At 34.5% G+C, this 288,358-nt stretch overlaps 1 protein-coding gene across 4 annotated transcripts; it reads left to right on the top strand.

The window, feature by feature from the left end:
- The first annotated feature begins 76,188 nt into the window (after positions 1 to 76,188).
- On the top strand, positions 76,189 to 228,798 carry PABPC4L (poly(A) binding protein cytoplasmic 4 like). Of its 4 annotated transcripts, XR_008547622.2 has the most exons (5): positions 76,189 to 78,117; positions 111,480 to 111,642; positions 187,395 to 187,543; positions 227,645 to 227,782; positions 228,573 to 228,798. XR_008547622.2 is itself a non-coding variant. In XM_526690.6 (2 exons), exon 2 carries the CDS (start codon positions 76,975 to 76,977, stop codon positions 78,259 to 78,261), a length of 1,287 nt encoding a protein of 428 aa, XP_526690.3. In that variant the 5' UTR covers positions 76,297 to 76,453; positions 76,923 to 76,974; the 3' UTR covers positions 78,262 to 107,172. The 4 variants fall into 4 exon arrangements, 2 of the variants coding, with proteins under 2 accessions (XP_526690.3, XP_054539365.1); XR_008547621.2 differs by lacking the exons at positions 187,395 to 187,543; positions 227,645 to 227,782; positions 228,573 to 228,798 and adding an exon at positions 121,260 to 123,174; XM_526690.6 differs by lacking the exons at positions 111,480 to 111,642; positions 187,395 to 187,543; positions 227,645 to 227,782; positions 228,573 to 228,798 and having other exon boundaries at positions 76,297 to 76,453; positions 76,923 to 107,172.
- The last annotated feature ends 59,560 nt before the right edge of the window (positions 228,799 to 288,358 follow it).

Raw genomic sequence — 288,358 nt, 5'->3', positions numbered from 1 at the left:
CCCTAAAACTTAAAGTATAATTAAAAAAAAAGAAAAAAAATACTGTATTAAATTATAACTGTATAAAATTAACTATAATAATATTATACTAATGTAATAATTTTGTGGCCACCTCCTGTTATTGCGGTGAGCTCCTGTTGTATCCACTTAAAACACCATGTGATACTAATCATCTCCCTGTGAGCAGCTTGTCTCGCCAGTAAATTGCATACTGCAGTAAAAAGTGATCTCTCATCGTTCTCATGTATTTTCCATGGTGTTTAGTGCAATACAGTAAACCTTAAATAACACCATGAGATCCACATGCAGTGCCACTAGTGATGCTAGAAGTGCCTCCAAGAAGCAAAGTCATGACTTTATAAGAAAATGGTAAATTGCTTCATATGTACCATAGAATAATGTCTGCAGTTCCAGCAGTTGCCCACCATTTCAAGATAAACAAATTCAGCATTAGGACCATTGTGAAAAAGAATAGAGAATTTGTAAAGCCATTGCTGCAATTACTCCAGCAGGCACAAAACTTTGCACTTCTTGTGAAACATGTGCCTTTTTATCTTGTATTAAAAATGCAGCTTTTATGTGGATGCACATTGCTATAAGAAAGGCATACCTGTAGACTCACAAAATTTGAGAAAAAGTGAAGTCATTATATGACAAAGCAAAAGGAAAGTGAAGGATCTAAAGCTGGAAAATTTAATGCCAGCAAAGGATGGCTTGATAATTTTAGAAAGAGATTTAACTCTAAACAGTGTCCAGATAACAAGAGAAGCAGCTTCTGCTGACCAAGAGGCAGCAGAAAAGTTCCCAGACACTACTAAAGGAATCCTTGAGGGGAAAAGATATTTGCCTCAACAGATTTTTAATGCAGATTAAAGTAGCCTATCCTGGAAAAAAAAAATGCCACAAAGGATGTTTATTAGTAAGGAAGAGAAGCGATCACCAGGATTTAAGGCAGAAAGGGATAGGCTAACTCTACTGTTTTATGCAAATGTTGTTGAGGTTTTGATCAACTCAGCCGTTATCTATAAAGCTACTAATTTCCAAGAATTAAGAGGAAAAGATAAACACCAGCTGCTGATCTTTTGTCTATCTGACAAGAGGTCTTGGACAATGAAAACGCTTTCACTGGATTGGTTCGATTAATTATTTGTCCCTGAAGTCAGAAAATACCTTACCAGTAAGGGACTGCATTTTAAAGTTCTTTTAACAGTCGATATTGCCCCTGGCTACCCAGAACCCCATGAGTTCAACAGTAAGGGCATCACAGTGGTCTACTTACTCCCAAACACAGAGTCTATGATTCAACCTCTAGTCCAAGAAGTCATAAGAACCTTTAAAGCTCATTACATATATTACTCTATGACAAGGCTTATCAAGGCTGTGGAAGAGAACCCCAATAGGGAGAACACTGTGAAAGTCTGGAAGGATTACACCATTGAAGATTCCATCATTGTTATAGAAAAAGCCATAAAAGTCTTCAAGCCTGAAACAATAAATTTCTGCTGGATAAAACTGTCCAGATGTTTTGCATGACTTCACATGATTTACAACAGAACGAATTAAGGAAATTATGAAAGGGATTATAGCTATGGCAAAAAAGTAGAAGTTGAAGTGTTTCAAGATAGACTCCTTAGAAAAATACAAAAGCTAATAGACATCACACCAGAGGAATTAGAAGAAAACAACTTGATGAAAGTGAGTGCTTCCAAATCAGTGTCAGAAGATGAGGAAGAAGATGTAGAAGCAGTGTCATAAAACATACTGGCATTAGAGAATCTGACAGAGGGTTTGATTTTTCAGGATTTATTTTTACTTATTTTATGGCATGGACCCTTCTATTAGATGGATACTAAAATTAAAGCAAATGGTAGAAGAAGGATTGGTACTATATAGAAACGTTTGTAAATAAATGAAAAAAGAAAAAAATCAGACTGAAATTACAATGCATTTCCATAAAGTGACAGTGGCTGTGCTTGCCTCTCCTGACTCCTCTTTTTCACCTCTCCCACCCCTGAGACAACAAAGCCAAACAATCCTCTTCCCCCTCTGCCTTCCCAGCCCATTCAGTGTGAAGACAATGAGGATGAAGACCTTTATGATGTTCTACTTTTACTTAATGAATAGCAAATATTTTCTCTTCTTTATGATTTTCTTAATAATATTTTATTTTCTCTAACTTATTTTGTTATAAGAATACAGTATGTAATACATATAACATTAAAAGTATATGTTAATTGCCTGTTTATGTTACTGGTAAAGCTTCTGGTTTACAATAGGCAGTTAGCAGTTACATTTTTGAGAAGTCTACAATTTTACGCAGAATTTTGACTGTAGGAGAGTGAACTAGGACTCCCACCCCTAACCCCTGTGTTACTCAAAGGTCAATTGTACTTAAACATTGTTGAGGTATTAAATATGGACAAAGGTTCAAGCAGTGTTTATGGATTAAACTACTCGGAAAACTACATGTGAAGCCCAAAATCCAGGTCAGCATATTCTTATTGTTTATCCTTCAAAATTAAATCGAGGTTAAATGTATATTATAAGCAATTATCACCATATATTATTATACAAGTTCTAGCAAAAAATTAAATTTTTTAAAGGGAAAATTACATTTAAAAAATTAATGGTGTCTTCCATGTCGTTAGATTTTCTTTGGAATTTGTTTTAGTAGAATAATGAGGTTTTGTTTATTTTTTAGAACTTAAATTTAATGAAGTTTTGGATTTAGTTATAATAAAAATTACACAATTTTTATATATGCAACTACCATAATACCTATGTAACACCTTAGAGCATACAAATGTGTATTATTATAGTTTTATAGGTGTTTATAATTATTTTCAGATTCGTAACTTTGTGATCTGTCGCTTTGTGTGAACATCACAAAAGTTTTGTCAAATAAGCAAGGGAAAATTTGTTTCTGTGTTCTAAATGAAAAAACTGGAACATACCAAGTTAAATAAAGAGAAGGCAAATTTGAGAGAAGAACTAACGTATGTGCCAAAGTAAGAAGTCAGAACCGAACCATTAGAAAATTTTAGGATGCCCCCAAATTTTCAGAACTAATTTCTCCTAGTGACTCAAGATACTATTTGGGCTATATCTTTCCTGTACTTTTTTTTCTGTCATAGTGTATTATATATAGTTTTGAAAACTGCCAAAAAAGAATGAAGATATAAATTAGAAACCAGGTATCTCAATAAATTCAAAACTTGGACTATATTAATACACTTATGAAAATTTCTAGATTTAAATGTATTTCTTTGTAAAGGCATTTTAAAACATTGAAATTATATGTGAGAAATGACAGGTATTCTTTGGATTTGAATGTTATTGACATAAACAGTGTACTAATGTTAAATAAATAATTTAACAGACAATATTGTCAGAGCTGCTACTGTATAATTTTAGCATAACCAATTATCGCATTGATCTTCTTACTCTTCCATTCTTCGGCACTTCTGAAAAGACAGCCACCCAGGTGCTATCTTAAACTTCTTTCCACAGGTATGAATTTGGCATATTTTAACAGTGTTGGAAGGTACAGATATATACGTTCCTTCTTAGGACTCATGACTCTTACCCATGCTAATTTCTTGTTTTTAAAAAACTGATAAAAGTCATAAGTGTGTCACTTAGCGTATGTATTATTTCTATTCCCAATGTTTGTTCAAGTCATATGGTGGAGCTGGGCCTCTCAACTTTATTACATCATGCATACATGGAAAATGATGCCAGCACCATGTGCAGGGGGAAATGGAGAAGGCCTTTGGTGGCTGGAACAAACAGGCCTGGGGCATAGGCGACAGCTCTAGGGACTGACTGAAGAGAAAAATATTTCAGCATACTTCTAATGTATCAAAGTCACCAGTTCTGAGTTGTGTTTTGTATTTAAGTGTGTGAGGTTTAAAATTTTTTGAGTAGATGCTCACATCCAGGCACAGACACCTACTAACTCTATTATATTGGGTAAGTGACTTCATTTCTTTGACACTCAGTTTTTACATCTGTAAAATGGAGCTGATGAGGATGACTACTTCAGACAGTGTCTATGATTAAATCAAAGTGTTGATTCCTTAGCAAATTCCTTGACAAGTACTCAACATTCAATAAGTTTCATTTTTTACCCACCCCTCATTCCCATTCTACCAAGTTCAGATCTACTTGGAACAGAGTTGGAGAGGGCCGTTATAGGTGTATGGAGCACTCTTAGTCAGAAATGAATTAAGTCATGGAAATAGCGTAAAAACATATGTGAGAAGCAAGCATGTGTCATCAAGGTCCAAATGAAATCTGTTCATTGAATGGAAAGAAGTTATTCATCTGCTTTTTGTCCAGGCTCCTCTGTCAGCTCTCACAGTACTTTGGCAACTGAAAATCAAATCTCTTTCCTCTGGCAATAAAACTTCCCCATTCATCTATCTTTGATAGTTTGACAATGGTGCCCTTGTGCTTCTCATACATATCAATAAAGGAAAGTGTCATTTTGTACCATGTATTTAGTTTTGTCATCTCTGTACTCAGTTTATAACCAACGTTAGCCTTTTAATGTTGAAGAGGATTTGCTACGTGAACTCTATATTTGCAAAGAGAAAGGCAATGCACAGGAAACAGAGAAGACAATATTGGAAATAAATGGAATGATGCAAATTAACTCATTCACTTCCAAACAAGATATTATGTTCCAGACAGAATAAATAATTTGGCAGGGAATGTATAATTATTGAGTGGCAGAACAAGGTCTGAAGCCAGAAATTTCATCTGATCTGTCAGTGTCTTTTCTAAACCATAATTGCCTTCCTATTAGTGAGTATGTTTTCTCCCAAGGGCAGTTGAGGAAAAAGTGTTGCCTTTACAAAGTCTGTCATGAAAGGGCCATGCCCTTGGATATAAAGAGCAGTCACTGGATTATAGGGAGTATCTTCTGCAACATATAGGCATACCTCAAAGATATCGCAGGTTCAGTTCCCAACCACCGCAATAAAGTGAATATCACAATAAAGCAAGTCACACAAATTTCTTGGTTTCCAAGTGCATTTGAGAGTTATGTTTACACTATAATGTTCTCTGTTAAGTGTACAATAGCATTATGTATAAAAAATACATAATTTAAAAATAATGTATTACTAAAAAATGCTAACAATAATCTGAGCCTTCAGCAAGTTATAATCTTCTTGCTAGTGGAGGGTCTTGCCTTAGTGTTGATGACTGCTGACTGCTCTGGGTGATGATTGTAGTAGGCTGGGGTTGGCTGTGGCAATTTTTTTAAAAAAGACAACAGTAAGGTTTTCCATATCAAGCATGCAAGGCTCTTTGATAGCATTCCGTACACAATAGAACTTATTTCAAAATTGGAGTTAATCCTTCAAACCCTGTCACTTCTATTGCATCTAAGTTTATGCAAGATTCTAAATTCTTTGTTGTCATTTCAGCAATGTGGACAGCATCTTCACCAGAAGTAGATTCCATCTCATGAAACCTCTTTCTTTGCTCTTCTCTAAGAAGCAACTCCTCATCCATTTAAATTTCATCATGAGATTGTAGCAATTCAGTTACATCTTCAGGCTCCACTTCAAGTTCTAATTCTCTTGCTATTTCCACTACATCTGTAGTTACTTCTTGGACTAAAATATGGAAGCCCTCAAAGTCATCCATGAAGGTTGGAATCATCTTCTTCCAAACTTTGTTGATATTTGATGACCTTCCATGGATAACAAATGTTCTTAATGGTATCTAGAATAGCTAATCCCTTCCAGAAGGTTTTCAATTTACTTTGTCCAAATCCATCAAAGGGATCACTATCTGTGGTAGCTATTGCCTTGCAAAAGGTATTTCTCAAATAATAAAACTTGAAAGTTGAAATTACTCCTTGATCTATGGGCTGCAGAATGGATGTGCTATCAGGTGTGAAAACAACATTCAACATTTGTACATCTTCATTAGAACTCTTGGATGACTGGGGGTATTGTCAGTGAGCAGTAATATTTTAAAAGGAATCTATTTTTTGAGCAGTAGGTCTCACTAGTGAACTTAAAATATTTAGTAAACCATGCTGTAACCAGATGTGCTGTCATCTGGACTTTGTTTTTCCATTTCTAGAACAAACAAATACTGACTTTAACCTGAAGTCACCTGCTGCATTAGCTCCAAGCAAGAGATTAAGCCTGTCCTTTGAAGCTAAGCATTGACTTCTCCTCTCTAGCTATGAAAGCCCTTGATTGCATTATCCTCCAATAAAAGGCTGTTTTATCTTCATTTAAAATCTGTTGTTTACTATAGTCACCTTCAGCATTTATCTCAGCTAGATTTTTCTGCATTACTTGCTCAAGCTTTTTCATCAGCACATGCTGCTTTACTTTGCACTTTACATTATGGAGACTGGTTATTTCCTTAAACCTCATGAACCAACTTCTGCTAGCTTTTAACTTTTCTTCAGCTTCATTACCTCTCCAAGCTTCCCTAGAATTGAAAATAGTTAGGGCCTTGCTCTAAATCGGGATTTGGCTTAAATGAATTTTGTGACTGGTTTGATCTTCTATCCAGGCTATTCAAATTTAGTTCATATCAGAAATAAGGCTGTTGTCACTTTCTTATCATTTGTGTCTTCTCTTGAGTAACACTTCTAATTTCCTATGATAATTTTTCCTTTGCATTTACAACTAAGCTGTTTAAGTCATGAACCCTAGCTTTTAGCCCATTTCTATCTGGACATGCCTTACTCACTAAGCTTAATTATTTCTAGCTTTTGATTTAAAGTGGCTCTTCCTTTCACTTGATGACCTAAATGCCATTATAGGGTTATTAATTGGCCTAATATAAATATTTCAGTATATTTCAATATTGTTATGTCTCAGAGAACAGGGAAGCCCAAGAGGAGGGGAAAGACTGAGGAACGGCTGGTTAGTGGAGCAGTGAGAACATATGTCAATTAAGAACATTTATCAATTAAGTTTGTCACTTTATATGGTCACAGTTCATGGAGCCCCAAAACAATTACAATAGAAATATCAAAGATCACTGATTTCAGATGACCATAACAGATACAATAATAATAAAAACACTTTAATATTTTAAGAATTACCAAAATGTGACACAGAGATGGGAAGTGAACACCTGCTATTGAAAAAATGGTACCTGGCTGGGTGCGGTGGCTCACGCCTGTAATCCCAGCACTTTAGGAGGCTGAGGCGGGCGGATCACAAGGTCCAGAGTTCAAGACCAGCCTGGCCAATATGGTGAACCCTCGTCTCTACTAAAAATACAAGAATTAGCCGGGCGTGGTGGCGCATGCCTGTAATCCTAGCTACTCAGGAGGCTGAGGCAGAAGAAACCCTTGAACCCAGGAGGTGGAGGTTGCAGTGAGCCAAGATCATGCCATTGCACTCCAGCCTCGGCAACAAGAGCGATACTCTGTCTCAAAAAAAAAAAAAAAAAAAAGGTACCCATAGATTTGCTCGACACAGGGTTGCCGCAAAGGTTCAATTAGTTAAAAATGCAACATTTGGCCAGGTGTGGCGGCTCATGCCTGTAATCCTAGCACTTTGGGAGGCCGAGGCAGGCTGATCACCTGAGGTCAGGAGTTTGAGACCAGCCTGACCAATACGGTGAAACCCCGTCTCTACTAAAGATACAAAAAAATTAGCCAAGCATGGTGGCGGGCACCTGTAGTCCCAGCTACTTAGGAGTCTGAGGCAGGTGGATCACCTGAGGTCAGGAGTTCGAGACCAGACTGACCAATATGGTGAAACCCCGTCTCTACTAAAACTGCAAAAATTAGCCCGGCATGGTGGCATGCGCCTGTAGTCCCAGCTACTCAGGAGGTTGAGGCAGGTGAATCCCTTGAACCCGGGAGGGGGAGCTTGCAGTGAGCCTAGATCGCACCACTGCACTCCAGCCTGGGCTACAGAGCAAGACTCCCTCTCAAAAAAAAAAAAAAAAAAAAAAGAAAGCAGCATTTGTGAAGTTCAATAAAATGATATGCCCGTATTCTTTAAAAATCACAAAATAGAGCAGATGAAAATGGACATTCTTTACACATTTGAAGTATCATGGATAATTTAAATAAGTTGTACATTTTAATGGAATAGCAATATGAATAGAATATATGATATCTGTTTATTTGGGTAATATAGCAATTCAAGTAGAAAAAAATCAGTGATGTAAGAAATATCTCTATAGCTATCATTTACTTGTACCATTAATTAATCATTTACTATATGTTACTCACTGTATTAAGCTGTTTATACAAATTTCATCCAATAATCACAAGAATCCAATGAAGAAATCTTATAATTAATATCATCTTAATGATGAGTAAACTGAGCCAAGTTAGAGAAGTTAAATGACATGCACAATTCATACAAATATAAGAAGTAAATTCAAAATTTGGACACAAGCCTGTCTAACTACAAGTACATTCCTATCACAATGCATATCATATCACTAATATTAGAATATTTAAAAGAAGCCTCAGCTAAGGGTCAACTTGTCTACCTTTGACTCTTTTCAAGAAACGTATTTTGTGTCTTTCTACAATCTTGCATATATGTTTAGATATCTTTTCTTTTGTTCTTTAAATGGCTGCTACCACTCTTAATTCTCAATGAATTAACTTTTACAGATTTGTCAGAGGACTGTTATTGTCTAGCCAACTCAGTCTAGGCAGGGTCATCATGGCCATCTCTAGCCCCTTTATTGCTGTCTCATATGGGTCATCTTTGTCCTCTCAATGTCTAAAATAATCTGTATAAGCATGCCACTCTTAAAGGTAAATGCAGAGAGTCAAAAATTTTATGTCAATAATCCAGACTGACAAGTTTTACAATGCAAATTTACCAGACATGTATGAGAATAACAATGCCTTTCAACACTAGGTGAAACAGTATTTGGAAGTAGTTTATATTATTATTTAAGTTGTGATTGGCTTTCAATGAAAAAAGGCAAGTAAAAAAATCAGCTGAATCTCATTATACATCGAATACTGGAGAATATACGAGAATATGTTAACAATGTTTACTTCTTGTGAAAAGAATTACCATTGGCAGTACCTTCTTCGTTTCTTTTGTATTTTCTAATTTTCTGAAATATTATATTATTATGAATTATATATTATTATATTTATAACCAGTGAAAACAGTTTCATATAACTGTCAAATTTCATTAAAGTTATCCTCTTCTTCCTCTTCCTCCTCTTTCATTTCTTCTCCTTCTTCTTCTATATTTTTTCCTAAAGTAGCTTTATTTTTCTCCTGGCTAGTGGGTAGTTGGAAGGACACGTAACAAAACACATGATAGAGTCATATAACCATAAAAATATGAAAAAAAATCATAGCCCTAAAATCAAAGTGATAATTTTTCCTTGCTACCATATTAGTACAATGTCAATTATGCTTTTTCTAATGTTTCTAGTAATGATAACATGGCACATATATTACCAAATGTAAACTATTTTTTATTTTTTCCTACAAGAATCACCTCAGGAGAACTATGGCATATTTTAGCCTTATTTAATATGTTTCTGAGTTCCTGTGCAGATTTTTTTTGAAATGTATTCTAGAAGAAATACATGAAGTAGTTTCACCAGATTACATAATAATATTGTAAAATATCAAAGGCAAAGAGCTGCTTGTGAGGTGGCATAAAACCAATAAAATTCAATGCACACTAAGATTGTAAGTGACCAAGTGGCAACAGTTTTACAGTCCTAAGAATGGGTGACAAATTGATTTTCTTTGCCAGGACACTTCTATTCATGAGGAAAAAGAAAAAAAAAAGACTTCACAAAGTCCAACCAAACAGTAGTAATGACTAAAATGTAATATACAGAGAACACTCTACTAAGGCAGAAGACAATAAAATTCAGAAGAAATCTATAAAACAAAGTCAACTGTGAGATTTCAGATATATACAGTGAATTGGTTTTGTATAGTCAGGTCATTTTGTATTAATATATTGAAAAGGTAGTACATATTTTGCCTGAATTACAACATTTGACAAATTATATAGGGTAAATTTACCAGGTAATTGTGAGTAACAAATTTTAGTGTCTCTATGAAATAAAATGATTTTTGAAGGAAGGTTTCAGGTACATTTTGTTATCTTTGTTTTCTTTTAATAATGCAGTCATCTTTGGCTTCCAGAGTAAAATGAACAAAAAAAGAAAAAGAAAAAAAAAAAACACTTACTCTATAGGATCACTATATCTTTGCAGGTTAAGTCAAATCTGAAAAAAATAATAATTTCCAAAGTTTTTCCTCTTTAGGTAACTCTAAACTCAAGGAGAGACTTTTTAAATCATAGGATTTTCATATCTCTAATAGGCACTTCTAATTTGAAATTTCCCAAACCAACATGTTCCCCCACAATCTCTTCCTCATTGGTAAATGATGCAAACATCCATTGAGCTGTTACAAACAAAAAGCTGTAAGTTAATCCTGCCACCTCTATCTCTCTTACCTCCTATACTTCCTATACTGGATTCATCACCAAGTTTCCTAAGTCCATATCACAAACCCCACCTTCCTCATGCAAGGTAATAATAAAGTCATACCTGGAGAACTTTGGTAATAGCCTCTTAAGGTGTCTCACTTCATATGTTCTTGCCTTACTCCTATTTTTCGTATGATAAAATTTAAGCCCTAGGATAGTCCTACTTGAAAATTTGTCACAGTGTTTTCTTTGTACAGAGAATAAAATGAAAACACACTGCAGTGGCCTACATGGTCTTGTCTTATCTGGCACCTTACCAGGTCTGCAAATCGTGTTTAACCCAATTCCTTTCCTGTCTTCATGGCCAACCACATGCTGTCCTCCTTTAAGCCTTCAGCATCTTCAGAACTAGCCAATGTGGCCTCAGGGCCTCTGCATCATGATGTCACCTCAGTTTCAAATTTTCTCTTCCCTCCAATGCCCTTCACCCCCTCATCACTATCTAACATCCTCTTCAATTGACCTTCTCATTGTACACATTAGGTTTTGCTGAAAAATAGCAGTGGTGGATTATAGCATGTCAATTTCTCAAAAAAAAATTAAACATAGAATATGATCCAGTAATCCACTTCTGAGTACCCAAAAAAATTGGAAGCAGAAATATGAACAGATATTTGTACACTGATGTTGATAGCAGCTTTATTATAACCAGAAGGTAGAAGCAACCCAAATGCCCATCAACATATGAATGGACAAAGAATAGCATACACATAAAATAGAATATTATTCAGCCTCAAAAAGGTATGATTTTCTGATATGTGCTACAACATGGATGAGTCTTGAAAACATTGATAATTAAATAAGCCAGACACGAAAGAACAAATACTACACATTTCCACTTATATAAGGTAAATAGAGAAAGTAGAATAGTGGTGATCAGGAGCTGTGTGGAGGAAGAAATAGGGAGTTATTGTTTAAGGAGTAGATAATTTCGGTTTACAATGTTAAAATGTTTTGGAGAATGATAGGGATGATGGTTCCACAACAATGTGAATATACTTATGCTACTGAATTGTACACTTAAAAATTGTTAAATTTATGTTGTATTTTACCACAATTTTAAAAAATCTCCTAAAAATTACAGTGGCACTTCTTTTTTAATTTTCTCTCTCAACAACAGCATTTCCCATATTAAAATTATCATTAAAATTTAACGGTAAAATAATTTGAATTTATCATTGTATATCTGTATTTTTTCATATGATTAGCAAATCTTCGCTATATGAGCCTGTATGTTTCATGAAGGAAGTAACCTTGGTTTCTATATTTTCTTTTCCTTCTTAATTCTTTTTTTGTTTGTTACCCAGCCCAAACTCCTGGCCTCAAGCAATCCTCCCACCTCAACCTCCCTAGTAGCTGGGGCTACAGGTGTGCACCACTGTGCCAAGTTAATTTAAAAAAAATAGAGATGGGGTCTCACTGTGTTCCCCAGGCTGGTCTCAAACTCCTGGCCTCAGGCAATCCTCCTGCCTGAACCTCTCAAAGTGCTGGAAATGCAAGCATGAGCCACTGCACCCAGCTTGGTTTCTGTATTTTCTATGTTACGTAGTTTGGTTTTAATTATCTCACTGCCGACTTTGTGCCAAGTTGAGGGACCAGCACCAGTAGCACTGAATCAATCTCTGCTAAATGAATGGCTAAAGGCTACATCTCTAATACAACAACATATGATAAACATTTGATTTTGGCATATTTTTAGATTTACAACAGTTTTCCATATAGTCTTTACTATTTTCCCTGATGTTGACATCTTATATTACCACGATACATTTTCAAACTAAGAAAAGCAATATTGATATATTGCAATTCAATAAGCTTGAGATATCATTTCAATTCCACTACCTTTTCTACTTATCCCCAAGATCTATTCCAGAACAATGATATTTTTGATGTAGCAATGCGGAGTGATAGTTTTCTGAGTTACCCTAATAGTTTCCAGAATAAGACTGTAATACTTATAGGGAAAATAAATATATATACTTCTTGTCTACACTATTTTATATACATATATAAACTTAAAATGTAAATATATCATTTCATAGCACTCCATTATGACTTTTTTTTGATTAATTACCCAGTATTATATTTTTTTCTTTATTTCCTAACTTGGTGTGTCTTCATTTGTTTACAGAAAGAAAAGAAATTTACGTAAGTAGTTTCCAAAAGAAAAAAAAATGTGTCTCCTCTGGAAATATAGTTTTGTATTCAATTATTGCTTTTTTTCTCTCTTTTTTCTTCTTTTTTTAAAATTTTTTTTTGTGCTCACACATTTTAAATATCCTTTAAACTCTAATCACAGAATGTAGAAAGCAACTATTACAGTGTATTTCAAAGCACTTTTATCCCTATTTTTAAATTATTTATCATTTAAGTATTTGTTTCTATTAATATATATCCATGCATTACATATACTGATGCTCTCAGATTGGCAGACACTTAAAAGAATAAACAGTTGTGGACAGAATCATGCAGAAGCATCTGTGAGCAAATGTCACACAAAACAACATTTTCCAACAGCTGAGCGTCAGTTTGGAGACATCAAAGGAATCACATGAACTCCATATATTTTAGAGACAAATGTTAACTCCAAGTTTCTTTTAAGAAACACAAACAATTCTATCATAATCATCTTCCTTAAGCAAACAAACAAAAAAACCAAAACCAATTGAGCATTTTATATGTAGTTAATAAAGTATTTTGATATAAAAATAGATAAAAAAGATTTCAATGTTCTTGCCTAAGAACACTGGATAAAAATCAAGAACAACACTATATAACTTATGTTAGAATTCATGTTTACTTATATATTTATTGACACACAAACATTTTAATTACGTGAAGGAATGTCTTACGTGTATAGTGTTCAAAGCTGACTAATGTTAATTCTATACATACTTATGTTTTTATTTCATTAAGACATACTAACTTACATGTTTAAATATTTCTTAAACGTTATACTTGCAACAAAATCAACATCCTTCTAGCTGTATAAAATATTATTTTCAAAATGATTTCTAAAAATGTTTCCTCCTAAATGTGTCTAATGTTACGATGCATTTATATTATGTCTTTGATAGTACTAATCCTTTGGCAATGGTTCCAAAATTTTAGCTTGTCATCATTTTGCAACTAAGTAAAAATAATCTGTATTTTACTTCTACCAGCAAACTAATTTATCATTGTAAATCTAATTTTTCATTAACTAGAGCTCACAATATGCACTGAGTTATTCAACAACACATACATTATTTATTCTAAGAATGTGGGAATAAAACAAGTTAATATGAAAAACATATTAAAGAGAGAAATGGGACTGCTTTATCCTGGAATCATTACAGATACTACTCGATATCCTTCGGTGTTTATAGATAAGCAATTAAAAGAAATGATACTTATATTAACAATGCAAGTCAGTGACACCTGAAATTATCCAATAAAAATAAAGTTTGAATCAGCGTATTTTATTTCCTGAGTGAAAAATATATTTTGCACCCACTCTTAAAAATAGTTTAAATTTTAAAAAAGGTATTTGCTAATTCCAGTTTAAAGAAAATATCCCTGCATTCAAGCATACTCATTAACTTCATTACTTATTAGCTGTTAGCCTATTGCTTTGCTCTCAGAAGTAATGGAATATTTTATCATTTTATTCTGTTGATTACATCTTTTTATGTGAGTGATTCTAATTTTAGTTCAATGCATGCCTTCAAGATTTCATGTGTGTATTTATGAACAGAGTGTCATGTAATACCAGAAATAATAATAGGTGTAAGACTCTTACTCTTTTGTGGAAAGTGTTATATTGGAGTAGAATATACTCCAGTGTACTCTACTGAAGTAATAACTTCCAGTAATGATTGCATTTTATTCTATTTGGAGCAAATGAGCAGAAAATGTATACTACTTGGTATTTAGAAATAAAATATATACAGAATGGAGACTTCTATTTAATTTTGTGTTTTAAAGATTTTATTGTCAACTAATTTAGCTCTTAGATTCTGGAAATATCTTGCAATTTTTCTTTGAGCTTTTCTAGCTTTCCTATGATATAACAAATGCAGTTAAATTAGTGTCATTTTCCACATTTTGTAACTCTCTCTACAAAGAATTATTAATCCCAATCCCATTACTCTTTTCTTTTGTTATTAAATGGTTAGTTATAGCTGTACTTTAAAAATATCTAGGTACTGGGTCTTGAAATTCTGGATTGAGACATTGCTTTGCTTAATATTTTGATCATGCCTAACTATACAAGGGCAATAGTAAAGTTACCTTAATAATAGCCAGAAGAAATGCCTCCAATCCAATTGGTCACAGAGCAGCTATCACCAAAACCAATTTCTTTATAATTAAATGGTGCTCCCAGGCACTATGAAAACTTGGAAGTTGCCCACGGATTTGGAGGAAGTAGGGGGATTTTTTTTTTCATAGACAGCAACCCACATTGAAGCAATTTCTGAAACACACTGATAAGCTTTGCTTTTGAATTTACATTAAAGAGCTCAATAGTTGCTACCTGTGAGAACAGCTCACGCTGCTAAACTGACTTATGTCCTGTAGAGATTAAGGACAGAGGCCTCTAGAAGATTAGCATGTCACTTGGTTTAAGTGACACCCAATCCATTTTATTGACATGGATTCCATCCTGCAAAACAAGCACTTTTTGACTAAAACATAATGAAAATTTGGAGTGCCTCTATAGACCACCATACAATACGTTTTTACACGTTAGTGCTAGCTAATGTAGCCAGTGTCTGTAAATGAAACCAACAGTCCTCATTATGTATGGTGTGTAGACACATGCCTCAGAATACTAATTTAGTAGAGCATACCAAAGAGCTTTACATTACTTTTTAATTTTACCCAAGTCTTGCTATGGTCTAAAGGTATTAAGCCGTATTCATTGAATTCAGCAGGCTATTACTTTGCATTGTTAGGATTCCTATTGCATCTCAGCATTCAGTTGTGAAGCCAAACAGGCTTTGATTTGATTTCTAATTGTTTGTTTTCAGCAACTTGAACCTGTGTTTTTTGCTTCTGTGTACAGCAGAAAGAACATCAGTGGGCAGGTGAAGAGTTCTCTCATTTTACTTTCAAGGCCATTCTAACACAGATTATGTTCTGGATTCTACCCCTGTTAGGATAGAGCTGCATAACACAGATGTGAAATATGACTGAATTTAAACTGTGCAGCTACATTTGAAAGTTGACATTTTATAATGTTTCTGCCAGCCACTTGGACTCCATTATTATGGGAAAATAAGCCTGTGCTAACACCTTGGAAAATAATGCTACCATGCTTTCTCTTTTGTTTTTGATCTGCAACATAAAAACACTGCATGATCATGGCATTATGTAAAGATTTCACTAAAGAAAGCACATTACACAGCACATGAACAATTATTTTCAAAATTTTCCACAATTTAAAGAGATTTGTAAATTCATTTATAGACGTAGAAAGGAAAAATAAAACATTCAGTACCAGACTTTGTTAATCACTTCAAATCACTTTAACATAAGTTAAAACTGAATAACAATAAAATATTATTAAAAATAAGTTTTAATAATTGAGGTTTGATAGAAAAGCCCTTTCATAAAATACACATTATTTTTACAGTATAATAATTGTCCACTTTGTTATTTTTCATAATAAAACATATGTTTTGTTTCCTGTTTCACTTTATTTTTTGCATCAACATATAGAAATTTATTCTTGAACCTACTGATGGCCTGAATACTAGCAAGCATCTACTTGTTGCTACTTTTGTTTTAGTCTTATCTCTGAGAACTAAAGTTGATTAGCAGAAAAACTAAATCTGGACAGGTGAGAACAAACTGGTTGAAACAAGTACTTCATATTTAATTGTCCTTTCAGTTTAATCCTTCAAATATAAACACCAAAGATGAGATGGCTATATCTCTCAGTCTTCTTGCGATCTTTCCAGATTTAGGTTTACCTTAAACTATTGTTTGATGCAATTCACTGTTTCTATAGGATTTATCCCATGAGATACATGATTATTTGTAGATGTTCTAGTTCACCAGCATGGTTTTGCTCAGAGGAAATATAAGACCACAGAGGAATTTCAGTTTCACCATAAAATATGTCTGTTATTAGACAGATACCCCAAAATATCTCTGATACTGATTTTCCTGTCTATAAAAACAGAAGATTTCATTATATGACATTTTCAGATAACAAAACTCCATCATCACCCCTTAAGTCTTGTCACAAACCAGATGGAGTATTGTTGAGTACATCAATGAGGGTTAATGTCTTGGCCGCCTCATGATAAGCACCATTTAAAGTTATCTATGCAGTTTATTCCAACAATCTCATCAACCATAAGGTAGATATTCAATTAGTATAAGGGATGATATGGTTTGGCTCTGTCCCCACCCAAATTTCATCTTGAATCATAGCTCTCATAATCTCCACATGTCATGGGAGGGAGCCTGGGGGAGGTAATTGAATCATGGGGGCAGGTTTTTCCCATGCTGTTGTCATGATAGTGAATAAAACTCATGACATCTCATGGTTTTATAAAGGGAAGTACCCCTGCACAGGTTCTCTTGCCTGCCACCATGTAAGAAGTGCCTTTGTTTGCTACCTTCTGCCATGATTGTGAGGCCTCCCCAGCCATGCGGAATAATGAGTCTATTAAACCTCTTTATTTTTAATAAATTACCCAGTCTTGGGTATTTCTTCATAGCAGTATAGAAATGGACTAATACAGTAAACTGGTATTGGTAGAGTGAGGTACTGCTATGAAGATACCCAAAAATATGGAAGCAACTTTGAAACTGGGTAACAAGTAGGTGATGGAACAGTTTGGAGGGCTCAGAAGAAAACAGGAAGTTGTGGGAAAATTTGGAGCTTCCTGGAGACTGGTTGAATTGTTTTGACCAAAAAGTCCAGGCTGAGGTGGTCTCAGATAGAGATAAGGAACTTACTAGGAACTGGAGCAAAGGCGATTCTTGCTATGTTTTAGCATAAAGACTGGTGGCTGTTTGCCCATGCCCTAGAGAGCTGTGGAACTTTGAACTTGACAGAGATGATTTAGAGTACTGGTGGGAGAAAGTTCTAAGCAGCAAAGTGTTCAAGACATAACTTAAAAGCATTAAGTTTTATTCATTCACAAAGATATGCTTTGGAATTGGAACTTACATTTAAAAGGGAAACAGAGCTTAAAAGTTCAGAAAATTTGTAGCCTGATGATGTGGTAGAAAAGAAAACAAAACATCTTCTGTGGAGAAATTCAAGCTGGCTGCAAAAATTTGCATAAGTAACCAGGAATCAAATGTTAATCACCAAGACAATGGGGATAATGTCTCCAGGGCATGTCAGAGGATTTCATGGCAGCACCTCCCATCACAAGCTGGGAGGCCTAGGAGGAAAAAGTGCTTTTATGGGCCAGGCCCCAAAGACTTGTTGCTTTGTGCAGTCTCAGGACTTGGTGCCCTGTGTCCCAATCATGGCTAAAAGGAGCCAATGTACAGATGAGGCCATTGCCTTAGAGGTGCAAGCCCCAAGCCTTGGTAGCTTACATGTGGTTTTGGGCTGATGGGTGCACAGAAGTCAAGAACTGAGGTTTAGGAACCTCTGACTAGATTTCACAGGATGTATGGAAACACCTAGATATCCAGACAGAGTTGTGCTGCAGATTTTCCCTCATGGAGAACCTCTGCTAGGGCAGTGCAGAAAGAAAATGGGTTGGAGCACCGACCGAGTCCCCACTGGGGCACTACCTAGTGAAGCTGTGAGAAGTGGGCCACCATTCTTCAGACCCCAGAACGGTAGACCTACCAGCAGCTTGCACCGTACACCTAGAAAAGCTATACACACTCAACACCAGCCCGTGAAAGCAATCGTGAGGAGGGATGTACCCTTCAAAGCCACAGAGTAGGAGGTGCCAAACGCCATGGGAGCCCACCTCTTACATCAGTCTAACCTGGATGTGAGATATGGAGTCAAAGGAGATCATTTTGGAGCTTTAAGATTTGACTGCCCTGCTGGATTTTGGACTTGCATGGGACCTGTAGCCTCTTTGTTTTGGCTAATTTCTCCCATTTTGAATGTCTGTATTTACCAATGCCTGTACCCTTTTTGTATCTAGGAAGTAACTAACTTGTTTTTGATTTTACAGGCTCATAGGTGGAAGGAACTTATCTCAAATGAAGTTTTGTACCATGGACTTTTGTGTTAATGGAGAAATGAGTTAAGACTTTGGGTAATTTTTGAACAGCATGATTGGTTTTGAAATGTGAGGACCTGAGATTTGGAAGGGGTCAGGGGCGGAATGATATGGTTTGGCTGTGTCCCTAACCAAATCTCATCTTGAATTGTAGCTCCCATAATCTCTGTATGTCATGGGAGGGACCCAGTAGGAGGTCATTGAATCATAAGGGCAGGTCTTTCCTGTGCTGTTCTCATGGTAGGGATTAAGTCCTAGAAGATCTGATGATTTTGTAAAGAGCAGTTCCCCTACACAGATTCTCTTGTGTGCCGCCGTGTAAGACATGCCTTTGCTCCTCCTTTGCCTTCAGCCATGGTTGTGAGACCTCCCCAGTCATGTGGAACTGTGAGTTCATTAAACCTCCTTTTCTTTATAAATTAGCCAGTCTCAGGTTTTTCTTTGTAGCCATATGAAAGTGGACTAATACAAGGGAAGACCACACAGTGCAACAACTTCAGGCATTTTTAGGTATATCTTTTGGGAGATGTTTTTCTTTCTTTGACAAGAAAATGATATAATGTAACAGAAATAGCACATGCAGAGACATCGGGAAAATTGCTTAAACTCTCTAAGCCTAGTTTCTCACCTGCACTAGATTTGATTTAAAAATAGCTGTATCACAGGATGTTGTAAGTATTGAATTATATCGGGCATTCAAGATTTTGTGCAGAGTCTAACTTGACTTGTTTATTCCCTCAGCTATTTCCTTACTCTTCCCATCCAAATATTTTATTTTGAATTAGTGGGAATTTGGCAGAAATAGTCTAGGAGCCAAAAGCTGGAATTCTGTCCTTGAGAAGTTGAGAATTGGATGTTCTGAGGGAACTTGAAACTTTCAGAGAAGTGATCCAGAACTGCAATATTTATCTTCCTGTGGTAAGCAATTAAATTAATGGATAATGCTTGTTGTGTTTGGAAAAAAGCATTTTGTTCTGGGGATATCCTCCTATGCCATAAGCTCTTGATAGACCTTTTTCTCCCTGACACACACACACACACATACACACACACACACACACACACACACACAAGGAAATTCTTCAAGTATTCACATGATTTTGCCAAATAATGAGACAGTAAAATAGAGAGAGTAGGACAGGGAGATAGGATAATGGTAAACATTTGTCATTGTTTCATTAAATGATTTAACACTCTGCCACTGTTAAACACTAAAATTTTAGATGCAGATACAAATGCATATCCAAGATACATACTTGAAGAAAAAACCTTGCAAATTGTTTTTATATGCACTGAAAATTTATGTAACAATACAATAAATTGTTAAGCACTGGATAATCATAATGTGGTGGAAAGAAAGTGGCTGAGGAGGAAAATATTCACTTCTGATTCTATATCCCTTTAGATAAATGTTAAAATTCAAATAATGCAAGTATCACTTTTATAATTACAACAAAGAGGATATTCTATCTACAAGAACCAGAATTTCTCTTAACTTCTTAATATTTGTTTAGGAAAAGGGTTGCTTTGTGATGGTAAAGTAGACGGTGAACTTGAGCTCTAATAACTCCTCCACCAAGAACTGTTTGTCAGCAATGGGGGAGTTGCTGTATGGGGCAAGAGGAGTAAATTTTGCTTTTAACATGAAGCATAAATAGAAGGAAAAAGAAAGAGTAGCAGAATCTGTGAGGACCTAGTTAGATAGAAATTAGAGCTTGGGAATTTAGAGCAACAATGAAACCTGACAAACTAAAATATGTATACACACACACACACACACACACACACACACACATAGAGAGAGAGAGAAGTATATTCGAGTTGCTATAATACAAACCGTTCATTATATCTGTAAGTTTTTATTTAAATCTGAGCTACTCTGGCCTGAAAATTGTCTATCATTTATCTATTTATCTAGCTAGCTACCTATGTATTGATTGATACTAGTGACAAAAATGAGGTTTTTTTCCTCTGCAATGATATGCCACAAAATAAAAATGACGTATGTGATTGTGGAGACTTGAGGCCAGAGTGTATTTCAAGAACATGATTTTTTGTTAATCCAAAGAAATCCAGGAAAGTCATTAACTTCTTCAAAAGAGGCAATTTTAGGCAAATCTATCCATGTTTCACAGGATAAAGAGTATGTATCTCTGTATTAGTTACATTTTAAAAAATCATTAAAATTAAAATTTCATTTAAAATAGAGGAAACTTTGCATGTGATTACTATGAAAATTTGAAAAATAAATTGAACAGTAATAAAATACATATATATTATTAGCAGGATATTATCTACTCTGGGATCAGAAAGTGTACAAAGAAGTTATTTCTTCAGCCATTTCTCTTGAGTAAAGGGAAAAAAGTAAAAGGGAACATGGTAAAAAGAATGAAGTAAGAGTACAAACTACCATTTATGGATTTCTGGGAGCTTTTTAGTGCCAAGGTTTTGATGAATAACTTCATTTCTGTTTGAGGATCAAACTGTTTTGCTTGAGAGGCAGAATTTGTTTTGGGATGTGAGAAGAAATTGTGAGCTATATAAGTTTGAATATAAAATAATGAAAAAGAGGAAAAGAATGTTTTATGTGTTCATAAATATATCCCTTTAGATATATGTTAGATATATGTTACCTCACAAGGTACTTTCTTTAGGAATTAAATGAGTAAACCTAGCTTGATAAAATCTAAGATTTCTTCAGTGCTTACAGACCTATGAGAGGTTGTTTCTACCCAATTTAAATACACAAATCAATGATTATAACCTAATTATCAGGGAGTTCACTTTATCTTGGTAGAGAAGAAAAGGGATGCTTAAAAAAACAAAGGGTTATCCTAGAATATTGATTTTTGAAAGTGAAAATGAGTAATTTTGAGTACTCATTTTTAGTGATTTTGGATAAATGAAATAATTTTCAGTGTTTCATAGGCACCGGATTTTAACAAAATGTTTTTCTTCCTTATTCTAAACTTCCATACATAGTCTATTTTAAAACTTCTTGAGAGCTCCGCTTTGAAGACATGCCTTCTTCATTCTACAAAATAAAAATATTATATGCTTGCATCCAAAATTGTACTATAAAATATTGTCCAGGGTCTAAAAGTGTGCCAAAAAAGGATTACTGTTTTATACTTATAAGTATTGAAGGCATGAGAGATATGAAGAGAGTTATACATGAATGAATATCTTCAAGATGTATATCTGAAATGGGAATTATGATCTATAGAGTCTGTATGTCTTCTACTCCACAAAACCAATTTTAATATTTTTTCAAAGTGCCTTTAGCATCCTACCCTTTAAGTAATAGTGTATAAAATTTCTGATGCAGTTTCATCAGTGATATCAGCAAGATGGTGAAACAGAAAATGTCCTGGCATCACTTCCCCAACAAAAATACAATTAGAAACTATTTAAAGACAAAAATATCATTCTGAATAAACCAGAACTCAGGGGAGAAGCCAAGAAAGCTTTTAAGTTCATAGAACTGACAGAAGCCATGAATAGTAAAATAAATGGTCATTTTAAAGTGTGCTACTCTCTCCCCAAAACTGGCATAACACCTCTCACAGAGAATTTCTCTAGACCAGTCAGGCGTGATGGCTCATGCCTGTAATCCCCTCACTTTGGGAGGACAAGGTGGGTGGATCACTTGAGGTCAGGTGTTCCAGACCAGCCTGGCCAACATGTTGAAACCCCATCTCTACTAAAAATGCAAAAAAAGATTGGCTGGGCATGGTGGCTGGTGCCTATAATTCAAGCTATTGAAAAGACTGAGGACCACTTGAACCCAGGAAGCAGAGGTTGCAGTGAGCCAAGATCATGTGACTGCACTCCAGCCTGGGTGACAGAGTGAGACTCCATCTGAAAAATAAAAATTAAAAATGTAATAATAATTTCTCTAGACCTGTGGTCTCTGAGGTGAGAGGAGGGAATTAAAAGTGGAAGTACAATCTTCAGATTGCTCTGTAAATCTTTACAGGAAATCTACTCCAGTCCTGTCCTGTGGAAACTAATGGGAGTGCCAGGAGGCCTAACCATCTGAGGTGAATTGAAAAGAAAAAGCAGTGTGCTGATTGCAGTGACTGGTGCATGGATCTCGATGGCTACTCTGTACTGTAGGCAGTGATGACACCCTGTTGAGGAGATTGGTAGGAGCCATAGCAACACAGGAGGCACAATTTTAGGGATGGTTTACATTCCTAGCTGGAGTTTCCACAAAGCCCAGTTGCTTGCATAGAGCCTTACCCTTGCCTATAAACAACTACATGGTTTAGTGTCCCCGTAAAATTTCCCTAGAATGGGAAATAATGTCAGGGCAGCAATACAGTTTGGGGCAGTATTTAAGATCTAGTGCTCAGCTTAACATAAGTCATCCTGAGACTGAGAAAAAAATGACAGGCAATAATTTAGTTTCAGTACAGTATTTTAGTTCTGATATTCACTATAAGTCCTTCCCAGGAATTGAAACAACATTCAAGTGTTTAAATTTAATACTAAGACATAACCCCTAACATCACCAAAGAACATCTGCAAAAACTGGAAGAGGTAGGTGTCTCCTCAAATGTGCAGGCATCAACATAAGCACATCAGAATGGTGAAAACTCAGGTAGATATGAAATTACCAAAAGGCATCAAGGAGGCTCCATGGATGGATCCAGAATAATTAAAGATCTGTGAGATGTCTGACAGAGCATTCAGAAAAATCTCTTCCTCTCTTTATATAAATAATGGCTGGGAATTCAGCCATTCCAAATCTGGAGAACCCCTAAAGAAGTTTAGAAAATCACAAAGAAATATGGATAGAAACTAAATAAAAATTAAAAAACAATCAATTAACAAAATGAGAAACTTGAAAAAAATAGAAATAATATTAAAAGTCCAAGGAATAAAAATTAAAATAACTGAACCAAAAAACTCATTAGAGAGCTGTCACAACAGACTTGATCAAAAAGAGAAAAGAATTAGTGAACTTAAAGATGGAATATATAAAATTACCCAATCAGAGAAGCAAAAAGAAATAAATATTTAAAAAGAGTGAAGAAGGTCTATAAGAATTATGGGAAACCATCAAGTAAACTAATCTCCGCATAATTGGAATTTTTGGGGAAGATGAGAGAGAAATAGGCTTATAAACACATTAAAGAAAATAATTGCTGAAAAGTTTTTAAATCAGGAGAAATATGACAGTATCCAGATTCAGGAATCTCAGAAGTCACTAATCAAATTCAACAAAAAGTAGGATTTCCCAAAGCACATTATAATCAATTTAGCAAAACTCAAATACATAGAAAAAAATACTCAAACTAGCAAGAGAAAATAAACATTTTACTTTCAACAGATACTCAATATGGTGTTGAGCAAATTTCTCAGCAGAAATGCTGTAGGCCAGGAGAGACTGAAATGCTATATTCAAAGTGCTGAAGGGAGAAAACAAAACTACAAAACAAACAAACAAACAAATAAACAAACACCCTCTGCCAACCAACAAAACTGTATCTGGCAAAGCTATCTTTCAACCGTGAAAGGGAAATAAAGACTTTCCTAGATAAGCAAAAACTGAGGTAATTCATCAACACCAGAGCTGCCTCAGAAAATGTGGTACATATTCACTATGGAATACTACAAAGCCATAAAAAATAATAAAATTGTGTCCTTTGCAGCAACATGGAAGCAGCTTGAGGCTATAATCTTAAGCAAATTAATGTGGGAACAGCAAACTAAATACTACATGTTCTCATTTATAAGTGGAAGCTAAAGATTTAGTACACATGGACATAAATATGGGAACACTAGATGCTGTAGACTTCTAGATGGGGGAAGGAGAGAGGAAGGCATGGGTTGAAAAACTACCTATTGGGTACTATGCTCACCACCTGGGTAATAAGATCTGTATCCCAAACATTAGCATCATGCAGTATTCTCATATAACAAACCTGTACAAGTACCCTTTGGTATATAAAATGAAAGGTAAAATTTTTAAAAATAAATAAATAATAATTTTTAAAAAAGAAATGCTAAAGGGAGTTCTTCCGTCTGAAAGAAGTGTACACTAATGTGTAACAATAAAACATCTGAAGGCATAAAATTCACTGACAAAAGTAAAGAAACAAAGTTAAAATACTATGGATACTGTATTCATGATAAGTCAACCAGTCTTTCTACTTATATATTAAGTGAGAAGACTAAAAGGAAAAACTTTTAAATACAATAATAACTAAAACAATAGGTTAAGAGATGGGCAATATAACAACTTGTAAATTGAAACATTGCTAAATCCAAATGGAGAGGGGAATTGTGTTATAGAGTTTTATTTTCTTTGAGATCAAAGTTATGTCACTATAAGTTTAAAATAACTTGTTACAACTATAGGATGCTTTTGTAAGCCTTATGGTAACCACAAAGCAAAAATCTATAATAATTACACTAAAAATAAATAGCACAGAAACCAAACATAATATTAGAGAAAATCACTTAACCATACAAGAAGACAGAAAAGGAAGAAAGGATCTTCAAAACAATTTTTTAAAAAAGTAACAAAAGGGTAGCAGTAAACCTTTACCTATAGATAATAACCTTAAATGGAAATGGATTAAATTATCCCATTAGAAAACAGAGGGACTGAATAGATCTGTAAGAACCAAACTCAACTATATGCTACCTGCAAGAAACACACTTCACCTGCAAGGAAACACTCAGCCTGAAAATGAAAAGGTTAAAAAAAAAGTAGCTCCATACAAGGAAACCAAAAAAGAGCAAGAGTAGCTATAACCATATCAGACAAAAGAGACTTTAAGTAAAGAAAGATAAAAGTAAAATAAAAAAAGACAAGGAAAGCCATTACATAATGATAAAGGGGTCAGTATAGCAAGAACTTATAACAATTATGAATATATTGCACTCAACCCCAAATCACCCAAAAAATGTAAAACAAATGGTGATAGACATAAAGAGAGAATTTGACTGCAATACAATAATACTAAGGGAGGGACTTCAATACCCCACTTTCATTAATGGGTAAATCATCTAGACAGCAAATCAACAAAGAAAAGTCAAACTGTATCATGGGCCAAATGACCTAACAGACATTTGCAGAACATTTCACCCAACAGCTGCAGAATACACATTTTCTTATCAGCACATGGAACATTTAGACCATCTATGAGGTAACAAAACAAGTCTTCAAAAATGTTTAAAAATCAAAATCTTATCAATTATCTTTTCTGACAATAATTGAATAAAACTATAAACCAATTGCTGAAGGAATATTGGAAACTGTATAAATTTATTGAAATTAAACAACCTGCTTCTGAGCAACAAATGGGCCATTAAATAAATTTAGGAAAGAAATTTTAAAAATTATTTGAGACAAATGAAAATGGAAACACAGTATATCAAAACAAGCAAAAACAGTTCTTGGAAGGTTTTAGCAATAAACATCTACATCAAAAAAGTAGAAAGACTTCCAATAACCTAACAATTCACCTTTTAGAAGTAGAAAAGCAAGAATAAATCAAACACAAAATTAATAGGAGGGAAGAAATAATAAAGATCACAGAAGAAATATATAAAATTGAGACTAAAAGAACAACATGGAAGATCAACCAAACAAAAACTTGATTATTTGAAAGGATAAACAAAATTGACATACATTTAGATAGTTACCATTAATTAGAAAACAAAAGAAAATGCCCGAATAAAATCAGAGACAAGAAAAGGGAAACATTACAACTGGTATCACAAAAATACAAATAATTATTAGCTAATATTATGAACAATTACGCGCCAACAAATTGGAAAACCTGAAGAAACTGACAAATTCCTGGACAAGTACAACTTACCAGGATTGAACCACGAAGAAACAGAAAACCTGAAGAGACCAATAAAAACTGAGATTGAAGTAATAATAAAAAAATCCTATAATTAAAAATTATAATTTAATATAATTTAATATAATTTAATCCTATAATTAAAAAAATAATAAAAAATAATTATAATTTTTTATTATTTTATTTTAAATATATTATTTTAAATATATTAAAATAATATATTTTATTATTATATAAATATAAATATAATATTTACAATTAATAAAAAATAATTTAAAAATCCAGAGAAAAGCCCAGGACCTTAGAGCTTCACTGCTAGATTCTACCTAACTATTGAATAAAAATGAAAAGTAATTCTACTGTACTGTTCCAAATAATTAAGTAGGAAGGAATACTTTCAAACTTATTTTTTAAGGCCAGAATTACCCTGACACTAAACCCAGAAAAGAAGATAACAAAGAGAAAACTACAGGACAATGTCCCTATTGAACACAGATGCAAAAATTCTCACCAAAATACTAGCAAACTGAATTCAACAACACAATAAAAATATCATTGACCATTAGTTTGTATATCAATATATGCAAACTGTGAATGATACATTATGTTAACAGAATGAAGAAGAAAAAAATCGTAATCATTTCAAATGATGTTGAAAAATCATTCAATAAAATTTAACATCTCTTCATAATTAAAAACTTTCAACTGGGTATAGAAGGAACAGACCTCAAAACAATAAAGTCCATATGTAACAAATCCACAGTTAATACCATACTGAACAGGAAAAAAACCGAAAGACTTTGCTTAAGATCTGGAAAAAGACGAGGATGCTCACTTTCACCATTATTCAACATGGTACTGGAAGTCAACCTAAAGCAATTAGACAAGAGAAAGAAACAAAAGGCATCTGAATTGGAAAGAAGGAAGTCAAATTGTCCCTGTTTGCATATGACATGATCTTATATACAGAAAAAACTAAACAGTCTAACATATAACTGTTGACAACACATAAACCAATCCCATAACATTTCATAGTATAGAATCAACATACAAACATTAGTTAATAGTGAACTTTCTAAAAAGATATCAAAGGCACCAACAATAAACACTGTGGAAAGGAGAGTCTAGTGAGGATGCAGAGAAAGGGGGATGCTAGTGTACTGTTGGTAGGAATGTTAAGTTAGTGCAGCTACCATGGAAAATAGTATGGAGGTTCCACAAAAAACTAAAAATAGATCTTTCCAGCAATCCCTACTGCTATATATATATATATATATATATATATATATATATATTGCTATAGTAAAGGGATGTCTGCACTCCCATGTTTACTGTAGCTATATTCACAGTAGCCAAGATATGAAATTAAACTAAGTATCCAACAATGATGAATAAATAAAGAAAATGTGGTATACATACATAATGGCATAGTATTCAGCCATAAAAAAAGAATATAATCATGTCATTCGCAACAACATACTTGGAACTTCAGGTCATTATGTTACCTTTAGTGAGCCAGGCAGAGAAAGACAAATGGTACATATTGTCGTTCATATGTGGAAGCTACAAAAGTTCATCTCCTGGAAGTAGAAGGTAGAATGATCATAACCAGAGGCTGCAAAGTGTTGGGAAGAGAGGGATAAGGTTGGTTAATGGGCAAAAAGATACAGTTAAATAGAAGGAGTAAACTCTAGTGTTTGAGAGCACAGTAGGGTGACTATAGTTAACAATAATTTATTGAATATTTCAAAAGATTTAGATGGTTCTCAATATAAAGAAATGATAAGTGTTTGAGGTGATGGATATTCTAATTACTTTGATTTGATCATAACAGATTGTATGCATGTATCAAAATATCATATGCACTTTATAAATATATACAATTATTATGTATCAATTTAAAACTGGAAAAAAAAGAGCTTCTGTTGTTCAACATCCTTTTTAACCAATGTGATAGGCATGCAATGCTATTTCATTGTATTTCATTTTTATGATAAAATTGGTCATTTTCCTACTGTTATGGGCCACTTATATTTTGATTTTTGATGAAATGCTCTGTCAGTTTTCCTTGTCCACTTTTCCATTGTAATATTTACCTTTTTGTTATTTATCTTAGGTGTTCTTCATATTTTCTAAATTTGAATTCATGACTGCTAAATGTGTTTCAAATATCTTTTCAGATTCATAGGGTTTGGTGTTCACTTTGTTTTTATGAGTCTTTTGATGAATGTAAGTACTTAAATTTAATGCATTTCAATGTATCATTTTTTATCCATTAAGCCATGTGAAATTCGTTTTGCTTAAGGTATGAATGTTATTTTAATTTGAAAAATCTATATAATAAAGTAATCCATAAATACTTAAATAGTCTATCCAGTTCCACTGATTTGAACAAACACTTCTGTTATATCCATATTCCATAAATGTATAGGTCTGTAGCTTTCTATTCTGTTCTCCTTTTTTATTTGCATTTTTTGTACTATTTCCACACTGTCCTAAATATTTATAGCTTTAGAAGAAGTCGTTATATTTAAAACTAGAATTCCTTTTTCCTTGTCTGTTTTCAGGAATTTTTCTGTTTTTCTTGTCCCTTTACTTTTCCAAATAATTTAGAATAAAGTTGTCAAGTAGAAAAAATATATTGTTATGATTATAAATAGAATCACATTAAATCTACATCTCAATTTAGAGACATTTGTCATCTTTGTAATATCTTTTCCTATGAATATGATATAATGTTTTATATCCTGTTTCATTTCTTTCAATATATAATATGGTATAATTTCATTTAAAAAGCTTTTGTAGAACCTTAGATTTATTCATAATTTATTTTTGATACTGTTCTTAAATTTCAGACATCATTTGATTTTTGTATATTGACCTTGTGTATGTCAAACTTGCCTAACTTTATTAATTTTAATTACTTGCTTTTGTAAACTTTTTGTAAACTTGAGTTTTATTTCAGTCTAGAATCATAACATCTGGCATCATTGATATTTTTGTTTTCATTTCTAATGAATTTTATTTCTTTGTATTTTCTTATGTTTATGGCTAAACAACCAATTTTGTGTTGAATGTAAAGGCTGACAAGAAATATCCTTTTATCATTTGTGATATTAAAATGCATTATTTTAAAATAATAAAACATTTTTACATATACATTTGTACATTTTGGCTTTCCTTTTTAAAATTAATTATGTTTATTTTGAAATAACTGTAGACCCATGCAGTTTTAAGAACTAATATAGAGACATTCAATGTATCCTATTCAGTTTTTTCCTATGGTAACACCTTTTAACACCAGTACAGTACCATAACCAGTATATTGACATTAGTAAAATGAACTGATCTTATTCAGCTTTCTCCAGTTTTACAAGTACTGATTTATTTGCACAGTTTCTATGAAGTTCTATGAAATTTTAAAACATGTGCAGGCTTGTGTAGCCACCACCGCAGTCAAGGTGCAGAACAGTTCCAGCACCACAATGATTCCTCTGTCACTTTTTTATAATAAATTCTCATACCATTTCTTTCCTCATCTCTCAGCCCTGTAAATAACTAATATGTTCTTCATTTCTATAATTTGTCATTCCAATAATGTTTTATAAATTGGATTCTACTGTATGCAAAATTCTGATACTGATCTTTTCACACAGCATAATTCTCTAGAGATTCTTCTAAGTTTTTGCATCATTCATCAATTTTTTTTATTGTCGAAGGGCATTTCATGGTAAAAATGTACTACAGCATATGTGGTGTATACCCAGTGTTTGACTATTATGAATAAAGCTTTGATGAACGTTTTTGTGTGAACATAAATTTCTATTTTTATTGGTTTTTGTGTGAACATAAATTTTCATTTTTTTCTGGGTTAAATACTCAAGAGTGAACGTGTTGGATTGCATGAAAATTGATTGTTTCGTTTTGTAATAGCAACTGCAAAACTAATTTTTAGAGTGTCTATACCATTTTATATTCTCACCAACAATATATGAGTGATTCAATTTGTGTCCAGGTAACTTGTAATAGTTGTTATTGAAATGTTAGCTCTAAGGAAAGTAAGCCAATATAAATAACTGACCTGAAATTGCCATGCTGTGAAAAGTCCAAGTCCATGAAGAAGTCTTGGAAGAGAAACATCATGTTGAAAAATATAGAGGCCAAGGGGCACGGGAGTGTCAGATTGTCAGTGAAGAAGCCAACTTTGAAGTAGGTCCTCCAGCCCCAGGTACCATGCTAATTTCATGTGTACCAGAGTTGAATATATAGCTAAGTCCTCCTTGAATTCTTGAGTCATGCAATTATGAACAAATTTAAATGATGATTTTAAGTCACTAAGTTGTAGTGTTCCTTTGATATAGAAGTTAGAACAGCAAAACACGTAACAAATTTGGTAAATATTAGTTATGATCATTTTTAAGAGCCAATCTTTGATATAATACCCTTTATATTACTAAATTACAATGGATAAGAAAATGTTTAAAAATCAAATATAAAAGTGGACACATGGTAGATACACATAATTAAGAAACAGAGGACCAATAAGCTCATGCTTATTGCTTTTGTCCTAAAATATGGACAAATTTTTCTTTGTGAGGATATGAAAAAATATGGTATATCTATATAGGTGTGTATAGTATATATGCATATTCATAGATACAAACAGTGAAATTAATATGCAATATACTTTAAGATTTTATAGTGAATGACAGATCTTTCTCTTGTTTATATTTTTAATTTTTAAAAAATATCTTAAAATAAGCAAAGCATATATTCAGAAAAATACATAACATTTTGGGGGGTTCTTGATAGAGTCCACATTTATGTTTATTTAATATTTATGTAGTAAGTTTTCACATTTAAACTCAATTTTACTTATTAAAATTTCTAAGTGCTAATTTTAAGCTGATAGCAATAAATGTTTTCAGATGAGAGATTGGTAAATGTTGGGGATTTTTGGTAATGTGAAGGAGCTGAATAATGTGTAAATGGAAAAATATTAAGGGGAACATCACACTCCGGGACTGTTGTGGGGAGGGGGGAGGGATAGCATTAGGAGATATACCTAATGCTAAATGACGAGTTAATGGGTGCAGCACACCAACATGACACATGTATACATATGTAACAAACCTGCACATTGTGCACATGTACCCTAAAACTTAAAGTATGATAATAATAAAATAAAATAAAATTTTTAAAAAAAGTTTTTAAAACTTGTAAAATTTTCTCTCATTATGAGGGGATAAAAAAATGTGTTTTCTGGAGGAACAAGTTATAAACCTTTTTCCAGGTAATTACATTAGCAATTAATTACCTGGAAATTATAGTTTTCCATTTCCTTACTCTGATAAGTCTGAAAAAATTCATGTATCTCCCACCTTTGCTGATAGAGAACTGTGTATATTATTTTCCTTAGATTACTTAATATAATACTTCATAGTCACTTTTTGTAGATAGGAACAAATGGAATACAGTATAGTGAACATTTACAAAAATATTATTGGTACATTTACATATTTTATCTAAAGTTAATATGTTTTTCCATTTAAAAAGGCTTTTGGATATTCATCATGTATCATTACCTCAATTTATGCCTCTGTGACCAATATAGCTAGTAATAACTTAAAAGAATTAAAACAGGAGAAAGAAAATTTGTCACCTCTTTAAATTTTAAGTCTTCCTTCCTTTATTATAAATATTTGTTATTAATTATTTTCTTTTCATTTCCACTTTCTTCCTTTCTTTTATTCTTGTGGTATTGTGTATATATCTTAAATGCAAAACTGTTTACAATACATAAAAATGGTAAAAATTTTACTTCTCTCCATTTGCCTTTATTGTAATTATTAATTATTGCATATTTTATTCTATTTTAAAACAAATTACACACAAAACAACCCCTTCACCAGAAAAGAAAGAAAATAAATTTAGTTCTATCTGGTGCCATTGTTTGAACAATACTGTTTTTTTCCTTTACTCAGCCATTCTTTTTTTCTTTCATGTTGGAAATATTTATAAAGTTCCTATCATGGATGAGGCACTAAACTAAACATTTGTTGTATGGTGCTGAAGAGTAGAAAAATAAATTCATGCTCCAATGGGAGCTTACATTTCCACAGAGTACTAACTTTAAGTAAATGTTTTCATAATTATGTCATTAGAATTTTGATAAGCAATAAATGTGTTTGTTATGTGTGTTTTATGCTTACGATTTATTTATTCAACAAATATTTATTGGTCACTGCTCTGTTCCACCGTGCCCACTGTTGAAGAGAATGGAGTTTTTAGAGGGATTATTTTGAATACGGGGATGCTGCCTCTCTTTCCTCTCACGTGAGGTTAATTTGCTAAAATTAAATTGCTGTTGCTGCCTGTGTGAAATTTGTCCCTGATCTTCAAAGGTCATATGATAACCAAAATGAGGACTACAGCAAACAAAGTTGTGGAATAATCCTATTTACCCACTGAAAACACCCTAAACTTGTTCTCCATAGCACTCACTATTCTCAAACTCACTCCATTCTTCCAACCTTGAATATCTTTTTCTTTCTTACCTCAGCATGATTATACAAATTACATCTACTCTAAAAGTTTCAGAAGAATTATAGTTTCAGAAGAACCTCAATAAATATTTCTTGGCTACAGAAGCCTATAGTATTTTTCTTATGAACATGGGTAGAATTCTAGCCTATATGGTTGTTTGGCTGTTATTAATTTCCTTCCTTATATTAGTAGTTTTAATTTTCAGTTAGTATGTCTTGCCTGCCCTAGACATCATAATCAGAGTACAAGGTTCATCATAAAATCAACTCGCCATTGTTCTTCACCTTCAACTCCAAATGAGTCTCTTAAACATAATGTGTTAATGAATGCAGTGAACCAACTTTGAGTGAAGCACACTGTTTTATTATGGTAAATCATCTTTGAGGTAGACATTTAATTCAAGTAAAATGAACTGTGCTTTTACTATATATAAACATGATGCAAAGCACCCTAGGCCGCAGACTTCACCTGGAACTGTCAGCCCAGCCCCGAGGCTTCAGCCCATCCCTGGCTTGAAGGTGGGGCTTCACCCAGGACGGCCCCTTCCCACCCAGGAACCGGCCTGCCTCCTGCTGCTATCCATCATGTGGTCCATTGGGTCAAGGCCCTTCATGCCGAGGGCCACCTGCAGGCTGGCACTACGCTGCCGCCCTCAGTCCCCCTCAGCCTCCCTTCTGTGCTTGTTGGTGCCCAAAGTCCATAGGGGGCTGAGGCATGGGGGGCGGGAGGCTGGCGTGTCAGCACCACCCCCAAGCACACGGACACCCAGCCAGGTTGCCGCAACACCCAAGCTTGGCTTCAACTTTGCTCCAAAATTGGACTGGGCGCCAAGAGCAGAGAGAGGCCAAGCAGTGGAAACGGGCACTTCCGAGCCTGCAGGGGCAGGTGGACTTCCCGGGCCCCTAAGAGCACAGAATGCTGGGTCCGCAGCTGCAGCTGAGTGGCAACTGACTGCCAACTCAGAAGGGGGCGGGACTCTCGCCTGTTCCTGGCTCCCACTTGCTTCACAGAGCATGCAGCCCCAGCTGCGCCTCCCATGCTGGAGCTGGCATCCTGCAGTGGATGCACCAGAAGGGCCGCCGCTGCCTTCACTACCTTCTGCATGCTTTGGGCATGAAAAAGGTCTTTAAGGTGAGTGTCAACAATTGGCAAACTATGCCCAAATCTGGTCTGCTGCCTACTTTTTGTAAATAAAGTTTTATTGGAACTTGGTCATGGACATTTATTTATGTATTGTCTATGTCTTCTTTTGCACTAAAATGGCAGTTGAGTAGCTGTGATTGAGACCATGTGACTTAATAAGGCTTACATATTTAACATCTGAACCTATACAGAAAAATTTGCTAATGCTTAACTTTAGTTACTGATTTAAGACTTTTCTTCTTTTCTAATAAAGATTTAATGCTATTATTTTACTCCAATTACTGCTAAACTGCATCCCTCAGATTTTGGCATGGGCATTTATATTTTTATTCAGTTCAATTTTTTTGTTTTTTTAATATTTCTTTTTAAGTCATTTTATTTGAAGTTTTTAAAATTTTAAAATATGTGTGGGTTTTTCAAGATCTGTCTATTACCATTTTCCAGTTTAATTTCATCGTTGTCGGAAAACATAATTTGTCTGACAAACCTTTTAAAATTTGTTGAGATTTGTCTTGTGTCTCAAAATATGATTTATCTTGGCAAATATTCCATCTTTTGCACTTGAAGGAATTCAGGTCTGCTGTTGTTTTGTATAGTGTTCTACAAATATTTAAAAATGTCAATAACCTCAAGTTTGTTGATAGTGTTATCCAAGTCTACTATATTTTTGCTGATTTTATGACAGCATAGTCTGTCAATTTTTGAGAAAGAAGTATTTGTTAACTGTGAATTTGTCTAAATCTTCTGCAGTTCCATTAAGTTTTTATGTATTTTTAAGTAATGTTATTAAAGGTGTAGGTGTTTACAATTGTTATGTCCTTTTGATTAGTTGAAACCTTTATTGTTATGAAATGACTTTTATACCTGGTCATATTATTTTTACTCTGAAACATACTTTGATATTAAAATGTAAGTTATTTTATACTTGTACTTTAACATCTCTATATCATTATATTTAAGGTATATGCATTGCTTTTATTTTTAAATCTAATCTAATAATATATTTTATTTGAAGTTTTAGACCATTTGTATTAAATATAACATTGAAATATTGGATTTAGCTTTGTTTTCTGTTTGTATCCTCGGTATTTTGCTCTCTTTTCTGCCTTTTTTTTGATTATTTGGATATTTTTCATAAACGATTTTAACTATCTACCGACTTTTACAATATCTCTTTGTATAATTTTTTAATGAATGTACTAGGGATTGAAATACACATAAGTAATCTTCCACATAGTTAATGTTTTACTACTTTACATAAAATATAGAAGAGTTACAATGATATTATTCATTTTACTACCTCCTCTTTATGTTATAGTTGTCATAAGCATTGTATCTACATACATTTTAAACCTCCCCCTATTTGATGGTATAATTTATGCTTTAAATTGTTCTACATATTTTAATAAACACTTCTGGAAAGAAATCATCCACCACATCTGTTCAATATTTATCATTTCCTTCATTATTGATGTTTCTTTCTGGTAACATTTCCATTTTGGTTGAAGAACCTTCATCAGCACTTCATTAAAGCATGTCTCCCAAAAATTTTTCATCCTTAAAAAATACCTTTGTTCTACTTTTCTAAGTAAAGGATCTTTCTTCTGTATATAGAATTCTGGGTTGACATTCTTATATGTCAGCCATTTGAACATATTATTTCACTGTCTTCTGGCCTTTGTGGTTTCCGATGAGAAATTGCAGATTTTCATGTCATTGTTGTCTTATATTTAATGTCTTGTTTCTCTCAGGGTATTTTCAAAGTTTATTTGATTTTTCAGCAAATTAGTTACACTCTGTATGAGCATAGTCTTTCTGAATTTTTCTTCTTTGGCATTCACCAAGAAGTAAATCTGTAAATTGTGTCTTTCACCAGGTTTTGGAAATATTAGGCCAGGTTTTGCTCAGGTTTTGTTGTTTGTTTTTCTGCCTTATTCTTTTTCTCCTCTTCATCTAGGTTTTCAAAGTCGCAAATACTATATATTTTATGCTGTCCCATTGGCTCCTGAAGCTTCATTTATGCTTCTTTTTCATGCATTTTCTTTCTAATCTTCAGATTTGATAATTCCTATTAATCTTTCTTTGAGTTCACTGACATTTCACTGTGATCATCATTCTGATATGGTCCTCATTCAATAATTCTTTACAAATATTAGATTTCTTTTTAGTTCTAAAGTTACCATTTGTGTTTCATAGTTTCTAACCCTCTGCTGAGAACTTCTGTTCTTCCATTTATTTTAAGATTATTACTTTTATCTCAAGGAATATGGTTATTATAGCTGCTTTAAGACTTCATTGATAATTTCAACATCTTATTTATTTTGGGGTTGGGGTTTGTACTAGTTATAGCTTTTCCTCTTGCTAATAACTTTGAAATAAATAACATTTTTCTTGTTCTTTAGACCTTGAGTAAATTTTAAAACTATGTTGTGAGATTATTGGTCCTGCTAAATTCTCTGGAGAACTGCTGTGGGGTTTCCTGGTTTTGTTTAGCAGGAAATCAACATTGTTCAACTCAGACTGCATACACTGTTTTGATGTTTTGCTATTTGTGTTTCCAATAACTTTACAGTTTTTAAAGTTTTTCCTGTGCTGCTTTCTGTGTGTCCCATACTTGTTCCACTCAGGATTAATCTGAGATATTGCCAGTAGTCTATGTCATAGTTGAGTTCTCCAAGCCTTTGCTATGCTGCTTTGGCCTTGTGTGTCGTTTTACTTAATCTTCAAATCTGTTCCATGGAGTAGGTATTAATAGTCTCACTTTAGAGGTAATAAAAATGAGGCTTAGAAATATTAAATTACTTGCCCAAAATTTCTCATCAAGTAAGTGATTGATACAAGATGGAACTCAAATCTGACTCTGTGAATACTCATCGCTTCTACACTATTACCCCAAAATTTCTTTCTCTCTTTGTGCTTCGTTAAAAAAATTGATTAAGATTTGCATACTAATACATACTTCCCTTATTTTCAAGATTTTCTAGTTTATAATTCTATTCTCTACTTCAGTATTCTAAGTCTTTTGAGAGACTGTGTCAAGCCCTAGAAAGTATATATAATGTTTATGTGTAGTCAACTCTGAAATTAAATTGCATAGGTTCAAATCTGTTTTATATCACTTCTTGCATGTGATCCTGGACAAATGACTTACCTAAATCTCAGTCTTCATGTGTGTGAAGAAACAGGCTTCTAGTAGAGTGTCTGATGTAGAATGGAAAGGAATAGGTAAAAGCTAATCACCACTAGTACAGAGTTTGGTATGTGTAGGAATGTAATTTATGATTTGTGAGTGACTAAATGAATAAACTATAAAATGCCAGAGTGATTTGTTCAAACATATACTGGCCTATAAGGTATATTCTATTTAACACTTTAATTCCATGCAGTGATTTGCAATAAAATACATTTATTCCCCCCAGAATTACAATAAAATAAATTAGGACTTTTTTTCTTTTCATCTGAATTCATAAATTAAACAAGAAATTCCGTCCTAATACTGTATGTTTACACAGTATGTTTTATTATCTCAAATTATGTTATTTACTTTTATTCTTTATTTTTATTCATTCAGATTGTAGTTAATTAAATTCAGCCTTTAGTGCATTCAAATTATTTACACATATCAAATATTCAAATGTTACAAAAGGTAAAATGCTTTAGCTTTGAAAACACTCCTAAAATAGTTTCTAAAATACTTCAAAACACATCAAGGAAAAGCAAAAATCTTCTCAGGTCATGTATATTGACATACAAAATATTAATGTAGTGTATAATTCTTAGATGTTTCTGAAAAAGCCAATAAAACTTTATTTACTTACATTATGCCTATGTATGTGTGGTTCCATGGAATACTAACTTTTTTTGTTGTTTGTTTGTTTGTTTGTTTTTGAGATGGAGTCTCACTCTGGCACCCAAACTGGAGTGCAGTGGGGCGATCTTGGCTCACTGCAACCTCTGCATCCCAGGTTCAAGCAATTCTCATGTCTCAGCCTCTCCAGTAGCTGGGACTACATGTAATACTAACTTTAATCTAGAAATGGATCTTTATAAAAGCTTATGTGAGAATTTACTTGTTCCATATTTTCTGGGCTTTTTAAGACATAATTTCCTGTCCTTTTATTGGTTTCCTTTTTGCATTCAGCAGATCAAATGATAACTACTTTCCAATAAATACCAAGTTTCACTTGTGTCTTAATTCTATCATACCAATATTACCTCATTCAACCCAGTCAGACTTATTTAAACAGATATGGGCTCTAAAAATGACAAGCTTCTTGTTAATCTCCTCTACATATTTACCTTTACTAAATATGCACTTTCAATAACCCTTGATTAAAATTAAAAAGTGATCATTTTACATTTTAAAATACTGTGTTTTCACAGTATTGATTCTACCCAACCATGAGCATGGGATGTGTTTCCATTTCTTTGTGTCATCTATGATTACATTCAGAAGTGTTTTGTAGTTTTCTTGTAGAAGTCTATCACCTTTTTGGTTAAGTATATTTCTAAGTATTTTATTTATTTTGCAGCTGTTGTAAAAGAAGTTGAGTTCTTGATTTGATTCTTAGCTTGGTGGCTGTTGGTGTATAGCAGGCCTACTGATTTGTGTACACTAATTTTGTATCCTGAAACTTTGCTGAATCCATTTACCAGTTCAGGGAGCTTTTTGGATGAGGATTTAGGGTTTTCTAGGTATTACAATCATGTCATAATCAAAGAGGGGCAGTTTTTCTTCCTCATTAGCAATTTGGATGCCCTTTATTTCTTTCTCTTGTCCGATTGCTCTGGGGAAGAACAGCAGTTGTGAAAGTAAGTATCCTTGTCTTGTTCCAGTGCTTGGAGCGGGGAATGCTTTCAAATTTTTCCCCTTCAGTATAATGTTGGCTGTGGGTTTGTCATAGGTGGCTTTTATTACCTGGAGGTATGTCTCTTCTATACCAATTTTGCTGAGGGCTAATCATAAATAGATGCTGGTTGACCATACTGCCAAAAGCAATCTACAAATTCAGTGCAATTCCCATAAAAATACCACCATCATTCTTCACAGAACTAGGAAAAAAAATTCCTAAAATTCATATGGAATAAAACAAGAGCCCACATACCCAAAGCAAGACTAAAAAAAGAACAAATCTGGAACCATTACATTACTGGAGTTCTAACTATACAATAAAGCCATAGGCACCAAAACAGCATGGTACTGATATGTAAATAGACATATAGACCAATTGAACAGAATAGAGAATCTCAAAACAAAGCCAAATACTAACAGTCAACTGATCTTCAACAAAGGAAACAAAAACATAAAGTGGGTAAGCGACATCCTATTCAACAAATGGTGCTGGGATGATTGGTAAGCCATGTATAGAAGAATGAAATTGGATCCTTATCTCTCACACTATACAGAAATCAACTCAAGATAGATCAGAAACTTAAATCTAAGACAGGAAATCATAAAAATTATAGAAGATAACATTGGAAAAACCCTTCTAGACATTGGCTTAGGGAAAGACTTCATGACTGTGAACCAAAAGCAAATGCAACAAAAGCATAGATAAATAGATGGGACTTAATTAAACTGAAAAGCTTCTGCACAGCAAAAGAAATAATCAGCAGAATAAACAGGCAACCCACAGAGTGGGAGAAAATCTTTGTAATCTATATATCTGACAAAAGACTGATATCCAGAATCTACAAACAACTCAAACAAATCAGCAAGAAAAACAAACAATCCCATCAAAAAGTGGGCTAAGGACATGAATAGACAATTCTCAAAAGAAGATATACAAATGGCCAACAAATGTTAAAAAAATGCTTAACATCACTAATGATCAGGGAAATGCAAATCAAAACCATAATGCGATACTACCTCACTCCTGCAAGAATGGCCATAAATAAAAAAATCAAAAAATAATAGATGCTGGTGTGGATGTGGTAAAAAGGGAACACTTTACACTGTTGGTGGGAATGTAAACTAGTATAACCACTATGGAAAACAGTGTGGAGATTACTTAAGTAATTGAAAGTAGATCTACCATTTGATCCAGCAATCCCACTCCTGGGTATCTACCCAGTGGAAAAGAAGCTACTATATGAAAAAGATAACTACACACCCATGTTTATACCAGCAGAATTCACAATTGCAAAAATATGGTACCAGCCTACATGCCCATCAAGCAATGAGTGGATAAAGACAATGTCATATATATGTGACATATATATAATATATGCACACACACACACCACGGAATACTATTCAGCCATAAAAAGAAAGAAAATAATGGCATTTACAGCAACCTGGACGGAATTGGAGACCATTATTCTAAGTGAAGTAACTCAGAAATGGAAAATCAAACATCGCATGTTTTCACTCATAGTGGGAACTAAGCTACGAGGATGCAAAGGCTTAAAAATGATACAGTGGACTTTCGGGACTCAAGGGAAAGGGTTGGCTACGCGTTGGGTACAGTGTACACTGCTCGGGTGATGGGTGCAGAATCTCAGAAATCGCCACAAAACAACTTATTTATGTAAACAAACTACCTGTTCCCAAAAAAACTATTGAAATTAAAAAAAAAAACAATGTTTTACAAATTTTATTTGTTAAGCACATACCTCAAAGAAGAAATGAGTGTAAAAAGTCTTGGGCATATTATCTTCATTTACTTCTTATAAGTCACCTTAATTTGAAGGAAACCTACAGAAATTCATTTTTTGAATATCATCATTTTGTCCAGTGATTTGAACCTGTCCTGGCAGCCTTTTTACTGTTTCCCACAGTTAATTTTAATATGTTTAGGTTACTGCCATGTGACCTGTGAAATGATACCAGTCAAAAGGTTTGTGTTAGTTCAGAGAGCCTGAGAGTAAAGTTCTCTACAAAGCAACCATTAATACACAACCTTAGAGTTCTTCATTTAGAAAATGTGAAGAACAAATGTTTCTTTTTGTATTCCTCAAGGAATAGCACACTACTCATACACCACTGTTAAATCCTCACTATGTGCTAAGTATTGTGCTAAATGCTTAAAGTTTCATATTATTAAATTGTTTTGCTTACTTAAAAGAATTATATGGCTGGGCGTGGTGGCTCCTGCCAGTAATCCCAGCACTTTGGGAGACCAAGGAGGGCAGATCACAAGGTCAGGAGATAGAAACAATCCTGGCTAACACGGTGAAACGCCATCTCTACTAAAAATACAAAAAGTTAGCCGGGCATGGTGGTGCGTGCCTGTAGTCCCAGCTACTTGGGAGGCTGAGGCAGGAGAATCGCTTGAACCCAGGAGACAGAGGTTGCAGTGAGCCGAGATCGTGTCACTGCACTCCAAACTGGGTGACAGAGCAAGACTCCGTCTCAAAAAAAAGAAAAAAAAAAGAAAAAAAAAAGAATTATACAATGCATGTATTAAGAAAAAAATGAGATAATTTCCCTGTTACCATCTTCAACACATAGTCTCAAATCTGAGAGGACACCATCATTTTATTTTTGTAGTTTTTTATTTTATTTTCAAACTTACAAAGAAGATTCAAAAATAGCACAAGGAAATTCCAGGTATCCTTCACTCAGATTCATCAATTCTAACTCTTCGCAACATCGATATTTTATTATTCTCTATGTATATATTTATACAAAGATAATATTCTTTTTTAACTATTTGATATTAATTTCAGGATATTGTATCCTTTTACATCTTAATATACTACTTTACATGTATTTCTTATCAGCAACATATTCTGATATAGAGGTACAATACAATTATCAAAATCTAGAAATTTAACATCAATGCAGTATTATCAAATTCACAGTGCACATTCTCAAAGTATCTACCTACAAATTTCTTATTACTTACAATAGGGAGTGATTTCACAGTTGAAAACCTTAATTTTTACCACCCTAAATAAGTGATTAAAGTTACAATCAATAATATTGCAACAAATTGTGCACAAATTTAACATTACTTCCTAAAATGATGACATAGTATTTCTGGGGAAATTCTGCTAAAAATAGTACCTGAATCTAAATATGAGGACACATCAAATAAACCAAAATTAGGAGTCATTCTGCTTAATATCTTGCTGTATTCCTCAAACATAAAGGGGTTAAGAAGACAAAAGGTAGTGACAAATTGTTCCACATAAAATACTTCCTTTTAATATTTTAAGTAGTAATTCTTATAAGTACAAATATGATATTTAGTTTTCTCTTCATTTATCAGTATATTATTGATGTCTTCATCCCTTATTTTGTTTTGACAAACTTTGCTTCTTTTATTTACTATCTTTATTAGTGTATAAATAATACTTTACATACTTGTCTTGATTTATGTAAATGTTAAAGATTACATTGATTCTCAAATATGAAAGAGGGAGATATTTAAAATTTTACTTCTTTCTGTTTGTACTATATTATTATTACTATTATTTTACTTTTTAAATACAGGTTACAACATTTACATTCTGTGCTTTACCTATAATTAAGTTCATCAGGATTTTTCTATATGTTACATTTGAAAATTAAAAATGGATAAGTAGCATTTACTTTATTAGAATTATAAAAATATTATTAATTGTAAAGGCTAATTAGATTAATTGGATCAACTACCATCTGCCTTTTTTCTGGGAATTTCTCCAAACTTTTGTATTTTCTTATTTTTTTGTGCTTCATGATTTTTTACATTTACTTACTTAGTTCTTTTTACGTATTTTCTATGACTTCAACGTGACCTTTTACAAATGGAAGTTACTTATAAGTCTGCCAGTTTAAACCAGAATCCCTCTCTATATATTATGCTATTTAATTTTTAGAATTTTTTCAAAATCTCAGTAATTCATCTGCAAAGAAGCAAAAACTTAGGCTATGATATTGTTTCTATTTTGCCTTTATAACTCTAATACTTTTATTAATCTACCCTGCCTGATAATGTAATACAAAAAGGAAAATCAGAATGTAATTTAAAATTTATTCATTTGATATATCTTTTATAAAAAATAATGATTCAAGTAAAATCCCTATAAGGTATCTAAAATGCTAAGGAGTATGTTGCTGACATTGGGTCTAATGTTCTTCATTAAGTCTACAAATTTGGTCAACTTCTTATTTTTCAGCTGTTGCAGACACTAACTCTATCTCTGTTTCCCCCTCAACTTGTTCTCATCAATTCCTAAAGTATTTAAGATTTTCTACTAGGAGAACCAGCAAGTGAGAAAGTTAGAAAAAGAAATGAGAGAGCAATGTAGGGAGGGAGTGAGGGAAGGCAGGGTAAACAGATAGATAATTAGGAAAATAGTAAATAGGCACAGATCTGTATGTCCAGTGGTTCACCACCACTCCATTAAGCTGTTCAGCTTTAATACAGATTTAATGTGATGGATGATGGCACCCATCCAAAACTCGAAAAGACTTAATGATGATTTAAATTTTTTTATATATTATAGACATTCTTTAAAAAATTAATGATAGTGACAATACTTCCTTGGCAATATTGTTCTAAATTTTTTTTATCTCTAATAGAGATTCATTGGGATAATGATTAAACCAGAAGAAGAATTAACGTCATGCAGAGATAGATATTTTTATACCTTTTGATGGTAACAGTTCATTTGTCGGAGAATCATCACATCTTGTTAAATAGAAACATGAAGTAAATACTGGATGGACGTTTTATTATGCTTGTAGGAATATCCATGAATACTGAATAATAGGGAGATGTCCTAGACCAGGTATTTATCATCACCTCTATCTGCTCGGTAATGCTGGAGCGTTGACTTTCTGTTAGGTTTTGCCAGTAAATGGCTCTCAAAAAAGAAAGCTGAGAAGGAGAGAAGGGACTTTCTCCTTTCCACTTAATGTTCCTCTTAGTGTTGCCTTGGCATTAGCAATTAGAGTCTAACTTATTTTGGTACTCCTAGAAGCACCCTATCCTGTCTTTTCAGAGATACCAACAGTTGGATAGCATCCTATCCTCAGAAGTCTGAGCCTCAAGCCCATAGGGATTGTTCAAATAGTTTTTTCTCCATTTGTATAAAGTTATTCAAAGAGCAATAATTAATTATTTTTAATGTTTCATATTACATATATTTTTCAAACAGTAATAACCCAGCACCTACATTCCCTTAGCAATACCATGTCTATATTCTTTGAGTAATTTGACTCCAAATTAGTTATTTAACTCAATATAACAATTTAAAGCCAGTTCAAGAGTTCAAGACCAGCCTGGCCAATATGGTGAAACCCCCTCTCTACTAAAAATAAAAAAAAAAATTAGCCGGGGATGGTGGCGGGTATCTGTAATCCCAGCTATGGGGGAGGCTGAGGCAGGAGAATTGCTTGAACCTGGGAGGTGGAGGTTGCAGTGAGCCGAGATCGCACCATTGCACTCCAGCCTGGGCAACAAGAGTGAAACTCCATCTCAAAAAAAAATGAAAAAGATTTAAAGCCAATTCTTCAAAGGTAGAACATTGTGTGGAGACAAACAGTTAAGTTATGAAAACCAAGGTCAAACCTCTGAATTGAATTGCATCTTAAATCTGTAGCAAGAATGGTTTGAACATTGATCGCTCTCATTCCGGGTCATCTTGAAAATTCACATATTATTGAAATATTTCTATGGAAGGTAAATGAACAAATAAGTTCAGAGAATTATGTTTCTGAAATTCTGAATTGAAACTTCCTGGAACAAAGGAAAACTTACTATAAAACAACATTTCTGGCCTATTTTATCTAATATAATTCCCTATAAACTATACTACAACCAGAATATTTATTTATATATAATTTTGAGTAGATTGCTCTGTAAGGTAGTCATTTTACAAAGATGTAAGCATTGTTTGGTGATATTTTAGTTAATCTATTTGTGATATATTGTATGCTGTTTTTCTTTCTGTGAAAACATTGTTAAAAAAAATCTTAAGTGAAAAAAAATCACTAGAACCACTTTAAAAATTGAAAATATATACTATTACTTGAATCAATAAACTGGCTCTATTTACAGAATAAAATAAATATTTTCTATGCTTCCTAAAACTTCTACTCAAACTACTTAGTAAATCATATATAAGGACCTATAACATAATCGATTCTAGAAAAAATGTGTAAACAAGTACTTAAAGCAGTTTTACAAAGTAAAGTTGATTGAATTTTGAAGCACTAGGTTGGTTGTGTAAAGCATAAAAATCTCCTCTAAAAGCAATCTAAACTCCTTAAAATTGGAAACATATTTAATCAACTATACTTTATACCATTCCACAAAAAATATGATGTGGTTTACAAAAAATGTACACAATAGAAAAATATGAAGTTTCTGATGAGTCAGAATAAATAAATCCAGTAAACCAAGAGGTAAAGTTAGCACCTAAGGATTCATGGCTTAAGGTCCCATATGGTTTGCTAGAGATAAGGTGCTTATTTTATTGAATTTTCTGATTCTTGAACCTTGTTTTCCTTTTAGTGTTATCTGAGCATATCACCTCCTTATTCCAATTAATCTGAAAATTATGTTTTATGTTGTCTGAAACAGATACCCTACTTTTACAGAAATTGCTTGCTAGTTGTAAAACACCATTGGCTCCTATGTACTACACAGTTTATTAGAATATAAAAAACTAAACCAGTAATTATTTGGTGTTTTAGAAGAGTTTCCACACTTTAAGTTAGCATGGAGTGATGTTAGACTATGTAAATAGTTGATATTAAAATTGTAAGGATATTTTATTTTCTGGCTTGCCTTTTTTCTCTTTGATCACAAATCAACCTAAGAAAAATGTGGGTAAAATTTTGAAAATAAATATATTTGAATATTATCCAAAATATATTGAATAATACCTTCTTCCCATCCCCTCCCTCAGTCCAACAAATCAAAATGTCAGCTTCATAACACATTTTTAAAGTTTTAAGAATAAATAATAAAAAGGTCACTCTCCCAATGTTATATTGCTCCCTCACTTAATAAAATACTAAATTCTGAAATTTGATTTTTATTTTATATTCAGCATGGAGGAAAAGAAAAGGAGGGCGAATATTTAGATACATTATATAGAGGCAGAATTATGTGAGTATTCAAGAATCAATACCTCTCTCCTTTAAAGTTTTTACAAACTAAAACTGAATACTAGGGCAGAATATTGAAAAATATACAGGTTAATGACATTAATACACAATGTAAGAGCTCAATAACACTAAAAGTACAAGGGCTTTCCGTTATAGCTAAACTGGAGAATGCAGTTTGGATTCTACTCAAAAGAAGAACTTCCTTCAATGTATATGTTCTCCTACCAAATCGTCAAACCCAAATGAATGAAATCATGGAATTATCTTCTTGGAAAATGTTGGGCCTGAATAGCAGACACTTGCCTAGACAACTATATGAAGGATTTCAGCAGCTAACAAAAGTAACACAGCAGAAAGCACAGAAAAGGAAAGAAGAAGCCTGGTGGGTTCCTGTCAGAGTCCTAGGAGGCTCCAAAGACTTGATGCATACAATTTCTGGTGGTACTGTAGAGCAAGAAACAGAGTCAGGGCTGTTTCTGCTGTTCAGACAAATTGTAAATTAGTGTCCATAGGTATGCACACTATTCATGTAGTGATATGCGCACTACATAGCATGGGTATGACTCAGTGGATATCAGTGTCTTGACAATTCCACAATCAGATAAATAATTTCTCTTTGCATAAGAGGAAATAAAGGAGAGTGTGGAAAAGGAATAGAGAATACCAAGCCTGACATGGCACCACCCTGAAGAATGGCGTCTACTCCCCCTACTCCAAACGATAAAGGTGATAATTGTTCCCCACCCCTACCCCCACTTACAACAGCATGATGCTCTAATCAATTAAGTGTTGTTATGGAGAAAATGCTACTTTAAATTCTTTTCAATATTAATATGTTATCTTAACCAAAAAAAAAAAAAGAGAAAATCCAAATAAGCTCAACTAAAAAGGAAACAGGAGATATTACAACTGACACCACAGAAATACAAAAGATTATTCAAGGCTACTATGAAAACCTTTACACACATAAACTAGAAAACCTAGAGGAGATGGATAAATTCCTAGAAAGATGCCAGCCTCCTAGCTTAAATCAGGAAGAATTAGATACCCTGAACAGACGAATAACAAACAGCAAGATTGAAATGCTAATAAAAAAAATTACCAACAACAACAAGAAGCCCAGGAATCGATAAATTCACACCTGAATTCTGCCAGACATTCAAAGAAGAACTGGTACCAATTCTATTGACACTGTTCCACAAGATAGAGAAACAGGGAATCCTCCCTTAATCATTCTATGAAGACAGTATCACCCTAATACCAAAACCAGGAAAGAACATAACCAAAAAAGAAAGCTACAGACCAATATCCCTGATGAACATGGATGCAAAAATCCTTAATAAAATACTAGCTAATGAAATCCAACAACATAACAACAAGATAATCTACCATGATCAACTGGGTTTCAGACCAGGGATGCAGGGATGGTTTAACATAAGCAAGTCAGTAAATGTGATACACCAGGTAAACAGAATTTAAAACCAAAATCACATGATCATCTCAATAGATGCAAAAAAGGATTTGACATAATCTCTTTGTGATTAAAACTCTCAGCAAAATTGGCATACAAGGGACATACCTCAATGTAACAAAAGCCATCTATAACAAACCTACAGCCAACATTATACTCAACAAGGAAAAGTTGAAAGCATTCTCTCTGAGAACCAGAACAAGACAAGGGTGCCCACTTGCACCACTTCTATTCAACATAGTACTAGAAGTCCTAGCCAGGGCAATCAGACAAGAGAAAGAAACAAGGGCCTTCCAAATTGGTAAAGAGGAAGTCCAACTGTTGCTGTTTGCAGATGATATGGTTGTATACCTAGAAAACCCTAAAGACTCCTCCAAAAAGCTCCTAGAACTGATTAAAGAAATCAGCAAAGTTTCTAGATACAAAATTAATGTACACAAATCAGTAGCTTGTCTATACGCCAACAGTGACCAAGCTGAGAATCAAATCAAGAACTCAACTCTTTTTACAATAGCTGAAAAAAAATTACTTAGGAATATACCTAACCAAGGAGGTGAAAGACCACTACAAGGAAAACTACAAAATACTGCTGAAAGTAACCATAGATGACACAAACAAGTGGAAACACATTCCATGCTCAAGGATGGGTAGAATCAATGTTGTGAAAATGACCATACTGCCAAAAGCAATCTACAAATTTAATGCAATTCCCATCAAAATGCCACGATCATTCTTCACAGAACTACAAAAAACAATTCTAAAACTTATGTGGAACCAAAATAGAGTCCACATCGCCAAAGCAAGACTAAGCAAAAAGAACAGGCCAGGTGCAGTGGCTCACATCTGTAATCCCAGCACTTTGGGAGGCCGAGGTGGGCAGGTCACAAAGTCAGGAGATTGAGACCATCCTGGCTAACATGGTGAAACCCCGTCTCTACTAAACAACAACAACAACAGCAACAAAAAAATTAGCCAGGCATGGTGGCGGGTGCCTGTAGTCCCAACTACTCGGGAGGCTGAGGCAGGAGAATGGTGTGAACCAGGGAGGCGGAACAAATCTGGAGGCATCACATTACCTGATTTCAAACTATACTATAAGGCTACAGTCACCAAAACAGCATGGTACTGGTATACAAAAAGGCACATAGACCAATGGAACAGAATTGAGAACCCAGAAATAAACCCAAATTCTTACAGCCAACTGATCTTCAACAAAGCTAACAAAAACATAAAGTGAGGAAAGGACACCCTATTCAATAAATGTTGCTGGGGTAACTGGCTAGCCACATGTAGAAGAATGAAACTGGATCCTCATCTCTCACCTTATAAAAAATTCAAGTCAAGATGGCTCAAGGACTTAAATCTAAGACCTGAAACTATAAAAATTCTAGAAGATAACATTGGAAAAACCTTTTAGACATTGACTTAGGCATGGATTTCATGACCAAGAACCCAAAAGCAAATGCAATAAAAACAAAGATAAATAGCTAGGCAATTTGAAAGAAAACACTTAAAAAAAACCTTAATCTTTACTTATTTAAAATAAAACCTGACATTTTAAAAAATGTCATTCAATTTAAAAATTGTATTCAAATACTAAATAGAAACTCTAAAGTATTATATTTTAATAAACATGCTTATTTTAGCAAGCATATTCCAAACCAGAATGTTAACTTTTTAAACTGATGTTGACAAAAGCATCCTATCTTGAACTTCATTTTGTAATTAGCTGTGTAGTTAGAAAACGTATAGGCAGACTGCTATCACACCACAATAAAAGCATAAGCATCATAGGACCTGGATTCTTTGTTCTGTAAAACTCTAGCTAAGCAATGTAAAGAAAGGCATAAAAAAATTGGGCTTAAGTTTTATTATTATTTTCACATAGTTTTGTTTTAATTTAAAAAAAAAAACAAGATGCAGATATTCTTTGACTTAGTTCCAGTTCTGACACTTGGATTGGCATGTGATCATTATTACACAGTGTTTCATGGCTTAATTTTTTCAAGTATATAAAAAAGTATAAAATAAAAATAAAACTGTCCTCTTTCTAGACTTATATATAGACTTATTTATACCAACACTTTATTCCTAGTATTACAACAGAGGTATGGATCTGAAATGCATTTTCTTTTTACTTACTAATAAAATGTGTATTTTTCCTTATCTATCATATGAATGGATCATGTTTCATGCAAACATCCTTTTATTTGCAGATATCTTAGTTATTTCTAATTGTTTAATAGTATAAATTAAGCAGGAATGAATATTCTTATCAAATAGTTTTCACAAGATTTTCAAAAATTGTTTTTCATGAAAATGTATAATCTAGCTATTGATATACAGAATTGCTCAGTTGGCCATATTCTTCCCATAACTAGACAAGGTGAGATTTTCAAAGCTGTGCAAGTCTTATTAGAAGAAGTGACATCTCATTGTAGTTTGTTCTCTACTTTTTACTGTTGAAAAGTTTAATCATACCTAAAAGTAATCAAATAATAAAATGAAATTTTATAGATCTAACACCTGAATTCGAGTTATTTTGCCATATTATTTTTATTTTTAAAGCATTTGAAAGTTAGTGCAAATTTATAGAACTTCATCTACAAATATTTCAATATAACGTTATAATAATCAGGATTTGATCTCAGTTCAATTACAAGAGAAAATGAACAATTACACCATTTTTAAAATAATTTCAACTTATTTTAAATTCGTAGGGTACATGTGCTTGTTTGTTAAATGCATATATTGTGTAATGCTGAGCTTTGGAGTACAATTGACACCATTACTCTGGTAGTGAGCACAGTACCCAACAGTTAATTTTTCATCACTTGCCTCCCTCCTTTCCTCCTTTTCTAGCACTCTCCAGTGTCTAGTGTGGTCATCTTAATGTCCATTTTTACCAATATTTAGCCCTAACTTATAAATTAGAACATGCAGTATTTGGTTTCTGTTCCTGCATTAATTTGCTTACAATAATGTCCTCCAGATGCATCCATGTTACTGCAAAGGACATGCTTTGGTTCTTTTTTATTGCTGCATAGTAATCCATGGTGTATATGGACCACATTTTCTTCATTCAATCCACTCTTGATGGGCACCTAGGTTGATTCCTTGTCTTTGCTATTGCAAATACTGCAGCAATGAACATATGCACACATGTGTCTTTGTGGTAGAATGATCTATATTCTTCTGGGTATATACCCAGTAATGGGATTGCTGGTTCAAGTGGTAGTTCTGCTTTTAGCTCTTTGAGGAATCACCATACTGCTTTCCACAGTGGCTGAACTAATTACATTCCCATCAACAGTGTATAAGTGTTCCCGTTTCTCTGCAGCCTCACCAGCATCTGTTGTTTTCTGACTTTTTAATAATAGCCATTCTAACTGGTATAAGATAGTATCTCATTGTAGTATTGATTTGCATTTCTCTCATGATTAGTGATATTAAGCATTTTTTCTATGTTTATTGGTCACTTCTATGTCTTCTTTTGAGAAGTGTTTGTTCATGTCTTTTGCCTACTTGTCTTTACAGAATTGCTCAGGGTTACTTGTTTTTTGCTTGTTGAATTGTTTAAGCTACTTATACATTCTGGATATTAGACCTTTGTTGTATGCATGGTTTGTGAATATTTCCTCCCATTTTGTAGGTTGTCTGTTTACCCTGTTGATAATTTCTTTTGCTATGCAGAAGCTCTTATTTGAATTAGGTCTCACTTGTCAAATTTGGTTTTGTTGCAATTGCTTTTGAGGGCTTGGTCATAAATTTTTTTCCAAGGTTGATGTCCAGAATGGTATTTCCTAGGTTTTCTTCTAGGATTCTTGTAGTTTGTGGTCTTACATTTAACTTTTTAGTTCATCTCATGTTAATTTTTATATATGATAAAAGAGGGGTTCAGTTTCATTCTTCTGCATATGGCTAGCCAGCTATCCCAGCACCATTTATTGAATAGGGAGTCTTTCCCCATTGCTTATTTTTGTAGACTTTGTCAAAGGTCAGAGGTCTGTAAGTGTGTGGTTTTATTTTGAGGTCCCTGTTCTATTCCATTGGTCTATGTGTTTATTTTTTACTGGTACCATGCTCTTTTGGTTACTGTAACCTTATAGTATAGTTTGAAGTCAAATAATGTGATTCCTTTGGTTTTGTTCTTTTTGCTTAGGATTGCTTTTGCTATTTGGGATCTTTTTTGGTTCCATATGAATTTTAGAATAGCTTTTTCTAATTCCGTGAGAAATGATGATTGTTTGGTAGGAATATTGTTGAATTTCTAGGTTGCTTTAGGCAGTGTGGCAATTTTAATGAGACTGATTTTTCCAATCCATGAGCATGAAATATTTTTCCATTTGTTTGTGTCAAATCTGATTTCTTTCAGCAGTGACTGTATTTCTTCTTGTAGAGATCTTTACCTCTTTGGTTATATGTATTCCTAGATTTTTTTTTTAATGGCTGTTGTAAATGGCATTGTGTTCTTGAGTTGCCACTCATTTTGAACATTGATAGTCTATAGAAATTATGCTGATTTTTGTACATTGATTTTTATATCCTTAAACTTTACTGAAGTCATTTTTAATATCAAATCTATATTGAAAATATCTATTTTTTCCAAAATAATATTTTATAGCTGTATAATTTTAATGAGGGTCCAATGAAAGTTCATGTAACATATTCACCTGTGTGCCTTCTTTGTCTTTTTTGATGGAAAAAAAATCCTTTTAGCTTTTACATTTTTAAAATAACATTAACTCTTTGAAAAGTCCTAGCCAGTTTTTCTATAAAATGCCTCACACAGTGAATTTTAGTAAGTGTTCCCTTGTGATGTCATTCCGTGTTCCTTTAAAACTTTATTCTTGTAAAGTAAAAGTTATGCCTCAAGGCTTTACTGGATTCAAGTTAAACATTTTTTGCATAAATATTTCATGTGCAATGATCCCTCTTCATTTTGCAACACAATAGGAGAGGGACATAATATTGAGTGTCCTTTTATTAGTGCTGTTAGGATTATTCATACTAACCTCCAAACCTCTCTAATTTACAGATACAGTGTTTCACTTTGAATTTATTAAGAGAAGTGTGAGGTCTTACTTTGGAACTGAACATATATTGTTTCCCAACAGCATAAGCTACTCCTTTTAATATTTGTTTGTATTCCTTGCCTGAATCTGTCATTGAAATGCGAATATTCCTTCTGCTTTTATTAGCAGGTATTTTCTGTAATGGAGTGTTTCTCCAACAATGAAGATAATTTACAGTTGGTCCTAAAAGGCAGAGAAATTTTTGATTTTTTAAAATTACCAAGTTTAAGGGGGAAAATATTGTAATAATTATCTCTACTGGATGTTTTGTTTCTTTTTTTTGTTGTTGTTGTTCATATTTGTTAGTTGATTGTATTACTGCTCACCAAAACTGATATCTCTCCTTGCTGGAGGATTATATATGTTCTCCCTGTGGAACTCATACAGAGCTATATTATTAGTTTTGGCCAATGAAATATGAGCTAGTGCCATATTTTTACTCAGCTGAAGGAATCATTATAGAATGATCTAGGTCGAGGCCACTCTGTCAGATTCACCCAAGAATGAAGACAACGTAAGACAACTGATTTACAGTGGATATTTTGGGTTATCTGGCCTATTGTTAGTAATACAATATGGACTCATAGATTTTAATAGTTTAGCTTCACTTAATTTCATTCAGTATATATTTATTGATCATATTTAATAAATTAGGAACAAATATGTTTAAAAATACATTTTACTACAGGTAGGAAAAAGGAAAAGAAACCAGAAACAGAAACTTGGGCAGGAGGAATGGAAAACAATGTGTGAAATGCTGCTGGGAGACTGAGGAAAAGTAAAATTGAAAACTGACCATAGAATTTGTGTGATGGAAGTATGAAAGCCTTTAAAAGGCAAAAGGCCAACTGCTACTACCAACTACTACTTTGTTGTAGTGAAGTATTCAGTGATTTAGGAGAGTGGAAGTGAAGACAGTTTTTACAAACCATCCTTTTTTGAGCATTTTTTTTATGAAGTTGAGAATATTTACAATGGCTAGAGTAAGCCCTGTGAAAGGATAGTTTTTTGTTGTTGTTGTTTGTTTGTTTGTTTTTTAATTTAGAAACTTAGACAATGTTGCTGGCAGTATTAGTGAGCACATTCACCAAGTATATACAATTTTCTTTAAGTTTTGACTTGGTTTTCTTACCCTGATAGATGAAAAAAGAACATGTTTCAAGTTTATTTATAAAGTACAATTACTGTGATTTTTCCATCCCCCTGGTCTCCTGACTATGTCCCAATTGTTGTACAGCTTCAATGAAATCCCCATAAATCATCTGGTCCGTCAAGGTCATTTCCACTTCGCTCTATCATTGTTTTCCTCACTTCTCCTTCTCCTCTTTCTTCTTAAATTTATTTTCTTACCATTTCTCTCCCTTGTAAAGACAGATATGCACCTTTCATTTTATGTTATTTTTTCTATAAGAAAATAAAAATAGTGGAATTCTGAATAGATTCTTACTCTGTTTGTTAGAGAAATCCAAGTCCTAACTCACTGGTGTGAAGTGTAGCCAGATAATTAGGCTGACATTGATAAAATTACCTCACTGTTTGCTTTCAGTAAAGACTCCTAGTGCCTCTACTATATGTACCAAGCAGTCAACATGTTGTTAGTCACTGTACTTAACTGTTGTGTGGCTAGAGTTTCAGTGAGAGTATGGGGTATGAGGCACATTTCAAGTAAAAAGGATTAAATGTAACATATTGATATGTGTGTGTATGTGTGTGTGCTTGTGTAATGTTATATATATAGTATATATACTTGTGAGCTATGTAACCATTGGCAAGTCACTTTACTTGTCAGCCTCACATTCTTAATTTGTAAAATTATGATAGATTCAGCCCTTCCTATCTCACACACTAAGTTTGGTATATACATATGGATGTGTGTGTGTGTGTGTGTGTGTGTGTTCCTATATAGCATTACACAGACACACACATCTATGTATCTATAGATCTATAGACATAGATCTATAGATATAGATATATAGATATATATGCCAAACATAGTGTGTGAGATAGGAAGGGCTGACACTAATCTAATTTTACAAATTAGGAATGTGAGGCTTACAAAAGTAAAGTGACTTCCCAATGGTTACATAGCTCACAAGTGTTGAGCTGAGTTTCAGACTAAGAACTTTTAAGAACTTTTAGGGTTTCAAGTCCTTTAACTTCTGAAATGAACCTCCAAAATACCATGTCTTCTTTTTTTTCTCCTGCCATAAAAAGCTACCTATTGGCAACAAAGCATATTCAAAATCTTGAATATACTTATTTGTTTCTGATAAGAGCTGAATAGTTAAATTAGTTAATGTACGAGAGTCAGCAATTGAGAGAAAATAAATTAATACACCAATCCCTGCTATTTTGTGGACATTTTGAAGCCTGCTTTTTTGACCTAACAGTTTATCATTCAGGGAAAACAAAACACATTTTTAATTAAATTGCTTGGGAAGTCACAAATTTTTGTTGCCACAATTTCATCACCCCTCATATAAGTTATTTTTAACTTTTTATGTTTCTGTCAATGTTTGGAATCTTCAATCTTTTTATAAAATAAATATCAGAGGGCTATGAAGAGACAATTTCAACAGAGTGGATTGGGGAAATGTGCTGGAGGATAATAGATTTCCATGGCAATAGAAAGAATAATATTTGGAATTTGTTGTTTGTTTCTCAGCCAGAGTTAGCTACTGTAACTTAAATCCATTCATGTTTCTTTGCTACAGATAAGCTTTCATTTTCTTATTCTATGTAAGATAAACTGCTCAAAATTCTTTTCAATTAATACTGTACTACATTGTAGCTTATGGGACTAATTTAGTATTGCAGAACAAAAATTTTTATAGGCAAATCTAAGTGTCCTCCTTAAGAAACCTGTTTTTACCAATACTTTGCAACACATTAACTGATCAAACTACATTATTTATTTATTTTTATTCACTAATACTCTTTATCAGCTTTGCTGAATATAAAAAAAGGTACAACTTGAATAACTTAGCTGTTCATTTAATCAATAATTTTACTTAGACATCTACTTTGCCAAGGTTACTCAATTAAGCACTGATTATTACAATAGACAAATACAAATGGAAGCATATTAAACCATCTGTGAATGGGTGATAAGTACTACTAATTAAGAAATATTAATTAATATTTTATTATAACTTATTTATTTAGATATTTATGCCTGTTTCCCTCCTTTCACTAGGCTATATGTACCTGTGGGTAAGAATTGTGTCTAGCATCATTATTTTCCAGTATTTAATACAATTCTTGACAAGTACCAAACATTGTTAGAAGCACTCCTGAGTTGATTACTTTACATATGTGTTAAAAATCACTTTAAATAGCATATCCTCAAATAACAGGGGATTTGACATTCAGGTACAGTTGTATATTTCCTATTTTTTACCCTGTTCAATGTAAAAATATACACACAAACATAGCTATATAACACATAAATATCCATGAATGCAAAAAGTGCATATACATTTTGGAAGACTTTTGCTCTTCTAAATCCAGAATCTATACTTGAGAGAAGAAATATACTAATTGTCCTTGCAAAAATCAAGAATATTTACTCAAGTAATCTGAAGATATTTAAATGCAGGTTCTGAGAATTATAGATGTTGATATTCCTTCCTGGTATATCTGAAAATGAAGAAAAAGTAGAAATAAAATTTTGCTACCATATTTTAATTTTAACGATAGTTATTAATGCTATTGTTTTTATAGATACTTTAAGGAAAATTATGAATATGCATCTATAGCTAATCTTTACTAAAAAGACATAAACAGATAAGTAGGTATAATTAACAACAAAAAACAATATGTGCTGATTACATACTGAACATTCTTAAAAATATCTTTCTACTGCAACTATTCAAAACATCATGTAGAAATGAATCATCCCTGTACACAGTTTAAACTTCCACAAATTTTGGTCGATTCTAATTATTTCATATCATGCCTCTACGACATTGTAAAATATGTCATGAATAATAAAGTAGGAATCAATCTCAAAGATTATCTATTTGGCCTCCCACAAAGGTTTTCCCTTTGTCATACTTCTGCTATATGTTTATACGGCTCAAATATTTAAACGTACTACAAAAAATCAGCTAATTTTCATTTTTAAACTCTTCTAATTTTTAGTGGTTTCTCAAATTATGCTATAATGTTCCTCATATAACAGTTACTAGTTCTGTCCTTTAACACCAAGATATTAAGTCGAAACTTATTTCTCAAGACAATTGTAAAATTACCCATTAATCTCCTGTTTTTCAAGCTAAAATCTCTTGTTCCTCTAAATTTGTTTCTTATGATAAGCCCCATTTTTATCTTGTTCTACTCTCAATTAATAAGTCATAATGATTAATTAATATTTCTAAGAAGAAAAATCTCATCACTATTTAATGCTAAAAAAGGGCAAATATCAATTGCAATAATTAGACTATGATTTCCAAAATTGTGCTTTTTTGTAGAATTTTTGAGCTTCATAACAGCTAAATGAATTGTTATTGCAAAAAGCACTTAAATAAGATACAAAACATAGTTCAGAAATAGAGAAAGGATAGGTAATTTTATGATTGTTAGCAAAATAAAAATGTGATAGGAACCATTAGAGAATTTCTCTTTGAGCTGAGTTACTAGAAGGGTTTTACGTCTTCACAAATGAGACTGTGGCATACAGGATGAGTGAGGTAAGTCAATGATCAGGTAATGCATATTATTGTTTGTTAGTTTGTTTGTTTAAGTGAGTAGAAATAAAGAACAATTTAAAACAAATACTCTAATGGTCATAAAAGGATTAAAGTATCAATAAAACAAAAAGTACCTACTAATAATCAATAAAGGAAGATAAAATAAAGTGCAGTTTTCAAGAGGAAAAGTAAGAGGTTGAAATGCTTTTAAAGACAAAATACATCAGTGAAAGATGAGATGGAGGGTTGTTGATGACATTTTAAAATGCACACGACATAAAAAAATCAATACTCTCGTTTAATTAAAAAAAAGTTGTCACTGCTTAGAATGTCTGCCAACTGAAATTGTGTCTGTCTGTAAATCTTCTAACTACCCATTTCTACTGTGCTGTAAGAGGACCTGAATGTCTGGCCTGGCAGTGTTTATTGTTTGCATTATTTTTTGCATTATTGTTTGCATGTTTATAGTTTGCATTGTTTATTGGGGTGGACAAGGGGGATGAAGATAATGTAGATAAAATTGAAACTCAGGAAGTAGAGAGCAATGAATGTTGAGCTGAAGTGAGTTAGATGGGCAAAGGGCAGAGAGGATGGCCCTTAGAGAAGGAAACCTGGTGTCCTTAAGACCAGGGCAAAAATTCAGTGGCTCTCCAGTGTAAGAAAGAAGACCCCAGTCAAATAATGGGTGTCAGAATATTAAAGAGGGTTTAAAAACCAGAGAGAGGGTAGAAGGCAAATAGGTAAGTAAACTAGGTAGGTTCTGTGTCAGAGCCTGTTAGCTAATACTGGTTAAAGTGTAAAAGAACCAGGGGCACAATGGACATTATCACTGCCCTACCTCTCCAGAAATAGCCATTAAGAATGGCCAATCAGGCCAGGTGCAATGGTTTACACCTTCGATCCCAACATTTTGGGAGGCCAAGAGGGAAGGGTCGGTTAAAGCCAGGAATTCCAAACCAACATGCACAACATAGAGAGACCTCATCTCTACAAAAATAAAAAGAAACAAATAGGTGTGGTGGCATGTGCTTGTAATCCCAGCTACTCAGGAGGCTGAGGTGGGAGAATCATTTGAGCCTAGGTGAGGCAGCAGTGAGCCATGATTGTGCCACTGCACTGGCTCTAGCCTGGGTGATAGAGTGGGACCCTGGAGTCCACTCTTTAGCCTCCCACAAAGGAATTCCCTTAAGATCAATTCCCTTGTGAGAAAAAATAAAATAAAATAAAATAAAATAAAACAAAAACGAATGGCTGATCAGCAGTGTCTGAAGTGAAAGGTTAACTGCTATGACATTTCTCACCAATGATGCTGAGCAGAGAACTGAACCTGGAGTAAGACTGTTGAGGTTATCCATATAACTTAAGGCAGGTTATTCAAACTCTCTGAACCTCACTACCTGCATCTGGAAATGGAGCTAGTAATAGTATTTACCATATACTATTTTATAAAACATTAAATGAGATAATTTATGTAATGTGCTTATAAGACAGTATGGTTCCTAGTAAGTATTCAGTAATTGTTGGCTTTCATAATTATACCAGGTAATTCTACATTAATATACGTGTCATAATTTCCTTTTCACAAATGCAAAAAAAAAAAAATCCCAGGGAAGTTCATAAACATGATTAGCCTTATATCACTAGAGAAACAACCTTTTTCCTCAAGTTCTTCTAAAATATTTCATGTCCATTTATTATATTTCTGGAACATGCCCATTTGTTCTAAATTTTTCTTCCCTCACACTCTTTCTCCTTCTGGATCATCTCCTCTGAAATTTTCCTGAGTAGAGGGCTTTTTGTGGGTCATCTAAAGTTAGCCCATATCTCTTCTGGGAACAGAACAGCTGGAGAGGATTTCAGCTGTATCCATATGTGCATTCCAAAGGGTCAGGGAGATCTCTAAGGACTTTATTAGCTCAAAATGCCTGTCTATCAAAGTGGCATGTCTTCCCAGCATTTCCCTACACCTCATCCATGGCCTCTAATGTCTCCTTGACACACTGTCTATTGGGAACTCATATTATTTAGTCTTGCAAATTTTTAATTAGCTATCTGAGGAGAGGGAGAGATGTGTTGTCAAGATATAAGAGGAAGATAAATTAGAGAAATGCTGAGAATAAAGGTATAAAGAATAAATACAGGACATTGTAAATGACAACTGGATTGAGTCAACAAGTGGGAATACAAATCAGAATTGTGGCAGAAACTATGAAAATTACTTGAAACTTTGTTTATATTGGCTTTGTTGTAAAAATGTCTGCTTAAGCAGCTTAGATATTGTTAAAAAATAGAAAGACATGTTCACTGAGCCATCAAAGGTATTCTTAAAGTGAATGCAGTATAAACAAAAGCATGAGTATGAAAGCATGATTTTGGAAATTAGAGAGACATAGACTAAAATACTCACCTTTTTTAAATATTCTGATTACTTGGACAAGTTAAAGTTTCTGAGTCTAATGTCCAAATCAAAAACAGTTAGACTAAAATCTCCTCTTTAAGATTGTTGCCAGAAATGAGTAGGCATCACTATGTAAAACTGATATAACAATATAATAGTGTTTTAATAGTGCTGTATGAGTACTTACTCTGTGTTTAATACTTTATATTACAGTGTTTGGGACATAGATGATGTTCATTAGGTTGTTGCTCTTATTAGTTAAATACTACAACTTTAGCAGCATAATTTTAGGAAGCAAATTATAACTTCAGATTATATACCAGTTTGAATTCTTGCATATGCAACCCAATTATTTTATTTCCCATTGCTACTGCCTTAATTCAGGCCTTTATCTATCATTATCCAAATGACTGTGTGGTTGGCCCAGGTTCTATATCTCTTTAGGATTTTGTTCTTCCCATCCTCACCCCGGTAGGGTGGAGTCTTTAACAATGAAGAAACATTGTGTTAGTCTAAAAAATATTATAATATTAAGAGTAAATCAACATTAGCATGAAAAAATTTGTTTTGTTTTACATGCGTTCCTCCTGGAGGAATATCAGGATCCAGGCACAACGGGTTTTTCTGGCCCTGACAAACAGTTGTACAGGATAAACCAGGGATTCTGAAGAAATAGAGATAGATAAGGCATAAGAGAGAGAGATCAGTGAGAAAGTCAACTTCTGGCTTTCCTTCTGAGACCGACTCCGTGTTTCCTGAAAGGCGATTATCATTGGTTATAGACAAGACTGCATTTTTTCTGGTAATATACTGGATTTGCACATAGTTGCAGACTTTGTATGACATAAAGGCAGGCTGGTATTTGTCCAGTCTCTCTTTTGGGATTGTTAAACTCTGATGCAGTAAGTGATTGCCCTGAATCTTATTACAATTGTTAGAAACTATTACAATAATGATGCATAGGATGAGGTGTAGATTTAGCCTTAGAAAGTATGATCCCTGACGCTTTAGGAAAGAGGAATCTAAAAAAGCAGATACCTTAGCACTAGGACAGTTGTAGTTACATAGATTTTAAAAAAGGATTTTCTAACTAGATTTTAACTAGAAAGCCAGCCAAGACTGTACCTTTTAGTTTAAGTTTATTAGGATGAGCCATAAAGCAAATTTTCTGCATGACATATTAGGAGAGGGAGCCCAGGATGAGTAATGCTAAGACTACAGACATTAAAGACATTCCAATGTCTCATTACTGGGAAAAGAAACAAGTGACATGTAGGCAATGATAGAGCTAACGGAAGGATTCCAGTCAATCCTGGATTGTACCCCATTCGCCAAGGGATCATTTGCTATCAGTGCTAGGAAGGAGATAGGATAAGCTGGCCAGACATTCTTTTATGTCATCAGATTGCAAAAGTCCAGAATTTTTATAAGGCTTATTAGCAGATATGTGGCTTTAGAGACTGAAATGAAGTGTTCCAGATACCATAAAACAAGAATGTTATGGAGACTTTCAAGTCTTTCTCTGAGATTGTTGTAGACACCTAAACATCATATTTGACTGCTCTAATGTAAGTTTTTGATGAAGTAGAAAACGCCAAGAATGTTCTCTAAATCCAATTTGTTTTTAATTTTGTTGTCAGACTAAAGATAATTTTACTAAGAGCAATAGCAACAAAGGAAGCTAAAGAAACCTAGTGAAACTTGTGACATGGGGAACTTACAAAATAAAGAGGGATAATAGGCTGTACACCAGGCAGCTTCCTGTGTTACTGATAAAACCTTAAGTCCATTACTACTTCCATAATTGAAGATAGAGGAGTACTGCCAAGTGTAGTATGAGGATGTGGAGATATACCAGTAATGCAGAAGAAAGAGAAAATAATACCAGTAAAATAAACGTGATCTTCTTTCAAAGTCATGAGATTTCTGCTCTAAACATGAGAGATTATCTTTAATTCATTCATTTATTTGTTCAATGTCAAGAACTGTGAAGACTTTGATATTTTTACCCTACTTACAAACTACCAAGTTAGCATGGATACTGCCAGGAGACATGAGACTTCTGAGTCAGAGACAAAGGACTTCATCAATCACAACAACGGGAGCCAGAATATAAACATTTTCTTGTGTCAGTTCCTCAAGCACAATTTTCAAAAGGCCATGTGAAGAGAGCCAGATGACACCTATCTATTCAGTATGTTGCATTAAGAGAGGGAAACCTAAGTTTAGGGAACACAGATCTTTTATAAGGAATAGTAAAAATATTTGCTCTTTCTTTAGATGGAGACACCATCAATCTTTCCAGACTGTTTACCATGAAACCATCTTAGAAAAGACAATCTGAAAAAAAAAAGTCAGTGATTCTGCTCATAAATCATACAGAAACACAAAAGAACCATGGAGAATTGTTCCCTATTAATACCCACCTCTTATTTCTACATTATCTTGTATTTTGGCAAATTTTCCTAGGAGTATACCACTCTGTTGGCCATTCTAAGCAACAGAAGCAGGGAGAAAATTGAGGCTGCTCAATTTGTCCCATATTTATTGTTGGTAGAAAGGCTACTATCAACAGGACTTCAAGTAACAGGATGAAGTAAACCTATGGTATCACTTTCAACCTTGTATACCAGGGTTCTAGACCCAACCAACTCAACAACTCCTTAAAAGCATCAGGGTCTACCTGAGATGAAGAATGAATTTCTTTTTATTTTTATTTTTTCCCATATTGACCTTTCCACCTGGCCTGAGGCACTAATCCAAGTGCAATAGAATATATTTGAAATTGCACAGAAACTATCTTGGTTTTCAAGCACAAAGTGTAGAGTAATTATTTCTTCCATAACAACTTTGGACAGTGAAGTGAAGCCTGAATATCTTTCAGGGCCGAAATAGTGTTACTGGTTACTTCAGACAAAATCAGGAGCAAATTTCATATTACTATTTCAAATTGTATGACTTCCATTATAGGGATAATTGTATACAGGTTTCACATGAATAAGTCACTTACCTCTGGAAAAATCACCAAAGGGTTGCCTCATTTCAGGGAACTCTCCACAGTTATTTGAAAGCTACGTGTTATACTGATGTAATTTTGTTAAATACTTGAAGATATTTTATGGTCATTCATAAAGGGCAAGTTACCATGTCTTCAGAGGGTAGTCAAGTTAATGCCTGGCTTGTAAGCAGAAGTGCAATCTCACAGATCTACATAGTATCCATAGAGAAAAGTATAATTACAAATTTTGTGCCCCACATGGGGCTTATATCATGAGGGTCACAGGTTGATAGTGCCTATGATGTGTCCTCCCAGCTAGCTGGCACATTTTAGAATTCCCAATTCAGTTCAAATAGAATGTTTCTTGAGGGATTGCCTGACACGTCACTACAACTTACAGTATTTTGTCTGTGCCAACAGCAAGGTGGCATTCATCTACTATATGAAATAACTGAATAATATCTGTGGAAAGTGGAGTGCGAGAAACATCCCAAGGTGCTGACAGTTATTTTGCATGGGATATGCAGGAACTGAGAAGATCCTCTGCTGTTTTCCAGTTGACTTCACAGTGAATTTTAGGAAAGCAGCATTCAAATCGTGGTCATATTTCCATGTGGTAGAGGATGAAAGACTCTGCTGTCACTTAAATTGAAAGCACTTTCCACAGTTTGGGAGATGCACACCAAGGAGTTTTTTTTCATCATGAGCAGCTCTTCAGGGTGATTCTGAAAGACAATTATCATTGATCTTCCTTTCTTCACCATAATTTCTGAATTCTGAGATAATTCCCGGGTACTGAGTTTGTTCTTCTCTTTCCTTTGCTATGGAATTGCTGTGTATCGATTCTGGAGCTAAAAATTCACCTTTCCCCAATCATACTCTACTTGAACCCATAACTTTAATCCATAAGGGCCAGGGACATAAGAGACAAAACTACATCCATATGTCTGCTATTTTGGTCGGCGTGGGCAACAATACAGGGACTGAGGGAGTAATATATTGAACAAATGGCCATTATTGTTATGACACAGGAATATGCCAATCTAAGAAGAGTATCCAGGTGGTTGAATTACAATAGAATTTAAATCCTTTGAGTCTGTATTGGCCAGTCTATTCCTTGGAGAGCACACCAGCCAGTCCAGCATGGTGATGACATTAGGGAAAAGAAAAGGTGTCATGATCAAGAATGAACAGGGTAGAATGCCAACTGTTCATAATAGATCTATGTAACCCACTCTTTTTGTCCTGATGATTACCCAGGAAGTAGCCAAATGAGATAGCCACTTTCTGGGGATAACCACTGAACTCTCTTGCTAAAAGCTGGGGACTGAGAGTTTTTGAGGGATATAGACTCAGAATCCTTTCGAATTGATTTTTTTATTTTTTTATTTTATTTTATTATTATTATACTTTAAGTTTTAGGGTACATGTGCACAATGTGCAGCTTAGTTACATATGTATACATGTGCCATGCTGGTGTGCTGCACCCATTAACTTGTCATTTAGCATTAAGTATATCTCCTAATGCTATCCCTCCACCCTCCCCCCACCCCACAACAGTCCCCAGAGTGTGATGTTCCCCTTCCTGTGTCCATGTTGTCTCATTGTTCAATTCCCACCTATGAGTGACAACATGTGGTGTTTGGTTTTTTGTCCTTGTGATAGTTTACTGAGAATGATGACTTCCAATTTCATCCACGTCCCTACAAAGGACATGAACTCATCATTTTTTATGACTGCATAGTATTCCATGGTGTATATGTGCCACATTTTGTTAATCCAGTCTATCATTGTTGGACATCTGGGTTGGTTCCAAGTCTTTGCTATTGTGAATAGTGCCACAATAAACATACATGTGCATGTGTCTTTAAAGCAGCATGATTTATAGTTCTTTGGGTATATATCCAGTAATGGGATAGCTGGGTCGAATGGTATTTCTAGTTCTAGATCCCTGTGGAATCACCACACTGACTTCCACAATGGTTGAACTAGTTTACAGTCCCACCAACAGTGTAAAAGTGTTCCTATTTCTCCATATCCTCTCCAGCACCTGTTGTTTCCTGACTTTTTAATGATTGCCATTCTAACTGGTGTGAGATGGTATCTCATTGTGGTTTTGATTTGCATTTCTCTGATGGCCAGTGATGGTGAGCATTTTTTCATGTGTTTTTTGGCTGCATAAATGTCTTCTTTTGAGAAGTGTCTGTTCATATCCTTCGCCCACTTTTTGATGGGGTTGTTTGTTTTTTTTCTCGTAAATTTGTTTGAGTTCATTGTAGATTCTGGATATTAGCCCTTTGTCAGATAAGTAGGTTGCGAAAATTTTCTCCCATTTTGTAGGTTGCCTGTTCACTCTGATGGTAGTTTCTTTTGCTGTGCAGAAGCTCTTTAGTTTAATGAGATCCCATTTGTCAATTTTGGCTTTTGTTGCCATTGCTTTTGGTGTTTTAGACATGAAGTCCTTCCCCACACCTATGTCCTGAATGGTAATGCCTAGGTTTTCTTCTAGGGTTTTTACGGTTTTAGGTCTAACGTTTAAGTCTGTAATCCATCTTGAATTAATTTTTGTATAAGGTGTAAGGAAGGGATCCAGTTTCAGCTTTCTACATATGGCTAGTCAGTTTTCCCAGCACCATTTATTAAATAGGGAATCCTTTCCCCATTGCTTGTTTTTCTCATGTTTGTCAAAGATCAGATAGTTGTAGATACACAGCATTATTTCTGAGGGCTCTGTTCTGTTCCATTGATCTATATCTCTGTTTTGGTACCAGTACCTTGCTGTTTTGGTTACTGTAACCTTGTAGTATAGTTTGAAGTCGGGTAGTGTGATGCCTCCAGCTTTGTTCTTTTGGCTTAGGATTGACTTGGCGATGCGGGCTCTTTTTTGGTTCCATATGAACTTTAAAGTAGTTTTTTCCAATTCTGTGAAGAAAGTCATTGGTGGCTTCATGGGGATGGCATTGAATCTATAAATTACCTTGGGCAGTATGGCCATTTTCACGATATTCATTCTTCCTACCCATGAGCATGGAATGTTCTTTCATTTCTTTGTATCCTCTTTTTTTTCATTGAGCAGTGGTTTGTAGTTCTCCTTGAAGAGGCCCTTCACGTCCCTTGTAAGTTGGATTCCTAGGTATTTTATTCTCTTTGAAGCAATTGTAAATGGGAGTTCACTCATGATTTGGCTCTCTGTTTGTCTGTTATTGGTGTATTGTGATTTTTGTACATTGATTTTGTATCCTGAGACTTTGCTGAAGTTGCTTATCAGCTTAAGGGGATTTGGGGCTGAGACAGTGGGATTTTCTAGATATACAGTCATGTCATCTGCAAACAGGGACAATTTGACTTCCTCTTTTCCTAATTGAATACCCTTTATTTCCTTCTCCTGCCTAATTGCCCTGGCCAGAACTTCCAACACTATGTTGAAAAGGAGTGGTGAGAGAGGGCATCCCTGTCTTGTGCCAGTTTTCAAAGGGAATGCTTCCAGTTTTTGCCCATTCAGTAGGATATTGGCTGTGGGTTTGTCATAGATATCTCTTATTATTTTGAGATACGTCCCATCAATACCTAATTTATTGAGAGTTTTTAGCATGAAGGGTTGTTGAATTTTCTCAAAGGCCTTTTCTGCATCTATTGAGATAATCATGTGGTTTTTGTCTTTGGCTCTGTTTATATGCTGGATTACATTTATTGATTTGCGTATATTGAACCAACCTTGCATCCCAGGGATGAAGCCCACTTGATCATGGTGGATAAGCTTTTTGATGTGCTGCTGGATTCCATTTGCCAGTGTTTTATTGAGGATTTTTGCATCAATGTTCATCAAGGATATTGGTCTAAAATTCTCTTTTTTGGTTGTGTCTCTGCCCAGCTTTGGTATCAGGATGATGCTGGCCTCATAAAATGAGTTAGGGAGGATTCCCTCTTTTTCTATTGATTGGAATAGTTTCAGAAGGAATGGTACCAGTTCCTCCTTGTACCGCTGGTAGAATTCGGCTGTGAATCCATCTGGTCCTGGACTGTTTTTGGTTGGTAAGCTATTGATTATTGCCACAATTTCAGAGCCTGTTATTGGTCTATTCAGAGATTCAACTTCTTCCTGCTTTAGTCTTGGGAGGGTGTATGTGTCGAGGAATTTATCCATTTCTTCTAGGTTTTCTAGTTTATTTGCATAGAGGTGTTTGTAGTATTCTCTGATGGTAGTTTGTATTTCTGTAGGATCAGTGGTGATATCCCCTTTATCATTTTTTATTGCGTCTATTTGATTCTTCTCTCTTTTTTTCTTTATTAGTCTTGCTAGCGGTCTATCAATTTTGTTGATCCTTTCAAAAAACCAGCTCCTGGATTCATTAATTTTTTGAAGGGTTTTTTATGTCTCTATTTCCTTCAGTTCTGCTCTGATTTTAGTTATTTCTTGCCTTCTGCTAGCTTTTGAATGTGTTTGCTCTTTCTTTTCTAGTTCTTTTAATTGTGATGTTAGGGTGTCAATTTTAGATCTTTCCTGCTTTCTCTTGTGGGCATTTAGTGCTATAAATTTCCCTCTACACACTGCTTTGACTGTGTCCCAGAGATTCTGGTATGTTGTGTCTTTGTTCTTTTTGGTTTCAAAGAACATCTTTATTTCTGCCTTCATTTCGTTATGTACCCAGTAGTCATTCAGGAGCAGGTTGTTCAGTTTCCATGTAGTTGAGCGGTTTTGAGTGAGTTTCTTAATCCTGAGTTCTAGTTTGATTGCACTGTGGTCTGAGAGACAGTTTGTTATAATTTCTGTTCTTTTACATTTGCCGAGGAGAGCTTTACTCCCAACTATGTGGTCAATTTTGGATTAAGTGTGATGTGGTGCTGAGAAGAATGTATATTGTTGATTTGGGGTGGAGAGTTCTGTAGATGTCTACTAGGTCTGCTTGGTGCAGAGCTGAGTTCAATTCCTGGGTATCCTTTTTAATTTTCTGTCTCATTGATGTGTCTAATTTTGACAGTGGGGTGTTAAAGTCTCCCATTATTATTGTGTGGGAGTCTAAGTCTCTTGGTAGGTCACTCAGGACTTGCTTTATGAATCTGGGTGCTCCTGTATTGAGTGCATATATATGTAGGATAGTTAGCTCTTCTTGGTGAATTGATCCCTTTACCATTATATAATGGCCTTCTTTGTGTCTTTTGATCTTTGTTGGTTTAAAGTCTGTTTTATCAGAGACTAGGATTGCAACCCCTGCCTTTTTGTGTTTTCCATTTGCTTGGTAGATCTTCCTCCATCCTTTTATTTCGAGCCTATGTGTGTCTCTGCATGTGAGATGGGTTTCCTGAATACAGCACACTGATGGTTCTTGACTCTTTATCCAATTTGCCATTCTGTGTCTTTTAATTGGAGCATTTAGTCCATTTACATTTAAAGTTAATATTGTTATGTGTGAATTTGATCCTGTCATTATGATGTTAGCTGGTGATTTTGCTCGTTAGTTTATGCAGTTTCTTCCTAGTCTCGATGGTCTTTACATTTTGGCATGATTTTGCAGCGGCTGGTACCGGTTGTTCCTTTCCATGTTTAGTGCTTCCTTCAGGAGCTCTTTTAGGGCAGGCCTGGTGGTGACAAAATCTCTCAGCATTTGCTTGTCTGTAAAGTATTTTATTTCTCCTTCACTTATGAAGCTTAGTTTGGCTGGATATGAAATTCTGGGTTGAAAATTCTTTTCTTTAAGAATGTTGAATATTGGCCCCCACTCTCTTCTGGCTTGTAGGGTTTCTGCTGAGAGATCTGCTGTTAGTCTGTTGGGCTTCCCTTTGTGGGTAACCCGACCTTTCTCTCTGGCTGCCCTTAACATTTTTTCCTTCATTTCAACTTTGGTGAATCTGACAATTATGTGTCTTGGAGTTGCTCTTCTCAAGGAGTATCTTTGTGGCGTTCTCTGTATTTCCTGAATCTGAATGTTGGCCTGCCTTGCTAGGTTGGGGAAGTTCTCCTGGATAATATGCTGCAGAGTGTTTTCCAACTTGGTTCCATTCTCCCCGTCACTTTCAGGTACACCAATCAGACGTAGATTTGGTCTGTTCACATAGTCCCATATTTCTTGGAGGCTTTCTTCATTTCTTTTTATTCTTTTTTCTCTAAACTTCCCTTCTTGCTTCATTTCATTCATTTCATCTTCCATCCTGATACCCTTTCTTCCAGTTGATCGCATCAGCTCCTGAGGCTTCTGCATTCTTCACGTAGTTCTCGAGCCTTGCCTTTCAGCTCCATCAGCTCCTTTAAGCACTTCTCTGTATTGTTTATTCTAGTTATACATTTGTCTAAATTTTTTTCAAAGTTTTTAACTTCTCTGCCTTTGGTTTGAATTTCCTCCTGTAGCTTGGAGTAGTTTGATCGTCTGAAGCCTTCTTCTCTCAACTCGTCAAAGTCATTCTCTGTCCAGCTTTGTTCCATTGCTGGTGAGGAACTGCGTTCCTTTGGAGGAGGAGAGGCGCTCTGCTTTTTAGAGTTTCCAGTTTTTCTGCTCTGTTTTTTCCCCATCTTTGTGGTTTTATCTACTTTTGGTCTTTGATGATGGTGATGTACAGATGGGTTTTTGGTGTGGATGTCCTTTCTGTTTGTTAGTTTTCCTTCTAACAGACAGGACCCTCAGCGGCAGGTCTGTTGGAGTTTGCTAGAGGTCCACTCCAGACCCTGTTTTCCTGGATATCAGCAGCGGTGGCTGCAGAATAGCGGATTTTCGTGAACTGCGAATGCTGCTGTCTGATTGTTCCTCTGGAAGTTTTGTCTCAGAGGAGTACCCGGCCTTATGAGGTGTCAGTCTGTCCCTACTGGGGGGTGCCTCCCAGTTAGGCTGCTCGGGGGTCAGGGGTCAGGGACCCACTTGAGGAGGCAGTCTGCCCATTCTCAGATCTCCAGCTGCGTGCTGGGAGAACCACTGCTCTCTTCAAAGCTGTCAGACAGGGACATTTAAGTCTGCAGAGGTTACTGCTGTCTTTTTGTTTGTCTGTGCCCTGCCCCCAGAGGTGGAGCCTACAGAGGCGGGCTGGCCTCCTTGAGCTGTGTTGGGCTCCACCCAGTTTGAGCTTCCCGGCTGCTTTGTTTACCTAAGCAAGCCTGGGCAATGGCGGCCGCCCCTCCCCCAGCCTCGCTGTTGCCTTGCAGTTTGATCTCAGACTGTTCTGTGCTAGCAATCAGTGAGACTCCGTGGGCATAGGACCCCCCGAGCCATGTGCGGGATATAATCTCCTGGTGCACCGTTTTTTAATCCCGTCGGAAAAGAGCAGTATTCGGGTGGGAGTAACCCGATTTTCCAGGTGCCATCTGTCACCCCTTTCTTTGACTAGGAAAGGGAACTCCCTGACCCCTTGTGCTTCCCAAGTGAGGCAATGCCTCGCCCTGCTTCAGCTCACGCACTGTGCGCCGCACCCACTGTCCTGCGCCCACTGTCTGGCACTCCCTAGTGAGATGAACCCAGTACCTCAGATGGAAATGCAGAAATCACTCGTCTTCTGTGTTGCTCGCGCTGGGAGCTGTAGACCAGAGCTGTTCCTATTTGGCCATCTTCGCTGCCCGATCTACATCTCGAACTGATTTTTTTAAGAAGGACATTCCAATTTTCAGCACAACCTGATTTCTACAGATAGTTTGGCATAAGGAAAGTCTATTGAAGTCTATCTTGATTATCAAGGTGTTGTAGAGTGGGTTTCATGATAGAAGATATTCCGTTGTCAGACTGTCAATATTTCTGGTTCTAAAAACTAAAAATGTAAGACTTTTGTTCCAAAGGCCACAATAGTGTAGCCGCAGTGGGCTGATAGAATTTAAACCGTAACACTGCAACCTAAAAATGGATCAATGGTGGTGGGACAGCACTGATAGCCTCAAGAAGTGTTATCCCAGTAGAGCTTTCCAGGAGTCGTCAGAACTCAATGCCATGTAGCCTTCCTTGCCTCAAAAGCAAGTCAGAAAATGTATGATATATTGATGGACACAGCAATGGTAGCAGTCTGAGTGGTGCAAGGTCAATCTCCAGCTCAATTACTATCTTATGAGTGAATGACCCTTAATATGGCATCTACATGAAGGACCAAGATGTTTCTATAAGGGATAGCAATTTATTTCCACAGTTCAGTGCCCTAGAATCTGCCAATTTGTAGAAATGTATAAGCATCTAACATATAAATTCCTATTATAAATTTTGTTGTGAAATTGGTTATAAATCAGTTGTAAAATAAGTAAAAATGGTACATTAAATTGGTCCAATGAAGCAGCCCACAAGGTCCATTTAGCTTCTTTCCCTACTGTGAACATTGTCTAAACCCCATCAGCTGGATTTGGGCACTCTCACCTGCCAGGGAACCAGGCAGTATTATAAGTTGGGTATCAGTATCTAATAAAACCACTGAAATTTGACGCTATTTCCTGAAATATAATACCTCAGTATGCTTACATAGATCTGAATAATGTTATTTATCTTTCTCTTAAATAGGTCTGAATGATGTTATTCTCTTATTTCTCTTAGGAGCCTTGGCCCTATCTCTAATTATCTTTCTCATTGAAATGACTGAGTTTGTGGTGGGGGACAGAGGAGGATCAGGGGATGTACATAAACGAAGCAACCTTTTATCATAAAGTAAGTCTTCACATCAGTTTCTACTGGTGTGATGACAGCTTGGGATTCAAGTAAATGAATTTCCATTGTTTTTATTCTGCTCAAAACTGTATATCAGGTGATATGTGATGATTGACACCATCTATTTCAGCCTTGGGGGACATTTACCTTTCATCAAGATCTACTAGCAATCAAGCATTACTATTGCCATATAGAGAAAGGTAACTCTGAAATGTAAATCATATTCCTCATTCTCAAGAAATTAACACTATATTTGGGTAAGAAAAACAGAACAAAAAACACAAGCAACAACAACAATAACAAATAACAACTGGAAAGAGATTATTGTCAAAAAAAATGAACCAAATAATCTGAAAGATACAATATTATACTTTGTAGTAAATTGAACATGGTAGTTTCATAATACAACAAAAACAAGTTTTCTTTATTTAATTACTATGTATTAAGGCAATAAAGACCATTTTGAAATCAAATAACAAAAATTTTATTAATAGTTGTCTACATCAGAACAATGATTCAAGACTTCAGAAACTAATTTTACCTAATTTAGTATGAGAGATTTTTATTTTAAAATGCATTTCCATACCCAAAATAGCTACTTATTAATATCTTCATGATAAATACCAAAATAAACAATAACTTCCATTGCTGTGAATATCAGTGAGTAGAAATACTGACGGTTTTCCTGCCATTTAAGCAAAACAGCAGTCTCATCCTCTCCTAATTCTGTGAGCCACCCACACAACAAACTTGTACATTGGAGGGCAATTGAACTAAATAACATAAGGTAGGCAAAATTACAATTTTTTTTCAAGATTAGGCAATCTACTGTCTATTTTCAAGAGACTCAATTTTTTAGCTCTCACATATGAGTTAGAACATGCAATATTTATCTCTCTGTCCCCGGCCTTTTTCAATTAACATAATGACTTCCAGTTCCAACCATGTTGCTGCAAATGACAGGATTTCAATCTTTTTTATGGTTGCATAATATTCCATTGTGTATATATACATATATATATGCATATATATATACACACACACACACACACACACATTTTATTTATTCATTCATCCACTGGTGGACACTTCAGTTGATTCCATAAATCTTGTCTGTTGTGAATAGTACTGTAATAAACAAGAGAATGCAGATAATCTCTTCAAATATATTGCATTCCTTTCTATTTTTAAAAGAATTAACTGCATGTACATATAAAACAAGCGAGGGATTAGCTTGACAAGAGAAAATATATGTAGTTACAATGATATTGATCTTGCAGTCTTTGGTGTCATTTGCTATTTTTTTACTAAAATGTTATGAAAGAGAGATTAGTAAAATTATTCCAGTAATAAAATGCAACATGGACTGATATACAGACAGCCCGAATCAAAGAAGGTGAATGAATAAGACTCATGCAGTAATATACAAGGAAATGAAGTAAAGGCAGTAGCAAAGGGAAGGGAAAGAAAGGGCAAATGTAAAGGACACCCCAAGTGAAGAAATTATTCACTGAACACAACTGACAAAAAGAGGAGATTTAGTGAATTAAAGACAAGGAAGAATCATAGTTACTTAAAAAATGCTGTATTTGTTAAAATATAAAAAGAAAAACACCATAACTAGAACAAATAGGAAGATGTATAATAATTAGTCATTTAACCAACTGAGGTTTGTACCAGTTGCCTGTAAGTTGATTAGAGAATGTAGGACTAAATTCTAAATTTGGAAATTCTTCTCATTTTTCACAAAATGTTGAGTGAAGATCACACTAAGGTAAAATGAAAAACCCACAAGTTCTTGAAATATTTTGGTATCTTGTTATAGCTGAAGTACCGTTGTATTCAAACAACACAAAGAACTGATGAGATCTAAACTATATTTTTTAGAAATTAAAAATCTTAAGACTAAATTCTTAGGGACTACACACTTAGGAGCTTTCTTAAAAAACAAAAACAAAAACAAAAAACTCCTGATAATATTGAACATAGTAATCACTGTTTTATTTATGTTAAACAACACCAAATAGCATCTAAATTCTTAAAGTATGTACTGGAGTACTGCCCAAATCCATTAATGGTATCTACAACTATGTTGGTGATCTCTTTTCCTTTTTAAAATTGCAGATTTCAAGACAGGCTGAAAGAAAAGATTACTATATTTATTTATTTGAACAAATGATGCTACAGGAACAACACATATTGAAATAAATTTTACAAACAGCCAGGCACAGTGACTTATGCCTCCAATCCTAGCATTCTGAGAGGCTAAGGCAGGAGGATCACTTGAGCCCAGGAACTGGAGATAGTCCTGGTCAACAGGCAAGACCCTGTCTCTACAATAAAACATAAATAAATAAATAAATAAATAGCCTGGCATGGTGGCATGTGTCTGTTGTTCCAACTCTTAGAGAGGCTGAGGTGGAGGGACTGCTTGAGCCCAGGAAGTCCAAGGTGCAGAGAGCCCTGTTTGCATCACTGCACTCCAGCTTGGCTAACAGAGTGAGACCCTGCCTAAAAAAATTACAAACTAAAACAAAACAAAACAGAAAAACAAAAACAAGAGAAAAACAAACAAGTTCATGTGTAATTTAGCATATATATTTTATACTCTCATGTACATATAAAATATTTTATATGTACATGAGTATGTATATTTTACATATATTCTCATGTATATATAAAATATATAATGAGTAGTTCTCAAAGAGGTGACTCACCTCTTTGGTGAATTTCAGATTATATAGCACCTTTTTCTTCTAAGTAAATTCTTAGAGAAGTGGTAAAACAAACAAAAAAGGACTTTAAGTTGTTATGGGCAGCAACTTGGGGGAAGGTGAATCAATGGTAGATAAATGCTAGTTATCTTGTTAAAATTTGTTAATATAGATTCCTCTCATACCTTCTCCAGGCTGATAGGGTCCAAAGTTGTCTTCAGTGGCTAACATTTGCGAGTGGGTTTGGGGAGGGCAAGGTAACATTTTTCATTATAACTCTATCATGCTTTTAGGCAAGTAGATGGAGGGCAGTGAGCTTTCCTGCATCTGCTTCTTCTTAATTATCTTCAGCTCAGTAATCTCTCATATTTTGGAGTGGCATCTTCTCATCTCCCACATAGGAAATTTTAGATAGATTACAATCAATTTGGATTTTATAGTGAAAATCATGCTCCAGTTTTATTTAATGCATTTCTAAGAATGAATTTTGCTAGAGTATTATTATCTTCTGCAAGTTAAACACATATTTTTAGTTTTCCAGTTCTTACATTAGAAAAGATCCCTCTAAATGAGGATTCATTTAGTCTTGCTACTCAGTGTGGTTCAGAGACCCGCAGAATTTGCATCACTTGTTCGAAAAGTTGAATCTCAGGTCCACCTCAAGCTACTGAATCAGAATCTGCTTTTTCAACAAGAGCACTAGTTTTTTCCTATGTCCAGTAAAGTGAAAAAGTACTAAATTTGCCTTACATTAACTGATCCACCCAATTCAGATTTGCAGGTAATGTTCCGCCCTGAAGAGGGGTTGTTTTACCCCAATGGGTACTTTACCTGCCTGTTGCCATTGAGACAGTAGAAAGACGGGAGGTTCTGTTAAGCAGAGCAGAAACTTTATTTGTTGTTCAAAGAGTAGAGAAGGTGAGCTTCCCATTCACCTTTTCCCCAGGTGTGTGCAGAAGGGGGATTTTCAAGGTCTCTTAGAGCATGAAGGTGGAGACTAAGTATGCGAATTCCTGGAAAGAGGTGGGACTTTCCAGAGAAAACTAGAATGTGTGCAGTCTTGTTCTTTCTTTTGCACTGGGCACTTACTATATGTGCCTAGCAAAGGGCATCTCTCCCCACTGGGCAGAGATTTTAATATGATAAGGAAGTGAGGATTCAGGTCTGTCTGAGTAGCACTGCCAAGCTGAGTTTTTATCTCGTGGCTTGTTTGTGGCTACTGGCATCCAGCCCGGCTTTTGTTTCTGTAAACAAGTACAACTGAGACCACAGGTTAATTTCATAGGTTCTGGCACTCTTGGAGAATCAAGGTCATGCTACCGTGACAGTAACTTATTGACTCTCTAAGATGCATTATGATTCAAATTTTAAGGATTCATTAGATACTAAAGAATTTTATTTAATGCTAAAGAAAATGAAATCATTGTTACTGGAAACCACTTATGTATCTGATATTGTGTTATCCATTTCCAAATCTATTAACTCATTTCACACGTAAAATACTCTCTAAGATAAGTGCCACCGCCTCCATTTAACTAGATGTGAAAACTAACCTGAGGCTAAGATTTGTTCAATAAATACTGCACATCCCTTGTCTGCAAGTCCCTGAGAATAAAGTGCACATGGCTTCTATTGTTACGAAATATGCAGTATTTTGTAATTAGACAAAAGCCAGGCAAGTACAGGGTAGTGTTAGAGTTTCTAAGAGGGAAACCTAAATTGTCAGAGGGGTTTAGAAAAAACATCTATTTGGAAAGAGCATTTTAACTCATTTCCGAAGAACACATTTTTATAAAGTTGGCTCTGAAAAACGCTAGTGTGTCTTGGAGTTTTGTAAGGGGAACTAAGCAGCAGTTGAGGCTGGAACATTTCAGGAATCCTGCAGAACTTTATAGAACAAGGTGCGGATGTTGGACCTTATCCAAAAGTCAAAGGAAGCCACTGGAGGGTTTGAAGCCAGGAAGTGACAGGCCCTGATCCACATTTGGAAAGGCTCCTTCACTCAGACCCATGCAAAGCCCTGCGGGCGGGTGGGTTTATTGGGGCCACTCCCCTCGGCTGCCTTTCTCCACCCCAGTCACCGCCTCCTGCTTCTCAGCTTAGCCATCTGAGGAGGGTGGGAAACGTGTAATAGGGGCGGGGGGAAGAAAAACGTTCTTAAAAAAAATATTAAAAAGAAAACATCCCACTTGGCAGCGAGTGCGCGGGAAGTTCAGCGCGCGAGTTCCGGGCTTCCCGCCCGCCCGCAGACGACCGCCGGTGAGCCCCCAGCCCCCGCCTGGCCGCCCGCTTCGCCGCGTCCGTCAGTCCGTCGGTCTGTCAGCCTCCCCTTCCCCCACGCCTCCTTTCTCCGGGCGCCGCGCGGGTCGGGAGGTCGGAGGGGCCCCCTAGGTCTTCAGGACGCCCTTGGCCCGCGTCGCTCCCGGCAGCGCCTCGGCGGCGGCGCCTGCAGAACCCGGTACCTGGCAGGTTCGGGTCTCTGCCGGGCAGAACCTCGCAGCCCATACTCCACGGCTGGGGCCTCTGACGCCTCCGCTTGTGGAGTTCTTCCCTGAGCGGCTGTAACTTTAAACCACTCTGAGCGAGGCCTATTTTTATTCAGAAACCAGCGACCAGGGCGTCTGTGGAGAATGCTCAGATGGAGGGCCAGCCCGCCACTTGAAGTTTTCTCACAAATCTGAGGGGAAGGAACGTCTTGTCCTAATAATCTCTCTTTGCGATTTCACAGTTCTGTTGCCGCGTCCTAGGAGGGCCAGATTGGTGGCTGTGGGGACTTTTGGATGAGGGTGTTGCCTGAGCTGGGGGAGACGTGTCTGAACTCCATTGCTTGGCCTTTGTGTGGTGATCCCGAGGCCTCCACACTTGAACCGGGCCAAAGCTGTGACCTAGTATCCCCCCACAGGGATTGCTCAAAGAACTCCAGGGGACAAACTCACAGTGGCAAGGACAAGGAGATGAATGTAGCAGCCAAGTACCGCATGGCCTCCCTGTATGTGGGTGACTTACATGCAGATGTCACCGAGGACCTGCTGTTCAGGAAGTTCAGCACTGTGGGGCCTGTGCTGTCCATCCGCATTTGCAGGGACCAGGTCACCCGCCGCTCTCTGGGCTATGCCTACGTGAACTTCTTGCAGCTGGCTGATGCCCAGAAGGCGCTGGACACAATGAACTTTGACATCATAAAAGGCAAATCCATCCGTCTCATGTGGTCTCAGCGCGATGCCTACTTGAGGAGATCTGGAATTGGGAACGTATTCATCAAGAATCTGGACAAATCTATCGATAACAAAACCCTTTATGAACATTTTTCAGCTTTTGGAAAGATCCTTTCCTCCAAGGTGATGAGTGATGATCAAGGCTCCAAGGGCTATGCATTTGTGCACTTTCAGAACCAGAGTGCTGCAGACAGGGCCATTGAGGAGATGAATGGAAAACTACTCAAGGGCTGCAAGGTGTTTGTTGGCAGATTCAAAAACCGAAAAGATCGTGAAGCTGAACTCAGAAGCAAAGCCAGTGAATTCACCAACATTTACATCAAAAACTTTGGAGGTGACATGGATGATGAGAGATTGAAGGACGTTTTCAGCAAATATGGCAAAACTCTGAGTGTTAAGGTGATGACAGATTCCAGTGGGAAATCCAAAGGCTTTGGCTTTGTGAGTTTTGATAGCCATGAGGCTGCCAAGAAAGCTGTTGAAGAAATGAATGGAAGGGACATAAATGGGCAGCTGATTTTTGTAGGCCGGGCTCAAAAGAAAGTAGAGCGACAGGCTGAGTTAAAGCAAATGTTTGAGCAGCTGAAAAGGGAACGAATTCGTGGGTGCCAGGGGGTAAAGCTCTATATTAAGAACCTTGATGACACCATCGATGATGAAAAACTACGAAACGAATTTTCTTCATTTGGATCAATTAGCAGAGTTAAGGTAATGCAGGAAGAGGGGCAGAGCAAAGGGTTTGGCTTGATCTGCTTCTCCTCTCCTGAGGATGCTACTAAAGCAATGACTGAGATGAATGGCCGCATCTTGGGCTCCAAACCTCTTAGCATTGCCTTGGCCCAGAGACACTAGGAAAGAAAAACGTACCTTTCCAGCTAGTATCTGCAGCAGGTGGGGGAATGATAGTGATCTCTGCCTGAATTGACCTCAGTAAATTTCATATTCCACATGGTGGGTGCTTAGTTTAGTAAACTTTATGATAAAACGTTTTTTATACAAAGCCATTTTTTTTCTTTTGTGGAAAAATAAATGGAGCTTAGTTCATTTTACAGAGGCACATTTTCTAATTTTAATATTGCACATTTTTCTTATTTTGATATGTTCATAGCAATAAGTATAAATAGATATATTTTTATTACATTTGAACCAAATGAAATGAGGTAATTATTTGAATTTATTGCATATTTATTATTTTAGTAATATTGCTAGCTTTAATTTCTTCTATGAAAATATGCTCAAAATAGTTCTTACACCTAAAGATTCCAAAGTATTTTTAACAACAGAAATTTTCTAATTTTTCATCCAAGTTTTGAGAAATCAAACTTTTAGAAATTTATAGTACGAATTTAAAGATCTAATTTCATTTTGAATTAATGCTTAAAGTACTCTGATATAGTTGAATTTCTTTTAAATTTATATCCTGACATGCTTGTTTTTCGGATGGTTTAAATTAAGATGATGGAAGTTTTTAATGTTGCCTAAAAACTGGCTTTCTGTGTTTTGTTCTTTCCATTAGTTGACTATAATTCAGGTACTTACTAGTTAATCTAAATTGTAACTTGCACTGTAAAACCTTAACTTCTACATTCCTTAAGTTATAAATCTGTTATCAACTCAGGTGATCCAAAGTTGGCCTGGTCTTAAATCTCTTCATACTTATATGGCTTAATATATTATCTTAAATTTTTACCAGATGCTAATATTATGAAAATCATACATACAGATTATAGAAATTCTGTTTAAAAACTTTTAAAATCTCTTTTATATTGTTTTGTGTAGTGATTTTCTCTTAGGGTTCAGAAAAGTAAGTTCCTCTATTTTTATGTACTCACATCTCCTTTTATTAGAATGTGGCAGCTATGGAACCCATTAAGGTTCACTTTTAGCCTTCATTTATCAGAAACACTGATTGATTTTCTGATTAATTGAAGTTACATCACTTATTCTGTTTTCTAGCATAATTTTTAGTTTAGAACCATTCCCCTATTTTCCTTTCTCTCCTGCCTTTCATCTATATTCCTCAGCTTTTTAAAATACTTTCTAAAGGATTTTTTTATGTTGGCTTTTAATATGTGCTGCTTCAAATCCATTTGGAAATCGAGGCAAGAGTTATTTAATTACATTTAAATAATTGCTTTACAAATTCTGATTCATACCAAAGGTATCTAGCAAGCAAGTGCTTTTGTTTTTACTGTTTTCATATTTTTACTTGGCTTAGTTTTTTCTCGTAACTATTATTCACATTCTCTATTTCATATATTACTAATATAAAAGAAATAGTAAAATATTTTTTGGCAATACCTCAGCTTATGAATGAGAAAAATTTGTTGCCTTTTATTTTTATAGAAATTATATGTATATTCTTTGCACATTTTCTAAAATGAAAATCTTTTAGTCCATAAAAAATTATGGACAATGAAAAAATTAAAAGAATTTGCATATAATTGTATTATGCAAACCAATTCCCTATTATAATTTGTTACATATTTTTCTATTTTTTTCTCTCTCTACATATATACACCTAGGTAATTTAAGAAAAATAGGATAATATTACAAATGTTGTCTGAAATTGCTTTCTTAATTAAACAATATGCTATGGTCAACTTTTATGCTCACAATAATTATTTGTCTTATAATCTGAGTGACTTTTATGTTTTGTTCAATGACTGTACCAAAATATAACTAATTTCTTATTGATAAACTTCTTGTTGCTAGATAATTTCTTCCTTTTTTTTCTTCCTCTGTCATAAATAACTTGGAGATTAACATCCTTGCAAACTTATATATGCAAATATATCTATTTTCTTAAGAAAATGTTTAGAAGTAGAATTAATGGTTAAAAAAGAATCAATTTTAAAAAGTAATTTTGATAAATATTGCTTAAATGCTGTCCAGAATACTTGTGGCACTTACATTTCCATTGTCATTGTAGGAGAATGCCTATTTCCATATGCTCCAAGAAACAAGGGTTTTTTTTAAGCTGTTGGTCAATTCAACATGATATGTAAAACAAACCATTTCATCATTGCTTTATTTCACTTTTGTAAATTACAAAAGTTGAACAGCATTTGTGTACTCACTGACCATTTGTATTTTCATACTTATAAGTTAATGTCTCATGATCATAATTTATTTTCCTGTTGGGGTGTTTTTTATTTACATGAATTTTTAGATTTCTTTGCATATTATGACTACATTTTAGACTTTTCCCCCTGATATTTCACTGTCTTTATAGTTTTGAAGGTTATTCCAAAATTGAATGTTAAGCTGGAAAGTTTTAGTATTTTACTGAAATGGCTTTGATGTCATGCTTCAAAATATTTTGAACACTTTAAATACATATATTCACACAAATATATATACACCCACACAATTTATCTTTATTGTGTTTATGACTTTCAGAATTTCATATTCTCAATGCTTCTAACTAAAATTTTGGTTCATAAAAAGTATCTTATATAAAACCTATAGTAAATATTTTTAAAATGTGCTTTTCCATTTTTAATAACATATATTTTGGTAAATACTTGATTCAGAGAGCCAATGAATTAGAGTTGGCATATGAGTTTCACATAGATTCTTATACTAGGTAAGTATTTACCAAAACATGTATCAGAAGCAGAAAGTTGTTAAAAAGATTTACCAGACAACAAGACTGGAAAGTGTATTAAGTGTGCCTGGCCTTGACATCTTATTCTGGATAATCTAGTCTACATCTTAATTTAGGAAAGCTAATCTGTAAAACTGTTCAAATATTTGAACAATATTTGATAATGCTTACATATATTTTCAAGATAATATCAGGAAACAGAGTTCTTTCATGTATGTAAGTAGTTAATAGGACATAACATCAGATGTCTAGATGAATTATAGCTATGGCTTAATTACACAATAATCTGCCTTCTTAGTAGAAATTGCTTATTTCCAGCATTTGCTGTAAAAAAATAAAAAAGTCAGTTTACAAAAATATACAATCCTATGGATTTAATTTATTTAAATTTTGTTCATTCTAATTTTTTTTGGTGCGTGATAATAGCAAGTTATCTTAGTTGAAAATAGAGATTCATTCATTAAAGAATATTAAATCTTTTGTGCCCAAGTGCCTTAATAAATAAGTAGAATCTTAACTTTTCTGATAAGCATTCCAGTAAAAGCGAATGTACATAGATATGCCTTGAGCCACTGTTTCTACTTTCACCCTTCTCTCCACACATATTGCCACGTCTGCTGTGTAGTTGCCTGCTTACATGTACAGCCATTTCAATAAATGTATTCTTTTAACATTTTATCTTTTAAATTTCAAATAGGAATTTATAGTTGGTAAAAATAAAAATTTTAAAGTGATTTAATATTGTCATTTTCATGTTCTCAATATTGTTATAGATCCACTGAGAAAATGTCAAATAAAATCTAATATTTCAAAGGTGAAAGCATGTTTGAAAATGATTTTTATTTATTATAAAGTATTTCTGATTTTCCAAAGACCAGTTATCTTAAGAATGAACTGAAAATTACTTGTGTTTTTAGTGAAATACTTGTATTTCAGGTTTTCAAGGACAATTTCTTTATGAACTAGTATTTCTTTTTTAAGTTACTCATAATTATGAACTCACAGTTGAAAACAAAACACTAACAAGTTTTAATGAGGAATAATTAACTATTTTAAAGACATTTCTGAATTTATTGTTAAATTCAACTAACCTGTCAAGTGCTTAGAATTGACTTACTCATAGTACATTTGGAAATATGCCCCATAATGTAATATTAAAAATATATATAATAAAACAATAGAGTAAAAATATAATTTTAAAAAATCTACACTTTCAAAAGTAGAACAAATTAAATACCCTCACGATACTTTTGACATATATGTATCTCCCAAGTGCATGTGTACTCAAATCTGAGTTACACGTACATTTGGATCTGAATTTGTTAAAGTCAGATTATTTTGCAGGTTTGCCCAGAGGAAATATGTATAATTAAGTGTTGGTTTTGTCTCATGGTCTTGTCATATTTTAGAGTTCACAGAATGCCCTGAACTAAATTGTAGTTGCCCTGAATGAAACAATTGAATCCAAATGAGAAGGAAATTTATCTTCTTAGTGGCATTCTTAACTGTAGTAGAGAAAACACCTTAACTTCTGAGAGAGATTCATAATTTGAACAATGATATTCCATCAGATTTTGTTAACCCATTTATATTTACATCACCTTAGATATTTTAAAAATCCTTATTTTAAAGTTTTGCCAAACACTAATAGCACATTTGAGTTGCGAAGGCAATATCACTGAAGTGGCAGATATAATTATTGTTTTTTTTTGCATTCAGTGAATATCAGTTATAATTCATTTTTTGTTTTTACAATCAGTATCTCCAGTGGAATTTTCTTATTTCAGGAAGCCATGTCTAATGGTATTATAGGGCATCAGAATTTTGATTTACATTTAATTTCAACTTTGTACATGTGCTAGTGGCAGCCAATATTAATTCCTTGAAGTTAAAGTAAACCTTTATAATAGTAGTTCCAGCAAATCTTTGTTAATCAAAGACATGCCTCAATTTGAATGCAAGGCAAATCTTAGAATTATAACTAGATTGTTTTGACACATTATTATTTTACTGAATTACCATAGGAAGCATTAGAAGCCTAGTATTATTCACCACTCTAGTCACTAACATTTTATATATAGTTTGTATACAAATGACATTTATATTGTATAGATTGCAATTGGCAAAAGGCCATCAGTTATATGGTAATCCAAGTTTTAATATTTATTTTGATTTTAACTAAAAAGATATTGGTAAATGCCTATTTGATCATATCATTCTTCTCCTTAAAAACCTTTCATGGCCTTCCATTACTCTTAAAATCAGGTATAAATCTTTACTGTGTCCTAGGATTCCTTGCATTCTGGTCCTTGTGTATTCTTTAAATCTTTTCTTGTGCTACTATTTCCCTTTGTCAATATACTGGATATTAATTGGTCTTGTTTCAACTCTTTTAAAACTGTCAGGATAGTTCCTGCCTCACTAAAAGCTTTAACCTTTTAACAGATAGAAGGCTGTGTACTGTACAGGTGGAACAAATCTTCCAACTGGTTTATGAAAAAATATATGGTGAAAGCATTTAATTACCTCCTAGAAAAAAGATATTATAGGTATAGGTAGCCAGGAATAGGTTTTTGTTTCAGAATTCTCAGTGTAAGTTTTATTGGTTCTGTTTATGTGATGTTCTTTTTCTTAACCAATCACTGTAACCAAGGTAATGAGATTTGCTGATTAGCTGGGGTTAGGTAACATATTCAAACGTTAAGCAAAAATATCCTTGACCGAGAAAGGTAGAGGTTGTTTTTCAAGGAAAAATCAAGATACAAGTGCCAGAAAAAGTGTGAATTGCTGTAGAATGAAACTTCCCACCCCAGCATCTGCAATATATGAGCTATTATAGATAAACTATTCTCAGTGCCTAGAATACTCTCCCTTAATTTTAATCTGACTGATTCTTGCTTATCTATTTTCAAGCACAGTCTTTTGAACTCTCAGTACTCCCATTTCCCTCTCTACTTTACTAGCATAGCACTTATTAGAGGAGCAAAATAAAACTCCTCCACCCCCAAGGCAGGCAACATAACTCTTCTTTTTTTATTAGTAGCTGGCTCATTAATTAATCCTTATTTATCAGTTGACAAACTTATTACACATAATTACCTACTCTTTTCTCTTTCTTAATACATGTGACTGGACTACTAAGCCAATATATTGCCTGAAAAGTTCTGTCTCTTTCAGGTATCTTTCACTATACAGGTGACTATAAAAGCATGAAATTCCAAATTAAGTTCAGGAAGTGATAGAAGAACATTCTTAAGTTTCAAGATCTAAGCCACAGTTTTTATCCATGTTTTTTAATTCTCTAAAATTTATTTTATTGAATATTTATATGGATATAACTAACTCCTTTTTTTCTATCAGTCTAATGTTCTAATGTTTCTTTTATACCTCTCTCTAGGGACCCTTGTGGAGAGACAAGGTGTTTGGGCAAGATCTAGATATTCTTATGCTTCTGGACTTGCTAATATCAGAAGCCATCCAAACCAGACTAGATTAAATATTGATGCCCAACATGGACTTGGGCTCATATACACAGTATAGAATTTGGGAGCCAAATTGAAATATGTAAATAATCTTCTTTTCAAAATGGAAATACTTTTCTTTCTTTCAAGAGACAGGAAAGTCTCCCTATAGGATGTTAACCTACAAAAACTGATACCTTTTTTCAAAATTAGATCACATATGGTGTTACAGGGAGAAAAAGAGTAAGTCTGTTGGAAAAGCTGGGGAGGATCACCTTCAAATATTTATATTTTTAAAAAATATATTATTTTAAGTAATAGCTCATTCTTCACATTTCTGCTTTTTTGTATTTTAGGATATAGGATGGGTATATTTATTTGTGGGATATCTAATCTTATTCTAGAAGGACCATTTGAAAGAAGCTCTGTTGCATAATAAAAAAAAAGTAAAGTAAGTTTCAACTCTTTAAAACGATGAAGTAGGGGACAGGGAGGAATATTCAGTAGAAAATCACTGCTTCTTACTGAATCTTTTATCGGGTATTGGCTTACAAAGTGCATACACTACGGCAGCACAAAACTAGAACACTATAGGCAAAAACAAAGTTGGGCAAATCAACATATTGATGAGGGACATTCATTTAGGTAATTTTTATTATTTAGAACTTATGTTAAAGAGGTAATATCCACAATAGAAAATTGCAGAAATTTTAAGCATATAACTTAATGAATGATTAAAGTATGTATTTTTTGTAACTACCACTCAAGTCAAGAAATAGAACATTACCTGTACCCCTCCAACTCTCTCCCAAGCACTTGTCTATCTCACTTATTCAAATATAAACTCTATCTTGACTTCAGATTCTAAAGATTAATCTTGATTACCTTAAACTTTATTCAAATTGATTCATACAGCATGAATCCTCTTGTGTCACATACTTTTACTCAGCGTATTTTAGTGAGATTCATTTCATACTACTGAGTTTAGTAGTAGTGTACTTATTGTCATCATCATATTCTTCTGTTGTGTGACTGTATGACAAATTATTTATTCTTTCACCATGAATAAACATTTGGGTTGCTTTTGTGTTAGAACAATAACAAGTAATGCCACTATAAAAATTATCATAGATGTCTTTCTTTTTGATTGAGATATAATTCAGATAGTATAAATTTATTTTCAAGTATAAATTTACTGGTTTTTAATGTACTCACAAGATTGTGCAGAATCACCGCTATTTAATTTTGGGACATTTCCATCACCTCACAACAAAACTTCAGGCCAAGGAGCAGTCGCTTCCCAGTCTCGTCTCTCCATAGCCTCTGGCAACAATAATATAGTCTGTGTCTCTAGGGATTTGTATATTCTGGACCTTTCATATGTACATATATATAGTATAAGTAGTATTATATAATATATGATCTTCTGTTTCTGCCTTCTTTCACTTAATGTTTTAAAGTTTCATCCATGTTGGAGCATGTATCAGCACTTAATTTCTCTTTATGACTGTATAATATTCATTTGTGTGAATACACCACATTTTGTTTATTCATACATCACTTGATGGACATTTGGAATGTTTCTACTCTGGCTGTAATGAATAATACTGCTATGAACATTCAAGTACAGGATTTTATATGAATAAATGTGTTCAGTTCTCTCGGTTATATTAATAGACAAAGACAGTTTCTCATTGTCATTATCAATTTTATTCATCTTCTCAAAAAACCAAGTTTTGGCTTCATTCACTTTTTCTATTGTTTTTCTAGTCTTAATTTTGTTTGTTTCTGATGTAATCTTTACCATTCCCTTTTTATTTATTTATTTATTTATTTTTGCTTGCTTTGGGTTAGTGTCCTTTTTTATGTGTATTTTCTTAAGATGAGAAGTTAGGATATTGATTTGAAAATTTTCCTCTTTTTTAATATAGATATTCACAGCTATACATGCCCTTCAGCACGGCTTTAGGGTCAACCAATATGTTAGTGTGTTGTGTTTTTGTTTTCATTGATCTTAAACTGCTTTGGTATGTGTTTTGTTTTCATTGAAACCAAAGTATTTTCTAATTTCCCTTTTGATTTCTTCTTTGACTCATTGGTGATTTAGGAGTTTGTTTTTAACTTCTATATATTTGTATATTTCCCAAATTATTTCCTGATATTAATTTATAATATCATTCCATTGTGGTTGGTGAGCATACTTTGTATTATTTCAATCCTTTTTTAAATTTATTGAGACTTACTTTATAGCTAACATGTGGCATATTCTGAGGAATGCTTCATGTGTACTTGAGAAGAACTGTGCATTCTGCTGTTATTGGCTGGAGTACTCTATAGATATGTGTTAGGTGTAGTTGGTATATACTGTTGTTCCAGTCATGTATTTCCTTTTTAATTTTCTGTCTGGTTGAAACACATAGAAGAAGCAAGCAAAATATCAGTTAAGATATAGAGTAGGACAAATGGATCCAATTGGTATATATTGAATCAAGAGAAAACAACTGCAGAACACGTTAGTTTTATGTATAAGTGGAGTATTTTCAACTATATACCCAATAATAAGCCATAAACATAGCCACAATACATTTCAAGAGATGAATATCATACTGAATATTTCTACTGACAATTATGCAATTCAACTAGGGATCAAGAAGAATATATAAATAGAAAATCCTTACAGATTCAGAAATCAAGAGATACACTGAAAGCACAGTGGACATTTAAAATATTTTGAATTGAGGCTGAGTGCAGAGCCTCACACCTGTAATCCCAGCACATTGGGAGGCCGAGGTGGGCAGATTACCTGAGGTCAGGAGTTAGAGACCAGCCTGGCCAACGTGGAGAAGCCCCATCTCTACTAAAAATATAAAAATCAGCTAGGCGTGGTGAGGTGCACCTGTAATTGCAGCTACTGGGGAGGCTGAGGCAAGATAATGGCTTGAACCTGGAAGGCAGAGGTTGCAGTGAGCCGAGATTTCACCACACCTCTCCAGCCTGGGTGACAGAGCAAGACTCTGTCTCCAGATATTCATATGTATATATATATGAATTGAGTATTGTACAATGATTATATAAACTATCCAAAGTTATGAGAAGTATTACAGTCATGCTTTATGATTTATTTGTAGTCTTAAAATGTATATATTAGAAAAGAAAATGTTGAAGAAATGAGCTAAGTGTTCATCTCCAGAAATTGGGGAAAGGACAGGAATTAGAATAAAGTAGAAGAAAATTAAGAATAAAAATTAAAGAATTAGAAAAAAGAAAGCCCCAAACCACACAAGAACTGAAGGGTACCTATACAAGTCTGTTAAAAACATGAGAGATTCTAATTCAATCTGTAAGTTGCTTCAGAGTTACCACATTATTCTAACAACAACTAAAAAACTTAACAGACTGAAAAATCAACAACTCTTAGATATGTCAGAGAAGTATGTGTCAGGACAAACCACTATATCCAAAATTAGAGAGGCAGATAGACAGATAAAGAGAATCACAGTTTAGCAGAACAGAGGCTCACAAGCAGAAACCTGTATGGTAACCAGTACTCAAGTAGGAAAATATAAACTGTAACTGTATTGCTGATGGCTTAATGCAGATTAGCCTGAGAGATCAAAACTGCAGGCAGACAAAGTCCTTGGGGGTTCCCACACTTTTGTGAGTTTTACTTTCAGGAGCTTTCCCAGGAGCAGTCCCAGTTTCTCACAGTGAAAAACAGAGTAAAATTATTTTATGGTTCTTACCAGGTAAGGGGAAGACAGTATTTTGTTATACTTAATAAGGCCTACCCTCAAGAGAAACTATTTTCCCAGAGCCTAACCTAGGGGGTTTTGTTAGACCTTGACCAAATCAGGGGAAAGTAAATACACAATTCCAGTCAACTCTAGTTATTCCATACGAAGGAAGGGTTTGAAAAATGAAAACAAAACCAACAAAAAGAAAAATGAAAGCATTTATGAAGTTCATAGTGCAAGAGCACAGACTCACTAAAAGACAGAAATCTAATCATAAGACTACAGGATGCTTCCCTTCCACCCACATCTTACCACTTACATTACTAAAGGCCTAGGTACCACAGTTCTTTTTACCATGTGTGTGTAAAAAGAATACACACACACACACATTATATATGTGAATGTATATACACATGGTAAAAGAAACTGTATATATATACACACATATACACCATTTATACCATGTATATATGTATGTACATGTATGTATACCATGTATATATGTATGTATACATATATACCATATATACCATGTATATGTGTGTATGTGTGTGTACACACATCTGCCTTTCAACAAAAAAGATATATACCTGCTTGTCAACAAAGCTTTGAAATATACTAAATGGCAAAATGCAATTTGAAGAGATACAGCAAGCATCACAACCAGACTCAACTATGACAACAATGTTGGTATTATCAAATCATGAATTTAAAAAACTTTAGTGAATATGTTAAGGGCTCTAATGGAAAAAGTAGACAATATGCAAGAATAGATGGACAATGTATGCAGAGAAATGAGAATTCTAAGAAATCATCAAAAAGAAATTCAAGAGTTCGAAAACACTGTAACAGAAATGAAGAATGCCTTTGATGGGCTCATTATTAGTAGATTGGATAAGGCTGAGGAGAAAATCCCTAAGCTTGAGAATCTGTTAACAAAACTTAAAAATGAAAAACACAGTGAAGAAAAAACCAAAATAAAATTATCCAAGAACTATGGGACTACAGAAGGTGTAACATACGAATAATGAAAATATTAAATGAAGAAGAAAGAGAGAATGAAACAAAAGAAATACCTGAAACAATAATGACTAAGAATTTTTCAAAATTAACATCAGACAACAGATTCTGGAAGCTCCGAGAGCACTGAGCAGGATAATTAAAAGCAATACAAAACTATGCCTGGAAGTATTGTATTCAAACTGCAGAAAAATAAAGACAAATATAAAGTTTTGAAAAAAGTCAGAAGAAAATGACACCTTATCTATAGATGAGTAACTGAGTTCTTAGTAACCAAGCAAGCAAGAAGTAGAGTGAAGATTTAAAGTGTTGAGAGAAAACAAAACAAAACCAACAAACAACAACTTCTCCATCCTAGAATTTGTATTCTGCAAGATTATTCTTCAAAAGTGAAGGAGAAATGAAAACTTCCTCAAACCAAAAAAAATTGAGAGAATTTGTTGCCAGTACACCTTCCTTTCAAGAGATGTTAGAAGTTCTGCGGAGAGAAGGGAAATGTTATAAGTCAATAATTAACATCTACATAAAGAATGGGAGAGCATGGTGAAGAAATAATTGAAGGTAAAATAAAAATATGATTTATCTTCCCTTTAATTGATCTACCAAATAAAAGTTCATCCAAAGTAATTATAAAAACAATGCATCTGATTATGTATGATCATGAACTGGGCATTATGGATATTACCCACTTCATGGGCATACACTTGCCCTTGTATTACACCAGAAGTGGTAGTGTTGTTGTTGTTTTTTTAATTAGTGGACATGGATTAGTTGGAAAGTATATGGTAATCTCTAGAGCAACCACACACACACACAAACACCCCCGCACACACACACATGAAAAATTAAAGAAGTATAATGGATATGCTAAGAAAGAGAGAAAATAGAACTATGTAAAATGCTTGGTTAAAATTATAAAAGTTAGAAAAATTCTGGAAGACATAAAAAAGGAGGGAAATCATAAGCACTAAATAAAAAATAAAAACATCATCTATATTAATGCAACTAAATAAAAATTACTTTAAACATCAGTGGTCTACAGACACCAATTAAATGACAGAAATCAGATTATATCAAAAAACAATATATCTTGTATACAAGAAACTCACTTTGAATATAAAGTCACAGGTAAATTAAAAGTAAAGGAATGGAGCAAGTAAAGAGATGAAATCTGCTAGCACTAATAAAAAGAAAGAGGGAGTATCTACATTAACATCAGACAAAGCAGACTTCAAAGTAATTTATCAGGGAAAAAAGAAGGGCATTACATAATAATAAAGGAGTCAATTCTCCAAAAATACATATTGATTCTTACTGTGTATGTGCCTGAAAACAGAGTGTCATTTACATTAGGTATATCTCCTAATGCTATCCCTCCTCCCTCCCCCCACCCCACGACAGGCCCTGGTGTCTGATGTTCCCCACCCTGTGTCCAAGTGTTCTCATTGCTCAATTCCCACCTATGAGTGAGAACATGTGGTGTTTGGCTTTCTGTCCTTGCAATACTTTGCTTAGAATGATGGTTTCCAGCTTCATCCATGTCCCTACAAAGGACATGAACTCATCCTTTTTTATGGCTGAATAATATTCCATGGTGTATATGTGCCAAATTTTCTTAATCCAGTCTATCATTGATGGACATTTAGGTTGGTTCCAAGTCTTTGCTATTGTGAATAGTGCCACAATAACCATACGTGTGTCTATGTTTTTATAGCAGCAGGATTTATAATCCTTTGGTTATATGTCCTGTAATGGGATGGCTGGGTCAAATGGTATTTCTAGTTCTAGATCCTTGAGGAATTGCCACACTGTCTTCCGCAATGGTTGAAGTAGTTTACAGTCCCACCGACAGTGTAAAAGCATTCCTATTTCTCCACATCCTCTCCAGCACCTGTTGTTTCCTGACTGTTTAATGATTGCCATTCTAACTGGTGTAAGATGGTATCTCATTGTGGTTTTGATTTGCATTTCTCTGATGGCCAGTGATGATAAACATTTTTTCATGAGTCTGTTGGCTGCATAAATGTCTTCTTTTGAGGAGTTTCTGTTCATATACTTTGCCCACTTTTTGATGGGGTTGTTTGATTTTTTCATGTAAATTTGTTTAAGTTCTTTGTAGATTCTGGATATTAGCCCTTTGTCAGATGGGTAGATTGCAAAAAATTTTTTCCCATTCTGTAGGTTGCCTGTTCATGCTGATGGCAGTTTCTTTTGCTGTGCAGAAGCTCTTTAGTTTAATTAGATCTCATTTGTCAATTTTGGCTTTCGTTGCCATTGCTTTTGGTGTTTTAGTCATGAAGTCCTTGCCCATGCCTATGTCCTGAATGGTATTTCATAGATTTTCTTCTAGGGTTTTTATGGTTTTAGGTCTAACATTTAAGTCTTTAATCCATTTTGAATTAATTTTTGTATAAGATGTAAGGAAGGGATCCAGTTTCAGCTTTCTACATATGGCTAGCCAGTTTTCCCAGCACCATTTATTAAATAGGGAATCTTTTCCCCATTTCTTGTTTTTGTCAGGTTTGTCAAAGATCAGATGGTTGTGGATGTGTGTGGTATTATTTCCAGGGACTCTATTCTGTTCCATTGGTCTATATCTCTGTTTTGGTACCAGTACCATGCTGTTTTGGTTACTGTAGCCTTGTAGTATAGTTTGAAGGCAGGTAGCAGCATGATGCCTCCAGCTTTGTTCTTTTGGCTTAGGATTGTCTTGGCAATATGGGCTCTTTTTTGGTTCCATATGAACTTTAAAGTAGCTTTTTCCATTTCTGTGAAGAAAGTCATTGGTAGCTTGATGGGGATGGCATTGAATCTGTAAATTACCTTGGACAGTATGGCCATTTTCACAATATTGATTCTTTTTATCCATGAGCATGGAATGTTCTTCCATTTGTTTGTGTCCTCTTTTATTTCTTTGAGCAGTGGTTTGTATTTCTCCTTGAAGAGGTCCTTCACCTCCCTTGTAAGTTGGATTCGTAGGTATTTTATTGTCTTTGTAGCAATTGTGAATGGGAGTTCACTCATGATTTGGCCCTCTGTTTGTCTGTTATTGGTGTATAGGAATGCTTGTGATTTTTGCACATTGGTTTTGTATTCTGAGACTTTGCTGAAGTTGCTTATCAGCTTAAGGAGATTTTGGGTTGAGATGATGGGGTTTTCTAAAGATACAATCATGTCATCTGCAAACAGGGACAATCTGAGTTCCTCTTTTCCTAACTGAAACCCTTTATTTATTTCTCTTGCCTGATTGCCCTGGCCAGAACTTCCAACACTATGTTGAATAGGAGTGGTGAGAGAGGGCATCTCTGTCTTGTGCCTGTTTTCAAAGGGAATGCTTCCAGTTTTTGCCCCTTCAGTATGATATTGGCTGTGGGTTTATCATAAATAGCTCTTATTATTTTGAGATATGTCCTGTCAATACCTAGTTTATTGAGAGTTTTTAGCATGAAGGCTGTTGAATTTTGTCGAAGGCCTTTTCTGCATCTATTGAGATAATTATGTGGTTTTTGTCTTTTGTTCTGTTTATATGATGGATTACGTTTATTGATTTCCCTATGTTGAACCAGCCTTGCATGCCAGGGATGAAGGCAAGTTGATTGTGGTAGATAAGCTTTTTGATGTGCTGCTGGATCCGGTTTGCCAGTATTTTATTGAGGATTTTTGCATCGATGTTCATCAGGGATATTGGTCTAAAATTCTCTTTTTTTTGTTGTGGAGAGTGACATGACTATTTAGATACCACACCAAAGACACAATTCATGCAAAGTAATAGATAAGCTGGAATATATTGAAAAATTCTGCTTGACAAAATATATTGTCAAGAGAATGAGAAGACAAGTTACACAATGAGAAAGACACCTGATAAAGGATTATTATCCAGAATATAGAAAGAACTATTAAAACTCAACAATAAGCAAGTGAATTACCTGATTTAAAAAATAGGCAGAAGACATCTCAATAAAGGAGATATACAGATGGTGAATAAGCATATGAACAGCTGTAAGTAGAGACTCACGAATAAAAATAACAGTGCAGTATCATTACAAACTTATTAGAATAGCCAAAATCCAAAACACTGAGAACATCAAATTCCGAAAGGGATGTATAACAATAGGAACTCTCATTCCTTACTTGTGAGGATGCAAAATGGTACAGCCATTTTGTAAGAGAGTTTTGTAGTTTATTCCATAACTAAACATATTTCTACCATATTATTCAGAAATCACAATCCTTGGTATCTACACAAAGGAGTGAAAAGTTATGTCCACACCAAGGTGCCCTTCAGTAGGTGAATGGAGAAATACACTGTGGTACTGTGGTGATACATGCACACAGTGAAATATTCAGCACTAAAACAAAATGAGCTGTCAAGCCATGAAAAGATATGGAGGAATCTTAAATGAATATTATGAAGTGAAAGAAGCCAATCTGAAATGGCTATGTACAGTATAATTCCAACTATATGACATTCTGGAAAAGGTAAAAGTGTGGAGATAATAAAATCAGTGGTTGCCAGTGGTGGTGGGGAGGAAGCCCAGTCTGTTGCTTGTCTTTCTGTGATCTCTAAAATCATATTTTACATTTAGATATACAATCCACTTGGAATTTTTTTTGTTATGATGAAATGTCAGAGTGGTGTGTCTTACTTTTTCTATTTAGACATTCAGCAGATTCAGTACTGTTTATTGAAAAGTTTAGCCTTTTCCTGCAGTATCCCAAAATGATACAGTGCCATAAATCAGATCCCCCTATTTGTTCTATGTTTGGGTCAGTCTCTGGTTTCTGTTCCATTAGTCTGGTTAACGAGTCTATCCTCTGCCAGTGTCATACGCTCTTTATTACTTGATAAGATGTCTTCATTTCAGAGAGTGGGAATCTTCCATCTTTTTCTTCTTACTTAAGATTGTCTTGATTATTCTTGGCCCTATGAATATCCATAGATATGATGAAATCAACTTGTTAAGTTCTACAATCGCACACAATCAACTTGTTAAGTTCTACACACACACACACACACACGCACACACACAATCTTGTAGGGATTTTATTGCAATCATGGCTTTTTTTGATACATTTAAGGAGAATTAAAATCCTTAAAATATAGCCTTCTAATCAATGAAAATAAATATCAATTTATTGGTCTTCTTCTTTTTCAACAATATTTTATAGATTTTGTGTAGAATTCTTGCATATCTTTATTAGTTTTATTCTTAGATGCATGATATTTCTAAGTTTCTATAAAACACTTAATACTAATTCCTGTTTTTAACAAATATATGGAAACACATTTACTTCTAACTTTTATTTTAAGTTTTGGTGTACATTTGCAGGTAACTTCCAGGTGTGCATGTATAGGTACATATATAGGTAAATGTTGTGTCTCAGAGGTTTGGTGTTCAGATTATTTTGTCACCCAGGTAATAAGCATGGTACCTTATTGGTAGTTTTTTTTTTTTACCCTCTTCCTCCTCCCACCCTCCACCTTCAAGTAGGCCCCCGTGTCTGTTGTTCCCTTCTTTGTGTCCATATGTACTCAAAGTTTATTTCCCACTTATAAGTGAGAACGTATGATATCCGGCTTTCTGTTTATGCTTTACTTCACTTAGGATAATGGCCTCCAGCTCCATCTATGTTGCAACAGAGGACATGATCTCATTCTTTTTTATGGCTGCATAGTATTCCATTGTGTATAGGTACCATATTTTCTTTTATCCACTCTACCATTGATGAGCATTTGGGTGGATTCCATGTCTTTGCTATCATGAATAGTGCTGCAGTGAACATTTGCATGCTATTGTCTTCGTGTTAGAATAATTTATATTCATTTGGGTATATACCCAATAATGGGATTGCTGGGTTGAATGGTAATTCTGTTTTAGGTTCTTTGAGAAATTCCCATACTGCTTTCCACATAGCTGAACTAATTTACATTCCCACAAGCAGTGCATAAGTGTTCCCTTTTCTCCACAGCCTCACAAACATCTGTTATTTTGTGACTTTTTAATAATACTCATTTTCACTGGTATAAGATGCTTTCTCATTGTGGTTTTGATTTGAATTTCCCTAAAGATTAGTAATGTTGAGCATTTTCCTATATGCTTGTTGGCCATGTGTATGTCTTTTTTTGAACAGTGTCTCTTTATGTCCTTTGCTCATCTTTTAATGGGGTTGTTTAGTTTTTGCTTGTAAATTTGTTTACATTATTTATAGATTCTGGATATTAGACCTCTGTTGGATTAGTAGTTTGCAAATATTTTCTCCTATTCTGTGGGTTGTCTTGTCTGTTATTCTGTTGATAGTTTCTTTTCCTGTGCAAAAACTCCTTAGTTTAATTACATCCCATTTGTCAATTTTTGTTTTTGTTGCAATTGCTTTTGGTGTGTTGATAATGAAATTTTTGCTAGGTCCTATGTCCAGAATGGTACTTCCTAGGTTATTTTCCAGGGTTTTTATAGTTTTGGGCTTTACATATAAGTCCTTAATCCATCTTGAGTTGATTTTTGTATATGATGTAAGGAAAGGGTCCAGTTTCAATCTTCTGCATATGACTAGCCAGTTATCCCAGCACCATTTATATAATAGAGAGTCCCTTCCCTCTTGCTTAATTTTGTTGAAGATCAGATGGTTGTAGGTGTGTGGTATTATTTCTGGGCTCTCTATTATGTTCCACTGGTCTATGTGTCTGTTTTTGTACCAGTATCATGCTGTTTTGGTTACTATAGCCTTGTAGTATAGTTTGAAGTTGGGCAATGTGATGCTTTCAGCTTTTTTCTTTTTACTTAGGCTTTTATTAAGGCTCTTTTATAGTTTAATATGAATTTTTAGATAGTTTTTTTTTTTTTTTTTTTAGTTCTATGAAGAATGTCTTTGGTAGTTTGATATGTATAGCACTGAATATGCAAATTGCTTTGGGAGTTTTTTAATTTTTGTTTTTTTTTTTTTACTTCTGTGAAGAATGTCTTTAGTAGTTTGATGTGTATAGCATTGAATATGTCAATTGCTTTGGGCATTTTAACAATATTGATACTTCCTATATATGAGCATGGAATGTTTTTCCATTTGTTTGTGTTATCTGTGTTTTATTTAAGTAGCATCTTGTAATTCTCGTTGTAGAGATATTTTACCTTGCTGGTTAGCTGTATTCCTAGGTATTTTATTCTTTTTGTGGCAATTGTGAATGGAATTTTGTTCCTGATTTGGCTCTCAGCTTGGATGTTTCTGTTGTATATGAATGCTACTGATTTTTATATATTGATTTTGTATCCTGAAACTTTGCTGAAGTAGTTTATCATATCTAGGAGCTTTGGGGCAGAGACTATGGTGTTTTCTAGGTATAGAAACATATTGTATGAATTACAGGGATAGTTTGTCTTTTTCTCTTCCTATTTGGATGCCTTTTGTTTCTTAGTCTTGCCTGATTACTTTGGCTAAGATATCTAGCACTATGTTGAGTAGGAGTGGTGAGAAAGGGCAACCTTGTTTTGTTCCAGTTTTCAAGGGGAATGCATCCAGCTTTTGCCATTCAGTATGATGTTAGCAATGGGTTTATCATAGATGGCTCTTACTGTTTTGAGGTATGTCCCTTTAATGCCTAGTCTGTTGGGGGTATTTAACATAAAGGGATATTAAATTTTATTGAAAGCCTTTTCTACATCTGTTGAGATCTTATGTGGTTTTTGCTTTTAGTTCTGTTTATGTGATGAAGTATATTTATTGATTTGCATATGTTGAACCAACTTTGCATCACTGGGATAAAGCCTAACTGATCCTTGTGGATTAACTTTTTGAATTGCTACTAAATTTGGTTTGCTTGTGTTTTATTGAGGATTTTTGCACTTTTGTTCATCAGGAATATTGAACTTCTGTTATTTTGTTATGTCTCTGCCAAGTTTTGTATCAGAATGATGCTGACCTCGTAGAGTTAGGGAGGATTCTCACCTCCTCAATTTTTTGGAATAGTTTCAGTAGGAATGTTACCACCTCTCCTTTATTTATCTGGTAGAAGTGGGTTATGGATTATTCTGGCCCTGAACTTTTTCTGGTTGGCAGGCATTTTATTACTGATCCTATTCTGGAACTTATTATTGATCTGTTCAAGGATTCAATATCTTACCGGTTCAAACTTGGGAGGCTGTATGTTTCCAGGAATTTATCCATTTTCTCTAAATTTTCTAGCTTGTGTACACAGAGGTTTTTATAATAATCTCTGAGGGTTTTTTTGTGTTTCTGTGAGGTCAACTGTACATCCTCTTTGTCTTTTCTGCTTGTATTTATTTGGATCATCTCTCTTTTTCTCCTTTATTAGTCTAGCTAGAGGTCTATCTATCATTAATATTTTGAAAGAATCAGCTCCTAGATTCACTGATCTCTTGTATGATTTTTTGCATCTCAGTTTCCTCTGGTCAGCTCTAACTTTGGTTATTTCTTGTCTTCTGCTAGTCTTGGAGTTGGTTTGCTCTTGTTTCTCTAATTGTGATATTAGGTTGTCAATTTGAGATCTTTCTAACTTTTTAATGTTGGTGTTTAGTGCTATAAACTTCCCTCTTAAAACTACTTTGGCTTTGTACTAGAGATTCTGGTGTGTTGTATTTTTTTTTCTGATTAGTTTCAAATAATTCTTTGAATTCTGCCTTTATTTCATTATTTACCCCAAAGTCATTCAAAAGCCAAGTTTTTAAGTTTCCGTATTATTGTATTGAGTGATTTTCTTAGCATTGATTTCTATTTTATTGCACTGTGGTATGAGATCCTGGTTGGTATGATTTTGTTTTTTATGAATTTACTGAGGATTGTTTTATGCCCAATTCTGTGGACAATTTTACAGTATGTGCCATGTGGCAATGATAATAGTGTATATTCTGTTTTTGGATGAAGAGTCCTGTTGATGTCTATTAGAACCATTTTGTCTGGTGTGGAGTTCAGGTTACAAATACCTTTGTTAGTTTTCTGCCTTGATGATCTGTCTAATACTGTCTAATCCTGTCAATAATGTGTTAAAGTATCCCACAGCTATTGTGTGGTTATCTAAGTATCTTAATAGGTCTTCGTAACTTGTGTTATGAATCTGGGTGCTCCTGTGTTAGGTGTGTATATGTGCAGGATAGTTAGGTCCTCTTGTTGAATCAAGGCCTTTACCATTAGGTAATGCATTTTTTTTTGTCTTTTTTGATTTTTGTTGATTTAAAGTATCTTTAAACCAATTAGAATAGCAGCCCCTGCCTCTTTATGTTTTGCATTCACTTGCTAGATTTTTTTCTATCCCTTTACTTTGAGCCTATAGGTGTCATTGCATGTGAGATGGTGCTACTGAAGGCAGCATGCTGTTTGGTTTTCCATTTTTATCCAGCTTTCCACTCTTTGCCTTTCAATTGTGGCATTTAGCTCATTTACATTCAAAGTTACCATTGATATGTGTGAATTTGATTCTGTCATCATGTTGTTAGCTGGATATTATGCAGACTTCTTTGTGTGGCTGTTTTATAGTGTCGCTGGTCTATGTACTTAAGTGTGTTTTTGTAGTGGGCAGTAATGGTCTTTCTTTTCCATATTTAGCACTCCCTTCAGGATCTCTTGTAAGGCAGATCTGCTGGCAATGAATTCCCTTAGCATTTACTTATCTGAAAAGGATCTTATTTCTTCTTTACTTGGCTGGATATGAAATTCTTGGTTGAAAATTTTTTTTCTTTTAAGAATGCTGAATATTGGCCCCCAGTTTTATCTGGCTCATAGAGTTTCTGTTGACAGGTCTGCTGTTTGCCCGATGGGATTTCCTTTGTATGTGACCTGCCCCTTCTTTCTAGTGCTCTTTAACATTTTTTCTTTCATTTTGACCTTTGAAAATCTAATGACTATGTGACTTGAGGATTGTCTTCTTATTTAGTATTTTGAGGGGTTCTCTGTATTTCCTCAATATTTGAATGTTGGCCTCTCTAGTGAGGTTGGGAAAATTTTCATGGACAGTATCCTGAAATATGTGTTTTAAGTTGCTTAGTTCTCTTCTTCTCTCTCAGGGATGCCAGTGAGTCATAAATTTGGTGTTTTTACTTAATCCCATTTTTTTTCTCAGATGTTTTATTCAGTCTTTATTGTTTTTTCTTCATTTTTTTCTTCCTGAGTTATTTCAAAGGATCAGTTTTCAAGCTCTGAAATTCTTTTCTCAACTCAGTTGATACTGCTGTTAATACTTGCGACTGTTTTATAAAATTTTTCTAGTGTATTTTTCAGCTCTTTCAGAACTGTTTAGTGCTTTCTTATAATGACCATTTGATTTTTCAACTCCTGTATTGTTTTATTGTAATCCTTAGATTTCTCGGTTTGGGTTTCAACTATCTCCTGTATGTTGATGATTTTCATTCCTGTTCTTATTCTGAATTCTATTTCTGACATTTTAGCCATTTCAGCTTGGTTAAGAACCATTGCTGGTGAACGAGTGCAATCATTTGGAGGTAAAAAAACATTCTGGCTTTTTGAGTTGCCAGAGTTGTTGTGCTGGGTTTTTTCTCATTTGTGTGGGCTGATGTTTGTTCAGTCTTGAAGTTACTGTCCTTGTGGGGATTTTTTTTTTTTTTTTTTTGCTTTTTTCTTCTTTAATACCCTTGAGGGGTTAATTATGGTATATGGTGTGTTTGGTTTACTCACTTCAATTCTAGTTCATTCCTGGTCTTGGAGGAACCTCCTCCACTAACTCTCCATGCCCACATTTCTTATGTGGGGTGTTCTGCTTCGTGAGTTCTCACAGGCAGGGGCCTGAGTTAGCAAACAAGCTATATCCTTGTGAGGTCAGCCCTAATCTGCTATATGTATGCCTCCTGGGGAAATACAAGGTTGTGCCTGCCCTCAGACAGAAGTAGGCAGAAGTAGGACCACTGGGCTGGAAGCTCTAGCAGGCATGGCTTTCCTGGCTACCAGAAATAAGGATGGGTGGGGATGCCTGCCCTGCTGTCTAGGCCTTTCCTGAGACACAGGAAACTGTGCCTGCTAGCTGAGTTTACACAGAATCAGGGTTGCTAGGCTGGAAATTCTAGCAAGTGTTGCCTGCTTGGCTATTAATGGTGGGGGAGGGTGGGGTCATGAGCCCTGCACTCTGGGTGTTTCCTGGGACAACAGGAGGCTGCATTCATCAGCTGAGTTCATGCAGAACCAGGAGCACCATGCTAGAGGCTGTGGCAGGCCTGCCTACCTGGTTACCACTGGTAGGGCCAGGTGGTGTCATGTGCTCTGACATCTGGATGTTTCCTAGGGGACAATATAAAGATGTGCTTACCAGATGAGTTCACATAGAAGTGGAACTGCTGGGCTAGAAGCTCTAGCAAGCATTGCCTGCCTGGTTACCAGTAGTGAGGGCCGGTGTGGTCACCAACTCTGTTGTCTGGGTGTTTTCTGAGACAACAGGAAGATGTGCCCTCCAACTGAGTTCACACAGAAGTGGGACTGCTGGGTTGGGCACGGTGGCTCATGCCTGTAATCCCAGCACTTTTGGAGGCCGAGGTGGGCAGATCACAAGTTCAAGAGATCAAGACTATCCTGGCCAATATGGTGAAACCCCGTCTCTGCTAAAAATACAAAAATTAGTTGGGCATGGTGGCATGCACCTGTAGTCCCAGCTAGTTGGGAGGCCAAAGCAGGAGAATTGAACCCAGGAGGTGGAGGCTGCAGTGAGCCGAGATCCTGCCACTGCACTCCAGCCTGGTGACAGCTAGACTACGTCTAAAAAAAAAGAAAAAGAAAAAGAAAAAAGGGATGGCTGGGATAGAAGCTCTAGCAGGGGTTGTCCATGTAGTTATCAGTGGTGGGGGTGTGGCAGGAGTGGGCAGGCAAGTTTGGGCCTAAGCAGGACCACTGGGCTGGAAGCTGCCACCAAGCCCTATCCGGAAAGGGCGGTGCAACAATCTCACTGCTCCAAGTCACCACAATTGGTGCCTCTATTGGGGTTGTGGCCACCAGTATAGGTCTGCTGCAGGGCTCAAGGCTTGTAAAGTTTCCTTGGACTTGTGAGTTGCCCCTGCAAAACATCCAGGTGGCTCTTTGCCTCAGTTTAGAAGTGCAGTGGGGGTATGGGGGCGCCAGGGGGATTCTCTTATTCCCAGTCTTACACAGGTCCCTGTGGAGAGCATGAATCACCCTGGGCACCCTTACTTACCCTTTCCCATGTCAGAGAGGTTCTCCTGGCTTCGCGTTGAGCCCAAACATGCTAGCACCCAGCTTTTCTCCTCTCTGTTCTGTGTCCCCCTGCTGCCTTGATGGATCCCGATGTGGTTTTTCAGATGATCGGCCTGTTGGGTTAGTGTTCACTAGCCTTTTTGTTTCCTCTCCATGAGAGAGGCACACATGTGCTGCTTCTAGTCTGCCATCTTGGCCTCACCCTAAATCTGATTATTTTTAAGTGTTTCTACATTTGCTTATTATTATTGTTATTATCATTATTATTATTTGAAGAGGCAGGGTCTCACTGTTTTGCCGAGGCTGGTCTCCAACTCCTGCGCTCAAGCAATCCTCTCAGAGGGCTGGGATTACGGGGATAAGCCACCACACCTGGCCCTACATTTACTTTAACATAACAACCAATTATCCAACATCTTTATCTTTTGAGCAGGTAGACATAACTTATTTCTATAAATGATATAAATCATAATATAGCTTATAATCATTTATCTATTAATATAACTTGAGTTTTCTATTAATTATACTATGAATAAAAATTTAATACATTCACAGCTTCTAATATGCTGACATTTAACATGTATTTAAGAGAATAATTAACTTTAATGTTAAAGAAATAGTTTATGCAAGATGTTATTTTCTTTCTGATTTACCTCTTCAAACTGTGACCATGAGATTAGCTGAAGATTCTAGGTCACCATTCATTATGTATAGTTTCTTTCCAAAATAGTAGTAGAAATTTATCCTTAGCTTAAACATCTTTGTAAAAGCTTTATATTCTTTTCAGGAATCTGAATTTACTTGGAAAGAGTCTGCAGTTAAGACAAGACTATTTTACATTTGCAGTTTTCCATTCAATTTTTTTTCTTCTATTTGTTATATGCTCTTGCAGGTATTTTCAATTGCCTATTACTCTGCAGCCTAGGATTAGTCTCCTGTTTTCAAATTGTTTAAGGAAATCCATTTTATTAATTGCTTCTTTTAAAACTGTCAGATCAGACCAGGCACAGTGACTCACACCTGTAATCCCAGCACTTTGGGAAGCCAAGGCAGGTGAATCACATGAGGCCAGGAATTCAAGAGAAGCCTGGGCAACATGGCAAAACCCTATCTCTACTAAAAATACAAAAATTAGCCAGACGTGATGGCACATGCCTGTAATCCCAGCTACTCAGGAGGCTGAGGCAGGAGAATCGCTTGAACTCAGGAGGCGGAGGTTGCAGTGAGCCGAGATTGTGCCACTGCAATTCAGCCTGGGCGACAGAGCAAGACCCTGTCTCAAATTAATTAATTAATGATTGATTAATTAATTAATTAATTTTAAAAATAAATTAAATTAAATTATTAAAAAAAGGTCAGATCATTTGGGTGGCATCATAATAAAACAAACCAAAACAATAACAGCTTAAATCTACAGAGGCTGACATAGCACACATGTAATTCACATTTTAATTATTTATTCTTATTTCTGTAGACAGCTCACAACTCTTCAAACAAATTTGATTTCATGCTTTTCAGATTTCATACTTTTTATATCTGTTAAGATACTCAAAGCTACTTTTCGCGGGTACTTATATTTTGTCCTTAAAAGGACATGGATATGCGTGGAATTATAAAAACTATCACTGTCATGTTTTACTAGGTTCTGAAGATCTGATCTTACCTCTTGCTCCCTCAATTCTGTTCTGAATGAAGGTATAGGTAGTTCCCTATGTATGTGATGTGGCCAAGCATTAAACACATGGCCATAAAATAATAAATAGGATTGCATTCTTACAATGAAACCATACTTAAAGGACAGACGTAGGAAACATGAAAAATTTACCCTACTATTTCAAAACCCGCTAAAGATTTAGAGAAAATGAGAGAAATTATAAAAACAACATCAATCAAATTTAGAAAAATCTGTAAATAAAATTAGACAAGGTGATATAAAAAATTTCTGGTCATCTTAGAAATAAATGAACTCTAAAAGGAAAAAATATATAGAAATGAAGTTTAAACAAAAAGGAAAACAATAATGAATACTTACGTAGATAATGCCAAAAGGGAAAAACCGCAGACACATATAAACATATATACACACATGCATGCACACAAATACAAACATAAATACATATACAGTCATGTGCCACATAATTATGTTTTGATCAGTGTTATATCACATGTACAATGGTGGTCCCATAAGATTCTAATAAAGCTGAAAAATTACTATCACCTGGTGTCATTGTAGCAGTCATAACATGGTTATAGCGGTCATAGCACAAGGCTTACTCATCTGTCTTTGGTGATGCTGATGTAAACACACCTACTGTCCTGGCAGTGGTGTAAAAGTATAGCACATACAATTATGTACAGTATCTAATACTTGATAATAAATATGTTACTGGTTTATGAACTTACTATACTATTTATTATTCATTTGGGATATACTTCTACTTACTATTTTTTTTTAAAAAGGTAACTGTAAAAACAGCCCAGCGCAATTCCTTCAGGAGTTATTTCAGAAGTAGACATTGTGATAGGAGATGATAGCTCCATACATTTGATGAGATATGAGATGAGATATGGAAGTGGAACATGTTGATGTTAATGATACTGACCACGTGTAGGCCTAGGAAAATGTGTGTTGATGTCACAGATTTTAACAAAAAAAAATTAAATAGTAAAAGAAAAATAAAATGTTTTTAAAAAGAAAGAAGCTTATTGAATAAGGATATAAAGAAAGAAAATATTTTTGTACAGCTGTACTAAATATTCTGTACAATGTGTTTGTGTTTTAAGCTGTTATTACAAAACAGCACAAAAGTTAACAAATTTAAAAGTTTAAAAGTAAAAAAGTTACAGTACCATCAGGTTAAATTTTATAAAAACATTTTATTTTTAATTACTATGGATATACAATCATTATCAATACTTATGGGGTACATGTGATATTTTGATAAAAGCATAAAATGTGTAATGTTCAAATCAGGGTAATTGGCTTATGCATCAATCACCTCAAGCACTTATCATTTCTTTGTGTTACAAACATTCCAATTTCACTCTTTTAGTTTTTTTGAAATGTACAATAAATTGTTAACTATAGTTGTCTTATTTTGCTACAAAACACTGGATCATATTTCTTCTATCTAACTGTATTTTTGTACCCATTTACCATCCACTCTTCATCCTCCCTGCCAACTACCATTCCCAGCCTCTGGTAACCATCATTCTATTTTCTATCTCCATGAGTTCAGTATTTTTTATTTCCCACATATGAGTGAGAACATGTGATATTTGTCTCTTTGTGCCTGTCTTACTTAACTTAATGTCCTCCAGTTCTATTCATGTTATTGAAAATGACAGGATTTCATTTTTGTGATTATATTGTGTATATGTGCCACTTTTTAAACCCATTTATTAACTGATGGATACTTAGGTTGATTCTGTATTTTGGCTATTGTGAATAGTACTGTTACAAACATGGCAGTGCAAATATCTCTTTGATATACAGATTTCCTTTCTTTTGGATATATGCCCACCAGTGGGTTTGCTGGATCGTATGGTAGTTCTATTTTCAGTTTCTTTTTTTTTTTTGAGGAATCTCCACAGTGTTCTCCATAGTAGCTCTTCTAATTTAAATTTTCATCACCAGTGTACAAGAGTTTCTCTTTCTCCACATCCTCTTCAGCATTTGTTATTGCCTGTCTTTTTGATAAAAGCTATTTTAACTGGGATGAGATGACATCTCCTTGTAGTTTTTATATGCATCTATCTAATGATTAATGATGTTGAACATTTTTTCATAAAACTGTTGGTCATTTGTTTGTCTTCTTTTAAGAAATGTCTGTTCATACCTTTTATCCATTTTTGTACTATAATTTGAAGTCAGGTAATGTGACACCTGAAGCTTTGTTCTATTTTGCTCTGTAATTCCATATATATTTTAATATTTTTTATATTTCTGTGAAGAATATTATTGGTATTTTGATGGAGATTGCATTGGATCTGCAGATTTCATTGAATAGTACTGACTTTTAAACGATATAGATAGTTTTTTTTACTGTGCAGAAGCTTTTTAGTTTAATTAGGTCCAATTTGCCAGTTTTTTGTTGTCGTTGCAATTGTTTTTGGCATCTTCATCATGAAATCTTTGCCAGGACTTATGTCCAGAATGGTATTTTCTAGATTATCTCCAATAATTTATATAGTTTTAGGTTTTACATTTAAGCATTTTATCTATTGTGAATTGATTTTTGCATATGGTGTAAGGAAGCAGTCAAGGTTCAATCTTCTGCATATGGCTAGGCAGTTATCCTAGCATCATTTATTGAATAGTCCTTTCCCCATTGCTAGTTGGTCAACTTTGTCAAAGATCACATGTTTGTAGGGGTTTGGATTTATTTCTGGGCTCTCTATGCTGTTTTAGTAGTCTATATATCTGTTTTTGTACCAGTACCATGCTGTTTTGGTTACCGTAGGCTTGTAGTATAGTTTGAAATTGGGTGACGTGCTGTCTCCAACTTTGTACTTTTTGCTTAGAATTGCTTTGGCTATGTGAGTTTTTTTTGGTTCCATGTGAATTTTAGAATACTTTTTTCTAATTCTGTGAATAATGTAATTGGTAGTTTTATAGGAATAGCACTGATATGTAAATTACTTTGGGCAATATGGCCATTATAACAATATTGATTTTTCCTATCCATGAGCATGGAATGTTTTTTTCCATCTGTTCATGTCATCTTTGATTTTTTTGAGCACTGGTTTGTAATTCTCATTGTAGAGATATTTCATGCCCCTGTTAGGTGTATTCCTAGGTATTTTATTCTTTTTGTGGCTATATTGTGAATGGGATTGTCTTTCTGATTTGTCTGTCAGCTTGGATGTTGTTGGTATATAGAAATGCTACTGATTTTTGTACATTGACTTTGTATCTTGAAACTTTGCTGAAGTTCTTTATTAGATCTTGGAGCTTTTCAACAGAGACTATGGGTTTTTCTAGGTATAGCATCACATAATCTGCAAACAAAGACAGTTTTACTTCCTCTCCTCCTATTTAGATGCCTTTCATTTCTTTGCCTGATGCTCTGGCTAGGACTTATAGTGCTGTATTGAATAGGAATCATGACAGTGGGCGACCTTGTCTTGTTTTACTTCTAAGGGGAATGCTTCCAGCTTTTGCCCATTTAGTATGATGTTGGCTGTTGGTTTGCAAACTATGCACCTGACAAACAGCTAGTATCCGGAATCTCTAAGGAACTTAAACACAGTATCTAGCAAAAAACAACCCCATTTAAAAGTGGGCAAAGTACATGAACAGTCACTTTTCAAAGTAATACATATGGCCAGGCGTGGTGGCTCATGCTTGTAATCCCAGTACTTTGGGAGGCTGAGGCAAGTGGATCACAAGGTTAGGAGTTCGAGACCAACCTGGCCAACATGGTGAAACCCCATATCTACTAAAAATACAAAAATTTGTCAAGTGTGATGGCATGCACCTGTAATCTCAGCTACTTGGGAGGCTGAGGCAGCATAATTGCTTGAACCTGGGAGGTGGAGGTTGCAGTGAGCCGAGATTGTGCCACTGTACTGCAGCCTTGCTGACAGAGCCAAAAAAGAGTGCATACAAGTGGCCAAAAACATATGAAAAAATGCTCACCATCATTAATCATTAGTAGAAATGCAAATGGAATTCCAAACCACAATGAGATACCGTCTCACACCAATCAGAATAAGTATTATTAAGAAGTCAAAAAATAAATGCTGGCAAGGTTGCAAATAAAAGGGAACACTTATACACTGCTGGGGGAAATGCAAATTATTTCAGCAATTGGGGAAAGCAGTGTGGTGATATCTCAAGGCACTTAAAAGAGAAGTACCATTTGATCCAGCAATCTGCTTATTGGGTATATACCCAAAGGAATAGAAATCATTCTATGATATTGTCTGAATCTGTGTTCCCACTAAGTCTCATGTTGAATTGTAGTCCCTAGTGTTGGAGGTGGGACCTGGTGGGAGGTTCTTGGATCATGGTAATGGATTTCTCATGATTGGTCTATTGTCATCCTCTTGGTGCTGTTCTCGTGATAGTGAGTTCTTACAAGATCTAGTTGTTTAAATGTGTGCAGCACCTCCTCCCTCATTGTCTCTGGCTCCTGTTTCCACCATGTGAGGCACCTTGCTCCCCCTTCACCTTCTGCTATGATTTTAAATTTCCTGAGATCACACCAGAACCTGAGCAGATGCCAGCATCATGCTTCCTGTACAGCCTATGGTACCGTGAGGCAATTAAACCTATTTTCTTTATAAATTATGCAGTCTTGGGTATTTCTTTATAGCAGTGCAAGAATGGACTGATACATTCTATCATAAAGACACATGTACACCTATGTTAATTCCATACTATTCATAAAAAGTAAATACATGGAATCAACAAAAATGTCCATGAATGGTAGACTGGAGAAAGGAAATGTGGTATGTATACATTATGGAATACTACACAGCTGTAAAAAATAATGAGATCATGTCCTTTGCAGCAGTATAGAGGGAGCTGCAAGTATTATACAATGGTATACAATTATACCAAGCCAAGTAATGCAGGAACAGAAAACCAAATACCACATGTTCTCACTTATAAGTGGGAGCTAAATGTTGAGTTCACATGGACACAGTTCTACTTGGGAAAAACAGACACAGGTCTACTTGAGTGTGGAGTGTGGAAGGAGAAAGAAAATAGGAAAACTACCTATCAGTTACTACAGTTACTGTGCTTATTACCTTAGTAACAAGATTATTTGTATACCAAACACGGGTGACATGCAATTTCCTTATGTAACACACTTGCATATTTAGTCCTGAACCTAAATTAAAAGTTAAAAAAAATTAAAAAGTAAAATGCATAAGATAATAACAAAACAATTTTTATTTTTCCTATCCATTACCATAGAATGTCTTTACTTTTTTTGTCCTCTTCAATTTCTTTCATCAATGACTCATAGTTTTAAATGTAGAGAGCTTTCACTTATTTGGCCAAGTATATTCCCAGGTATTTTATTTTATCTTTTGCTATTATAAATGGAATTTTTTTTCTTTTTCAGATTGTTTGCTGTTGACATATTGCAGTGCTACTGGTTTTTGTTGGTTGATTTTGTATCCTGCAATTTTACTGAATTTGTTTATTAGTTCTAAGTCTTTTTTGATGGAGTCTTGAGGTTTCTCTAAATATAAGATTATATCAGCAGCAAACTGGGATAATTTGACTTCTTTCTAATTTGGATGCCTTTTATTTATTTCTCTTGTCTGATTGCTCTAGCTAGGAATTAGAGTACTCTTTTGAATAACAGTGATGAAATTGAGTATCTTTGTTGGGTTCCAGAACTTAGAGGAAAGGCTTTCAGTTTTTCAGTATGTTAATATTCGTGGGTTTGTCTTATATGGATTTTTAGATTTTTGAGATTTGTTCCTTCTACACCCAGTTTGTTGAGAGTTTTTATCATAAAGAGATGTGGACTTTATCAAAAGTTTTATCAGCATCAGTAGAAATGACCATATGTATTTTACTCTTTATTCTTTTGATGTGATCTCTCACAGTTTTCGATTTGCATATGTTGACTCATCCTTGCATTTATGGGAAGAATCCCACCTTTTATGGTTAATGGTCTTTTGAATAGTTGTTGAATTCAGTTTGCTAGTATTTTGTTGAAGGTTTCTGCATATATGTTGATTGGTGATATTGGTCACCAAACCAACAACAGTTTGTTGCTGCTGTTTTATCTTTGTTGGATTTTGACATCAGGGCAATACTGGTCTTGTATGATGAAATGAGTTTGAGTTTATGAAATGAGTTTGAGAGTATTCCCTCATTCTCAACTTTTTGGAATAGTTTTTGAGTAGGATTGATTTTATTTCATCTTTTAGTGTTTGTTAAAATTCAGCTGAGAAATCATCAGATCCTGGGATTTTCTTTGATAGAATATTTTTTATTATTGGTTCTATCTTGTTTGTTATCAGTCTATTCAGGTTTCTGATTTTTTTATGGTTCAATCTTGGTAGGTTTTATGTGTCTAGGAATTTACACATTTCTTCTAAGTTTTTTAATTTATTGGCATATAGTTGCTCATAATAGTTTTTAATGATCCTTTTAAATTTCTGTGGTATCATTTGTAATGCCTTCTTTTTCTCTTTGATTTTATTTATTTGGGTATTCTCTCTTTTTTTCCTAGTTACTCAGACCAAAATGTTTGTTAATTTTGTTTATCTTTTCAAGAAACCAACTTTTTCTTTCATTTGCAATTTTTTTGTATTTTTTGTCTCAATTTCATTTATTTCTGTTCTCATTGTTACTATTTCTCTTCTACTAATTTGAGGTTTGGTTTGCTCTTGCTGTTCTACTTCTTTAAGATGCATCATTAGTTATTTAAAGTTTTTCTACTATTTTCATGTAGGCATTTATTGCTATAAACATTCCTTTTATTACTGCTTTTTCTGTATCCCATAGATTTGGGCATGCTGTGTTTTTATTTTTATTTGTTTCAATATTTTAAAAAGTTTTCTTCTTAATTTCTTTATTGTCCCAATGCTCAGTCAAGAGAATGTTGTTTAATTTAAATGTGTCTACATAGTTTTCAAATTTCCTCTTATTATTGATTTCTAGTTTTATTCCACTTTTGTCAGGAAAGGTACTTATTTTGAAATTTACAGGACTTATTTTGTGGCGTAACACATATACTATCTTTGAGAATGTTTCATGTGCTGAGGAGAAGAATGTGAAGTTGGCTGCTGTTATATGAAATGTTCTGTAAGTGTCTATTAAATCAATTTGTTCTATAGTACAGAATAAGTCTTGTGTTTTGTTGTTTATTTTCTGTCTAGATGATATATCCAATGCTGAAAGTAGAGTGTTGAAGTTCTCAACTGTTACTGTATTGGGGCCTATCTCTCTCTTTACCTCAGATAATATTTGTTTTATATATCTGGGTGCTCCAGTATTGAGTGCATATATATTTACAATTGTTATATACTCTTAGTGAGTTGACCCCTTTATTATTATATAATTATTTTTCTTTGTCTCTTTTTACAGATTTTTGTCTCGAAGTCTATTTCTTGTGATATAAGTATAGCTATTCCTGCTCTTTTTAGATTTTCCTTTGCATGGAATACAGTTTTCCATTTGTTTATTGTAACTCTATTATATGTCCTTATAAGTGAATTGAGTTTCTTATACACAGCATATACTTGAGTCCTGTTTTTCTTTTAACCATTCAGCCACTCTATGTATTTTTATTGGAGAATTTTGATCACTTACATGCCATATTATTACTTATTTATTATTATTATTATTGCTTTGTTTTTTATTTTATTATAATAGACTTTATTTTTCAGAGCAGTATTAGGATCACAGCAAAACTGAGGTGAAGGTACAGAGATTTCCCAAATACTCCCTGCTACCACACATGCACACAGGCTCCCCCAGTATCAATATCCCCCCTAGAGTGGCATATTTGTTGCAATGAATGAACCTGTCATAATACATCATTAACACACACAGTCCATAGTTAGCATTAGGGTTCGCTCTTGGTGTTGTACATTCTGTGGGTTGGGACAAATGTATAATGCCATGTATCTAGCACTACAGTGTCACGCAGAGCAGTTTCAGTGTCCTAAACATCCTCTGTGTTCTCTCATTCAATTGGATTACTTTTTAGGATAGGAATGGTCAAAAGGGACATCTTTGAAAAAGAAACACTTAAGCCAAGAACAGAAAGCCAAATAGAGTTTAGCCAGGTGAAAGAAGTTAGACAGGACAGATGATTGAAGGGTGCTTGAAGCAAAGAGAAGAGTGGTATGGGTTAGGTAAGAATCCAATATATTTAAGGAAAAGAAGAAAGTCCAGCATGCCATGTCAGTGAATGAAGGGCAGAGGGTGGGCATGAGGCATATAGAACACTAAAGGGTTTTAAGTTGGGCACCTCTGGATCTAAGTGGCTTTTTCTCAGAGTCCTCTGGAATGAATAGGAAGGGACAAAAATCAAAGCAGATATACTGGCTTAATTTGTGATCTGTTTCTTTACTTTTCTTTCCACATGCCTCTGTTTGATCCTCCAGAAAATCAGCTCTGTTACATCTGCCGCCTCCTGTGAGCACAAGGCACAGAAAGTAGACCCTGTAACCCTCAGAGGGCCTGAAGGAAAGTGATGCTGGTGTGACCTGCCCAAGAGGGTGGTGCCCAAGGCAGAGCATTCTAGACCCTCATAGGCAACAGAGCCAGGTCAGTAAGATCAAGTTTCTTCTGGGACCTCTGCAGGCTTAGGGGCATTTTCTCTTTTGAGAACTGGTCAAGATGGGGAAACCTAAGCTTTCAGGAAGCAGATAACTATTTTCTTTTATTTTTATTTCTATGGTATTGATTTATTTTCTATATTTACATCTATTTATCTATCATCTATCTACATATATGTTCATTTATTTATTTATGTCAACAGCTTTGGGGGTACAAGTGGGTTTTCCTTACATAGATGAACTATATACTTGTGAAGTCTGAAGTTTTAGTGCAGCCATCACCTGAGTAGTGTACATTGTATCCAATATGTAGGTTTTTAATCCTCACCTCACTCCAACCCTCCTGGCTTCTGCCTCTGTGGTGTCCATTGTACCACTCTGTATGCCTTTGCATACCCATAGCTTAGCTTCCATTTACAAGTGAGAACATATGGTATTTGGTTTTCCATTTCTGAATTATTTCACTTAGAATAATGACCTTCACCTCCATCCAAGTTGCTACAAAATACCTTATTTCACTCTTTTTAGAGGCTGAATAGTATTCCATGATGTATACCACATTTTTTTAATCCACCCATCAGTTGATGGGCACTTAAGTTGGTCACTAACGCAATTGTGAATTGCGCTATGATAAGCATACATGCGCAAGTATTTTTTGATACAATGACTTCTTTTCTTTTAGGTAGATACCCAGTAGAGGGATTGCTGGATTGAATAACAGATCTACTCTGAGTTATTTTGGAAACCTCCAAACTGCTTTCCATAGGAATTGTACTAATTTACATTCTTACCAGCAGTGTGTAAGAGTTCTCTTTTCACCACATCCATGACAACATCTATTGTTTTTTGACTTCTCAATAATTGTCATTCTGGCTGGTATAAGGAGGTATCTCAATATGGTTTTAATTTGCATTTCCATAATGATTAGTGATGTTGAGCATTTTTTCATGTTTGTTGATCATTTGTGTATCTTCTTTTGAAAAATGTCTACTCATGTCATCTGCTCACCTTTTGAGGGGTTTATTATTTTTATTATTGTTGCTTGCTGATTTAAGCTCCTTATAAACCCTGGATACTAGACCTTTGTTGGATGCATAGTTTGCAAATATTTTCTCCCATTCTGTGGGTTTTCTCTTTACTATGATGATTACTTTTCTGCTGTGCAGAAGCTTTTTAATTTAATGAGGTCTCATTTATTCATTTTTGGTTTTGTTGCATTTGCTTTTGGGATATTAGTCGTAATTTCTTTGCCTAGGCCAATGTCCAAAAGAGTTTATCCTAGGTTTTCTTTTATAATTTTTATGGTTTTAGGTTTTAGATTTAAAGCTTTAATCCATCTTAAGTTGATTTTTGTATATGGTGAGAGATGGGGATCCAGTTTCATTCTTCTGCATGTGGCTGCTACCCAGTTTTCCTGGCACCATTTATTGAACAGGGAGTCCTTTCCCCAGTTTATGTTTTTGTGTACATTGTCAAAGATCAGTTGGTTATAAGTATTTGGCTTTATTTCTGAGTTATTTATTCTGTTCCATTGTTCTATGTATCTACTTTTTTTATTTTAACCAATACCATGCTATTTTGGTAACTATGCCCATGTAGTATAATTTGAAATCAGGTAATGTGATGCTTCCAGATTTTGCTTAAGATTGCTTTGGCTATTGGGGCTCTTTCCTGATCCATATGAATTTTAGCTTTTTTTTTCTAATTCTGTGAAAAAATGGTGGTGATGTTTTGATAGAAATCGCATTGAATCTGTAGATTCTTTTGGGCAGTATGGTCATTTTTAGAATACTTATCCTTGCAATCCATGAGCATAGGATGTATTTATATTCATTTGTATAGAAGATGATTTATGTTACCACACTTTTGTATTTCTCCTTGTAAAGATCTTTCACATTTTTTAAGAATATTTCTAGGTATCTCAATTTTTTTGCAGCTATTGTAAAAGGGATTGCATTGTTGTTTGATTCTCAGCTTGGTTGCTGTTGATGTATAGCAGTGCTACCGATTTGTATACATGGATTTTATAGCTTGAGTCTTTGCTGAATTCATTTATAAAATCTAGGAGTCTTTTGGAGTTGTCTTTAGGATTTTCTATGTAGCCAATCACATCATTGGCAAACAGATGTCCTTTATTTATTTCTCTTGCCTGATTGCTCTAGCCAGGACTTCTATTTTTAACAGAAGTGGTAAAAGTGGGCATCTCTGTCTTGTTCCAGTTCTTTGTGGGGATGCTTTCAACTTTTCCATGTTAACTATGATTTTGGCTGTGGGTGTGTACTACATGACATATTATGTTTATGTATGTTTGTTCTACACCTAAGTTGTTGAGGATTTTTATAATAAAGAGATACTGGAATTTATTGAATGTGTTTTCTGTATCTATTGAGATGATCATATGGCTTTCGTTTTAAATTCTATTTGTGTGATGAATCACATTTATTGACTTGCATATCTTGAACCATCCCTTCTGGGCTGAAACCCACTTGATTATGGTAATTATCTTTTTTATGTGCTGTTGGATTCAGTTTGCTAGTATATTGTTGAGGATTTTTGCATCTATGTTCATCAGGGATATTGGTCTGTAGTTTTCTTTTTTTATGTTCTTTCCTGGCTTTGATGTCAGGGTGATGCTGACTTCACAGAATGAATAAGAGATGATTTCCTTCTTTTCAGTCTTTTGGAATATTTTCAGTAGGATTCATACCAATTATTTGAATGTCTGGTAGAATTTGGCTGCAAATTCATCTAGCTTTGGGCTTTTTTGATGTCATTTTTTTCATTACTGATTCAGTCTCACTGCTTATTATTGGTGTATTCAGGATTTCTGTTTCTTCCAGATTAAAGCAAGGAGGGTTATATTTCTCCAGGAATTTATTCATTTAGTATAGATGGTCTAGTTTGTATGTATAGAGGGGTATTCATAGCAGTCTCAAATGATCTTTTGTATTTCTTTATTGTCAATTGGAATGCCTCCATTTGCATTTCTAATTGAGCTTATTTGAATCTTCTCTCTTCCTGGTTCTTCTAGCTAATGGTCTATCAATTTTATTTATTATTTATAAGAACCACCTTTTTGTTTCATTGATCTTTTGTAATTTTTTGTTTCAGTTTCATGTAGTTCTATTCTGATCTTTGTTTCTTTTCTTCTGCTGGCTTTGAATATGGTTTGTTATTGTTTCTATAGTTCATTTTAAATGAGATATTGGGTTTCCAATTTGTGATCTTTTCAGACTTTTTGATGTAGGCATTTAGCACTATAAACATTCCTCTTAGCATTGCTTTTGCTGTATCCCAGAGGTCTTTATACCTTGTCTCACAGTTAATATTCATTTTGAAAAATTTTTAAATTTTTATCTTGATTTCATTGTTAACCCCAAAATCATTCAAGAGCAGATTTGATTAATTTCCATGTATTTCTATAGTCTTGAGGTTTCCTTTTGGAGTTGACTTCTAGTTTTATTTCACTGTGGCCTTGAGAAGATACTTGATAGGATTTTGATATTTAAAAAATTATTCAGACTTTTGTGGCCTATCATATTGTCTATCTTGAAGAATTTCCATGTGCTGATGAGAAGAGTGTACATTCTGCAGTTCTAGAGTAGAGTGTTCTGTGCATATCTGTTAGTTCTGTTTGTTCTAGAGTACAGTTTAAGTCCAGTGTTTCTTTGTTGACGTTCCACCTTGACGATCTGTCTACTGCTGTCAGTGGAGTGTTGATGTCCCCTATTATTATTGTGTTGGTGTCTATCTCTTTTCTTAGGTCTAGTATTAATTATTTTATGGATCTGGGAGCTGCAGAGTTAGGTGCATATATATTTAGGATTGTAATATATTTTTGTTGAACTGATCTTCTTATCATTACATAATAACCTTCTTTGTTTGGTTTTACTATTGTGGCTTCAATGTTATTATTGCTAGGGAAGGACTTATTACTGTCATTTTATTATTCCGTTTCTGGTTGTTTTGTTGTTCTTCCCTTTCTTTTCTTCTTCCTCCTTATTGTCTTCCTTTGTTTAAAAGTTATTTTCTCTGGTAGTATTTTTTAATTCCTTGCATTTTATTTTTGTGTCTTTGTTACAAGGTTTTTGCTTTGGGATTACAATGAAGCTTATAACCAATTATTTTAAACGGATGAAAACTTAACTTTGATCACTGAAAACAAAAGAAAAAAGAAAGAAAAGAAATAAACACACAAACAAGAGAAAGCTAAAAAGCTCTATAACTCCATCCCCCCAGTTTTTAATTATTTGTTGACTCTATTTATATATTTGTACAGTCTCAACAAATTGTTGTAGTATTATTTTTGATGGGTTTGTCTTTTGTTTTTTCTATGAAATATATGAGCTTCTTTACTTACTGCAGCTACAGTGCTAGAGTATTCTGTATTGTCTGTGTACTTACTTTTACCAGTAAGTTTTATATGTTCAGTTAATTTATTTTTGCTCATTAATATCCTATTCTTTGAGACTGAAGAATTCTCTTTAGCATCTCTTGTAAGACAAGTCTGCTGTTGATGAAATCCCTCAGCTTTTGTTTGTCTGGTAGATCTTTATTTCTACTTCATGTTTGAAGGATAATTTTGCTGGAAATAACATTCTAAGTTGGGATTTCTTTTTTCTTTCACCATTTCAAATATCTGTCCTGATCTCTAAGGTTTTTACTGAGAAGTCTGCTTCCAGATGTATTTTTACTCCTTTATATTCTATTTGTTTTCTTCTCCTTCTGCTATTAGGATTCTTTGTTTATCCTTGTGTTTGTAAAGTTCTGTGTTATTACTTCCTTGAATAAGATTTGTATCCCATTCTCTCTCTCTACATCCTCTTTATAACCAATAACTCTTAGATTTTTCTTCTTTAGGCTATTTTGTAGATCCTATAGGCATGCTTCATTCTTTTTTTTTTCCTTCTCTGACTGTGTATTTCCATGTAGCCTGCATTTAAGCTTACTAATTCTTTCTTCTGCTTGATTAAGTCTGCTGTTGAGAAACTCTGATGCATTTTTAAGGTTGTTAATTGAATTTTTCAGCTTTAGAAATGCTGCTTAATTATTTTAAATATTTCAATCTCTTTGTTAAGTTTCTCTGAAAGAATTTGGAATTCTTTCTTTGTGTTAACTTCAAGCTCATTGAGCTTCCTCAACACAGCTATTTTGAATTAATTGTCTGAGAGGTCACGTATCTGTCACTCCAGAATCGGTCACTGGTTCCTCACTTAGTCCATTTGGTGATGTTATATTTTCCTGGAATTTCTTTCTTTTTTCTTTTAAATTTTACTTTATATATTTTTTTGATTTTACTTTTTTCTTTTAAATTTTACTTTATTTTTACAGATGGGGTCTCACTCTGTCCAGCCTCAAACTCCTAGGCTTGAGCAATCCTCACACCTCAGACTCCTGAGTAGCTGGGAATACAGGCACATACCACCTGGCTAATATTTTGAGAGAGATGGAGCCTTACTATGTTGCCCAGGCTGTACTCTAACTTCTGACCTCAACAATCCTTTCACATCAGCCTCCCAAATAGCTGGGATTATAGACAGGAGCCACCACATCTAGGTTTGGATGTTTTTGATGCTTGTGGACATTTATCAACGTCTTGGCATTGAAGAATCAGGCATTTATTACAATATTCACAGTCTGGGCTTGTTTGTACTTATCCTTCTTTCCATGAATTCAATGGGGCTTGAGTGTTCTGACTTAATCCTGTGGTCACTGCAGCTCTTTCAGCACTGGGGAGTGTCTTAAGCATAGGAACACTGTGGCTCTTGTAGACTCCTAATTACATAGCCTCGGGTTACCTGGAGGAGGGTGTATTATCTGGGATACCAGGCAAAGTCTCTTGCTCTCTTCCCTCTCTTTTCTCCAATCAGAAGGGATCTCTCTCTGCACTGGGCTGCCTAAAGTTTGGTAAGGGGTAATATGAGCATCTTCATGGCCACCACAGCAGACATGGCCCTGGGTCACATCTGTAGCCCATTGTTTTCCAGATCAGCAAGGTACTAAACCTTACCCAAGGCTTGTGGCCACTAATGCCTAGCTGCCACTCATTTTTATTCAAGGCCCTGGATCACTTTAAGCAGCAGGTGGTGAATCCTTCTTGGATTGGGTCCATTCCATTAGGGGAGCGAATTCCCAGGGTGGGTCTATAAACACCATGCAGGAGTGAAAACCCGGAATTGGTGCTTTATAAATCTGCTTGGTGATTTATTTTACTGTGTCGGAGTTTATACTCAAGTTTCAAGACAAAATCTTCTCTATTCTTTCTTTTTCCCCTAAAAAGGAGGCTGCCTGTGAGCTGCTCATCCTGCAATTGGGGGAGGGGTGATGCAGGCACTCTCATGGCTGCGGGCTTCTGCAGCTGGTGACACTCTGGGTCTCACTCCATATCCACTGTCTCCAAAATCAGTGCAACACCAGGGCTTGCCCAGGGACTGCAGTCTCTGTGGCCTTACTGACACTCAAATTTATTTGGGGCCCCTGGCCACGTTAGTCAGCCTATGGTGAAACTGGCTGAGACTCAAGTTTCCTCAAGTTAGGGTGGAGGATTCCTCTCTGGCCCAGTGTTGGTCTAAATGCTCCCTTTAAGTGTGCCAGCAGAATTCTGCCCTATGATAGGGTAGCACTGAGCTTTAATGAAAAGTCCCATGCTTACTCTCCCTCCCCAAAGCACACAGATTCTCTTTGTGCTGTGCTGTCTGGGCTTGAGGGAGGGGTTCTGTAGGCAATGTAAGACTGTCCTGCCTGTCGCCTTCAATGCCTCTTTTGTTGTTATTCTGTTACAGCCGGGTACTATGATTACTCATCTGATTTTCTGGTTCCTATGAAGGCGATTCCTTGCGTGGATAGTTGTTTAATTGGGTGTTCCTACAGGGGGGTGGTCACTGTTTGGCCATTGTGCTCTGCTTCTCCTGTAGAATTACCTATGTTTAATTTATTATTGAAGAAAAATTAATAGATTTAGTGTAGTCTAAGTGAACAGTGTTGTAAAGTCTACAGTAGTGCACATTAATATTGTAGGCCTTTACATTCACTCACCACTCACTCACTGAGTTGCCCACAGTAACTTTCTTTTCTATAAGCTTCATTCATGATAAGCGCCCTATACAGGTGTTCCATTTTTTTTATCTTTTATGCTCTATTTTTACTGTGCTTTTTCTATGTATCAATATGTTTAGATACACAAATACTGATCATTGTGTTACAATTACCTACAAGTATTCAATATAGTAACATGCTACGCAGATTTTAGGCTAAAAGCAATAGGCTATATCATATAGCCTGGGTGTGTTATAGGCTATACCATCTAAGTTTGTGTAAATGCACTCTATAATATCCCCAGGATGACAAAGTTGCCTAATGATGCCATTTTTCAGAACATATCCCCATCATTAAGAGGCACATGACCATATTTATATTCTGGTACTTAGTAAAATCAACCTACAGTGGATGACATCTAGCACCTAGATATAGTCTAGCAAAGCTATTATACTTTAAAACAAAGGAAAAAACATTCTTTGAGTATCCAGGCAAGAAGTTCAAGTCACTTATAAAACAAATAAAATAAGACTGATATTCAGCCTTTTCATCTGTAATGTTTTTTGCCAAAGAAAACTATTAATATGCTTAAAGTTCTAAGGAAGAAAAAGCATAACAAAAAGATTTTATGTCTGTCTAAATTGACCTTCTAGTGTAAAGGTAGACTTTAAGAATATGTCAGAATGCAAGGAATACTGTTTCCATAACTCCTACCTAGAAAATTATCTGTAGAATATAAAAACAATTGAGCTTAAAATCTGGTGCTAAACATTGAATATATGTTTATCTATAGAGAAATGACTAACAGATATAAAGAAGACAATAAAGTATCTGTAGGTTAAGTATTCTGACATTTTAGATAAAGTAACATAATCAATAGTGGTTTACAAAATTAAGAAAGTGTATGGAAAGGATAATCACTTCACTATTTACTGATAATAACTAGGAGTGAAAGATATTACTTCAAATCAGATTTGTAGGGAGATGGGGGAAGGGAATAAAAATTTCCCAGTAAAATTTAATTTCACTTACAGAGGGAAACAATAGAACTTGAAAAAGTTAGAGGACTAAGGATATTCTTCAAAAGCATTAGTATAAATGTTATAAATATAGCCATTAGTCTAGAATTGCAAAACTTTCTAAATACCAAAATATATGAGGAGAGAGAGAACAAATAAGTGACCACATAATGACATACCTTGTGTGCATAAAACATTAAAAATATAAGAGAATGGAGGCCAAATATATTAATTCTAGTGTAATGAAATGAACTTAAATCACCAGTAGAAAGAAAATTGTTTTATTGAATAAAAATGTAAAATCCAAAATTTCACTTTATATAAGTGACAGACCTGAAAAAACAACATTAAAAAGTGATAAAAATAGAAGGATGCACTGATATGTACTACTCAAATGCAATTGAAGTAAAGTAGGAGTTAAAATCTTGATATCCAAAAGTACAAAATTGATGCCAAGTAGATTATATAATGATGAAATATTTCATAAATTTAAAAACAATATTTCTCAGTGAAGCTGTAACAGCCATTAATTTGTATGCCAATAGTAATACAGCAGTGACTTTCTTTAAACACCAACTGCAGCTGCAAAAAGAACTGTACAAGGAAATTAATAAAAATAAAAATCAACACATTCTTCTTTAATCAAGGTGAATCAAGTGGACAAAAGTTTCATAAAGATATTGAAGTACTGAACATCTGTCATCAATAATTTAGATATTATATTAATATATTGAAACCTTAACCCAGATGATACTATACTTGTCTTAAGTACAGCAAAGTTATTCATAAAAATTCATCATTTTATACCACAAATGAAATATTAATACTAAAAAAAAAACTAAGAGCATTCTGTGAATTTTGAATAAAACAATAATTTGTAACAAATTTGAAAACAAAAAATTCTTCCACATGGTATTAAAATGGACAGTGTTAAACAACCCCGGGATCAAACTGGAAACAAATAAAACTACACTATTTCTCAAAATTAAAATGGGGCTTATCAGGATTTATGGGATACAGCTAAAGTAAGAATCAGAGAACATTTGACAGCATTAAATATATGCACTAATAAAAATTAGAAAAAGAATTGAATTAATATCATTTTTAAAGTTATTTTTAAAACCAACAACATATTAAACCTAAAGAAAACAGAGAGAAGAATTTGAGGGAATTGTCACCTAAATTAGAGTGTACCTCAGCACTGTTTTACATTAGTGGACTAGAGCTGTTTAAATAAACAGTATTGCTGCCTTCATGGAGCTTTCAGACGATTTGAATTTTAAAAAGGACTGGTTTGGAAAGGCAGGTTGATTACTTTTCTCTCCAGAGTTGTGTTATGGGATAACAATTTGTAACACAATATGGTCACAGTTAGACTATACAAATGCAGACTTTATTACTGAAATATTTAAGATTTATATATAGATCTAGTATTTATTAACAGGTACCCAATAAATACCCCATTCTAATATAATTTCCTTATATTTATAGTTTACACTATATTTCAGTAATTTACAGTATGTTTCAGAAAACTAATTGTTTCTCTTTCCAGAATCTATTGAAATATTATTTTTTTCCGTGCATCCACATTTGTAAGAACACTGATGGATATGATGGTTTCTGTTTCATCAATATTAATTTAAAGCTGCTGAATATCCTTGGAGAGCTAATCAAGAAGGTAGAAATTTTTCCACATTAATGTTGTCAAGTGACAGTAGATTTAAGAGGTAACGAGCACTATTTACTTAAAAAGAAAATGTTTTCCCTTATGCAATTACTGTTAGAAGAATCGTTAGCCACAACAAAAGCTCTATGAGTCAGTTAAACATATGTCTCATTCTATAATTTATACTTCTTCTTAACAGTCTGTGATCCCTTAGGTCGAGATTACTTTAGAAATACAAAGAGGACCTTAAAACTAAATAATTTCTATTATAAAATGAACATGTAAATTATCTGCTAAATTACTTGTACTTAATTAGTAATTTTGCATAATGACATACATTCTCTTTGGGTCTCTTCAGGCTCCAACAGATAACACTTTACAAATGTTGCTTAAGTTCCAATTACAGCACAAACCTTGTAGAAATGTACTATTAATCTAAATATGCAAACGTGAGCAATACTAGCATTCCTTAGACAAACTGTAATTCAACATTTCTGCTAAAGGGTACCTTGGCTCATTTTGAATTCAATGCTTTTTATGTTATTGTTTCTTACTTAGAAACTAAGAGCTATCCATTTTTAAAAGTTTGTAGGTGAATAACATAGTGTACAATTATTAGAGTTAGCTCATTTGACTTTTAGTGTAGAAATTCAGATTACAAAAATATTTATCTTCTGATTTAAATGCTGTGGTTTTTTGGTAGTTAATGATAAAATAACCATGGAAGACAGCTACTAGTACTATCACTGCAGTGTTCTGGCTGAATTGTTCTAATCTTGTCATAATAACTTTGGGTTTTAAATGATTATATGTAATTCACTTAGAGGAACAGTACATTTATTTCAAATAAAATGATGAAAATAAAAATTATTTATTTCTTTAACAAATATTTATTGAATAATTACAATGTATAGAGGATAGAGCAATGGGGAAGATAGACATAGATCTCTCTCAGAAGTTTACATTCAGACTGTGTGTATATGAGAGCATGTTTTGTACATGACTCTGTGTGTGTGTGTGTGTGTGTGTGTGTGTGAATTGGGAGAGAAATAATGATTAGAAGTTGATTAGAAATAGATAATGTGTGTTGGGGGAGAGAAAGAAGGAATAGGAAAATAGACAACCTATTATCAGAGTTTGTAAGAAAAATAAAGTTATGTAATAGACAAATGACTTGAATAAGAAGTCTACTTTAAATATAGCCTTCCATTTTACACAGAAATATAAAATAAATTTTACATAGCTTTCATCCCTGTCAAATTAAAGTACTGGATAAATTATATGGAGATTGTATTTTGCTTTCTTTGAAATGTAATCTAGAGTGGTTCAATGTTTTGGAAAATCATGTCACCTCTGGCAATACCATTTATGCCATATGAATTGTCATTTCAGCTTCTACGCTGACATCACTAGCATCATTTTGTGATAGCATTTGTATAATAATGGTGATTTTGACTCTATTTAAGAATGTTAAATATAAAGAAAAAACATCTACAATATTCGGTTGAAGTTTTGCTATAGTGTTTTATCACTTTACCTGAAAATTAATATCATGAATGTAATCTACCAACTTCTTTTTCAAATTAAGCAACAAAAATGTTAAGATTAAATGCAAAGTTTAAAAAGAAGTACAGTAGCTCACATAATCCTGAAACTTAAGAAATTTTAAAAAATTTTAAAAATTAAAAAATTCTACTGTCATTAGAATGTTTAAAAACACTTAAATTCAGAATGAGCAAGGTTTCTTTTATATATAAAGTACAAATAATGCAAAATATTAATATGATGAACCACACAACACTGGAGAAAAAAATAATCTTACCAGCCAAATGTGAAGTTTTAAAAGGGAGTAATTTATTCTTCTGATTGTCCAAAGGCAATGTTTATAGAGGAATCAATGAGAAGGTAAAATATTAGGTATATAATAAACTGCAAATCATATGTAAAATTCAAAAGGATAGGGGAGATGTTATTTATTTATTTTTTAAACAGAGTCTGGCTCTGTTGCCCAGGCTGGAGGTCAGTGGCAGGATCTCAGCTCACTGCAACCTCTGCCTCCAGGGTTCAAACAATTCTCGTGCCTCAGCCTCCCAAGTAGCTGGGACTACAGGCGTGCGCCACCACGCCTAGCTAATTTTTGTATTTTTAGTAGAGATGAGGCTTTGGCGTGTTGCCCAGGCTGATCTCAAACTCCTGAGCTCAGGCAGTCTGCCTAAATATGGATATAGGTAAGATTGAAGTAGAATTTCTTATAAAAAATATTTCATAATATTTTATTTAAAGATACCAATTTTCTATGGAGTCAATGTTTCCTATAAGAATACATTTAAACTTTCACATAGATAATAAAATAGATTATCTTTACTGAGTGATTTTTCTTGGTTCCTTGATCCCAATTTAGCTCCTTTAGGGACGCGTTTCATTTATAAAGACAAGACAGGATTCACCACCTTCCTTTTTCCTCTTTGGAATTGTTTGAAATTTTAAAATCCTCTCCTAATTTATTGTGTAATAATCTTAGCTATGTAGCCTTTAAAACATGCAGAAAGTAGCAAAAGCTCATTAAGAGTAAAGATATTTGTAAAGTGAGACCCTGTCTCTACAAAAAAAAAAAAAAAAAAAAACTAGGCATAGGGGCACATGCCAGTAGTCCCAGCTACTCTGGAGGCTGAGGCAAGAGTATTGCTTGAGCCAGGAGTTCAAGCCTGCTTTGAGCTAGCATCACACCACTGCACTCCAGCATGGACTACAGATCAAGACTCTATCTTAAGAAAATAAAAAAATAAAGAAAGAAAGAATAAATATGCTTGTGTTTAAACAAAACAGAATACTGAATGTGGGGAGGAAAAGTATCCAAAAATATACGGCCTTTAGCTAAGGTGACCCTTATTCACATTAAATAAATAATATCACGTGAACAATTAAATAAATTTTGAAAATAAAATCTTTCACTGTCAAACTCAAAATTGTGATTTGTTTTTGACTTAGAGTAAATATTATTTCTTGTAACCTTTATGGGCATTTGCATGGAAAATATTCTTGGTCTATTGGTATATTTAAAATATATATATATATATATATATATATATATATATATATATACACACATACTTGAAAAACCAGCATCTGAACATTATATCCAAGCATTAACAGTGATGACTCGGCAAACTAAAACACTATGAAGGCAGAATGACAGAAGAGTGATGAATTTTATATTGCGATTAATACCTTATTTATACTCAATATGAAAGACACAGTTCTAAAAAAATAGAGACAAGCTATAATGAAAATGAGTTGAAAGGAATTCCATTATGTTTGGATGTTTATCCCCAATGTGATCACTCTCAAATGTGATCCCCAGTGTTAGAGGTGGAGCCTCATGGAAAGTGTTTGTGTCATGGGAGCAGATCTCACATGACTAGATTAACCTTTCTAGTGTGAGAGGTGAGTGAGTTCTTGGTCTATTAGTTCCTTCCAGAGCTTGTTGTTAAAAATAAGCTAGCATCACCCCTCTCCTACTCTCTTGCTTCCTCTTTTACTATGTGATCTCTGCACACACGGCCTCCCCTTTTCCTTCTACCATGAGTGGAGGCAATCTGAGACCCTCACCAGGAGCAATTCTGATGCCATGCTTCTTGTACATACTGGAGAAGTGTGAGCCAAATAAAACCTTTTTGCTTTATAAATTACCCAGCCTCAGATATTTCTTTATAGCAACATAAAACAGACTAATGCAGTAAATCTGTACCAAAGGAGGGATGGTGTAAAGATACCTGAAAATGTGGAAGCAGCTTTGAAACTGGGCAATGGGGAGAGGTTGGAAGCGTTTGGAGGGCATAAGCTGTAAGCCCCTCTGTCTTCCACATGGTATTGAGTCTGCAGATGCCCAGAATGCAGGAGTGCTGGAGGCTTGGTAACATTCACCTAGGTTTCGGAGGATATATCCTCAGGCAGAAGCCTGCCACAGAGGCAGAACCACTGTAGACAGTACTCACCAGGGCTTTGCTTAGTGGAGCTGTGGAAATGGGGCCACTGCCTTAAATTTTATTAATTTTAAACAGTCAATTTTTCCATATATTTAAGAAGGAAATCTCCAGGATCTTACATGAAATTATTCAAAAAACCTAGAGTTAAAATATACTTTCCTAACATACTTTATAATGTAACATATTCTTAACACTAAAACCTGAAAATAATATTGAAATATATTAATAGTCAATATCTCTCATAGCTATAGAAAGTAAAAGCTTAAACAAAAATATTATTACAACAGGAAGTTCATTTTTATCAAAAGAAACATTAAGAAAAAAGAGTGTAAACCACAGGAGAAAAATAGTTACAATGAATATCTCTAACAAAAGACCTGATTTCAGATTATATAAGGCACTTCTATAAATCAATAAATAAAGGAATGACAATCCATTAGAAAATCGGACAAAAAACTTGAAAAGCTGCTCAAAAATAATAATATCTAAATTGATATGGACATAAAATGGAAATTCAGTAAAAATATAAAAATGTGTTACATTATTTTTTGCAAAAAATTTTAACTGATAATATAGTTTTTAATTTCATGATGGGAATTTACCAGGAATATTCTTATATTATAATAAGCTTTAATTAACTTACCATTTTACATATTTTTCTGTTGTCCAATTTTTGCTTTGTCATTTCTAAGTATTTTAAATTTGCTATGAAAATGGTAACATATATTATATTCTAGAAATACATGATAAAATTTTACAACTTTGATGTGTCCCCACTAATAGTTAATTCTATTCTCTTTATTTTGAGTTAATAAAATAAATAATTGGCAAAACATTAGAAAAGATAAGATGAAATGTACTATTTAAATGTAGGTATTCTGACAATTTTGTATGTGTTGATGGAGTAGATAGATATTGTTAGGATATAAATGACTTTATATTATAAGTTACCGTTCTGAAATAAAATGATCAGAAAGAATATTTAATGAACATTGTTTATATCAGGAAAAGTTTTCCACACCTCTCTATTCTATTCTTAAGACATTATAATATGATCGTTTTGATGAACAACACCAACAAAAATTTAGTAAAGCAATATTTACGAAGTGCTGAGAAAATTGTAACCATGTTTTGGGATATAATGGTTAGCATGTGCAACTATGAGATTTTAATTTTGTGTTCTTTTTATTTTTTATTTTTAACCATAATACATATACAGTAAAGTATGTAGTGTATACAGTGCTCCATGTTTTTAACATAAATGCCTGTGTAATCACAAACAGGTCAAGAACAAGGGATTGCCTGCCTTTCAGAAATTTATTTTATTTCCCTTCCAATTCTAGCCTCCCTTTCCCCAAAATAAGCACTATCTTGAATTCTAACACAATACTATACTTCTGGCTACTTTATACTTTATGTAAACTGAATTATATAGTATGTATTCATTTGGGTCTGACTTCAGTCACTTTACATGTTTGTGTAATCCATTCTATTTTTGTATGAAGTTTTACTTTGGTTCATGTATTTTCATGGCTGTATCATGTTTCGTTTATTAATATACCAAAATTTGTATGTCTTTTTAACTGCTGATAGACATTTGAGATATTTTGAGTTTATACTAGCATAAAAAATGTTACTAAAAACATTCTGGATAGTGAACTTGTTATGTATCTGCATGTGCTTCAATTGTGTTAGGATTTAATTAATTAATCAAACTCCATTGCTAACTTTAACACAAATCCCATGAGTTGAAGAATGCCAAGGGTGGGGGAGGTTTCATATTTTGGGTTGGAACGTGGAAAATCTTTGTACCAGGAGTCCAGGTGAACCTAAATAGCATGGCCATTATAGCATGATCTTTCTTGAAATTGGCTTAATCAAATTAATTGATCTTTTCATACACCCACAAAGTAGGAATCTAATTTTTTTAAAGTGAAATTTGCATTCTCTATCAAAATTACCAGCAATGTTATCATCACATGTATATTTGACTCAAGAACTGAAGTAGAAATTAATACTACAGATATATCTGGATAATTCAACAAAGACATACTGCATATTTATTAATTATAGCATTGCTAAAAATGCCATATAATATGCAGGGCACGGTGGCTCATGCCTGTAATCCCAGCACTTTGGGAGGCCAAGGCAGGTGGATCAAGTGAGATCAGGAGTTTGAGACCAGCCTGGCCAACATGGTGAAACCTTGTCTCTACTAAAAATACAAAAATGAGCCTAGCGTGGTGGTGGGCACCTGTAATCCCAGCTACTTGAGAGGCTGAGGCAGGGAGAATCGCTTGAACCCGGGAGGCGGAGGTTGCAGTGAGCCGAGATCGTGCCATTGCACTCCAGCCTAGGTGACAGAGTGAGACTCTGTCTCAAAAAAAAAAAAAAGACATAATAAAACCAAGAACCAAAAATGATAAAAGAATAAAAGAACAGAAAACAGCAAAAATGGTTTGTCCTTGGTTACTGTATAACCAAGCAGAACTGGTAAATATTCCTGGGCCCAATATGGATTCCCTCTTCCTGCAATAGATATTGCCATGCCTGAATGCTAACCAATTAGCAGTAGAGAATAAACTTTAGCCCTAAGTATTGCTACCATCCCTTGAAAAGCTCACCTAGCCACTGTGTGATATATTGATTACATTGGATCCTTTTCACCCTTAAGTAGTAAATAATTTACCTATACTGGATTCATATATTCACATACTCTTTAAAGTTCTCCTTAGCTTGACTAAATTTTAGATGGATTTCTTTCTTCTGACTATGAACACCTGACTTGCCTAGTCGTATAGCATTTGCTGCGGAAACCTTTCCATTGTGTATTCTTTTCCTGTCACTTTGAAATGTATGTAAATCTCCTGACCCTTGCCAGTTGTATAATCCAAGAAATGTCTTTTTCAAGGACCTGGGAACAATTTCTTTGAAATGTAAACATCAAAGGAGCTGGAACCCCTATCTGCTAATCTCCATGGGAGGGTAGGAGCCTGTTTTCAATGGGCAACGATTAGTAAACCGATAGCATAATCACAGAGAAAAATATTTAGAAACTCAGGAATAGATCAATGTGCTAGACACATGCCGTTGATCAACCCCAGCCTCAAAGTCCTCCAATATTTTTTCGCTAGTTCATTCCAGTGTTTAAAAGTTCTCCCATCTTTTTTACAGTGGAGTTCAGCTTCCTTTCTTATTGCAATCTTCTTGAATTAAACAGTCTTCTTTGCGTGTTTAACTTTATCTGGCTTAATTTTTGCTTTGACTTGGGAACAGGTATGTGTTTTCCTTCTCTTTCTGCAGTGCCTTAACCAGCAATTCTACTCAAAGGCTAACACATTGACTGATTAATTATCTTGAACAGTGCTTTGGAACAAGCAGTACTCAATATAGCAAAGGTAGTGCAACAATGAATAAAATGCCCCTAGAATCCTTTGGACTGAATATATTTCTGATACATAGAATGCCTATGGCTCAGTGTTTTCTCACCATTGTACCCAGTGATGCAATTGAGAATATTTTTGCTTTTTTGAGCAATTTTTGGCCTTCTGGACCTCTTCTAGGTCTTTGTTATGAGGGGAGGGACACTTTTACCCAAGAACATATTAAAGATACTACCAAAAAAAATTATTCATTCAACTAATTTTGAGCTCCTTATGTCATTCAACTTATTTTGAGCTCCTTATGTCATTAAAACAGCACACAAAAAAGGAGTTAGTATACTGGCAGGGATAACAGACCATAATTTTTATGAGAAGGTGGGGTTGTTGCTGTGCAATGAGGGTAGAAGGAACTATGTCTGTAGTTAAAACAATTCCTTGGGTTATCTCAGTGCTTCCATTAAATCAAAATCTTAAATGGCAATTGCATAAGACACAATCTGACAAAGCAATTGGTAACCAAAGGTTTGGAACCTTCAGGCATGAAAGTATAATTTGTCACACTGGGAAAGTACTCTGGACTAGCTGAACTGCTGACACAAGTTGAGGGAAATCTGATAGGAGCAGTAAAAGATGGATATAAAGAATATCAGCTGTGGCCAGACTCAGGACCCACTAAAAAAGCAGAGCTAAAGCTTGACCTACTCTCCATCATCCTGTAATTTGTTGGTTTTGTTTGTGTTTTAAAAAATTTTTGACCATCCCTTAAAAAGGGATATTCCATAAATAACATTAAGGGATATACCATAAATAACATTAAATAAACTATGAATTTAATTTAGAGCCTGAGGGGGTTCTGAGCAATTTAAGGTAAAGATAGGAGTATTCATAGCAAAGCCTTGCCCAAATACTTGGAATGGTTCAGTAAATTATGGCTAATTTCCAAGTATCAATCTCTGTGTTTCTGTGTCTGATGACTTGTTCTGACAGCACAGAAGGCTGCTCTCTGTGCATTGTGAGTGCTGGGAATGAATGGGTTATGGAATTCACACCACTCTAGGGGCAGTCTTCAAATAATCATCTTGGGAAATAATACATAAATATACCAGCTCCTGTGCCTCTCAAGTGAGATTATGAAGTGTGACTTTGTGCCATTTTCCAGAGTTTCTCAATGGGACTAAGTTCCAGGTATCCACTGTGATAGCTGATTGTAATGCATCCTTTATGACTGCCTTTTCTTCCCTATCATTTTTCCACATCTCCAACAATGACATTTGAAATTCAAACCAATTAATTGCATTCAAACACTTATTTTAACATCTTCTTCTAGGAAAAAACAACAACAACAACAACACACACACACACACACTGTAATTTCTGACCATTGACTAACAAAAGAGGGGGTAATTTCTAAATCCTCATGTTATGGACAGTGGTAGTCATCTGTATAATTTGTTTTAAGATAGAATAGCATTTCAAGAATAAATTGAATTTACTTGTCTTTCTTTTAGTTCATGAATATATGTAATGAATGTGTGGTTTATAAGTAAATTTATACAAATGTTATCTCCTATACAATAAACCCCTTGATCACACATTTGACTTCAGTTACCCAGATAAATTTCACACGTCTCCTCAAAAATAAATATTAGCAAAATAGTTAATTTTTTTGATAGTTTTTGTAGGATCATCTTTAAGTTAAATTAAAGGAAGTTTAAACATCATGCAGGATTTGTTGATAAACATTGCCTTTACTTTAAATCCAAACTGAAACTAAGACTCAAGGGAGAATATTTTCTACTTATTATTTCTATAACATTTAAAAAATTAAAATTGACAAACAATTGAGTTCAAATTTTTAAATTTGGCCAGCATGTGATTAAAAATACAAAACTATGAGTTGTTGCTTTCTAACACAAGCTGAAATTTGTAGTTTAAATATGAATGAAATAAACAGCTCAAATCAGTTATCTGAGAAATGCTGATGTATGGAAAGAAAGTGTATTATTTTGTTATGATAATGCTTTCCTTGTATTTCTATCAAGATAAAAATAAAGTACACTTCACTGATTGGATTAACATGTTTCTGGCTTTTGATAGTGACAGGAGACAGACAAATTCCTAAGTAGACAAGACTGGGTCCCCAGTGAAACTCGACCTTCAAGCCAAGGGTAGATTAAAGCCTGAAAAACTGAGGTGCCTGTTCCAGATACAGTCCATGACTTGAGTGAGAACTTCCATCGCCATCTTACTCACTCTCTCTAGATTGGTTCCTTCTGAATGATGCCTTGTAACCAATCAAATGGTGCTTTTTCCAAGACCACCCATGGACCAATCAGCACACACTCCCTTATTCTAAGCCCATAAAAACCCTGGACTCAGCCTCACAAACAACTATTGGGTACCCTCTTGATTCTGAGAGCTTTCTTTCTGTCACCCAATAAAATTCTACTCTGCCTTACTCACTCCTCAGTGTCCATGTACCTTATTCCTCTTAGTCACAGGACAAGAATCCAAAACTCACCAAACTGCAGGAGCAAAAGATCTGTAACACTCCTGCTTGCTGAGCTGCTGGCGGTGGTAGTAAAAGAGCTGAAATATTTCCTATTGCTGCTTGTCAGGCAACAAGAGAGAAGAAGCTGCTGGGCGCCATTTTTTCTCATTCTCCAAACTAAGGGAGTGAAAAAGCCATATCATTTGTATTTGATAAATTATTATTTTGTAATCATTTCTTATATAGAAAAAATCGTTAAAAATCACTGTATTGAATTTTTTATTCAAATTGCATCTTTTATTCACTTTATATTTTTATTATTCTATCATAAGTAATATGGACATTAGACATGAGAATGTATAAACTTGAAATATAGATATTCTCATTATATTATTTTGCTAATAAATTTAGTATGTTAATAAATGATACACAAAGCCAAAATAAACCCAAAACAAAAAGTATCAGAATTTTGTTCAACATGAGTAAATAAAATATACATGTACATTTTACTAATTTTATTATCCAAATATAAAAGCATTTGTTTAATACAAAACAAATCCACAACTATATATTAATATCTTATAAAAGGATAGATACTGACTTGTCCATAACTGGATGTATAAATATCAAATTACCACTGCCATATTCAACACATAGTGAGGTGAGCGTTTAGGACCATTTTTAAAATAATTTTTACACTATTCAGTTTAAACTTTCAAGATTAAATGTTATCAAATGTCTAATAGCAGGGATATGCTTGTTTGATATAGTGGGTGTAATGAATATTTATTATAGGCCTCAAGAATTATATTGCCTGTGAAATTCTAGAAAAACATGTTATTTATTTTATATAAACATTTTAGAGAGTACTAGGAATCTTCTTTTCATCAATATTAGTGTAATTTTCTAGCAAGTCTCAGAGACCAAATGAAAAACTTTATTGTGGCCCTTATGTACTTTTCTCCCATGACCTTTAGAGACCTCTCTGATTACTAGCATAACATTTTCTCACCTCTTAGGTCCCATTTACCCTTCAATAGCCTCATTTACATTTCACTTACTCACTCAGCAATACTGAAGAGCTTCATAGAAAGAAAATATGTATATGGACAGAAAAACTAAGCAATAGTTCTAGATTTGTCTGTGTGTGGGAAGCGGGGTTTAATATCATTATTTTCATTCATATCAACATCCTTCTGAGGCTTACCACTTTTCTTTTATTCGCTGTTCATGTTAGCCTAGATTTCTCATAGTTTTTATTTCCCAATCTTTTTCTTTTCCAAATAGGAGTAAAGTCTGTAATTAGTTTTATTTGGTTTCCTTTCTTTCTAAATCTTTTGTTACATTCAAACAGTATTTATTTATTGTTATAAATAACAGAATATCATGGGAATCATTTTGCTAACATCTTAAACTGACTGTCAGATAGGTTCATCAAGTCACCAGAGTGTAGTATTATTTTCAATAACAAAAACTGCAATTACTTTTGCACCAACCTATAATTAAGTACTAATTACACTCAGGAAAGACCAAGCAATTTACTTATTTGGGTCTGCAAACACTTGAACGTACTATAGAAAGTTACATCACTGATGTTGGAATCATTTCAGATAACTTCAGACTGCCTCCTTGTAGTTATTTCATGTTTTGTCCTTCACAAAAGTTTTAATTAGATGGATGAAAGTTGGTTCACAAATCATAAACAAGGAAAAAGAAGTCAGCATGAATTTTTACACAAATTAGGGCAGAATGATTCAGATTGGAAAAGGAAATAAATAACTAAAAAATGCATTTTAGATTAAAAATAATTTTAATGTAACTGTATTGAGATGTGCAAATATACTTTGAAAACTGTCTGATGAAAATAGATCTAAAGGCAAATCCTGAATAACAGCAGGGTCCCAAGTATAATAGAAAAGTCAATGAGAAAAATAATTATAGCTGTAAATCCACTAGTTTATAGTAGGTTTAAAGAAACATTTCTTTCACATAAAAAGACTGAACGGTTTTTGTTTTTTTTTTAACCTGGTAGGCAATGGCTTAGAGAAAGCTCATTAAGCTGTTTTATTTTTTTCTGTGTCCCTGCTTCAGTCGGATGACAATTTAATTATGAATATGATTTATGACATCAATAGATACATATTAAAAGTAAATTTGTGTCTTTTAAAGTGTAGTTTGTAAAATGGATTGGTTTGATGGTGGGTGATAAATACACAGAGATTATTTAATAGATGTGTTTGCCTATTGAAAATCCAAGTAAAGATTGTATTTCATGTGCTAGAAAATAGATAGGTATAGGGAATAATGATAAGGAAGTTAATATTTTGCCTACCACAATTATTCAGTTGAACTTCTTTCTTTCTTTTGCAAAGGTATTGCTAGCTTGTGTCAACTGATTCTGATGGTCAAATATTTTTATAAATACCTTCAGGAGATTTCATAGTGATCTTAAAAACTAAAAGAAAAAGGTACTATAACAAGTTTTAGAACAAGTAAGTCTTGAATTCTGATATGACATGGCATCCAAATCTTGTACTATTTCAGCCTTTGACTGAGTGGTTACCTTAAGGGATTAAGGCATATGATCTTTTCAAAATAAAATCAATTGTCATCAGAAGATCTATTTTGCATATTTCTTTTAGAACATTTCAGTTGTCATAAGTAAAATATGCAGGTGAAATGTATAAATAATAAAAGTAGAGACATTAAAATCCAAGCCTTTCTATTTTCATAGTGGTAAAAAACAGAGATCACTATAAAATAGAAATTTAGCCATGTCTGTAAAATTCCAGGAAAGTAATTAAAGTTACTTTAAAAAGTTTCATTTTTTTATCATAATTATTAAAAACGTTTGAAGTTTTTCTTATAATTTAGGTGATTAATACATATTGTTCTTATAAACTCTAATTGGCTTAGAACTGAGTTATGGGGATTGCTTTTTTCCTTACTGTTGATTTTATTTAGTTTATTTGTTTTATCTCATTTAAAACACTAGAGGATGGAAAGACGTGAGGAAATTATGCCTGGGAATGTTTGTTTAGAAATAAAAATATAATCAGTAACTTTAGATGTGGTGATCTTAACACATTGTGACATAATAAGAAATATATATTTGGTCCTTTCCCCCATTTCTTGACACAGACCTCCTAAAACTTTTGTAATTTTCTGAGTAATGGGGATAATAGGTGCATCTTACACAAAGGTCCTAAATCCCTTGGAGCTTCCTGTGTGATGGGAATGTCTTTTGTCCTAATGACATAACTCCTGGTGGGCTCTTAGATAACTCAAGATGGGGGTTAGACACTAGAAGAACCAAGCCTTTCATAGCAGCAGGAGGCAGACAAATCTTAGGCAGACAGAGGCAGGTCCCCAGTGAAACCACACCTTCAAGCCAAAAACAGCCTGAAGCCTGAAAGCCCAGGCTGCTGGTTCCAGATGAAACCCACGACCAAGAGTGAAAATTTATATTTCTGTTTGCCCACTCTTTCCTAACTGGTTATTTCTGACTTAATGCTTTTCAACCAATTGAATGTTACATTTCCCAGTGCTTCCTATGGCCGGCACCTCCCCCATTCTGGGGCTATAAAAACCTCAGACTTAGCCACATTTTGGGGAGGCTACCCGACTTTTGGTAGGGGATGCCCAACTCAGGTCCACCTCTCACTGAGATCTGATTCATCACTCAATAAAACTCTTCATCTTGCTCACCTGCCAGATGTCAGTTTAACCTTATTCCTCCTTGAATGTGGGACAAGAACTCAGGCCCCTCCAAACAGTAAGTGTGAACAGAGCTATAACCCTGTACCACTCCCCTCTTGCTGGTGGAGCAATGGGAGATTGAGCCGCTGGGCACCATGCACCCTCATTTATAAGGCTGCAGATGGCTGAAAGAGCTGTTAACACTCTGTAACACCTGCTTTGGGGCTTCAGGGTGGCTGGCATCCTCGAGGTTTTCAGGCTTAGAACTTTTAGCTCCAGCACCATTCTCTAGGGAAGAGTGATAGCCTGAAGATTGAATTGATAATCCATCATACTTATGTGATAAAGCCGTCATAAAAATCCCAAAGCATGGGATTTGGAAAGCTTCTGTATTGGTGAATGCATCTCCATGATGGGTGGTGGCATATCCCAACTACACAAGAACAGAAGCTCCTGTGTTTGGGAATTTTGGACCTCATGCTATGTACCTTTTCATCTGGAGATCATTTATATCTTTTTATAATGTACTTTATGATAAACTGGCAAACATAAGTAAAGTGTTTCCCTGACTTTTATGAGCTATTATAGTAAATCATCAAAAATGAGGAGGGGATTGTTGGAAACCCCAACTTATAGCCAAGTCTGAAAAAAGTGTGAGTGTCCTAGTCAACCATTTCTAGTGACTAGAATCTGAAATGGGAGAAGTAGTGTGGCACTATGGAATCTACACTGACTCTGGGTGGTTAGTGGCAGAATTGAACTAAACTGTAGGACACCAGTTGGTATCCACAGAAAAAAAATTGGAGAATTGCTTGGTGCAGAAAACTCACACATTAGAAGTATTGAAAATGGATAAACAGTTTTAATTTACACATTCTTCAAGTTGGAAAGTTAAGGTTATCTGTTTTCAAGTGGTCTTACTCATGACTGTGTTTTCAATAGTTCTTTAAAAATGAGTGAGGACCTGGCAGGAGGGTGCATCATTAAAAACAATAATGGGTGATATTTTTAAGAACTGTTAAAAATGTAAAAACATCCCAGGAAAATATACATGCAAAATAATATGTATACATGTTTTTTTCTCCTTTATAAACAAGAAATCTGGTCGCATTATTTAAAATTCAGATGAACTAAAGTCATTTTATTTTAAAATGCAATAAATGGAAAGATTATAGTCTTGGTTACATCTTATGTAAACAATAAAATAAAGAGGAATAGAGGAATTAAAGGATGAAAAGAGCACATTGAGTATTCTCCAGGATAAACCAAAGTTAGGGTACAAAGAAACTTTTAATACATTTTTACATTTTTAAATTAAAAATGATTAAACATTTTAAAATATTAAAATTATACAAATTATCTTTTCCGATCACAATGAAATGAAACTAGTAGTTAATATTAGAAGAGAAATTAGAACATGCATAAATATGTGGAAATTAAACAACACTCTCTTAAATATCCAATGGGCCAAAAAGAAAGCACAATAAAGATTAGAAAATTTTTATTGAGAGAAATAAAAATTTAAAATAACATATGAAAATTCATGAAATGCAATTAAGAAGGAAATTAGTGCCTAAAATACTTACATTGAAAAAGAAGGATATCCAGTCAAAAATCAAACTTTATACCTGAAGAAACTAGATAAAGAACAAACTAAATACAAAGCTAGTAGAAGAAAAAAAATAAAGTTTAGAACAGAGAGAAATAATCTAGAGAAGAGAAAAACAATTTAAAAAATCAATCGCATCAAGAATTGGTTCTTTGAAAAGACATGGAGAATCTTTTAGTTAGATTGTCTAAGAATAAAAGAGAGAAGACAAAAATAATTAAAATCAGAAATGAAAGTGGTAATACTACCACTAATTATACAGATATAAAAAGGATTACATGATATTACTACAAAAAAATCAAGCACCAACAAACCATATAGCCTACATGAAATGACCAAATTCCTAGAAACACACAAACTAACAATATAAAATCATGAAGAAATAGAAAACCTGAATAGACCTATAACTAGTAAAGGAGAATCGATCAGTAATAAAAAATTTCTCCACAAAGAAAACTCAGGACAAGATTGCTTCACTGGTGCATTCTACCAAACATTTGAAGAAAAAATAATGTCAGTCCTCAAACTCTGAAAATATTGAAGAACAGGAATACTTTTTAATGCCTTCTGTGTAGTCACCATTACCCTGATATCAAAGCTAGACAAACCACTACAAGAGAAGAAAACTATTGACCAATATCCTGGATGAATATCAATGCAAAAATTCTTTAAAAAATACTAGCAAAGGGAATTCAATAGCACATAAAAGAATTATACACCATGACCAAGTGGGATTTTTTCCTAGTATGCAAGGATGATTCAAAATATGAAAATTGATCAATGTAATACATAACATTAACAGAATGAAGGGGAAAAACACATAGTCATCCAAATGCATAGAAAGCATTTGGCAAAATTCAACACTCTTTTATGACAAACACATTCAACAAACTAGGAATAGAAGGAAACTATCTCAATATAATATAGAACGTGCAAAAAATCCACACTTAACATACTCAATGGCGAAAAACTGAAAGCTCTTCTTCTGAGATTAAGAACAAGAGAATAATACATGCTTTTGCAGCTTTTATTCGACATAGTACTGGAAACCTTAGCCAGAGCAATTAGGAAAGAAAAAGAAATGAAAGGCATCCAAAATGGAAAGCTAGAAGTAAATATACCTTTGTTCATAAATGACAGCACCTTCTATGTAGAAAACTCTAAATATTCCACAAGAAAGCTAAAAACTAATAAAGTTCAGCAAAGTTTCAGGATACAATAAACAACATATAAAATCAATTGTGTTTCTATATGCTGAAGAATTAGAAAAAATAGCTAAGAAAACAGCTTCATTTACAATAACATTAAAAAGAAAAAGATACTTACATACTTAGCCAAGGAGGTAAAACAATTGCCCCCTGAAAACTACAAAGTTTTGCCAAAAGTTATTAAAGCACACACAAATAAATAGAAAGACATTTCATGTTTATGGATGGCAAGAATTCTTTGTTAAGATCTCAACATTATTCAGTGATGTACAGATTAAATGCTATCCCTACCAAAATCCCAATGGTGTTATTTTTGTAGAAAATTAATAATTCATTGTAAAATTCACATGGAATTTCAAAAACACCGCAAATATCCAATACAGTCTTGAAAGCTGTTTAGTATCATTGAAGCTTTGAAAAATATAAATAAGAACCACAATGACATTCCACTTCACACCTATTACAATGAATATTATCAACAACAGAAAAAAGGATGTGAAGAAATTTGAACCCGTGAACATTTCTGGTGAGAATGTAAAATAGTGCAGCTGCTGTGGAACACAATGGCAGTTCCTCAAAAAATTAAAAATGAAATTGTCATGTGATTTTGCAATTCTACTTTTGGACATACAGCCAAAAGAATTGAAAGCAGAAACTTGAACAGATACTTGTACATCTATGTTTATAGCAGCATTAGTCACAATAGCTCAATGTGAAAGGAACTCAAGTGTCCATTGATGAATAAACAAAATGTAATATACATGTACAACGGAATATTATTCAGCTTTAAAAGGGGATGATATTCTTATTCATGCCACAACATGGAAGAATCTTAAAAATATTCTAAGTTAAATAAACCAGATAAAAAAGGACAAATACTGTATGATTCCACTTATATTAGGTACATAAAATAGTCAAACTCAGAAAGACAAAAAGTAAAAACGGTGGTTGTCAGGAGCTGTGGGAAGAGGAGAATGGAGAGTTACATTGTTTAATGTGTACTGAGTTTCAGTTTTGCAAGACAAAAAGAGTTATGAAGATGGATGCTGGTAATGGTTACAGAATAATGTGAATGAACTTAATGTCAGTGAAATGTACAATTTAAAATGGTTAAAGAAGTACATGTTATGCATATTTGACCATACTAAAATTATTTTTTAAAAGAAAGAAAAGGGATAAAATGAAGATAAAGTAAAATTATAATTTGTGAAGAAGAAGGGAGAAACCAGTGAATGGAGCTACAAAATGAAAAAGCAAAATGAAATTAAAGAGGGGACAAACAATAGGAGAAAGCGTGAGTTAGAATTCAAATAGAAACAAATTACGGAGAAAAAAAAGAACAGTGGTTTAAATAAATATTTTCCCCCAGTTGTTAAAGTCCAGAGGTAACAAATCTAAGACTAAGAAATTATGTCATAGCACACTCAGGCACCCAAGCTCCTTCCAGCTTTCAGCTTTAGTATCTCTATGTGTGGCTCTACTACTCAGCGTCCAAGATGAGTTCCAGAAATTACACATTCCAAGCAGCAGTACCAATAAATGGAAGAAGAAAGGGACAATGTGCCCCAAATATCACTTCAGGATATTTCTCAGAAGGGCTATGCAACTTCCACTTACACCAATTTGGTTGAAACTTAAACACACGAACATATCTATCTACAAAGGACACTGGGGAAGGTGCTTTTTTATTCTAGTTGATCATGTGCTTACCTAAAATTTTTATTACTTTGGAAAAAAGGAAAAGCTTTATAAATTACCCAGTCTGTGGTATTCTGTTATAGAAACGTAAAAGATACTAAAGCAAGTATATGCTATGCAATACATGGGTAATTCTTATAAAAAATTTATAAAATATACTAAAATTAAAAAAAAACTAAACCTATTTATTATTAATCTGAAATTCAAAATTTACTGAGTGTTCTTTATTTTATCTGGCAACACAAACTATACTTTTTCAATTCATAATTGTTTGTTTATATTATTATTTATAGATTGTCTGTCTTTCCTGCTAAAATGTAAATTTCCTGAGGACCAGATCAATATAATATTTCTTGGGTAAGCTAAACTTAGTAAATATTTATTGAATAAATAAAATAAAGCTGCACCTCTGTTTTCCACTTTTTTTTTTTTTTCAGAAGGAGTCTGGTTCTGTCGCCCAAGCTGGAGGGCAGTGGCGCGACCTCGGCTCACTGCAAGCTCCGCCTCCTGGGCTCACGCCATTCTCCTGCCTCAGCCTCCCGAGTAGCTGGGACTACAGGTGCCCGCCACCACGTCTGGCTAATTTTTTGTATTTTTGGTAGAGATGGGGTTTCACCATGTCAGCCAGGATGGTCTTGATCTCCTCACCTCATGATCCTCCCGCCTTGGCCTCTCAAAGTTCTGGGATTACAGGCGTGAGCCACAGCGCCGGGCCTGTTTGCCACTTTTTAACGTTGCTCAGAAGATTTTAGACAATCTAAGACAATATAACAAAATAAAATAAAAAATACTGGAGTTGATATTCAGAATCTATAAGAGAAAAATACAACTGAAAATGACATTATGTAGAAAACCAAGACATTCAAAAATATTCAAAATTTAATATATCACTTGCATCAATTACTGACAAAATAACAGTTAAAATTTACTGGATGTTTAGTCATCTTTTAAGTTACTTCAACTTACTCACTTCCCCAGGTTCTTAATTTTCAAATAAAATGCACTCAAATACTTCTATTAAGGATTTCAAATGTAAAATGGTCACACTTTTCCCTCAAAGGCTTTCTTCTATTTCCTGTTTCTATTAGGTGTCTTCTGTAGTAAGATATTGAAAAGCGTTTCTACAAAATTTTGGTGAGGAGGATTTTAGTAAAGTTTGATTATTTTATTTTACTAAGCAAAGGTTATTTAAAAATAATAACTCAATATACTAAATGGAATAATAGCAATGCACATGAACTGAATTTTTCTTTTCAGGCTATAAATTGAACCACCTCATTACGTTTTACTTCATATTATATAAATGTCAATTAAAATTATACAGGGCTATCGACTTTTTATTATCTTTGCCAATTTTTATGTTTTCTATTAATTTTATTTCAATTTACTTTATGCCAATAAAATAAAATTCAACTTCAGCAGAAATCTACAGTATGCTCATGTATTAGAAGAAAATTATTACAAAGATATGCCTTTATCTTAATTTTGTGTATTAACATAAGTTCCCTAAAACTCCAAATGAGTATTTATTAATATTGAAAAATATCTTAAAAATCTATGTGAAACAACAAATAAGAAACAATGACAAAGCAATTTAAACAAGAGAGTAATGAACATACTGGCACAGTATGATTTACCAAATGATTGTAAAGGTGTAATAATAATAAAGTTTTGTAGGTACAGAATAGACAGATTAATGGAATCAAATAGAAATCTCAGAAAGCAACGTTGGCACTTATATGAAACAAAGAAAATATGTTATCACCTATGACATTTTTTAGAAAAATAGTTATGAGAGCAATAACAATTTATATTTTCTAGTAGGCCCTGCGTGCTTCCCTGGATTAACACAGAAGTCATATTGAGTGTCTAGAAAATGTCATTAGGCTGATGAGTGATGTTCTATAAAGAATCATAAAATTCTGTGTTGGGGATCAAGAGCACAGGAGGATGGGGAATATGAGAGAGATATCTTAGTGTCTTCTTTGAGTGGAAACACTTAAGAATGAGGGGCTGAATAAATAGGATGCTTAATGAGGTTCCATGATTAAAAGGATAAATCTTAAGGAGATTTAGGGTAAAGCTCGTCATTGTTCATCAAGCTTTCTGGTTTTGATGACTGTATCTTTGAAAACAATATAAAGATTGGGTCATGAGGACACCAAAGTTCAAATTATATTACATTATTTAAAATATGATTATTTAAACAGGCATTTTTTCAAATAGTTGTAGAAAACTAAGTGTTTCTCAGGTTGTTCAAGACACTGGGTAATTTTGAGGAAAAAATATGTATTCAAAATTTCATGTAACACCATCAACAAACACAAATCCCAGAAAAGTTGGAAAGTTAAATAAGGAATATAAAGATACAAAGCCAGAAGTAAACACAAGTGAATATTTAAGAGTTATAATATAAGAATTTTTTTCCTGAGAATCAGAGAAACATACAAGGTGGATATAGAAGTGATTGATATATTCAACTAGCTAAAAATTTAAAATGGTAGTTGTATTAGTTCGTTTGTGTTGCTGTAAAAAACCTCTTCAGCCTGGGTAATTTACAAAGAAAAGAAATTTATTTGACTCACACTTCTGCAGACTGTACAAGCTGCATGGTGTTAGCATTAGCTTCTGGTGAGGGCCTCAGGAAGCTTACAATCATGGAGGAAGGTCAAGGGGGAGGAGACATATCACACGAAAGAGATGTAGCAAGAAAGAGAGGGAAGAGGTGCAAGACTCTTAAATAACCAGATCTCATGTAAACTCATAGAGTGAGAACTCACTCATTACTGTGAAATAAACACCAAGCCACTCATGAAGCATCCTCCCACATGATCCAAACACCTTCCACTAGGCCTACCACCAACACTGGAAGTCACATTTCAATATGAAATTTGAAGGGGACAAAACATCCAAATGATATCAGTGGTATTAAAAATATATGAATTCCAAAACAAATAACACACTGGAGACCATAGTTTAGAGCATATAAATCTAACATTAAATAAGTAACAAATAATCTCAATATATTGAACAACAAAAACAAGACTATATACCCTAATATTAAATATGGCCTGAGAAAGAATAATAATTTTATAAAAGAAAAAATACAAATAGCCATTATACATACAACCTTTTGGTAAACAAAAATAAGTCAGTTTAAGAAAGAAAGAAATGATCAAAAGATAAAAGTTAGAAAAGATGGAAAGTTTACAAATCTGAGCATTCTATGTTAACACATGTGTTAACATAGAATGTTATCTGACCGTTCTCTTTATGGCTGAATAAGATAAGTTTGAGAAACTGGTATTATATTTTGTACATTCTTGTTGTGAAATTGCAGTTACAATTGCCAACTATGTTATATCCAGGAGCACAAAATGTTTCTGACAACGTTACTTCTTCTAGTGAATAAGTCTCTATATGTGTGCCCTGAAAAAAAATGAATACACACACACAAGCACACACACACACACACACACCTTTACCAGTGTGTTGTTTATTATAGTGAAATCTTGAAAGCATCCTAAATTTTCTGGAACAGGTAAATTGTAATTAATTATATGCATGAGACCAGAGGTTTCACTAGCCTAGAATCTTTGTTAACATCTGGTCATGATTTCTTTAACCAAACTAGAAAAATTGAAATTAACAAGTTACATTTGGAGTGCATATTATGCTTTCTCTTCCACCAATGTTTCTTACTTCTAACCATACCATGTTTTTCTAATACAATTTAGTTTTCCCAATGCCTCAGTTTACCTCAAAGCAATGATTTCCCAGCTCCTTGAAACTTCTGTGTCTCTAAATCTCACAGTTTCAGTTAAATCTTATGCGTTGACCTTTGGGTAAATAAAAGGCCCATTACAGTAGTTTTATCTGAAAGAAATTACCTATTCTTAACAATAAATTAATTGTTGTGCTTTATAAGAAAATGCTGAAGACTTCAATATTGCCACATCTTCATCTCATTTCTACAGTGTTTATTGATATTTCAGAACCCTAAGAACCGTATTTTTTTTTTACCCAAAACCCTATCTGTGCATACTATGTGCTTTGTGCTACCAAATAATCTTGGAGATGATAGTGGTTTATTGTCCTCACAAGATCTGGATATAAGCATACACTTAATAATATTTTCCCAACCGAAAATCTCTTCATTATTAATATTCAGCATCATTCTTAAATCTGAGATAGATGCCTTGCCCTTAGCCTTGTACTTAAAATTTTCTTCTCTCTCTCTCTGTCTTTCTCTCTCTCTCTCTGTCTCTCTCTCTCTCTCGTTTCTCTCTCTCTCTCTCTCTCACACACACACACACACACACACACACACAATTTAAAAAGCACAGGACTTCAGGACTTCTGCTTTTCTACAACATGTAAACAGGATGGATGTTATCACTCCCAACCTTACAACAAGAGAAAAGCTAAACAAAATAAAAATCAATGACATTTCTTAGAACTACCAGACAATTCAAGTCACAGGAAAGACCGGTACCCTGGAAACTGGAGATACAAACAGTTCCAGAGAGACAGAGCTGAGGTCAGCTTACATGGAGCAGAAACCAATGGAAACATGAAGTGACAGAAAAGCTTGAATAGTGATTTTGATGAATTGTTGGGGATAAGTGTAGACTAGAATAAAAGAAAGAAATACCTGGGAACCACAGTTTTGTATGTGTGTGGTGTTGGGGGCTGGATAGGGAAAGGAACTTTTGTGGAGTTTTTGCTTCAGGTACCATACCAGGTCCTCAGAGTTAAAAGCCAAGCAATATACCCCAATATTTTTGGCAGGGTCAGGGGAACATAACCACTTTGAAATATGGCAAATTTTCTCCATAACAAAGACCTACTCTGCAAGAAGAAAATCTCTATCAGAGCCTTATGGATCTGAGAGAACAGCACTCAGCCAACGTCATCCCTATAGCCCTCTTGTTTCATCTGGCAGTTAAAGAAACACTTGTAAGGGTAACAGGTCTTCTAAAAGACTGAGAGTTAAACAAATGATTATAAAACACTTGCCCTCCCCATACCTCCACATCAACAGGGCTCCAGTGTTATAACAATGGATTTGCAAGGAGCAGATTGCACTAAAGGAGTTCTAAAGAAAACTCAAAGACAACAGGGGAGAAAAAATATCTAAGACGTAAGAGAAAACTAAACTTCTAAACTAAACACGGCCCCAGCCCTAGTCAGGTTAACATAAAATTTCACACTAAAGACTACTTTACCTGGTTTCTATTCCCTGATAAACCACATACAGCTTTCAACAAAATTTACAAGGCAAGCTAAAAAGCAAGTAGAAACATAGTCTGAATAGAATTGGAAATACCTCGTAATAAGTTACTGGACTATATATAAAATGGTATAGTTTTATTTAAAAGTAGACTTAGAATGTTTGTACATGTATGTTTCACATTCTAGGGGCAACAAGAAAAAATGATTTAGAAAGAGGTATAACTGATATGCTAAGAAGAAGAGAAAATGGAATAAGAAAATGGTTAGTTAAAACTGAAAAGCAGTTTGCAGTGAAAATAAAAGAGAAGCAGAAAATGAGAATAAGATAATAAAAGAAAGCAGGAACAAGTACAGCGAATACAAATCAATTATAAACATGGTTGATATTAATCCAACTATACAAATGATCATTCTAAATGTGCATACTCTAAATACATGAACTAAAATTGATGGAGTGGGTAAAATAAAGCAATACGTGACCCAACTACATATTGAAGATTTATAAGTTGTTATTTATTAAATATTAAATAAATAAATCATTGGTATTTTCTAGTGTCATGTAGCTATGGAAGGTCAGCCAATATTATTATTTTAAAGTAATTCATATTCACTTGTAACTCCTTTAGCTCCATAAGAAATAAATGCATTTTCAGTTCATGTAAGAGTATTGCAGGCCCAATGTCTCATTCATTTATATATATGAATATTATATATGAATATCATACATATGAATATATATACACAATTACATATGTGCATAAAATATTACATAATATGTATTTGTGGTATAAACATAGTTAATATAGTAAATATTACATATGTACACACATAATATTTATTATATTTAGTATGCTTGTTATTAAGATATTAAGATATATATCTTCTCAATAATATCTACAATGTATCAATACAATAGAATTTTTACATAATAGTAAAATAGTACAATAGAGCTTGTCATACAAACTCTGAGGTTTTATAATATATATTTTGAGGGAAATAGTCATGCATTTCATTCATTTGTGTGTATAGTTTCTAAAATACCAGGAGGTTTGTAGTATTTTATGGTGAAAGATTCCCTGACTGCCATGTAAAGAGTTCAGTGAACTGTGCCAAAAAATTATGTCAAATTGATAAAGAGAGAGCCACTGACTAGACTAGACAAGGCCCCATATCCACGGCTCCACAAGGACTGAGATAACAGAAGTAGAACCAACTGGGAAGAAATACGTTAAGCGCTATTGCAAAAGCTTTATGCTAGCTTGTCATTTCTTTTATATAAGTGTCTTTTCATTATTAAATTTTTCCTGTCTGCACCAAAACTTCCTGCTGAAGGAATTCTTACTGATTCAGTAAGAGGTATGTTTGAGTATTCATATTAGAGACACTAAATTCCTTCTTCTAAGTACTCCTGCAGCTTATATATCCCTTAATTATACCAATAATCATTTGGCAGGCAGTATTTTTAGTTGTGGACATGTCCTATATGTCTCATTAGATTGTATTTCTTGACAACATGGAACATGTGATATTATATTACACATTTAAAAAAAATTTATATGAGGCATAGACTATTTCCTTATAAATACTACAAGACCAATAGATGTTTCTTTAGTTGTGCTATTTTTACATATCAATCCTAAAGGCATCGGATAAATTTGTCACTTTTGATAACTGCCAACTAATTAATATTTTTATGAATATTCTTCACAGAGTTCCCACGGATTTATAAGAAGTTTCGACTATGTTTTTCCTGGATAAAACGTGTCTCTTTCCCTTTCATTGCCATCTGCTGGATGACAATCCTTTATTCTGATACAGTCATCTTTACAAATGACTAACCAAAGGAGGTCTGTTTTGAAAGATCAGCAGAAATAGGTATTGTGATTATAATTTTAAAAAATTACAGTGTTTTTTAAATCAATGATCTGTTGTTGCTACTGCCCAAGAACTACTAATCTTTGAAAAACTTGGGACTACTTAGTTCAATTGATATTTCTGAGAGCTTCCTGTGCCATATAGGTATTTTTTTTCTCATTTACATCTCACTATTCATTTATTAGAAATTCACTTTTTTTCCTCTGCATAAACATGAAATACACCTTTCAATCCATATTGTGTATCTTTTGCTTTTACGAAGGCAATTGTCAGTGTGAGGAAAGACAGATAAGCCAGACAGTTATTTTTCAAAGAAAGAAGTGACAATCTTTTGTTCTGGAATGCTATTTGCATTTATGAGATTTTTTTATGTGTCTATCAGACCTAGTTAGCAGTGCAGTGCTCAATGTTTCAGAATGTGCCTGCATTTTCCATCCTTGATGACCTTTTGACATGGCCTCTATGTGATTTAAAGGAAAGGCTCTCAATCTCTCCATCACCCTAGTGGCTGACATTTATAAATATATGAAAATATAGAAAAGATAAAAGTGAAAATTAAGGATTTGTGCAGTGAATTTTGGAAAAGGAAGATAATATGAATGAATAAGGCTTAATAGCTTTAAGATCTAAACATTGATTAGGAAGCCTGTAAAACTTTAACAATAACACGACATTAATTGCCTGAAACATACAGATTACTCACCTCTAAATTCATCAGACATTAAAATATTATAATTACATATAATAATTATAATATAATACATAGTTATATGTATTTTACATATATATAGAAAGAGATCTATTTACTTTCTTTTTCTCATCTTTGAAAACTATAGCTCATCAAGGTGATGAAAGGAAGCATACATTTTTTTTTAAATTTTTATCCAAGTTTGTGCTTTCACTGTTTGGTAGCTTTAATTACTGGGAATAAATTTTGCTTACCAATTCTCTCTTTTCTACCAGACACATTTCAGAAAAGCCACAGGGAGTAGTTTGCATGCTCTGTCCACAGTGGTGGTGGTACTGGTTGTTTTGGAGCTGCATGACTTGGACTATCTACAGTTGTAGTAGTTTCATAATTGCCTATTTTCAGGAAAAGCATATCATTCTAAGGGTTATTTTGCACTGATTGTACAATGTAGTTTTCCATTAGCTCATTCTCTGATTGTATGAAAAATGAAGTAAATAATTTTATTCTAGTTTTCTTCCTCATGAATAAAATTTGCACATCCTAATTTCAAATCTATACGTATTTGTTTTACTACAAAATTTCAAATACTTACGATAGAATCAAGTATTATACACTGAAGCAGAATGAGCCCTAAGAAGATTTAGGAAATCTGGGTCATGTTCTAGTTTAATCTCCTTTTTTTTTCCCTAAGGACTTATTTTATTTCCAACAATCAATGGTCACATATCCATTACTACCATCCAGTCACCTTGCAAGTGCATTCCATTGTCCAAAACTATGCTCAACATAATCAAACTAGTCAAAACTCCTACATATCTTTACAAATAGGAGCATATACATATTGTATCTCCTATAAATTATGTATAAATGTAGATCAGGGTTTGAAAATATTCAATTTGATTAAAAATCCCTACATTTATCTACTCTTATGTGAGACAACTAATTAAACAACATTTTACTAACATTAATTCCACCGTACCTTATTATACATTACAGTAATAAAAGCAGTAAAGCCAGTATGGCTGACAGCCATCATTGTGTGCTACACACCATCCTATTTTAAATGTATAAATGGTTATGAAGGCATGTCATATAAAATTGTATAAATATTTGATAAGAAATTCATTTAAAAAACAATTCTTTATTATACAAATATTAGAATGTCACCTTGGACTTCAGTCTCCCAAGTTTTTAAATTTACTTTTATTGCATATATTTAAGGTATACATCATGATGTTTTGATATATGTATATGTAATGAAATAATTACCAAAGTCAAGCAAATTACCATATCCATCATCTTACATAATTACTTTGTGTGTGTGTGGAAAAGGTACTTAAAATCTATTCTCATAGTAAATTTCTAGAATACCATCCAATACTGTTAGCTATAGTCCTCATGCTTTAGGTTAGGTATTTCAGTTTATTTATTCTACGTAACTAAAACTTTATATTCTTTGACCACAGGGGTCTGACTAGCACTTCAGAAAAAGTACCAAAATAGCTTACAGAAGCTTTTGCTACTAAAATTATCTATTTCATTTTAAACTCCCTTATGAACCAAATAACAAAATTAATACAATGAAAAATGTATTACTTTGTATGCTTCCTGTTTAAATGCATCAACATAAACAATTTCTGGTTGTCCTGCTACTATGACTGAAAATGCACTATTTTATGGGAAACATCCTTCATTCTCAAGAGATCAAATATTCCATGTTGCAAAAATGCTAGATAAAATTATTTGAAACTTTTCACACCATAGCAATTTTGTTTGGGCCTAGGTGGAAGGATCACTTGAGGCCAGGAGTTTGAGACCAGCCTGGGCATAGCAAAGTGTTGTCTCTCCAAAAAAAAAAAGTAAAAAAAATAAAAGAATGAATGTTAAGCCAATAGAACATTTCTTGTAAAACATACTTTTGCACCTTAATTATCTATGACTGTACATGTATCTATTTTGTTTTACTTAGATGACACTTGAAAACTAAAATAGACCTTATTTGGAAGCATTATTACAGAGTATAGTTATGAAATCTGCCCTTTGATTAATGAATAGGTCCAATGTTTTAGGTCTTGTAGCTATTTGTGACTACCTTTTCACTTATAAGCTGGTTGACACATTTGTTCAATTACAGCTACCTTGTTTCTAATTGCTACATGTCACTTTGATTGATTGTTGTCAATTTCTAGCAGTCAGCAACAATGCTTCATTGCTTCATGTCACGAATCAGTACATATTTACTTGATTTCTCCTGCCTACCAGAAAGTGGCTGCTTGGAAATTCTATTATCATGAGCCAATCATTATCTAGCTCAGTTGATCTGAGATTGAATACATATCACTTCAAGGTTAGGGATCTAAAGTAAGTAGGTTTAAAATTCATATTTTCAAAGCTAACTAAATATTGGACCGTTAGCAAATTTTAGTTGAATTGATAAAACATATTCTAAGAAGAGTGTATTTGTGAGCCTTTGTGTTGAGTCACTTGCTTTCTTTGTATGAAGTATTTCTCTACAGGACTTTTTTAGGATTTAATGATATTGTAAATGAAATAGGCTTGACATATAGTTTGCCATACATTAGGTGCTTAGTGAAACCTATTTTCTTATTTTCTTTCACTAGCTGATATTAGTCAGTTTGAATATTTAGACAATAGAGATTTGATATTGAAAATCCAATGTCTGCAGCAAAGTTAGTTGTAGTATGAGCACAAGGCTGATTCAGAAATTTATCATAATATCTTCCTTGAAAAAGAGCTACAGCTCTTTAAAGGGCAAGAGGACTTTATTATTTCTTTTAAAGGACACATATTATTGAATATACATAATAGGTTACAGAACACATTACTTACACACATATGGGTTTAAATGTAGCTTTATAATTTCAAAAAAAATTAAAATTGAATGCATAATAAAATTGAATATCATTTGGCCACTGGAAAATACATACAACTCTAAAGCAGTGAATTCTAGATCCCCTACCACTGAAAAAGCATTTATATAAGAAGAAAATATTAGGCAAAAAAGTCCCAAAATGCTTCACCTATACTAAAATGAACAGTAATTAAAAATAGTCCTCCTTTTTCACGCATAAAATTATTAAGTAATCACTAGAGTTACTGATTGAGAGAAAAAAGAAAGTTTTCCTTTTTTTGCAATATGACACTTAGATATCCCAATAATTTGACTTCCAATGAGAATAACTGAGTTGTAAGAAAAGGGATAATTTCCTTTCATTTTATTTTTCTTCCCAATTGATCAGGGTTCTTAACATTAATAACTGTGTAATGAGTAAGTGTAGTTATTCTCATTAATATTCTAGTACGAAATATGTTTACTAGGTTTTGGTAATAAGTCAGAAAGTAGATAGGGCAACATTTTTTTTAAATTCAGGTATCTAATTTTAAAAGCTGATTTTTTTTAAAGATATAGACTTTAATGCTGTTTTAGATGTAGATTTTCATAAAGCATTTTAAATCTTAACTCTTTGAAAATGGAAGCATCCACCATGCATATACTGGCTTAGATATCATATAAATAAATGGAAAAATACTTAGAGTAGTGGAATGGGTACAGTAATGGAATTTCTCACATATGGGCTCAAATCCCAGTTCTGTCCCTTGTTAAGTGAGTAATTTGGGAAATGTTCTTAATAACACAAAAGCCATATATTTTATAATATTTTATAATTAGAGAAGATAAATTTTGTATAATGGGTATCAGTAAAGGCTTATTTCTTCATTATTTTAGAAGGACAGGGTTGGAATTCTAGTTAAGAGGTTTGCATAATAGTCCATTATAGAAAGAATGTAGGATGGAACTACGAACATACAGTTCAGAGACAAAAAATATCAAGAGCCATCAAGGTTTTCTCGGCTTAGAATTGATGTACTTTGATGGCTGATTGGATTTTTAGAGGAGCAAGAATAAGGAATAAAAAAGAACTCCAGGGTTTTGAATTTTTGTGACTAGAAAAACTGTGATATCTTCAGATCAGCATAAATAGAAAGCTGATTGGAAATTCAGGTTAAGAATGCTGTTTGAAACTAGTCTCGGTATTTGACCTTCCTGAAATCCAGTGAAATAAGCTAAACATGGTAAGATCAAATGAAATAAAGCAACTCAAGTGATAATTTTAAAAAGGAGAATATTCTAATCTCTTATACTTGTAAACATTGGATTTCACTGTAGAAGATCCTTGAGTAAAGGAGAAGTATGCTTCTCTACACCTTGGTAATATAGAATTGAGTTTACAGTATCCCAGATTCTTATTAATATTATTTCTAAATCTGGAGATAAACATATCATTTGCTTTTTCATTTTTTGTTAAGAATTAGTGGAAAGAACTTATGCAAATATGTCTGTATACTGGGGAAAACAAATGAAGGAAATTTTTGTTTTTTCCTGAACAAGGTAAATCCTTCAGGGCTATTCTTAAACTGGGTAAATAATTGAGATCACATAAAAATTGGTCTTCCTCCCTTGCTCTTGACACTTATGAGAATCAACTCCAGTGCAGATATTTTTACAACTATCAGAAGAAAAAGCATAGCCCATTTGTTCTAAAATAGACCACAGCGTTATCAACGCAACTAAGAATTTTCACCTCCTCTCATCATCCATTCTAAGGGATACTGAGCCTCAAACTATAGCTCAGAGGAGAAAATAAACTGTCCTCAGTGGGAAGGATGACAAGAATTCTTACATAGTCAGAGCAAATTTCAGTGTCAGACAATTTGAACTTTAAAATTAGAAAGAAAAATAAAGAGAAGATAAGCCACTAAAAATCTAATCACTGTCACAGTGGAAAGGCTTGAGATGATCATAGTCGCTGCAAATACATTTAAAAACAAAACATTTAAACAAATAAAGGAATATCGTAATATATTTCTAGAATGCAGATGTCCAAAGTGAACAATAAAAAGTATTTTCTTAAAATGAAGAAAAAACTGCACATAAATATCTAAAAAGAATCCTAAAGAATGTAATAAAACTGAGAAATTTAACAAATGTAAAGGAAGTTAAATTGTTGAAAACTTTAACAAAATTGAGATTGGAGAAAGAAAAAAAAATATTTGGCAATCCAGGAAGGAAAACAAATTGCTCCATGGGTAAAAATTATCATAGTTCTTTCAAATCTCTTTAAAAACAAAACAAAACAAAGCAGACTAACAGAAGGAATGTCAGAAGACAATGTGACAAAGTCTACAATGTCTGAAGGAGAAAATACCTTGTAAAGTTTATAACCAGTATATGGGCCTTGCAGGAATAAAATAGACTGAATGACTGGCTCAACATGAACAAGCTCAATAAATACAGCACCTCTGTGCTCTTCTGGGTGGGATGGGAGATTGTCTACTTAACCACTACATCTATTCAGATAAAAGATTAATTAAATATTGAATTTGGTAAAGCTGTGGTTGTGTTAAAGAACTAGTGGTAAGGTTTGAATCTATACTATTTCTCTGCAATGATACTCAGTGTTCCTGATTTGGGTCATGGGATTCGATCTGATATTTCCCTTTTATCCTCATACTTTTTGAAATGCTTGAAATATTTATAATGGAAAGATGCTATTTTTATAAAAAATAATTGAGGAGTTATGCTTAAAAATAAAAAAGTGGTAAAAACCATACCACAGTACTTGTTGTGATTCAATCGAGTGATAGGGAAATGGGTATTGTACTTTTCTGCTGTGTTTTATTTTATTTATTTATTTATTTTTGAGACAGAGTTTTGCTCTTGTTGCCCAGGCTGGAGTGCAATGGTGCTATCTCCGCCCACTGCAACCTCTGCCTCCCTGGTTCAAGGAATTCTCCTGTCTCAGCCTCCTGAGTATCTGGGATTATAGGCATGTGCCACCATGCCCAGCTAATTTTTTGTATTTTCAGTAGAGATGGAGTTTCTCCATGTTGGTCAGGCTGGTCTCAAACTCCCGACCTCAGGTGATCTGCCCGCCTAGGCCTCCCAAGTGCTGGGATTACGGTCATGAGCCACCACACCGGCTGTGTTTTATTTTAAGAACATCCAAATTTTTTTCAAAAATTAGTGGAGGATATGTAAGATTGAGTTGTCTTTAATATACTTTAATGGAGATGCTTATCAGGCATTTGGGAACATGAAGTTCAAGATGTGAGATGCAGATTTGATAAACATTTGACAGGAAGTGAAAATGGAAGAAAGGGTGTACAGACTGTTTCAGAAAGTACCAGCAAAGGACAATTTGAGTATTTGAGAACAGAGACCTAGGTCATTGCTGCATTTAAGAAGCAGATGGTAGAGCAAAATCAGAAAATACCAGAAAACTTGCTCACTTACCCCTTAAAATCATGAACAGAAAAAAATCATAAACGGTAGCAGAGCAGCTTGTTTTTCTAATGTAATGTATTTTCTACATCAAGGGAATGTATTTCTTCTTTATTAATTAGCGTGTCTTATCAATGATTAGCCTAATCTATTGAGGTTCAGTAGGGCAAATTCCCTTTTTGCAAACATTTTATTGTTTAGTATATGTATTAATTCGTTAGTTCTCGTTGCTTTCTGGATGGTGTTCTTTGCTTCAATAACTGTTTAGAGTATTAAATTTAACACACAGATCTTTCTTCTATTGATTTCTGGTTCCCACACTTGAAATTCCAAGTTCTGCCCTTGAATTTACTCCCACTCTGTTATACTGGGTTCTCAGTAAATTTATTCAGCTCACTCTCAATCCAGTTTCCAGCAGGAAATTGAAGACACAAGAAAGAACCACTTTCTGTTTGTTTTCATATATGTAGATAAAGTATACCATATTTGTATTATATATTTTATTTGATATGTTTAAACACATAATATATTAAATAAGTTTTACATCTAAAATATATATTATATATTACAATTATTTATTTACATATAAAATTGCTATTTTGGCTGACTAGATTATAATAATGAAGATGAAATAGATTGTATTGTATAAATTTACAGCTCACTTAAACTTTAACTAACATTCTCTATTTTAGTTATCTAAACATGATATGCCACAAATTGACTTAAGATTTTATTTAAGAGTGTATTTCCTTTAAAAAAATTACTTTGGTTTGTTTAGTAAAAAGTCCTTATTAGATCTGAACACATCTAAAATTATCTGATGTCTGTTATATTGGTTTTTAAATAAAGCCATTTTATTACTGAAATCATCCACTTTTTTAATCTAAGTTCTTACATAACAGATAAATATATGCAACTAGTCATTATATTAGGATACATTTGTTTTACTGTTTGGAAATCAGACTAAAATTTAAAGTAGCTTTTATTGGAAAGCTAGCACTAAACTGTAGGCTTCAACAGCTAAGAATGAATTTTAAACTCATATTGTTACCTGGATAGTTAGAACTTAAAATCAGATGATTCAAAGGAAGGAATATTAAGTAACTCTCCTTTATTCTAATGTATGAAAAAACTATTAAATTATCATCTAAATTCTATATTTAAGTTTCCAATACTTTTATATTGTTGAAATTTATTTATCAATGAGTATGTGTAATGGCTTAAATAGGCAAAATAGTTTTTTTTCTTTCAATGTAATATTAAGTTAAAAATTGAGAATAGCATCTCTTTTACATGGTTAAGCAAACACTATTTTTAAAAAATCAGTTTGACAACCTTAATAAAAAGCACAACTAAAACTTACATTCAGATACTCATATTATCAATGACCTAGTCTCAGTCAAAGAAATTCTAATTAAAAAAAAAACAATTTCAATACGTTTTGGGGAAAATGTGGTGTTTCATTACATGAATAAGTTCTTTAGCGGTCATTTCTGAGATTTTGGTGCACCCATCCCTGTACCCAGTGTATAGTCTTTTGTCCCTTACACCCCTTCCACCCTTTCCCCAGAGACCCCAAAGTCCATTGTATCATTCTTATGCCATTGCGTCCTCATAGCTTAGTTCCTACTTATGAGTGAGAACATACAACGTTGATGATTGGGTTTCCATTCTTGAGGTACTTTGCTTAAAATAACAGTCGGCAATTCCATTCAAGTTGCTGCAAATGCCATTATTTCATTCATTTTTATGGCTGAGTAGTATTCCACAGTGTATATATAAAATATATGATATCTTATTATATATTATATATTTAATATATACATATAATATACTATATAATAATATATAATATTTATTATTATATATTATGTATAATTATATAACAATTATATATAAGATATGGTTATATATTATATAAAATTAAATATATCATTATGTATTTGTATATAATTAATAATATATTAATTATATATAATAAATCATTTAGTATATTATTTATATATTAATTATGTAATATTAAATATCTAATATACAATATTAGACATTGTATACATATATAATTACACATTACATATAATCATATATGTGATATGATATATAATATATAATTATATGTAATATATAATTATATAATATATAATTATATGTAATATATAATTATATAATATATAATTATATGTAATATATAATTATATAATATATGATAAATTATATATACTAAATAATATATATAATGTATGAAATATATTATATATAGTATATACTATCATATAGTATATATCATATATATTAATTATATACATAATATATAATATTTATACATTCTACATAATGTTTATATAATGTATAATTTATATATAATATGCAATATATAATATATAATATTTTAATATATTTATATAAAATATAATATATATATCTCATATATATACCATTTTCTTTAACCGCTTATTGATTGATGGACATTTGGGCTGGTTCTATACTTTTGCAATTGCAAATAGTGCTGCTATAAATATGTGTGTGCAAATATCTTTTTGGTATAATAACTTATGTTCCTCTGGGTAAATAACCAGTAGTGGGATTGCTGGATCAACTGGTAGATCTACTTTTAATTCTTTAAAGAATTTACACACTTTTCCATTGTGGTTGTACTAGTTTACATTCCCACCAGTAGGGTTAAACTGTTCTCTTTTTACCACATCTAGTCCAACATCGATTTTTTTTTATTCTTTTATTATTGCCATTCTTGCCAGTGTGAGGTGGTATTGCATTATGGTTTTGGGTGCATTTCTCTGCTCATTGGTGATGTTGAGCATTTTTTCATATGTTTATTTGCCATTTGTTCATCTTCTTTTGAAAATTTTCTATTCATGCCCTTAGCTCACTTTTTGATGAGATTGTTTGTTTTGTTCTTGCTCATTTGTCTGAGTTCCTTGTAGATTCTGGATATTAATCTTTTGTTGGATGTCCAGACCGCAAAGATTTTCTCCCACTGTGGGTTGTCTGTTTACTCTGTTGATTGTTTCTTTTGTTGTGTAGAAGCTTTTGAGGTTAATTTATTCCATCTATTTATTTTTGTTTCTGTTTAATTTGCTTTTGGGTTCTTGGTCATAAAGTCATTGCCTATGCCAATGTCTAGAAGGGTTTTTTCTGATATTATCTTCTAGAATTTTTATGGGTTCAGATCTTATATTTAAGTCCTTAATTTAATTAAGGACTTATATTTAAGTCCTTGAGCTTATTTTTGTACAAGGTGAGAGATTAGGACACAATTTCTTTCTTCTACATGTGGCTTGCCAATTATCCCAGCACCATTTGATGAACAGAATGTCCATTCCCCAATTTGTTTTTGTTTGCTTTGTTGAAGATGAGTTAGCTGTAAGTATTTGAGTTTATTTCTGGGTTCCTTAATCTGTTCCATTGTTATATGTGCCTATTTGTACAACAGTATTATGCTGTTTTGGTGACTATAACTTTACAGTAAAGTGTGAAGTTGAGTAATATAATGCCTCCAGAATTGTTCTTTTTTCTTAGTCTTGCTTTGGCTATGGAGGCTCTTTTTTTTTTTTTTTTTTTGGTTTCACAGGAATTTTAGGATAGTTTTTTCTAGCGCTGTGAAGAATGATGGTGGTATTTTGATGCAAATTGCATCAAATTTATAGATTCATTTTCACAATATTGATTCTACCCATCCATGAGCATGGAATGTGTTTCATTTGTTTGTGCTGTTATTTCTCTCAGCAGTGTTTTGTAGTTGTCCCTGTAGAGGTCTTTCACCTCCTTGGTTAAGTATATTCCTAAGTATTTTATTTTAATTTTTTTTGCAGCTATTGTAAAAGGGATCGAGTTCTTCATTTGATTCTCAGCTTGGTTGCTGTTGGTTTATAGTAGGGCTACTAATTTGGGTACATTAATTTTGTTTCCTGAAGCTCTGCTGAACTCACTTACTATTTCTAGGAGATTTTTGGATGAGTCTTCAGGATTTCCTAGGTATATGATCATGTCATCAGCAAACAGCAACAGGTTGACTTCCTCTTTATTGATTTGGATGCCCTTTACTTTTATTTTTCCTGTCTGATTGCCCTGGTTAAGACTTCCAGTACTGTTCTGAATGCAAGTGGTGGAAGTTTGCATCCTTGTCTTGTGCCAGTTCTCAGGGGGGATGCTTTCAACTTTTCCCTATTCTACATAATGTTGGCTGTGGGTTTGTCATAGATAGCTTTTATTACCTTAAGGTATGTCCCTTCTATGCTGATTTTGCTGTGAGTTTTAATCATAATGGGATGATGTATTTTGTGAAATTATTTTTCTGTATCTATTGAGATGCTCGTGTGATTTTTGTTTTTAATTCTATTTATGTGGTGTGTCACATTTATTTACTTTTGTATGTTAAACCATCTCTGCATTTCTGGTATGAAACCCACTGGATCATGGTGGATTATCTTTTTGATATGCTGTTGGATATTCTTTTTGATATGCTGTTGGATTCAGTTAGCTAGTATTTGGTTGAGAATTTTTGCATCTATGTTCATAAGGGATATTGGCCTATAGTTTTTTTTATGTCCTTTTCTGGTTTTGGTATTAGGGTGATACTTCATAGAATGATTTAGGAAGGATTCTTTATTTCTCTATGTTTTGTAATAGTGTCAATAGGATTGGTACCAATTATTTGAATATCTGATAGAATTCAGCTGTGAATCTCTCTGGTCCTGGCCTTTTTTTTTACTTGGCAAATTTTTAATTACCATTTCAATCTTGCACTTGTTATTTGTCTGCTCAGAGTTTCTATTTCTCCCTGGTTTAAACTAGGAGGGTGATATATTTCCAGGAATTTGTCCCTCTTCTCTATGTTTGCTAGTTTATCTGCATAAAAGCATTCATAATAGCCTTGAATGATCTTTTGTATTTCTGTGGAATCAGTTGTAGTGTCTCCCATTTTATTTTAATTGAGCTTATTTGGATCTTCATTCTTCTTTTTTTGGTTAATCTCATGAATGGTCTATCAATTTTAATTAACTTTTCAAAGAATCAGCTTTTTGTTTCATTTATCTTTTATTTGTTTTAATTTCATTTAGTTCTGCTCTGATCTTGGTTATTTCTTTTCTTCTGCTAGGTTTTGGTTTTGTTTGTTTTTGTTTCTCTAGTTTCTTGATGTGTGACCCTAGATTAACTATTTGTCCTCTTTCAAAGTTGTTTTTTTTTTTTTTTTTTTTTTTTTGAAGCAGAGTCTCGCTCTGTCACCCAGGCTGGAGTGCAATGGTGTGATCTTGCCTCACTGCAACCTCCACCTTCTGGGTTCAAGCGATTCTCCTGCCTCAGCCTCCTGACTAGCTAGGATTACAGGTGCACACCACCACGCCTGGCTAATTGTTGTATTTTTAGTAGAGACGAAGTTTCACCATGTTGGTCAGGCTGGTCTCAAACTCCTGACCTTGTGATTTCCCCCGCCTTGGCCTCCCAAAGTGCTGAGATTACAGGTGTGAGCCACCGCACCCAGACTCAAAGTTTTTGATGTAGGCATTTAATGCTATGAACTTTCCTCTTAGCACCACTTTTGCTGTATCCCAGAGGTTTTGATAGGTTTTGTCACTATTATCATTCAGTTTAATTATAATTATCATTCAGTTTAAATTTAAAAATTTAAATTGAATTATTTAAACTTAAATTTAAATTTAAATTTTTAAATTTCCATCTTGATTTCATTGTTGACCCAATGATCATTCAGAAGCAAGTTATTTTATTTCCATGTATTTGAATGGTTTAGGGGTGTCCTTTTGTAGTTCATGTCCAATTTTATTCCACTGTGGACTGAGAGAGTACTTGATATAATTTTGACTTTCATAAATTTGTTGAGACTATTTTGTGGCCTATTATATGGTCTATCTTGGAGAACGTTCTGTGTACTGATGAATAGAATGTATATTCTGCAGCTGTTGGGTAGAATGTTCTGTAAATATCTGTGAAATCCGTTTGTTCTAGGGTATAGTCTAAGTCTATTCTTTCTTTGTTGACTTTCTGTCTTGATGACCTGTCCAGAGCTGTCAGTGGAGTATTAAAGTCCCCCACTATTATTATGTTGCTGTTTATCTCATTTCTTAGGTATAGTAGTAATTGTTTTATACGTTTGGGAGCTCCAGTGTTAGGTGCATATATATTTAGGATTGTGATATTTTCCTGTTGGACTAGTCCTTTTATCATTATATAATGTCCGTTTTGTCCTTTTTAACTTCTGTTGCATTAAAGTTTGTTTTGTCTGATATAAGAATAGCTAATCATGCCTGTTTTGGTGCCCCTTTGCATGGAATATTTTTTCCCACCCCTTTACCTTAAGTTTATATGAGTCCTTATGTGTCAGGTGAGTCACTTGAAGACAGTAGATGCTTGGTTTGGTGAGTTCTTATCCATTCTGCCATTCTACATCTTTTAAGTGAAGCATTTATGCCATTTATGTTCAACAATGGTATTGAGATGTGAGATACTATTCTATTCCTCATGTTATTTGTTGCCTGAATACCTTGTATCTTTTTTCATTGTGTTATTTCTTTATTTTTATTTTTTGTAGATCCCATGAGATTTATGCTTTAAGAAGATTCTAGTTTGGTGTATTTTGAGGATTTGTTTCAAGATTTAGAGCTTCTTTTAGCAGTTCTGGTAGTGCTGGCTTGATAGTGCTGAATTCCCTCAGCATTTTTTTGTCTGAAAAAAGACTGTTATCCTTCCTTCATCTACGAAGCTTAGTTTTGCTGGATACAAAATTTTTGGCTGATAATTGTTTTGTTTAGAGAGGCTAAAGATAGGACCCAAGTCTCTTCTAGTTTGTAGGGTTTCTGCTGAGAAATCTGCAGTTGATTTTCCTTTATAGGTTACCTGATGCTTTCGACTCACAGCTCTTAATATTCTTTCCTTTGTCTTGACTTCAGATAACCTGATGCTTATGTGCCTAGGCAATGATCTTTTTGCCATGAATTTCCAATGTGTTATTTGAGCTTCTTTTTAATTTGAATATCTAGATCTCTAGCAAGGCCAGGGAAGGCTTCCACAATTATTCCCTCAAATATGTTTTCCAAACTTTTAGATACATTTTCTTCCTTGGGAGCACCAATTATTCTTAGGTTTGGTCGTTTAACATAATCCCAAATTTCTTGTAGGCTTTGTTCATTTTTTAAAATTCTTTTTTCTTTGTCTTCGTCAAATTGGGTTCATTCAAAAGCTTTACCTTTGAGCTCTGAAGTTCTTTCTTCTACTTGTTTGATTCTATTGTTGAAACTTTCCAGTGTATTTTGCATTTCTCTAAGTGTGTCCTTGATTTCCAGAAGTTGTGATTGTTTTTTATTCATGCTTTTTAAATCATTGGAGATTTTTTCATTCATATCCTTTATCAATTCTTCTTTTTTTATTTCTTTAAGTTGGACTTTACCTTTCTCTGGTGCCTCCTTGATTAGCTTAATAATAGACCTTCTGAATTCTTTTTCTGGCAATTCGGAGATTTCATCTTGGTTTGGATCAATTGCTGATGAGCTAGTGTGATCTTTTGGGGGTATTAAAGAACCTTGTTTTATCATATTACCAGAATCATTTTTCTGGTTCTTTCTCATTTGGGTAGACTATGTCAGAGGGAAGATCCGGGACTCAAGGACTGCTGTTCAGAATCTTTTGTCCCACGGGTGCTCTTTAAATGCAGTCCTCTACCTTTTTCCCTAGGGATGGGGCTTCCTGAGAGCCATACTGATGTGATTGTTACTTCTCTTCTGGATCTGGCCACCCAGCAGAGCCACTGGGTTCTGAACTGGTAATGGGGAGTGTCTGCGAAGAGTCCTGTGATGTGAGCCATCTTCAGGTCTCTCATTCATGATACCGGCACCTACTCTGGTGGAGGTAGCAGTGGAGTGAAGTGGACTCTGTGAGGGTCCTCATTGTTTTTTTGTTTAGTACACTGGTTTTGTGTTGGTTGTCCTCTAGCCAGGAGTTGGAGCTTTGAAGAGGGCATCAGCTGCAGTTGTATAGGGAAGATACAAGCTTGCCCTAGGGTCAGGTGGGGGGCGGGGACATTGAGCTTCCAAGAGATTATGTCCTTTGTCTTTGGCTACCAGGGCAGGTAGAGAAAGACCCTCAGGTTGGGGCAGGGTTAGGACTGTGAGCTGACTCTCCTTGAGTGGGGCTTGCTGCTGCTGCTGTGTGGGTGGGATAGGGGTGTGGTTCCCAGGGAATGGAGTTATGTTCCCAGGGGGATTATGGCTGTCTCTTCTGTGTCAGACAGTTCACCAGGGAAGTCAGGGAAAGCCGGCAGCCACAGACCTAACCCTGCGCCCATACGGCTCTCAGCCAGAAAGGCCAGTCTCACACCCATCATGCCCCCAACAACAGCATAGATTTTATTTTCATACAGCCAGTGAGCAGGGCTGAGAACTTGCCTCAGGCTACAAGCCTCCCATCTTAAAAAGCAATCCTACTCACAGTTCCTTAGCTGTCCCACAGAGTCTGCAGTGGAAATCTACCTCCTTCAAAGAGTCTGTTTCTCTGGGCTTTCCTCGTATGTTTCTGTGATAGTTCTTGGAATAAAAGTTCACAATGTGGGCCTCTTCACACTGCTCTGTCCATCCAAGTGGGAGCTGCCTCTACATTTTTTAAGGAAAAAAAAATTGCAATTTGGAAATTTTATAGGATAGAGGAAAAAATAAAAACCAAAAAAAAAGACTAAAGGGAAATGTGACTGATGTGACCAGAAATTCAGTAAAATACATCTAAATGCCTCTGATAACAAAGTATCCCGCAGGGTCTCTTTAATAAGCATGGGAAGTAACACCAATCTTTGAAGAAGTCAAGAATTTAGTGCCAGATAAAGATCCAGATACATAATCTGGAGACTCAAGGCATATTCAAAAGGACTCTGATAAGTGAGGATGTTGATTCTACCAGCTGAGACTAAGAAATAGTCTCTACAGTCTTTGCAAGTCTGGAAGTTGAGACTTAGCCACTGAAGCCCAGTAGTTTGACAGCGGAGAAAGATATGTTAGTTCAAGTTGAATTCTCACATGTCCCCAGGGGCACATCTAATTCAGCTGTGATGTTTGTAAGTAGGCAAATGATATGAGCCAGGAAATACAGGACTGTCATATGATGCATTCTCTCTCTCTCTCCCACACTCTCCTGTATTTGAGTGCATAGGAAATAAAATGATAATGTTATCAATTTACTTATTAAAGAATATAAGTCCTACAAATATCAAATATTTTCAATATTCAGAAGTCTACTCAAATGTCATCAAATCCTACTGACCTGAAAGTTACCTGCTATTCCCCAAGGCACCACACCCTGCAGCTCTAGAGTATGTGTGTTTAACCCAATGTGCACTTCTAAGAGTTAATAGCTCTGTGTGTGAATGTATATGTGTGTGTGTGAATAAACATCACAATTCAACAGTTTTTTTAAAGCATCAAATGAATGTCTTTATCAATTTAGCTTTTAATTTTAAACTGTGATTTTCTTACTTTTTGGAGATCATTATCCAAGACTTTGTTTTTTACTAATGCACATTTTAAAGACACATTTTTGGATATGACTATTACAATGACAGATACATATTCACATTTTAAAATAACATTAATATTTGAATTTTAATAAACATATTTTGGCCACTGATATATGTCAGCATGATTCTTTGTTTATTGTTTCATATAATAATGATCTTTTTAATTATTTAATTTTCACCATAAACTGCAGTATCCATATGTAGCTTCTTAAACCAGGCAACAGTTTATAGCAAAATGTACATCCAAGAATTTTGAATATAAACTTCCATACAGAAGAATTCAGACTGCCCTTTTAAGAGGAGGATGTTGAAATGACGAGTTAATGGGTGCAACACACTAGCATGGCACATGTATACTTATGTAACTAACCTGCACTTTGTGCACATGTACCCTAAAACTTAAAGTATAATAATAAAAAAAAAGGAGGAGGATGTTGATATTTGAAGGAAACATGTACAGAAGTAAAACAGGCAAGTGACTAAATAAAAGGAAAAGGAGTACCCAGGTTCAATATAGAGCTCTTGGTTTTTTTCCATCAGGGTGTATTTTTTCTTTTCAAAAAGTATTCTCAATTTAATGTAGACAATGGACTCTGTAAACAGTTTATGATTTTGCAATATTTTTCTCAAAACTCTATTTCTTGCTGAGGAACATATTTTAAAACTTTAAGGTTAATACAGGTTGTGTCCTTTAGTCTTTCTACTACCATCCCCTATATGCACAGATCAGATTACCGGTGTGGTCTTCAATAATATATTATAGTATTATACTAGAGATGACACAGTAACAGTTATTGGGAATGCCTTTAATGCTTTGTACCCTTGAGAAAGAAGAAAAAACAGCCCTTCACTATCAGTACCTGCCTGACATTATTACCCATGAGGCATGGTGTTGCTAAGAGATGGCTTGGTGCTCACAGCTAGGTCTTTGTTCTTTGTACTCTCCTGTTGAATATATGAATTTTGTAAAAAATGCCATAATTGCACCAGGCCACCTTGTGAATTTGATAGATCAAGACAAAAGTAAGGCTACTTTACCATTATGACTGAACTTAGATAAGGGAAAGAAAATTGTTCAAACCATAAATATAACCAAACATCTCCTTTTCCTGGAAGAATGCCTACTGCTGTGTACCACTGAAGTCAAAATATAGAAAGAAATGTAAATTTAACACATTGTATTTGAAAAACAAGAATTGCAATTTGGAGTATGCACACAGACAGGGTGATCTTCCGTGTACCTGAAGAACAAAGAGAAGGTTAGAGGTTTTATAAAAAGAGAAATGTTATATATTGTTTATAAGAAATTTAATTGGTACTAGTAAACTTTTGGGGACCCAGCAAGCTCCAATTGGTAAGCGAGGGTGGTGGGTAAAACTAGTTTTAGAGTAGCAGCAGGTTGTTTTAGTAGTTATTAGATAAAACTGACTTCCAAGTACAGCAGGCAGTTTTAGCAGCCAGGCTTGCAGAGAATTGCATTCAAGGAGGTCTTATGTACACTGAATGCTTTGTCCCTTGGCCTCTTGACTCTGTTTTAGTTGGGTATGACAAAAAACTCAATTTGCATGATTAGCTTTCACAGTACTTATTACACGTATAACCTCACCATACTCTTCCCATGATTTAGTTAATATTTACTAAGATGGTCAACCATAGAATTACCCCTGATTTCTGATTGCGTTCAATCCGGAAGAAAGCATCAGTTTGAACTCTCTCCAAAAATCACCTAACATAAGGTCAAACCTTGTAAGTACTTTTGAACACTTCTTTCAGAGACATCACAAAATTCCCATTAGTGTGTGTTCTCCCTCAATGCAATAACCAGTATACCCAACTTTTTTTTCAATTGCAGCTCTGCGTCTGGTAGTCTTTGGCTGGAGATCATTTACACCTGTTTTGACAGTTTCTTTTTTTTTTAAGAACTACCAAATACTAAATACGCTCACATCTGATATTTCTTCTATGCCTTTCTCTTAGGCATTTTTTAAAAATTAAAATTGTCATCATGATTTAAAATGTTGGTCAGACTTTCTTCACAAGTCCCAAGATATTAAGATTTCTATCTCTTGCTCTGTATTTGCCTTGTGGCTTTTTGTATTTAAACATATAACAGGAATTCCTGTACAGTCTACAGTCTATTCTTATTATTCATGGATTCAATATTTGTAAATTTGCATACTAGGTAAAATTTCTTTGTAACCACTAAATCGATGCTCATGGCACTTTCACAGTTGTTTGCAGACATGTGCACTGCACCAAACACTTGAGTCACCTGACAGGCACCTTTCTGGCTGAGGTTAAATAAGGTGATGCCCTGAGTTATTGTTTCACCTCTCAGGCTATAATCTACTTGGTAATCTACTTAGTGCCACATTTTTTCTCATTTGTGTGCTTCTTATTGGTAATTTTTCTGTTTAAAATTGTCTCTAAGCATAGTTCTGAGATGCTGTCTAGTGCTTCTAAACACAAGAAGGCTAATAGGTACATTATGGAGAAAACGTGTGTTGAATAACCTTCATTCAGGCATGAGTGATAGTGCTGTGGGCCATGAACTTTAAAGTTAGTAAATCAGCAATATATATTAAATAAGGTGCCTTTAAAAGACACACACATAAAACAAGTCTATATTGATACAAATGTCATGACTAGAGGTTCACAGGTACCTAACCCTGTATTTCCTCTAGGAGCAATGCTTTGTATAGTTTAATTTAGTGTATGTGACAGCTATATAGAATGTAACTACTGTAAATGATGAGAATTGTCTGTATTCCTAATTGCAAAAGCACTGAGAAATTTTAGTCACTATCTGAGTAAATATTTGGAAAATTATGACAAATAGTTAATATATGTATATATAAATGTGTGATGTAAACAAAACACCTTAAACTATAAGAAGACAATAAAATCATCAATACATAAGTAGAAGAAGCATATAAACAATTAATAAGAAGGAAATGTAAAAATTGTAAGCAAATATGTAGAAATACTTTTATTTGTATTAATAATCAAAGAGAAGCAAATTAGAGAGACTTTAGATAATATTTTAAATTGAGTTCCCTTTTAATGATAGCAACTAATGCTATCAAGTTTGTTTTAAAATTATGAAATATTTGCTGATGATGGAACTAGAAATTGCTTTTCAACATTTTTGAATGCATTTGGTATTATGTAGAAAATATTTAAAATGCTTACTTCTTTTGATCTAATTTTCATATTTCTAAGACTGTAATGTACAAAACTATAAAAGTGAGATAGAGAAGTCTCTATGATGCTCATTGTTATTGTTAAACACAATACAATTTAATATTTTAAAATTGCTTTAAATAATGATTAATAAGCATATTGCACAATTTTTAAGTCTGTAAAATAATTTTTAAGTTACTTAGAAAAATGCTTATGAAAAAATATTAAGTGATAAAATCATGGTACATGATGGCAGATATTCTGTGAGGCAATACAGTCATATGTGCAAAAGAAAATCATTTTAGTATAATGGAATAAGAAAACTGAAATTGAACGCTGATTTGATAGTGTAATTACATTTGCTGTTTCTGAATTAATCTTAACCACACCAAGAAATAATAAAAAATGACAGTTGACTTTGTTGGCCAACACAAGTGAATATGATTTTTACTTCTGGATATGGTAGTGTAGTTGTGTCAATCCAAACATATTGCTTGAGAATTACTATGAAATTTGATTAAAATATAAAAAAATAAAAATTATAAGTTTGAAGTTACTTTCGGGTAACTAAGACAGGGTATGGAAGCCAAGATTCAACAATTAAAGAAAACACATCATGGAGAACTTGTCTTTCATTTTTCTTCATGGGATATTTGTTGATTTGCTACACAGTGCTTTGATCCTAAACAGAAATAAATAAGCTTTTGAAACAAATATTGGAGTACAAGGATGCAATAATAGTAAAGGATCACCATCCTATAGAAAAGGTAACCACAAAAAACACTGATATTCAGCATGGCGTTAGTCCTCAGGAAATTGTTGAATTCTAACTTGTGCAGGAGCTGGAAGTTGAAAAAAAGCAGTTTAAAGGGTTAAGCAAAGATTTCAACAGGATTATTGAATTGTGGCAAACAAACAAAAAGGAGAATAAGGCTTACCTTGGAGAGTGGATAGTGAAAACATCTCAGGTATTTAATTGAGACCTATGGGAAGCTATATTCTGGGGAAATTGATAGCTTCTAATAAAGTAGTATTTATAAACTTTAAATTTAGCTCCGAACCATCTCAATCTGTTTGGATCAATATGATCTGTCCCTACTCTAACTTAAGACAAAATTTCTATTAAAAATTGTATCTCTTCTGGAGAAAGGTAGCATCATTCAGAATTGCTATAACATCATAAAAATGTTCAACATTCAATAAAATGTTACAAAACTCGAAGGAAGACATAAACTGAAAATTAAAAAGTAAATAATAAAAAAAGATAATATAAACAGACCCACAGGTAATCCTGATATTAGTTATCAGAGTTACAAAATAATTATAATTTATATATTTTTTAAAGAGATTACAAAGTTGAGACTTTTATGAGATTATATTTATAAAGATCATAAAGAATTGAGAATTCTAAAAATCATTGAATTATAGTTGAAATTAAGAACTCAACATATGGGTTAACAGCATATTATGTTAGTGGGATAGAAAGTAAGAAATAGAAAGTAGAATTGTAGAAAATTTACAGAATTAAAAACAGATAGACAAAAATGAATGAAAATAAAGCACTAAAAAGAATATGAGACACATTTAGAAATGTGAAAAAGCTGAGAATAAATGTAAATAGCTCCACAGAGGAGAGAGGAGAAAAACAATTTAAAAAATATATATTTAAAAAGATTTAAAAATGCATCAAGCTGCTACCGATGCCAAAAAGAATAAATACACAACACACACTTGCCCACACACAAACCCTAAACACATATAGTAAACAACAAAAAGCAAACATAAAGAGAAATATTCAGTGTCCTAAATGAAATTAAAAGACACATGATTTTCAAAGAAGTAAATATTAGACTGATAGCTGACTTTATAATAAGAATGACAAAAGATTATGTAATAGCATGTTTAAAATCTTGAAGGAACATAGAAGTATATACCTGGTAAAATCATTCTTCAAAAATGATGTTATAATAAAGACGTTTCAAACAAAAACTAAAAAAATTTTCTCCAGCGGCCCTTCATGAAACAATTGTTTAAGGCATAAATAAGGGGATCTTGGAAGGACATACAAGAAGAAGGAATGAAGAACACTATAATATATAAATAAATTATTAAATATAAATGAATATTAAAAGTTTATATTAGCAATAATATTTTTGGAAGTATTAAATACAATATTAAATTAATTATCAATAATAGCCCATATGTGGAAGATAATTTTAAATTAAAACCATGGTAAAAAATCACTCTAGTTCATTAGAATGGCTAAAATGAAAAAATAAAAACCAAAGAACAAAAATGCAATACCAAGTGTTGGTTAGGGCTTGGAGCTAGGGGACCCTTCACATAATGCTGATCAGAGTACAAATTACTATACTAGTTTCTAAAACTGTTTGTCAGTATTAACTGATAGTTTATGTGTATCCTGTGACCCAGAAATTCCACTCCAAGATCAATGTCAACAGAAGTGCATAAATGTATATATGTACCAGAAAATATGTGAAAGAACGTCCAGAGCAGCATATAAAACACTCCAAATTCAAATGATTGCTATCAATGTTAGAATGAATTAAATGTCCTTCAAGGTTAAAATGGATTAAAAATGTGATCTATTCACTCAGAGTGCAGCAATGAACATTTACAAAATACTGCTACAAGAACTAGATGGGCATATCTCCCAAACATAATGTTAAAAGAAAGAAACAAAACATAAAAGAGGACACTTCATATGACATCATTTAAGTAATGTTTCTTAAAAATATAAAGAGTATAATTAATCTCTGGAGACAGAAGTCAGAGGAGAGAATATATTTTGGAGAACATAATGAGAGGGCACATAGGTTGTTTCTGGGTACTTGGTGATGTTTGAACATTGATTTGGGTGACACCTACTAGGTGTGTTTGCAGGGTAAAATGTATTGACTTGTAAGTGTAAGATTTGTGTACTTTTCTTCTTTACATTTTAATATAAATAGGTTACATAAAAAATACACTGGCATAATATTGTGGTTAATAACTTACTTTATATGCTCCAGTTAAATATTTTATAAAAAATAAAACATTATTCTCTCTTCCTTCTCACATTATTTCCCCCCACACCCTCAAGGCAACTATTATTTTGAAAAAAATGAAATAATCAGAAATAATTATATGAGGCCAATGTATAAGGTATGTGCAAGAGCAAGAAGAACATATCTACTTCTCTTTAAAAAGCATTTAAAATTATATCAGTTTGTAGTCAGAAAACATGTTTTAAATGTAGATCTTCCTTTAACTTGCTGTGTGATACTGGGAGAGACCAGTCACTGTCTATTTTACAAATAGAGATTGGTACTATAAAATTTAATGGTTCTCCTCTTGCTTTAAGACTTTTACATTAACATCTTGCATGTGGTTATGTGATAATACTTGTTTAAGAAACATGATGGCCGGGCGCGGTGGCTCACGCCTGTAATCCCAGCACTTTGGGAGGCCGAGGCGGGCGGATCACGAGGTCAGGAGATCGAGACCATCCTGGCTAACACGGTGAAACCCCGTCTCTACTAAAAATACAAAAAATTAGCCGGGCGTGGTAGCGGGCGCCTGTAGTCCCAGCTACTCGGGAGGCTGAGGCAGGAGAATGGCGTGAACCCGGGAGGCGGAGCTTGCAGTGAGCCGAGATCGCGCCACTGCACTCCAGCCTGGGCGACAGAGCGAGACTCCGTCTCAAAAAAAAAAAAAAAAAAAGAAACATGATATATCAAATTTCATAAGCATATACTTGAGAATTCAAGCATAAAACATAGTGTCACAGTGATTAATAATATTAAGACTCATGATTGATAACAAATATTGCATTTATACGTAGTAACTTAATTGTGAGGAATTTAAACTATTTTAGAAAAAAAATCATGCTATAAAACAAGACACTGTTATACTGTTTTGAGATGCCAATAATTTGCTTTATAAAATTTCCTTTAACCATTTTGCCTCAGTCTGTGTTTAAGTTGATGAATCATATTACAACACACAAGAGACAGCTACATTCCTTTAAAAGCAGATGGTAATCGTCAATTACTAATTGAGAACATGCTATTCTACTGAAGCAAACTAGGGAATATACTTTTGAAATGGAAGGTAGAATTTAAGCAAGTAAAGAAAAAAAGAGAAATCTCTCTGAAATCTAATGCCAACAAATAAAATCCAGCTGTATTAATTAAAATATAAAATAGCAGCAATAAGGGAAAATTGATTTTTTTTACCTATTTGTTTGAAATTCTTGGTCAAACAGGATAAAAATTAATCTTTAAATATTTGTCAATCAAACAGGATAAAAATTAATCTTTAAATATTTGTCAATCTAAGTGTTGTCTTAGACTGTCAATCACTCCAATCATAATCTTCCATTATCATAAAATATCATTTATAAAATTACATTTTATATTGGCTAGCTTTAATTTCTCATTAATCAAAAGGCAGCCTATGTAACCATGAAAATGGAGTGTGCTATTCCACATAGACCTGAAAAGCTGTAACATTCAACTGTGAATTGAACCATGATTTTCAATTGAACCATCATTTGCTGAATTGTTCCACGACTTTCCAAGGAAAGTTGAGACATCCTTTACAGGAACTCTGTAAGGTCTGGCATTTTAACCTACTTATGAATAACAGGCCAGACTGTCACTCTCTCATGGGTACTGGCAAAGGTAGGACACTACTGAGTCAGGGGCAAAGGAGTTTATTACTCATGGCAGAGAAAGCAGCATGGTCCTCATGTTGTTGACACCATTATCCTTAGGTCCCCTAAGTCCCAGTAGGGGAACACAGATTGGGCTAGATGATTGCCTGCACCTGTAATGGGCTGGATTACAGGAGAAAAATGCTGAGCTTAGAATGTTTTATGGGAAGTAAAAGCAAAGCTGCTTTTATTTTGAGAGGAGTTATTACTTCATCCCAGATCATTGTTGGCTATAAACCCAACACCAGAAAATGTATTCCTGGCATATGCAGCAAGAATGTGCAGGGATCCTCAGGGCGCATTGCCTCTCCCTACAATTATTTGGGAATCCCACAGCATGATGGGCTAACTTTGTTGTTGTACTCTTTGCATTATATTGCCATTTTTTAATATATATTGATTTTTTTCTTCAAACTAGGCTGTAAAAACACTGAGAGAAACCATTCATGCTTGTGACCTTAGCATCTACGAACACTGACATCAACTCAGTGTTTTCTCTGCTTCTTTATTGCTGTGTAATGAATCATCCCAATTTTAATAGTTCAAACCAACAATAATTTTATTAACTGTCATGGTTTCTATGGTTAGGAAATAAAAAAGAGCTTGTCTGAGCAGTTCTGGCTCAGGATCTCTCAAATGGTTGCAGATAGATGGCTGCTACAGCTGGAACTCTAGAAAATTGGAGAAGATGGTGGCTGCCTGGATATTTTTATCATTCCATGTAGTTATCAGGGCTTTCTCATGTGGTCTCTCCTCATGAGTAACTGTGCAGTTTTGACTTCCTTGAGGTACTTAGATTCAGAGCTCTAAAAGTGAATGTTCCAGAAAGTAAGACAGAGAATTACTTTTTCTCTGTTAGCTTGCTTTAGGAATTACTTCCTCCATGGTCAGCAGCCTGCTCAGACACAACAGGGAGAACATAGGACCCCTCTCACCATGGTAGAAGTGTCAAGACTACATTTTAAGATGAAAATATGGAATGGGAGATACTGTCATGGCTATAGTTTGAAAATGCAAATGGCTACATTGTTTTAGACGTTATTGCTGAACGAAAATAATATAGAAGAAAGAAAGGATAGAAAAAAGAAAAAAAGAGACAGAAAAATAGAAGAAGAAAGAAAGAACAAACCTAAAGTAACATAGAAATATAACCTAAATATCATAGAATATAATTATAGTAACAGGGCAAAACTGTAAAACATACAAAGATCTTATTGTAGATGCATACATTTAATTATTTTATTCTTATGTTAGGATTTTGACTGCCAAATAAGTTTATATCAAATGAAGGAACTACTGGATGAATAAAGAATTGGAAAACTATTGAAATTTTATTGAGATCTGGTTGGGTGCTTTAAACATAAATGTAAGATATATATTTCTTAATTGGAACATAAATTTATACATCTTAATATTGTTATTATATTTAATTTTCATTGTTAATAATGTAATATTATTTTGTTCTTGCCTAACATTGATTCACACCAAACAGTAGTTTGAGTAAAACAAAAATAGCCATATAAGGAGCATAGATAGAAATAAGTAAGTAACTAAAATAGATAGGTCCACATAAACTTAAATTTCAGTTGGTCATTAGGTTAAGTATTTTCTCCTACACTAGAAAGGATTTTAGTGATTCTGATGGCTTTAGTTCTGAACAAAGGGGTTTGTGGATTTTCTAATAAGTTTTTGAGTACTTGAAAAACATCAAAGAGCTATAACTTAAAATAGTTACTATGTCTTATAGCATTGTTGGTCAGTGGGCTTTTAGTCACTTTTCCTTTGCCCTTTGCATCATTTCTTGAAGAGTTTCTGCCATTGTAAGCTGATGGGCAATTTACTTACATGTAATGTGACTCTTCCACTTGGACTTATAATTGTAAACTTCTTTGAACACTACCAGTTAACTTCCTGACTGGGAGTGAATAACAGGTCTGCAGATAATGGAGGTCATGCCATGTGGAAATGATGTGCTTCTACTTTGCAGTCCTTGATGCAGCTTCTGCCTATTAATTGTTCTTTCTGTCTTTATTTCTGAAGGTGGGACCCTCTCTATATGAGCAGATAATCCACTTATGCTGCAATTATACATTTATTTTTCAAGTACAGTATGTTCCTTTTACTATGCAAGTATTTAAAATTTTAGTTTTCAGTCAGTACATTATCTTTTTTATCTAATCAAATATATTCTTTTATACAAATAATATTTACTTAATTCTATAAAAACACCATTTTTCTCCTTCCTCTTCCAATCAGTTTAATACTCCCTAGATTCGCAGATGTGATAATAATTGAAAATATTATTCTGATTCAGATGTTTTTTCTTAAGGTGGAGTTTTGCTTTAAAACATATCTTGGTAGCACTATATTATTCTTCAGGCAGTATTCTTCATGTAGTATCACAATACTAATTTTGACATCCAGCAGCGAAACCCTCACTATTTCTGTCTTCACTCTGTTTTCCAGCCAAATTGTACTTCTTTATTCTTGGAAGCAGTTATTTTCTCTTATGCATGAAGATATTCAAGAAAGTTATTTCCTTATCCTGGAGAAATTTTCATCCCCCTGACTCTCACTGGTACCTGAATAAATTTTTCTCTTATTCTAGATCTCCTTCTAAACATAATTTCCTCTGTGAAGGTTGACACAACTAGCTGTATATTAGGTTCCTATTCTATAATTCCATAGAAATTCAAAGACCTCTCAAATTCTTTCTTATCTCCTTTTCTTCCTCTCATTCTCCCCCTCTCTCTACTTGTACACACATACACTCAGGCAAGTCATCACTTATTTAATTGACTACCTTTCAGAGTAGACTATAAGCTTAATGAGGACAGAGGCCAAGTTTGCCTCATCACTATTTGATCACTAGGACCATAGACAGTGCCTCGCCTATTGTAAGTGTGAAGTAAACAATGAATAAATACATTTTGATTTCTGAGGAATTGTATTAATCCCTATTCGTAGTATGTGTTATCTCTTTGAAAACATGTTCTTTGGGAAAGAAAGGAAAGAGGAGCTGAGTAAATACAAAAGGAAAGTGGAGAAAGCAAGGAGATGTAAGCAAGATGGCAGAAATGGGAAATGTTGAAGCAGAGTACACAGTGGTGCATTCCCAATATAATGGAAAGGAGCTCTAATTGGAGTGATCAAAAAGAATGTTCAATTTCTGGTATAAGGCAACTGTCTTCTATCTAAAATGTTTGAAATAAATTGACTACAATTCTTTGATAACAAAAGGATGGATATTATTTGTACTATAAGAGGCAGAGATGATAATTCATTTTAATGACTCTAACTTTAATTGGTGTAACTTTAATAAGATCAATACCAAAGATATTTATAGTTTTAAATTTTTTAACGTGCTCTGACACATATTAACTAGTTTGCCTTCACATAAAAGTTTGAATAGGTTTTGTGAGAAACCTATTCACCCATCCAAACCCAACGAATAGACTTGGAGACACGAAGAACAAGAGAAGTCAGACTTTTAATGGTGGTCTTGCAAGATCAAGTGTCTGGTAGGCAGGCACACCCGGGGCAGTTACAGCAGGTAATTTATCTTGTAAGATGGAAGTCCTTCCCCCGGTTCCTCATTGGTTGAGTATTACGGAGGTACAATCTTGCCAGATGTCACCTAAGTTTCACCATCTCCCTTATAAGGTTATACCCCATCTCCTTCCCCACTTAAGTTTTGATTTCCCAAAAACAAAACTTTCTTCCCTTTTATGGGCTGACCCCTCCTCTACATTCTGTTTGCTTATTGTAACCTTCTAGGTGCATGAGCCATGAGGTTTGTTACATCTGCAGGCTGACTGCCAGTATTTATATTTATCATGCCTTGAAAATGAACCATTAAGATGTTTCACATTTCACATTTTTTTACCTGCGTGACCGATGTGAAGAGAGTCTCTGAAAGTGACTCCAACTTGTGCTTGTGGAGGTCTGCTCCTGGTGAACTCCAAAATCCACCCTCTTGTTCCTATTACCATTTCCCCCTGCTTAGCTGAACTATTCACCCCGTTTCAAGCAGAAGTTTCAAATAGCTTCCACTTATCTTTCCACTTGCTTCTTGCCCATTCCCTGTCCTCCAAAGTATTTCCAAAGTGTTCCGCTAAATTTAAAATTTATCATAACACCCAGATTTAAATATTTGTGACTTCCTATTACACACAGCAAAAGGTTGAGTATAATTTGTTGCCTTATTTACATTCCTTTTTCCATTATGCCACCCTCTTCTCTCTACACTTTTGATTATTTATAGATGCTTGAAAATGACCTTCTCTCTCATTCCTCTGGGCCTTTATACAGGTTTCTGCTGTCTAGCGTGACTTTCTCCTACATTTTGCACTTGATTAAATGCTACTTACGTTCAACCACACAGTTCAAGCATCAGCTCAGTAGTCTTTTTTAACCCCTGTAACTGAATTAGTTACCTCTATTTCTCTAATTTTCAAAAATGTTTACTATATCTGGTATGGCAGTACAATCGTGTGTTTCTTAACAGTGGGGATAGGTTGTGAGAAATGCAACTTTAGGCAATTTCATCCTTGTGAAAACATCATAGAGTGTACTTACACAAACCAGATGGTATAGCCTACTACACATCTAAGCTATAATACAGCTATTGTTTCTAGGTTAAAAACCTGTAGAGAATGTTATTGTACTAAATACTGTAGGCAGTTATGACACAATGGTGTTTGTGTTACATGGAAAAGGTGGAGTAAAAATATGATATAAAAGAAAAAATAATGGTATACCTGTATACGTCACTTACCACGAATGGAGCTTGCAGGATGGAAAGTTTCTCTGGTGAGTCAGTGAGTGAGTGGTGAGTGAATGTGAGGGTCTAGGACATTATTGTACCCTATTATAGACCTTATAAACATTGCACATTTAATCTACATTTAACTTTAAAGTTAGCTGACTGTAACTTTTTTACTTTCTAAACTCTTAAACATTTTGAACTTTTTGACTCTTTTGTAATAACACTTAGCTTAAAACACAATCAGACTGTACAGATGTATGAAAATATTTCTTTCTTTATATCCTTATTCTATAAATTTTTTCCATTTTTAAATTTTTCAATTTGTTTTTGTTTTTAAACTTTTTTGTTAAAAACTAAAACACACACACATTAGCCTAGACCTACACAGAGTCAGGTTCATCAATATCACTGTCTTCTACCTCCATGGCTTGTCCCACTGGAAGGTCTTCAGAAGCAGTAACACGCGTTGAGCTATCATCTCCTATGACAATGCCTTCTTCTGGAACATCTCCTAAAGAACCTCCCTGAGGTTATTTGTGTGATTTATACTATAGCAAAACAGTAGACTATTCTAATACTATTCTAGAAAGCATAGAATAGTAAAATCACCTACAAATATATGTACACACACACATATATATACATGCACATACATATACATATATGTTAACCATTATATATACATTAGTGTGCATATATGTATAGATGTAGATAGATGATATATAGATAGATAGATAGATGATAGATAGATAGATAGATAGATAGATAGGTAGATAGATAGTTACCTGGAGCATAGTAATTACCCGAATGGATCCAGTTGTTTTTTGCAGTAACAACTCTCTTAAAGAGAAAGGATTATTATAAGTTGAGTAGATAACTTCAAATTGGTCAATAGATTGTTGTATATAATCTAAAATCAGAGAGAACTTACTAGAGTATATTGACATATGGAGTACAGAAGTGAAAAAAGAGACAACGATAAAATCATCTGTAAAATATATTACTCTTACAAAGAAGGTGAAGCTATTATGTGATGAAATGCAAACCAATTTTTAACTAGTATTTTCCAGAAATCAGAGTTTGAATATATGCATACTTTGCATAGTTACTTCATTCATTTCATTTATTTTAGCTTTTATCTTTATAATATTTTTAGCCTAATCTCACTTGGTTACTTTGTAGTTTTCTAAATAATGTAACCTGTTGTTAAACTATTTTATTCTTTCTTCTTCACTAATGACTATATTGCAATGTGTATTTTTTCTTCTGAGTACAGATTTTACTGTGTCATTATTTTATATAGAATAACAATTTTATTACTTCTTGTATAGTTTGATATTTCATATTTGATTTTAATCTTCCTTGTTTCATAATTCTCAAACCATCAAGATTTTCTGGTTACCTTTTCCTAATTATCAAAATTCTATAAAAATTTGGGTAATAAAATCTTTGTGCATTAGTCTGTTTTCACGCTGCTGATAAAGACACACCAGAGACTGGGCAATTTACAAAAGAGGGAGGTTTATTGGACTTACAGTTCCACATGGCTGGGGAGGCCTCACAATCATGGTGGAAGGTGAAAAGCATGACTCACATGGTGGCAGACAAGAGAAGAAAGAGAACCAAAAGTAGAAACACCTGATAAACCCATCGGATCTCATGAGACTTATTAACGATCACGAGAATAGCACGAGAAAGACTGGCCCCCATGATTCAGTTACCTCCCCCTGGATCCCTTCCACGCTTTGATTTAAAATTTATATCATATCAAGATTTTCTTTGTGGTCAATGCAATAGTCCTGGTTCTCTAGAGACACAGAACAAATAGAAGTCTATATGTGTGTATGTGCTTGTGTGTGTGTTTCTCTGGATAACCCTTAATATGTCACAGTTACATACACATGTGTGTGTATCTATCTATATCTAGCTATATCATCTATATCTATATTTGCATCTATGTCTATATATTGTTATCGTTTGAATGTTTTTTTCCTCTCCAAAATTCATTTGAAAAATGTTGAAATAAAATCCCCAATGCAATAATTTGGGAACTGTAGCTTTGGGAAGTGATCAAGTCATTAGAGCAGAGCTCTAATGAATTAAATTAGATGCCCTTATAAGAAGACTTAGTGAAGGGAGTTTGCCCCTTTTGCCTTTCCCCCTTCTGCCTTGTGAAGACACAGTATTTCTCCCCTGTGGAGGATGCAGTATTCAAGGCACCTTTTTGGAAGCAGAGGATGGACCCTTACCAGATAACTGAAACTACTGGCACCTTGATCTTCGACTTTCAAAACTATGAGAAATAAATTTTTGTTCTTTAAAAATAACCCAATCTCAGATATTTTGTAGTAGCAGCACAAATGGACTAAGGCAAGTGTGTGTGTGTGCACGTGTGTGTATACATATATACACATACGTATTTGCATACATATATAGCCTTGAGTTCCTCATTTGTGGGTTCAACCAACTGTGGATCAGAAAAATAAAATTGTATTCAATTGAATATGTACAGACTGTTTTTCTTGTCATGATTCCCTAAACAATGCAGTATAACAACTATTTACATAGCATTTACATTATATTCTGCATTATAAGTAATCTAGAGATGATTTAACATATACAGGAGGTTGAGCATAGGTTATATTCAAATATTATGCAATTTTATATCAGGGACTTGGGCATCCATGAATTTTGGTATCCACATAAGGTCCTAGAACCAATCTTTTAATCCCCCAATGAATACACACACACACACACACACACGCACACACACACACACACAAGTCAGAGAGAAAGATACACTTTTTATTCTGTTATTAGTTGGGGGATTTTATTGTACTTTTCTATTTTATTAATGGCTACTTTCTCTTATTTTTCCCTGCATATATTTATCCTATTTTCTAAGAAAAAAATATTTTTCATACTCTGCTTCCAACTTCTTTTTATATCTAAAATTCTGAAAATCCTTTAGAATAATCTTACTTCTTTTTAATAAACCCTACACTATCAAAGTATCCTAAATTTTTCTTAGTTAAAATGGCAGTTTTAATTGACAGTAATTACTACCATTTCCTGTATAGCAAACATTTTCTTTTCCAAGAGTTATTCAGTAATTATAGTATACTTTCTTTATTCATTTAACTTAATTATGTATATGCTTACTTTATTGCCCACCATTGATTTTTCCCTCTGTATGCTCTCTTTCTTGAGGCTCTTTTCTGGTTATTTAGTTGCATTTTTTACAATCCTTTGTCAAGTATTTTCCTCAGGTAGAAAAGCAAGTGATATGTTTCTTTGCATATGCCTTAACTTATTTCACCTTGTCAAATGAATGACATAATTGCATTGCTAGGTACAGGGCTCTGCAAAGCAGTTTTTTGTTCAGTGGCTATAAATATTGTTTGCAGAATTTGTTCTATAATTTCCAAACCATCAAGAGTTTCTGGGTGGCACGCGCCTGCAGTCCCAGCTACTCGGGAGGCTGAGACAGGAGAATTGCTTGAACCTGGAAGGCAGAGGTTGCAGTGAGCTGAGACCATGCCATTGCCAGCCTGAGTGACAGAGCAAGGCAACGTCTAAAAAAAAAAAAATTATCTAGAAATTTGGATAATAAAATCTTTGATTTAAAATTTATATCAAGATTCTCCTTGTGATCAATGTATTATTTCTTCCAGTATTGGTGAAAAGAAACCTAATTTTTTTATTAATTTTTTTAATCAGTGGGAGTCTTTAAAATTTTCCTTTATTTCTTGAATTTTTCAAAGTTTGCACTGTTCTCTTATAAATACTACCCAGAATAATATCCATAGGGACATTATTTTTCTTTCATCAGAATAATTAATATCTCCCTTCTATTTATTTATTTCACATCTTTTTTTTAAATTTTTTTTTATTATACTTTAAGTTTTAGGGTACATGTGCACATTGTGCAGGTTAGTTACATATGTATACATGTGTCATGCTGGTGCACTGCACCCACTAACTCGTCATCTAGCATTAGGTATATCTCCCAATGCTATCCCTCCCCCCTCCCCCCTCCCCACCACAGTCCCCAGAGTATGATATTCCCCTTCCTGTGTCCATGTGATCTCATTGTTCAATTCCCACCTATGAGTGAGAATATGCGGTGTTTGGTTTTTTGTTCTTGCGATAGTTTACTGAGAATGATGGTTTCCAATTTCATCCATGTCCCTACAAAGGACATGAACTCATCATTTTTTATGGCTGCATAGTATTCCATGGTGTATATGTGCCACATTTTCTTAATCCAGTCTATCATTGTTGGACATTTGGGTTGGTTCCAAGTCTTTGCTATTGTGAATAATGCCGCAATAAACATACGTGTGCATGTGTCTTTATAGCAGCATGATTTATAGTCATTTGGGTATATACCCAGTAATGGGATGGCTGGGTCAAATGGTATTTCTAGTTCTAGATCCCTGAGGAATCGCCACACTGACTTCCACAATGGTTGAGCTAGTTTACAGTCCCACCAACAGTGTAAAAGTGTTCCTATTTCTCCACATCCTCTCCAGCACCTGTTGTTTCCTGACTTTTTAATGATTGCCATTCTAACTGGTGTGAGATGATATCTCATAGTGGTTTTGATTTGCATTTCTCTGATGGCCAGTGATGATGAGCATTTTTTCATGTGTTTTTTGGCTGCATAAATGTCTTCTTTTGAGAAGTGCCTGTTCATGTCCTTCGCCCACTTTTTGATGGGGTTGTTTGTTTTTTTCTTGTAAATTTGTTTGAGTTCACTGTAGATTCTGGATATAAAGCCTGGCAGAGACACAACCAAAAAAGAGAATTTTAGACCAATATCCTTGATGAACATTGATGCAAAAATCCTCAATTAAATACTGGCAAACCGAATCCAGCAGCACATCAAAAAGCTTATCCACCATGATCAAGTGGGCTTCATCCCTGGGATGCAAGGCTGGTTCAACATACGCAAATCAATAAATGTAATCCAGCATATAAACAGAGCCAAAGACAAAAACCACATGATTATCTCAATAGATGCAGAAAAAGCCTTTGACAAAATTCAACAACCCTTCATGCTAAAAACTCTCAATAAATTAGGTATTGATGGGACATATTTCAAAATAATAAGAGCTATCTATGACAAACCCACAGCCAATATCATACTGAATGGGCAAAAACTGGAAGCATTCCCTTTGAAAACTGGCACAAGACAGGGATGCCCTCTCTCACCGCTCCTATTCAACATAGTGTTGGAAGTTCTGGCCAGGGCAATCAGGCAGGAGAAGGAAATAAATGGTATTCGATTAGGAAAAGAGGAAGTCAAATTGTCCCTGTTTGCAGACGACATGATTGTTTATCTAGAAAACCCCATCGTCTCAGCCCAAAATCTCCTTAAGCTGATAAGCAACTTCAGCAAAGTCTCAGGATACAAAATCAATGTACAAAAATCACAAGCATTCTTATACACCAACAACAGACAAAACCTAGGCATTACCATTCAGGACATAGGCGTGGGCAAGGACTTCATGTCCAAAACACCAAAAGCAATGGCAACAAAAGCCAAAATTGACAAATGGGATCTAATTAAACTAAAGAGCTTCTGCACAGCAAAAGAAACTACCATCAGAGTGAATAGGCAACCTACAACATGGGAGAAAATTTTCGCAACCTACACATCTTCTTATTTCATATTGTATCACCTGGATTCTTCTGTCATTTCTCTCATTTTTTTCTTCCACAATTAGCCTATCTTTAATTTTTCTTTCATTTATACTTCTAAATATTGCTTTTACTTGATATTCAAAGCCTCCAATTTAGGCTCAACTGTAATTATTCTCTAAAAGCCACCAAATGTTTTAATAGAAAAAAGCACATTTTAAAAATATGTATATATTTATGTATACATAGAGATGTACATTCTGCATATACACAAGTATACATATATGAATATTGTAATTTGTGTTTAAAGAAAATCTTATGATACATACTTTTTTGCATCTTGCTTTTCTACCTTGATATTTCCATATGAAAAGCATTACAAACCTTACAAATCAACTAATATAGATCTTTTAAAAATAATTGTTTAGGGTTACATAAAATTTTTTGATTTTGATACACCTCAATATGTTGAACTGTTCGCCTGGCATGAATGTTTATTTATCAACCTTGATACTTTTTAAATAAGAAAATGTCCATGGGGTAAAGTTCAGAAATGGGTTGGAAGTCAGTTAAGGATTTCTTCTGAACACATTATTAGGCAATTAAAATGTTGTATATAAATGCCTATATAAAAATGTCCTCCTTACTGTCTTTATATTTGTACAAAACTGGTCATGTCAAAATGGTCTGTTTTTATAGATACAGAGTGAGAACACCATCTCCAAATCAAGAAAAAAATCAGGGTCTAGGTTATATATTTTGCACTAGAGAACTGAGGAGACCCAGAAACCTCTGAAACCAAGGAAGAGTCAATGAACATCAAAATTCACACATGGAAATCATAATTAAGATCATAACCTGTAAAAATCAAGATTCAAGAAACAAAGCACAAATTTGTCTAATGCCTAAGTTTATATGCTCTTGAAGGGAATTATTAAATATACTCATAAGTATCAGTTGTGGATTCTTCAGTCCTTCATTTTTATTCTTGAATTGGTCAGATGCCAGCTATGCTGGAGATAAGTGTAAGTAATGTCAGACCCAAGGGTTCAATTTTCTGTTTAATTTTATTAGGTTATCATTTTCATTACATTTGAGAAGAGGCTTTTGCCAGTGTCAAACATAAATAAAAGAGCAAAAGCTTTTCAATTTTCTTAAAACATGACTCAATACAACACAAAATTAGAAGTAACACTAGTCTTATTTTGACTTTGTCACATAATTTTAGTTAATTGAAGTATGGAACATTTTTATCAGAGCCATAATATGTTACCACAATTATGAGACTAGGGCTGTGTATGTCAGTCTATATGTGTACATGTGCATATGTACCTTTTTCTGTATTTTATAAATAAGGGATATCAGAAAATATAAATAGTAACATTGTTAGACCATCTTTCTGATGGTCTAAAAGTAAATATAATTAAATTATTATTTACTTTTTAATGGACTTCAAATTTCTATAAGTATATAGTAAATGGTCTTTTTTATTTAAAACATCTAAATTTGTCTCTTAAGCTTTAATATCATCAATTTCCATGTCATATCTCTTCTACTATAAAAGTGTGAGTTCAGAAATGAATAGAATAAAATATATGTCTTTGGGTCAACATAGAATTTAAAAAGCATTAGGTGTTATATCTAGAAGAAAATAATTTAATATTTAATGTTAAGAATATTTAAAACAAGCTGAAGTAACAAATCTTACTAATTGAACACACGGAATTGAGAAGTCATAATAGTGTCTCAAATTATGAGCTTGTAATAAAGAGATATTTAAATTCAAACTATGCTGTTTATAAACCAATCTATCTTGGGTAAATTATTGATTAATTAAATGTTCTGTTTCTACATACCAGAAGTTAGATAGGTTCTACCTACCAAAAAAGGCTGTTGCAACAAAACAGTGTATAAAAATACTTGGCAAACAGAAGATGCTTGCTGAATTTAATGATCTTAAGCTTGCATCCTGTTCCAAATAGGAGCAATACTCAACTCACACTTTAATGTATACAGTACATTGGTTTTTACCTGGAATTTTATAGACAAGTTTTCATTACTTCCTTTAAGTAAACCAGTTTTAACTAAATTCAACCGTGATATTTCATTAACTATGAATAAAACTGTTTGTTAAGCAAATTAATAAGGTAAATGTAATATTAGAATTATTATATAAGTGAAGAAAATATTAAAATATTAATCATAGTATTCTAGGCTTGGAAGTATCCTTAGAGAGGAATTATCTATCTACTCTATTTTATAGATGAAGAATAATGATAAAATGATTTTTCTAAATTATTTCCCTAAATAATTCTTATGTATTTATGAATTTTGTGTAACTGTAGGTAAATCTTTTTAGCTCTGTGAAACAAAAAGGAAAAAAATAATTTAGAAGACTGCAATGAAGCTCAAAAATGGTACAGTACTTTAATGTGCCCTACAAAATTTAAGTCACAAAATCAATATATTATTATTATTTAAATGATAGATTCCTCGCTAGGTAAATTCTCCACTTAGTTTAGTATACTAACTGCTTACTTAAACTTGAAAGAAGCATTGTTAAATCTTTGCCAATGCTCTGTATGCTCATGATATAAATAGGTTAAAAATGGCCCCTGATTAGTGCCCCATCATAGGAAAAGTCCTATGATGATAGTTTAAGAGAAAGGATGCAACCTCCTACCCAAATCAATAAATCAAGCCTGCATTTTTTTGAGTATCAGAAAGAATCAGACTGGAAAATACATGACATAAATTTCTTTTCAGTGCATGCGACTCATCACATTACCTCCCTTAGAAATCTTCCATAATGTACTTTCTCATCCCTTAGTCTTCGCTAAGTTCCTTTCCTATTTTTTCTATTGATTACTGCTATTAATTACCTATGGCTATTAGTTTTCATTGATATAGTCACTAAATTTAAAAGTAACCTATTTTCATATTTTTCTGTCTCACTAATTGTTAAATTCCATGAAGCAAATGATTATGTCATTATCTTTTTGTTCCTCTGATCTGTCGCATTTCTTTTTATTGCTTCTTACACTTCTATTTTTCTTTCTTTCTCTTTCTTTCTTTCTTAGCATATGAATGAATGAGATGGTTTTCTTCACTTTTTCCTTTTCAAAATTGATTTGAGTTTCATTAATTAGACTAATTCTATACAAATATTTTTCTAAATTATTTCCCTAAATCATTCTTATGTATTTATGAATTTTGTGTAACTGTAGGTAAATCTTTTTACTGAAATATTCAATTATCAGGAAATTGGGAAAGCATCAGGTGCGTGATAGTCAGGGTAAGTGAGTAAGAATTATATCAAAGCACAATAATTTTTAAAGAAAATTAAACTTAATCTGAAATTACAAGGTTGACAAATCATGGCTTTCAGTAGAGAGCTTGGTACCAGGCTATGAATTAATATTGACCATAATAAAACAGGGGCAATGAGTTAGCTAAGGAATTCATCTAAAGAAGCAACAGGATAGGCGTAACATGACTTTAAAGAGTAATTGAATCACTATCTAGAAAAATTTATAAGCATGAACTATAAAGAAAAGTAAATTGTTTTCTTCTGGATTATTACAGCAGTCTTTTAACAATTCTCCTTGACTGAATTATTTAAAAGCTTTCTCATCTCCTCCTCCAAAGTTAACTTTTCAAAACATGAGTCACATAATTTTTCTTCTCAGGAAGCTTTTATGACTCACAATTGATTAGAGAATAAAGCCCACTAAAAAACTTTCTACAGCCACCTTTCTAGTTTTGATTCATTGCATATTTTTATCCATAAGATGTGTTCAACATTTTCCTTTCTCGGTACTTCGCTAGTGATGAAATCCAAGCATATTCTAAAACCAAACAACACACTTTTCCTATTTTGTTTTTAAGATTTGTATGTCTGTATGTAAAGAAAACTTAGATAAATATTTTAAAATGTAAATTATATTTTAATACCCAAAGCTTTTCCATTTATAAAAAGTCAACATTCTAAAAAATGGAGGCATCCTTAGAATCAGCAATATTTCAGTTTTATTGGCCTCTTAGAAGTAAATCAACCACATATATAGAAAATACGTAACAGGAAATTTTAATATTGATACACCTATTATTTTTAAATTTTAGGATAGTTTTCACTTGTTTTGTGATATAACCATGCATGTTTCAAATGTTTAAACAAAATCAGTTTCAGAATTCCAAATATTGGGCTATTTTTGTTTAAAAACTTTATATTCCACAGAGATATATTTTTAAATTGAAGTGTGTACGTCGCTGTAAGTTGGAGATATCTTTTTTTAATATGTAAAGAGAAATGTTCCAGAATCTGATGATATTTGCATTTGATTTTCACTAACGACCTCATTTTTCACTCCTGCAGGCAAACTCTGGAATACTCCTGTCACTGTGATTCATTGACAGAGACACACTTAATCACATAGTTGTATTAATAATTTTTGTTGCACTTTATACCTTAGTGGTTTTAAGAGGTCAACATTTATCATTCTGCATCTTGTTGGGCAGCACTTCTTGGAAAAAAGCTAAAAATCAAATTGATATCTCAACTTTATTAAGACATGAGAGCACACCGGTAATGTGTAATTGGTCATGCCTGTCTCCCATTTACATTTACCTCTCAGTATTTGCTTCTGTATAATAAATATTTTTGTGTAGATAATTGTGCAGTAGGTATTTTGCAGTTTGCCATAGATGTTGACTTATTTGAAATCATGTTGAGGAAAATGGCTGAAGTCTGAAGATAGCTGAAAACCATTATATGAGAGATGGTTGAAGGAACTAAAGAAGTTGACCTGAGAAAAGGATAACTAAAGGGACATGAAAATATTTACAAATATTTGAGAACTGGAAATTTGGAAGTGGCATCATATTTTGGCCTGTGAACACAAATATAACTAGGCAGGTACCTAGGGTGTTTAACCAACTAAGTTGGGAGAGATCCCTCAAACAGGTGCTGAGCTTCGGAGAAACGTATTTTCTCAAAGATCAGAGCTTTCCAAGCTTATATGTGCATATGGGTCACCTTAGAGTCCTTTTAAAATGAGGATTCTGCTGTATGTAGTAGGTGGTGGATGGGACCTGAGATTCCAAATATCTAACAAGCTATTAGATTACACCAACTTTGCTGCTCAAGAAAGAACACCTAGATGACTGCCAAGGAGTCACTGCCTTTGTTCAACTGATAATGGTCAGGTGGAAAGGAAAGGAACAAGTGGAGGTACTTCTTGTCAGCACTCTCTGATGATGCTTGCTCAGAAAGAAAGTTCTGTTGAGAAGGCCAGCTTGAGAACTTCCAGGGAAGTTTGAGCCTGCCTAGAGAAATTCACATTCAGGAGACCAGTGGTTTGTTTGATTCTGATTGGTGATACTGGAAGGGTGACTAGAATCAGAATTCATAAAGTTATTTTAAATATTAGCAAAAACTTTTAGTGTATTTTTGAATGTCACTAGTTTAAAGAAGCTACAATATCTAGGCAAATGTGGAAAACAGTTGTACCTAAAGCATTTAATCAAAGCAAATGAATACTATAGGTGATCCTAGAAAAACTCAGCTGGCATCAGTATTATGTGGAAAAAATTGATTAAAAAGCAGCTCATAGACAAATTGCACCTGATGACAAACAAATGGCAAGGTTTGCATTTTGGAGAATCTAACAAAATTAATTGATTTCTCCCTCCATGCACATTCACACTCTGCTTTTCGGTTATCGATGAACTACATTACTACTTCTCTTGATATTGGAATATATTTCTTAAAGCTAGTCATGGAAACAGAATAGTTAAGAACAATAGATCTGATTATTTATTTTCCTTTATCTACTTGTTACAGTCTGAGTTGTCTCCCAAAATTCACAAGTTGAAATCCTAACACCCAGTACATCAGAATGTGACAGTATTTGAAGATGTGATCTTTAAAGAGGTAGTACATTTTAAGTGAGGTCATATGGATATGCCCTAATCAATATGATTGGCATCTTTTTAAGGAATGGAAGTGAGGATACAGAGAATGCACAAACGGGAACCATGTGAGGACAGTGAGAAGGTGGCCATCTACAAGACGAGATGAGAGGCCTCAGAAGAAAGAAACCAAATCTACAGACACCTTGATCTTCAACTTCTGGCATCCAAAACTGTAAGAAAATTTCTATTTTTTAAGCCACCCAGTCTGTGATATTTTGGCAACCTTAGAAAACAAGTACACTACCCATCACTGCAAAAAATATTTTGGGAAAAACCTAATTTTCATAAGTCTGTGGCTTTCTCTGCTATACTAGTGCAGTGACACCTTATCTAATAAACATACCAAGAGATTTTGAGGGATATAAATATGGAATAACATATATTTTATTTAATTATAAATCATGATTTATATTTTAATCTTGCTGTGGAAATTTAAGAAATTAAGTATTGGTCCACACCTGGCCAAATGTCCCACATTAGAGGAATGTCAAACATAGATGGCAGTTTCCAAGGGTTATTCTGAACCTTCCACATGTAATTGTAGAAATAAACAATGTAGAAATACAAATATAATATTTTAATGTTTCCAAAAATATTTTATATGTTCTCTATGCACTATCATATAGCTATATAGAAATAGATGGATTATACATCCATATATGTAGAAAGATAGAGACCATTATACATGTACTTATAAACATATTTAGACTTAAATATATATAGAAATTATATAAAATAACATTTAGTAAGTTCAAATTCTGCCTTTTGCCTTTTTATGGATATCATTATTTGGTTTACATTTTGATATCATTAAATTATTTGGATATTCTATAATATGAGAAATAGATCACTTAAGACTTCAGCAAACGTTTAGCTGATTGACTTCTTCCGTGATTGGCTGTGGTTTAACTTATTGAGTTGTTCCATGATTGGCTGTTGAACCAAACCTCTTATATAAGTGATGCCCAGAGTGGAAAATCAAAATCATTACTCTTCCTTTGAGGCGGAGTTTTCCAAACTTGACTGGACATTAGAATTACCTGGGAAACTTTTTAAACATTATAATTCTCATGCTATATATCCAGAGATTCTAACTAAGTTGTGCAGGGGTATCAGGAGCATCAGCATTTTTTTTTAATGTCCTAGGTGATTCTTATAGTCAGACAAGGTAAAAATTTCTTCTCCATAAATCAGTTTTTAGTTTCATAGCACTTTTATGAGCTCAGTTAAGATAGAAACTTATAACAGTATTATATCATTTTATTTATCTTGAAGGTCATTTTGCTCCCTATGTAAAATCATGTATTTTGCAGGAAATCACGCAGTATTCTTGGAGACTATTGACTGGCATAGAAATTATTTTGTTTAACTGCTTAGTTAACATAGTGTTTGTCAATTTATGTATAGAGGTCTGGAGAGTTTAGGGTTATTTTTAAATGAGAGGAATGGCATTACTTAGTATTTGCAGGAACAATAAAACTTTTCAAGTGAAATTAGATTTGTATGGACTGAATCATATTGGACAAGAATTCAAACAGCTCTGGAGAAGTGGAATATTTTTAATTCTATAAAATGAGACAAAGCTAGTCTGGATAGTAATATGGTGACATATTCTAAGTTAAAGCATGGGTTGAATGAAACATATGCTATTTTGTATATAACTTAAAATCAGATGGGAATTGAAGGGATACACTATTTTTAGCTATGATAGATGCCTTACCATATATTTATTTAGGACAGGATGTATGGCCTTGTTTCATGCTTTATCCACGCACACACTGAATAAATAACACTATTGTAGTTCCACCAATCAATCTAAATACTCAAATGACTGAAAGGTGTCACGAAAGAGGCTACTGTTGTTTTTCCTTTCCCTGACTTGGTTGGTTGTTAATTCCCACAGCTGTATAAAGAGAAAAATGTTGCCTATAAATAGAAATAAACAATTTATGATTTCATGAGAGGTTTCTTTGGAGAAATAAGATTCTTTTTTTTTTCTGTATATTTTTTAACTTTTCCTATCCAAGTAAAATACCCATGACAACTTCAAATTAATCCAAGGAAAAAACTTCTCACAAGTAAAACATCTTTCATGCATCAGAATTTATGTTGGAAAGCAGAATTTTGGGCAAGTTTATCACATGCAAAATAAAACATTCTGACTTTCACTGTGTTAATTGCTTAAATTAAAATTATTAGTAAGATCAAATCTGAGTATTCTTTGATATTATTGAAGTTTACTTTAATGGAAAACTTCAAAATGCAAATACTGATAACCAGTCAATAGAGGCAGGTATTCCTCATTTAAGTTAAATGCGCCTCCATCTTTGTATCTGGATAACTAATGCTTTTAATACAAAAATATATTTAAAAACAAACAGGAAAATTCAACTACAGCTAGCAACTTTACCAATCATACTATAAAGCCTGTTACATAATTATTATTTAAGCCTTTAGAGTTGCAAAATATAGATTGCCAAGCTGATCCAATATGTCAGATGCTATTAATTTTCTAATGTTTTCTTCTAATACATTTGTTTTTGATGGGAAATACGTATTTTCCTTAGAAGATAAAAGGCAAATGAAAGAAAATACATCACTAAAATTATCATTTTATATCTTTATTTTGGTTATAAATAAATTCTCCATTAAAGCTCTATTATAAGGTTATATCTTCCTTAAATAATACTTAATATGATTTAGATCTCTCGCACATTGTCTTTTTCTAAAATTGCAAAGGGATATCTTTCAGAGAAAAATTTGAACTGTAATTTACATATAAGTGGTGTCACATTTGGCTTTGTTTTGCAGCAATGGTTCACCTTTAATTGATCAACCAAGTGAGATGATATGTTTCAGCAAGTTTCCTAGTACTGTGTAACCCAGAATACAATTCGGTGTATGTTTGAGGGTACATAGAGAAGTAGTAAAAAATGTTTCTTTTCCTTAGACTTTTACAAAAACAGAATATGTGCGTGTGCACCCAGGTTGCATTATTGTATTCATGCACTCAGCACACGCATTGAATCATCTTCCAAATATGACACTTCTAGGTATGGTTACCAAATGAGTGAAATGAACGTATTTTTTTAATACAAGGGATTCAAGGAAAATGCAAGGGTTTTAGTTCATTGAATCTTAAATTTATATAAAGCAAGTAATGTGCTGTTTAGTTTATGAATTTCAATGGGTGTATACTAGACTCTTTAAAGTTTTTATATTTATAAAAATTCAATTTACAAAAAAGGTGCAGCTTCAATCTTAATTCAATCAGAATGAATTTGTATTTAAAAGGCAGAGATGGACTGCAATTATAAAGTTGTTCGATGCTCTTAAATCAATTCATGTGCTGATGCTTGGAGTTCAAGCCACATTATTAAAATGTAGTGTCTGACTCTTGAATTTTCCAAAGCAATAAGGGAGATCTCTGAAGGACAACAAAAGAATGGGAAAGGAGCGAGTTTGCCGCTGCTGAAATGAATGCAAATGGCATCTCCATTCATTTCATTCACAGCAATCTGTCACATTTTAGTTTCTGTTTCCAGATAGAAATGGGGGATAATACTGGAAATAGTAATGCATAAGTGGACAGGGTCTGACCATTAAAATGTTTACCATTTCCAGAATGATGCCTGCAGATGTTACAAAATTGAAACTGGATAGGTGTTAGAATTGCTGCCGGTTTCTATTCATTTCAATGGCAGCAACCCAGAACACTGTTTTACGGTTTCGTGTGGAGGGGCAATCCATTATCTTTTTTTCCCCTCCCTGAGATCAAATAGTATTTTTGTGAGGATTACATCCCTGTAGTAAGCAGCAATGGAACTAATACTATGAGGTTTGAATGTCAAGCTTATTTCCAAATCCCACTCCTTTACAATTGCAGAGTTGACTTAGAAATTGAAATCCCCGTTTTGTAATTGATTTTTAAAAGTTTTTAATAGAAAACTCTTCTTTCAAAATAAGCATTACAGAATTCATAGGAAATAAAAAGTAGCAGAAGAAAAAATATGTTTTTGTATCATCTGGAATTCTAGCAAGATTGTACGGAGGCCAAATAACTGATATTTACAAACTAGTTTTGTGCAAGTAATTTCGTCAGCAGTTTTTTTGTAAATGAGGAAAATGAAGCATATAAAGGTTAAGTATATTTTTTCCAAGATGTACACGCTTAGCCTGCAGTTATAAAATTTAGTGATTTTTGGAGACAATAGTCTATCTGGCTTTGAATGATGCACTTAACATAAAACTTATATAAAAGAGTCATATTTGTTTTAGAAAAAGATAATTTTAATCTATAATAAAAGATGAGTGAATTCCACAGCAAAAACATTGGAGAGTATTATCACCACGTATATTTTAAAATATTACGGAATATTATTTCCAGGAAACTACTCTTATTAACTCCCATTTGAAGAGTAAAATCGGATTGTGAATAAATGGATTCCTGTTTCTCACAAACACTCTCTACTGAAACCTTCTAGAAAGAGTTGTCTGTACTTGCTGGCTTCAACATTCCCTTTCTTCTTTCTAAACTCCACTTGAATCAGGCTTTTATTCCTAGAAATAAGTCAATATTCTTGGCAAGGTTATCAAAAAGCTCCACATACTGAACTCCGACAGTCAGTTCTCAGTTCTCATCTTACCTCTATTAGTATTTGACTTACTATTCCTTCTCGAAACAAAATCTTCACTTGGCTTTAAGGATATCACAACCTCCTAGTAGATGATACTCTTATCACAGTAACCATTTTTTATTATCATTCTCCATTTGCTAGTTTCTCTTTAGTTTCCCATCATCTAAATCATTGGGTAGTCTGACTAGCATTTCTATCTGCATTTTCTCCTTTGTGATCCTCTTTCATAAGCTTACATACCAACTATATGTTCATAAGACCCCATTAACTTTAGGTTATCTAAAACCTGGTCATCTCTTATTCGATTTGGATATATAACTAAATGCTTGACAATTCCATTTGGAGTTCTAAATCAGTAACTCAAACATAACAAGTTGAAAATTTAACCAAAATCTTAATTTCTCCCTCTTTACCACCAATATTGATGATGTCTTCCCCATCACAGATCATAGGTAAAGTAAAAAAATAAAAATAGAAAATAAACAAACAAACAAACAAAAGAAACAGATTACTCCCAGGTATATAGTATAGAGTATGATGTCTAGCAAACAACTCTTACCCCCATTTACAGAGGAAAATCATATTTTGTGTAAATCTGCAAATCATACTAATTTTATGCCTGTCTATAAATTTCTGTAATAAATATTACACTATATTCATATAAAGGAGTGCTAGCGCTATGTCCATGCATATTGACTTGACAGTAGACAAATACAGTTCAAGTCAAAGGCAAATCTCTTAGCCTCCTGTTCTAACCAATTGCTTTTCTTCAATTGCCCTTATAAATACTATGAAATATGTAAGACTGCTATAAGTATTAACAGCCTCAGAGTTTAATGAATACCTATATTTTTTTCAGGTCTTAAAGAGGAATCAGAAATGAATAAGATATTTAATATAATTAAATGCATTTCTGAACCTTTCCCTATCAGGATAAACAAGAAGTAGGTCTAGCTACTGCCTGTTATCAAGATTTCTAATGACAAAACCGCAGGAGTAAGTCCAAACAAGTTTCTCAATTAGGAACAATGGCACAGAAAGTAAAAACAGCATCAAGTGAAAATAAGATAAATCATGAGGTTGCAGAAGCTGACATACAAATAAAACAGAAGTATTCACTGGTTGGTGGTTTGAGTAAAGTGGAGCACAAAAGACTTTTAGAATGTAAGTTCTGTTAGAATCGAGTCGTGATTTGTTTTGTCCTCTGCTGTATCCACAGGTCTGAGAAGGATGCCAGACACTTGACAGGCACTCAAGCATTTGATGAATGAACAAAATGTTGTTGTGACCTATTCCAATCCTGAGCATGTGTTTGCACAGTCATTCTAGATTCATTTAGGGGTACTGGTTCCAGAACTAGAATCCAAAGTAAATTATGAGTATAACATCAGGGTTTTGTTTCTCTGTCTCTCTCTCTCTGTTTCTCTCTTTTTCTTTCTCTATTCTGATGTAGTTGATTGGTCTGCAAAGGGTAAAATATGGCAAAAATGATTTCCATTTGGTGTTTGTAAGTTATTTCAAAGACATAGCAGCTTGAGAATAAAAATTCTTTTTTTCTTTCTCAAGTCTGATGTTCAGCTGTTTAGTGGATGTAACATGAATTTCTTTTGAGTCTCCTTCTTTCATATAATCTTTGAATCTTAAAAAGTATGTCAAGAGTCTCTAAGATTCTAATTTTAAATTGTCTTCAAACATCACACACAAACTGAACATAAGCACTTCTTTAACTAATAGGCAAAATTTGCCAAGGTGTATATTTTTTCCTTGATAACTGCCTGTATAGGCTAGGGCAGGTAATCAAATTCTGATGAGCATTTTCTCCTCAACCAAAAGTAATAAAACAATTACAACACACACTACTTGCCTCCAGATTGTTCCCATTGAACAACATGAGGTGATTTTCCCACCATCTGATGTTTTAAGCATCCATGGATAATTGCTCCATAGGCTTATATTTAAATGATCTTTAGGAGATAACACTTTTTAAGTCTTCTTCCCAGAATGTTATGCAAGTAGCATTTTTACATAATCTGCATAAGAATATAGAGCTTCACTAAAAGTTACTGGACACCAAATGTGATTTAAAATGTCATTAAAAATGTAAGCACAAATTTGACAATGACATATTTTCATGATATTTTCTATTGACTGGACATTTATTTCTTTAGTTTCTAACAAACTCTGTTTTCCTGAGGCTAGGTAGAATGTTTGAAATGTTTACCAAAAGGCACACTAATATTTCATGGGAAACATGCAAATATCTTTATAGAGTTGATAAAAATATTATTTTAGAAGATAGTAGACATTGTCTTTGTTCCGTTAATTTCCTGACTTAAGCCATTGTAAATATGCAATACCCAGAATGAAGTTTATTATCTGAAAATTACATGAGGTATACAATATGTACAAAAAACTTGTAGGCTTCCAATATTTTTATGAATATTTCACCCACTGTAGTTTGACCCTTTTGTTTCCTTATATTTAATTGAAAGTTTAAAATTTAAGCCTATGTTGATCTTAAGGCACAACTAGTAATTTATCAGAGCAAAAGTTCTACTAAGTAAAAGTATTTTCATACTTCCATATAAAACCTGTATTGTGCCCTCACAATCATCCTTGTGATTTATCTACTGTGTGTTTACCCTTCAGTCCCATCACTTTCATCTTCTTACTTTGAAAAAAACCGACATTTCTTCAAACTATTTCATTTTCTTTGCAACCCAGAATGGCAATAAAATAAATAAAAAATGAGTACCACACCTATTTATTTAAAATGCATTGAACACTGATAGTGTGCCAAGTAAAGCTTTGAGACTTGGTGATACAGTCATAAACAAAACTAACAAAATCCCTGGCCTCATGAAGCAATGAAGCTTATATTCTCATGGGGCTAATAATAAACATTGAGAAATAATGTCAATTGGGGATCAATGATATTGAAGTAAAGTAAGCAGAATAAGAGTAGGGAGTGACTAGGAGTGCTGTTTTGGCCAGAGTGATCTGGAAGTTCTCTGTGCAGGGTGCAACTTTTGAGCAAAGTCCTGCATGAAGTTTGAGAGCTGGCCAAGGATGTACCTGGGGGGAAAATGTTCCCCTAAAGAGCAAATGGAAAACCTTAAGATAGGAATGTGTATAGGTACTAAAGTGCAAGGAAGCCAAGGTAGCTGAAGGAGAAGTGATAAGGATTTGCTGAATGTATCATATAGCAAGATAAAGCAACTAAGATAAAATTAACATTGAAGGGGTAGCTTATGAAAAGTGAAAATTTACCAAGATGATGTAAAACTACTGCCTGACTTAGAAGTTGCAGATTTGAATATTAAAGATATTAGGCCAAGGATGCAATATGTGATCACTACTAGTAAGTATAAAGAATATATGGATTGGAGTTTGTCTATTTAATATTCCATCTATTTTCTGAGTATCACTAATTTATTTTCATGTTATTTGTGCAAAAAAAGTTTAACATGACCATAGAAATAAATGCATACATACATACAAATATAAACATGCATTTGTTTAAATGTTATTTGTGAGTATTTTAACGTTCTTTTCCATATATAGCTATTGTATCACACTAGAGTGAATATTTCATTTTATAATACTGCTCTATGGCAAATATTTTTGAAAGATAACAGAGAATTGTTGTCTTTTGTACTTCAGAACAATACCATCAGATGGAAGACATCTGGAGTATATTTTCAAGCTCTATATTACAGATCTCTTAAAAATCAGAAAGTAATTAGGCAAAGGAGATGAAGAAGTAAAAGCATGTTTATTGAAAAAAATTTACCAAGAATATGGAAACATTATAAGAACAATCTGTTCTGTAAAAGAAGTACTACCTTGAAATAATAAACTATAAGAGACTGAATTTTAATGGACTTTTCTTAAATAATGTTGATGATTCTAATGCAAACACTAACTTCGTTTTTCATATAAAATTTTCTGAATTGTTTTACCTAGCCATTTTAAAAATCAGGTTAGCAAGTTTTGTGTTTGGGAAATAAAAGAACATACAGAAGAAAAATTACAATGTATTATTTTTCTCATAAGCAATTTATATTTCTCATTTTTCTAATGAAATTAACAGAATCATTTACCTTCTTGAATACTATTTCAGAATCAGCCAGTTTAATTTACAGGTAACATTATTTTAAAAGAAAAATGCTACCTTTAATATTATTTTGTTAATTATAATTTATTTGTTCAATGTCTGGTATGAATGTTTTTAGTGATTTAAACATATTTTTCAGTAACTTGGCAAATGATGGAAAAATCTGTTATTACAAGCATAAATTAGACTTATTTAATCCTTATGTTAAGAAAACTATATGAAATGTTTCTATAGCTGAAAAAAAGTTAATGTTATTGAACTAATTTTAAACCATAACTTCATCAGAAGTGTTCTATACTTTCAATTGCTATGCTATATTACTTGGAATTTTAAGTGAGTTTACTACACAAAAAATGATATAGAGTATATAGCTACAGCTAAAGTGTCTTTATAGACCTAGGTAGACATAGAGTTTTAGTATCATAACTTGTTTTATACTTTAGGAGTTAGGATCTGTATGTTTTATAATAACAAATCCTCTATTGCTGCATGGGGCGGGGCAGCTGTAAGTGAATGGCTATCTTGGTTGAGGATACCTTTCAATAAAAATATGGAAAAAATTAAGGACTATAGATATGAAAAAATGGAGAAACAATATTTGTAACATTTCATCAAGCTTCATAACACATTAAGGTGTGTTATTTTATAATTTATGTTACCCAAAATAATTACCAGTAAAATCACTGAAATTAAAACTACTAGTGAACTTCTCTCTGGAGAGAAAAAGAAGCTTTTCTTTAGAGATGGACTTCTCATACATGGCATGCATCATGGCTGATTGAAAGTTGAAAGGAAAGAGTTTAAATCCCTGGGCTATGGCAGCAAGAAATTTTTAAAAATATAAATATATATTACAAATACATAAATACACATTATACTGTAAAATGTAAATACATAAATATACAAATATAAATATAGGCTGGGAACTGCTTCTGAGGCTTTCAAAATAGCAGGTATTAATACATCTTTCAAATAGAAGAACAATATAAACAGAAAAAAGAAATTAGACCCAAATGACTAGCTGATATAAAAAAGACTCCCTTCCAAAGCAAGCCATGAATTTAATCATTGTAATAAATCAAAATTACTTTATGAGAAAAAGCTATTTGAATTTCCTCTGACCCTGATGGTGGTCTCATACATGATTAGAAATGAAGTGCCACTGCACTCCAGCTTGGGCAACACAGTGAGACTTGGTCTCAAAAAGAAAAAAAAAAAAAGAGAGAAAAGAAAAGAAATAAAGAGTCCTGGTCTTTGATGACTTTAATGTATCACTACGAAGACTATAAACTATAAAATACAGATAAACAATGAAGGAATAACAATTAGAACAAACCATGTCAAGTATAGAAATGGATTATGTTAAACAACTCTTGGATGAAAAGGAAAAAGCACATACCAGAATAAAAAAAATACAATTTATGAGATTTAAAACTGATCAAAGGAGAGGATAATGTATTGCTCTAAGTACTTTTGTCACTAAAAATGAAAGAATGAAAATGAATGCGTCAAATTTTCAGCTCAAAAACCAGAAATAAAGCAAAACGATAAATTAAAAGAAAGCACAAAGAAGGAAATAATAATAAATGAAAAATTAATGTTAGAGAATAGAAAAAGCAAAAAAAAAGATACATAAAAATCCTGCTTTTTAAACAAACCACTAGTTTATTTTATCAAGAAAAGTGGGAGAATGAGAGAGAGGACATGACAAAGAGAAAATGGCCATTTTAACAGAAAACACAAAAAAATTATTGAGCTACTTTTCTCTATTCAAATAGATTCAAAAACCTATAAAAATGAGTAATTTGCTAGAAAAATAAAGTTTAACAAAATTAACCTCACAGAGTTCTTATATGGTCAAATTTCCGTTGAAAAAAATAAGAGAGTTGTGAGGAAATTACCTCAGAAAAGGACCAGTGCAAAATATTTTCACTGGGGAATTGTTTTAAACTTCCAAATGAGGCGGGAGTGTTCCCTGACCCTCTTGTGGGACTTGCGATGGTGGGAGGGATGGCTTGTTTTGCTCACCACTGAGTTCAAACCCCTTGTGGGAGGGAGAGGATACAGGTGAGTGGATGCAGGAGCTGGGGTGAGTGCCCTTAGATGCATTTATGAACCATTCTTGTACTGGCCCACAGCAGTGTCTAGTGGTTGACTGTGACCTCTAGAGCCCCAGAGGGTGTGTGTTTCAAACAATGCCCTTTTAGCAGTGGCAGTCCATAGATGGCTAAGTGTTAACCAGCTCATTGGAGAGTAAGGGTGATATATACCCTACCCTCTTGGTACCTGGGTTCTTGTCTGGTATCCAGGAAGTATCAGGTTATGGGAATTTGAAGGATGGTGAATGAAGAGGTTTTATTGAGTGATGGTGGTGGCTCTCAGTGGGATAGGGAGCTTGAAAGGGGATGGAGTGGGAAGATAACCTTCCTGAACTCCTCTCTGAATGTCCAGCTGCCTCTTCGACATTCAGGCACTTACTCTCTTTTCTTCTCTGCCACACCACTCTGCTCCTCTGCCAGGGGAGTTTTGGTTTTTATAGGTAGAGGATGGGGGTGTGGCAGGCCTGGGTGGTTTTGGAAAAAGCAACATTGGGTGGGAAAAATAAAGATGTGGAGTTCTCATTTAGGGCTGTGGGCCCAGGCTTGTGAGTGGGGCCTTTTCCAGGGAACCACCCCCCTCTACCCAGTATTTCCCTGCCTCCTGTCTGTATCACAAACACCAAACAGTCTCAATGATCCATAAATTGTTCCAGAGCATTGAAAATGAAGAAAATCTATTAATAACTCTTATGAAGCAAATATATTATTAAAGCTCATAAAAACAGTACCCAAAAAATAAAGCCAGATCATTATTACTTTGCTGTAAAAGTGTTAAATGGAATATTTGCAAACTGAATCCAATGCTACATTAAGAAAGTAATATATGAAAACCAACCAGCATTTATTCCATGAATTCAAGGCTGGTTCAATATTAGGAAAATCATCAATATAATTCACTAGATTATTAGATGTAATCATGTTACTATTTCTATATATGATGGAAAAGCCTTCAGCAAAATTTAACATCCAATTCTGATTTTAAAAAAAACACTCAAAAATTTATTTATTCTTGACAATGTATTTATCTATATTTATATATAATTATCTATTATCTATCTATCTATCTTAGTTTTCAAGACAGCATCTTACTTAGAGGAAAATATCAGAGGAATTTACATTAAATTCAGGAATAGGGCAAAATGCCTACTACCTTTTCTACTATTTCACATTGTACTATTATACTGGAAATAGATCTATTTCAGTTTGCAGATGAGATGATAATAGAGATGAAAGTTCCTAAAGAATAAATTAAAAATTGCTTTTAAACAAAGAAAAATTTCAATAAGTTATAAAGTTGAAAGAAGAAAGGAAAGCACTTTAAATCTCTGGGCTATGGCAGGGATTTATAGAACAAACATACTGAAATCAAATTGTCTTCGTATAAAAAAAAACTGCCCATTAGAATATAAAGAAGTCAATTACAGAGGCAATAAAAGTTAAGTACTGAAGAATATACTTAATACTAAATGTAGAAAGCGTAAATGAGGAAACACTTTTTAAAAACCCTGAAAGACACAAAAGTAAGTTTGAATCAATGAAAAGGATCCATACTCTTGATTAGGACAACTCACACGCATAATGACCTCAGTCTTCTCTATGTTAACATAGAAAGTTAAAATAATACTACCCCAAAATACAAACACACATTTTCTTTCTTATATCACTGCACAGGTTAATACCAAAAGTAATATGGAAAAATGAGAAAATAAGCATGTAAAAATTACCAGAAAAATTTAGGGGTCAGACTTACCAGATATTAGAAGCCGCTATACTAGACTAACAGTTTATGGAAATGCAATAGAAAATCCAGAAACAGATCCAAATATACAAGTAAATACGCTATATGATAAAGGTGACATATCTAATCACTATTCACTATTGCATCATTTCATAGGCAGCAACCCCTCCCACCTTTTTATTTTTTTTTTGAGACAGAATATTGCTCTGTCACCTAGGCTGGAGTGCAATGATATAATCATAGCTCTCTCTAATCCCAAATTCCTGGGCTCAGGCAATCCTTTTGTCTCAGCCTCCCAAGTAGCTAGGACTACAGGTATGCCACCAGACTTGGTTAATTTTTAAAATTATTTTAGAGATGGGGTCTTGCTATGTTGCCTCGGCTGGTCTCCAACTCCTTGCCTCAAGTCATCCTATCGCAGCTTTCTGAGTTGCTGCAATTACAGGCATAAGCCACTGCACCTGGTCCCAAAGACAGCCTTTTTAATGAATAGTGCTGAGACTTTGGTTAGCCATTTGAAAAAATATAAAAGCAATTCCTTATATCAACTGTGTGAAGGAATGTATTTCAAGTGGATCAGGAGTCTAAATGTTTTTAAAAAATCAAACAATTAAAGTATTAGAATATAACATGTTTGAATTACTCTATAAACTGAGTATAAAATCACAAGACACCAAACAATTAAGGAGATTATTTATTCAGCAATTGTAACAGAAAAAACATTAAATAATGAGGAACATCTCAAATAACTGGATTTTATAGAAGCAAGCAATCAAGAGAGTCATTCAGGAGACTTATGGGAGTCATGTAGAACCGTGGGGATGAGTATGTCTTATCTGAGTCATTAAGAAAAGGTGGAGTTGGGCCTTATCACTGAATACCTGAGAACGGAGTAATCCTTTCTGGTTATCAAGTTCTGGGGAAACAAAACAGTGTGGAAACTTCTCACCCTTCTCTTTTCTTGCTGCAGAGGGCTCAATTGATTTCAATATTGTCATGAGTCTAAGAATACAATAGTCTACCCCCTTATTTATGAAGGGTATGTTCCAAGATCCGTAGTGGATGCCTACAACCATTCAGCACAAACTCTCTGCAATTATCCCAGTTTATACACAGGGGCATGGTTCCAGAATCCCCATGTATACCAACATCCTGGCATAATACAGTCTGTGCTCAGCCCTATGGAACCCACATATAAAGAAAAGTCAACCTTCCTGATATGAGGGATTTTGCATCTGAGGAATACTGTATTTTCAATTCAAGTTTCGCTGGAGAAAAAAAATGTATAAGTGCATTTGTGTATTGTTCAAAGGATAACTGTAGATATTATGTTTTTTCGTATACATACAAACCTGTGATAAAGTTTGATTTATAAATAGGCACAGTAAGACATTAACAATAACTAATAATAAAATAGAACAATTATAAATGTATACTGTAAAAACTACTGTGTATGATATTATAATGGTAGCTAAGTGTCATTATTTGTCTAAACCCCAGAATGTAAAACACTAATAGTAAATCCTAATGTAAACTGTGGACTTTGGGTGATAATGATGTGTGGATGTAGTTCATCAATTGCAACGCATATAGCACTCTAGAGGAGGATCTCAATAATGAGGGAGCTGGGTGCGTGAGCGTAGGAAGTCTATGGGAAATTGTAACTTCTGTTCAATATTGCTTTAAAAATAAATACTATTAAAAAAGAACTAAAAAATTGAAAGAATAGTCTAAAATCTCATAGAAAATAAATAATAAAAATTTACAAAACATTTACAAAAATTGCTTAGTGAAACAAACTTTAGTTACTATTAGCAATAAAATATCCTTTCAATCAGCAGTTGCTGAAACTTACTTTTTCTTTGTTACTACAACATTTAGTTTATATAAACCTGCTGACTTTAGTTCCTTTCCTCATCTTTTAAAGCAAGAAGATAGACAAAAAATTGCTAAAATCACTTATATACATTATTACACCTCTCTCCAAATAACTGAAATTACTTTTAAAATATATTTCTTCACCAGTCTGTAAGCCATTCAAGGTCAGGTGCTAGTTCTATTTTTTATTGTTTATCAAGCCTATGTAATAAAGATTTGTGGACATAATGAATATAATGATCATAATAATGATCATCTCAATCTGTGCTCCTATAACAAAATACCTGAAGTGAGGTAATTTATAAAGACCAGAAATTTACTTTTTCACAGTTCTGGAGCCTGGGAAGCCCCATATCAAGGTGCCAGCAGGTTTTGTGTCTGGTGAGAACTTGGTCTTTACTACCAAGTTGGTACTTTGACCTCACATGAAGGAAGAGCAGAAAACAAACCCACTCCCTCATGCCCTTTTATAAAGGCCCTAATCCCATCCACTAGAGCTCACCCTTATACTTAATCATGTTCTAAAGGGACCACCTTTTAATACTTTCACATTGGTAATTAAGTTTCAACACATGAATTTTGGAGGCCACATTCACACCATAGCAATGATATTAAGAGAACAAATGGATAATGAGGGAATGTATATCATGGAGTAACTTTGTTATTTACTTAGTTACAAACTTGACTAGAAAGTATCAATGGAAGAAAAACTTTTCCTCTACCAACTTAGGTCCCAGTAGTAGAGGTGCTTTTGAGCCATTCCCTTGGAGATACCTGGAGTTTGAGGAAAAATTGAAACTGGAGATATAAATTTCTATAAATTTAGTTGGAGGCCACATGATTTTAAAACTATGAATCTTGAGTATAACTGGAGAGGAGGGCTCTAAGGAGTAAACCCCAGAATATTCTAATTTTTAGGATACAGGGAGATGAGGAGGATATAACAATGGGAGACAGAAGGGGAGATCGGTGAGGTAAGAGGAGCAGCAGAAATCTGTCAGAGAAAAAGAGGCCTGAGCTCTTAGGTGGTCAGGTGGTCAATTAAGACAAGAAGCCAAACTGAAAAGAACAGTCAGGCTTTATACACTTCCTCAGGTAGTATAATCAACACCCAAAGCAGGAAAAGCTGCCAGTTTTCCCAGCATTTTCTATTTTTCCCTGTGGAATGGTACTAGATGTATTAACGTAGAATGTATGTCCCATTGCCATAGAAGCCTTGCTCTAAAGATTTATGATGTTTTATAGACCGAGAGGCCAGAGGGAAAAGGCCAGGAGGAAGGAAGAAGGGAGATAAATAGGAATGAAAAAGTGCTGAGAGTAGAGAATAGTGCCTTCAAAGTCCCTTGATGAGGAAGTCTCTGTAGAGGTAACCAAGAAAGGACTTGGGTAAGGACTTCACATATAGAGGGCCTCTGGATGGAAGCACCTGAGCTTGGAATGCAGCTATATACAGGAACATGGCCAGTGCAGGTGGGCTTGAGTCCTTGTCTGTGACTCCCTCCAGAGACTGCATTGCACTGGTCTGCAGCACAACTGGTGTTAGGCGGGCAGCTTTACCCTGTGAGATCTGCCATGTAAAACCTTTATAATTGCCCTATGGCTGGGTGTGCAAGTTTATATATAGGATTTTGACCTGCAATAGGACTCTCCAAAAGTGATGTCCCAGAAGCCAAATAGTGAGTGACCAAAGGAGTCAAATACTTTTGAGAACTCAGTAAAAGAAGAACTGAAAATGAATACAAGACTTTCAAGCTATAGTTTACTGAGAATGATGATTTCCAATTTCATCCATGTCCCTACAAAGGACATGAGCTCATCATTTTTTATGGCTGCATAGTATTCCATGGTGTATATGTGCCACATTTTCTTAATCCAGTCTATCATTGTTGGACATTTGGGTTGGTTCCAAGTCTTTGCTATTGTGAATAGTGCCGCAATAAACATACGTGTGCATGTGTCTTTACAGCAGCATGATTTATAGTCCTTTGGGTATCAGTAAACTATCGCAAGAACAAAAAACCAAACACTGCATATTCTCACTCATAGGTGGGAATTGAACAATGAGATCACATGGACACAGGAAGGGGAACATCACACTCTGGGGACTGTTGTGGGGTGGGGGGAAGGGGGAGGGATAGCATTGGGAGATATACCTAATGCTAGATGACGAGTTAGTGGGTGCAGCGCACCAGCATGGCACATGTATACATATGTAACTAACCTGCACAATGTGCACATGTACCCTAAATCTTAAAGTATAATAATAAAAGAAAAAAAAAACAAATAAAACAAAAACAAACAAACAAAAAGAAATAAATAGAATACCCTATCATCCAGAAAAAAAAAAAAAAAAAAAGACTTTCAAGCTTTGCTCTGCAGAATCATAGGATTCCTGGAGGTGCCACACAGGTCCCTGTGACAGCGGAGCAGGAGGGTGGCATGGCCAAAAATATTCTGGAACTATCTCCCTGCTACAGTAAGATCTGCTCTACTTTTATCTTTTGGGTTCCATATGAGATTTCTTTTGAAAAAGAGGGTTCCACTTCTTTTGATAAAAAAAAAATTGAAAAGTGTTGTGTATATTCTACTATTAAGAAAGGAAAAGAGCAGAGAGACAGACCATCCCTGTGGTCCAGACTCTCAAGGACAGCTTAAATCTGAGAGTAAATAGAGAGTAGATGACGCATCCATTTAACCAAAGTGCTGCCTTTAGGGGAGTGACAATGCAAGCCACTGAGTAAGAAAGAATAGCTGCAAAATAGAACATTGACAAGTCAGAACTGGATTATATAGAAAATATTTGCAAATAAATAAGGAGTAGATAGACAATCCAAATAAGAAGGAGAGTAAATATTTACTTTTCAAAATCACCAATAAGTACAAAAATTGGAAGAAAAAAAAACCCCAACTTCTTACATTACCAGGAAAATGCCAAAGAAAAAAGAACCCCCCAGTGAAATGCTACTGTTTATTCAAGGATCAAGGATTCATGACACTGTAAAAAAGACCAATAATATTTTAGACAGTTTGTACAGATTCAGGAAAATCACTATTGTTAGAAGTGATTACAATTATTACTATTATTACAATCAGTTGGAAGAAATTTTTCACAATGAGTTTTATAGCAGAACATATTTATACCCTATGACACAGAAATTCCATACTTACATATCTACCAGAAAAGCAGATATCTGTGCACCAAAAGAAATGTACGTGAATGCTCAAAGCACAATTATTCACAATAGTCCCAAACTGAAAAGAACACATATGCATATCAAAAGTAGAACAAATAGTTGTATATACATACAACAGAGTGGTATACAGCAATGAAAATGAACATATGAAACAGCATTGTAGACTCCCACAAACATAACTTTGAATGGAAAGATGCAAATGCAAAACAAAGCATGCCACATGGTTTCATCTACATAGAGTTAAACAAAAGCAAAAACAACATATGGTGTTAGAAGTATGAATAGTGGTTTCCTCTTGGAGGGAAGAACGATAGTGACTGAGATAGGACACAGATTTCTACAGTAGTTCTTGATTTTGTTATTTTTTATATAGTGTGTTTTCTTTGTGATAATTAAGCAAGATGTGCACTTAGGATTTGTGACTTTGCGTTAGTGCGTGTGTGTTTGTGTATTATGTGTGTATATTTTATAAATTTATAATACAGAATGTATAATATGTCACATATGTTTACATAGATGTGTATATGTACATGTGTATTTTATGTACATGTACATATGATATATATATGTATTTTATGTACATGCACATATGATATGTACATACATACTCCAACTTTTTAAAGTTTATAAAATTTATAAAAGTTTATAAAAACAGTGATAGAGACAGGAGGCAGCCAAGGGCCCCTGGGAAACCCCGCTTTCAAGCCTAAAACAGCCTGAAGGTTAAAAGAATGGACTGCTGGTCCCACATGAAGCTTAACCTTTCTCAACTGATTCTTCATGAATAATGTCCACCTGCTCACTAGGAGGAGCGGGTGGAGCCTCAGGAAATTCGCACCATTTGCAGCGGGGAGGAGCCTGGCCTCTGCTGTTCCTGTGTGGGGACTTGGTATTCAATCTATGAGGTAGAAGTCATTGGCAAGACCCCCTTTCCCTTTGCTGAGGGTTTTCCTTTCTTTTTCCTTTTCATCAAATAAATTCAATTTTCCTCACCCTTCCATGTGTTTGTGAGCCTAATCTTTCCCTGTCTTGTGATGAGATTCTGATTTTAGCTGAATTGTGGAGAAAGTTTGGCAACAACAGTACACTGTGGCTAGAAAAATGAAGGGCTCAGAGACATTGAACCAAAAAATGTGTTGAAAATACAGGATATTAAAGGGTATTACTTCAGTCTTCTTCCCTTTCTCTGATCTTTCCTTCTGAGACTTCTCTTTTCTTTCCTTTTATTCCATTGCATTTGCATTTCTTTTTCTTTCTTCCTTTCTTTTTCTATAAGATGTAACTGGCAACCTGAACATATTTTAGTAGATCCATCTCCTTTGAAGATAAATTGCATATAATGTCACTTCTAAGATAATTTGGTATTTTCTAAATAATCTTTTTTAAAAAAAAAATCCATCAATTTGCTACATAATTTAAAACATCAAAATTCCGATGCTTGAAATAATTAAAATAAAAATATCAGATCAAATAAAGTAGGAAACTCATAGAGAACACTCCTTGTTGTATGTATCAAGTGATTATATTAAGATGACAGAAGTAGCCAGGTGAGGTGGCTGACATCTGTAACCCAGCACCCTGGGAGTCTGAGGAGGGAGGATTGCTTGAAGCCAGGAGTTTGATACCAGCCTGGGAAACATCGGGAGACCTCTTCTCTACAATCTTTTAAAATTAGCTGGGCATGGTGCTGTGAGCCTGTAGTCCTAGCTACTTGGGAAACTGAGGCAGGATAATCCCTTGGGCCCCGGAGTTTGAGGCTACAGTGAGCTCTGATAATGTTACTGCACTGTAGCCTGGACAGCAGAGCAAGACCCTGTCTCAAAAAAATAAAAATTACACAAGCAACATTAGACACAAAATTAATTCTAGTGTTCTTATGATTTCACAAAATAAAAGCCATTTAAATAAAAATAATTTAAGAAATGACAAGAACATTTTTCCCTAAGAATCACACTTTAATAAATGTACATGAATAAATTTGGAATGGGAAATATTACATATAATATCTTAACTTTATAATGTATCACATATACCTGTGTTTTTGATATAAGCTTTTCGATTTGGAAACATACATTTGCCTTTCAGCATAAAATGGTCTAGAATGTATGTATTATTCTGATGATGCTTTTAGACCTGTTGTCAAAAAGTGTTTTACATAGGTTTATTGATAAATTTAGAACTGTGATCTGAATGCTTTTTAGCACAATTAGGAATGTTCTGAATGAATTAATACTAGCCAAAGTACAACTTCACTTTGGCCACTTTAATCTTCCATAGCTTTCACCTGATACAATCAGAATGAATGCAGATTGTTGCATATCAGGTATGTGGCTAGAGACAGCTGCGGAAACCTGCCTTCAGGAATGTCCCTGCCTGGTTTCTGTCACACGTTGTTCAGTACATTTATAGGACAGTATATGACATTTAAAAATGTATCTGAGAGGAATGTGAGAATCAATCAGGATATATCCCTCTTGGTATTTTTTTTTTTGGCAAGTTGCTTTGACCATTGTTTTGAAAACAATGCCATGATATGTTTAAAATATAATCCAATCCTCGATCAGTAAAGCTGGCAGTCAAGAAATGTTATTTATAAGGAGACATATAGGTTAAAGCTTATAACAAAATGTCAAAGGAAAGTGGAGGATAAACAGAGGAACCAATTTCATCTTCCAATTCAGAGACTCAATGTAAACCATCCAGAATGTATATTACAGAGAGGCAGGCATGTTAATTTAGGAGGCTTTATTTTTTCTTCAAATAGTAGGTTCTTAACAATTATCTGCTGAATGAATGAATGAAAATTGAAATTAGAAAGAGTTGGAAATTGAGTCAAGTCAATTCTACTGCTGTGTCCCATTGTCACACTGTGAGGTGAAGGAGTAGTATAATCTATGGTGATGGTCATGCTAACCCCAGTGCTCATGCAGTACAGAGAAGGGCTTCCAAAGTTATTTCCGAAGTTAGATCACACTCACAGTCTCAGCCAGCTTCCAGCTAGGCTCTGGAAAATATCGATCGACAAATTTTTGGATAGACTATTTTACACTTTGAGGGATAATTTTTTTTTTCAGTAGGATCTTATCAAATAATGTATGGGACTTTTTGAAAATATTAACAGGAAAAATATGCTAATGACGTAAGGTTGAGGAGAGAATGAAATAGAGAGATGGGCCCAATATAAATCAGAAGACACTGAGAAGTACCTCAATTCTCAGCAAGGAGACTCTCCATATGAGATCATCGATTATGCTTATTTTGTTCTTCTTAGTTTTTATATTTACACAATTTTCTATAATAAACTTTTTTCAATTATAAAAATTTTAAAAACCTTAAAAAATTAACTTTTTAATAGACATAATAAGAACATGATAGCTTTCATCCTAGTAACGAATCTCAAGACAATACTTCAACTGTTATAACAGAGAATACAAACAAATTATCCCTATGGAATAGCTGACCTTTACTAACCTTTTGATTTCTCTGGGCCTGAGACTAATACTGGCCTACATGTCTGACTCCCATCTTTATACCCCAAATCCTGTAAAAACCAAGTAATCTTTTTTTTTCAAAAAAGAAAACAACCACAGATATGTACACACAGATACAGAAATAAAAACAAAGCTAACAAGTTTTAAAAGAGACTAGAAGATGAATGAGATTTTAGGACTATTAAAAGCTGTTTTTAATAACCTCCTTAAAATGAAAAATAATGTAATAAGACATCCCTTTTATTCTTTTTGAATCATGTCAGAAAGTCTTTGTCTTATGCTTATTTGCTGAAGTGAATGATGCCGCTGAACCTCGTTAGATCACTTTGTCTTTATTTCCTCTTCCAGAACATGTCATTTCACTTTTCTTGGAGCTGATCAACATCCATCACACATTTTCTTTCAAGCTGACAATATACACAGGGAGTTTTGAATTTTGTGAACTCTTCTATTATTATTAAGTGTTGTCAATTGTCAGCATCCATATTCTATTCCGATGATGAATAGAAGCATTATATTTCAGCATCAAAATGCAGTTGGGGTCGTAATGAGCATCATTAGGGACCTTAATGGGAGTCAGAACTGTATGTCATTTTATTCAGGTTTTTCTAAGTTTATTTGTGTTTTTTTGGTTTGTTGTTTTTTCTTTTTTCTTTTTTTTACATTTTTCTACCAAGCAGGTGAGAGTAGAACAGCATTGTGATTTTAAAAGTACACCATTTGTAGAGTCTTCCAGTACCGTTGGCTATGCAGGATTTTCACAGCAGGCTTGAACCCAATCTGGTGCCTTGAACATCCCCAGGCACTGATAAAAGTATCTAGGCTGCTGCCAAAAAAGGCCTCAGTCCTGAGCCAGATTCCTTAAACTCTCAAATAAACTCCATAATCTTACTTCATTGCTGTGGACATACTTAGGAAGAACATCCCTCTTCTCTTACTGCCTCTGGTGAGAATTCCTGCAGCCCACTCTTTATGCAACTTCCTCTAATAAATGCTTTGGACTGACCACTCTGATGTTTAGTGCTTCTTTCTTTGGAACCTCAACTAGCCCCATCTTGGCTAATTTGGGGCACTCTTGTGGAAATTCCTCTGCAGCTGCTTTCGGGGCAACTCCAGCCACAGGTTTGGCTGGACTAAACCCCATTCCACCACATCTATTCACAAAACATCTGTTTCTATTTCTATCTAGTTGATTGAGTTTTAATGAAGACTTCAACAGCCATTAAATGTATAGTAACAGTCCTTCTTAATACCTACTTTTACTTTCAAATCTTCCTTGTAAATTCAGTTTGAGGCTTTACTGAACATACATTTTAAAATATATATTGGATAACTATATGCTTAAATTTGAATATATTAGATGTCTATAATAGAAATAAAAAAATTGCTTTGGAGTCTGACTCATAAAATAAGTGATCCCTTGATTTTGCCTTAGAACTTAGCATACATGTCTGTTTGCAGAAGTTGTCAGTTACATGGTCAATATGATACACTGTGTGTTAGTGACAACAGACATCCCTATGGAACCTTCTTAGTGTGTGTTAGTAATCCATAGTTCTATGTAGATTAAACATAGACTAATTTTCATAAACTAAAATCACCTTTTTTGACTTCTACAAATTGAGACAATTCTTAAAGGGAAACATAACTTTTCAGAATTTAATTTTTATTATTTTGTTGTGTCACTTCCTATAATTTTTATGTAAATATCATTTTAAAGCTTTCTGTGGATACATAAAAATGATGTTTTATTAACCAAAGAGATTAGGTGACTCCTTCTTATTTCATAAGCCAAGTTAACTAGCACTGTACCTTTCACTCTGAAGTTAGAGAATTAAAGATCTCAGACTTAATTTGAAGAATCAACTCTAGTACTCTGGAAAATGGATTTTTTTTCTTGGCAATAAAAGAATATAAGAATTCCCAAATGAAATATCAATCACAACTCAGACATTCCAACTCCTACTGCTGTATTGGGAACAGAAGTAAAAATCAATGCTGGATAAAGTGCCAAATGCAAATTACCATTGAAAGAGAAACATTGCTCCAGGTATAATAGCAAAGCTGTATAAGGTGATATCTGAGAGGTGACAGGCTCATGAAGAACACTTCTTAGACTCTCTTTTGAACTATGGCACTGGTCAAAGTAGTTAAGGTAGAAATATGAGATCAAATCTTGTTTTCTAATTCACTCGTGACATATTTCAAAATAGATGCAAATTTAAGGACAAAGATATTTTTCCAAATGTTCTGAAATACTAGATTAAACCACATATATTTATCTTCTTAGTTGAAGCTATTATTATTTCCAGCAATATTCAGTAGGAAATAATCTCATTCCAATATTTAAAGCATAGTATGTCTGTAGGTTAAAAGCAATTTATAATAAAAAAATAGAAATAAAATGGAAAAAATTAATACCAGGTTTTATACTCATTAGTTGTATTTTTCTGGTCATTTCCAAAAAAAAATTTTTTTAACTATATAGTTTTCTGAAGACCTGTCACTGTCATAGCTAACACAAATAGAAAGCATTTTATAAAAACCGTATAATATTAAATTTTAGAATTACCATTATTTTCCAAGGACCTTGGCTATTATCACATTCAGCAGTTCAGTAAGATGAGATTTCATCTCTATTTCTATTAATTGGGGGGAAATCTCTCTCTCTCTTTCTCTCTCTTTCTCACACACACACATACACAGACATACACACACACACACACAGACATACACACACAGACACACATCCTTGTATTCTTACTAGCAGTTTTAAAAGATGCACAGTTTTTTTTTTTTTTTTTTTTTGAGAGGGAGTCTTGCTCTGTTGTCCAGGGTGGAGTGCAGCGTCACAATCTCAGCTCACTGCAAGCTCTGCCTCCCGGGTTCATGCCATTCTCCTGCCTCAGCCTCTGGAGTAGCTGGGACTACAGGCGTCCGCTACCACGCCTGGCTAATTTATTTTTTTTTTTTTTTAGTAAAGATGGGGTTTCACCGTGTTAGCCAGGATGGTCTCGATCTCCGACCTCGTGATCCGCCTGTCTCAGCCTCCCAAAGTGCTGGAATTACAGGCGTGAGCCACCGCACCCGGCTGCACAATTATTTTTTAAATGTTACAAAACAGGTTGGTTGTGGTGGCTCAAGCCTGTAATCCCAGAACTTTGGGAGGCAGAGGCAGGCGGGACACGAGGTCAGGAGTTTGAGACCAGCCTGGCCAATATGGTGAAACACCGTCTCTACTAAAAATACAAAAATTAGCCGGGCCTGGTGGTGCACGCCTGTAGTCCCAGCTACTTTGGAGGCTGAGGCAGAAGAATCGCTTGAACACAGGAGGCGAAGGTTGCAGTGAACCAAGATCAGGTCACTACACCCCAGCCTGGGCGACAGAGCAAGACTCCACCTCAAAAAAAAAAAAAAAAAAAAAAGCCCGGGCATGGTGGCTCACGCCTGTAATCCCAGTACTTTGAGAGGCTGAAGCAGGCAGATCACCTGAGGTCCGGAGTTTGAGATCAGCCTGACCAACGTGGAAAAACCCGGTCTCTACTGAAAAAAAAGAAAAAAAATTAGCCAGGCATGGTAGTGCATACCTGTAATCCCAGCTACTCTGGAGGCTGAGGCAGGAGAATGGCTTGAACACGGGGAGGTGGAGGTTGTGGTGAGTTGAGATCGCCCCATTGCACTCCTGTCTGGGCAACAAGAGTGAAACTCCGTCTGAAAAAAAAAAAAAAAAAGCTACAAAACTTATCTCTATGCTGAAAATTCAGCCTAATTCTAGGACTATAAAGAGTATTTTCCTGTCACTGGAGTCTTTTTTATCAGTTTAACAACTATACATAATTCCACTTTCCAGGACTCTGACCAACATTAACCCATCATGCCTCTCGTTCTAATATTTTGTTCTTTCTTTTGTTTTTTGTTTAGTGCTAAGCAATATGGCAAGCACAAGCAATAGTAACAGTAGTTTCATTTTCTTTTTGAATAACCACTTTCCTTTTAGATTCCTTTAAGTACACGGTGTGTGACATATACACAGGTGATATTAACCAGAAAAGAAAGCAGCCCACGTCTGTTATTTTTATACACGTGCTTTTGGTGCTCATTATTCCATTTATGGAAAAGTTCAGGGAATATGTTATGCCTTGATTAGGAAAGTAGAATGCATGAACATGGGTGAACTAATTCTAATAATTTCTGTGCTTGGTATAGTATAGAGATACTTATGTAAGCTTTTACTTTAGTATTACTTATGTTAAGTCCAGGGGGTCATTTTAGGTTAGTTATCACTTACCTTAAATCACTGCATTTCAAATAGTTTGTTTTAGATAAGAATTTTTATGTATATAGTTTGATTTTTTAAATATCTTTTTTGTCCTGCAAGTATAAATCTCTGTTTTTTGTTTTGTTTTGTTTTGTTTTTTTGTGGGGTGGTTGGTTTTCCCCCATGGGCATTTGCCTAGATGCTGATGTTCTATGTAATTTAGTTAAAGATAAATATTTAATTGATTGCCGAAGCATGATCAGATTCCATGTGTCACATAATTGCAAACATGATGAAATCAACTTAAAAATTATGTGAAAATAGATTTTATATTAAAAACAACCTTCCAAGGGAATAAACAGATATGAGAATACTGGAAATAGAGAAAATTAATTGAATAATGAAGGGGAGGTTAGAACACAAAGGCCAGAGGTAAACAAAAAAGCGTAAAGGATATGGGACTTATGATTGGTCCTTAGGAGAGACTTTCTACGTGGGAGGTGAAAATGTGCACACAACTGGAGACACTACTATGATTACTGTTTTATTGCTAACCTACTTACTCCAAAAGGATATCTTGTTTAGCTCACCCACCCAATGATGTTAACCCACATAACAAGGTCAGTCATTCTATCTAAGCTTCTTTAATTTTCATAATGTAATTACACTTTTTTTCCCCCTCTTCTGCGACACTAATGCACTGAATGAATCAGTGGTTATTTTTATAGCAGCAAAGATCACAGATGCTTTTTTTAGGCTTTCATAAAACAATCTTACTACTGGGGAGAAAAAAGTAAAAGTAAGACTGTGTGCCCAGATTGCCTATATTTATGGCTGCACTGAATATATTAATATAAAGAAAGCAATGTTCAACAAATGGAGCAGAAAAAGAATACATAGCTGTACAGAAGTTTTCAAGATGGAACATTTCAAGAAACTTAATTCAATCCATGTGTATTATAGAAAACACAGACAAATGCGTGCACATATATACCCATAAACATACAATTTAAGCACAATAGAAGATGTAGAAAAGAATAATATGTCAAACCTTCCCAAGGAAGTTTGCTACCATGTGAAATTGCAAACATGTATGCAGTAAGCTATAATATGAACTATTCATGCTATAAAAATGTTCTATAGAGCAACAGTAGCACAGAAATATAATTATTTTATGAGATATATTGCTATGACAGGCAATCTCTTTAATTATCATGGACATAAATGCCATCTGGATGATGACATCATGCTTTCAAAATGTATACACATATACACACATTCACACATACACATATATGTATATAAAACTAGGTATATATGAAAGTCTATCTATCTAACTATCCATATGGATATGTCTATATATCCATAACAGTTGTCCCCTCAAAGCTCCAGACCCACATGCTCAGTTGCTTACCTGACAAATCTTGGATATCTCATGAGCATTTCAAATGTGTCACGTCCAAAGCTGAGCCTTTGGTTTATTACTTGCCCGCAAGGATTCCCTCCATCAGTCTTATCTTCTTACAAAATGGTACCACTAGTTACTCATTTGCTCATGTCAAAACCTACATAATTTTGACTCCTTCCTTTTCCTGACTCCCCACATATAAGTCAGAGGCAAGCATTGTTGATTCTCTCACATGTATGTCCCTTCCTTCTGCACTGAAGATGTTCCCATCTTCACTGTTACTGCTGGCCCTACTTCGGCTTCACCTATCAATCCATTCTGCACTCTCCAAGGAATGTGATCAGAAAGAATAAATCAAATGCTGTCACTTTGAAGGCACCTCCCACACTTCGTACTTTAGTGTTAATAAAAATCTAAACTTTCTTATTTTAACCCAGCCTCTCTTCTAAACTCATCTGTTGCAACTCCAGTCATCAGAAACTTTCAGACCCTTTTTCCTTTTTAAGGCTTTTTGAAGTGTCATAATTCTGATTTCCACTTTTTAAATGGCTTTAAATTCCTATTTCAACTAAGTTATCTTCAACAAGAAGTCATTCTGAAAATTTTCCTGAAATTAGGTATCCAGGTAACTGCATTCAAAAAAAAAAAAAAAAAAGGTAGTGTGTGTTGTAGCTATAGCTCCTCATTCCTCACTTCTCTTTTTTTTTTTCCAGTTCCTATTATAAGAAATGATTGCCCTGTTCATTTGTTTATTTACTTTACTTGTTTCCTGGAAAATGTGTGCCTTGCTAACCAACTTATCTTTATCTTTGACCAATTTAATGATGTAAACAATCAATATATATTTTGGAATCAATGGATACATGCTTGCAGAGTCATGGTCCAGGAGTACCCACGAGGACAGCATGCTCCAGCAGATGCTATAAAACACATAAAATTTTACATGGTCAAGTAAGAATAAGAAGCAAGTAATTGATGTTTAATCGATAGATAAGAAAGAAAAAATATAATAATAAAAATTATGGAAAAAGAAAATTAAACTGGAATCTGACTACAGATTTTTAGAGTTTTATTTTTTGAAAGTAGGAAGTCATCTTATATTAAATCACATTAGAAAAATAACCAATGTCCGCTTGGGGGAATATGTTGGATAAAGCTAAAAGTCTTAACACAGTCTACTTTGGATGCTATTAGAATAGTTCAGATAATTAATGATACTCATTACTCAATAAGTAAGAACAGTAGATTGATTCAGCAGATATCACTCCAGTTGAAGCTTCTGAATGCATTATTAATAAATTTATTTATTTATTTACTCAATGAAGATATTGACTAAGACTTTTTTATCTTAAGAACTGCTAGAAATCTAGGTAGGTTCAAGAGATGGATGAAACATTCAAACCTTGGCCTCTCAGCTCTTTGATCTCCTTAATCACAATATGTTCTCCTTTTCTAAACATTTACCATCAACCCTCACATTCACAATCTCTAAATTAAAATCACCTTAAAGTACTCCTACACTGACATCAGACACTTTCAAATCCTTTGGACTATCTACTCAAAACCCTGAACTTCTCCTGTCTTTGAAATCTTGGAAATATCCAGTCATTAGACACTTTTTGTCTTTAATTCAATTATAAGAAACGCTTAAACAAATTCCCATATTAGGTTTAATATAACTTAAACACAATCATTTTTCTCCCTCCCCAAGGAGATTAACTGACCATGATTATTTTCAATTGTCTTAAAATACAGCTGATATAGCTTGGTTGTGTCCCCACCCAAATCTCATCTTGAATTGTAGTTCCCCTAATCCCCATGTAGAGTGGGAGGGACCCAGTGGGAGGTAATTGAATCATGGGGCCAGTTACCCTCATGATGTTCTCATGATAGTGAGTGAGTTCTCACAAGATCTGGTAGTTTTATGAGGGACTTTTCCACTTTTTGCTTGGCACCTCTCTCTCCTGCCACCATGTGAAGAAGGACTTGTTTCCTTCCCTTTCTACCATGATTGTAAGTTTTCTGGGACCTCACAAGCCCTGTAGAACTGTGAATCTCTTTCCTTTATAAATTACCCAGTGTTGGGTATTTCTCCATAGCAGCATGAGAATAAACTAATACAGTAAATTGGTACTAGGAGCAGTGGAGCTGTACAGATACCAGAAAATGTGGAAGCGACTTTGGAACTGGGTAACAGGCAGAGGTTAGGACAATTTTGGGGGCTCAAAATAAGATAGGAAAATGTGGGAAAGTTTGAAACTTCCTAGAGACTTGGAGGGCTCAGAAGACAGGAAGATGTGGGAATGTTTGGAACCTCCTAGAGATTTGTTGAATGGCTTTGACCAAAATGCCAACAGTGATATGGGCGATGAAGTCCAGGCTGAGATGGTCTCAGATGGAGATGAGGAACTTGTTAGTAACTAGAGTAAAGATCACCCTTGGTATGCAAAGAGACTATTGGCATATTGCCCCTGCCCTAGAGATCTGTGGAACTTTGAAATTGAGAGAGACGATTTAGGGTATCCAGCAGAAGAAATTTCTAAGTGGCAAAGCATTCAAGAGGAAGCAGAGCATAAAAGTTCAAAAAATGTGCATCCTGACAATGCAATAGAAAACAAAACCCTATTTTCTGGAAAGAAATTCAAGCTGGCTGCAGAAATTTGCATAAGTAATGAGGAGTCAATTGTTAATCACCAAGACAACAGAGAAAATGTCTCCAGAGCATGCCAGAGAACTTCTCAGCAGACCCTCCATCAGGCCTGGTGGCCTGGGAGGGATAAATGCTTTTGTGGACTACACCCAGGGCTCCCCTGCTCTGTGCAGCCTCGGGACATGGTGCCCTGCATCCCAGCTATTAATACCTCAGCTTCAGCCATGGCTAAAATGGCCCAATGTACAGCTCAAGTTATTGCTTCAGAGGGTGCAAGCTCCATGTGTTGGCAGCCTACGTGTTGTGTTAGGCCTGTGGGCTCACAGAAGTGAAGAATTTAGATTTGGGAACCTCTGCCTAGATTTCAGAGATATATGGAAATGCCTGGATGTGCAGGCAGAAGTCTGTTGCAGGAGCAAAGCCCTCATGGAGAACCTCTGCTAAAGCAGTGTGGAAGGGAAATGTGGGTTGGAGCCCCCACACAGAGTCCCCACTGGGGCACTGCCTAGTGGAGCTGTGAGAAAAGAGCCACCATCCTCCAGCCCCCAGAATTTTAAATCCACTGACAGCTTGCACTGTGCACATGGAAAAGCCTCAGACACAACACCAGCCCGTGAAAGCAACCAGCAGGGGGCCTATACCCTGCAGAGCCACAGAGGCAGAGCTGCCCAAGGCCATGGAGCCTACTTCCATCAGCGTGACCTGGATGTGAGACATGGAGTCAAAGGAGATCATTTTGGAACTTTAAGATTTAATGGGTGACCTATGAGATTTTTGACTTGCATGGGGCCTATAGCCCCTTTATTTTGGCCAAGTTTTCCCATTTGGAACAGGTGTATTTACCCAATGCCTGTACTCCCATGTATCTAGGAAGTAACTAACTTGCTTTTGATTTTACAGCCTCATAGGTGGAAGGAACTTGACTTGTCTTATATGGGACTTCGGACTTGGACTTTTAAGTTAATGTTAAAATGAGTTAAGACTTTGGGGGAATGTTGGAAGTACCAGATTGTGTTTTAAAATGTGAGGACATGAGATTTGGGAGGGGCCAGGGTGGAATGATATGGTTTGGCTGTGTCCCCACCGAAATCTCATCTTGAATTTTAGTTCTCATAATCCTCATGTGTCATGGGAGGGACCCCTTGGGAGGTAATTGAATCATGGGGGCAGTTACCCTCATGCTGTTCTTGTGATAGCGAGTGAGTTCTCATGAAATCTGTTGGTTTATAAGAGCCCATTTCCCCCTTGTGCTCGTCAGCTATCTCTTCTGCTACCATGTGAAAAAGGATGTGTTTGCTTCCCCTTTCACCATGATAGTAAGTCTCCTGAGGCCTCCCCAGCCATGTGGAACTATGAGTTAATTAAGCCTCTTTCCTTTATAAATTACCCAGTCTTGTGTATTTTTTCATACCCAAGTCCAGTGTAAGAATGGACTAATACAAAGGCTAACCAAGATATATGGGTGTCTGCTGAGAAAATCTATGAGAACCATATACATTCTTTAAACCTCTGTTCCTAAACTCTTGCTTTTAGAAATGTCACTTCCCTACTTGCAGGTTGTTATAAAATGTAGAGAAAACACACCTACAATTCTAAAGAAGTAAAACAAAATTAAAATTGACAAGGTATCCCTATGGAGTCACACTTTATGCCCTAAAGGAACTTATAAAATGGCGTGAACACTTAGTCTACTGCTAGTTCTAGGTTTAACAGCTTGCATAGGACTAACTGAAAGGCTCAGAAAGAGGTCTATCATGTGACTCATTGTTGACAGACTCACATCAACTCTGGGGCCAGGAAACATTCATTCATAAATTGAGAGAATCACATCTTTATGGAGAGAACTGGAACTAAAAGGGATAACACTGTGGTATTATGGGACAATGCATTTGATAGGGAGAAAAAGGAAGCTGAAGGCATTTTGTGATTTATGTCATTGGTTGTTTTATACTTATTTCAGGCAAAAAGAAATCACATTTTTTTTTCAGAGAGAAATGACATCCTAATTTTGCAGGCCCTAGAACAATGTTCTATTGAATTATACTTATATTAATTTGTCCATGATGTCATGTATTCTTTTGTCAGTATGCTAAATTCTCACACCCATTTGTCCATTCAACATTCTTATCTATACAACTAAAATCTAAAGTCTAAAGGAACCCCTCTTTCCACTTTTTCTATACTCCGGTCTGGATTGCTGAGGATTACTAAAGACAAACAGGCAACTATAAAGTTATCTTCATTATTCTTAACAGGGATCATTAAATGCTTAGAATTTCTACAAGATTTTTCTAAATTGTTTCACTTCCTGGTTCTCTAAACTGAGTATTTTAAATTATTTACTGTATTAAAATATCTAACCCAATCACCTTGCCCATATTTTTTGTGCATTACTGTGTTTCTTAATTTACAGAGAAAACAACAGTCTCCTTTTTCAAACTACCTCAGCCTCATGCCTAAAGTCACTCCCCACTATTTCATTTAAATTATCTTCAATATTGTTATAACCGTTTGCCTCAAAAGGCATAGGGTGGTGTGAGAGGTACAATGATCACTCATAGAAATCTATTAGTAGAGGAATGAAAACACCAAAGAATTTTAATAACTGTTGTGTTTGGATATTGATCAAAGTTCTCAATCGGTTCTAGGGCCAATTAGCATAACTTGTCAAAACAAGTGTTTCAGTGATTCAAGATGTCTGATAAGATGCAGCTAGAAGGAACATCTACCACCAAGAGACTGGTACATAAGGAAGACTGGCACACTCAGAGTGTATCTTCAGAGGAAGGCACTGAGAGTGGACAGAGGGAGGACACAGATGATGGGCAGAATGAGGAGGAAGCTGGGAACCCTGCATGGCACTACTGCACACAGGGACTTTCCTGACTCCCACTGACTCCTCAGGAAGCCATGAGCTGAACAGGAGTTGAGCAACATGCTCTCACCATGGACCTCCAGAATTCTGGCAGCAGGATACCTTATGACCTCCACAAACACTTCAGCTATCAGGGAGAACTGCTTAGAGAGGTGGCAGGAACAGTACTCCAGCCTGTCTGAAGCCCTCAGGGTTTGGTATGGGAACATCTGCAGTGGAGCATGTCCAGTAATGCCCATTTCCCAAGGCTTGCCGTGCTCCTCTAGGAGACTTTAGCCATATGGAGAATGTCGGACCTGGAGAGAGCAGAGTAGTCTTGCCCATAAGACAAGGCCAGTCTGATCTATGTTCTCTCTTTTCTGCTGGCCTCCCCTGGGGCACAAGTCTGGCCACCTTGTTGCAGTGAAGCTGCAGCTGCCCAACTGGGGTGCTACCCTGGGGCCCTCATGGTAGCTCTTTTGCCAGCAGACTGCACCTGACCATGGGAGAGCTCTAAGTGACCTCCACCAACATGTACCAGTTCACCTGCACCTTTTGCTGGCCCACAGTGACCCACAGCTACACCCCCACTGCTTTGCCAGTGTCTGGGTGGGCAGACCACACCTCCCCTCCTCCAGCAGCATGTGAGTGCATGCACACCCACTGGGACACTGCAGCTGGCATGAGTGTACCCCACCCTCCACCCCACTATGCCACCATTGCTGTTGCACTGACAACCCCATGCCCCGCTGTGCCATCACCACAACTGCCTTAATCTGACACAAGGAGGCCAGCAGCCTTGCACAGGCCAGTTCACCACCCCCGCTGCTGGTATGAAGGCCTGCAGAAATGTGTCAGCCCAGCCTCCACTGCTACCTCACCACAGCCGATGCACATGCATCCCACCACACTGCCGCTGCGGCTGGCACATGTGAACAAGCTTGAATCCTGCTGCCACTGTCTTAAAGAACCACTCTGGCTGGCACCACTCATCAGAGTGCTGTGGTCAGTGGTACAGGAGCACCTAGGCCCCACCAATGCAGCACGTTCCTAAGCTCACAAGGGTCCAGAAAACAAAGCTGGGGACCAACATGAAACCACACAGCACACATTCCTGGAGGGCTGAGCTGAGCCTTGGCCCCCTAAAAATGTCTGGAAATGTAGCATAAATCCATCTTATGCAAAAATAAAACCCCCAAGGGCATCAAAGAAAATAAAAGCCAAAAAAAAAAAACAAAAACCAAAAAACCCTCCAAAGGACAGCAACTTCAAGGACCAAAGGAACATCAGCCCACACAGATGAGAAAAAACTAATGCTAGAACTCTGGCCACTCAAAAACCAGAATGTCTTATTCCCTCCATATAACTGAACTATTTCCCCAGCAATGGCTCATATCCAGGCTGAAATGGCTGAAATGACAGAAATAGAACTCAGAATATGGACAGAAATAAAGATTATTGATATTCAGGAGAAAGTCAAATCCCAACGCAAGGATTTTAAGGAATGTAATAAAATAATACAGGATACAAAAGGTGAAATGGTCATTTTAAGAAAGAACCAAACTGATTTGATAGAGTTGAAAAACTCACTTCAAAAATTTCAGAATACTATCACAAGTATTAACAGCAGAATTGACCAAGATGAGGAAAGAATCTCAGAGCTTAAAGACCAGTTCTTCAAAATAACTGTCAGAAAAAATAAAGAAAAATGATTAAATAAGAACAAATACTCTCCAAAAATATGGGATTATGTAAAGAGACAAAATACGTGTGTCATTGATGTCCCTGAAAGAGAGGGAGACAAAGCAAGCAACTTAAAAAATATTTCAGGATATTGTCCATGAAAATTTCCCCAGCCTTGCTAAAGAGATCAACATTCAAGTTCAAAAAATGCAGAGAACCCCTCTGAGATACTATACAAGATGATCGTACCTAAAGCACATAATCATCATATTCTCCAACACCAAAATGAAAGAAAAAATGTTAAAATAAGCTAGAGAGAAGGGGCATGTTACCTATAGAGGGAAACTTAACAGGGTAACAGCAGACCTTTCAGCAGAAACCCTACAAGCCAGAAGAGATTGGGGACATACATTCTTAAAGAAAAGAAATTCCAACCAAGAATTTAATATACAGCCAAATGAAGCTTCATAAGCGAAGGAGAAATAGGATCCTAGTCCAGATGAGCAAATGCTAAGGGAGCTTGTTACCCTAAGACCTATCATGGCTGGATGCAGTGGCTCACACCTGTAATCCCAGCACTTTGGGAGTCCCAGGTGGTTGGATCACCTGAGGTCAGGAGTTCAAGACCAGCCTGGCCAAAATGGTGAAACCTCATCTCTATTAAAAATACAAAAAGGTAGCCAGGAGTGGTGGTGCATCCCTGTAGTCCCAGCTACTTGGGAGGCTGAGGCAGGAGAATCACTTGAACCCAGGAGGTGGAGGTTGCAGTGAGACGAGACTGCACCACTGCACTCCAGCCTGGGCAACAGAGTGAGACCCTGTCAAAAAAAAAAGATGTATCTTAAAAGAGGTACTGAAGGGAGTGCTAAATATAGAAATATGGAAAGGAAAAACACCTAATAGCCACCACAAAAACACACTGAGGTACATAGATCACTGACACTATAAAGCAGCCTCACAGTCTGCATAATAACCAGCTAACAACATGATGACATGATCAATTTCATACATACCAATATTAACTTTGAATGTAAACAGGCTAAATACACCAATGAAAAGGCACAGAGTGGAAATTTGAATAAAGAAGCAACATCCAATAGCAGACTGTCTTCAAGAGACCTGTTTCCCAGGCAACGACACCAACAGGCTTAAAGTAAAGGGAAGGAGAAAAGTCTCCCAACCAAATGGAGAAAAGAAAAAGTGGGGATTGCTATTTTAATTTCAGACAAAACCTACTTTAATCCAACAAAGATTAAAAGAGACAAAGAAGGATATTACATAATGGTAAAGGTCTAATTCAACAAAAAGACCTAACTATGTTAATATATATGCACCCAGCATATAGGAGCACTGAGATTTGTAAAGCAAGTTCTTAGAGACCTACAAAGAGACTTTAGATTCCCACACAATAATAGTGAGAGACTTCAGCACTCCACTAATGTTATTAGAAAGATCATCAAAACAGAAAACTAACAAACATATTCACGACCTGATCTCAACACTTGACCAAATGGACCTAACAAATATCTAAAGAGCACTCCACCCCAAACCAACAAAATATACATTTTTTATTATCTGCACATGACACTTTCTCTAAAAGCAACCATATAGTCAGCCATAAAATAATTCTTAGCAAATTCAAACAACCCAAACTCATAAAAACTACACTCTCAGACCACAATGCAATAAAAAATTAAAATCAATACTAAGAAAATCACTCAAAACCAAACAATTACATGGAAATTAAACAAATTGCTCTTGAATGACTTTTGGACAAACAATAAAATTAAGGCAGAAATAAAATATTCTTTGAAACTAATGAGAGCTAAGATATAACATACCAGAATCTCTGGGACATTACTAAGGTGGTTAAGAGGGAAATTTGTAGCACTTAATGCACACATCAAAAAGTCAGAAAGACCTCAAATTAACCACCTGACATCACACTTGAAGAAACTAGAGAAACAAGAGCAAAACAACCCCAAAGCTAGCAGAAGACAAGAAATAACCAAAATCAGAGCTGAACCGAAGGAAATTAAGTTGTGGAAAACCATATAAAAATTAATGAGTCCAGGAGTTGGTTTATTGAAAGAATACATAAGACAGGTGGACCATTAGCTAGTCTAATAAAGAAAAAAGAAAGAAGATCCAAATAAACACAATCAAAAATGAATAAAAGGATGTTACCACTGACCCAACAGAAATACAAAAAACCCTGAGACAATTATGAACATCTCTATGTACATAAGCTAGAAAACCTAGAAGAAATGGATAAACTATTGGAAACTTACCACCTCCAACAATTACACAAGGGATACATTGAATTCCTGAACAGACTAACTACAGTTCCAAAATTGAATAAGTAGTAAAAAACCTACCAACCGGCAAAAGTTCAGGACCAAATTCATAGCTACTTTTTACCAGATGCATAAAGAAGGGCTTGTAGCATTCCTACTCAAACTATTCCAAAAAAATTAAGGAGGTGAGATTTCTCTATAATTCATAATATGAGGCCAGCATTGTCCTGATACCAAAACCTGGTAGAAACAACAAAAAGAAGAATTCAAGGCAATATTATTGGTAAAAATAGATGCAAATATCCTCAACAAAATACTAGCAATCCAAATCCAGCAGCACATAAAAAAGCTAATCCACCATGATTAACTGGGCTTTATCTCTGGGATGCAAGTTTGGTTTAACATATGCAAATCAATAAATTTAATTCATTACATAAACAGAGCTAAAACAAAAAGCTAATGATCATCTCAATAGATGCAAAAAAGGCTTTTAGTAAAATTCAAACTCTCTTCATGTTAAAAGCCTTCAAAAAAAAACAGGCAATGAAGGAACATACCTCAAAATAATATGAGCCATCTATGACAAATCAACAGCCAACATCATACTGTATGGGCAAAAGCTGGAAGCATTCCCCTTTAAAACTGGAACAAGGCAATGGTGCTCTTCTCACCACTCCTATTCAACATATAACTGGAAGTCCTAGCCAGAGAAATCAGGAAAGAAAAAGAAATAAAAGGCATCCAAATAGAGAGAGAGGAAGTCAAACTATTCTGCTTCCAGACAGTATGATTCTATACCTGGAACACCGAATAGTCTGCCCAAAAGCTCTTAGGTCTTTATAAACAACTTCAGCAACATTTCAGGATGCAAAATCAATCTAAAAAAATCAGTAGCATTTCTTTATACAAGCAACATCCAAACTGAGAGCTGAATTGAATGAAATGCCTTCCACAATAGCCACAAAAAGAAAAATGTCTAGGAATAGAGCTAACCAGTGAGGTGAAATATGTCTACAATGAGAATTACAAAACACTGATAAAAGAAATCATAGATGGCATGAACAAAACTCTCAAAGCTATTTAGAGATTCAATACTTTCCCATCAATTTACCATGGCATTCTTCACAGAATTAAAAACAACTATTTTGTAATTTATACAAAATGAAAAAAGAGCCCTAATACCAAAGGCAAGCCTAGCAAAAAGAACAAAACTGAAGGCATCACACTACCCAACTTCAAACTATACTGCAAGTTGAACAAAATAGCATGGTTCTGGCACAAAAACAGACACATAGACCAATGGAACAGAGTAGACATCCCGGAAGTAATGCTGCACACCTATAACCATCTGATATTCAACAAGATAGACAAAAACATTGAAAAGGACTCCCTGTTCAATAATTGGTGCTGGGATAACTGGCTTGCCAGGTGCAAAAGATTAAAACCGGATCCCTTCCTTACACCATATACAAAAATCTGCCAAAGATGGACTAAAGACTTAAATGTAAAACCTGAAAATATAAAAACCCTGGAAGATATCCTAGGAAATACTATTCTGGTCATAGAATGTGACAAAGATTTCATGATAAAAATGACAAAAACAACTGCGAAAAAAATAAAAAAGTCATAAATGGGAATCATTAAACTAAAGAGCTTCTGCACAGCAAAAGGAACTCTAAACAGAGCAAACAGACTACCTCCAGAATGGAAGAAAGTATTTGCAGACAATGTAAATATTAATTTGTTTAATTTACTTATTGATTTTGGATACTAGACAAAGGTCTACAGGTAACTTAAACAAATTTATAAGCAGAAACAACCAACCTCATGAAAAAGCAGGCAAAGGACTTGAACAGAAACTTTTCAAAAGAAGACATACGTACAGCCAACAAGCATATAAAAAATGCTCAACATCACTAATCATTAGATAAATACAAATCAAAATCACAATGAGATATCATCTCACACCCATCAAAATGGTTATTACTAAAAATTCACAAATTAATAGATGTTGGGGAGGTTGTAGAGAAAAGGGAAAGCTTATACATTGCTGGTGGGAATGTAAATAAGTTCAGTTATTGTGGAAAGCAATGTGGCAATTTCTCAAAGAACTTAAAACAGAATTACCATTTGATCCAGCAATCCCACATTGGGTCTATACCCAAAGGAATATAAATTGTTCTATCACAAAGACACATGAACACTCATGTTCATCACTGCACTATTCACAATAGCAAAAACGTGGATTCAATCTAAATGCCCATCAACAGTAGATTGAATAAAGAAATTGTGGTGCATATAGACCATGGGATACTACACAGCCATAAAAAAACAAAATCATATCGTTTTCCAGCAACATGGATGCAACTGGAGGCCAGTATCCTAAGAGAACTAACAAGAACAGTTAATCAAATACCTCATGTTCACTCTTATAAATGGGAGCTAAACATTGAGTACATACGGACACAAAGAAGGAAGCAACAGACACTGGGCCTACTAGAGGGTGGAGGTTATGAGAAGTGTGAGAAATGAAAAACTACCTATTGCATTTTATGCTTCTTACCTGGGTGACAAAATAATCTGTACACCAAACTCCTGTGACATGCACTTTACCTATATAACAAACCTCTACGTGTATGCTGAACCTAAATAAAAGTTAGAATAATAAACAAAACCAAAAAAGAGCAAGTGTTTCTATATGGTCATGAATGATATCTCATTCCGAGAGAGGTGAGAGAGGCAGACTTTATAAAGAGATCACATTTAAATTATTTGTATTATTCTCCCAAAAGCACATCTAACCCATTACACCGGTTACTCTACTATTTATCAATTAATATCAACCAAGTGGTCCCCATCTAAGTTTCTTGCTTTGCCTCTTTATTATAATATGCGAATATGTCTAATTACATTTTAAAAATCAAGATTTTAATAATAAGGTGTCCTGAGACTCTTTGTAAACCCAAATCTCAAATTTCATAAATCCTACTTGGGAATTTGATTAACTTAATTTCTTTTTGGCATTCATCTGGTTTCCCCTTAAGTTTTTAACTGGAAACAAGGGCAACTTCTAATTTGGACAAGCCAATACTCATCGGATTTAGATATTTTCCCTCCCCAAATTTGTATTACACATTATAAATATTTATAAAATACCTAATTATCGTGGAGAATAAGTTCTGCATGTTCATTATTTTCTTTATGCATGTGTTTGGTTTTAGAATAAGATAAAAAGCTAGAAAATTGGTGATTCAAATCAATAATTGCCACCATAAATGTTTTAGGAATAATTTTCAGGAGTGTCCTTGGATATATGATTATAATATCTGATTAATTTTCTCAGCATTGAGACCATATTACAAGTTTGTTCATAAGCAAAGTGAAGTATAAGGAAAAGATTGTCAGAGAAACTTTTATTTCATATCTAACAGAAGAACAATAAATAACTTATTTATTAGTAGGAAAGATAAGCACCCATTTACTTTTTTTATTGGTCCAGTTATAGTATTTATATTTACTGCCTAGAATGACAAGATTTCATATTCATTTTATATATTAAACAAAATTATGATTTAATACAAGTATTTAAAATTAGCATACAGTTTCCTTTTTAAAAATAGTATGAAGAACACTTTTACTATAATTTGTAACTTTGACATTGTTGAGATCTCCTCTGTGACACAGTATACAGTCAATATTGGCAAGTGTTTATATTATTGTGGGCATATATTTCAAATCTTGTTACTTTAATTGTCTTTATACTATTTTTTATCAAATACATATTAATTTAGGTTACCCATGTATTTACCTTTCCCATTGCCCCTCAGCATACGGTGCCCTGGCTTGCCCTATCTTGCTGTGCCTTTTATGTTGACAGCACTGTATTATGAAATTGTAAAGATAACTGAGAGTTCAAGAGGATATGAGATTCAAGAGAAAGCTATTAATAATGAATATTTTCCTTGCCAGGCTCTGGAATCTAAATTTTGTCCCCTCAAACCAACACGTCTATTAGAAGCTCAACTTAGCTTCTTGGCATTTCCCACACAGCTTTTCCTTCAATATGGGAACAGATAAATGCCTCTAGTTGAACAGTCACCCTAAAAGGTAAGCTCACCTTTTGAGACTTTTCTTCTTTCCTGGACCTTGGTCTGACAATTCTTCACAGCCTCAGTTGCTCGCTAAAGCCTTCAAACAATCTTCAAGAAAATACATTAAAATATTTCGTCTGGCTTGTCTAGTTGTTCAATGAGAGAAGACTGGTTGGAACCACATACTCCACTACAGCCAGAAGTAGAAACCTGCCAAATAATTTTTAAACATGAAGCATTAACATTGTGGTGAAATGCATTTCCCCTCCCTTTTTCTCCAAATAGGTTACATATAGTTCATGAATAAATATTAGTTTTGGTAGAATGATCCAGGCTTTTCCATGAATTTTTATTCCTACCTTTTGTTTTTATTAATGAAAGTTTTAAGAACTAGTTTTCACATGTAAAGATAGGTAGTACTGGTCAAATTTTTTGTACAGTGATATCACTGAATTATTTTTATAACAGCTTTATAGTCAAAATAGCATAGTAAAATATCATAAAATTGATTTCATCATCTACCATTTGTAAGCCTAAGTTTTAATTAATTTTGTGGAAATCTATAAATTGGAGTCTCTTGAATTGTAATGGGATATGTTTCTCTGTCGCTTTCTTACTAGTAACATCAATTTGTTTAATCACCTTTTTATTTGATGCCTTGAAGATTTTTTTTTTTACATGCTAGCACAATGCTCCATATTAACACTTTGAGATGAATAAGGGACTTGCCTTTCTTTTGTAAAGGCAAAAGAAGGATTCTGCAGGGGAGATGGGAAAGTAAAACTAATTTTGCCACCTTTTGGCAGGTCAATTTAGAAAAGAGTAAATGCAATAACAGGATCAGGAAATGAATACCTGCAAAAAATATACTGACCTGCGAGTCTCATGAAAAATCATCATATACTCCCTTGAGTAATGACTACCTGAATTTGGAGAAAGCTGATATACCTCCAAACCTCAGAAATTCTCAGCTCCAATACAGGTTAGTAATTTTTTGCCTCAATATATAAAATAAGTAGTGCTGGGTAGGCTTAAAACCCTTTGACACAGGCAGAGTTCCTATGTTTTTTTTTTCTTTTTCATACATTTCCTATCTTAACCACCCAACTAATAAAGATAATCATATGATATTCCATCAGATTTAAGATTAGTATCATATTGTTTTCTGGCTTGCATTTACAAATTGTATGTTTATTGTATTTTCCTTGATGCATAACTGTCATCCTATGAGGGTTAGTATTCAATATAATTAAAAATTGCTTAAAAATCTTTAATAATATTTTCTGTCATTTTCTTGATACCTTTTTCCTTCTTTCTTTCTTTCCTTCTTTCTTATTTTTCTTTTCTTTTTTTCTCTTATGTGTCTTAAAGCTTCTGTAATTAACAATAACTATTAAGACATGAGCATTTATGCTTCACTTCTTGTTTTAGATCCTATTAAATAAATTCAATTTTTGTCTTTTTCTTGAATCCCCTCCTCTTTTGAAGTATACAGAGGGGATTAATGTTTAATATCTCCAATCTCTCTCTCTCTCTCTCTGTGTATGTTTGTGTTTGTGTGTATGTGTATTATATTAAAGACTGGTGTCATTCCACTTCTTGATTGTTCTTACAGGACATTTCCCCTCTTTCTTCTTCTCAGACTTTCCTTCTTTACATCTCTGTCTTTTAAGATTTAAAACTTTCTTCTCTTCTGCAAGCTTTTAGGATCTTCTCTTTATTCCAGGATTTTAATTTCAGAGTGGTGTATGATATATCTTGGAGTGACCCTGTTGGCATTCATTGATCTTTAATTCGGTGGGTCATTTCATATAAGAGTGTATCTTTGAGCCCTGGGAAATTTTTTGAATTATTTATTTGATTATGTATTTTTTCTGTTTTTACGGTTTTTTTAAACACTCATGCTGTAATTGGAATTCTTTTAATTTTTAATTTTTGTGGGTACCTAGCAGGGGTATATATTGATGTGTTACATGAGCTATTTTGATATGGGCATAAAATGCATAATAATCACATCAGGGTAAATGAGGTATTCATCACCTCAAGTATCTATCCTTTGTGTTACAGACAATCCAATTATACTCTTTTAGTTATTTTTAAATGCACAATTGAATTTTTTTTTACTATAGTCACCCTCTTTTGCTGGAAAATACTAGGTCTTATTCATTCTTTCAAGGTATTTTTTGTACCCATTAACCATCTGACATCCTCCCTCACTCCCATACTATCCTTCCCAGCCTCTGGTAACCATCCTTCTCACTCTCTGTCTTCATGAGTTCAATTGTTTTAATATTTAGCTCTCACAAATAAGTGAAAACATGCAGTTTGTCTTTCTATGCTTGGCTTATTTCCGTTAACATAATGACCTCCAGTTCCATCCATGTTGTTGCAAATGACAGGATCTCATTCTTCTTACGTCTGAACAATACTCCCTGTGTATATGTACCACATACCTAGATATTGCTGATGGTTATTTAGGGTGCACAGCTCTTTAGTCACCAGGTGATGGGTCCTGCCAGGACTGAGTCCTTCCCTTCAAGACAGCAAGTTCCCTTCTGGTGCAGGGTATGCCTAGAAATGTTATCTTGGATCTAGGACATGGAATGGGTGACCTCACAACTCTGACTGGTGTCCTATCTTACTGTGACTGAGCTGGTATTCAAGATTCAAGACAAAGGTCCTCTTTACTCTTCCTTTTCCTCTCCTCAAACAGAAGGATGGGTTCTGATCTGGAGCTGTAAGCTGTGCTGCCTAGGTTTCAGGGAGTGTTGGCACAAGTGCTCCCTTAGTTGCCCTGGCTGGTGTCTCATTAGGTCATGTGTCCCCAAGTCCACTGACTATAAGCCCAGCTCAGCACTAGGACTTGCCTACAAGTTTCAGTCCTTATTGCCTAGACAGCCTTTCTAGTTTATGTAGTACCCCAGAGCACTTTAGCCAATGGTGGCAAGGCTTACCAGAACTCAAATTCTGACTGCTGGAAAGAGCCATTCCCCTCTGGTGAGAGCTGGTCTAAATGCTATCTCCATGGGTGGGATTCAGCTGAGTTCAGTGATGTTTTGCTTTCCATTGAGACAGGGGAGCATGAGTTTAATGCAATGTCTCGCAATCACTGTGCTCTCCCTCCTCCAAGCATACAGATTCTCTCTCTGCACCAGGCTACTGGAGTATGTGGGAGGGAGTGGCATCAGCGATGCAAGACTGTTTTCCCTGTGCTTTTCAGTGCTTCTTTCAGAGATACGAAGTTAAAACCAGGTACTGTGAATGCTCACTTAATTTTTGGTTCTTATGAAAGTGCTTTTTCTGTATAGTTGTTAAATTTGGTATTCCTGTGGGGGAGATGATTCGTTGGAGGCTTCTATTTGGCCATCTTGCTTCGCCTCTTTTCTTTTTTTGAAGCTTTTATTTTCCTATCTTTTCTCTCCTGTTTTTCATCAACATTTCAGGGGACTTCCTGAATATTGCCATCTAACTGTTCTATTGAACTTTGTTAAAATTTTTCTATAATATTATTTCTATAGTTCTATTTCTGATTATTATTAATTTTATATCTTGTTCATATTTCATCAGTGCCATATGTTCTATTATCTCTCTGAGGATAATAATTTGTATATAGGTGAACATAAACTTATGTAAGTATTTTCTTTCTGAGAATATAAAATAATTAAATGTATTTGCAAATAATGTGTGTGTGTGTATGTGTACGTGTGTGTATATATACATATATACACACTATGTATACACACACTATATATATATATGTATAGTTTGTTTCCTAAATTGTTTCTGCTTTTCTCTAATTAATTTTTCTTTTTTTTTCTTTCATCCTTGTCTTGTATGATAAGACTTTACTCAACTTTCCGATGAACCTTTAAGTATAATTTGGAGATGTATGTACATGGATGAGGATAGATGAAAAGAGGTTTCATTGTAGGCAATCTGGTGGGAATCAGATAATTTTTGGAGTAGGTCATGAAATATCATTTTTCTAGATTGAGGAGTACTAGTTACCTGGATTTGGGGTGACAAAATAGGAAATCTGGAATTTCTACTGTTCTGATACAGACTTTTAAATAACTATTCTGCTTTTCAGCCTTACCATTTACCCCCTTCTCTTGAGATATTTGTTCACTCAATAAATCAAACTTTCTAGAGTGTCATATTGCAGTTCAATTTGATTTTTCGAGGTGTGGCTTTTCTTTTAACACTTAGATTTCAGTGTTCACTGCTCGTCTAAATCAGTTAACACTCTAAACTAATTTACTCTTCTATAATTTCACTGACATCTCCCATCTGTTGTCATGCTCTCTGCTATTCTCTTTGTCTTCATTGGTTTATAAAATTATATGTCTTTACTGGTGCTGAACTGGAATTTTGTGAAGCAGAAATCATAAAGATATTTCTCAATATATTTATCTGAAGAATTAAAGTTGAAATCAAGGCCAGTGGTATTTTCTGATATTGATATGAGAGGAGTAAATTTTTCAGTTTTTAAAATCAAAGAAGTAAACATCTAGAGGAATGAATCTACCTTGCCTTCACACTCAGGATATCATATTACAAAACTGCTTAAATGATGTGCTGTAATAGAATGAGACTGAGAAATAGGATATACTCTTATTTCCATCTTGTTGCAATAACTCATGTGTGTGTGTGTGCATTGTGTCTGGTTCCTCTTTCTAACATCTTTAAAGCCTAAGGCACCTTTTTTTAATATACTGAAAAATGACAAATATTGTTCTTTGAAGCACAGACCCTAGTTTATCATAAGTGCTTATCAGTTTTTTAGTATATATTTTCAAAACTATGTTTAAAGAATAATATAAGACCGAAAGAATGGGTTTGCCTATTTTTAGATAAATTTTGGAAAAAAAACAAATCTATTTTTCTTACTCTTCTTCTCAATTTATTTAATTATGTTTTATCTTCAAAATTCTATATTTCTTTTTTCCTTTTTTCCAAATACTTTTTAAGTAGTCTCAATCATTTCACAATTGGCTAATTAGTGATATGCACATAGTTTTCAAATTGACATTTCCAGCCCTGTTTTATTCTTGAGCAGCATAACTACAGTTTCCTTTCTTATCAGACACTTAGATCCTAATATTTTTCATCACCTCAACTCATATTTAAAAATGCTGTTTTTGTCACAAGTTGATTGTGATTATAAAGAATGAAATACTGTTTTTTCTTTCTCATAAGAATTATTTTAATTTACTTCTCCAAAAAGAAAATATAGCTACTTTGCTTCCAGAAAGACGAAGTAGATATCTATGTATAACTAGAATCCCTGAAAATTATATACAAAACAAGCACTAGAAGACTGAAAGGTAGAAAGAAAACAGATGGCCTAGACACATAGGGTACAAGAAATGACATGGTGTTGAATTCCGTAGGTTTTCTTTTTGCCTCATATATTGCCAGCTTGGAGCTAAAGAAGCCAGCAATTCCAAAACATGAATAGATACGCACCACCAAAAACAGACTTCCACTGTTGACAAGTTACAACAGCTCACCTTAATGCTCCCTTCAGGGTGGTGTCAGAAAAGGCTGAGTCAGGAGGCAGAACTTTCATCTTCAATGAGCAGTAATAGGGTCACACCTGTTGTGCCAATGGAGATCATGTGGAAATCCTGGGCTTCCATCCTCAACTGGCCATGACAAATCATTCCTCCCTCTCACCAATGGGATGATGTCAGAGTGCTAGATGAGGCCTAGTGAACAGTCAGACTTTCATCACAGCAAAATGGTAACGAGGCCATCACCACTCCCTCATTATATCAATGGAAACCATGTATGAAGCGGTAACTCCCCACATTGTTTCCACTCCCACCACTCGTAGACTCCCAGTCACAGAACTGTTAGTGGAGGCTTAGTAGGGAGCCACAACTCCCACCTCTACACAGCAGTGACAGAGAACCCACTTCTTAAGGTGTCAAATGTGACAAATGGGAAAAGTGAACTTCTATAGCCCATGGCTGTGAAGAAGTGGCACTACCCACGACACTGCTTAGGCATATCAGCAAAAACATAATATTTAGGTAAGATAGTGTCTTATTATATAATATGCAAAATATGTATATTTTAAGAAAAAATATTTGTTATACCAAGAACCAGGGAAATCTCAAACTAAATTCAAATAGATAATTAATAAATGTCAACACTAATATGAGAGACATAGTAATTATCTGTCAAAGCTTTCTAAACAGTCATCACGAAAGTGTTTCAATGAGCAATGAGGAACCATTTGAAACAAACACATAAAAATATAGTTTCAGCAAAGAAATAGAAATTATTAACAATGAAATGAAGATGGGAAGAAGAAACAAATGGAAAATTTAGAAATAAAAAATACAATAACTGAAATAAGAAACTCAATGGGCAGGATCAACAGAAAAGACAGAGAAAAAAATAATATGTTAGAAGGTAGAATAGTAAAAATTACCAATTTGAATATCAGAGACAAAGCAGACTATAAACAAAAAGGCTCAGAGGCTTCTCTGACTATAACAGAAGATATAACATTAGTGTCACTGGAGTCACAGAGGGAGAGGAGAAAGATGTCAGCATGAGAAATCACATGGCCATATCATTCAATGTACACACACAAAATAACACTTGATAACCACTTCATATTTATTCATAACAAAAACTCCCAGAAAAATAGGAATGGAGATAACTAACTCATCTTGATAAAGTATACAAAAAACCTCTAGGTAATGTTATACTTAATGATGAAAGACTTGGTGTTTTTCTCCTACAATTGAGAACAAGACAAGAATATCTATGGCGCTCAGGTTTATTCAGCGTAAAACTGGAAGTTTTTGCCAGTGCAATAATGGAAGAAAGAAATAATAAAGATACACAGCCAGAAAAGGAAGAAACAAAACTGTCCTTATTATAAATGATGTAATTTTCCCAATAGGAAACATCAAGAAATCTACCAAAAAACATCTAGAACTTACAAGTATGTTAAGCAAGTTTGGAGGGTATTAAATACATAGTAAAAAATCAATTGTATTTCTAAGTACTAGTAGTAAATATGTGGATACTAAAATTAAAAAATACAATAAGATTTTCAATCATTAGATATTAATAATTTGTTAACATTAAAGTTTAAATAATATTATGCATTAATTCATACCTAAATTAAATATTTAGGTATAATTCTAACCAGAAATATATAGAACTTATATGCTTAAAAATAGAACCCACTGCTAATAGAAATGAAAAATGTAAATAGATGCAAAGAAATACTATGCTCATGGACTGTAAGACTCAACATGGCAAAATTGTCAACTGTCTTCAAATTGATACATAGATTTAATGCTTTTCCCATCAAAATCACAGTAATATTTATGTAGATATAAACTATTTTAATATTTATGTAGAAAGGCAAAATATCTAAAATTACTAAAACAATTTTGAAAAAGAGTATAAAATAGGGGGAAACACTCTAACCAATTTCAAGATCATGATATAGAGTACTCAAAACTGTGCGTTATCGATATTTCAATTAATATGGAGAGGATAAACACTCAGATCAATATCAGATCAATAAAACAGTATAGCGCATCCAGAAAAGGCCGACATAAATATGCCCAACTGATTTTTTTTTACAAAGGTGCAAAAGCACTTCAATGAAGGAAAGATAGCCTTTCAACAAATGGTGCTATAGCAATTTGGACATCAATAGTTAAAAAATAAAAATCTATGTCTCATACATTATATAAAATATTAGCTCAAAATACATCACAGACTTATGTATGAAATCCAGAACTTTGACACTTTAAAACAACATACAAAAGTCTTCATAATCTAGGGCTAGGCAGAGTACTTAGTCTTGACACTGAAAGCATGGTCCATACAAAAAATTTGATGAATTAGACTTCAACAAAATTAAACATTTTCTTTTTCTGCAAAACACTCTATTAAGATAAAAAGACAAGATACAAAATTGAGAGAGAATATTTATAAACAATGTTTATGACAAAGCACTAGGATCTGGTATATGTAAAAAACTCTTGAAACTCAACATTTAAAAAAATTATCAATCCAATTAGAAAATTGCCAAAAAAAAAAAAACCACGGGGAACATTTCAGTGAAGAGATACACAGATGGCATATGTATTAGTCTTCTAGTACTGTCATAATAAAATACCACAGACTAGGTGGCTTAAACGATAGAAAAAAATTTTTTCATTGCTCTGGAGGCTAGATGTCCAAGATTTAGGTGCCCTTAAGAGTTGTTTGCTAGAGAGGCCTTTCTTTCTGGCTTGTGGATGACCATCTTCTCATTGTGTCCCTACACGACCTTTTCTCTGTGCAGTTCAGGGACAGAGAGAGCTCTCTCATATGTCTTCCTCTTCTTATGAGGACACCAGTCCTACCAGACCAAGGCCTCACCCTTAAGACCTCACTTAACCTTTATTTCCACTATATAGGCCCTCCTATATAGTGCACTTTATTCTTGTTTTGTTGTGTATTAATATGAAAACCATGACAAATAAAGTCATATTTATCTCCAAATAAAGTCATATTGAGGGTTAGAGCTTCAATATATGATTTTTATGGGGAAGACCATTCAATCCATAGCAGCATATAAATCCATAAAAGATGTTTCAAGTCATTAGTAACCAGGAAAATGCAAATTAAAGCTACAATGAGATATCATTACTAACACCAAACCCTAGCATGTATTCAGAAAAACTAGATCATTAAAACATCACTGCCAACAATGTAAAATGGTCTAGCCACTATAAAAGATGATCTGGTGTTTTCTTAAAATATTAACAGTAAAATTATCATACAATCCAGCAATTGAATTCTTGGACATTTTCCCCAAAGAAATGAAATTGTATGTTCACACAAAAACCTGTACATGAATGTTTATCATACCTTTATTTGTACAGTCTAGATACCCTATATGAGTTGGAAGGTTAAACAAAGTGAATATAGATACCAGGGAATATTACTGAGCAATAAAAAGGAAATAAACTACCAAAGCATAAATAGCTCAAATGGATATCAAAGGCATTATACTTGGTGAAAAAAATGCAATCTCAAGTGATCACATACTTTATGTGACATGTTAGTTACAGTTATATAACATTTTTGAAGTTGACAAAATTTAGAGAAATGAAGAAGACATTAGTGCTTGTCAGGAACTAATGAGGTGATAGGGGCCAAAGGAAAAGTAGATATGGCTATAAAACAGTAATGGGGGATCCTTCCATTGATGGAACTCTTCTGTCAATATCCTTGTTGTGGTATTATACTATAGTTATTAAGATGTTACCATTGATGGAAATTATGTAAAGGATACAAGGGATCTCTATTATACCGAAATTTTCATCTGAATTTATACTTAAAATAAAAAAAAATTTATTTAAAACTCCAGAATTGCAATCAAAACTACTAGCGTAACTATATATATATATATATATATATATATATACACACAACTAAAGTAGTCTCTTTAAAAAAAATCAAAATATATTAGAAACACAGGCAATATAGTTAAAAAAAGAAATTCATAGACTTGAAGATGACTAAATTAAGCTTGTTAATTTATATGGAGAAAGAGCTCTCTTATTCTCATTAAAGTTTATTATTTGTCTAGTATTAAGTCTCATTAATTTATACTCACTTCTTTGTCACTGTAGAAATGTACTGCAGATGACCAGAAGGAATTAGTGTATTTTTTTTCATAAAATTTATGTTTTCATTTACAATTGGGATTTTGTGTTTAAGGTTCTTTGTGTGGATATCATCATTCCACTAAAATGGCAAGGTAGGTGAGGAAGAAGCATCAGGACCTGTTATATAGATGCTTAGACTCAGAATTACTTTTCGTCATGGTTTTTGTATTAATACACGACAAAACAAGAATAAGCACAATATTCTGAATTTTGAGTCCTTTATTCCAGTGGTTAATACTGAATATTATTTTAAAAAATATCTATTCTCTTTTATTTAAAGTTTTACCAATGTCCTCATAAGACCTGTGCTCTGATGTATACACAAATTACAACTTGAAACAATGCTCATATCCTTAGGAAAAGGGTGGTGGCATGTGGGATGCAATTTAAGTAGATTTGGGGACAAATGTTGGAAACTGGTTGGATTTATTGTTTGTTTTTGGTGTTTTTAATCCAAGATTTTCCTAAATATTTAGGTGGTAGACTGAATTTTCTAGATAATTAGCTCTATTCTCTACAGGGTTATTACAATGGGCTTGGCCTTTAGTTTGTTGATTTTACCTGCCTTGCTTTGCATGCATGTGAAGAAGTCATTGCATCCACTTAAGCATTTATGGCCACAGGTTATGTTGCCTATTGAGGAGACCTTGCTCTATCTCAGTAAACAAGGGTGCCCATCCACATTCAGCAGCGCTTAGCAACATGAATAATCAAAACAATAGCTTGCAGTTGTGCATATAAAACCAATTTTAAAATATACCAAGTTCATTTCTGGAAACTGTTACAGATCAAGGCTTATTACATTCTATTTTTTTCCTAGTGTCTTTAGGAAAGAAATTTGTTGATATTGAACTAAGTGAGCAACAGAATTGCTCTTATTTAGTGTGGTCAAGCTCTAATTTGCAACCAGGATTTCAAGGCAACTAAGTGCTAATTTGCAGGTCTATCATACATGTTATTTAGCTACTTCAAAGCATGGTTATAGACAGTCGAGACAACAGAATTTTTTAAAGAGAAGAAAATTATCACAGTCATGCTTCCAAAGAAAATAAATAATTTAAAAATACCTAATTACTATGTATCTGCTTAGGTTTTATATAACACCAAAAATAATTTGTGAGCAAAAATACAAAAATATAAAAATAAAACTTAAACACACACACACATTTTTATTTCTTCTTGTAAAATACCAAAAACTCTTGCATCAGGATTATATAATGCAAATCTTATTAAATTTACTCACATGATGACTGTATCCTTTCCCATTCAAGCATAATAAATATAGGTGTTTCTTGTCATTTTTTTTTAAATTGGAGATGACAATTATATGGACTTTCCTGTTATGACCAATTTCACATAGGATTGGTGGTCACATTTCACTATATTTTGACTTTGCTCTGTTTTCATGTTCCAGGGAGAAATGAACCGACAAGAGATTAGTTATAGAGGAAAAGTTGACACACATCATGGAACACATAATGATATCCTCTTATTCATAATAGTCCATATTTTGATAAAGAAAATTCAAAAGTGAAAGATTAAATTATTAAAATAATTAATAATGACTGGAAGTACTTGATGAAACCAGATCAATTTTGAGAGTAAAACACTGTTTTCTAAATATGAGAGAGGAAATAAAAATACAACTTCACTGTGTAGACATTTAAACCTTGTACAAATTTGACTGGGCTAAAAAAATTAAATGGTTTAATGGTAAATTAAACTTTAAATATAGAATATATTGAGAATATTCATGTCATTACAACTTGTACATATTTTAATATAAATATTTGTGGCAATGAACAACCTACTTTGAAATTAACCTAGGGAGGTGATGTATCCCATAAGCCTCAAAATCTCTGGATCCAATGTCTCTAGGGGACATTCCCAGGCTTTTTTTGTAATCAGCTGGTACCCTATATCCCTGGTGCCACAGCCAAGTAGCCTGTGTATAGTCTATCAAAGAATAATAATGATTATATTATTGTTTTTTCTTTTTTAAAAGAAATGTTTTCTATTTTTATCTAAAATAATGTACATAAAAAGAGAAGAAAAGCAAGTACCATTTAATTTATATCTAAGCCTGTAACCCATTTTTATTGGCTCAGTTTATGACTATATATAACATCTGAAGACATGTATAAACATTAAGCATTGTTCTAGGTTCATTAAAATCAGAAAAATAGTTTACATCAGCTAACAAAATTAAATTGTAACTTCACATTAAAAGGTGATATTTCCTTTGTTCCAGAGAGGCTATGAAACTCTAAAGCATAGTGGCAATCAATCTAAACTTCAGACATGGAGTTTTGCTGCTTCAGTTCTTTTCAGGCCACGTCATTAGTTGAAATAACTCCCCTAGGCTTATTTACACTTTAAAGATTTTTTCAATGCCTAAAAAGAACATTTTCAAATAAAATTTCTTAACCTGAAAGCTAAAGTAATCAGGGTATCTAAATTTGTTTTGACTACATCCATTCTTTAAAACACTATTACCCAGAATGCTCAATTGGCAGTGGAGTTCTCCACATTGCAATCTCTGTCTTGGATTTGAAACCTATGGCATCTCTGACTTGGAGTTAAAATCTAAGCATTACTGCCATTTTAGTTAAACTGTCAGCTAAAAGATTTTGAAAACTTAGCAATATAATTTGCTAGACTCTTTCCCTATCTGTGATCAAAACAGTTATGGCCTAAGTTTAAGCAAATTAGATTAATTTCGATGGGCAAGAAAACAATTAGGGCTTCAATTGTTTTAGTTTCACTGACATTTTGAAGTCATTTTTGACCTACTTTTCACCTTGTCACTGAGTCTTGTTTTCTATCCACACATGAAAGAGACTCTGTTATGGAAATTGAACAGACCATTTTCAGATTTTGGTTTGATAGCATGTTGTTATCAACTTTTCATTACATTTTATGACATCTGGTTGATAACCTTTAATAATTAGAGACTTAATTTTGTTACCTAGAAGAGCAAAATGGATTTAAATATGCAATAGAACAATATTTTAAAATATGTCCCAAAATATAATGTGTAACATTAGGTGAAGAGCAATGTCAACCCTTTCGAAAACTCTTTTCCAAATGTGGGTACACAGAATACAAAAAAAAAAAAAAAAGGTCAATATAGATGTTCTGAAGGAATTGTTGGGCCACGTCTATGATTTTTCTACTCATAGCTTATAATTTTCAAAGACTCTCACATCTGAACCTTTGTTATTATGTACTTATGTTCGCTGAAGTATATCCTTGCGTGTTGTCTTTCACTTTTTTTTTTTTTTTTTTTTTTTGGGAGACGGAGTCTTGTTCTGTTGCTCAGGCTAGAGTGCAATGGCACCATCTCGGCTCACTGCAACCTCTGCCTCCCAGATTCAAGTGATTCTCCTGCCTCAGCCTCCCGAGTATCTGGATTTACAGGTGCCTGCTACCATACCTGGCAAATCTTTCTATTTTTAGTAGAGAAGGAGTTTCGCCATGTTGGCCAGGCTGACCTTGAACTCCTCACCTCAGGTGATCCACCCACCTCGGCCTCCCAAAGTGCTGGGATTACAGGCGTGAGCCACTGCATCAGCCGTCTTTCACTTCTTTTGTAGATTTTGCAGTGTCCATTCATGCTTTAAATATGGCAGCGATTACTTGATGTGTCAAGATATTATTTCATTGTCATTCATAAGAAACAGTAAGGCATAATTTCAGATAGGGCTTGTGGTATGTCAAGTTGTTCAATACGTATATTAAAAATATCTTAGAGCATTCATGAGATGTCTTAATCAAATGACCTTCCAACCTGTCCCTAGCTGTCCCTATTTAAAGAACAAACCCATGATGTTGAAAAAAATTTTTTAACGTAATGTTATTTAATTTCTAACCTTTTTCTTAATCTTCTCTGCTTATTAAATAATTTCAGCAATATACTTCATCTAGTCTTAAGAGTGCACATCAGTTAATCACAACATATCAAACTGCTTAATTAAATTTAGCTGTAAGACACATGAGTCTGATCCCACCAGTGAATGGAGTTTAAAATACTGACATCTTATGAACTGCACTAATTTTCAGAATACTAGGGTGACTTCTCTGCAGTCATGTGATGAGACTCTTGTATTTTACAAATTTGTTAAACTGTCATAAGCGAGAAAAACTGAGTTAGTCTCATTTACCATTTTTAGTTCAGATAACTGAATATCAGTTAATCCTGATATTGGGACAGCATGTTGATTAAGCAATTTGCATATTCACTTAAACAACATCTTTTAAAAAACACTTTCAAATATCCTAAACAGAATATGCAATCCTGATCTGGCCGTAGGAGAAAAAGTAAGATGTTTCTATAACTGGTAACAAATAGCACTGCAGAGTAGTCAGCTACATTATAGCTATTTTCAACAGTTACATGATGAATTGCCTGTTACTCTGGAGGCTAGTTTTTCCATGTTAAAATTGACAAAGTTGTTCATGTAATCTGCACTGTAATTCTTATTGTGTTAGTAAGTTTTGTCACAACAAGGTCATAATTTATATACATAATACAATAGGAGATATCCAGTTATAATGTTGGCCTATAGCCAGACATTTTCCTCAATTGTATGCTTTATAAGAATAAAAAATACCTTTATTTTCTTGTTGACATTGTAGTATCTATTTAACTGATCTAAATAAAAGAGGAAAGGCATCTTGGAATTGTTAATAATTTGGTTATTCACTAAGTTACTGCTATTGGTGTGAGTTTTTTGAATACTTTATGGTCTCTTTCAAATTCTTCAAAATAATGGCTTTAGTTCAGTATAAATTTGATGACAAAAGTATTTGTGTTATTTGAAAACATTGGTATTCAACTCTTAAAGCATTAATAAGTATCTTGTCAAAATGGGTAATTGGAGAGTTTGGGATCAGATACCAGTGGCTACTTAATTATTATAATTTCTTCATGTAGACCTGGATTCTTCCTTCAATCTTTTCTATTTCAGTTGAAATATTTGATGATAGGACTATGACCCAGAAGCCCCAAATTTTGTATTTTATATTTGAATCTAGAATTTTTCCTTATTTTTACACAATTACTAACATAACAGGTAAAATATAGAATTAAGACAAACTTTAAAATTTAGGTATTTGAGAAATAGGAAGTGTATCCAATTCCTCAAAATAAAGCCTGTCTTGCCCTGTGCAATAGTTATTATTCCTTTCTCAGCATTAATTAATTCAGCTGGAACATCACATAATTAAAGAGTTGATGATAACTTTGATACATAAAATTGGTTTTTGTTTAATATTGAAAATTATTCAAGATCAAAAGGAAATAAAAACAGGAAAATGTGATTTGAATGATCATTACTACTATATCTACAAGTAAGAGAGAAGACAAATTAGGAAATTAATAAACAATCCCAAATGTAATAATTGTATTTTCAGCAGTGTTGTATAATTGACACACAAAGCTATTAAGTAAATGTGATATACTATAGAGTTTCTTCTACCCTCACCTGTGAAGAATGACTGAAAAGGCATAAGCTCAATAATTGCTTTAATTACCAGAGATTCTCCAGTTTAGGTAGGAAAAATGAAATATGTAAGTTCATTCCTCATGAAAGCACATTTTGGTTAAATACCTCCAAACGTCTGGGTATATTACTGCATTGCATGGTGAATGAAAATTTCAATTGAGATATATTTTTAAAATGGTTACAGTTCTATTGATCGGAAGAAATATCTGGGCTATTCTTAAACTTTGATCTCAGATATTTGTGGTTACAAATAAGTCTCTCAAGTATATTTATTAGTTTATTTTTCATTAAAGACATATAAATATTAAATTTACATTCTATACATGTATATATTCAAATTTCTAAAATCTTATGAAATTACTATTTTTAAAATAGTGCCTTGAAGGGCAACATTTTTTTCCTTTGTCATCAGGAAGGCTTCTAAATAAGGTTGTAATTCCTGATTTCTTCAATCGAATAAAACTTTTGGGAAAAAAGCATGTTTTAAAATGATTTCTAAAATATTATTACAGTGTTTAGCCATCTTTGCCATCAGAAAATTTCAAAATTAATGTAACAATTTTGCAGCATAGCAACATTTACAAATCTACTCTCCTTCTCCAACTCCCTTTAAAATACTAAAGGAAATATTTTAAATGTTCTGACACATCATAAGCATGACCATATCAGAAAAAAAAAAAAAACCCTGGTGCAACTGTAGAGAAAAAAACACAAGTTTAGACTCACTGCAGCCTGCCTACCTCGGGCACCATGACTGGCTATGCTACCCTCACAACCCTCGGGAGGGCAGACTCCACTGTGGAGTCCTTTGTAGACCTTCCCTTCCTACCCAGGGCTATGTTTGAGATCTTTTCAATTTCCTGAAGTAAAAGCAACATTTTTTTCCCATTTATCTGCAGAGCCCTGAGAGCATAAACTTCTTAATTTGATAAAGTAAACTGTGACAGTGTGTTAATGAGGGCTGAGCCATTTGTATATTTTAATAGTAATTTTCTAGAGATAATTATTTCACCTCAATTCAAAGACGTGCCTCTAGCTATGGGAATTTTATTTCAGATGTAAACAGAGCAGGATCCCATGGTATTCTGGAACACTCACCGTTTCCATCATCTCTTTTTGTATTATTTGCACTCTCTGTTCTTTGTTCAGGGCTGGAGATGAGTAGGCTTGGGGATTGGGAAGGGATTCGTTATATTTCAAAGCTCTTTCAACCCTGTGGGGATGATGCTTACATTGAACCAGGGACTCTAGTAGTGACCAATTCTTTCTTTTCTGAACCACCACTGCAATATGAAAGAAACTCAAATTTAAAGCATAAGCTAACTGTTCAATCACTTACCAGTCCTTTCTGTCTCCCTCAAGAGGATGCATGGCCATGCTTTCAGCTGGGTTTAATTCTAAACAGCAAGTCATAGTGGCAGAAAGGAAGGCATGCTTGTAGACTTAGACTCTGCCTTTAATTCTGTCACAGATTGTCATGTAATTATAAACCAGCCAGTGTTTGTTTTTTGTAGGGAAAAGACAGAGAGATCAGACTGTTACTGTGTCTATGTAGAAAAGGAAGACATAAGAAATTCCATTTTGATCTGTACTAAGAAAATTGTTTTGCCTTGAGAGGCTGTTAATCTGTAACTTTAGCCCCAACCCTGTGCTCACAGAAACATGTGTTGTATGGAATCAAGGTTTAAGGGATCTAGGGCTGTGCAGGATGTGCCTTGTTAACAATATGTTTACAGGCAGTATGCTTGGTAAAAGTCATCGCCATCCTCCATTCTCAATTAACCAGGGGCACAATGCACTGCGCAAAGCTGCAGGGACCTCTGCCCAAGAAAGCCTGAGTATTGTCCAAGGTTTCCCCCAACTGAGACAGCCTGAGATATGGCCTCATGGGAAGGGAACGACCGGACCATCCCCCAGCCCCATACCCGTAAAGGGTCTGTGCTGAGGAGGATTAGTAAAAGAGGAGGGCCTCTTTGCAGTTGAGATAAGAGGAAGGCCTCCATCTCCTGCATGTCCCTGGGAAGGGAATGTCTCGGTGTAAAACCAGATGGTACATTCGTTCCATTCTGAGATAGGAGAAAACTGCCCTGTGGCTGGAGGCGAAATATGCTGGTGGCAATGCTGCTCTGTTACTCATTGCTACACTGAGATGTTTGGGTGGAGAGAAGCATAAATCTGGCCTACGTGCACATCCAGGCATAGTACCTTCCCTTGAACTTATTTGTGACACAGATTCCTTTGCTCACATGTTTTCCTGCTAACCTTCTCCCAACTATCACCCTGTCCTCCTGCCGCATTCCCCTTGCTGAGATAGTGAAAATAGTAATCAATAAATTCTGAGGGAACTCAGAGACTGGTGCCAGTCCTCCCTATGCTGAGTGCTGGTCCCCTGGGCCCACTGTTCTTTCTCTATACTTTGTCTCTGTGTCTTATTTATTTTCTCAGTCTCTCGTCCCACCTGACGAGAAATACTCACAGGTGTAGAGGTGCTGGCCCCCTTCAGTTTTTTGTTTGTAAGAGCTGAAAATAACAAAGATTTATGAAATTTGATGAAAATGGTAAAGGGGTAACTTGGATACTACATTAATGTTTCTGATACACATTATTTCATAATGAATGTATTAGAGAACATAGTAAGGAAATTATGTGTCAGTGTGCTCTCTTAGCAAAGATTAATAATAATTTACATAATAGTGCCAGACATTCAGCATGCTTAGATTGAAGGGGAAAATTATTGGTGAAGGGAGTGGTTCAAAAGCACAGAGGATAATAGTAAGTAGGATGGCACCGGCAAAATTGCAGGATCATGGGCTCTCACAAAAGGACATAGTTTCTGGAAACTTCCCTAACAGGATTGACTTGGAATTTGGACCCACACTGCTGGTTAGAAGACAAACTAACCTTATGTAAGCCTCTTCCAAGGACAAAGTATTCTGTTTCATACTGTGTCTGCCCTGAAGCTCTACGCGCTTCTCCTCATGATTTCAAATATAATAACTATGTGTACACTTCCAGTTCTCATACTTTTATGACACTGAGTGCAAAAGAAAAGAGAGCATTGGTATTCTAGTTTCCTCAGTAAGGTATCTAAAGATGGAATTGCTTCCTATGCACTTCCAAACCGAAATGTAGGAACAGGAGATATTGCTATCTGCACTTTGAAGAGGAGAAAAATAATAAGAAAAAGGTAATGAATAATGTGATCATGTTTTGTAAACTAGGAGAATTGTTTTTTCATGGGTATAATAGATCTTCACTAATATTTTAAAATTTAACTTATGATTTTTAATTTTGTGCAACCTATCAGTTTTAGAGCTGATATTTCAGAGGATGATTATATCAGAAGAAATGCATAATGTTAGTAACAGTATAAATTTTATATGCATTATTACTTTATTTTAAAATTTATTTAATTTCCTCTTGTGATCAAAGAATAAAATAAAACTGTCCTTGGAAGAAAGACAAAGTTATAAATACCAACCTTAACCCAGCCATTAACATACTGAATATTAGGCAAATATTTGATTTGAAAGATGCAGATAATCATTTTACTGGAAATTGTTTTTCTAAGGAATTATCTCATTGCTTTAGTTCTTTAGGTTAAAACAAAATGAGATTATATTATATTAGAAACATAACACTGCCAAATAATAAGGTATGGAGAGAATGTAGGTGATACATCATTAAATATAAAATTCATAATTCTAATGCTGGGGCATAAACTTACAATATTAACATATGTTGAAAATATTTGATAACATTCAGCTTTCACATTAATAAGCATTAGACATTTCCATGTTCAGGTACTCTGAATTTTCAGAATTCCATTGCCTTTCATATCTAGCCTATGACATGTATAATCAGAGAAAGGACATGGAGCATGTCTAAAATTAGTGGTGGTGAAGCTCATTATAATATAAGTAAAATGGCCGGGCCTGGTGGGTCATGCCTATAATCCCAGCACTTTGGGAGGCTGAGGCGGGTGGATCACGAGGTCAGGAGATCGAGACCATCCTGGCTAACACGGTGAAACACCATCTCTATTAAAAAAATACAAAAAACTAGCCAGGCCTGGTGGCGGATGCCTGTAGTCCCAGCTACTCAGGAGGCTGAGGCAGGAGAATGCCGTGAACCCGGGAGGCTGAGCTTGCAGTGAGCCGAGATCGCGCCACTGCACTCCAGCCTGGGCGACAGAGTGAGACTCTCTCAAAAAATAATAAAAATAATAATAAAAGTAAAATATATTAAATTCTCATTATAGACCACGTGCAGTGGCTGGCATGTGTAATTCCAGGACTTTGGGAGGCCCAAGGCAGGTGGATCACTTGAGCCCAGGAGTTCGAGACCAGCCTGAACAACATGGGGAAACCCCTGTCTCTACAAAAAAATTAGCACAGCTGCAGTCCCATATAAGCTGGAGGCTGAGGTGGAAGGATCATCGGAGTCACCATCGTGCCCCTGCACTCCAGCCTAGGTGACAGAATGACACCTAGGTGTCGTTTGAGACACATTCTAGGTGACAGAATGTGTCTCAAAACACACACACACACACAGACATCCGTCGACACACACACACACACACACACACACACATATATATACAGCATATATGGGTAGAACTATCAATAAACCTTAATCCTAACATTGTTATTTGGAATTTATTTACACTCAGATTTGTATTTGATTTCATTTGTTCTCAGTCAGAAATTAGGGTCAGTTGTGCTATTTTCAATTTTCAACACACAGCAATAGTGCACTGTATTACATATGGTTATTAATATTGTGTCATTTATTGATGTGTCTGATGTATTTTGTTTTTTCTTTTAAAAAAGTACATTTTTGGCAAGTTTTAGAGCTCCAATATTTTCTGGCTGTAATACTTTTGACTGCTGAAAGTAACTTTGGTACCTGCTTCTCACCTATGTTCTAATTAGCATCATTATTTTATATTAGGTTGGTGCAATAATATAATTGTGTTTTCTTCCATTACTTTCAATGGCAAAAACCGCAATTACTTTTGCACCAACATAATAGTATTTTCCAAAACCACTTGACGTGGCAAATTTCACAAAACTGTTTCATTTTAGGGGCAAATGTCTTATTCTTTCTATAGATACTAATGATGCATCTATCGTTCCAGTTATTATTCTACTCATTAGGGATGTAGCAGTGACAGATAAAACTACAGTCCTCATATAGTTTACTTTTCAGATAAACAGTCAATAAACGAAGACCTAAATAAATTAATAGCATCAATTCTTCTTGTGGTTAGTATCATGGAGAAAATACAACATAATTTAATAAAATAACAGAAATTGTGCTGTTATATGGTGTGTTGGTGTAGGAAGCAATTTTCTTGGATAGGACAGCTGGAAGGAGGTTACTTTATTCCTTGGTGGTGAAGAAAACAAAGGCATTTTTATTAATTCCAAGAAATTTGAACAATTTACAGAAATTCTAGGATCCCAGAGATTTCAAAGTAATCTATGCAAAATGCAAGAAAAGACCTTCATTTACTGGTGAACATTTTGGGACTGATGATTGAAAGAGGTCAATGAGTCACGGAATTCTAAGCTTTTTATTTTAATGACAGGAAAAATAGGCCACCCTATCTAGAGTCCTTAAAAAAAGATGTGACTATATTCATTCTCAGGGCTCTAGAATAAACTTTGTCTCTCCTTCTCACTTGGCTTACTTCACAATGAATATCCATATAAATTTTTCTTCACTATTGTTTATGTTTAATATATGTTTTGTTGGAAGAAAGTCTGGTATGTCAGAATCAAACAAAACTTATTAAAATTTCTATTCTGCTGCAGAAAAACTCCAATTAGAGGCACCACAAGTCTAGGTCAGCTCGACCCAAGTTTGTTGTTATGGCAAAATTATTAATAGTGTTCCCTTCCCCCTCGAATTGTACTGATTTGGAAAATAAATTATATGGTCATTCCAGCTATAGAGGTCTTTATATAAAAGTAATTTTCTCTTTCAATTAATTGTTTTGAGAAAGAAGCATAATTATAAATTGTCAATACATGTTATTACTTTTTTAAAAAAATTAATAGCTTTAAAGTTACAGGTGGTTTTTCAGTTACAAGGATGAATTGTATAGTGGTGAAGTATAGGATTTTAGTGCACCCATCACCCGAGTAGTGACCATTGTATCCAATAGGTAGTTTTTCATCCTTCACTCCCTGCCCACCCCCAACCTTCTAGTCTCCAATGTCCATTGTACCACTCTGCATGCCTTTGCATACCCATAGCTTAGCTCCCACCTGTAAGGGAGAACATGCAGTATCTATGCAGTAGCTGGTTTCGATTCCTGAGTTACTACACTTAGATCAAAAAACTACAGTATCATCCAAGTTCCTGCAAAAGGCATTAGCTCATTCTTTCTTATGACTCAGTAATATTTCATTATATATATGTGTGTAGATTTATATTTACACACCACATTCTCTTTATCCACTCATTTGTTGATGAGCAGTTAGGTTGATTCCATATCTTTGCAATTGTCAGCTGTGCTGCAATAAATATACACATGCAGATATCTTTTTGATTTCTTTTCCTTTGGGTAGATACTTATTAGTGGGATTGCTGGATCAAATGGTAGATCTACTTTTAGTTGTTTGGGAAATCTCCATGCTGTTTTCCATAGAGATTGTATTCATTTACATTATCACCAGCAGTGTATAAGCATTCTCTTTTCACCACATTGACACCAATATGTATTGCTTTTTGACTTTTCAGTAATGAACATTCTAACTGGGCAAAGTGGTATCTTTTTTTTTTATTATACTATAAGTTCTGGAGTGCACATGCAGAATGTGCAGGTTTGTTACATAGGTATACACGTGCCACGGTGGTTTGCTACACTCACCACCTGGGTATTTCTCCTAATGCTATCCCTTCCCCAGCATCCCATCCCCTGACAGGCCCTGGTGTGTGATGCCCCCACCCCCACATCCATGTGTTCTCATTGTTCAACTCCCATTTATGAGTGAGAACATGTGGTGTTTGGTTTTCTGTTCTTGTGTTAGTTTGCTGAGAATTATGGTTTCCAGCTTCATCCATGTCCCTGCAAAGGACATGCACTCATCCTTTTTTATGGCTGCATAGTATTCCATGGTGTATATGTGCCATATTTTCTTTATCCAGTCTACCATTGGTGGGCATTTGAGTTGGCTCCAAGTCTTTGCTATTGTGAACAGTGCCGCAATAAACATACATGTGCATGTGTCTTTATGGTAGAATAATTTATAATCCTTTGGGTATATACCCAGTAATGGGATTGCTGAGTCAAATGCTATTTCTAATTCCAGATCCTTGAGGAGTCACCATACTGTCTTCCACAATGATTGACCTAATTTACACTGCCACCAACAGTGTAAAAGTGTTCCCATTTCTCCACATCCTCTCCAGCATCTATTGTTTTCTGACTTTTTAATGATCACCATTCTAACTGACGTGAGATGGTATCTCATTGTGATTTTGATTTACATTTCTTTAATGACCAGTGATGATGAGCTTTTTTTCATATGTTTGTTGTCTACATAAATGTCTTCTTTTGAGAAGTGTCTGTTCATATCCTTTGCTCACTTCTTGATGGGGTTCTTTGTTTCTTTGTTGTTGTTGTAAATTTAAGTCCTTTATAGATTCTGGATAATTGCCCTTTGTCAGATGGGTAGATTGCAAAAATTTTCTCCCATTCTGTAGGTTGCCTGTTCACTCTGATGATAGTTTCTTTTGCTGTGCAGAAGATCTTTAGTTTAATTAGATCCCATTTGTCAATTCTGGCTTTTGTTGCCATTGCTTTTGGTGTTTTAGTCATGAAGTCTTTGCCCATGCCTATGTCCTGAATGGTATTGCCTAGGTTTTCTTCTAGGGTTTTTATGGTTTTAGATCTTATGTATAAGTTTTAATCCATCTTAAGTTAATTTTTGTGTAAGGTTTAAGGAAGGGATCCAGTTTCAGCTTTCTTCATATGGCTAGCCAGTTTTCTCAACAGCATTTATTAAATAGGGAGACCTTTCCCCATTGCTTGTTTTTGTCAGGTTTGTCAAAGATCAGGTGATTGTAGATGTGTGGTGTTATTTTTGAGGCCTCTGTTCTGTTCCATTGGTCTATATCTCTGTTTTGGTACCAGTACCATGCTGTTTTGGTTACTGTAGGCTTGTAGTATAGTTTGAAGTCAAGTAGTGTGAGGCCTCCAGCTTTGTTCTTTTTGCTTAGGATTGTCTTGGCTATGTGGGCTCTTTTTTGGTTCCGTATGAACTTTAAAGTAGTTTTTTTTTCCAATTCTGTGATGAAAATCAATAGTAGTTTGATGGGGATAGCATTGAATCTATAAATTACTTTGAACAGTATGGCCATTTTCATGATATGGATTCTTCCTATCCATGAGCATGAAATGTTTTTCCATTTGTTTTTGTCCTCTCTTATTTCTTTGAGCAGTGGTTTGTAGCTCTCCTCGAAGAGGCCCTTCACATCCCTTGTAAGTTGTATTCCAAGGTATTTTATTTTTTTTGTAGCAATTGTGAATGGGAGCTCACTCATGATTTGGCTCTCAGTTTGTCTGTTACTGGTGTATAGGAATGCACCAATTATGAAATTTTTGGACATTGATATTGTATCCTGAGACTTCGATGAAGTTGCTTATCAGCTTAAGGAGATTATTAACCTTAAATGTAAATGGGCTAAATACCCCATTTATAAAACAAAGACTGGCAGATTGGATAAAGAGTCAAGACCCATCGGTGTGCTGCATTCAGGAGACCCATCTTACGTGCAAAGACACACATAGGCTCAACATAAAGGGATAGAGGAATATTTACCAAGCAAATAGAAAGCAAAAAAAAAGCAGGGCTTGCAATCCTAGTCTCTGATAAAACAGACTTTAAACCAACAAAGATCAAAAGACACAAAGAAGGGCATTCTATAATGGTAAAGGAATCAATGCAACAAGAAGAACTAACTATCCTAAATATATATGCGCCCAATACAGCAGCACCCAGATTCATAAAGCAAGTTCTTAGAGACCTACAAAGAGACTTAGACTCCCACAAAATAATACTGAGAGTTAAATACCCCACTGTCAATATTAGACAGATCAATGAAACAGAAAATTAACAATGATATCTGGAACTTTAACTCAGCTTTGGACCAAGCAGACCTAATAGACATCTACAGAACTCTCCACCCTGAATCAACAGAATATACATTCTTCTCAGCGCCACATAGTACTTATTCTAAAACTGACCACATAAATGGAAGTAAAACACTCCTCAAAAAATGCAAAAGAATGGAAATCATAACAAACAGTCTCTCAGACCACAGTGCAGTGACGTTAGAACTCAGAATTAAGAAACTCAATCAAAACCGCACAACTACATGCAAACTGAACAACCTGCTCCTGACTATTGGGTAAATAACGAAATGAAGGCAGAAATAAAGATATTCTTTGAAACCAATGAGAACAAAGACACAACATACCAGAATCTCTGGGACACATTTAAAGCAATATGTAGAGGGAAATTTATAGCACTAAATGCCTACAGGAGAAAGCAGGAAAGATCTAAAATCGACATTCTAGCATCACAATTAAAACAACTAGAGAAGCAAGAGCAAACAAATTCAAAAGCTAGCAGAAGACAAGAAATAACTAAGATCAGAGCAGAACTGAAGGAGGTAGAGATATGGAATACCCTTCACAAAAATCAATGAATCCAGGAGCTGGTTTTTTGAAAAGATCAACAAAATAGATAGACCCCTAGCCAGACTAATAAAGAAGAAAAGAGAGAAGAATCAAATAGATGCAATAAAAAATGATAAAGGAGATATCACCACTGATCCCACAAAAATACAAACTACCATCAGAGAATACTATAAACACCTTTACACAAATAAACTAGAAAATCTAGAAGAAATGGATAAATTCCTGGACACATACACCCTCCCAAGACTAAACCAGAAAGAAATTGAATCCCCGAATAGACCAATAACAAGTTCTGAAATTGAGGCAATAATTAATAGCCTACCAACCAAAAAAGTCCTGGACCAGATGGATTAACAGCCAAATTCTACCAGAGGTACAAAGAGGAGCTGGTACCATTCCTCCTGAAACTATTCAAAACAATAGAAAAAGAGGGAATCCTCCCTAACTAATTTTAGGAGGCCAGCATCATCCTGATACCAAAACCTGGCAGAGACACAACAAAAAAAGGAAATTTTAGGCCAATATCCCTGATGAACATCAATGCAAAAATCTTCGACAAAATACTGGCACACCAAATCCAGCAGCACATCAAAAAGCTTATCCACCATGATCAAGTCAGCTTCATCCCTGGGATGCAAGGCTGGTTCAACATACTCAAAACAATAAACATAATTCATCACATAAACAGGACCCATGACAAAAATCACATAATTATCTCAATAGATGCAGAAAAGGCCTTCAAAACATTCAACAGCCCTTCATACTAAAAACTCTCAATAAACTAGGTATTGATGAAACGTATCTCAAAATAATAAGAGCTATTTATGGTAAACCCACAGCCAATATCATACTGAATGGGCAAAAACTGGAAGCATTCCCTTTGACAACCGGCATAAGGCAAGGATGCCCTCTCTTACCACGCCTATTCAAGATAGTATTGGAAGTTCTGGCCAGGGCAATCAGGCAAGAGAATGAAATAAAAGCTATTTAATTAGGAAAAGAGGAAGTCAAATTGTTTCTTTTTGCAGATGACATGATTGTATATTTAGAAAACCCCATCGTCTCACCCTAAAGTGTTATCTTGATGTGCTTTTAATTTGCATTTCCATGATGATTAATGATGTTGCACGTTTTTCATATGTTTATTAACCATTTGTATATCTTCTTTTGATAAATTCCTATTCTTTTGCTCACTTTTCAATGGAATTATTTGCTTTTATCTTGCTTATTTGTTTGTATTCCTTGCAGATCAAGAGAGTATCATCTATTTCAGAGATTTGTTTGAAGTATTAACATGATAGTATAAAGTCCTTGGCACACCATCAAGCACATATTAAAACTTCCAAAGATAGTAATTACAAGAATAAATCCCTTTTACAATAGAAATACAAAATAAAATAAAATGCATAGGAACATACTTAACCAAAGACCTGGAAGATCTCACAAGGAGAACTATAAAACACTGCTGAAAGGAATCTAGATGACCACAACCAAATGAAAATACATCCATGCTCATGGATGTAAAGGGTCAATATCATGAAAATGACCATACCTCCCAAAGCAATCTACAGATTCAACACAATTACTGACAGAATACCAATGTATTTTTTACAGAATTAGAAAAGACAATCCTAAAATTTATGGAGCCAAATAGGGGCCCAAATAGCTAAAGCAATCCTATACGAAAATAATAAATCTGGAGGTATCATATTACCCATTTTTTTTTTTTTTTGAGATGGAGTTTTGCTCTTGTCCCCCAGGGTGGAGTGCAATGGCATGATCTCAGCTCACTAAAACCTCCACCTCCTGGGTTCAAATGATTCATCTGCCTCAGCCTCCCGAGTAGCTGGGATTACAGGCACGCACCACACCACCTGGCTAATTTCTGCATTTTTAGTAGAAACAGTGTTTCACCGTGTCGGCCAGGCTGGTCTCGAACTCCTGACATCAAGTGAACTGCCCGCCTCAGCCTCCCAAAATGCTAGGATTACAGGCATGAGCCACTGCATTGGCCTATATTACCCAACTTTAAATTAAACTACAAGGCTATAGTAATCAAAACAGCATGTTACTGGTAGAAAATAAGATGCATAGAACAATGTAACAGAATAGAGTTGCCATAGAGAATGTTCAGCAAAAAGTTTAAGAAATAAATTCTGGATCACAAAGTTGTTTGTTGGTAAAATGGAGATTAAAACCTAGATATATCTGATTCCAGTGGCTGAAATTATACTCCTGAAATTACCATTAAGCTATACCACATAGAGAAAAGAGATTCTTTGAAATAAGTTGTTTTCCCAACAGTAATTAGTCTACTATGATTTACTGAAATTTCTTGCCTGGTACTATAATTATGATTACTTTTTAAAATCCAGTGCTATGAATATGTTTGAAGCTTGGTATGCAGCAAAGTTGATCCTCAGTCTATAGGAGTTATTGACAGATCATGAATATGCTTTATCTGTGCAGTTAAAATAACTAAATTTGTTTAAAAATAAGGTATAGTAAGTCAGAAAGGTAAAGGTTTATTCAGTATCAGATTCCTCAAGAATGCAGTGATATAAAATTGTATACTATTTACAAAATTCTCTTGTTTACTGACTGTTGGAAAGCAACTTGAGAAACTTTTATTATCTATTTACAGCTTATTCATAGTATTCAAAGAAACTAACATAATGTCTACTGATATGGTAGGTTTTGTGTCCCCACCCAAACCTCATCTTGAATTAAAATCCTCGTAATCCCTAAGTGTCAAGGAAAGGCCAGGTAAAGGTAATTGGATCATAGGGGCAGTTTTCCTCATGTTGTTCTTGTGATAGTGAGTGAGTTCTAATGAGATCTGATGGTTTTATAAGGGACTCTTTATAAGGCCATATAATTTAAAGTACACTGAAAAATAAGAAAAACAAGCAAATGAAAATATATTAGAGGAGGAGATATAAAATTAGGCAGATGAATGAAGGTGCATAAAAACATGACATCTATTACGCAGAAGTCACTGATCATTTCAACCATCATATAGAAATATAATAATGACCTTCACATGAAGAGCTGAGCCTATATCCAGGAAATAATTGAGGACTGATGACTATACATTAGTATAGTTATACTTTTTATGACTAATAGAAACACATTAAGTTGTTGGAAATCTTCTTACTTTATTGATACAAATGACTAAGAACAAATTCAATTAAAAATAAACATTATGCCTTTATTTTCCTCTCTGCTATATCATATAAATAGATTATCATACAACTTCAAACATGAAGCACACAAATTTGTAATGGAAACTTAAACAAAAAGTAGATTTAATAATTTTTATAATTTAATAAAGTGAATTACTTGACTTATTTTAGCTTAATAACCAAGCATCAGTCCAAAATAAATGTTCTAAATGTTGAGGATTACTTCGTGTCTATTTTAAAATTAATATGGAGGCATATCTCAGAGACATTACAGGTTTCATACCACCACAATAAATTTAATAGAGCACTAAAGCAAGTCACCCAAATGTTTTGGTTTTCCAGTGTATATAAAAGTTGCATTTACATTATACTGTAGTCTATTAAGTGATCAATAGCATTATGCCTAAAAAAGACAAGTTACATACATTAATTAAAAACACTGCTAAAAATGCTAAAGATCATCTGAGCCTTTAGAGAGTCATAATCTTTTTGCTGTTGGCAGATTTTGTCTCCACGTTGATGACTGCTGACTGATGAGAGTGGTGGTTGCAGAAGATTGAGTGACTGTGGCAATTTCTACAAATAAGACAAAAATAAAGTTTTCCACATCAATTTACTTCCTTTCATGAAATATTTCTCTGTAGTATGTGATGCTGTTTTACAGCATTTTATGCACAGTAAAAGTTATTTCAAAATTGGAGTCAATTATTTCAAACTTTGCCACTACTTTATTAACTAAGTTTATATAATATTTAAATACTTTGTTGTCATTTCAACAGTGTTCACATCATGATCACCAGTAGAGACCATCTCAAGAAACCACATTATTTGCTCATTCATAAGAAGCTCCCCCTGTCAAGTTTTATGCTGATATTGTAGGAATTCAGTCACATCTTCAGGCTCCACCTCTAATTCTAGTTCTCTTACTGTTTCTACCACATCTGCACTTACTTCCTCCACTGGTCTTGAATTCCTCAAAATCATCCATGAGAGATGGAATCAACTTCTTCCAAATTGCTGTGAATGTTGATAGTTTTACCTCCCCCAAGAATCATTTATGTTCTTAATAGCATCTAGAATTATAAATCTTTTCCAGAATGTTTTCAATTTACTTTGCTCAGAGCCATCAGAGGAATCACTCTCTATAGCAGCTGTAGCCTTACAAAATATATTTCTTAAATAAGACTTGAAATTTCTCCTTGATTAATGGCTGTATAATGGATGTTGTGTTAATAGGCATGAAAACAACATTTATTTCCTTGTACATCTCAGTCAGAGCTCACGGGTGACTAGATGCATTGTCAATGAGCAGTGATAATCGAAAGGGTAATATTTCTAGTGAGCAGTAGTTTCAAAAGTGGGCTTAAACTATTAATCAAACCCTGCTAAAAACAGGTATGTTGCTATCCATGCTTTGTTCTTCCATTTACAGACCACAGGCAGGGTAGACTTTGCATAATTCTTAAGGGTGTTAGGATTTTCAAATGGTAAATAAACACTGACTTCAGCTTAAAGTGGCTAGATGGATTACCTCTCCTAACAAGAGAGTTAATCTGTCCCTTGAAACTTGGAAGCAAGTAATTGACTTCTCCTCTCCCACTATGAAAGTTCTAGATGGCATCTTCTTTCAATATACGAGTGTTATATATGTATTGAAAATCTATTGTTTAGTGTAGCCACCTTTATCAATTATCTTAGCTAGATCTTCTGGATAACTTGCTGCAGCTTCTCCATTAGCATGTGGTGCTTCACCTTACACTTTTATTTTCTTTTATGTTATGGAGATGGTTTCATTCCTTCATTCCTTGAATCTCATGAACCAACCTCAGCTACCTTCAAACTTTTCTTCTGCAGCTTCATCACCTCTTAAGTCCCTTATAGAATTGAAGAGGGTTAGGGCTTTGCTCTAGATTGCGATTTGGCTTAAGTGAGTGTTGTGTCTGGTTTGATCTTCTATTCAGACCATTAAAAGTTTCTTCATATTAGAAATAAAACTGTTTCACTTCCTTATCATTTGTATGTTCACTAAAGTAGCACTTTTAATTTCCTTCATAAACTTTTTCTTTGCATTTACAAATTACTAATTGGTACAAGAGACCTAGTTTTTGGTCTGCCTTGGCTTTTTACATGCCTTTCTCACAAAACTTAATTATTTATAGCTTTTGGTTTAAAGTGAAATATTTGCAACTCTTCCTTTCACTGGAACACTTAAATGTCATTATAGGGTTATTAATTGGCACAATTTCAATATTGTTGTTTCTCAGGGAATGGGGAGGCCAGAGGAAAGGGAAAGAGACAACAGAATGACTGGTCAGTGGAGCTGTCAGAACACATAACAGTTATCAAGTTTACAGTCTTATATGGGTGTGGTTTGTGGTCCTCCAGAACAGTTACAATTGTAATACCAAGGATCACTCTAACAGATATAATAGCAATGAAAAAATTTGAAATACTGTGAGAATTACCAAAAGGTGACACAGAGACATGAAGTGAGTACCTCCTTTTGTAAAAATGGTGCCTATAGACTTGCTGGATGCAGGGTTACCATAAACTTTCAATTTGTTTAAAAAAAAAAGGATACTTGTGTCATGCAATAAAGCAAACTGCAATAACACAAGGTATACTTCTATACAATTAGAAATCAATGAAGTAACTTTAATCCTAACCAGTCAGTATTTGTTCATTTGTTTATTCAGAAAAATTGTACACGACAGTAATGGTCACAGCATAAAAACTCAGTTTAACATCTTATAATAAAATAAAATTATCTTTGATCTAGATGTTAGAACTAATCATTTTTTTCTAGAATAATTAAAGATTTAAATCTTGTAACTTATTTTTTCTTGTCATTTGGATGTTAGATAGTTCTTTATTCATTCTGTAACCCATGTTTATTAAGTAGAAATCACCTCTTATTATAAAACCTATATATCAAGCATACCAGGCCTTATCTTCTTTTTCTAAACTATTTTTGGCTTACTTCTTTTAATTTCATTTTACTTTGTTATAGTGTGTGCATATTTTCACATTACCATATTTTAGAACAAGGCACAAAGCAAATTTTTGCAAACAAATCTAACAGGCAATGAATATATGATTGCAGAGAACAAGAAAAGTAATTGGTGGAATGTGTTTCTAAATCAGATTCTTCATCCTGTACTTTTTCACACCATTAGAATCTGAAGAAATAAGGCTTGTTTCTTCCATCACAATTCTCTCCCTGCTTCTCCTCACTGTGCTTTTGTTAGTAGAATTTATAAAACTCAGTTGACTTGATAAATATAGAAAAGAAATGTATACTATAACTAAATTAAACCTATTTATGTTTTTTAAAGGGGAAGAATGGAACATACATTATATTTTTATTTTTTAACAATCAAAACAAATGACCCTCCTGTAGGAATTGTGCCTTTGCTATGGTATCAATAAGGGTTGTTCCGTGTCAAAGCATTATCAACATGTGGCCTTTCCTTCCCTTTTTCCTTTATTTCTGTATGTATGATTATAAAGAAGATATTGTCATCTTATATTTCTCCACACTTTCAGTAGAGATCCAATGGAATAAGTAAATTAAAATATAAGATATTATGAATAAACATTTGGTTAGAGAGAAATTGATATATATTTTTATACTTCTCTTCAAAAATTGATCTATTAATATAAACTAAAATTTAATTTTGATTAGGTATAGATTTATTACAGGAACAATTGCTCCTCATTCTGTCTGCAATTCTAGTACATTTCTTAGAAGCATTTATTCATTCATTCAACAAATATTTATTAAGGATCTTCTCTATTGCAAAATGATTTTAGAGGGAAGGGGCAGAGATTATTGTTATATCTCCCCATATCATCTCTCTTATTTTTTCTGGCAGATGCTACCAGCTTTAGAGTCTAGACTCTCCAGCCTCCAATGGAGCTATGAGTTGCAAAGTGACTAAGTTTTCACCTTATTACATACAGTTAGAAGTGAAGTGGTACATGCATTTCTGCATCATCTTCTCTGTTTTGTTGTTGAGAAATAACTGCAAAATTTAATGGTGGGAATGATAGAGAAGAACACCATAGAAAATCAAAGACTGAGGATGTCAGAGCCACAAGAGTCTCAAAGAAAAATGTGTCTATTTTACAAAAAATTCAATTTACTGTGAATAATACATGATATGATAAAGCAGTCAAGGTACCAGATGAAAATTTTGCTCTCATGAAGTTTGTATTCCCATGGAAGAAACAGATCTTAAAAGAGATGAATACACAAATAAATACTATTTTAGTTGGCAATGATGCTACTAAAAAACCAAAAACAAATAGGAAAAAAATTGTAGAAAAACAAATTAGAGGACAGATAAAATTTTTGAAAGGAGTTTATGGCGGACTCCTTCCTATAGGAGGTACTATAAACTATAACAGATATAAACAGGGATTTAAGATATAAGCACATGGAGATCTAGGAGAACTGGGAAAAAAACCTTCTTGTTATGAAATTAGACATTTGGAATATCCAGTTTTCAAAAAACATTGCACATGAATGTTAAGCAACCATTTAGAGCTGGATAGCGCTCTCAAGTAGTACATTTACATATGCCTGCATGTGCATGAAATATTAATAATTCTTTAACCTTTCAGAGATACTCAAAGCTATTATCATAAATGGGTATAATGTTTAGGTCACTAAACAGACTCTGTTGGCTGCTTCAAACGAATAAAATTTGTGACGAATCTTTAGGTTTTACCCACATTTGGATTCATAACTATTCAGATTAAGGAAGGAATAGAGTGGTATATTTATATTATTAATCTCTCCTATTTTAATTTGCTATCTACAGCTTTTTATTCTTATGGCATATGCAAAATATTATTTTATAAACATTTATTTTTCTCCTCTGAGAATACGCAGGAAGAAAGATATTTCAATGTTCATTCATTACCACAGATTTGTCCAGCAAAATGTCAAGAATTATTAGAAAACTGTAGAATTAAAACAGTGATATATTGTTTAAAGAATAAATACACAGAGTAGAACAACAGGAAATACTGATCTGTGCATATGTCAAAAACATAAATATTAGACCTGGTTTTTATAGCTCATTGCAGAAAAGGTGGATTGATATGTGATTTCTTCTGTAAGACAGTGTATCTATGTAGAGAAAAATTAAAATGGGTCACAAACTGACAAAATAAAGCCAAATCAATTCAAGACGAATTAAGGAATTAAGTGCCAAAATTAAAACTTTGAAGCTTTTAGAAAAAAATAAGTATTTTTGTCAAAGCCATTCAACAAGTTTCTAGGAAGTTCCAAACTTTCCCACATTTTTCTATCTTTTTCTGAGGCCTCCTAACTGTTCCAGCCTCTGCCTGTTACCCAGTTCCAAAGTCGCTCCCACATTTTCGGGTATCTTTACAGCAGCACCCCACCCAGTACCAATTTATTGTATTAATCCTTTCTCGTGCTGCCTTAAGGCCATATCCGAGACTGGGGAATTTATAAGGAAAGGAAGTTTAATCCACTCTCAGTTTCACAGGGTTGGGGAGGCCTCAGAAAACTTAAAATCATGGCAGAAGGGGAAGCTAACACATCTTTCTTCACATGGTGGCAGCAAGGGAAAGAGTTGAGCCAAAGGGGAAAAATCTCCTTATAAAACCATCAGATCTCATGAGAACTCACTCACCAACATGAGAACAGCAGCATGGGGTCAACTGTCCCCATGATTCAATTACCTTTCACCCGGTCTCTCCCACAATATGTGGGGATTATTGGAACTACAATTCAAGATGAAATTTGAGTGGGAACGCAGCCATATCACCTCCTCTTTATTTGTATTTCAAAATTAAAAAAAACACATTTCATATATATGTTATATATATAAATGTCCAGAATTAAAATATAAATCATAAGTAACAATTAAAATTCTAAATTAAGCTAAAGAAAATAATTTAATAATCAAACTAATTTAAACTAAGATGAAATAATTGAAAATAATGAATTTTATATTATTAAATATTTTTTAAAGTTTACCCTATTCTGTATATCTAGCTAAGCAAACAGCAATGTTTACTAATCAAACCTATTATTACTTCTTGCCACTTGTAAAAATTATTTTTTTCTGTTTGTATAATTTTCATATATCCTGCTAGAATATAACATTTTTTCATGGCAGGAAATATGTCCTACTTAGCTCACCCTAAATTTCACAAAACCAGGCTTAGGGGTTGCCAGTAGTTGGTGTGAACAGATAATGCCATTGTTTGATGCTCACCCCTCCCAAGTACAAAGGTCACCTTGGCCCCTCCTTTGCATCTTCCCAGACCTTCTTGGAACCATAATGTGAGAAGAAAGAATTCAGGCCTAGTACAGTAAAGGTCGTCCTCCTGGATCCTGCTGGAACATGGTAGCAGATGGCCACTTTGATTGCTCATTATCTATAGCATGCTGGTTGTTAAATATATTGAAAACAATCCCTTAAAAGAAGTGTTGCTCATACATTTGCTATTTAATTATTATATCTGAATATACTTATAAAAATATGTTATACAAAGAACATAAGCCAACAAAGCTATTACTACATAAAAAGCCTTCCAAAGTATCCTTCTTTTAAAAATACTGTTACTTGGTAATAGAAAAAATTTCAACTTTAAAATTCAAAATACACACTATGTTTCAACAGGCTTCACTGGTTTTGGAAAAAGTGTGATATGCTTGAAATAGTGACAAAAATAATTTTTTCTTTAAACTAGAACTTGAGGATCTGACCTTATCACTGTAATTTACAAGCTGTTTTAAATGAGATAATTCACCAAATGTACATGGTCTGCACAGGAGTGCTAATGAGAGTTTGCATAAATATTATTATTATTACTTCCTTAGTGAGAAATCAGTTTGCTAATTTTTTATCTTGCTCATTCTCATGCTAACATTGTTCTGCTTTGGTGAGTTTACAGTGTATCATGGGAGGAAGCACACTTCTAAATGATTGCACAAATGTGTGCACATTCAACTGTGACAAGCAATCTGAAGAAAAGGTACATAGTGCACTGAAGGCCTATTAACAGTAAAGTTGACCTAGTCAAGAAGTCAGCTAGGATTCCCATGAAAAAGTGAAGCTTAGCAAGACATATAGGTTACTGGGAAAAGCTGATAAAAATATCAGAAAAAAAAAAAGGAAAAGAAATTGATGAAGCCCATGGACTTTTGGAGAGAGCAGAGCACATAGAAAATGAAGAGCTGAGAAGGCTTAGCATGAGGGGAGGATGAAACGCTGGCAGTGCACAGATGTTACAGCACTTCTTAAGCTATGATAAGGTCGATCTTTTTGCCTGTATTTGGTCTCCATCAACCAAAAGTGTAAAGATTTCATTAAGAAAGAATTTAAAGTTGTTCTGAAGCTAGAATGTGAGTCAGAATCACCTGGTAGGCTTGTTAAACAACAAACAGTGGAGTCCTATCTCTAGAGTTCTGATTCAGAGTTTCTGGGCTGGAGTCCAAGAATTTGCATTTCTAACAAGTTCCCAATGATGCTGATGCTGCTGGTCTGGTGACAGCACTTTGAGAAACACCCATCTACACCAACCTAACTACAGAAATTAGTGTCCCAGCTATCTAATGCTGCCTAACAAATCTCTCAAAAACTTGGTAACTTAGAACAATTTATTATGATATCTCATGTCTCCGTGGGTTGGCTTAGCTTGTGTAAATTGTTCTCACTTTAGGTGTCTCAGACAGCAGCCATCATTTGGCAAATGGACCTAGAGTTACCTGAAGATTCAACTGAAGAGGACATTCAATGTGGCTTTCTAAAGATTGTAAATTGACAATTTGTAATTGTATAAACTTATGGAGTACAATGTGATGTTGTAATTTATGATCCAACGTGAAATAATTAAATCAAACTATTAACATATCCATCATCTCAAATATTGGAATATAGTCACCATAGAAAACAATATGCAGATTTCTCAAAAAATAAAAAATACAATTACTATATGATCCAGCAATATTATTTCTGGGTATTTACCCAAAAGATTGGAAATCAGTTTGTCGAAGAGATTTCTGCTCTCTCATATTTATTGTAGCACTATTAACAGTAGCGAAGATAAAAATTAGCCTAATGTCCAACAAAAAATGAATAGATAAAGCAAATGTAGTATATATACACAATGGAATACTGATCATCCTTAAAAACAACGTGGCTTCTTTACTTATATGTCTGACACCTGGTTTGGAATAGCTGGGTTGGCTGGAATTTCAAGACTCTCTCTCTGTCTCTCTCCCTGTGACCACTCCCAGTGACTGGTTTGGCCCATCCTGCCATCCTGCCATCCTGCCATCACAGGATTGCAATCTCAGGTTAATTAGACTTCTTACATGTCAGCTGGCTTTTCCACAAAAAAAGAGCATTCCAAAGATCCAGGCAGAAGCTGCATGGGTGCTTATAATCTACTCAGAGAAGTAATGCAGTATTGTTTCTGCAACATTCTATTTGTCAAAGGCTAATCATCAAATAAATAAGTACATAAATAATTTAAAACAAACAAAAGCACAAGTAACAGGGTATATTAGTTTTCTAGTGCGATTGTAACAAAGTACCACAAACTTAGTGGCTTAGAAAATGTAAATTTTTTTTCCCTCTGCAGGCTGGGAATTCTAGATCAAGGTATGAAGACAGCCAGTTCCTAGATTCAGAGCCGTGAGGAAGAATCCATTCTGTGACTTTTCCCTAACTTCTGATGTTTGTCTGGCAATCTTTGGCATTCTTTGACTCATAGACCTCTGTTTTCATCTTCTCAAGAAAATTTCCCTGTATGTTTGTCTAGGTCTAATTTTTCCTTTTTATAGAACACCAGTAAGATTGGACTGGAGCTCACGCTAATGACCTCACTTTAACTTCATTATCTCTATAAAGACCCTATCTCCAAATAAAGATACATTCTGAGATGTTTGGGGTTACGACATCAATATATGAATTTTGGGGGGACACAATTCAACCCATAACATAGGGCTACCCCTAATTCAGAGAGGGACTACACAAGGATATGGCAGGTTTAGTTCATTTGTTGAATCAGACTTGCATATTAACTACTACATTTTTATATTTTGAAATAATTCTAGGTGACAGGGATGTATAAGCAGAAATTGCAAAAATTCCTGGCCAATATGGTGAAACCCCACCTCTACTAAAAAAAATACAAAAATTAGCTGGATGTGGTGGTGTGCACCTGTAGTCCCAGCTACTCGGGAGGCTGAGGCAGAAGAATCACTTGAACCCAGGAGGCGGATGTTGCAGTGAGCCAAGATTGTGCCACTGCACTCCAGCCTGGTGATAAAGCCAGACTTTGTCTTAAAAAAAAAAAAATCGCAAAAATTATTTGAATATATACATTAAATATTTCAGCTATTCTTGTATTAACTTCACTCACTCACCCTTTTTTAAATAAGAGACTAGTATTTACTGATCATTTACAAGTGCCAATTATAAACTCAAACACCAGGGTGACAGACAATCAAAACAAAAGATCTGTTCTTTCTACATTAAAAGGGGAAAAATAAAAGCTTTAATCTTTTAAAATATTGCCATTGGCATTATAAGCTGTTAAACATGGAAATAAAATAGTGGAAAAATGTATTGCTTTTAATTGTATACAACTGTGGTTTAAAATATCTCCCTTCCTTGGTTCTGAAATACCATGCCCTACCTTAATTTTCCTTCAAATGCTGGTAAAAAAATTATGTTAGAATGAAAAATAAATTACTGAAAATATTTTCTCTTATCATTGACAAAACTTCAGTCTTATAGTTATCATAATGTAATAATATTTAGAAACAGATTACTACATGAAATTTGTATTCCTAATCAGTTAAAATTATTTAAAAAGAGATTTCCCACTGAAAATTCAGAAAATTTACCTATATATAAAATGTTTTAAAACATTTATTTAGTTGTGGGGTGCATGATAAAATGAGAATTTAATACTTTCCTTAAGAAAATAAATATGTGAAATATAATCCTTGTATGCATATTACTGAAAATAATTTTGCTCATGCTCTTATTTACAGTCATAGATTCAATTCAGTTCAATGTATTAGATAAACTATTCACTGGCACTTATCATACACAGCTCCTAGTTTAAGAGCTGGTGCTCTAGCAATGAGCAAAAATAGGTATATTCCACCCTTCTTGGAGTAAATTTTCCAATAGAAGAAGAAATATTCAAAAGCTAGCCTAGGCCTGCCATAGTGGCTCACACTTGTAACCCCAGCACAGTACTCTTTTTTTTTTTTTTTTTGAGATGAATTCTCGCTCTGTTGCCCAGGCTGGAGTGCAGTGGCCTCCCAGGTTCAAGTGATTCTCCTGTCTCAGCCTCCCAAGTAGCTGGGATTACAGGCATGCACTACCATGCACAGCTAATTTTTGTATTTGTTTAGTAGAGATGGGGTTTCCCTATGTAGGCCAGGCAGGTCTCAAACTATTGACCTCAAATGATCTACCCACCTTGGCCTCCCAAAGTGCTGGGATTACAGGTGTGAGCCACCGTGCCTGGCCCTGTAATCCAGCACTTTGGCAGGCCAAGGTAGAAAGATCACTGGAGACCAGAAGTCTGAGACCAACCTGTAAGACCTGTAAGAGTAAGACCCCTTTTCTTAAAAAAAAAAAAAAAAATTACATAATTAGCTGGGTTCTAGCTACACAGCAGGTTAAGGTGACAAAATTGTTTGAGCCTAGGAGTTCAAGTCTGCAATGGCAAGATTCTGTCTCCAAAAAAAAAAAAAAAAGCTAGTTTATTACAAAGACAGTACATGTTTAAAAAGTTCATGTTCAATAAGAACTTATTAAAAAAAATTTTAAAAAATATATTGAATCTGAGAACTAAAGGATGTAAATCGTGTTATGAAGTGAATTGTTTCCCCCATAATTCATTTCTTTGAAGCCCATAACCCCCAATATCACTAGAGAGTTGGAGAAAGGGCCTTAAAAAGGAAATTAAAGTTAAATGAGGTTATGATAGGGTCCTAATCCAATAGGACTGTTGTTCTTGTAAGAAGAGAAACAGATACCAGACAGCTCTCCCTCTTCACCCATGAACATTGGCAGAAGAGAGGCCATGTGAAAACAAAGCAAGAAGGTGGCCATCTGCAGGTCAGGAAGAGTAGCCGCACCAAAAATCAACACTGATAAGACCTTGATTCTGATCTTCTAGCCTCTGGATCTGTGAGAAATTAAATATCTGTTATTTAAGACACTGAGTTTGTTATATTTTTGTTATGGCAGACCAAGTAGACCAAGACAAGTGGGGAAAATGAGGTTCTATATACAGGAGAGTTTTGGAGAGGGCTTTCCAGAGAGTTGATGAACTATGTAAATATTCAGAGCTGACAGAATCTTTAAGTAGAACTGAAAGAATTCAAACCTAAGAGAGAGTTTGAAAAATGCACCTGGAGAAACAGAGACCAGATCAAGAAAGGATGTTCAGATTATTCACTATTGGTTAGTAGACTTACTTTATCATGCCTGTACGTAGTATGCATGAACTTGCTTTTATATGAATCAGATTCCTTTTCATTATACAAACTACTTAATGTATTTTTATTGATCATAATTAATAGTGTTGAAATCAATTTATTTTTAAAGTGTATGTGATTTTTAGATTTATAAGTTCTTTTTTTCTCCAAAATCTGCAGCAAAACTTTCTTCAATTACTTATTCCAAATAAAATATAAATTTGGAAAAATCATATTCATGTATTCACATAGTTACAAGCTTTATAAGGAGATCTGTGACTTCTTACTCTCGTTCCTAAGAATAATAATATTCTTTATTCAATGTAAAGATGATAAAAATCCATACATTATTCAGTATTTTCAAAAGGAAAACAAAATGAAATAGATTATCTAACCAAAACACCCTCTTTTGTTTCTTAATTTACATGTTTTTTAAAAAAATATAATTCATAATACTGGCTTTTTTAAAAGCCTAAAATAAATAAGGAGAAATGCAACTGAAATTGGGAATACATTTAAAAAGTGAAAAATAATAAATAATTTTAATTTATAAAGATATGTAGAATAGGGCACATACATTTTCACAACCACTTAATCTAGAGAAGAATCAAAGAAGATCACTTTTATAATACTTTTCCAGATCATGAACTGCTGTAAAAGTAAGTTATTCTGAGAGAACTCTGGGAAGATGATGGATCTAGGAAGCACCAGGAAGCTGTCTCCCCACATACACAACAATCGCACTGAAAGTCTGTCTGGAATTTTGAATTCTATTACAGGCTTATAACTTCCAATAAAAGTTTAGACTTGGTAAATTGCATTTAATTTCAGTCCATTTTGGATCTTAGCATAGAGCAGCCATTCCTCGTGCCTCAGCACTGTGTCAGATGACTGTGCACATATTCCTAGAACAGCTTGCCTAAATCTTGCAGAATCAGAGTGGGCAATAAGGGCTCTGTCTTCCAAATACCTAGGTCTGTGTTCTACTTGCTTATTGCTGCTTCTGATTACAGGTGCAGACACAGTGTTGGGCATTGTTGCAAGTCCCTTTCTTTCTGGCTAAATCAACTTCCAGAAGATCTAAGGAGCTGAAACTCTTTTCCCCCTTAATTTTTCTTTCCCCAACCCTTTTGGAATCCTGATATTAATTAATCCTGATATTAATTAATTAATATCAAATCTTTAAAGACTAAAATATAGTATTCAAATTTTAAAGACTAAAATATTAAAAAATAAAGAACATAATAAGCAAACAAAACATTCCCCCAAAACTCCTGCATATATGGGGAAAAATAGAAAGTCACTGTGCATGCCCCAGGAAAAGCATAGAAGACATGAGAATATCTTAAGGCTACACCTCAAGCTGATGTGGAGCTTAAAGACAGTCTATAATCATCAAAAACAAAACTAAACTAAATAAATCCCAAAAATAATAAACCCTAAGGAGAGGGTGATAGTCAAGTTACTATATTATTATATTCAAAAATCCAGTTTGCAATAAAGAAATCACAAAGAATATAATGAAATAAGGAAGTATAGTCCACTCAAAGTAAAAAATAAATCAACAGGAACTGTCCCTGAGAAAGGCCAGATGCCAGACCTAGTAGATAAAGATTTTAAATCAACTGCCTTAAAGAAACTGGAAGAACTAAAACAAGATGTGAAGTAGGTCAGGAAAATAATGTATGAGTAAAATAGAAATATCAAAAAAGTTATCAAAAACTTAAAAGAAAGCAAAAATAAATCCCAGAATTGAAAAGTACAATAATTGAAAATAAAAATTTACAAGATGATTTTAAAGGAAGATTCAATCAGTCAGAAAAAAATCAGCAAAGTAGAAGGTAAGGCAATTGAAAGTCTAATAAACAGAAAAAAAAAGTAATTGAAGATAAGTGAACAGAGCCTAAGGGAACTGTAGGCACCATCAAGTAGACCAACATACATATTGTGGGAATCCCATAAGAACAGAGAAAGAGGTAGGCAGAGAAAGATTATTTGAAGAAATAGTGGCCCAAAACACCCCAAATATGATGAAAACTGTGAATACAAACAGCCAGAAAATTTAGTAAACTTTATGCAGAATAAACTCAGAGACCACTACCAAGACACATTAAATAAAATCTTGACAGACAAAGGTAAAATCTTTAAAGCAGCAATAAAGAAGTGACTCATCACATATAAAGGATCTTTAATAATGTTATCAGCAGATTTCTCATCAGAAATTTTGGAAGTCAGTAAGCAGGGGTTGATATATTCAAAATGATAAAAGAAAACAATACCTGTCAACAAAATATCTTATGTTTAGCAAAATTTTCCTTCAAAAGAAAGCGAGAAATTCAGACATTGCCAGATAAACAAAAGCTGAGGGAATTCATTACCACCAGCCCTATCCTACAATACATTCTAAATAGAGTCTTTCAGGTTGACATGAAGGGGCACTAGATAGTAACCTGAAGCCATATCAAGAAACAGAGAACTCAGGAAATGTAAATACATGAAAAATTATGAAAGCTAGTATTATTGTAACAATAGTTTGTAACTTCCCTTCTTGTTTTCAATGTGATCTAAGAAAATAATTCTTTTAAAGTTTTAGTCTAAAGTATTAGTCTAAAATCTAGTATTAGTGGAACTTTAGTTGGTAACTCAATATTTTATTTTCTACATAATTTAAAAGAGTGATGCATTAAAAACAACTATTAGTTTATTTTTTTGGACACATAATGTACAAAGATCAAGTTTTGTGACATCAATAACTGAACAGGTTTGTGTTGCAGTGGTAAATAAGCACATTTTTATCTGCTATTTAAGTTAAGCTTGTATAAATTCAAATTAAAGTGCTATATAAGGTTAAATGTGATGCCTTAAAAAGAAAATAGTTTTAAGATATACAGAAAAGGAGATAAGAAAAATAAAATGTGTCACTACTAAAAGTTAACTAAATATAAAAGAGCCAGTGAAGCAGAAAATGAGGATTAACAAAAGCTATAAAGTATATACAAAACAAATAGCAAAATGACAAATCTATCCTTATCAGTAATTACTTTAAATAGTAATTTAAGTAGAGTTAAACTGTTAAATCAAAAGACAGAGATGATAAAATAAATGTATAAAACCACAATCCAACTATATACTGCTTTCCAGAGACTTGCTTTAAGTCCCAGACTACTTATACATTGGAAATAAAAAGAGTAGAAAAAATATTCCATGCAAATAGTAACCAAAGGAGAGTAGAAGTAGCTGTAATATTGTCAGACAAAAAAGGCAGGGGCTCTGGAGACACACTGCTTGGACTCGTATTCTAGCTTGACAGTTTGAAAGGAGTAGTGAAATTACTTAGCTGATTTGTGTTAACTACTTAGTCAAATCACTTACCTGAAATGTGTCTTAAGTTTTATCATTTTTAAAATGAGCAAACTGGTATTTTCTACCTCAAAAAGTTATTATGAGGATGAAAAGAAGTAACATAAGTAATAGAGTCATAAAAATTTATTTCATATAGTGGTTACTCAGTGCATATTAGATAGCATTGTTACCTATCAAATTCATTGAGAATGTAAGCAATAGTTCAGTTTCATTCTGCTTTTCTAGTTCAACTTCTTCATCATCTCGCTTTGTTGTTTCATCATCTCTTTTTTGAGGTTATGTATAATGGAATTATTGTTAGTAGTAAATTCTTCAAAACAATCATAGGAATGAATTTCAGTCCATTGGAAAATGTTCTCTTCCAATCTGAGTTTTCCTCAGCCTTTCAAATGATAGTTGTCCTCTTCCATTTGTTTTTCTAATAAGTTTAATATTTTTTTGGTCAGCTTTGTCTAGATATTATATATAATGTGAATGTGTAGAAAAATTCATTCTGGTACTTTTCCCACCTGCCTGGGATCAGTTTGTATTGGCTCAGGCAGCTTGACTGGGACTAGAGAAATCAAGATGGCTTCATTGGCATACATGGTGACTAAGCTGGGGTGGGAAGATGGCTTGGGGATGGTTGGACTTCTTATCACTCCTTCTAGCCTCTTATTTTCCTCTTAATAAAGGGCCTTTCTGTATCCACCTGGTTTCTCTCTCCAACATGGTGGCAAGCCTTCTTAAATGATAGCTGGTTTCCAAAGGCATAAAGTCATAAACTGCCTCAACCTGAAAGCAGATAGTGTCATTTTGACTTTATCCTATTGTCACAACAAGTCACAGCAAGTCACAAAGCCAGCCCAGTCATGGTTTGTGTAGACAGAAGCCTCCTTGATGTAATGGGAGAAAAAGCATATTTATACAGATATGAAAATAATTATTTTTCAGTGTTATATATTCTCCAGGGTGTACAACAGTCCTAGCACATTGTACCTGGTATGTATTTGTTGAATGCATGAAAGAATATCATTTTCATCATTCCATATAATTTCTGTATATATTTTAAAAGGGAAATGGCCATTTATTGGAATATATTACAATGATTATTATTTTACCACAGATCATTTGTTATTATAATAAAGAATCTTAAAATTCCTTGTATTCAGTGTAGAATAAAACTACCTTCCATTATTGTCATTTGAAAATATTGGCTTTTAAATAATGATATGTAACATAGCATTAAAACTGAGGTTAGTGTAATAGTAGAAACTAAGCAAATGTTCTGATTTGTGTGTTCTTATTTGTTTAAAAATTGATAAATATTTTATAGTTATGAGGCTTGTGGATTCAGAAGATGGTTAATCGGGAAAATCAAAGAGATCAATTTTCTTTTTCTTTGGGCACCTCTTAAAGCTAGAGAGTTATTTCCTAATTTTTTTTTATCAATTCCTTCTTGTAGTTTTTTCTTTTGAAATGTGTTTTTGGGATTTGTTGTTTTCTTAAAATGAGACTGGATGCTTAACACAGCCTATTTGTGACTTATTTTGAGGAAATGTTGGCCCACTCACCTTTTCTTTCTTTCTTACTCTTTCATTTTCTGTCTCTGGACTGACTGTCTTTTTACCATGACATGGAGAAGTAAGAAAGAGAGCTTGGATGCTGTCTCTCTCTTCCTTTTAGTATTTCTCACATTTTTTCTTTTATATTTTTCTTATTGACAGGTGAAACAGTCCTGTGATGCAGCCATTAGGTGCTCACTGAGAGAGTGGTGGCATCTCATCTCATCTAGTTCTGCTCTTGTGTTCTCTAATCATACTGTCTTCTATCTCATCATTGTTAAAACTATCTACAGGTAGGCTTGGTACTGCTCCCTTCAGGTAATGCCCCCACCTCACCCCATCCGAGAAATCTGTATTTGAAATATCTTGCCTTGGCATAATTTAAGTATTATAGAAAATATATTTTTCTTTGCACAATTTATTCTTGCTTACTACCAAAATAATAAAATATAATGACTTAAATTTCAGGTGGTTTTTTTTTGAAGTTTCTGAGAGGGATCCATATTTCACAAGAAGGTTGAGGAGATGTGGGGGAATGTATTTGTCCCCAAATTCAGTGTGAAATCCTATTAATTTAGGATTAATTATATGAAAAATTCTAGGTAAGAGATATTATAATATAATTTGTAATTTTCCACTGAGACATCTCTGAAATTGAGCTGTATGTATAAACAATATTTAATAGGTGAACTTTTTTTAGTATTTCTTGTATTTCTAGTATATATACACACACAAGTACATAAAATATATCATATGTAATATATAGTATTACATATGATATATTGTTTATGTTAAATAAAATATAATGAGAGAGAGAGAGTATATGCTCAAGGTAAACCTTGGGGAATTGGCTCATGCAATTGTGGGACTTGACAAGTTCAAAATTTATAAGACAAACTGGCAGGCTAGAGATTCAGGAAAGAATTGTAGTTTTGAGACTGAAACCACTAATTCAGTTTCAGTTTTTTTCAGTTCAATTTTGAGATTGAAACTACTAATTCCAGCAGCATTTCTATGTTGCAATGTAGAAGCTGAATTTCTTTTCTTCAGAAAACTTTATTTTTTCCTCTTATGGTCTTCAACTGATTGGATAAGGCCTGTCTACTTTATGGAAGATAATTGGTTTTATTTAAAGTCAACTCACTATAAATGTTAATTATATCTAAATAAATACCTTTACAGAAACATCAAGATGAGTATTTGACTAAACAACTGATGGCCATAATCTAGACAACTTGATACATAAAATTAACCATCACAACTCCCTTTCATTTGACTTCATGATGTATTCTCACTTCACCAATAATAGTCATATTTTCTGATTTTCAGCTTTCTGACAAAGAAAATTACCAAAATAAAAGCAATACTTTGTAGAAAACTAGCTCCATGTTAAAATAAGCTACTTATTAAGTACAGGAAATGAATCTGGTAGAAAAATATTAGTCATACTAAATGAGATTTTATAAAAGCAAAAATAATTATTAAAAACTAAAAACAATTATCGATCATTTGAAAACCCATTGGTTTGGAAGTATAGTATTTTTTAATGTATATCCTACATTTTCCAAAAAAATAGTAGAATAAGACTTAAAATTGGAAGATATGCATTAGTTATTACCATTATATAGCCCATTTAAAAAAGTGTCATGTATGGGTACAGAACAGTGTGTTGAAGATGGTGTTTAAGTCCTTTATCTAATTTATTAAATATTTTATTCTTTACATATTATTGTGTAACATTAGCTATTATGTCAAAATCACCTAAAGGATTTTTTCACATATGTAAAAGTGATTAGGACTTTTGAAATTGTAGAGTAGCATTCTCAGTAAATCTTCTTCTCCTAAAAATCAATGATGAGATTGAACAACAATGTTGAAAACAACCTTAGTAGAATTCTGGAAATCAACCAAAGGTGTGCAACAAATTCAGAAGCGACTGTTGCAGCAAAACTACTAAACCTGTTAAGAATAGTGACACCTGTGGTGTTTTATTCCAGGCAAGCTCTCATTCCTCCCAGTTCTATCAGTATGGTAGTTTCACCAGGGCAGGAAAAGCCATAAAAAACAGAAATTTAGCTCTGGGGCTGACTTAATCTGGAGCGGTGCACACAAAATGTCCATCTGAAGGTGATGTTGAAAGAACTGTCAATTTAGTGGTAAATAATTGCCAAAGACCAATATCACAGATAATCTGTGGTTGTGATACCTGTTGGAATAAGTAACAAACAAGCAGACTAGTCAGATATTTAACAGAGAGATCTGGAGGATGAGATCACAAAAGTGTGCCTGGATAAGCCCTCATTTACCTGGAAGTCTGGGAAGCTGCATATGTGCTCAAGACTGTGATCACAACAGCAGAGGATGAACATGAAGCCTTTTTCATGTACAGAGGCCTTAGTCTGTTTGAACTGCCATAACAAAATACCATAAACTGGACTGCTTATAAACAACAGAAATTTATTTCTCACAGTTCTGGAGGCTGGGAAATCAAAGTCTAAGGCACCAGTGGATTTGATAGCTGGTGAGGGCCCACATCCTCCTTCATAAAAGTGTCTCACATGGCAGAGGGGACAAGGAAGCTCTTTGGATCCCCCTTTACATGGATACTAATCCCATTCATGAGGGCTCCACTCACAAGATCTAATCACCCTCTAAAGGCCCTACCTCTTAATACCATCACATTTGTGATTAGGTTTTCAGCATATGAATTTTGGGGGGACACAAACATTCAGACCACAGCAACAGAGGAGAAGTGAAGAAGGCCTAGTAGAAAGAAATATCTAGGACAGACTTATAAACTGCCTAAGAACTGAATGTATTACCTAATCTTCACACAGATCATTAGTAATAGGTAGAAAGAAGCCTTTTTAAAGAACAATCTCATACCAATTATTGACTGACACCTGTGACACAAAGGTGATATCTAGAAAGCCAGGATTAAAATTAAAAACAAGCATTCATGTGGAAAGGCAATATTATAGAGGCAGAAAGCAAATTGGTATCCTAGGGCTGGTGATGGAAATAGGGATTAACTGTAAAGTTCTAAAACTGAATTGTGGTCATGATTGCACAGCTCTGTGTATTTACTTACAAGCATTGAATTTTGCACTTAAAATTGGTGAATTTTATGGTATGTAGAGTTTAAAGAAACTCAATATAGTTTCTTTAAAAAAGATTATAAATGATCTGCATCTTTAATAATTATTTGAACTCCATTGCCTCTCTAACACACACACACGCACATGCACACACACATAAGATTGTCATGAATGTTGACTAAGAGTAACTACTTTTCTGGAATTAAAACTAAAATTTAATGATTTTAATACTTTGAATTAATAAAGGCCAACAATAATAGTGGCTCATATTAGGCCACTTTAAAAGTCACAGAAAGAAATCATTTCATGTTAGCAAACATTGTTCTCAATTGTATAAATTCTAATGTCTAGTAATGACCATGTAACTTTACATAGACCTTAACCAAATAAGTGATGTTGATTATCCAGGCGAATAGGGAAAAGTAAACATTTCAGAATTAATTGTTACGAGAAATAGAAAAGGGAAATATAGGAAATAACAGCAAAGACATCAATGATCGCAATTTTATACAAATTTTGAGAATCACAAATTACATTGTTTTCCTACTCTCATCCAAGGGTAATTATCTAATATCCAATTAGATAATCCAAAAGAAACAGTGGCCTTTTTAATTTGGCAACACTAGAATTACATATTTCGCATGCTAGATAGTGAAAAATAATAGATATGCTCAAATAATTTAGAAAATAAAAGGACACTTGGAAATCATGTAATTAAAATCCTGTGCCCTGTATTTATTGCAAGAGAAGTCTTATAAGGTTCCTAATCCAGGGATTTTTTAATCAAATGGAAAGGATAATCTTAAAAATTCCACAATTTAAGAAGAATCAGAAGGTGTCACAAATAAACCGATTCTTCAAGAGACCTTCCTTGATTGCTGATATGGACTAAAAATTTAATGTCACTGGAATAAAAGATATAGTACAAAACACTTATTATTTAACTTGTTATGAGAGAATGATTTGGTCAGCGATTTCTGTAAAATCCTGTTCTACCAAATTCTAATTTTTAAAGGTACTCTGTTTAAAATTATTATGTGTCCAAATTCATCTCACATAAATTATAGTAATATTTTAATTAAATAGAATTTGTATTTGAATGCTAAACTTCCATAGCTATTTTAATATGAAATACCAATATTTATGGTAACAACAATGTTTATTGTTTAATAATATTTATGCAGTCTCTCATCGGTGTTGAACAAGAGAGAAGAAAGAGACAACCTCTGTGCTAATGGAACTTACAGTGTAGGAGCAGGAAACAAACAATATGCAAGTTGAGTCACTTAATAATAATAGAAACAGTACACTAGATAATAGTAAGTGATAAAGTATATTAGATATTAGATAATAAGTATGTTAGATACTTATAAATGATGAAGAAAATAAGACAGTAGTAATATTGGGAAAAGACAGTCAATACTTATCCATGTTTCTTGTTTGTTTGTTGTTTGCTTTTTTGTCTAGGGAAGGCTTCTTAGACAGGAAGCCTAATGCTTCTCTTATGAAAAATAAATCATGCAAATATCTGGTGCAAAAACTTTGCAGGTAGTAAGGGAAGCCCTTTCAAACACCCAGAGGTGACCCAAGCCAGAGTTTAAGACTCAGAAAAAGGTCATTAGACTGGGAGAGTGCTGAGTTAGAGGAGCCTGGTACAAGATGATGTTGGGAATGTGAACATAAGCCACAATAGACAGGGCATTTTAGCACACAAAAATGGAGTTTGTATGAATTCTAGGTGAAATAATATATAGAACAATTATTAAAATATTTAACAGAAAAATATGATGTAACTAGAATAATTATTTACCCTCATAAACAGATCAGGATAAGAATCCTCAGCAAAGAATTTGTTGAAATGCTTCCTGGAAGTAATATTGAGTCTTTGGCCAGATCTTTGTGTAGCTGTGTAGAGGTTATTATTTTTTACCTACAACAATAGGCCTTTTTATCTTTTGGAACAGGCCAACAGGAACATAACTGGAAAACAGGGAATAAAGGAAATAAAAAAAAAAAGCTAAACTAATAATTAAGGAAAGGACTCTATTGATAAAAGAGGGGTCTTGTAAATTATGAGCCAGTTAAGAAAATATTTATCTTCTATGAATTTACATTACACAGTCCTGGTAGCAGTCCAATGCTTCTGTGTGCGTGTGTGCATGCATGCATGTGTGTGTGTGTTTTATTCGTAACGTCTTTGCCTCCTAAATATATTTGGTGTGTCAGATTCCATCACTGAAGATTTTGGGGATGTTATCAAAACTGAATGCGGCTAATTTAGGGAAATATGCTAATTAAATGTATTTGAGTACTGAGTATATGAAGATTTTATTTATTAAGAACTTGGATACTGGGGCAAACAGTATTAAAACTGGTAGTGAAAAATTAAAGTGACTGAACAGAATAAATAGAGTTTGGGAAAGAGCAGAAATTCAGGATAAGGAAGCCGGGTTAGCAGCATCCACAATCTGGCAATTGTAACCTATCAAAAGTAACTGATGGGTTTTTTTCTAGACTTGGAAAATGTTGTATTTAGCCACAGCTATAAAATTTCTGCTCCTGTGTAGCATTAAAAAATTGCCTCCAATACCTCAGTTAAGTTTGATATAGCTGTCTGTTAGTATTGTGGAGAATAAAGACAAAGAAGGCAAGGAAAGTCTAGCTTATTTTACATGAAGCTCATTAACTTGCAGTAAAGGAACAGTAACTAATGAGGAAATGGTGTCTAGAAGTTTCAAGAAGAGCATTAATGAAGGCAAAGGCAGAAAAAAATGTCTAGAAAAGGGAAATATAAAATTGAGAAGCAACATCTAAATGGACCATTCAAAATAAATATGATATGGTGGCTCATTTTTAAGTATGTACTAGAAGAAACTCACATTAGAAAATTTAAAGTAGGTGTGAAGGAGCAGACTATTTGGATTACGATAGTTGATACTATAATAGCTAATTATGGTCCTTAACTAGACACTTCTGTGTCCTGCCTCAGATCATTGAGAACACCTTTTACATCAATCATTTTTTAGGATAACAGCTTGGGACAGATGTAAACTGACTGGAGTTCCTTTCAAAATTACTTTATGTTTACTCTCTGTCCCAGGACCTTTCTGATGGAGACACTATGGGAACTAGTGCAAAGAACCATGCATGATCAAACCTGAAAGCGCAAGCTATTAATACATCACAGGGCAACTTTTGACCTAGAAAGGATGGGATTTTGTAGATTTCCTTCTATCCACCCCAGGAAATAATCTGTGCCACCTTCTACACAGGTCCTTGTGGGTTCTAGTGGAACTGAGCCCCCAATTGCTCTTTTGATGGTTAGCTTAATAATTGTTTATTTCATTTACCCAGTTTCCTATTCTTCTTTCTTAAGATTACTTCCTTAAATAAACTACCTGTATATGTGATTGTGATATGTGATGTTGATCATGTGTCAAACTGTTTTATTTTGCTTTTTTTGTGGGAAAGCATGTTGAAACTTAAATAAGAGGTATAATTTATGAAGCAATTACTATATCCTGGGACATACAAGCCTTGGGCTGCCATAATTGCTATATTCCTAGTTCAACTTAGAAGAACAAGCTTTTCACTTTATTTTGTAAATTCTTGTGTGCCCAAATGAAGTAGTTAGTTAGGACTTGTGAGGAAATATGAAATTATAACAGTACAATATATTGAACACTCTGACAGGAAAAGCAATAGAATAGCAATATCCTAAGTAGTTGTCAATTATATATAACTATATTATGAGATTATATACCCATACCTATACCTATATTTATAATCTCTTTTTAAAATCTATCTTTAAATTCCACAAGGAGGTTTTCACTAGTATCTCCCTGGGATGATCTGTTTGGCCTAATGTATAGTTCCAGAATTCCATATCCACCAACTTGTATGAACATACCATTATAATACAGGAACAGGTTGGTGTTGTAGGCTAGTACTTATTCAAGGAATAGTGGTGTCAGAGACATTCAAACCAGAGTGACTCCATCTTGAGTGAGGGCCAGGAAAATGAGGCTGGGACTTGCTGGTTTCCCTCCCCAGAAAGTTGGCATTCCTATCTTCTAAATGTTTAAGGTTAAGGGAACAAATGAATAATGTTTACTAAACAGACTCAGACCTGGGTGTGTCCAGATATCCTAATATCTGGAGAACAAAGGCATTCCTAATTTTGCTTTAAAGATAATAACATTGATTGTTTCAAAATACAGTAATTAAGAAAATTAATCCTTCATCACAAACCCTTGTAGCAGAGCACATCTTCCATGATCTTTTTATCCTATATAAACAAGCATTGTACCTAGGGTGGACGCCATTCCTCCTCTTGCTTTCAGGAACATCCCACTGTATCTACGGAATAGCTGTACTTTCACTACTTTACTTTCTTAATAAACTTGCCTTTACTTTGCACTGCAGACTCACCCTGAATTCTTTCTTGCATGAGATCCAAGAATCCTCTCTTGGGGCCTGGGTAGGGACTCCTTTCCTGTAACAGTAGTTGTTGTAATACCTAGTTGTGGTAGTAGCTAGTATTATTCAAGGAATATTTCAGCTCTTAACTTGAGAAATAATACAGTTGATTTATACATTCTGGCCACTTGATAGGTGAGTGGGTGTGAGAAACAGGTGATGTTAGTTCTGGTTGTCTGTCATCTCTAAGTCAAACATTTATTTTCTGGAATGACATCTTTAAGTTCTCTGTTTTACCCTGGTACATAACTGCCAACCCCAGTGTCTCTTTCATCAATCTTGGGTTGTAAATGACTAATGACTATGACAAGCAGGAACCTCCTAAAGATCTGAAAATCTGTGATAGACATGTAGATTCAACATGTATTGTTTAAAACTACTAAGATTCTAGGGTTGTCTATTAGCATAATACAAACCAGACTGATACACCTATGCAGTTGTTCCTTAGTGATAAACTATTTGCATTTTTCACATCATCTTCAATTATTAATATGTTTTTGTAATGAAAACTGTGAGAATAATCAGATATTTATTTTCTGCTATAACTTATAGCTACCGATTGTCATTTAAGGTGTTTTTCTTCTCTGATAGTGCTCTACTATGTTGTTGCTAATTCAATTCTCCAAATTAAGTATTTCATTGCAGCCAACTTATTTGATGGAAATCAGTTCCCTGCTTTATTCAAATGAACAAACAGAAAGTTGTAAAGAGGCATTTTTATATTTTCTAATAGATGAACCCCAAAAGAAGCATCAAAATATTTTCTGGAATTCAGCAATTTCAGTTATTCATGTGTTTATGTATGTTGTCAATTAATTGATACTGCTTACCAAAATGTAAATGTTTTCAATTCATCCCTTGTCATTTAGTAACAAATCCAATGAATGCTAATGCCCAATATTGAAATTATGAGTTAGGCTGACAAACAGATTCCTTCTCTCATTCTTTATTCAACTTCATTCATATGGCAATAATTATCCTCTAAGCCATATTTCTCTAATTTTTATTTAAATGTTGTTTCAATGGAAGGATACTTGCATTTGAAACATTTATGCATACTATTCAAATTAAGTCATTTTCAACCCAAGTGATCACATTCCTTTATAGCACCAATGACAAATCACACTTGGAAGGGAAATAACACAAAAAATGTCAGGAGTGAGTCAAGCATTTTATAAAATATTGAAAGGAGAATACCACTAATCTATTTATTTACTCTGAATTCAATAAAGAAATCAAATTGGAGTTACTTTAAGAAATAAATTTGAAGCCATCTGTAGTTTCATTCATAGTTTCCTACTTTTTACTCATAATAATCAATTAATTATATTTTAATTTATATGGAGAAAATTTTTTCTTAGAATAGAAAATTGTTGTATATGATCACCAATAAAAAGGCATTTAAAATGAAATTTCAATGAACGTAAACAATGTGCTTTGAATAAATCAGTAGAATAACCTGGCAAAAGAGAAAGAAAATCTTTGTATCCATAGATATCCAAATATAGTATATACAAATATTTGAAAGAAGGGTGAAAGTACATATGAAAACAAATAAGGGAACAACAGACATGGGAGACTCCTTGAAGGTGGGTGGAGGTAAGAGGGTGAGCATTGAAAAAGTACCTGTTGGGTACTATGCTTATTACCTGGGTGGCAAAATAATTTGGACACCAAATCCCTGTGATATGTAATTTACCTATATAACAAACCTGCACATATACCATTTTCATGCGCATCAGTGTGAAGAGACCACCAAATAGGCTTTGTGTGAGCAATAAAGCTTTTAATCACCTGGGTGCAGGCGGGCTGAGTCCAAAAAGAGAGTCAGCGAAGGGAGATAGGGGTGGGACCATTTTACAAGATTTGGGCAGGTAAAGGAAAATTACAGTCAAAGGGGGGTTGTTCTCTGGCGGGCAGGAGTGGGGGTCACAAGGTGCTCAGTAGGGAGCTTTTGAGCCAGGATGAGCCAGGAGAAGGAATTTCATGAGACAATGTCATCAGTTAAGGCAGGAACAGGCCATTTTCACTTCTTTTGTGGTGGAATGTCATCAGTTAAGTCAGGAACCGGCCATCTGGATGTGTACGTGCAGGTCACAGGGGATATGATGGCTTAGCTTGGGCTCAGAGGCCTGACATTCCTGTCTTCTTATATTAGTAAGAAAAATAAAATGAAATAGTGGTAAAGTGTTGGGACGGCGAAAATTTTGGGGGGTGGTATGGAGAGATAATGGGTGATGTTTCTCAGGGCTACTTCAAGCGGGATTAGGGGCGGCATGGGAACCTAGAGTGGGAGAGATTAAGCTGAAGGAAGATTTTGTGGTAAGGGGTGATATTGTGGGGTTTTTAGAAGAAACATTTGTCATGTAGAATTATTGGTGATGGCCTGGATACGGTTTTGTATGAATTGGAAAACTAAACGGAATAAGAGAAGGAGAAAAACAGGTATTAAAGGTCTAAGAATTGGGAAGACCCAGGACATCTAATTAGAGAGTGCTTAAGGAGATTCAGCATAGTCCTGCCAGCAAAGATTATTTATTTACTTTAAGAGTTAAGAGTGGCAGTTTGGGGATAGCACCAGGAGGTATCAGCTGTGATGGCTTGGAGAAACAGTGTAAACCGGCAGTGTAAACAAAAGCAGGGCATGTATGAGTAGTTGAGAATGGTGAATAGGAGTATGACTAGACAGAAGAAGTAGGGATGACAAGTTTTTTGGGGCACAGTCCAAGTTGGTCTGGTGTCTGGAATGAGACTGGGGCCTAATAAAAAGGAGCATCTAAACAGGAGCTCAAATGGACTGTACCCTGTAGCATTCCAAGGACAGGCCTGAATTCTGAGAAGGGAAAGTGATAAAAGTATTGTGTAGTCCTTTTTAAGTTGGTGGCTGAACTTGGTGAGGTGTGTTTTTAAAAGACCATTAGTCTGTTCTATCTTTCCTGAAGACTGAGGACTGTTAGGGATATAAAGGTTTCACTGAATACCAAGAGCCTGAAAAAATGCTTGGCTGATTTGACTAATAAAGGCCGATCTGTTATAGGACTGTATAGAGGTGGGAAGGCCAAACTGAGGAATTATGTCTGACAGAAGGGAAGAAATGACCGCGGTGGCCTTCTCAGACCTTGTAGGAAAGGCCTCTACCTATCCAGTGAAAGTGTTTACCTAGACTAAGAGATATTTTAGTTTTCTTACTTGGGGCATGTGAGTAGTCAATTTGCCAGTCCTGGGCAGGGACAAATCCCCGAGCTTGATGGGTAGGAAAGGGAGGGGGCCTGGACAATCCCTGAGGGGTAGTAGAATAGCAGATGGAACACTGAGAAGTGATCTCCTTGAGGATAGTTTTCCAGGATGGAAAGGAAATGAGAGGTTCTAAGAGATGGGCTAGCGGCTTGTAACCTACGTGGAAGAGGTTATGAAATGACGACAGAATAGAATGGGCCTGTGAGGCTGGAAGGAGATATTTTCCTTGGTCTAAGAACCATTTGCCTTGTGTGGGACAAGATTGATAGGTGGAAGTTTCAGCGGGGGAGTAGGATGTGAAGGATCAGTGGGAGTGACCGATGTGAAGGAGAAAAACTGAAAGTGAGGGATATAAGTTGGACTCGTAGCTGCTTTTTTAGCTATCTTATCAGCATAAGCATTGTCCTGAGCGATAGCATCTGATGCCCTTTAATGGCCTTTGCAGTGAATGACTCTAGCTTCCTTTAGAAGTAAAGCAGCTTTGAGAAGCATTTTTATTAAAGAGGCATTACCGATAGAGGACCCTTGCGTAGTGAGGAAACCTCTTGCATGATGGTGCAGGATATGGAAGGCATATTTAGAGTCAGTATAAATATTGACATTTAGTCCTTTTGCAAGAGTGAGGGCTTGACTTAAGGCAATGAGTTCGGCTTGCTGAGAGGTAGTGGAGGGGGACAGAGCAGTAGCCTCAATGATAGATGCGGAAGATACTATAGCATAGCCTACCTTTGCTGGTGAGTGGCGATTAGGCCTGGTGGAACTGCCATCAATAAACCAAGTGTGTTCAGGGTGAGGAAGATGAAAGAAGGAAATGTGGGGAAATGGGGTGAATGTCAGGTGGATCAGAGAGATGCAGTCATGAGGGTCAGGTGTGGTATCCGGAATAATGTGGGAGACTCAACAAAGAGTGAGTACAGCTGAAGGAGCCAGGAAGCAGAAAGTATATGTGTCAGGTGTGAGGAAGAAAATAGATTTTGGAAGTTATGAGAACTGTAGAGAGTGAGTTGAGCATAGTTTGTGATTGTAAGGGCCTCTAAAAGTATTAGGGCAGTGGCAGCTGCCACACGCAGACTTGAGGGCTAGGCCAAACAGTAAGGTCAAGTTGTTTGGATAAAAAGGCTACAGGGTGCGGTCCTGGTCCTAGTGTAAGAATTCTGACCGCACTAACCATGCCTAGGAAGGAAAGGAGTTGTTGTTTTGTAAGGGATTGAGGTTTGGGAGATTAGTCAGACACGATCAGCAGGGAGAGCACATGGGTTTTATGAGAATTATGCCGAGATAGGTAACAGATGAGGATGAAATTTGGGCTTAACTGAAGTAATGGGGGCTGTCTGTGAAGCCTTGCAGCAGTATAGCCCAGGTAATTTGCTGAGCCTAATGAGTGTCAGGGTCAGTCCAAGTGAAAGCGAAGAGAGGCTGGGATGAAGGGTGCAAAGGAATAGTAAAGAAACCATGTTTGAGATCCGAAACAGAATAATGGATTGTGGAGGGAGGTATTGAGGATAGGAGAGTATATGGGTTTGGCACCATGGGGTGGATAGGCAAAACAATTTTGTTGATAAGGCTCAGATCCTGAACTAACCTGTAAGGCTTTTCTGGTTCTAGGACAGGTAAAACGGGGGAATTGTAAGGAGAGTTTATAGGCTTTAAAAGGCCATGCTGTAACAGGTGACTGATAACAGGCTTTAATCTTTTTAAAGCGCACTGCGGGATGGGATATTGGCGTTGAGCAGGGTAAGGGTGATTAGGTTTTAATGAGATGGTAATGGTTGCATGATCAGTCGCCAAGGAGGGAGTAGAGGTGTCCTATACTTGTGGGTTAAGGTGGGGGAATACAAGAGGAGGATGCAAAGGAGGCTTTGGATTGGGAAGAAGGGTGGCAATGAGATGTAGCTATAGTCCAGGAATAGTCAGGGAAGCAGATAATTTAAAGTGTCTCAGCCTAATAAGGGAACTGGGCAGGTGGGGATAACTAAAAAGGAGTGCATTAAAGAGTATTGTCTAAGTTGGCACCAGAGTTGGGGAGTTTTAAGAGGTTTATAAGCTTGGCTGTCAATACCCACAACAGTTATGGAGGCAAGGGAAACAGGCCCTTGAAAAGAAGGTAATGTGGAGTGGGTAGGCTTTGTATTGATTAAGAAGGGGACAGACTTACCCTTCACTGTGAGAGTTACCAAAAGCTCGGCATCCGTGATGGTCTAAGGGGCTTCTGAGGCGATCGGGCAGCGTCAGTCTTCAGCTGCTAAGCCGATAAGATCTGGGAAGGAGTCAGTCAGAGAGCCTTGGGCCAGAGTTCCAGGGGCTCTGGGAGTGGCTGCCAGGTGAGTTGAACAGTCCGATTTCCAGTGGGGTCCCACACAGATGGGACACAGCTTAGGAGGAATCCTGGGCTGCAGGCATTCCTTGGCCTGGTGGCCAGATTTCTGGCACTTGTAGCAAGTTCCTGGGGGAGGCAGTTCTGGAGGAACACCTGGCCACTGCGGTTTAGGTGTTTGGAAGTTCTTGTGTGCTGGAGATGTGGCTGGGGTTTGTCTCACAGTGGAAGCAAGGAAGGCATTGCAACTCAGAAATATGTTGCTACTTGGCTGCCTCTACTCTATTATTGTACACCTTGAAGGTGAGGTTAATTAAGTCCTGTTGTGGGGTTTGAGGCTGGAATTTAATTTTTGGAGTTTTATTTAATGTCGGGAGCAGATTGGGTAATAAAATGTGTATTGAGAATAAGATGGCCTTTTGACCTTTTAGGGTCTAGGGCTGTAAAGTGTCTCAGGGTTGCTGCCAAATGAGCCATGAACTGGGCTGGATTTTTATGTTTGATGAAAAAGAGTCTAAACACTATCTGATTTGAGATAAAGAAAAAGGAGCATTAACCTTGACTATGCCTTTAGCTCCAGCCACCTTTTTAAGAGTAAATTGCTGGGCAGGTGTGGGAGGGCTAGTCATGGAATGAAACTGTAAGCCGGACTGGGTGTGAGGAGGGGAGGTGATAAAAGGATTATAGGGTGGAGGAGTGGAGGCTGAGGAAGAATTGAGACCTAGCTCAGCCTGGTGGGGAGGGGAGAGGTCAGATGCGTCTGTAGAAAAGGAAGATTAGAAAGACTTAGTGACACTTGGGGTTGGGACTGAGGGGACAGGTGGGAGGGAAAGAAGGAAGATTTGGGACGAGTTGCACTGGGAACAGAGACTAGGGAGGGACCGATGTGTAAAAGAATGCCTGGACATCAGGCACCTCAGACCGTTTGCCTATTTTATGACAAGAATTATTTAGATCTTGTAGGATGGAAAAATTGAAAGTGCCATTTTCTGGCTATTTGGAACTACTGTTGAGTTTGTATTGGGGTCAGGTGGCATCGCAGAAGAAAATAAGATGCTTAGATTTTAGGTCAGGTGAGAGTTGAAGAGGTTTTAAGTTCTTAAGAACACAGACTAAGGGAGAAGAAGGAGGAATGGAAGGTGGAAGCTTGCCCATAGCGAAGGAGGCAAGACCAGAGAAAAGAGAGTAGAGAAACGGAGAAGAGGTGGGGGGTTCTTGCCTTCCAGAAAAGCAGAGAAGGGGTCGCGGTGTGGAAATAAGGGGTTGTAGCACAGAATTAAGAGGTCGGGGTGCAGAAATAAGGGATTGGGGTGCAGAGATAAGAGGTCAGGGTTCCTGCCCCTCCCCCAGAAAAGTGGGACTTGCTGCTAAGGGTGAAGGAGAAGGGGTTGAGGAGTTCTTGCCCCTCCCCCAGAAAAGTGGGACTTGCCGCTAAGGGTGAAGGAGAAGGGGTTGAGGTGTTCTTGCCCCTCCCCTAGAAAAGCAGAGAAGGGGTAGAGACATGGAGAGAAGGGGTTGGGGTTCTTGCCTCTCCCCAAGAAAAGCAGGACTTGCTGCTAAGGGTGAAGGACCAAGGCAGGCATCCCTGTGTGGTCTGACACCCCTGAAACATGGGTGAATAATCAGAGAGGTGTCCCTGAAATGATTAAACACCAAAAGAAGGCTGCCTTTCCAGTCCATGACCGGCGCCAGAGTTTTGGGTCCACGGATAAAACGTGTCTCCTTTGTCTCTACCAGAAAATGAAAGGAATTGAAATGAAGAGAAGGGAGAGATTGAAGTGTGGCGCCAAGACTGAAAGGAGAAAGAGGTTGAGGGATAGTGAGGGAGGTTGGAGAAGAGAGTAAAAAGAGGCCGCTTACCGGATTTGAAATTGGTGAGACGTTTCTTGGGCTGGTCGGTCTGAGGACCTGAGGTTGTAGGTGGATCTTTCTCACGGAGCAAAGAGCAGGAGGACAGGGGATTGATCTCCCAAGGGAGGTCCCCCGATCCGAGTCACAGCACCAAATTTCATGCATGTCCATGTGAAGAGACCACCAAACAGGCTTTGTGTGAGCAATAAAGCTTTTAATCACCTGGGTGCAGGCGGGCTGAGTCCAAAAAGAGAGTCAGCGAAGGGAGATAGGGGTGGGACCATTTTACAAGATTTGGGCAGGTAAAGGAAAATTACAGTCAAAGGAGGGTTGTTCTCTGGCGTGCAGGAGTGGGGGTCACAAGGTGCTCAGTAGGGAGCTTTTGAGCCAGGATGAGCCAGGAGAAGGAATTTCACAAGACAATGTCATCAGTTAAGGCAGGAACAGGCCATTTTCACTTCTTTTGTGGTGGAATGTCATCAGTTAAGTCAGGAACCGGCCATCTGGATGTGTACGTGCAGGTCACAGGGGATATGATGGCTTAGCTTGGGCTCAGAGGCCTGACACCATTGAATGCAAAATAAAAGTTAAAAAAATTGTATAGCTAGGTACTATTATACCAGTTTTACAGATGAAGAAATTAAACTTGTTTGGGGCAACAGAGCTAGCATTGAAACCAGCATTTCAAACCAGATAGACAGACTCTAAAGCCCAAAAGAGAAAGAAAATCTTCAAGAATAAATATATTAATAGAGATTTCAATACAGTATATACAAAGATTAACAAGAAGAGTGAGAGTACATATGGGCACAAATAAGGGAAAAACAGAAAAGGGAGACTACTTAAAGTTAGAGGGAGGCTGCTCCCAATATTTTATTATTACAATCAATGCTGTAATGAACATCTAAGTGTAAATAGCTTTCCATCCTGCTTAAGTATTTGCTTAAGCAATTCCTAAATACAGAATGATTGAGTCAAGAAATATGCAAGATTTTATGGCTTTTTCTTCATATCGTTAAATTACTCTTCTGGGTTACTGCACCAGAAGGCCATCAGCAAAGAATGAGAGCATATCTGTTTTATTTTGTCTTCAAAAAGTTTGGCATT

This window comes from Pan troglodytes, chromosome 3, assembly GCF_028858775.2.
Source record: "Pan troglodytes isolate AG18354 chromosome 3, NHGRI_mPanTro3-v2.0_pri, whole genome shotgun sequence".
Taxonomy (NCBI): domain Eukaryota; kingdom Metazoa; phylum Chordata; class Mammalia; order Primates; family Hominidae; genus Pan; species Pan troglodytes.
Note: the sequence above shows the minus strand (reverse complement) of the source record. Positions and strands in the feature narration are given on the sequence as shown.

What these genes read in the sequence shown, in the direction of transcription:
- PABPC4L (XM_526690.6), top strand. Translation starts at nt 76,975, where the DNA reads ATGAGGGTGTTGCCTGAGCTGGGGGAGACGTGTCTGAACTCCATTGCT.